The sequence below is a fragment of the Bufo gargarizans genome, chromosome 1 (genome assembly GCF_014858855.1).
Source record: "Bufo gargarizans isolate SCDJY-AF-19 chromosome 1, ASM1485885v1, whole genome shotgun sequence".
Taxonomy (NCBI): Eukaryota; Metazoa; Chordata; class Amphibia; order Anura; family Bufonidae; genus Bufo; species Bufo gargarizans.
The window spans coordinates 699715561-699978162 of record NC_058080.1 but is presented as its reverse complement, the minus strand read 5'-3'; the positions used below and the strand labels follow the sequence as shown (position 1 = coordinate 699978162).

The 262602-nt window shown below is 44.5% G+C and overlaps 1 protein-coding gene across 7 annotated transcripts; it reads right to left on the bottom strand.

The window, feature by feature from the left end:
- Nucleotides 1-19036: 19036 nt before the first annotated feature.
- Nucleotides 19037-150104, bottom strand: LOC122924803 (von Willebrand factor A domain-containing protein 5A-like). 7 transcript variants are annotated; one of them, XM_044276238.1, is made up of 24 exons: nt 150032-150104; nt 127144-127211; nt 120930-121132; nt 117131-117353; nt 114029-114198; nt 113816-113951; nt 102373-102435; nt 100979-101148; nt 100745-100833; nt 99283-99427; nt 93046-93125; nt 92017-92131; nt 89209-89367; nt 68090-68193; nt 66338-66558; nt 54253-54339; nt 46297-46323; nt 37599-37637; nt 34637-34654; nt 33663-33680; nt 32277-32294; nt 27768-27934; nt 24450-24576; nt 19037-20649 (listed from the first exon to the last, which is right to left on the bottom strand). In XM_044276238.1, exons 2-24 carry the CDS (start codon nt 127196-127198, stop codon nt 20570-20572), a joined length of 2514 nt encoding a protein of 837 aa, XP_044132173.1. In that variant the 5' UTR covers nt 127199-127211; nt 150032-150104; the 3' UTR covers nt 19037-20569. The 7 variants fall into 7 exon arrangements, with proteins under 7 accessions (XP_044132173.1, XP_044132174.1, XP_044132177.1 ...); XM_044276239.1 differs by having other exon boundaries at nt 37599-37634; XM_044276242.1 differs by lacking the exon at nt 37599-37637.
- Nucleotides 150105-262602: the final 112498 nt, after the last annotated feature.

Here is a 262602-nt window from a genome sequence, read left to right as displayed (position 1 = left end):
AGAGGCCGACTGCGCTGTGCCCAGATGCCAGCTCTTCTGCTGGGGATGCCTGTGGGAAGTCAGTCTCTGGACAAGAGGATAGGGGAGGGCAGAGGCCGACTGCGCTCTGCCCTGATGCCAGCTCTTCTGCTGGGGTGAGGGGGGTACAAGCCAGTCCTGTAAAAAGGGGGTCGGTGGAGCAGAGGCTAGCGGCTCTCTGCCCTGATGCCAGCTCTTCTGCTGGGAAGGGATCAGTGGGTATTGCAGGCTCATCCCCTGCCCCCAGAACTCGGTCGGGAAGTAGCTGGGAAGGGGAGGGCTCGCTTACCTCCTCCTCCTGGTATCCCTGGGGAGATGGCTGGAGATCTGGTTGTTTGAGGGGGAGACCGACTGTATCCTCTTCGGTTAAACAGCCCTGTTGCTGGGGGACAAGACCGACTGTCCCTACCCCCTGTGCTGTGAGTGCAGAGACCACGGTCCCATCTGCACAGTTGTGGGGCTTACTGTCTCCCCCTGGTCCGTTAAGCTGCCGCTGGGGAATGGAGACTAGGCTCCCAGTTCCCAACAAATCCTTCTGTTGCTGTGGGATGGAGACTGGGCTCCCAATTCCCAACAACTCAATCTGCTGCTGGGGAAAGGAGACTGGGCTCTCTATTCCCTGCTGGACACTCTGCCACTGGGGGGCAGGACCGACTGTCTCTGCCCCCTGTAACTCCGTCTGCCGCTGGGGAATGGAGACTGGGCTCCCTCTGTCCCGCAACTGTAACTTCCGATGGAGGTCCACCCAATGTGGCAGCTGACCGTCACCTTCTGCCCGGTATAGTAGGATCTTGAACACTAGACTCCTCACGAACTTCACGTATTTCTCAGCTGGATTGGGTCTGAAGAAGTTCAGCCGCAACCACATCATACGGTCAAATTCCTCAACAGAGTATCTGTACTCCACTGCTGGTTCCATCCTGGTGCTTTTAGGGTCGCTGTACTGAGACATGCGTTGCCCTTAAGTTGTAAAATCCAAAGAAATGGTGTCTCCTGTAGCTGTCCTTCTGGCTGTAGGAACGATCCCGCTGCTGCCACCAATTGTAACAGACCGTTTCAGCAGACAAGGGGTTAAAATCCGTTTAGGCGATATGCCCCTTTCTGAGAGACAGGCACAGCTACTGCAGAACACCAAACTCCCGAACTGGATACAAAATAGCACTCCAAACTGGAACCTCGCGAATAGCTGCTAGCAGACAAACAGGAAAAGCATACAATCAGCTTACACTCCTGGCAATCAGTCTCTAACAGCATACAGGGAATCCCCCCAATAATGAGACAAGGCTCCATGTTGAGGGTCAAGCAGTGGTCTGACGTGCTGGCACACCCAGACTGGTTTTTATTACAGTTCCTGCAAATACAGGACAGATACAACACATCCCCACAATGCATCATGGTTTCCTCCTCTCTGTCCCGGAGACAACCGAGGGCAATCCAATTATCTCTCAGGACAAAGGGAAGTCGCCAATACACATGTGGAGACAACAGGACAGACATCACCATTTAAACACACAATGGGACAATAGAAACACACCCACACAAAATCCTCCCCTCTGCCGGTGATGATTATTGAACACACTAGCGAATATAATTATCAAAGGCAGAGAAATACAGTTTTATAAAACATATCACAGGAACCCCAAAACATGCAATAACCCCATAACCAATATATCCTCGGAACCGGGGAATCTGGGTGAACCACATATCCAAAATTCACCCACATCCGTTCAGTAGTTTCGAAGATACAGTTACACTGAAAATATACAAGTTATACAGAAAATAGTCACTAATAAATGTGTCCCCTGTTTGGTAGTTTCAAACTACTGAATGATGTCTCTGTGCACCAAATACAGGCAAGATAGCACCGTGTTGAAAAGTCTGAACAGTGTCTGTGAGTTAAAATGGCTGCTATCTATTGTTCTCACCATGTGCTTCATCCAAGCAAGTAAGGCAAATTATGCAATCCAGGGACAGAGGGCTCAGTCCCAAGTGCCTTAAGACCCAATAACTTAAGGGACCATAATCCCAGGGCAGGAGGCTGGCAAACAGCCCCCTCCAAAACACTGTGGCGAGGTTGGTTTCGCCACACAGTCCTTTTCCAAAAACAGGACAACCTGAACAAGATCATCGCCTATGCCAGCAAGTCCTTGTCACTGGTTGAGGTAAAGTTCAATAACTGTGAAAAAGCATTACTGTCAACTGTGTGGGCTTTGCAGTATTTCAGGAGTTTTATCCAGGGCAAAAAGATCATTGTGGAAACTGCACATCACCCACTACAATATTTGAAGAGTGATAGAATCAAGGATGGGAATTTATCAAACAGCAGGATAACTGCCTGGATGATGTCCTTAATGGGATGGCAATTGGAAATCAGGTACAAACAAAATCCAGTTGCTCAAGGATTAGCTGAACTTCATGATTGTTCCAATTCGGGACATAAAGGTGAATCACCACAAAATGGAAGAACAATCTTCATCTCCATACAAGTCTTATGAAGAAGAATACTGCAAATCCTTACCATGTGTATATGTTGACGGCTGTTCTTTCCATACCGATATAGGAACTGAATGCACATTGGTTGCAGGTATCAGAATCGTATGGAATAATACATTCCCAGATGTGTCCGTCCGATACAAAATTTGTTCCAAAAGTAGCCAGGTCGCGGAGCTCACCGCTGTGTATAAATCTGTACAAATGGCTATTGATTCTGGTCTTAAAGAGTTTGTTATAATCACAGATTCTAATTATATTCGCACTAGCTTCGTGGAGTACTTCCCTGGATGGAAAATGTCTTATATGGTAAGAAGTAACAATAAGCCTGTCAAGCATGGTAAAATGTTTTGTAAGATCGACAAGATGGTTACCATCCACGGTCTCACTATTTACTAGAAAAAAGGTAAGAGGTCACTCAAAATATCCAGGTATGGATAAGGAGGGGAATGATTTGGCAGATTCCCTTGCTAAACAAGCAGACATTAATGGAGAAGTCTTGGACGTTGATGACCTCATGGGAACTATCCAAGTGGATGCACTGACAAGAAGACAGGCCCAAAAGGAAACCGAAGCCAATGTGGCACAATGGAGCCAAGATTCCCCTAGTGAGGTGCTCATCGTGAGTCAAAAGGGGGATCCAGTGATTGGTATGTTTTACAAACACATTGAAGATCCGCAGAATTGTCCCATAACTATGGAAGACTGTGCAGGCAAGGAAGAGTTACGAATTTTGATGAAGGGTAAGTCCCAATTCTCGTTACAGGATGAATTGTTGGTAAGAACCTCAAAGAATGGTATCTCACAATGGGTGGTACCCACGGCATACTGAGGATTGATGTTACAACAAGCCCATGACGCCCCAACGGCTTGTCATCGAGGTGAGAAGTTAACATATGAATTATTACGGGATTACGCTTATTGGCCTCATATGTTGCAAGACGTTCGCACATATTGTCAAGGATGTTTAATATGCCCTCAATTCCAGCCGCAAGCACCCACTCATCGGGCACCGCTGATGAAAAGGGGGATGTCCATGCCATGGTCAGGCATCCAGATTGACTTTATTGGACCAGTAGCAACAGATATTGTCACCACCAGATCTTTGAGAAGTTCTGTTAGACGTTCTTCAGTACATTCTGCATGATCTTCTTTTGTTTTGCTTTCGTTTTGACATCTCTCCTCCCTCTCCCAGCTGTCATCTATTAGCAGTGATTCCCTTCCTATATATCTCCTCCCCATACTGCCTTACCTTGCGGTTTATACAACTTCCTGGAGTGTGCTCATGCTAGAAGCTGTTACTGCTGCATCCACAAGATAAGTCTGTTTCTTTATTTTCCTGTGGGCTTGATCCTAGGTGACCCTGACTCCCTCTGTATTAAGTGTAGGGAGCCGGTGGTCGTGTCCCCTCACTATTATAGGGTGTTCAGGTGTCATACAGTCGAGGAACGAGGGTATGCAATTTTCTACCATTGAGATTTTTGCATAGGCTGAGCAGTAAGGGAGAGAGCTAGGGCTGTTACAGGGCTTACCCTTTTGTTTCTTAAATAAAAGATAGACCTCCTTGCGCTCCCGGCCTAAGGGTCTGCAACAAATCAGCCAAGCCTGGCTGATCCCGCGGCTAGATGTCGGAAAGGAGCTGTTGTCCTCCTTGAGTTTATGATATAAAGGATAGTAATATCACCCGAGGGTGATGTAGGACACCAGCGCTGGAATAGCAAAAAAACCCCGTCTGCTTGATCCCTATATTTCTAGAGTGTGTGAGTGGGTGTAGGGGAGAGGGGGGGATAGAACAAAGGTGGGAAGAGAGAGAAGAGGTGCGAATGACAGAGACCTGGACTCACCAGTGGGCAGTCCGTGGCGGTCGCTGTATGTGCTGAGGATACAATCAAGGCCTATACAAGGTGCAAGTGACAGAGACCTGGACTCACCAGTGGGCAGTCCGTAGCGGTCGCTGTCTATGCTGAGGATACAATGAAGGCCTATACAGTCAGGTAATAGCGCAAGTCTTCCAGTGTACAATATGAAGATGAAAGTGTACCTGGTAAGTTCCTGCTTTAATAGGTTCCGGGATGCGTCTTCTTCCACTTCTTTTTCTCTTTTTCAACGTTCTTGTCGGTGTTCTGCAATAAGTCCTTCTTGCTCACCTGCTAGCACGAACGCTGCCCCGGCCGGAAGCAAGCGTGGTGCGAGGGAGCTTGTTGTTACGGTCGTCTTGGAAACCGCTTCGGTGACGTCACCTCCGTGGATACCGTAGCCTCCGTGGGACAAAATTACCTCCAACGCGTTTCAGAGCCTATCGGGCTCCTTCGTCAGGGATGGTTGATACATTGTCCGTGGGGGTTTAAGTAGTTGGTCCGGTTTCCATGACAACAAGTATAATCTTCTATCAAGCTGATATGTAGATAAGGGGACGTTATATTTATTACAGATGTATTCCAACTCATGCATACATGCAACTTTGATGTATCTATATGTATGTATTTTATCTATGTTGTTGAATAGTTCATAAAGTTTTCCAGGCAATATGGTGAATACTATTTGTTTGAAAAATGTAGGAATATATGGAGTTCCTTAAATATTTTATTATTTTATTAGCTGGGTTCATTTGATAGTGATAAGTTATTATTGAAAAGCAAAAAGTTCGATTTCCTGATTTAACCCGTTAGGTGCCAGACTGTTACATTTGAAAATCCATTGACTTTCAATCCTGGACATCAATTTGATGTAATCCCCTCCCCTGCTATCTTGTTTTATTTTTTCAATTCCCGCAAAGCTTGATCCCAAAAATTTGCCTTGATGGAATTCAGCATAGTGTCGTGACAGCGGGTGATGATCTGCCTTTTTATGTATATTGTTAACGTGCTCCCTAATCCTGGTTTTCAGCTCTCTTTTAGTGCGTCCTATGTAGATTTTTCTGCACGGACACCTAATGGCATAAATAACACCCTTGGTATTGCAGGAAATATAGTCCTTGATTGTGAATTTGCCCTGTGGGGTGTCAAGTTCCAGTATTGATTTAGTTTGGGGTCTCGATATTTTACAGTTTTTGCATAATCTGCATGGGTGGAAGCCTTTTTTAACATTAGATTTTTTCATCACTACATTCCTTTTAGTGGATGGAGCTACAAGGTTGGCTAGGTTCGCGGATTTTTTGAAAATGAATGTTGGATTGGGGGAGATCTTGTCCCCAATTATTTTGTCATATTTTAAAATGTCCCAATGTTTGTGGATAATTTTCTTAAAATAATTTGCCCCTGCACTGTATGTGGTGATGATGGGTACTTTAATGTTGTGAGTGTCATCACTTATATGTTGTTCTTTTTGTATTGTTTTTTCCTTTAGTAGTTTATTCCTATCAATGTCACTCACTTTCTGGGTGATGGGGATCAAAGATTCTTCCTTATAGCCTTTCTCAATAAATTTTTTATTTAGTGTGTCCACCTCTTTGTAGTAATCTGTATTGGAGGTGCAGTTTCTACGAGCTCTTATGTACTGGCTGAAGGGGATATTATTAAGCCATATAGGTAGATGGCAGCTTTCCAGGGGGATGAAACTGTTGGTGTCTGTAGGTTTGTGATATGTTTTGGTCTGTATTTTCCCGTTTTCAATGAATATGGTTAGATCCAAAAAATGTATTTGTTTTTTATCAAAGGTTGGAGTAAAGTGTAAGTAAAATTCATTTTTATTTAAGTTGGTTAAAAAATTGTTGAGGGATGGTGTGTCCCCTCTCCATATAAAAACAACATCATCGATAAATCTTCTCCAGAGGACCAGATCCGCACCGAGCCCGCCACTGGGAAATATGGCAGACTCCTCCCATCTGCCCATATACAGATTTGCGAAGCTCGGTGCGAATCGGGTCCCCATCGCGGTCCCCCATGTCTGGAGGTAAAATTCCGATCCATATTTGAAATAATTATGTTCCAGGATGAATGTAATACAATCCCCAATAAAATGGATCTGTTCTTCTGATATATTTTTGTCCTTTCTTAAAAAATGCTCTGCAGCCTCCCGGCCTTTCTTCTTTTCAATAACGGTATATAGAGCAGTCACGTCTAGCGTGCCTAAGATAAAATTAGACTCCCATCGGATCCCTTCTAGGATTTGCAGTATATGTTTCGTGTCCCTCAGGTAAGCCGGTAGTGATAGAACTTTTTCTTGTAGTAGAATATCGACATACTTGGATAAGTTTGAAGTGAGACCGTCGATGCCTGAAATTATTGGTCTGCCAGGGGGGCTAGTCTGATTTTTATGAATTTTTGGCAGGTAGTAGAATATGGGAATCCTGGGGTTTTGATTGTTGGTGAAAAGCATTTCTTCCTTTGAGAGTACTCCCATATTTTTACCTTTTTGTATTAATAGGTTCAGTTTGCGTTTGTACATCTCAGTAGGATCTAGGGCGAGTTTTTTGTATGTTTTATCATCAGAGAGGAGTCTGAGGGATTCTTTATCGTAATCACTTTGGTTCAATATGACTAATCCACCTCCTTTGTCTGCTGGTCTAATAATGATAGATTGATTGATTTGTAGTGATTTAATAGCTCTGATTTCACCCTTGGTTAGGTTATCGGGCCCTCTCCTTTTTTTTAAATTAGTACGAAGCAGGTCCCTAATAACCAATGATTGAAAAGTGATAATGGAGTCTGAGTATTCTGAAGCAGGATTGAATTTGGAAACTGGTTTTAAATTGGTGTGGGTGAATTTTTCCTGGTTATTGTAATCAGTTCTTATCATTATAGTGTTTGGTTCCTGGGATGTATTCTTGGGGTGTGATTGCACAACTCCAATGGTAGTTCCCATGACGTCATTAGTTAAAATGTCGGTGAGATCCGGGGTTGGTGGTTTTTTAGTTTTATTAAATTTGCCCTTTTTGATAAAGAATTTTTTTAGAGCTAGTTTACGCAGGAATTTTTTTACTCCTATAAAAGCATCGAAGGGGTTAAATTTAGATGTGGGGGCAAATTTTAAACCTTTGTGGAGAAGGGTGAGTTCTTCTTTATTCAAATTATAACTGCTCAAGTTAAATATACCTTCTCCTAAAGTTTTTTGTTGGAGTGTGATTTTGGTTAATCCTCTGCCCCTTCTTCCCCTTTTGGTTTTTTTCTTTTTTTTGTTGTTTGGCTCCTTGCGCAAAAAAAAAAAAAATAAAAAAAAATCCTTGTTAATACTTTTCTTTATTTTCTTACTAGTGATAATATTCCTGGGTTTGGTTTGTTTGGGATTGTTTTTTATTATTTTTGTTGGTGTATTGTTTGCGCCTTTAGTCACGGCAGCATAACTGGCTTGTTTGTTTTGGAGTATTTCATGTTTGGTGGTGCTGGTCCTTAATGGTCTGACCTCGGTTAAGGGGTCTTCTTCTATTCTTTCCAGAATTGCGTATCTGTTTGGAGATATTATAGAGCCATTTCCTTGTTGTTTGGTTAAATCTTCGGCGTCATTTGGTTTGGTTTTAGGTAGTGGAGGTCTGTTCGTCCTATCACTATGTGTATAGTTAGTGGCTGGTTCCTTGTCTGGGCTGTCCTCATAGACTGAGAGATTATTAAGGGTACAATCACACCATGTGTTATCAATGGTCTCAAACTCCCTAACTGACACCAGACTGGTATCTGCTTGTATTATGTCTGTATTGATTAGTAAATCTGTATCTCCTGTGTCTCTCTTGAATTTTTTGTTTTTTTTAACTATAATGGCATCTTCTTTGTTTTTAATTCTATTCTTCACTGACCTAGAAATCCTGATCAAATCCTCCTCCTCCTTGTATGGTCTTATTTTATCAAATAGATCCAGGATCTCCTGGTTGTTTCTTTTTAGGGTTTCCTTTCTTTTATCTATAATAAAGCCTACTGCTTGTTTAGAGAAATCATGGAACAATAAGTCCCATTCCTTTAGGGTCATTGGATCCCCTAGGTCACCGTTTAGGGGTTTTGATATATTTAGACCTTTAGGTACTGCATCATTTTCTAGGTATTGTTCTAGGGAGGAGACTTCCCATAAATCCCGCATTTCGGTGATTAGTAACTGTTCTAATTTTTTCACGTAGCCAATAATTTCTGTTTTATTTTCTTTCCAATGTTGGTTGTATTGGTTTGGTTTTTCCTTTTTATTATTGAAAAATGACTGGACAAAGAAGATTCTGTCTCTCCTATCATTCCATAGTTCACTCATGGTGGTGTGCTGCAAGGGGGTTACAACAAAAGATATAATAGAATGATCTAAAATAAAAGATAGACCTCCTTGCGCTCCCGGCCTAAGGGTCTGCAACAAATCAGCCAAGCCTGGCTGATCCCGCGGCTAGATGTCGGAAAGGAGCTGTTGTCCTCCTTGAATTTATGATATAAAGGATAGTAATATCACCCGAGGGTGATGTAGGACACCAGCGCTGGAATAGCAAAAAACCCCCGTCTGCTTGATCCCTATATTTCTAGAGTGTGTGAGTGGGTGTAGGGGAGAGGGGGGGGATAGAACAAAGGTGGGAAGAGAGAGAAGAGGTGCGAATGACAGAGACCTGGACTCACCAGTGGGCAGTCCGTGGCGGTCGCTGTATGTGCTGAGGATACAATCAAGGCCTATACAAGGTGCAAGTGACAGAGACCTGGACTCACCAGTGGGCAGTCCGTAGCGGTCGCTGTCTATGCTGAGGATACAATGAAGGCCTATACAGTCAGGTAATAGCGCAAGTCTTCCAGTGTACAATATGAAGATGAAAGTGTACCTGGTAAGTTCCTGCTTTAATAGGTTCCGGGATGCGTCTTCTTCCACTTCTTTTTCTCTTTTTCAACGTTCTTGTCGGTGTTCTGCAATAAGTCCTTCTTGCTCACCTGCTAGCACGAACGCTGCCCCGGCCGGAAGCAAGCGTGGTGCGAGGGAGCTTGTTGTTACGGTCGTCTTGGAAACCGCTTCGGTGACGTCACCTCCGTGGATACCGTAGCCTCCGTGGGACAAAATTACCTCCAACGCGTTTCAGAGCCTATCGGGCTCCTTCGTCAGGGATGGTTGATACATTGTCCGTGGGGGTTTAAGTAGTTGGTCCGGTTTCCATGACAACAAGTATAATCTTCTATCAAGCTGATATGTAGATAAGGGGACGTTATATTTATTACAGATGTATTCCAACTCATGCATACATGCAACTTTGATGTATCTATATGTATGTATTTTATCTATGTTGTTGAATAGTTCATAAAGTTTTCCAGGCAATATGATGAATACTATTTGTTTGAAAAATGTAGGAATATATGGAGTTCCTTAAATATTTTATTATTTTATTAGCTGGGTTCATTTGATAGTGATAAGTTATTATTGAAAAGCAAAAAGTTCGATTTCCTGATTTAACCCGTTAGTTTTGGATCAAGTCAGTCGGATCTTCATTTGTGTCTTCTAGGTTTCTGTAACACCATCCGCGACATTATAAACCGCCAAAACCGTCTTAAGCATGAATCCGGTTTCAACCTTGATTGACCGCATGCAGGGTCTTTCACTGGAGCTAGCAGATCTCCGGAAAACTGTCTCTCAGTTTGAGGTGACCGTTTCTGCTTGCGTTTATGGAATTTGTTCTGAGCCTAAAATCTCACTTCCGGATACGTTCTCCGGGGGTAGTGAGAATTTTGTTAGTTTTAGAGAGGCTTGCAAACTCCATTTTCGCCTACTTCCCCATTCCTCTGGTGATGAGGAGCGGAGGGTGGGGATCATCATCTCGCTACTCAGAGATAACGCTCAGTCCTGGGCCTTTTCACTGCCGGTGGGGGCACGGCCCCTCCGTTCAGTGGATGAATTTTTTTTTTGCCCTGGGTCAGATATATGTTGATCCAGATCGCATTGCTCTGGCTGAGTCTAGACTACGTCTTTTATGCCAGGGTAAACAGTCCGCAGAGATATACTGTTCAGAATTTCGGAGATGGGCAGCTGATACTGGTTGGAATGATGCTGCACTCCGAAGTCAATTTTGCCATGGTCTTTCAGAGGGATTGAAAGATGCAATTGCCTTTCATGAGAGACCTATCTCTTTGGAGTCTGCCATGTCTCAGGCCGTTCGTATTGACAGACGTCTTAGAGAGAGAGGAGAGATCACTCCTTCCTGTCATACTCAGTCCAAGGACAGTGCGGCGGTCTCATTCAGTGCGCAGGGTTCTCAGTCTCTCTCAATCCCTTCTGAGCAGGAGCCCATGCAGCTGGGTTTGCTTGTCTCTGACAATAGAAGATTCAGCTCTCAGAGGAGGGTTTGTTTCTGTTGTGGAGGTATAAATCATTTGGCAAATTATTTGTACCTCTAGGAGATTCAGGCAGTTTTTTGAGAATAATAAAGAAACAAAAAGAAAAAAATCCTCTAAAAACGTTCCATCTGTTACTATTGGCAAGGTTGATGCGGGAATTGAAGGTTTTTCATTTGCTTGTAGTTCCGGTTTTGTCCTACCTGCCAGGGTGGCGATAGAGAGCAAGACTTTTTTTGTGAGATTTTTGTAGCTAGTGGAGCAGTTGTCAATCTCATTGATAATCAATTTGCTATAACACATGGTTTCTAGGTATGCACTTTGGGAAAGGATATACCTGATTTTGCTATTGATTCCGCTCCACTTTCTCAGAAATCGTTAAAGGGCATAGTTCACAATATCCGTTTGATTGTGAGTGATACTCATGTTGAGGATGTGTCATGTTTCGTCCTAAGCGGGTTGCCTACTCCTCTAGTGTTGGGGCTACCCTGGCTCACTAAACATAACCCCACCATTGATTGGCAAGCGAGGCAAATAAATGATTGGAGTGACTTTTGCAGAGAGAATTGCCTCACGACATCTGTTTCTGAGGTTTCTACTAAGACTGTACCATCTTTTCTCTCTGAATTTTTGGATGTGTTTTCTGAGAGTGGAGTTCAGGATTTGCCCCCGCACAGGGAGTACGATTGCCCTATTAATCTCATCCCTGGCGCCAAGCTGCCTAAATATCGTTTATACAATCTCTCCCAACCTCAAAGGGTCGCTATGCATGCTTATATCTCTGAGAGCCTGAGAAAGGGACACATACGACCCTCGAAGTCACCTGTTGCCGCTGTTTTTTTCTTTGTTAAGAAAAAAGATGGTTCTTTAAGACCATGTCTGGATTTCAGGGAGCTGAACAGTATCACAATTCGTGACCCTTATCCGCTTCCTCTGATCCCGGACCTGTTTAACCAGATTGTTGGGGCTAAAGTTTTTTCCAAGTTGGATTTAAGAGGGGCATACAACCTGGTCAGGGTCAGAGAAGGAGACGAATGGAAGATGGCCTTAAATCCCCCTGAGGGACATTTTGAGAATTTGGTTATGCCTTTTGGTTTGATGAATGCTCCAGCCGTCTCTCAGCATTTTGTGAACAGCATTTTTTATCATTTAATGGGGAAATTTGTACTAGTGTATCTAGATGACATTTAAACTTTTTTCTCCTGATTTCAAAACTCATAAGGACCACCTACGTCAGGTCTTGCTCATCCTGCGGGAGAATAAATTGGAAAAATGTGTGTTTGCGGTTCCAGAAATTAAATTTCTGGGGTTTCTTCTCTCCGCTTCTGGTTTTCGCATGGACCCCGAGAAGGTCCACGCTGTGCTTGAGTGGGAGCTTCCTGAGAATCAGAAGGCGCTGATGCGTTTTTTGGGTTTTGCCAATTATTACAGGAAGTTTATTTTGAATTATTCCTCTGTTGTTAAACCACTCACTGATATGACTAGAAAGGGGGTAGATTTTTCCTCCTGGTCGGTAGAGGCGCGTAAGGCCTTTTCTAATATCAAGGAGAGTTTTGCTTCCGCTCCCATCTTGGTACAACCTGATATCACTCTGCCCTTCATAGTTGAGGTGGACGCTTCTGAAGTGGGTGTGGGTGCAGTCTTGTCTCAGGGTTTTTCTCCTGGCAAATGGCGACTGTGTGCCTTTTTCTCGAAGAAACTCTCCTCCGCAGAGAGAAATTACGATGTGGGAGATAGGGAGTTGTTGGCCATCAAGTTAGCTTTCGAGGAATGGCGCCATTGGCTAGAGGGAGCCAGAAACCCTATTACCATGTTTACCGACCATAAAAATCTGGCCTACTTGGAGTCAGCCAAGCGTCTGAACCCGAGACAGGCCAGATGGTCTTTGTTCTTTTCAAGGTTTAATTTTGTTGTCACGTTCCGCCCTGGGGTTAAGAATGTGAAGGCGGATGCCCTGTCACGTTGTATTCCAGGAGGGGGGAACTTTGAAGACCCGGGTCCCATTTTGGCTGAAGGTGGGGTGGTTGTGTCTGCTCTTTATCCTGAATTGGAGGCAGGGGTTCAGGCAGCCCAGGCAGAGGCTCCTGATCTTTGTCCTCCTGGGAGGTTGTTTGTGCCTCTCACTTTACGGCACATGGTTTATAAGGAGCACCACAATACTGTCCTTGCTGGGCACCCGGGGGTAGAGCCACAGTGGATCTCATTGCTCGGAGATTCTGGTGGCCGGCTCTTCGTAAGTCAGTTGAGGGTTTTGTGGCAGCCTGTGAGACCTGCGCTCATGCCAAAGTCCCTCATTCACGGCCACCGGGTCCTCTCCTTCCGTTACCCATTCCTTCCCGTCCTTGGACACATCTGTCCATGGATTTCATTACAGACCTGCCTCGTCCCTTGGGGAAGACTGTGATTCTGGTGGTGGTGGACCGTTTTAGCAAAATGGCGCATTTTGTTCCTTTTCCTGGTTTGACCAATGCTAAAACGCTGGCGCAGGCATTTATTGATCCCATCGTCAAACTGCATGGTATCCCTTCAGACATAGTCTCTGATAGGGGCACGCAGTTTGTTTCCAGATTCTGGAAGGCCTTCTGTTCTCGCTTGGGGGTTCGGTTGTCATTCTCTTCTGCTTTCCACCCGCAGTCGAATGGCCAGACAGAGCGCGTCAATCAGAATCTGGAGACATATCTGTGTTGTTTTGTGGCGGAGAATCAGGAGGATTGGTGTTCTTTTCTCTCCCTTGCTGAGTTTGCTTTAAATAACCGTCATCAGGAGTCCTCTGATAGGTCACCATTTTTTGGTGCATATGGGTTTCATCCGCAGTTTGGGACATTCTCTGGAGAGGGGGCTTCTGGTTTACCTGATGAGGAGAGATTCTCCTCGTCTTTGTCATCTATTTGACAAAGGATTCAGGATAATCTAAAGAGCATGAGTTAAAGATATAAGTGTGTGGCGGATAAGAGACGTGTGCCTGGTCCGGACCTGAATGTTGGTTGTCTACTAAGAATATCAAATTGAAGGTTACCTCCTGGAAGTTGGGTCCTAAGTTTATTGGGCCTTACAAAATCTTGTCCGTCATCAATCCCGTTGCCTACCGTCTTGATCTTCCTCAGACTTGGAAGATCCATAATGTTTTTCACAAGTCCCTATTAAAACTATATGTCCAACCCACTGTACCCTCCTCTTTGCCTCCTCCTCCGCTTGTGGTTGATGGTAATCTTGAATTTCAGGTCTCTAGGATTTTGGACTCTCGTATTGTCCGCGGTTCTCTTCAGTACCTCGTTCATTGGGAGGGTTATGGTCCTGAGGAGAGGATGTGGGTTCCAGTGGCGGATATTAAGGCCACTCGTCTTCTCAGGGCATTCCATAGTTTCCATCCTGAGAAGGTGGGCTCTGAGTGTCCGGAGTCCACTCGTAGAGGGAGGGGTACTGTCACCAACAGATCTTTGAGAAGTTCTGTTAGACGTTCTTCAGTACCTTCTGCATGATCTTCTTTTGTTTTGCTTTAGTTTTGACATCTCTCCTCCCTCTCCCAGCTGTCATCTGGCGTCTCTACTCATTAACCACGTGTTTTCCAGGTTCGGTCTTCCCCAACGCATCAAGTACGATTGCGGAAGTCATTTCACTAGTGAGGTGATGACAAAAATGTGGGAGATACTGGGGGTAAAAAGGAAGCTACATATAGCTTATTGGACAGCCTCTAGTGGTGGAGTAGAACGCTACAACCAAACAATTGTCAACATTCTAAAGAAATTTGTCAATGAATCCGGTAAGGACTGGGATGTAAAGTTGCCTTTGGTTCTTATGGCCATCAGAGCCACTCCAAGCGCGGCAACCAAACTTTCTCCCTTCAAAATGATCACAGGCAGGAAGATGGTGTTACCCCAGCATTTACTATACTGTACGACAGACCAAAATTTGATAAATGCTTCAACAGCTCATCAATACATGGAGAATCTATGCAAGCACCTCCAGAGTGCTTTTGCATTTGCCCAGAAGAATCTGGAAAAAGCAGCTGTGAGCGCCAAAACCTACTATGATCTGAAGACTACTCAAAAGGAGTACCAGATTTCTGAACAAGTTTAACTCTATAACTTCGCCCGGGATCAGGTGAAGGAAAGGAAGTTCCTGCCTTCCTGGAATGGACCCTATGTCGTCATTGAAAAATTGTCACCTGTGGTCTACAAGATCAAAATTCCTAAGGGGGATGAATTTATAGAGAAATGGGTGCATAATAATCGATTACGTGTTTGTCGTCCTAGGTCACAACTTTGCCAAATGGAAGGATTGCCGGATGATGAAGAGTAAAGAGATATCAAGGTTCCAGCTAAAGACGGAAACCCAGGATTGGTATAGTATGAACATTCAAATGTAGTAACCTATCCTCATGTATTTTCCTCTGTAACTAATTATCTCTTGACTCACTTTTGAATCGAGAACTTGCTCTGTTTAAGAAAAGAAACTATGCCAAATCAAAGATGTATGGTAGAACTTGCAGGAGTGATAAAAAAAAAAATGAAAAAGTGGAAGATGTACAGTCAGGTCCATAAATATTGGTATATCAACAGAATTCAAAATTTTTTGGCTCTATACACCATCACAATAGATTTGAAATGAAACGAACAAGATATGCTTTAACTGTAGACTGTCAGCTTTAATTTGAGGGTATTTACATCCAAATCAGGTGAACGGTGTAGGAATTACAACAGTTTGCATATGTGCCTCCCACTTGTTAAGGGACCAAAAGTAATGGGACAATTGGCTTCTCAGCTGTTCCATGGCCAGGTGTGTGTTATTCCCTCATTATCCCAATTACAATGAGCAGATAAAAGGTCCAGAGTTAATTTCAAGTGTGCTATTTGCATTTGGAATCTGTTGCTGTCAACTCTCAAGATGAGATCCAAAGAGCTGTCACTATCAGTGAAGCAAGCCACCATTAGGCTGAAAGAAACAAAACAAACCCATCAGAGAGATAGCAAAAACATTAGGCGTGGCCAAAATAACTGTTTGGAACATTCTTAAAAAGAAGGAACGCACCGGTGAGCTCAGCAACACCAAAAGACCCGGAAGATTAAATAAAACATCTGTGGTGGATGACTGAAGAATTCTTTCCCTGGTGAAGAAAACACCCTTCACAACAATTGGCCAGATCAATAACACTTTCTAGGAGGTAGGTGTATGTGTGTCAAAGTCAACAATCAAGAGAAGACTTCACCAGAGTGAATACAGAGGGGTTCACCACAAGATGTAAACCATTGGTGAGCCTCAAAAACAGGAAGGCCAGATTAGAGTTTGCCAAACGACATCTAAAAAAGCCTTTACAGTTCTGGAACTATGCACAGATGAGACCAGGATCAACTTGTACCAGAGTGATGGGAAGAGAAGAGTATGGAGAAGGAAAGAAACTGCTCATGATCCTAAGCATACCACCTCATCAGTGAAGCATGGTGGTAGTAGTGTCATGGCGTGGGCATGTATGGCTGCCAATGGAACTGGTTCTCTTGTATTTATTGATGATGTGACTGCTGACAAAAGCAGCAGGATGAATTCTGAAGTGTTTCGGGCAATATTATCTGCTCATATTCAGCCAAATGCTTCTAAACTCATTGGACGGCGCTTCACAGTGCAGATGGACAATGACCCAAAGCATACTGCAAAAGCAACCAAAGAGTTTTTTAAGGGAAAGAATTGGGATGTTATACAATGGCCAAGTCAATCACCTGACCTGAATCCGATTGAGCATGCATTTCACTTGCTGAAGACAAAACTAAAGAAAAAATGCCCCAAGAACAAGCACGAACTGAAGACAGTTGCAGTAGAGGCCTGGCAGATCATCACCAGGGATGAAACCCAGCGTCTGGCTGGTGATGTCTATGCGTTCTGGACTTCAGGCTGTAATTGACTTTAAAGGATTTGCAACAAAGTATTAAAAAGTGAAAGGTTGATTTATGATTATTATTCTGTCTCATTACTTTTGGGGATGTATTTTGTGCTTATGGGGGCAGTATTTTGTGGTGGACTGTGGTATTTGGCTTTGTTAGAGTGGTATAATGTGCTGCAATATGGTATTGCTGGACTTGCCTTCCATCAATTTGGACCCGACTACAAAATGGGACCACTTTTAGTATTTTTTCCAGGGCCATTTAAAGTTCCCAGTCCGTTCCTGGTGGCCACAGCATAATTATAGGTATGGAGTTAGGAAAGGGGTTGGGAATTAGGTTTTAAATGTGGCTGTGTGCTGATTTTTCCCCAGTGTCAACAGTTGAGCAGCAATTGGAGCAACTTCGGGATGGCACTGCTCATCATAATCTGGTCTAGATGTTTAGTAGAACCACATTCAGCCATTCAGCTCCCCACAGCCGGCAGCACTTGCAGCCCCAAACCATGACACTTCCATTACCATGCTTGACTGTAGGCAAGACACACTTCACCTGGTTGCCGCCATACACGCTTGACACCATCTGAATAAAAATAAGTTTATCTTGGTCTCATTAGGCCACAGGACATGGTTCCAGTAATCCATGCCCTTAAGGTCCATTCAGACATCCGCAAATTGCGGATCCGCAATACACCCGGCCGGCACCACCATAGAACTGCCTATTCTTGTCCGCAATTGCGGACAAGAATAGCACATGTTCTATTTTTTTTCTGGAGCCGTGGACGGGAAGATCGGGGGAGAGCCCCACAGAGAATGAATGGGTCCACTCCCGTTCCGCAATTTGTGGAATGGTTGCGGAACCATTCTACGGACGTGTGAATGGACCCTTAGTCTTTTTGTATTCAGCAAACGGTTTGCAAGCTTTCTTGTGCATGACCTTTAGAAGAGGATTCCTTCTGGGACGACAGTATGGTCTGAGCACTGAAACGTTGCCCTCCCACCCCTTTAAACTCTGCAGCAATGCTGGCAGCACTCATATGTCTATTTTGAAAAGCCAACCTCTGGATTTGACGCTGAACACGTGCACTCAACTTCTTTGGTTGACCACAGCGAGGCCTGTTCTGAGTGGAACCTGTCTTGTTAAACCGCTGTATGGTCTTGGCCCCCGTGCTGCAGCTCAGTTTCAGGGTGTTGACAATCTTCTTATAGTCTAGGCCAGTGATAGGCAACCTGCGGCTCTCCAGCTGTTGCAAAACTACAACTCCCACCATGCCCTGCTGTAGGCTGAAAGCTGTAGGCAGTCTTTGCATGCTGGGAGTTGTAGTTCTGCAACAGCTGGAGAGCCGCAGGTTGCCTATCACTGGTCTAGGCCATCTTTATGTAGAGCAACAATTCTTTTTTTCAGATCCTCAGAGAGTTCTTTGCCATGAGGTGACATGTTTAACTTCCAATGACCAGTATGAGAGAGTGTGAGAGCAATAACACCAAATGTGACACACCTGCTCCCCATTCACACCTGAGACCCTGTAACTCTAAAGAGTTACATGACAGTTGGGAGGGAAAATAGCTAATTGGGCACAATTTGGCCATTTTCACTTAGGGGTGTACTCACTTTTGTTGCCAGCGCTTTAGACATTAATGGATGTGTGTTAAGTTATTTTGACAGCACACCAGATTTACAGTTATACAAGCTGTACACTGACTACTTTACATTGTATCAAAGTGTCAGATCTTCAGTGTTTTCCCATGAAAAGATATAATAAAATATTTACAAAAATGTGAGGGGTGTACTCACTTTTGTGAGTTATGGCGGTTGTCATCATGTTTCCAATGGGTTAAGGGACATCCTAGGTTGCAGGTGCATGTGGGCTGTGTTATGTTAGAGAGCCCTCTGCCACTTAAAGGACATCTGTCATCAGATTTGTACCTATGAAACTGGCTGACCTTTTGCATGTGCGCTTGTCAGCTGAAGGCATCAGTGTTGGTCCCATGTTCATATGTGCCCGCATTGCTGAGGAACATGTTGTTTTAATATATGAGCCTCTAGGAGCAACCTCCTAGAGGTACAGCTCTCTCTGAAACTGCTGCGCCCTCTGCAGTTTGATTGACAGGGCCAGGCACTGTAAATGTCTTCACTTCTGGTCCTGACTTCTCCAGGAGTAGAGAGGGTGCCAGCAGTTGCAGAGAGAGAAGAGCCTCTAGGTGTAGCAGCAACACCCCCTTTGCTCCTACAGACTAAATTGGATATATTAAAACAGATACCTTCAGCTGCCAAGTGCACATGCAACAGGTCAGCCAGTGTCATAGGTACAGATCTGCTGACAGATGCCTTTTAAGAGAACAGGAGTGTTATAAATGACATGTCATAGTTGTGGGGGCGGCTGGGCCTTATGTTATGACTGATAATCATGTCTCTTTGATACATACAGACAACTACGACACCAACATCTGAACTATAACTGCGGTTTAATGATGATGATACATATATTGGAGCTGAAAGCTGTAACAATGGATTAGAACATTTTATAAACTTTTAACTATTACAAGAAATGTATAACTGGATAATGGGAATATAGACAGGGTCAACAATACTCAGCAGTAATACCCTACAGAATACACTGATCTGAATGGGGATGTTTTCTTTTGACTGTTGTTGACCCATCTTTGAAAGATCAGTTATAAACAGATTTTAGTAAAGAGTAATTCCACCCATCTCCAAAAATATTCCCATGTTTTATGCATCATATTGTAGAGCAACCATGTTGTAACCCCTTCCTCCAGGGTGTCTGCAATGCCAAAGAAGGCCACATTTTTGGCTGCTCTGAGAGATTCTGACTTGTACCACCAACCAATAAAGATGAACAGAGACCTCCTGGCCTGGGTGAAGGACACATACAACCTTCCATCAACAGATCTTGATTGAAATACAAGGTGATGGAGGAAAAAAATGGAATTTAATTGTCCAGGATTAGAAACACATGGCTGCTTTCTTCCAAACACACTACCCACAGCAGCCCAGTTCTACTAAGGTGAATGGGGCTGAGTGGTAATACCATATACAGCCTGTGGAGAGATGTGGTTCTGCTTTTGGATGAAGCAGCCATATTTTTCCAATCTTGGACAACTAAAATTTTAACAAACGTTGTATACATCAATATTACAGGTTAATATAAGAAACCTTGTGATGTATCTATTTTTCCCTCTAGTAGTTCACGCCTCCTCCCCTCGCTATAAACTCCTATTGGCAGCTATAATCTGATCCTTCAGTGAGCTGACAGTCCTTATCAGTCTCTCAAGGTGGATTTAGCAAAGAATGTTTATTTAGGAGGAGAGGGAGAGAAAATGCTGAAAAGTGTTAAATGAGGCATAATTTCTCTGATGAAATGCATTACAAAATTTCTTATATCCACATGTACTATTGATTGGTATCTATTGATTGAGTGTGGTAAGAAATAATCCAGTTTTTAGGGTGGCGTTGTAGATTGGTTTTCTTCTGCACTACTACCTTCCCAAGTGTCAGTACACCCCTAAGGCCCCTCTCCATGTATGTATATATTTCAGTGGAGCTGCTCTGTACATTCTAAAAATAAGTGAACAGTAACAGGTCTGTGTAATGAGAATATAACTAGAAGATGATTCTCTAGACTTATCATTTGCATCTTTGGCTTGTATCTCATTTCAAGAGTAATAAGGCACAGACATTTTATCATGAAAATTGATTCCAAAGTAAAGGTGAGAAGCAGTAAAATTCTGGAGGGCGGCAGTATTCCTTAGAAGGGTACAACCACACAGTCGGGTTTCTGCTTGCAGTTTCGGAAGCCCAAACCAGAAGTGAGTTAAAAAAAAAATTGGAGAAGTTCTATTTCTCCTTTATATTTTCTCTCCTTTTATGATCCGCTCCTGATTTTGGCTTCCAAAATTGCATGCAGAGACCTGACCGTGTGGTCATACCCGAAGACCTCCGCCATCTTCATTCTTCCACTCACAGGCCAAACACATTAGGATTCACTGAGGATTTCAGCAGATCATTCCCAGCTCTGACCAACTGATCCAAGGAGGAACCTGGGAGAATAGGAAACAATCCCTGGTTAGAACCATCAATAGCATCAGATACGTTACAACTGACTGACAAAATTGAGAATCTCAAAAGCTGTAATTACAACAAGAATATTGTATTAAGGAGCCATTTATATGTCAGTTGAAATGCGGTTAGTATTTCAGCCGCCATGGTCTTATATGCAGTAAATACAGCTTGGTAATGGAAAATTTCCCTTCACCAAAATGGTGTCAAGAAGAATTTTCAAATATGAAATGCTCATCTGTAGCTATGCATCTAAAAAAAAAAGCAAAAAGGAAGCAACTTTACAGGCAGTGTTTAAAAATCTCTTCTTGTTTTGTTCATAAAGCTCCTACACAGACACGTGCCCATGTGTAAGGTCTGGATCTGCATTCCTCTCTGCTTTTTCTTTTTTAGCCTATAGAGGACAAGCTCAGACTACATGTTTTGCAGTCTTTTAACTTGGAGATGCATATTGTAGGCCTGTATAGGAAATGTATACAGTACTGTGCAAATGTTTTAGGCAAGTGTGGAAATAATGCTGCAAAAAAAGAATGCTTTCAAAAATAGAAGTATTAATAGTTAATAGTTATAGTGCTTGAAAATCACTATACTGTTATTCCTCACATTCTAATATTTTTATTTATTATTCCTCGCCAGTTTTCTGCAATCAATAAAGATGAGCAAAGTACAGTATTGGAGGATTCGATTCGGCTGCTTTGCTGAATTTTACAAAAAAATGTGCTTGAAGTGCATTTCTTTGTAAGTAGTGGGTGCCATGACAGGGAGCGGCGACTGCACCGCTCCCCATCATTGTACCCCTCAGATGCCGCATTCATACATGATCACGGCATTTGATAGCAATAATTCGGTGTAAAATAAGAAAATAAAAAATAAAATCATACCCTCATCTATTTGATCGTGAAGAGCCGGCCGCAGCCATCTTGAATAAGGATCTAGCACTAAATCTTGCGTGGCTCCTGATGACATCATCTCGTCGGCCGGCGGTGACATCATACGTCACCGTGCACGGGATGTCGTGCGATATCTTCAATCAAGATGCCAGCGGCCAGCTCTTTGCACTCAAATGGATGAGGTAAGTATGCTTGTATGTTCGTTTTTTACACCATTCCAGGTAAAATCGATTTGTATCCACGAAGCATCAGGAAATTCGGCTTCGTAGCGAATCTCATTTTTCCCTGAAATTCAGATTGTGGAGTTTGATTCGCTCAACATTAGCAATCAATACAACCCACACTGCTTAAAAGGGTTCTCTGGGAATTAAGAAAATGAAAATACTTAAATATTAATTTATGATAAATATATTTCCAAATACCTTTCATTAGTTATAATGGCTCGTTTTGTCTAGGGAGCAATCATTAGGAGAAATAAAATGGCTGCAGTCCAATAAGTGCACACAAAACCTGTCCTAATTACACAGCAGGACAAGTTACTTCAGAGCACTGTGCTAATGAGCTGCCTCATCCTCCTCTCTGCTCTGTTTGTCAGTATACAGCTGATAAGATCTTAAGCTTAATCTCTGTAAGAATAGAGTTCATCATGAAGTACAGAGGGGAGGGTGTGGATAATGAGCAGCAGCTATTATATGCAGTCTCCATTACCACAGACCACAGTCCTGTCTGTACTTCATGTCTCCTCATGAACTCCATTCCTACAGAGATTCATCTGAAGATCTTATCAGCTGTATTCAGGATCATAACCCATGACAGGTAAAGCAGAGATGGGGCAGTGTTGTGAAGCAACTTGTCCTGCTGTATGATTAGGACAGATTTTGTGTGCACTAAAAGGACAGCAGCCATTGTGTTTCCCCTGATGATTGCTCCCTAGACAATATGAGCCTTTATAAATAATGAAAGGTATTTAGGAATATAATTAATATAAAGTAATATTTAAAGGGATTCTGTCACCAGGTTTCAACCCCTCCAGATAAAAATATGTTTATGTTCAGGGAGCTTTAACCATTCCTAATGTGGTCTTATAAATGTAATCTGTAGGCTCATTTTGCTAAAAATACGCTATTACTAACCTGTCAGTCATAAAAATAAAGTGCCCAAGAGGATGTCAATAGCTCCAAGCTGCAGCCCTCACCTGCTGCCGTTTGTGCCCAGCTCCGCCTCATAATCCTATGTGACGCCTCCAGCTCTTCCTCTGTAACATCGCTTTGAAAGCCCCCCTCCTCCTCCTCCCTCTTCCCTCTGTAACATCGCTTTGAAAGACTCCTGCTCTCCCTCCCTCCCTCCCCCCTCCTCCTCCTCCCTCTTCCCTCTGTAACATCGCTTTGAAAGACTCCTGCTCTCCCTCCGTAACATCGCTTTGAAAGCCTCCTGCTCTCCCTCCCTCCCCCCTCCTCCTGCTGCTCTAACATTGCGATGTTACAGAGGGAGGAGGGAGGAGAGAGGCTTTCACAGCATGTTACAGAGGGAGGAGGGGGGCTTTCAAAGCGATGTTACAGAGGAAGAGCTGGAGGCGTCACAGAAGATTATGAGGCGGAGCTGGGCACGAACGGCAGCAGGTGAGGGCTGCAGCTTGGAGCTATTGACATCCTCTTGGGCACTTTATTTTTATGACAGAGGACAGAAGGATTTGAGCAAGCCTACATCCACAGAAGATCTGTAGTTAGTTCTCCAAGATGATTGGAACAACCTCCTTGCTGAGTTTCTTCAAAACCTGTGTACAAGCGTACCTAGGAGAAATGGTGTTGTTCTAAAGGCAGAGGGTGGTCACACCGAATATTGATTGGATTTAGATTTCTCTTTTGTTCTTTCACCTTGCATTTTGTTAATTGATAAAAATAAACTATTAACACTTCTAATTTTTAAAGCATTCTTACTTTGCAGCATTTTATCACACCTTCTTAAAACCTGTGCATGGTACTGTACAAAAGCAGTAGCAGACTTTTTGAAAAGCCAATTTTTTTATTTTATTTTAGGTGCATTGGAGAATAATAAATGGTTGCAAATGTGGGCATATGTTTTCAGAAAATAAATATATTATTAAATTACAGCAAGCAAGACCATATGGCTGGTGTTCCTGTAGCATGTTCTGTCTTATCTTTCAAGTTTTCTGTTGATATCTTTATTATTTTATGATTGCCACCATCCATCTTGCTGTTGGTTGCCTCTTCCTCTTACCTATCTTGATATTTTACAACATTTTCTCTCCTTCACATATTTTTTTATTTCACCAAAATGTATGGTTGGATCAAATTTTTTAAGAATGTATATGCAGAAAAGCTAACATCTATGGGATCCTGCAGACCCTTGCCTACTGGCTGCCATGAGATGCAACCAAACAGGATACACGAGTGGTGTCAGATATTACTTTGAGAAGGAGCTTAAAGGAAATTGAACTGGAAAAAAATTGTTCATTGCTTATTGTTATAGTTTGGTTGGGTCAACTTGGCCATCTTTATAGAGCCACAAAATAATTTGGTGGTAAATTGTTCCATCTAAACACAAAGGAAAACAGAACAACCAGGAGTAGACTATGCTGCAGTTCAGATGAATGGTCCAAGTGAAGTCAAGAAACAATGGTGAGGTCATTTTGGGAATAACCTGCTGCTGTGGAAGAATTTCCATGGTGAGGTAATGTTCTATTTAGGGTACAAGTCATTCCGGTGGCTGAATATAAAGCAAATATTTTGGGTGGAAGCCCCTTCCTGACAACTTTGGACACTATGCACCTGAAATATTCAGGAACCTACAACATTTGAAGCTAAAACACTAGGGCTCTACATTAATACATCAGTTTTAGAAACATGTCAAATCTATTTCCAAGATATTACCTGCTTTAGCCTTAAGCCAGGAGATGGCTTTACCTTCCAGTAATTCCCATTCCTCTCTCTGGTCCAGACAAGATGCATGGAGCCAGATCACCGCCAAGACCGTAGCCCACACTGATGAGTCCATATTCTAGTGAGGAGTCAAATATAAATTAAACCGGAATATATTATCTAAGCACTTAAAGTTTCATGCCCAAAGCCTGAGGTTGCACTACTGTGAGATCCTGATGACATGTCCACTTATCTACGTCAGGTACAGTGCTCTTACGAGGCTCTTGTGTCGTTTCCTGTCACTGAACACATCACTATCTTGACACTATTCAGGAAAGGGAAGATGTAGATATTGGTGTGAATGGTGAATGGTTTGAACAATAAGTTCTATACTTTTATTAAAGGTGGTATCCATCCTATGTGTAGTATTAATGTACAGGGTGGGCCATTTATATGGATACACCTTAATAAAATGGGAATGGTTGGTGATATTAACTTCCTGTTTGTGGCACATTAGTATATGTGAGGGGGAAACTTTTCAAGATGGGTGGTTACCATGGCGGGCATTTTGAAGTCGGCCATTTTGAATCCAACTTATGTTTTTTCAATAGGAAGAGGGTCATGTGACACATCAAACTTATTGGGAATTTCACAAGAAAAACAATGGTGTGCTTGGTTTTAACGTAACTTTCATGAGTTTTTGAAAGTTTCTGACCACTTATAAAATGTGTTCAATGTGCTGCCCATTGTGTTGGATTGTCAATGCAACCCTCTTCTCCCACTCTTCACACACTGATAGCAACACCGCAGGAGAAATGCTAGCACAGGCTTCCAGTATCTGTAGTTTCAGGTGCTGCACATCTCGTATCTTCACAGCATATGCTGTGCAGCACCTGAAACTACAGATACTACGGTGGATAAAAAAAATATAAAAAAGTTCTCAATTCTTGTTACCTATTAACCCCTGTGAGATTTGCTTGAGATCTGACATGTGTCTCTTTTCATCCAATCACGCCAACAGTAAAGAATAGGTATAAGCTGGCGCATGGTCAGGTTTTTTAGAAAAGGTTGTAAGCATAAAAACAAGACAGCAGCAAAATGATATCCTTGCTTGTCTGTCACTTATTTTACATGACGTCCCTGTCTGACAGCTGGAGAGCTTCTCTCTGCCAGCTTAACAAAACCACATTTCAGCAACCTTCCTCCTATCCTGGCCATTTTGGGTTCCTAATGCACTGGGAGTGATAAGGTCCTGTGACGCTGCTGCCAATCACATGTGCAACAACGGCATGTCATTTTATTAACCTTATTATGTGGGTCAGTGCAATTACAAAGATACTACATTTATACAGATTTTTGAAGTTTTACTACATTTTCACAATAGATACAAGCTGCATAAGAGTTTATTTCTTGTGTGTAAGAGCTGCTGTTTCCATTGATGCCATTTTAGAGTTGCTTGGGGGACGAGTCACCGCTGCAACACACATGACCCCCGTCCATGCTGGAACTTTACAGTCAGGGACTGTCATGGTGAATGCAATAGTATAATCAAGGGCCTGGAACCAAGCAGCAGGAGGCAGGTAAGTGTGCTTCCTTCTGGAAGTCTGGCAGGCAGAGAGACAATTTTTTTTAAGAAGCTGGAGCATGGACTCCCATATTGTTGAGTGGATTAGGCAGTGGCTGAGGGACAGGCAACAGAGGGTTGTAGTCAATGGAGAACATTCAAAACAAGGCCATGTTACCAGTGGGGTTCCACAGGGATCTGTACTGGGACCAATTTTGTTTAATATCTTCATAAGTGATATTGCAGACGGCCTCGATGGTAAGGTTTGTCTTTTTGCTGATGACACAAAGATATGTAACAGGGTTGATGTTCCTGGAGGGAAACGCCAAATGGAAAAGGACTTAGGAAAACTAGAAGAATGGTCAGAACTCTGGCAACTGAAATTTAATGTGGATAAGTGCAAGATAATGCACCTGGGGCGTAAAAACCCAAGGGCAGAATATAGAATATTCGACACAGTCCTGACCTCGGTATCTGAGGAAAGGGATTTAGGAGTAATTATTTCAGAAGACTTAAAGGTGGGAAGACAATGTAATAAAGCAGCACGAAATGCAAGCAGAATGCTTGGATGTATAGGGAGAGGTATAAGCAGTAGAAAGAGTGAAGTGCTTATGCCGCTGTACAGAACACTGGTGAGACCTCACTTGGAGTATTGTGCGCAGTACTGGAGGCCATATCTCCAGAAGGATATAGATACTCTAGAGAGAGTTCAGAGAAGAGCTACTAAACTAGTACATGGATTGCAGGATAAAACTTACCAGGAAAGGTTAAAAGACCTTAACATGTATAGCTTGGAAGAAAGAAGAGACCGAGGGGATATGATAGAAACTTTTAAATACATAAAGGGAATCAACTCGGTAAAGGAGGAGAGCATATTTAAAAGAAGAAAAACTACCACAAGAGGACACAGTTTTAAATTAGAGGGGCAAAGGTTTAAAAGTAATATAAGGAAGTATTACTTTACTGAGAGGGTAGTGGATGCATGGAATAGCCTTCCTGCAGAAGTGGTAGCTGCAAATACAGTGAAGGAGTTTAAGCATGCATGGGATAGGCATAAGGCCATCCTTCATATAAGATAGGGCCGGGGCTATTCATAGGATTCAGATATATTGGGCAGACTAGATGGGCCAAATGGTTCTTATCTGCCGACACATTCTATGTTTCTATGTTTCTATGGAGAACCATTGAAAAATCAGTTTTTTTTTATTTTATTATTTCAGTCCCATATAGGACTAACATTGGTGTATTGCAGTGTATTATGACTGTCAATGTAATGCTCAAAGGCATCGTATTAGGACCTGTCTCTAGCAGGTTGAAGGCTACATAATAAAGTCGGCACCTGCAAGTGATGATGTGGACACAGCTCCTGTCCCCGCGCCATCACTATGATGTACTATTACACCAGAACTACACGGCTCTGTTCATTTCTGCAGTGGATGGAGCTGGTTACCATTGAAGTAAATACGAGCATCACTGCAATAACCAGCTCCAGCCATTACATAATAGATGGAGATATGTTGTTCTGGCACTGCTGGCTTTCAAAAAATTGCTAAATGGCGTAGTTGTAAACCTGGCACACAGTTAGTACATGTGTTTGACGGTTGCTGAAATTTCCATGTTGCCTGTTATAGTGTCTTTGGTCATTTCTTCATTCCATGATCAGACCTTTGCATATTTTTTATGTATTGTTTTATAAAAAAAAAGAGTTAAAAAAATGTTCAAGAATGTGGAATCAAGCTGAGATTATCCATACACATCCATCATACCTGATCTGGTTTCTTGTTAATAATGTCCTGCTCTGATATTCCCAGAATGGAGCAGAATTCTGGGGTAAGATTCCAGGAACCATCAGCGTTTTGCAGCGAAATCAAACTGACGAAAGGGGGGATCTTCTGGACTTGAGCTGGTGGTGGTGACATATCCATGCATTCAGCTTTATAGGTAACAAAAAGATACAGTTAATGTTATGGAGTGAAGGTAAGTATCAACCCCATGTACACATTCATCTCTATAAATTAGAATATCATCAAAAAGTTCATTTAGTTCAGTAATTCAATAAAAACTCATTATATTGATTCCTTACACACAGTGATCTATTTCAAACATTTCTTTCTTTCTTTTCATGTTGATGATTATGGCTTACAACTAATAAAAACCCAAAAGTCAGTATCTCAGAAAATTAGCATATTGTGAAACAATTCAATATTGTAGACTCATGGTGTCACACTCTAATCAGATAACAACACAAAACACCTGCAAAGGTTTCCTAGGTCCTTAAATTGTCCCTCAGTCTGGTTCAGTAGGCTACACAATCATGGAGAAAACTGCTGACTTGACATTTGTCCAGAAAACAGTCATTGACACCCTCCACAAAAAGGGTAAGCCACAAAAAGTCATTGCTAAGTCGGAAGCTGGCTGTTCACTGAGTACTCTATCCAAGCATATTAACCCCTTAAGGACCCATGATGTAGCTGTACGTCATGGGTCCGATCCTTAAACATGGCGCCCGCTGCACGCGCAAGCACTGCGGGATCTGTGCTATTTTAAATAGCAGAGACCCGCGGCACATGTATGTGATCAGCCATAAGGCTAATCGCATACATCTTATCTTTCAGATGCCGTGGTCAAATGGTCAGAACCTGAAGTCACGCGCTTCTGGTCCGGTAACAGCATTCCCCGGCTGAGATCGGGGGACCTGCTACCTCGATCTAATTGACCGAAGCCCCAAGTCGGCTTCCGAGTCAATTAGATGTATATATCAATACAGGCCACTAGGTGGCAGCCTTGTATTGATATAGTGCAAATGAAGTCTTCAGTAATGGCTATTTAGCAATCACTGAATACTATGGGCAATCGAATGAATGGTGAAGGTGACTTAAAAAAAAAGTAAAAAAAAACTGGTTTTACAAATATAAAAATAAAAAAAAGTTCAAATCACCCCCCTTTCCTTAAAATAAAAATGCTTAACCAATAAAAATAATAAACATCATGGGCATCGCTGCGTGCGAAAATGCTCATACTATTAAAATATAACAATATTAATGGCATACGGCAAATGACGTAGCGGGAAAAAATAAAAACAACCAATTTGACATTTTTTGTCACTTCAACTACCCAATAATTTTTTTTTTTAAGTGATCAAAAAGTCACACACACTTAAAATAACAGGTCGTCCCGCAAAAAATTAGCCCTCACACAGCCCCGGACACATAGCTCCAAAAAAGTTATAGGGGTCAGAATATGGTTATAATAATTAAAAAAAAATAATAATTTCCTCAAAGGTTTACATTTTTATTTCAGTATTAAAACGCAAGAAAAATTATTCAAGTGTGGCATCGTTTAAACCGTATTGACCTAGCGAATGAAGATAACAGGTCAATTTTTCCGCATAGTGTACAGTGAAAAAATATGTTAATAAAAACCTTTATCAGAACAGCGTTTTTTCCCCAATTCTTCCCCATTTGGAATTTTTTTTCCCCGCTCCCTACTACATGGTACTACATGGTGCCATTGGAAAGTGCAACTTGTCCCGCAAAAAATAAGCCCTCATAAGGCTATGTGAACGGAAAAATAAAAAAGTTAGGACTATGGGAAGGCGGGGAGTGAAAAACGAAAACGCAAAAATGGAAAATCCCAGGGTCCTGAAGGGGTTAATGGAAAGTTGACGGGAAGGAAAAAGTGTGGTAGAAAAAGGTGCACAAGCAACAGGGATAACTGCAGCCTTGAAAGGATTGTCAAGAAAAGGGCATTCGAGAATTTAGGGAATATTCACAAGGAGTGGGCTGCGGCTGGAGTCAGTGCTTCAAGAGCCACCACACACAGACGTATCCAGGACATGGGCTACAACTGTCAGATTCCGTGTCAAGCCACTCATGACCCAGAGACAACGTCAAAAGAGTCTTACCTGGTCTAAGGAGAAGAAGCACTGGACTGTTGCTCAGTGGTCTAAAGTAATGTACTCAGATGAAAGCAAATTTTGCACTTCATTTGGAAATCAAGGTACCAGAGTCTGGAGGAAGAATAGAGAGGCACACAATCCAAATTGCTCGAGGTCCATTGTGAAGTTTGAAATCTGCTGGTGTTGGTCCACTGTGTTACATCAAGTCCAAAGTCAGCACAGCCGTCTACCAGAAAAGTTTAGATCACGTCATGCTTCCCTCTGCTGACAAGCTTTATGAAGATGCTGATTTCATTTTCCAGCAGGACTTGGAACCTGCCACACTTCCAAAAGTACCAATATCTGGTTTAATAACCACGGTATCACTGTGCTTTATTGGCCGGCAAACTCACCTGACCTAAAACCCCATAGAGAATCTATAGGGTATTATCAAGAGGAAGATAAAGAGACACCAGACCCAAAAATGCAGATGAGTTGAAGGCCCGTATCAAAGCAACCTGGGCTTCCATAAGACCTCAGCAGTGCCACAGACTGATCGCCTCCATGCCACGCCGCATTGATGCAGTAATTCAGGCAAAAGGAGCCCTGACCAAGTACTGAGTGTGTTTATTTGTGCATACTTTTTAGGAGGCCAAGATTTCTGTATTAAAAATAATTTTTTAATGGGTCTTATATAATCTAATTTTGTGAGATTCTGAATTTGGGGTTTTTATTAGCTGTAAGCCAAAATCATCAACATTTAAAGAAATAAACACTTGAAATAGATCAGTTTGTCTGTAATGAATGTATATAATATAAGTTTCACTTTTTATGAGGTTCACTTTTTTAATTGAATTACTGAAATAAATTAACCTTTTGATGATCTTCTAATTTATTGAGATGCACTAGTATACACTACCAGAAAATTATAAAAGAACACCTGGAAAACCTAATGTGATTGAGCTGAGATTGACAAAGTATAAACCACTATTGGTGATTGGTCAATGATCACTCAACCAAGGTGGTGCAGCCTTTATTTTTGGATCTGCAGCAGGATATATGTAGAGAAAGGGTCACACTAATACCGGGTGGCATCTTCCTGCCACTCTGGCATGGCGATGGTCATACAGATTCTGGATAGTCTCCTGTGGTATGTCATTCCAAGCTCTTTCAACTTGGAGCCATAGGTGGTTGTTCAGTGCTTTGCATGGGAAATCAGCCGCCCATCCAGTCCCAGACATCCTTGATGGAGGAGGAGAGATCTGGTGATTGAGCTGGTCAGAAATGCTGCTGGATACCCTAAAGATCATGTTGTGTTGCATGGGCAGTAGGACTGGTTCCACAATGTCCTGGACATACCAAATGCTGCTCAATGTTCTCTCAAACACCACAACCCCTGGTATTGGCCCTGTGTGTTTCTGCAATATGCATGATGGCAGTAGGCACTCTGTAGCCTTTATGTGAACTCTGTGGCCATCAGTATTACCAAGGAGGAAACTACTTTCATCACTGAACACTACTGTTTGACAAGTGCACTTCTGCCTTGAGAGAGCCAATTCGAGGCATCGATGGCAATGATGAAAAGTCAGTGGCAACCATCTAGTGGAGTGTGTAAATTCAGTCCTGCTTAAGTAGACACTTATGGACTGAACGATCATTGCAGAAGCTACTACAGAAACAATGTGGGTTGTTGTTGCTGTCCTTTGAGTTTTTATACGGTGCTCTTAGTGTGTATCTGTCTTGACCATACAGAACCCTCTCGCTATGTGTGACCAGCCTCCTCTGACCACTGTGGACACCACTGATGTACTACATAATCTTATCATCTAAGTCTTTCTGAGATGTGACAGGTAGACCATACGACTTCTCGATGTTTCACTATTCATCAATTTTCAAAGTCCATTAATGGCACTAATGGTGCACGCCTTCATCTAGCAAGAATAGTGAACACTTCAACAACACCCATTCAACTGTCCCATAAGAGAGAAGATGAAAAACAGTGGTGTCAGAAAAAACAACAGTGATACCAGACAAAAAAGTCTGTGGAGGATCTATCTATAAAGTAAGGATCTTGGAACTTGGATCACTTCATGTAACACCTTCCAGGACATATTGTAATAGGCATTTTATTTTCACTCCTTCAAGGTTTTTTTTCAATTTCCAGCAGTGTATTTCTCATGCAGAATGGGGCACAACAGATGCAAATTTCTCAGCTTTTATTAGGCCTAGTCAACAACTACCAGCAGACACATCCAGAGGATTGCATTGAGCGGCACATCTAGCAACAACTATAAACTTTTGCAACAATCACATATTAATGACATATCTTGCAGTTCATTGAATTCACACCGATGATGGGTTAAAAAGGAGAATCTAAGTAGAATAAAGAGAACCTTACCTAACATGGGACCAGAATCTGTGAAAGAAAAGCAAATGATTACAGAATATTAGTCCATATACCACACACTACTGTCCACACTGTGATTAATCACTATAGAGGGGAAATGCTAGAGAAATAGCATTCTTAGCTTATAATACTATTACTACACTAGGATGTGCTATATATTACTGCTCTTTTTTTCTGGTTGCCCTCTGCCCTATTTATCCGGGCACTACATGTGCTCTTTATCTGGCCGGCCACTACGTGTGATATTTATGTGGTCACTACATGTGATATTTATCCGGCCACTACATGTGATATTTATGTGGTCACTACATGTGATATTTATCCGGCCACTACATGTGATATTTATCCGGCCACTACATGTGATATTTATCCGGTCACTACATGTGATATTTATCCGGTCACTACATGTGATATTTATCCGGCCACTACATGTGCTATTTATCCGGCCACTACATGTGATATTTATGTGGTCACTATATGTGATATTTATCCGGCCACTACATGTGATATTTATCCGGCCACTACATGTGATATTTATGTGGTCACTATATGTGCTCCACAACAAAAATAGTTAGAGGGAGAGACAGCACCACTTACAAATGTACTTTTAGTAGATCCAATCCGTGGCGGTGCCCTGTGTTGAACCCTAGCTCGTCGAGTTCCAAAAGATCATAAGATGGAGAGAAGACCGTGGCACTCAATGTCTTTACAATAAGCAGAGTTTTATTCACCAACTATGCACGGCTGGTGAATAAAACTCTGCATATTGTGAAGACATTCAGTGCCGCGGTCTTCTCTCCGTCTCACTATATGTGCTCTTTATCTGGCCGTATTTACAAATAGGCACCCGAGGCCACGTGCCTAGGACAGGGTCGAAGGGGGTGGGGTGGGTGTGAGCGGGTTTGGAGATAAAGAGCACATATAGTGGCCAGATAAATAGGCCAGAGGGCAAACAGATAAAAAAAGCAATTTATGTCACATCAAGTGTGATCACAGCATCTAAAGGGTGAAAACCCCGGATGTCAATATCGACATCCCCGTGCAGCGATTGGTGATTCCAATAATAAATTCTAAAAGGCTGCGTATTAGAAGTGCAGTTTGCATTTTGGCCAGCTGGTGGCAGGCCTACATAGGAAATCAGCAAATCATGTAATACTATACACCCTATGGGTGTATAGAAATAATCTATAAAAAAAAAAAGTCCTAAAATTGTAGCCTCCTGATCGATTGCAGGGAAAAATGAATCCAGCCAGCAAAGGGAGGCAATATGGACAATCACAATACATTAGTAAGTGCCTTGTATTAACTTTCTGCACATGATAAATGCTACTTGCTGAAGTGACACAACCCCTTGAAGTAGAATAAAGAGAACCTTACCTAACATGGGACCAGAATCTGTGAAAGAAAAGCAAATGATTACAGAATATTAGTCCATATACCACACATTAAAGTCCACATTGTGATTAATCACTATAGAGGGGAAATGCTAGAGAAATAGCATTCTTAGCTTATAATACTATGACTATACTAGGATGTGCTATATATTACTGCTCTTTTTATCTGGTTGCCCTCTGCCCTATTTATCTGGCCACTATATGTTGTATGAGATTGGCACACTCATACATACGGAGCCACGTGTGTGCCAATCTTCTATTGACAGTTACTTAAATTGAAGGGTGAATTCATCAGATTGTGCACCTTCCGAGGTTGTGTGGCCAGTGAGCTATTTCCAAGAAAATTTTCCAAGTATATGTTGTATGGTATCGCTATATTTATTTTATGCACTTATATAGCGCACTTAGCACTTATATAGTGCTGACATATTCTGCAGCACTTTACAGACATTAGCATTGTCCCCAATGAGGCTCACAATCTAAGGTCCCTATCAGTATGTCTTTGGAGTGTGGGAGGAAACCGGAGAACCCAGAGGAAATCACGCAAACACGGGGAGAACATACAAACTACATGTAGATGTTGTCCTTTGTCAGTTTTAAACCCAGGGCTGCAAGGCAACAATGCTAACCACTGAGCCACCAGTGCTAACCACTGAGCTACCATGCTGCCCATATATGTGATATTCATCTGGTCACTACATGTGATATTTATCGCTGTCACTACATCTTATAGTTATCCAGTCGCTATATGTGCTCCTTATCTGGTCACTACATGTGATATATATATATGCGCTCCTTATCTGGTCACTATATGCTTCATGTGTCATACATCTTATAATTAAAAAAGAGCCCCCTGATCAACTTCATGTTTAATCTCCTGTGTATTTTTATGATCAGTCAAAAGTGCCCTATTCTACAATATATCATCTGATCTTAATACAAAAACACATTACTTACCATAACATGCCGTTGGTGCTGTAAAGTATACAGAAAAATAGAATTAGAATTTGTGACCATATCCTGCATACAAGTCTCCTACCTTGATGTAATACATTGTATTGTGTATAGGGGGCAGGACTTCTGATATCTACATCTAATTCTTATATGTTCTCTAGGGTCCAGACTTCAGGTTCTCAACCTGTATTGACCAAAATACATCCTCCACTGATGAAGAAAATGGAGGTCCCATGCTCCCTGTTACTACTCTAAACCCGGGCCAAAAAAATGGAAAAGAAGACTGACTCTGCTGCAAATTGAAGTCTATCCTTATCTCACAGATGTTTATCGTGTCCTGTCCTTTTTGCGCTAGGTTTACAGTATTGAAGCACTTGTAGTACGAGGATACTGTTGGACAAGCAAAATGTTGTGTGACGATAATGTAAGATGAAGATGGTGTTGACTCATGATGTGTTGGATAAGTATAGTAGCGGGTAATGAAGGTGTTGGATGAGGATAGTAGTGGGTGATTTTCTGTACATTATGATGTTCTGCAGCATCTGATGTTTGCAGTATGATGTTCTGCAGGAGCAGTTGAGGTGTGTATTTCTAGGGTCTGCAGCATCTGAGGTGTGTATTATTAGGGTCTGCAGCATCTGAGGTGTGTATTATTAGGGTCTGCAGCATCTGAGCTGTGTATTATAACGTTCTGCAGCATCTGAGGTGTGTATTATTAGGGTCTGCAGCATCTGAGGTGTGTATTATTAGGGTCTGCAGCATCTGAGGTGTGTATTATTAGGGTCTGCAGCATCTGAGCTGTGTATTATAACGTTCTGCAGCATCTGAGGTGTGTATTATTAGGGTCTGCAGCATCTGAGCTGTGTATTATTAGGGTCTGCAGCATCTTTTAATGGTGAATTTACTTTTACATTCTGCATTTCATCTGACAGTTTATTTTACTCAGTTAATACATTGGAGAAAAAATAATTAATAGCTTTGCTTTCTCCTCATCGCTCTCTGCAGCTCCTCCCTCATTACTTTGTAGAGGGCCGACACCTTCAGATTTATACTTTTTTACCATTTAATTAATTGAAGAACATTTTAGGGTTAGCTTTGCTCTAGTTTGGCTGCTTTATTTGCTTTTTATATATTCAATTTTTTTCCTTATAGTTTTTTAGTGCTTCCTCGCAACCCTCCTGTTTTACTGATTTAAATGCTTTCTTTTTGTCATTTATTGCTTTCTTTACAGTTCTATTTATCCACATTGTTTTTTTCTTGTTCCATAACGCTATAGTACCTCTCAAATAGATTTTAGGATGATTTTAAAAATATCCCATTTTGTGGCTGTATTTTTATTTTTTAGGACTTTGTCCCAGTTAGTTACGCCTATGGCCTCTCTTAGTTGGCTAAATTTAGCTTTGAAGTTTGGTATTTTTGTTCCTTCCTGAGGAAACCCTCTTTTGAATGACAATTGGATGGTTATTACTTTATGGTCACTATTTCTCAGGTGTCCCCCAACCTGCACATCTATTGTTCTATCAGGTCCAACCTTGCAAACTTGTTGGGGTATGTCAGATCAGGGCTAGCCTCCCTGGCAGTCTTCCCCGCTTTCTAACTGTTATCCAGCTAGCTACCTCACTTTCCTGAGCCTCCTCGCTACCACCCTCCCCCACATCTCCCCCATAGAGTGCTTGCTCAGTGAGCAGCAAACTCTTTTACAAATTGTCAATGCTTCTCAGTGTTGAAACTCGCCTGTTAGGTACACGATGTGCGATTCCAAACGGGCAATTTGCTCATATTTTGAACAAAGGTATGCACCCTCAAAAGGCTGTTCCAGAACTGCATACATTAGACAAGATGTTCACAATAATGGAACACATACTAAATGGGGATTACGCAAGAAAAGAGAAAAAATACTATATAGTGCAGTGATAAGACTCTAACTTACTGTAGTCCCCTCCTAAAGTCCCTGAAGTCACGTAATCTAAAGTCACACACTTAATACAAACACCCACTTGAACTCAAACATGCGAACGCCAACAAACTTTCGTTGCTTGTCTGCTTGTGTAAGTGCAGCTCTCAAACCAGACTGATTTTTTTCCTCTGGATTCAAAGGACTGAGCTGCCCTCTAGACTAGCTATTTAACTTCTCCTAATTAGATAGCAACACCCTAATTACTCACTTGTGTAACAACCTGGAGAAGGAAGAGAAAAAAATAAAAAATGTAATCACAGTATACTCTGAGCTGCTATGAAATAAACCTGGCAGCAAAAGCAAGTCGCGGTGTATAAACTAGACAACACTGCTGCTATGTGAATGGAAAATCCAAAAAGTTATGGCTCTGGGAAGCCCGGGGAGTGAAAAATGAAAAAATGCAAAAACGGGAAATAGGCGGGGGTAGAAGGTGTTAATGTGATAAACACATTGTGTTATGTAAAAGTAATCATAAAAGTAATGGAGTATGCCCAAGCAGCTGCTATAACCTGTTCCTAAATGTGGAGTTAAAAGATAAAATTTCTCAGGTAACACATTTGCCCCATTGTGTTAGCGTCACTTGTCACCAATGTGGATATGACTAATGGTTTTCCTGACTTCACCGAATTACGTTGGCCAGGCCTTCTGCCTGTTTGGACCTTTCTGCAATATGAGGACACTTTTACATTGTTCCAGGGTCACTTTAGGTTCCCATTTCACCTGGGCATATTGCTTGGATATACCATAAACTGGGGAGAATGCAAGAGTTCTGAAGAGGTGATGGTGTTGGATGAAGGTAGTAATGGTCATAATAGCGCTGGTTGTGCTTTTGTTTGGCTGTGATTGCATTAGAAGATGTTAGATATGGATGATAGTGGGTAGAGATGGGATACGATGGAGCTGCATGAGGTTGTCTGGAGATCAGTGTGTTGAGTCGTTATGATATTGGATAATGATAGTGTTTCACTTTTCCATAATGTAATAAGGAGAAAAAAAGATTTTACATACGGGCACTTCTATAATTGGGCATCTTCATCTTGGGAGCTGCTAAGTAAAAAGTAAAATAGAAAAAAATAATTAGAGCTGCAACTGAACTGCAAACTGTGAATACAATACATCTTAAAGGGGTTCTCCGGGAATTAAGAAAATGAAAATACTTAATTACTTTATTATAAATATATTCCCAAATACCTTTCATTAGTTATAATGGCTGTTTGAATCTCTGTAGGAATGGAGTTTATGAGGAGACTCGAAGTACAGGGAGGATGGATGGTAGCCCAGCGTTCCATGCCAGCGCTGCTGCTCCTACCCGCGGGCATGTGCCCCAGGCTCCCTCTTTCCCTCCTGCTGCCATGCTGACAAGAGCAGGCAGTAGGTAGCTTAACTGTTGTATCTGCGCTCTATGCCAGGGCTTACTTCATGCTTGAGTCCTGTACTGTTTGTTAGGACTTGCATGTGCGTGTCTCTCCTCCCTTTATCTCCCCAGCCTATGGCTGGATTGCAGGTATTTAAAGGCACTTCCTTCACCAGGAAGGCATCTGACCAATCTTGGTCACTAGCTTGTCTAGTTCCTAGTGTGAAGGTGTTTTGGAAGTTTCTGCCTTTCTGTGTACCAGACCCTGCTTCTTGATTTAACGGATTTTGCATGTTTGCCGCCTGCCTCTGACCTTGGACATTTACTTTGCTTGATCGCTGCCTGCCCTCACTCTGGACTTCCTGACCATGCCCTTCTCCTCAGTGCTTGCACCAGTATCTCGGAACCCCTAGTCAGCTGCCACTGACTTAGGGACTGCTCTGGAGTGGCGCCAGGTAACTACCCTAATGGCCCAAGCCTATCCTCACCATCAAAGGCTCTAGTGAAGACCAGGTAGTTACTTAGTCACGCCCTTCCAGGGCATAGCCAGTCAGTGGCACAGTGGTTCCACATCTGCTTGCATAACAACAAACAGAACAGACTGTGATAATGTGGGGCTGTGGTAATGGAGACTGCATACAAGTGCTGCTGCTCATTACCCACATCCCACCCTCCTCTTTGTACTTCATGTCTCCTCATGAACTCCATTCCTACAGAGATTCAGCAGAAGATCATATTATACTGTATTCACGATCATAATCCCTGACAAGCAGAGCAGAGAGGAGGATGAGGCAGCTCTTTAGCTCAGAAGTAACTTGTCCTCCTGTGTGATTAGGACAAGTTTTGTGTGCACTAATAGGACGGCGGCCATTTTATTTCCCCTGTTGATTGCTCCCTAGACCAAATGATCCATTCTAACTAATCAAAGGTATTTGGGAATATATTTATAATGAATAAATATTTAAGTATTTTAATTTTCTTAATTCCTTGAGAACCCTTTTAATGGTGGGTTCGCATTCTTGTTATTGGATTCAGTTATTGGTTCCATTCTAACAGAGTTATAACGAAATATAACGGGATTGTAGGACAGAATGCAAAATGGAAGCCTTTAAAAGGCATTCCGTTATGCTCTGTCCTAATACATGTCTATGGGGACAAATAACGGTTCCGTTATACATGACGGAAAAAATAGTCCTGTTATATTCCGTTACCTATAACGGAATTCCATAGCGCAAATGAAAACCCGCCCTAACCAGTGCATGTCAAATCTGCAAAGACCAAGTGCTGGTAATCAAATAGCAGGCTACACTTAGCAGACATTGCTGAGTTGCTGTAAAATTGAACTACATGTGGCTTCACGATAAGTCCATTTTCAGTATTTTGAATAAGTATTTGTGAGTCAAAACCAGGAGTGAGTCTGAAAAGCAGAAGAGGCACAAATATTTCCATTGTACTTTTTCTCTGTAAGATCCACTCCTGACCTAATACTGACCACGTGAAAGTGGGCAAATACTGAATACTCCGCACCACCATTGGACCTGAGTACACGTCCAGCCATACCTTATCTTACATACGATATATGATACTGTACATCACTCTTATGACTTCACATTTTACAATTTTAAAGTTCAGGTTTTACTTTTTACAAATTTTTCTTCTAAAAATTCTTTTGTTACCAGCTTTGTAGTGACATTAAGGAAAATGTATTAAAGGAAATGCAGCAGGTACAGTAAGTGGCGTAACTTCCATTAGAAGAATGCCACGTGTCATTTTTAATCTTGCTCTATATGTTATGACATACTGTACACTAGGATATGCAATATATTACTGATCATCAGGTCCGACTGCTGTGATCCCTTCTAATCCCTTGCATAATAAGGAGCTTCAGCCCAAGTAAGGTACAGCAGTCTATTAGCTGCTAAAGAAATGCAGATCAGCCCCATTGATTGAATGGTACCATGCTGCACATCAGCTGGTCAGGATATGCTGATTTGTAATGCAATATGTCATAGGTTACTCCAATGACAAAAGGAAATGTATCAGCTTTAGTCTACAGCCTGGGCAGAATCAGAGTAATCTCATTATTATAAGAGAGTGGTCAGTTAATGGACAACTCTGTTGTACTGATAAAGGATTAGATAAGACACAACAGTAATACTATACATACAGACAAGGCTCTTCATACAGCTCCCATGTCAGTCCCTGGTCTCTCAGGTGTGTGTCATCACTTCCTGGAGACAGTCAGGGTGCAACTCCACGGGGCATCTGGCTACGTGTGGCCAGACTATGCCCACTCATGGCAACCAGCAGTGTGCTCTCTATTCACTGCTATGGAAGCTCCTGAAAATTTCCAAGCGAGCACGCTTGGCTATTTTTGAAAGTTCCATAGGGGTGAACGGAAAGCGCACTATGCATGAACAGATCCCTCTCTTTATTCACATCCATAAAACTGCCAGAGATAGCTGAGCCAGTGATCCTCTATTTTTGGAACTCGCATAACAGTGAATAGAGGATGGCCAAATTTGTGTGGTGTACTCTATTTAACTTTGGGGGGAAAGAGCTGAAGGACCTGTGATGATGTCACATCATGTGATCAGTGCAGAAGAGGTGGAGCTCAGCAGTGGAGAAGAGAAGTGGTGGTGAAGGACCTGTGATGACATCACTGCCATGTGATAAGTGCAGGAGGTAGCAGAGCTCAGCAGTGGAGAGAAGAGGTGATGAAGGACGAGTGATGACGTAATGAGGAGAGCTTTGTGTGGAGGTAAACAATGGATTCAGTATGAGACCCAGAGAAATCCTGCGGAGTGGTAGTTCTGTCTTATATCTCTTCCCTGTTATGTCCTCTGATAGCATATAATAACAGCCTGGATATGCTGGGAGTGTATAAACAAAATATAAGGTATATAAAAATTCTAATCTCCTTTCCTTAAAGTTAAAATAAACATAATTAAACAATAAAAAAATAAACATCATAGGTATCAGTGCTCCCAAAAAGGCCTGTACTATAAAAATAATATTTAATATAAAAATCATAACAGAGAAATCAAAATAACCAATATGCAATTTTTTCATTGCTTCACCTCCCCCCAAAAAATTATAAAAAACTGATAAAAAAAGTTATACACACTCCAGTTGTATCAATAAAAAACTACAGATAGTCCCACAAAAATGAGCCCTCACACTGCTCCACATAACTATAATGCGAGTTTAGAATATGGCGATGAAAACAAAAAATTTTATGTATCAAAACACAAGAAAAACTATAAAAATTTGATATCGCCATAATCGTACTGATCCAGAGAATGGAAGTAACAAGTCAGTTTTCTAGCATAGGAAACACCGTAAAAATAAAACCCATTAAACTGTGGAGAAATTATGTTGTTTCTTTTTCCATCTTCCCACCATACAGTATGAAATGGTAAATGGTGCCATTAGTAAGTACAACTTGCCCCACAAAAGAAATGAGCCCTTGGTCGTCTATGTAAATGGAAAATGAAAAAAGGTATGTTTTTGGTAAAGCAGGGAGTGAAAAATGAAAATGCAAAAACGGGAAATCGCTGGAGGTAGAAGGGGTTAATGTGATTTCTTTTTACTTATATACTATGTTACTATGAGGGGTTGGGGGTGGCCTCAGGGGGCTGTGGTGCTCTGATAATGGCTGATAACAGAGAGGACAAGAGAGTTCCAGACACAACAGCAGTAACTACTGATCACAGGACCTGCTCTGAATCTGCTACACTGTAAGAGCTGAAGGATCTGTGATAACGTCACTTTCAGGTGATCAGTACAGGAGGGGCAGAGCTCAACAGTGAAGAAAAAAAGTGGTGGTGAAGGACCTGTGATAATGTCACCACCATGTGATCAGTGCAGGAGGGAGCAGAGCTCAGCACTAGAGACAAGTGGTAATGAAGGACCTGTGATGACATCATGTGACATGAGGGGAGCTTTGTGTAGAGGAAAATAAATTGGAGAAATGATGAATTCAGAGTCAGAGCCAGAGAAATGCTGGGAGTTTCTGTCTTCTTACACCTCTTCCCTGTAATGTCCTCTGATAGCACATAATAACAGCCTGAAAATAACTGATTTGTAGTTCTCTCCTCTTATACCTCTTCCCTGTTATGTCAAATAGAAAACTCTTGGAGGTAGCTAAGAAAGGAGGAGTTAAATATCGCAAGTAGGCGTCAAGTTTGGGGAGTAAAACAATATGTTATATAGATCAAGGTTTCCATTGTGTGTATTGTAGTATCCTGCCCCACTGTCTCAGGTGGGATGTCCTCATTTTGGGAGTTATGTGGCCACCCTAACTGCGGTGCTAAGTGTTATACTGATTGGTGGAGCAGCAGTGAGTGGGAACTACTAGTTCTGTCAGACACACTCCAGCAGTGATGGACACCATCGGTGCAACCAAAGGGGGAAGTAGGAGCAGTGTGACTACCAACTCGCCTACCTGCCTGTGAGGGTGCCGCCACCTCCTGCCCCTGGGCCCTGGCTAGCCTAGAACTAAAGCCTGAGCAGTAAGCACGGATTGCTGCGTCCACACAGCTCCCATAAGGCTGAAGAGACCTGAATGGACTGTCATTACATTTTACATATGGTGATAATATATGGACTGAGGCAGTGTCGGACTGGGGTACCTAGGGCCCACCAGTAAAATTTATTTTGGGGGCCCACCGTACGGATACATTCGAATATAATAAATAATTTAACAAGTTTTTTTTTTATATGAACATAAGCTGGTTGAGGTGCTGTACATTGAATATATGCATGTAGTGCAGTAAGTCTACTGTGTTATGTGCCACTTGTGCAGGGGGTGGGAGACTAGGGGCCCACCTTGCTCAGGGGCCCACCGGGGGATTCCCCTGTGGGCCAGTCCGAGCCTGGACGGAGGTGATTACATATGGTTTGGGGTATTAAATTGTCAGCTCTGAGGCCCTGAGTCTGACTCAGGCTTGTAGTATGTCTCCCTGGATGGTGACTAATGTGCCATGTGTGCCAAGAGGTCTGCAGCTGCAGAAGACGTGCAGATTACAAGAAGTGTTTTCTAATGATATTTATGATATGTAATCATAATCATTTTAGCTAATTATTTATTGTCTACATTTATTGCCAAAAATTATAGGTAGTGCAGTACTAGGGGTATCTGCACTGTTTAGTTTGTATGCAATGTTATATTTTGCTATGCTATATACTGTTTGCACTGTACACCAGCAGGTAAAGTATGGTTGGCAAGATGTATGGGACTAACCATTCAATTCCTCCTCTCTTTGTAGGAATGGGCTGGTCCAACTTCCTGTCAAGAGAGGGGAGAGCTAGAATAGCAAGGGAGGGTGACCAGCTGCTCCCGCTCCATAGGGCTTCAAGAGGACCTTTCATGCAATTTTATTAAAGGAGATGTATACAGTACCTGTACTTGCTGCCTTCTGCTTGATTTTTTAAAATATGCCTCCTATGCCCCACTGTGCCCTGCACAGTATGCGAATACTGAGCATCGGAGCAATGAGGAGGAGACTGAGTCTTTCTCTGTGGGCGTCTCCTTCTCCCTGGTTGTAGCGCTGTCCAATCGCAGCGCAGAGCATCACAGACAGGCTGTGACGCTCTGCACTGCGATTGGACAGCCAGGGAGAATGAGACGCCCACGGAGAAAGACTCAGTCTCCTCCTCATTGCTCCAATGCTCAGTATAAGCATACTGAGCGGGAGAAATCTGGCGGGGCACAGCGGGGCATATTTTAAAAAATCAAGCAGGGTGGCAGCATCAGCGGGAGGTACCCCGCAAGTACAGGTATATATCTCCTTTAATAAAATCGGATGAAAGGTCCTCTTTCAGGGTCCAGAGATCCAACTCTATCTGTGAGGAACACTACTCCAGGGAGATTGCAAGGTCCATTGCTATAGATATCTTTCAAACTACAACACTTACAGTCAGCAGATTGAGCAGCACTAATAGCTATACTGACAGTGCTGCAGGTAAAGGACTACAGCTCAGACACTCATCAGCTAGGTCACATACAAGCCAGGCCAACTCGTAAAAGCCTGCACTTCCTCTCCCCACTGCACTTTTTTTGAGGCTGGTGGTTCTTGACTAGATTATTTTGGTGGTAATTATCGTTTTACAGCTCACAGTAAATGCTGGTAATAAGTTCTTATCAGTATATGGAGCTTTAGAAAATAATTACTTAGAATCTTTATCATTCATTATGGTTTTCCAGTTTGTCTGTGAAAAATGCTGTCTGTCTGATTTTGGGATAAGTTGTCCGGAAAAAAGAAAAATTCTGGTTGCCAGCCCTGATTAGGTCATCAATATTAGAATCTAAGAAAAACCCTTTAATTTGTTATTCAGTCTTCTTGGGACATTCACTTTATCACTCACTGGTGGCCAGTTGGGTTGGAAACTTACATACTGTAAATGACTGATGTTACTGCATTACCTACAAAATTTGTGGATTACACTTGTTTTTTCCACAGGGATTTTTGTTCGGAAAAACCACAGCATAAGGCCCCATGCACACGGCCGTTGTTCACGGCCGTGTGCGGGCCGTGGAACCGCGGCCTGGATCCCTTCCTGTGAGCTGGAGCGCACGGCGTCACTGGTTGCTATGACGCCGTGCGCCCCCTGCTGCCGGCACAGTACAGTAATACACTGGTATAGATCATACCAGTGTATTACTGTATTGCGGCGGCAGCAGGGAGCGCACGGCGTCATAGCAACCAGTGACGCTGTGCGCTCCAGCTCACAGGAAGGGATCCAGGCCGCGGTTCCACGGCCGTGAACAACGGCCGTGTGCATGGGGCCTAATACAGTACCAGCAAAGTGGATGGAATTTGACAAGTCTTATGTACACTTTGTGTATTTTTTTACGCACGGAATTGACCTGCCATGAGGATTTTAACATTTTTAAACTCCGCTGTATGTTAATTGTGAGATTCCGCCCCATACACAGTGTTTTTTTTCCTCATAGATTTCAATGGGGTTGCTAAAAAAACTGAAAAACCACATAAAACTGCCCAAAGATGCACCAAAACCACGATAAATAGTGCTGATTTGTGCAATTTTAATGCAGATTTTAGCTTTTTAGAGGCTTGTATGTTTCTGATGTGAGTGGGGGGAGAATTTCTGATCTCTTCCTTGTGAGCAGAACACAATCTGATACCTCATAGCTGCTATTGTTTTGCATTTAGTTGCAAACTAACACAGTTGTAACACTGGCGTAGGAAACGCCAGCCTTCATATAATCTGCCTTATGGTGTCTGTAGATTTTTTGCAGTGTGGCTTTAAGTTAAAGAGGAAAAGTCACCTCCTCTGACATGTCCGCTGTAGTAACTACTTGTAGTAATTCCTCTTTAATAACAATTCTTGCTCTATGTTGTACCATTCCTCTGTTATTTTTACTAGAAGTTTATGAATGAATTGTCAGCAGCTTAAAAGGTACAGATGGGTGTTACCAGTTGGGGGGTGTCCCTGCAAAGTCTGACACCAGCAGCACTGATTGGACAGAGTCAGACACACTAGCAACTGGTAACGCCCAGCAGTACCTTTACTGTACATTGCTGGCAATTTATTTGTAAACGTTTAGCAGGAATAAAGGAATGGCACAGCATAGAGTCATAGGAATAGATGCTCCATAATTGTTGTTACATGGGGAATGCAAATAGTTGCTATGGCTAATTTCACACTAGTGAATGCATGCCCCGGACTACCGCTCCGGCCATATTGACTATAATGGGGGCGGGCTGGCGGCATCACAGCAAACGGAATAAAACTACATGTCGTAGCGCAGCAAAGATCCAACAGGCTGTTCACCCACCGTAACAGCCTGCCGGAGTTCCTTGCCGCTAGTGTGAAACTAGCCTAAAACTGTCAGGAGAGGTGACAGGTCCTCTTTGAGGGTGCATGCATATGGGGGAGTTGGAAGGGAGAGTTGACTGCCTAGAAAGCGTTTGGCCATCGGTTATCTAAATTGTATGGAAAAGTATGGCATCCATTAATGTATAATTTTTTTGTATGCATTAAACAGATGACAAAAACGTGATGTGAACCCATCCTTTACTGGGATGCAAAAAAAATTTGTGACTCTTTTAAAAGGCTCAGTTGATAAAACGGGCTTTACATCACTATGCTAAGCGGAGACTTCCGCCTTCAGTGAGCCCAGTGACGTCACAGGCACAGATGGGCGGTCTATAGCGCTGCCGGAGGCCGTTTTGGAGGCGGGTACTATGCTACTTTGCCTCCAAAACAGCCTAGGCCCTGCTCCACTCATATATAGTAAAAGAATAGCTTATATCCCGATTCAGCCCTGAACTTGGAGAACCCCTTTAAATACATGAGCAGCATTTCCTTTAGGCTATAGCATACCTGAAGATTTTAAATTCAGACCTCCACCTGAAACAAAATCAGAAGAGAATTACAAGAACTAGTCATGAGTGTCCTGGATCCATATATTTAAAAGGGTTGCCCAGTTCTGTGTCAGCTGATTGGCTGCAGCAGTCACGTGAGGTGGTCTCAGCATCATAGCTGCAGGACAGCCACAGTGGGAAAACCGCAGCGGTGGGGCACTTTCCAGGTGAGACATACTTTTTTGTTATAATAAGATAATATACTACAACTCCTGCTCCATTCACCTCTCCCTGAAGAAGAATCATACAGTGGGGATTTGGGAATTGTTCCAGTGCATGGTACAACCTGAGTATTAGCCACTGAGAGCAATCCGCCATATGTATGATATGAACTTGGTTCTGACATAACATGTGCTGTATTGTGCTCTGTTCTGGTTCTGCATTGATGTAACAAGCTTTGTTCTGGTGCCCTATTTATGTGCTTGGTTCTGATACCATTCTTGTTTCTTCCAGCGCACACCTATGGATGAGTTTAATATTGTGAGTGCAGGTAGGAAGGGATCTAAATTATCTGCATGCAAGTACACTGCACATTTTACACAGCATGTAATCAGGATTTTTATAACCCTATCTGTGGATGTTCTGAACCCCCAATGGGCCTCACAATCTAAGTTCCCTATCAGTATGTCTTTGGAGTGTGGGAGGAAATCGGAGTAACCGGAGGAAACCCATACAAACAGAGGGAGAACATACAAACTCCATGCAGATTCAAACCTAGGACCTGAGCGCTGCAAGGCACTATGTTGCCCAATGTCTACACGATGGTGTGTGGGGGTTGTCAATTTACTGTTCTCTTCAGGTTGCAGAAAGGATGGGTGCACTCCTGCCTGGTGATGATGGGAATACGGCTAAATATATATTTAAAAGACACATTTCCCCCCCAAAAAAAGTGGGGGGAAATGGCCGTGTGTCTTATAAAGCGTTATGGAAGCACTCACTAGTATGCATTAGGTTTCGGGAGTGGGGAAGAAGCGCTGCAGGTGCTTCCGGTACTCACCCTCCCTGGTCTTCTTTTCTGGGGCCAGCGCTGCACTGTCCTAACCCCATACAGCGTCAGGACGTAGTGCGCGCACTTTGACCTAACGCTGCACGCTGTCAGGTGACAGTGCAGCACGGGCCGGATAAGACGGGGAGCCTGACTTCTGCTGGAGATGAAGAGGAGCTGCGGCGCAGGAGAGGTAAGAGGAGTTTTTTATTTTATTCTGATCTGGGGTCCGATGGGGGTCAGAAACAAAGGTCTGATTTGAGATCTGATGGGGGTCTCACATAGAAGGCTGATATGGGGGTCTGATATGATGTCCTGATATTTATGGGGGTCTGATCTGAGGATCTGATCTGAGGTTTGATGAAAAATATATTTTTCTTATTTTCCTCCTCTAAAATCTGGGGTGTGTCTTATCATTGGGTGCGTCTTATAAAGCAAAAAATACGATTGATTACATATATATACAGGGGCGGACTGACCATTCGGGCACTTGGGCATGGACCGAGGGCCCGTGGCCACTAGGGGGTCCCGTGATAAGCTCCTGGTACCTTTAATTGGTTGCCAGCAGGGCCGTTTCTAGAGCCGGGCCAGGGCTGCCACCACATGGAGGAGACCGTACCGCTGGCCCTCTTCTCTATGGCTGCAGTATTTCCTGGGATAGAGGCTAGAGCAGCCTGTGCAGTGTGTGAGGGAGGAGGCGGGGCCTGTGGGAGCGTGTCAGGCAAGGAGGCGGGGCCTGTGTGAGAAGAGGACAAGGCACTGAGGGCTGTGTGGAGCGGCATAAGGGAGGAGGAGGAGGAGGAGGAGCTTATCTGGGGAGGATTTAGGCAGCTCTGACCTGTGAGGAACTTTCTTCAAATTGAGTACGAACCATAATGTACATGTGCTGGAGCCTGTGCATGATGGATGTTCAGTGTATGGAGGGGAGATACTGGGAAGGGGGGGGGGTGCTCATTATATGAGGGGAGATGTTGGTGGGTGCTCAGTGTATAAGGGGAGATGCTGGGGGGTGCTCAGTGTATGAGGGGAGATGCTGGGGCGGGGGGGCCGGGGGTTGCTGAGTACATGAGGGGAGATGCTGGAGAGTGCTCAGTATATGAGGGGAGATGCTGGGGTGGGGGGGTGCTCAGTATATGAGGGGAGATGTTGGCGGGTGCTCAGTGTATGAGGGGAGATGCTGGGGGGTGCTCAGTGTATGAGGGGAGATGTTGGGGCGGGGGGGGTGCTGAGTACATGAGTGGAGATGCTGGGGGGTGCTCAGTATACGAGGAGAGATGCTGGGGCGGGGGGTGCTCAGTACATGAGGGGAGATGCTGGGGGGGTGCTCAGTACATGAGGGGAGATGCTGGGGGGGTGCTCAGTGTATGAGGGGAGAAGCTGGGGGAGGGTGCTCAGTACATGAGGGGAGATGCTGGGGGGGTGCTCAGTATATAAGTGGAGATGCTGGGGGGGTGCTCACTATATGAGGGGAGATACTGGGGGATGCTCAGTATATGAGGAGAGATGTCGGGGGGTGCTCAGTACATGAGGGGAGACGCTGGGGGGGGTGCTCAGTGTATGAGGGGAGATGCTGGGGCAGGGGGGTGCTCAGTATATGAGAGGAGATGCTGGGGGTGCTCAGTATATGAGGGGAGATGCTGGGGGTGCTCAGTATATGAGGGGAGATGCTGGGGGTGCTCAGGATATGAGAGGAGATGCTGGGGGTGGGGTGCTTAGTATTTGAGGGGAGATGCTGGGGGTGGGGTACTCAGTATATGAGGGGAGATGCTGGGGGTGGGGTGCTCAGTATATGAGAGGAGATGCTGGGGCGGGGGGGGGTGCTCAGTATATGAGGGGAAGATGCTGGGGGTGGGGTGCTCGGTATATGAGAGGAGATGCTGGTGGGGGTGGGGTGCTCAGTTTATGAGAGGAGATGCTGGGGCGGGGGTGCTCAGTATATGAGGGGAGATGCTGTGTGGAGGATGGGGGTGCTCAGTGTATGAGGGGAGATACTGTGTGGAGGATGGGGGTGTTCAGTGTATGAAGGGAGATGCTGTGGAGGATGGGGGTGCTCAGTATATGAGGGGAGATGCTGTGGAGGATGGGGGTGCTCAGTATATGAGGGGAGATGCTGTGGAGGATAGGGGTGCTCAGTGTATGAGGGGAGATACTGTGGAGGATGGGGGTGCTCAGTGTATGAGGGGAGATACTGTGTGGAGGATGGGGGTGCTCAGTGTATGAGGGGAGATGCTGTGGAGGATGGGGGTGCTCAGTGTATGAGGGGAGATACTGTGTGGAGGATGGGGGTGTTCAGTGTATGAGGGGAGATACTGTGGAGGATAGGGGTGCTCAGTGTATGAGGGGAGATGCTGTGGAGGATGGGGGTTCTCAATGTATGTGGGTAGATACTGTGGGGGATGGGGGTGCTCAGTGTATGAGGGGAGATACTGTGTGGAGGATGGGGGTGCTCAGTGTATGAGGGGAGATACTGTGGAGGATAGGGGTGCTCAGTGTATGAGGGGAGATGCTGTGGAGGATGGGGGTGCTCAGTGTATGAGGGGAGATACTGTGGAGGATGGGGGTGCCTAGTGTATGAGGGGAGATACTGTGTAAAGGATGGGTTGCTCAGTGTTTGAGGGGAGATACTGTGGAGGATGGAGGTGCTCAGTGTATGAGGGGAGATACTGTGGAGGATGGGGGTGCTTAGTGTATGAGGGGATATACTGTGTGGAGGATGGGGGTGCTCAGTGTATGAGGGGAGATGGTGTGGAGGATGGGGGTGCTCAGTGTATGAGCTGAGATACTGTGGAGGATGGGGGTGTTCGGTGTATGAGGGGAGATACTGTGGAGGATGGAGGTGCTTAGTGTATGAGGAGATATACTGTGTGGAGGATGGGGGTGCTCAGTGTATGAGGGGAGATGGTGTGGAGGATGGGGGTGCTCAGTGTATGAGGGGAGATACTGTGGAGGATGGGGGTGCTCAGTGTATGAGGGGAGATACTGTGGAGGATGGGGGTGCTCAGTACATGAGGGGAGATACTGTGGATGATGGGGGTGCTCAGTGTATGAGGGGAGATATTGTGTGGAGGATAGGGGTGCTCAGTGTATGAGGGGAGATACTGTGTGGAGGATGGGGGTGCTCAGTGTATGAGGGGAGATGCTGTGCAGGATGGGGGTGCTCAGTGTATGAGGGGAGATACTGTGGATGATGGGGTGCTCAGTGTATGAAGGGAGATACTGTGAAGGATGAGGGATCTCAGTGTATGTGGGTAGATACTGCGGCGGCACTACTGCTGCGCAAATGACCTGGCGCTGTGTGATGTCAGGACATAGTGCAGCACTGGCGCCAGGACACAGCGCTAAATCAAGAGCGATGGCGCCTGGAGGAGGAGCAGAGAGGGGAGTATACACCATATATATATATATATATATATATATATTTTCTAGTCTGAGGGCTGCATTTAGTTTACTAAGGAGTGAGGTGGATGTTATAGGGGTGACAGGGGTCTGGATAAATTTGAGACCTGTATACATTTGTGGGCTGATCTGTTTGAATTTGGGGTTGTTCTGGGGTCTGAATGGAGTTGGGACTGACTTGGGGGCTGATCTGGAATCTGGATTATTTTTGAGATCTGGTCTGGAGGTCTGCATTAATTTGGGGATCTCATGTGGGCTCATGTGTTAAGTAGGGTTTATCTAGCTGTGTAGAATTCATTTTTGAAAACTGATTTAAATGTGAAAAAAATAAGTAGTGATCAATCTCTGATCCCTGCCGCACTTCTTCCACTACTTCCCGTATCCTGGTCTATGTAATACTATACAAAATCAAGAGTTTTTATTGGTACATATAGAGTTGCAACCATTTCTGGCCACACAGACATTAAGAACACTTAAAATGTCACTCAGACTGCAGATGTGTGGTAATTACACTACATATTAATAAAGTGCAAGTGCCTACATAAATACAAACCCAAAAAATCCGGATTCATTTTTGAATCCAAAGGTCCTCAATGGGGATGTGTCCCTTGTGGGCATTGTACAACATGTAGAGCCATCATAAAGACCAAAACTTTTGAAGACTCCTCGGGCAAGGTGAGCTATAATATTGTCCATTTCATCAACTGTAGTGTTACAGGAGTCATATATCATGCCACATGTCCATGTGGCTTGATATATATTGGTATGACGACCCGTGAACTTCGGGTCCGAATACAGGAACACCAAAAAGATATCTGGGCGGCTGCCAAAATTGGTGATGGAGATAAGGATAAGCTTGTAAAATTAAAACCGATTGCAAAGCATTTCCGCCATAAACATAACAACTGTTGGCAAGATTTAAAATTTAGGGGGATAGGGTTTCCCTGGGTGCGCGAGGTGGTGATTTGTTTAAACGGCTGGAGCAGGTTGAAAGCAAGTGGATTGTGAAATTGAACACTCAGGTGCCATTTGGCTTGAATGACAAGATTCCATTTGCTTCGTTCTTGTAGGATGCAGCATCATCCCTGATATGTGGTGTTTTAGATAATTAGGATGTCTATGTTTTTAGGTCTTTCTAACCGGGATCTTGAGGTGTGGTGTATGATATTTACTAACATGTTTCTCTCTATCTATATATGTAGGATATGTGTGTATTATGGCCGAGGAATATGAACATTGGGAATCCACCTTCTCCATGATGATATAGCCACCATATATATTTGTCCTGTATACAATCTCTACAGACAAGTGGGCTAACTCTTTGGATTGTGGTCCATTACATATCGGCACTATGTTATGGATTTTATGTATATCTATGTTATGTGGGCACTTGATATATATGCTATATGGTAATGTAGCTTGGTATTAAATATGTGGATGGATGAGGGGACCTTCTTTTTCATGTCTGTGTTATGGTAGTTTGCATGGCAGACGTGAACAATTGGTGTCCTCTCTGTCATTCTATACTCAGTCACTGGTATTATGAGTGATATATCTAGGCATGATATATTTACATAATAGTATTTCACCTTTATAGTACTTCTTATTGTTTTTTACACTTGGATTTTGTATCCTTTTCCCCTTTCTTTGTTCCCTTGTTTCTCCCCCCCCCCTTTTTTTCTTATTTTTCACTATCTCTTTATTACCATTATTTCTTTTTTTAGTGTCACTTTGTGTGGTTTTTATTCCTTTAATTAATCATGTTGGGTGGGATTGAGTCTGTATGAGAATCATGTATTTCACTTGTAATTGTAACAATTATGTATTACATTGGTATTTGTACTTTCAATTTATGTGCACTTTTTTGTAACCATCTAAAGATACACTGTATACTGAATATTGTGGTATACATACACAATGTGTTATATGTATAATTATATGCCCATAATTGGTATTATATTGTTTCAGGTGAATTTATATGTTTTTTGGGAGTCCCCATATAGAAAATTAATGGGGTGTTTATTTATATTTCACTGTTAGGAATAGTGTAGATTTATACTGATGTGCAATCTTAAGAATAGTCTGGGGACATTAAGTAATATTTATTGGGCGAGATATTGTGCCCATACACATGTGGATGTAATACTTAGGACAGTGGACACATTGATTGAGAGAGGATTTGTGATGGTTACTTTCCCTCACCCAATATGGAGCTCATAGTGCGCGCGTCCTTCTGCGCAGCCGCGGGCGTGCTGACGCGGTCTTGGCTCTGACGTGGGACGCCCTGTGCTCTGTTGAGCGCGGCCGTCCCGCGTCATCGCTGCGACCGCAGACGCAAGCACCGTTGGTGCGCGGCGGTTCGTGCGCCACAGCATACGATGCAAGTGAATTTTGATTATACAGGTGAGGAGTTTTGGTACCCTGCCCTCTCATCGATGTGTCTTTAGTCCATTGGCTAGATAGAGACTGTTCCGCCCATCCCAGTGACGATATATACCCGGCTATTAAGTGTTTGTCATTACCCCTTGAAAAAGCTGACGACGAAAAACGCGCGTCGGGGCACGGACTGGAGGTGTTGTGGTGGATATGTGGTCAGTATGCTTTACTCTCTGTTTATTGTATTAAGTCTGAATATAGCATAGTGTGAGTTGATGTCCATATGGTCCTGGGTCTACAATTGGACCTTGTGATAATACATTGTGGACTGGACAATACTCTTGTTAGGTACTGACTGTATCTTTTTGGTTTGTATATATGTAGGCACTTGCACTTTATTAATATGTACTGTAATTACTACACATCTGCAGTCTGAGTGACATTTTAAGTGTTCTTAATGTCTGTGTGGCCAGAAATGGTTGCAACTCTATATGTACTAATAAAAACTCTTGATTTTGTATAAAGTCATGTGTTGGAGTTGCAATTTGTGATTTAAATTAGATCCACATATCGATTATTGGTTGCGCTATAGGTGATATTGGGTCGCTTACATAGTAAGTAAAAGGGAAAAGTTGTTGGTTTATCTATGTAATTCTATGTCCCCCTCCACTGAGACATGAGACCATTGCAATTTTGTGAGCGGTGGGACAAAAAAAGTTTCACGACTTATTATGTTATCATGTTCTCAGCAGTGTGAAAGTAAACTAATGTAGGCACATGGGCAGCACTGGGCATCGTATTGGCGGACACTACAGGGTGGCAGTGTTAAAGGGGGCAGCTATATAGGGGGTCATTTGCTATAGAGGGTTGGGGTGGACTGCAGAAACAACAAGCCAAAGTCAAAGGTATCAGCTGAATTCCCTGGTCCCTAATGCTAAATCGGTAACAGATCTCCTCTACCCTGTGTCATTTATTAATACTGGTGTCTTTTTATGTGACAGAGGGCGCTGCGCCCCTGGCCGAAGACGTCTGCGCATGAGCTTCTGGAAACAAATTCAAAAGAAAAGGAAAGTGAACAAACTGAAATCTGTGGAGACGTCGCCTGTAAGTCACTGGGTTTACCTTGGGTAACTGATTCTTTTAAAATACACTACTCACCCATTCTTCGCTGAGGCATACTACTACAGCTCATAAGTAATTGTCGACCACTACCCATTAGTGGCATTGGTGCGCTATACATCATACCTGGGGAAATAAATGAAGGAAAACAACATTTAAAAAAAACATGATTGTTATGTCATTTCACATGGACAAATAAATGGGGATTAGTATTTGTAGAAATGCTCATTGCTGATAATTGCTCTGTGTAGAGGTGCTCATTCATTGGGTGATGGTCTCAGTAGATCGCCCCATGTAGACAGGGATCTGCTCTGTATAGGGACAAGCAATTGCAGTAGTGATCGCTAGTCCTCATACAGTGGAAGTGATTGCTGCATGTAATTGCCGCTCTCATCTCCCTAAAATTTCACAGGAAGTCTGAGAAGATCCCTGTTTAGAGGAAACTAATAATCAATTGCCAATATCATATTCTGTGCAGTGTATGAGTCCTCACTTTTGATGTACCAAAAGGTTTTCACATAACCTTGTTGTACTAGAAAGGGTTTCATGGTGTGACATCTGTTGCTGCCCCCATGATGCAGGATGGCAGCTAGGTCATACCCAGACAAGACAGTCAAACTGATTGGAGACGGCAATGGCGTTCGAGAAAACACAATCCTTGTTAATAATAATATGATAACTCTTAATGTTGGCCTGCAAATTGTAAGAAGAATGCCCTAATGGAAGTTGGCCATAAAAATGGCTTATAAGACCCATGTTTTGAGACCCGAGCCAGGTCTCTGGTGGTCTTCTCTGTGCGGGGGGCAATGTGTGCACGTATTCTCATTATTTATTTGCTTCTCTCAGACTCTTCTTAGTGTAACCCCTCTATTCTAGATAAACTCTTCTCATACTTCCACTGTGAGACAAGGAATTATTGAAGAGTGCAGACCTTCTTCAGCAACATCCAAAACTCCTTCTCAAAAGCATTCAGGTATTTACTGTAAAATCTTTAGTGTGACTGAGTGAAAGTGTTCAAAGCTTCTTGTCGTGCATCAGCCCATTTAACCAAAGTAAAAACACAAATGCAATCGCACTCTGCAACCAGCACTCTGCCCTGCCTCTATGCTGGATGTTGAATAATGCATTGGTGTACATTTTGGCCAAAGCGTAATAAGCCACTCACCGCGTCAAGGTCGCCTCTATGAGTGGCACACATTAATCAAAATTTACCGAAATTGTTGCAAAAAAAAAAAATGACATTTTTCACTTTCTGTTGTAAATTTTTTCAAATAAAACTACATTTCTATATACATTTTTCTCTAACTGTATTTTTCTATATGTCTTTGATAAAAAAAAATGCAATAAGTGTATATTTTTTGGTTTGGGTAAAAGTTATAGCGTTTACAAACTATGGTGCAAAAATGTGAATTTACGCACTTTGACTTTCTGAGCACCTGTCATGTTTCCTGAGGTTCTACAATGCCCAGACAGTATAAATACCCCACAAATGACCCCATTTCGGAAAGTAGACACCCTAAGGTATTCACTGATGGGCATAGTGAGTTCATGGAAGTTTTTATTTTTTGTCACATGTTAGCGGAAAATGATATATATTTTTTTTCTTACAAAGTCTCATATTCCACTAACTTGTGACAAAAAATACAATTTAAAGGGAACCTGTCACCCAAAAATCGCCTATTAAGCTGTTTACAGTACCTTATAGTGCTGTATAGTCGTTTCCTGATGCACTTTTTGTTAGTTTTGCAGCATGTATGCTCAGTCAGAAATCGATGTTATATTCAGCTGCTGCCCCGTGCTTCAAGTCAGGCTTGAAGTCACGGGGGCAGCGGCCTCGGCGTCTTACATGGCCCTCTCCCCGCCCCCTGCCTCTGTGACTGACAGCCGAAATCCGATTCCGGGACCGCGCTCAACGGCCGCATGCGCAGTAAAGGGCGGCAGGAGCGCGGTCCCGGCTGCCGCGCGTACTACGCGCCGTCTTACTTTCGCCGCACTGCGCATGCGCCCGACATCCTGTATCAAACGCGCCCGCACCCAGATGCCCTTTACTGCGCATGCGGCCGTTGAGCGCGGTCCCGGAATCGGATTTCGGCTGTCAGTCACAGAGGCAGGGGGCGGGGAGAGGGCCATGTAAGACGCCGAGGCCGCTGCCCCCGTGACTTCAAGCCTGACTTGAAGCACGGGGCAGCAGCTGAATATAACATCGATTTCTGACTGAGCATACATGCTGCAAAACTAACAAAAAGTGCATCAGGAAACGACTATACAGCACTATAAGGTACTGTAAACAGCTTAATAGGCGATTTTTGGGTGACAGGTTCCCTTTAACATTAACTCACCATACCCCTCACGGAATACCTTGGGGTGTCTTCTTTCCAAAATGGGGTCACTTGTAGGGTATTTATACTGCCCTAGCATTTTAGGGGACCTAAAGCGTGAAAAGTAGTTTGGAATCCAAATGTGTAAAAAATGCCCTGTGAAATCGTAAAGATACTCATTGGAATTTGGGCCCCTTTGCGCACCTAGGCTGCAAAAAAGTGTCACACATGTGGTATCGCCGTACTCAGGAGAAGTAGGGCAATGTGTTTTGGGGTGTATTTTTACATATACCCATACTGTGTGAGATAAATATCTCTGTAAAAGACAACTTATCCCATTTTTTTATACAAAGTTGTCATTTTACAGAGATATTTCTCTCACCCAGCATGGGTATATGTAAAAATACACCCCAAAACACATTGCCCTACTTCTTTTGAGTACGGCGATACCACGTGTGTGACACTTTTTTGCAGCCTAGGTGCGCAAAGGGGCCCAAATTCCAATGAGTACCTTTTAGGAGGGCATTTTTAGGCATTTGGATTCCAGACTTCTTCTCACGCTTTAGGGCCCCTAAAATGCCAGGGCAGTAAAAATACCCCACGTGACCCTATTTTGGAAAGAAAACACCCCAAGGTATTCCGTGAGGGGCATAGCGAGTTCCTAGAATATTTTTATTTTGGCACAAGTTAGCGGAAAAAGATTTTTTTTTTCTCTTACAAAGTCTCATATTCCACTAACTTGTGACAAAAAATAAAATTTTACATGAACTTGTCATGCCCCTCACGAAATACCTTGGGGTGTCTTCTTTCCAAAATGGGGTCACTTGTGGGGTATTTATACTGCCCTGGCATTTTAGGGGACCTAAAGCGTGAAAAGAAGTCTGGAATATAAATGTCTAAAAGAATTTACGCATTTGGATCCTGTGAGGGGTATGGTGAGTTCATGTGAGATTTAATTTTTTGTCACAAGTTAGTGGGGGGGGGGGGGGGGGGGGGAAACATTTCCACTAACTTGGCCCAAGAAAAAAAAATCTTCTATGAACTCGCCATGCCCCTCAAAAGTGATCTTTATAGCGCAACAGCGATTTTACTGTGTTTTTGCAGTGATGAGAAAAAAAAAATTCTGTCACTGCGGTGGGGCGGACTGAACGCAAGTGTGCGCACAAGATCAGGCTTGATCGGGCGAACACTGCGTTTTTTGTAGAGCCTATAGAACATGTCCTATTCTTGTCCGCAATTGCGGACAAGAAAAGGCATTTTCTATATAGTTCCGTGTTTTGCAGATCTGCGGTGTCCGTGTTTTGCAGATCCGTGGATCTGCAAAACACATACGGACGTCTGAATGGAGCCTTACAGAGGGGTGATCAGGCAGTCTATATGGGGTGATCAGGGGTTAATAAGTGACGGGGGGGGGGTGTAGTGTAGTGTGGTGCGCTACTTACAGAGCTGCCTGTGTCCTCTGGTGGTCAATCCAAGCAAAAGGGACCACCAGAGGACCAGGTATATCAGACACTGTTAACCAAACAGAGTCTGATATACCTTTCAAGGGTTAGAAAAATCACATCTACAGCCTGCCAGCGAATGATCGCCGCTGGCAGGCTGTAGATCAACTAGTTTACCTTCTGATCCTGTGAGCGCGCATTCACAGGAAATCTAACGATATGGCACGCCGACGCGTCAAGGAGAAACAGACCGACCACCCACAGGACGCATCCGTGCGTTAGGCGGTCGGGAGCTGGTTAAAAACTGGAAGGATAGTGGGGACCCATTGTATTCAAAGAAAAAATGTGGTGGGAAAAGAATCCTGAAAGATGTGATTGGCGATCACTTAAATGTTTGGGGAAATCAAATCGAAGAAAAACACCAGTAGAACTCAGGGCTATGTTTAATAGTGAAAGTAAGAGCATTTCCACACGCACAATGCGTAGGGAACTCAAGGGATTGGGAATGAACAGGTGTGTAGCCGTAAGAAAACCACTAATCAGTGAGGAAAACCAGAAAAAAAGACTTCAATTTGCTAGGGAGCATAAAGATTGGACTCTGGAGCAATGGAAGAAGGTCATGTGGTCTGATGAGTCCAGATTTACCCTGTTCCAGAGTGATGGGCGCATCAGGGTAAGAAGAGAGGCAGATGAATTGATGCACCCATCATGCCTAGTGCCTACTGTACAAACCTGTGGGGGCAGTGCTATGATCTGGGGTTGCTGCAGTTGGTCAGGTCTAGGTTCAGCAACAGTATGTGCTCCAAGAATGAGGTCAGCTGACTACCTGAACATACTGAATGACCAGGTTATTCCATCAATGGGTTTGTTCTTCCCTGATTTATTTACATTTGACCCTATTAATACGTGTTGAGATGTAACAATCACATTATTTACAATTGGTCAATAGACCATTAATGTCTCTAGGTTAACACGTATTGATTTGATACTAAAATTTAAATTTAAAATTAACTCGAACTGTATTAAAATTATCAGCTGTGCCTGCTCTGTCAATAGCTGTCATCCGTCTATAAAAGATTACCACTAGAGGGCAACCTTCAGTTATGACTGTGTGTCTATTTACAGAGTTGTTTTCACAGTGCACTACCTCCTAGCAGTGGCAACTCCCCTAGTGTTACTTTAATCATGTATCACTTCATTATTGGCAGGCTCACGCTGGCTAAAACACACATTATTTACTATCTGCCCCCCGACATGTTTCGCCAAATGCCTTGGTGTCTTCAGGGGTATGGGCAGTGAATGTGTTGGGGGCGGGCACGGGCGTTTTAAAACCTCCCTCCTTACATCATGCTGGCGCTGGCTACTCTGTATCTATTTTACTTCTGGGCCGGCTAGCCAGCCTATCACTGTTAACTTCTCAGGGATCACGTGACGAGTGGGTCGTCCCTCTCTTTTGTAGCCAATAGTAATGCGACTGCGCTTTCAGTACCTGCGCGTGGACTTTATGCTGGCCGCATTCATAGTCTCTCATTGCGCATGTCTAGGCACTTATAACTTTCCCTGCTGTCAGTACGCCGGCATCGGCTTGTGAATTGGCTCATCATCTTCGGGACGTATTCTGCAGACGACCCAAATACTTTATGAACTTTATATTTATGTGTATTCGCTGCCGTTCTGTCACCATCTCATCTGTCTGGATGTTTGGGATTATTATCGTTCAGGTATTATAATCTCCTGCATTCACTCGATATCTTAGAATAATCGCATTTATTCTTTATTGTACATGTGCTGGGCTTACTTTATGAACTGTTTAACTCATCCCTCCGATACGTGACAGAATTGCAGCTAGTACACAGTTTGCTTATAGGACTATATTTGTTTTTCCATAGCTACTTATTAGTACAGATGTAGGGTCTTCCCACTTGTTTGTGTCTTACATCCCATTTATAAATTTAACTGGGACTAGATAGAGTGGTGGAATTCTCTCTCTTCTTAATTATTGATATACGTGCTATCATATATCTACTGTTGAGCCGGACCCATACTCTCTGATTAATTGTTCCAGGGTTTTGATGTTTTTCTATGTGTTTTTTAGTTTTTTAGAGATTTCCAGAATGCTCAACCTCTCTAGTTCTCATTTCAAATGATACTCTCCAGGTAAGTATATATATATATATTCTTCCCCTATTTTATTTTTATATTATCTTAGATTTACAGTTTTTATTTTTATTATTATCTTAATATATACCTATATTTTTATTATTTTATACATGCTTTTATATATTTTTATTACTTTAGCTTTTATTTATATTTTATTAATATTTTTAAATTATTTTATTGCTGTTATTATTATTTATCTGGAGATCCTTCCCATATGTTCTGAAAAGATTTTTCATTTTTTTTTTTTTTTTATTATTTAAAAAACAATAGATACATTAATACCTTAATTACATTACGGGTTTATCACAGCCGGTTGTCCGCCCCGTTATTGACTAACGTATAGTTCTATAGTTAATTATTCTCTACTGTATTTTAGTTTATTATGAAAATTATTGGAATCTCTCAAAGGAACGAGGTATAAGTAAAGCCTTCATTCAGACCATGCGGGGTTAGGCTACCCAGGCGGTATATCCAACAGGTTTCTTCCTGTTTTAGTCTCTTATCCAAGTTGCACATTCTTGGGCCTAACTTAAGTTTTTGTATCCCCCATACTTGTAAATTTTTACTATTTCCATTATGTTTGTTATGTATATGTCTTGAGAGGGGCGTATCGCTGATGGTATTAATAGTGCTGAGATGTTTAGAGATGCGCCTTCTTAATTCTTGTGTGGTTTTGCCCACATAGATTTTCTGACAGCCACATTGTATGGCATATATTGCGCCCATTGATTTGCAGTTTATATATTCATTAATATAATATGTTTTGTTGTCAACTGGATTGAGAAAATCTCTTCTTGGTATAATTTTTCCACAGAAACTGCAATCGCCACAAGGATACGATCCCACCGTCCGGAGCCAGGTAGATCTATCTTGTGCTCTACTAGGGGTAAAGTGACTATGCACTCATTTTTCCTTTATATTTTGACCCCTCCTGTATGTAATAGCTGGCTTTGGGGTAATGATCTCCTGTAGTTCATCATCTGAGAGTAGTATATGCCAGTGTCGTCTTAGGATACTACGTATCTTTTTGTTTTGTCCGTCATAATTTCTTATACATCGCATTACATTCACTTCTCGGTCTCTGGATTGTTTGCTACTGAGAAGTAAAGTGGTTCTGTCACTTTTCTTGGCCCGGTTATATGCATAATGTAGTTTTTTTGGGGGTATCCTCTTGATAAAAATCTCTCATAGAGAAGCCTGCACTCTTGCTCAAACCCTTCAACTGTGGAGCAATTCCGTTTTGCCCGAAGGTATTGTCCAATGGGAATTCCTTTTTTAAGGGTAGTGGGATGGTGACTTTGCCAGTGTAATAGGTTATTTGTAGAGGTACGCTTCCTATATATGGTGGTTTTGACGCTGCCGTCATCTTCCAGGGTAATGGTAAGGTCTAAAACATTAATTGTTCTCTCATCTATTTCAGCGGTAAATTTTAGGCCTAGCGAGTTCTCATTAAGTTCCTTGACAAACTCAAGGAAATGTGTGCTCGTGCTGTCCCATAAAATTTAAATATCGTCTATAAAATTACCCCACATACTTTACTGGGGTCGTTTTATTATGCATATAACCGGGCCAAGAAAAGTGACAGAACCACTTTACTTCTCAGTAGCAAACAATCCAAAGACCGAGAAGTGAATGTAATACGATGTATAGGCAATTATGACAGACAAAACGAAAAGATATGTAGTATCCTAAGACGACACTGGCATATACTACTCTCCGATGATGAACTACAGGAGATCATTACCCCAAAGCCAGCTATTACATACAGGAGGGGACAAAATATAAAGGAAATATTAGTGCATAGTCACTTTACCCCTAGTAGAGCACAAGATAGATCTACCTGGCTCCGGACGGTGGGATCGTATCCTTGTGGCGATTGCAGTTTCTGTGGAAAAATGATACCAAGAAGAGATTTTCTCAATCCAGTTGACAACAAAAAATATTATATTAATGAATATATAAACTGCAAATCAATGGGAGTAATATATGCTATACAATGTGGCTGTCATAAAATCTATGTGGGCAAAACCACACAAGAATTAAGAAGGCGCATCTCTAAACATCTCAGCACTATTAATACCATCAGCGATACGCCCCTCTTAAGACAATATATATATATAACAAACATAATGGAAATAGTCAAAATTTACAAGTATGGGGTATACAAAAACTTAAGTTAGGCCCAAGAATGGGCAACTTGGATAAGAGGCTACAACAGGAAAAAACCCGTTGGATATAACGCCTGGGTAGCCTAACCCCGCATGGTCTGAATGAAGGCTTTACTTATACCTCGTTCCTTTGAGAGATTCCAATAATTTTCATAATAAACTAAAATACAGTAGAGAATAATTAACTATAGAACTATACGTTAGTCAATAACGGGGCGGACAACCGGCTGTGATAAACCCGTAATGTAATTAAGGTATTAATGTATCTATTTTTTTTAAAATAATTAAAAAACTAAGAAAAATCTTTTCATAACATATGGGAAGGATCTCCAGATAAATAATAATAACAGCAATAAAATAATTAAAAATATTTAAAAAATATTAATAAAAGATAAAGTAATAAAAATATATAAAAGCATGTATAAAATAATAAAAATATAGGTATATATTAAGATAATAATAAAAATAAAAACTGTAAATCTAAGATGGTATAAAAATAAAATAGGGGAAGAATATATATATACAGTCATGTGAAAAAATTAGGACACCCTTTGAAAGCATGTGGTTTTTTGTAACATTTTTAATAAAAGGTTATTTCATCTCGGTTTCAACAATACAGAGAGATTAAAGTAATCCGACTAAACAAAGAAAACTGAAGAAAAGTCTTTTCAAGATCTTCTGTAAATGTCATTCTACAAAAATGCCTATTCTAACTGAGGAAAAAGATAGGACACCCTTGCCCCTAATAGCGAGTGTTACCTCCTTTGGCTGAAATAACTGCAGTGAGACGGTTCTTGTAGCCATCTACCAGTCTTCGACATCGGTCTGAGGAAATTTTACCCCACTCCTCAATGCAGAACTTTTTCAGCTGTGAGATGTTTGAGGGGTTTCTTGCACGTACAGCCCTTTTCAAGTCACCCCACAGCATCTCAATGGGATTCAAATCTGGACTTTGACTTGGCCATTCCAGGACTCTCCATTTCTTCTTTTTCAGCCAATCTTTGGTTGATTTACTAGTATGTTTTGGGTCATTGTCATGTTGCATGGTCCAGTTCCGCTTCAGCTTTAATTTTCTAACTGATGGTCTCACATGTTCTTCAAGCACCTTCTGATACACAGTAGAATTCATCGTGGATTCTATGATGGTGAGCTGACCAGGTCCTGCTGCAGCAAAGCAGCCCCAAACCATGACACTTCCACCTCCATGCTTCACAGTTGGTATGAGGTTCTTTTCTTGGAATGCTGTGTTTGGTTTACGCCAAACATGTCCTCTGCTGTTGTGTCCAAATAATTCAATTTTGGACTCATCTGTCCAAAGAACATTATTCCAGAAGTCCTGGTCTTTGTCAACTTTATCTCTGGCAAATGTCAGTCTGGCCTCGATGTTTCTCTTGGAAAGCAAAGGTTTCCTCCTTGCACACCTCCCATGCAAGTTAAACTTGTACAGTCTCTTTCTGATTGTAGAGGCATGTACTTCTACATCAACAGTAGCCAGAGCCTGCTGTAGTTCTCGAGATGACACTTTAGGGTTTTTGGAGACCTCTTTTAGCATCTTGCGGTCTGCTCTTGGGGTGAACTTGCTGGGGCGACCAGTCCTGGGCATGTTGGCAGTTGTTTTGAAAGCCCTCCACTTGTAGACTATCTTCCGGACAGTGGAATGGCTGATTTCAAAATCTTTTGAGATCTTTTTAAATCCCTTCCCAGACTCATAGGCTGCTACAATCTTTTTTCTGAAGTCCTCTGACAGCTCTTTTGCTCTCACCATGGTGCTCACTCTCACTTCAACAGTCAGGAGCACACCAAACGAAATGTCTGAGGTTTAAATAGGGCAAGCCTCATTCAACATGCAGAGTAACGATCTACTAATTATGTGCACCTGGTGTGATATACCTGTGTGAGATCTGAGCCAATTTAAGAGGGAATACATGTGAGGGTGTCCTATCTTTTTCCTCAGTTAGAATAGGCATTTTTGTAGAATGACATTTACAGAAGATCTTGAAAAGACTTTTCTTCAGTTTTCTTTGTTTAGTTGGATTACTTTAATCTCTCTGTATTGTTGAAACGGAGATGAAATAACCTTTTATTAAAAATGTTACAAAAAAACCACATGCTTTCAAAGGGTGTCCTAATTTTTTCACATGACTGTACTTACCTGGAAAGTCTCATTTGAAATGAGAACTAGAGAGGTTGAGCATTCTGGAAATCTCTAAAAAACTAAAAAACACATCGAAAAACATAAAAACCCTGGAACAATTAATCAGAGAGTATGGGTCCGGCTCAACAGTAGATATATGATAGCACGTATATCAATAATTAAGAAGAGAGAGAATTCCACCACTCTATCTAGTCCCAGTTAAATTTATAAATGGGATGTAAGACACAAACAAGTGGGAAGACCCTACATCTGTACTAATAAGTAGCTATGGAAAAAAAAATATAGTCCTATAAGCAAACTGTGTACTAGCTGCAATTCTGTCACGTATCGGAGGGATGAGTAAAACAGTTCATAAAGTAAGCCCAGCACATGTACAATAAAGAATAAATGCGATTATTCTAAGATATCGAGTGAATGCAGGAGATTATAATACCTGAACGATAATAATCCCAAACATCCAGACAGATGAGATGGTGACAGAACGGCAGCGAATACACATAAATATAAAGTTCATAAAGTATTTGGGTCGTCTGCAGAATACGTCCCGAAGATGATGAGCCAATTCACAAGCCGATGCCGGCGTACTGACAGCAGGGAAAGTTATAAGTGCCTAGACATGCGCAATGAGAGACTATGAATGCGGCCAGCATAAAGTCCACGCACAGGTACTGAAAGCGCAGTCGCATTACTATTGGCTACAAAAGAGAGGGACGACCCACTCGTCACGTGATCCCTGAGAAGTTAACAGTGATAGGATGGCTAGCCGGCCCAGAAGTAAAATAGATACAGAGTAGCCAGCGCCAGCATGATGTAAGGAGGGAGGTTTTAAAACGCCCGTGCCCGCCCCCAACACATTCACTGCCCATACCCCTGAAGACGCCAAGGCATTTGGCGAAACATGTCGGGGGGCAGATAGTAAATAATGTGTGTTTTAGCCAGCGTGAGCCTGCCAATAATGAAGTGATACATGATTAAAGTAACACTAGGGGAGTTGCCACTGCTAGGAGGTAGTGCACTGTGAAAACAACTCTGTAAATAGACACACAGTCATAACTGAAGGTTGCCCTCTAGTGGTAATCTTTTATAGACGGATGACAGCTATTGACAGAGCAGGCACAGCTGATAATTTTAATACAGTTCGAGTTAATTTTAAGGGCAAGCAATAAATGTTAAATTTTAGTATTAAATCAATACGTGTTAACCTAGAGACATTAATGGTCTATTGACCAATTGTAAATAATGTGTTCTTCCCTGATGCCACGGGCATATTCCAAGATGACAATGCCAGGCTTCATCGGGCTCAAATTGTGAAAGAGTGGTTCAGGGAGCATGAGACATCATTTTCACACATGGATTGGCCACCACAGAGTCCAGACCTCAACCCCATTGAGAATCTTTGGGATGTGCTGGAGAAGGCTTTGCGCAGCAGTCAGACTCAACCATCATCAATGCAAGATCTTGGTGAAAAATTAAAGCAACACTGGATGGAAATAAATCTTATGACATTGCAGAAGCTTATCGAAACAATGCCACAGCGAATGCGTGCCGCAATCACAGCTAAAGGCGGTCCAACGAAGTATTAGAGTGTTTGAACATTTTTTTTTGGGTGGCGATTTTTTTTTTTGGACAGGCACTGTATATGAGCACTGATATGACCAGTTCTATTATGTGAGCACTGATATGACCAGTACTATTATATGAGCACTGATATGGCAAGTTCTTTTATATAAGTACTGATATGGCTAGTTCTATTGTATGAGACCTGGCATGGTTGGTTCTATTATATAAGCACTGATTGTTACACAATATGTAGGTTGATATGGATGGTTATACTATATGGGTACTAATACGACTAGTACGACTAGTACTTGGTATTTTTACCACGCATTAAGCCTGGAGCAGGGATGTCCCTTCGTACTGGAGGACCTTCCACTGGAGTCTTGGTGTCTTTATTAACAGCAACAAAGGCAGTAAGCGAGGAGATGACTCCAGACTCTAGACTGATCCCTAGGATCCTCTTCTTCCCATCCTCGGATCTAGAGTCCTTTCCACATTCCAGCTCAGAGATCAGAGACTTGGCTGCCAGTCTATGGATGGTGGGTCTGAGAAAAGAATGGGATTTAGTAGATGGGTAGATCTATGGTTGTTTTGCTGTTAGTGTGGTCATTGTGTACAGTGGTTTCAAGAAGAATCCATGCTCAAGATCAAAAAGCAATATAATAAGAATTTAAAGAATTTCAGAAGAAAAAATCTGGTACTGTTTCAGCCTGTAGAAAAACATGTTTTATTGATCACATTAAGAGAAATAAAATAATCATACCAGGTATTACAGGTATCATACCTTTTAAAGGTGTTTTCCAGGTGTTTTATACTGATGACTATCCTCAGGCCATCAGTATCTGATCAGTGGAGGTCTGACACCTGGGACTCCCGCCGATCAGCTTTTTGAAAAGGCAGCGGTAACACCGCGGCCCACTCCAGCTTTGCTTAGGCCAGGTGACTCTACGTTCATCAGCCTAGGTCAGTGATGGCGAGCCTTTTATAGACCGACCGCTCAAACTGCAACCAAAAACCCACTTATTTATCACAAAGTGCCCAACACGGCAATTTAGCCTGAATACTACAGTCCAGTATAATATATCTTCCATGTACTTTATCATTTAGCTATAATGGCCTGCCTACATTCAGTGCGCTGCCTGTGCTGTTCATAGTGCGCCTGCGCTGATGAATGGCAGGAAAAGTCTAAGCCATATTGGTAACTAGACTTTTTCCAGGGCGCAGATGCCCATAGATAGGGCTCTGAGTACAGCCTCTGGCACCTGTGCCATAGGTTCGCCACCACTAGCCTAGGTGCAGCTCAGCCCCATAGAAGTAAATGAGGCTGACCTGCGATGCCAAGCACAGCCGCTATACAATGTACGGTGCTGTGGTTCATGAGCTGAGAGAAGGCCATGGCACTACTGCGAGCGACGGTGCCTTCTCAAACTGCTGATCATCGGATGATGTCTGACCCCCACCAATCAGATACTGAAGACCTTTCTGGAGAATAGGTCATCAGTATAAAACTCCCAGAAAACCCCTTTAATGTCTAATAAAATATAACCAATTTAACATAACAAACTTTCAAAACAAGTTAGGTAATTCACCAAGCAAAGTATAACAAAATGTCTGAAAAAGTACACACACACATATATACTGTATATATTTATACGAAGAAGCAGAGATCTGGTGTAATAAATGTACATTTAAAAACAAAACAATAAGGGTAATTTATTAAGACCGATGTTTGAGACTACGGTCTTAATACCCCTTGCAATGAATGTGCCTAAGTTATGTAGAGGTGCATGTCCAGACGGTTCCGTTATGCTTGTCCATAGACCTCTATTCTCACGGGTCAAAACGGAATGCCTCTAAAAGGTTTCCATTTTGAATTCCATCTTCTGAATTCTGTTATATTATTTTCTAACCATGTAATAACGGAAAGATATAAAGTAATTCATAACCGTGATGTGAACCCGCGCTAAGGCTGTTTTTAGCGTCTTTTCCCACAATGCACTGGTGGATTTAATTATTTGTGTCACCCCATTACTCTGTGGGTTTGTTCTGTTTGACAGTGAATTATCCTTTAATTACCTTTCAGCTTTCTCCACTTTAAGAGGGAAACGAATGGTGTTCTTCAAAAGCTCATCCTTAAAGTTGTACTGTAGGCAAACCTCACCCTCCGCTTCAGTCTCCACCTAGAAAGTGTAAGCTTAAATGACTCATCAATGGTGTTACACATTACATGTACATGGTCAAATGGTTGAGGGGTTTGAATACTTTCTATATAGTCAACCAATAAAAGGTGCGCAGAGGAGGCTTCTATTATGAAATGAGCATAGACTCACCCCTACCAAAGGCATTTTGCCTAAAATAAGCACTTCTTGTGTCATGAGAGGATTCACTCTTAAGACGTGATTGGCAAATGGTTATGTATATTCTTAGGCCCCTTTCACACGAGCGAGAATTCTACGTGGGTGCAATGCATGATGCGAACGCATTGCGCCCGCACAGAATCCGGACCCATTGATTTAAATGGGTCTGTGTACATGAGCGGTAGTATTCGCGCATCACTTTTGCGTTGCGTTAAAATCGCAGCATGTTCTATTTTCTGCGATTTTCATGCAAAGCTGTCCACATAGAAGTTAATGTGTCTGCGTGAAAATCGCATCCCATCCGCAAGCAAGTGTGGATACGATTTTCACGGATGGTTGCCAAGAGATGTTGTTTGTAAACATTAACTTTTTTATCACGCGCGTGCAAAACGCAGTAAATCGCATTGCACCCGCGCGATAAAAACTGAACTGAACGCGATCGCAAAAAAAAACTGAATGGCTTTGCGAAATCTCGCAGTTTTCACTGAAAACATCCGCAACGCATTCGGACACGCTCGTCTGCAAGGGGCGTTATTTTGCCGCTAGCTATTACAAATAATGGTGAGAATTTTATGAGTGGTGTAGTGCATTTTCATAAGTGTACAGTATTATCTGATGATATTATAGCCAAAATGAATGCTCATTGCCTTTAACAGTGAAATCAGCTCAAACCAAAAGTTCTGTTATGTGGCTGAAGAGGCCAAGATGAGTTAATGGCAAGTTCAGTTTATATAAAAGTCATAGTGAATATAGAGAACATTGTATTTTAACAGTTATTGCTAAAAGATATGGGTTTATCCATAGGGAGTATACTGGCTTCTCCAGACATGTCTGTCTGAAGGGAACAATGTCTGTGTCATGGCTAAGCCATGACAAGATAAGAATTTATATCCTTAAGGGCTCATGCACAGGGCCGTTGTTTGGGTCCGCATCCAAGCTGCCGTTTTGGCAGCTCGGATGCGGACCCATGCACTTCAATGGGGCCGCAAAAGATGCGGACAGCACTCCATTCCGTGGCCCCACAAAAAAAATAGAACATGTCCCATTCTTGTCCGTTTTGCGGACAAGCATAGGCATTTCTACAATGGGCCGCCCCGGCTTCCGTTTTTTGCAGATCAGCATTTGCGGACCGCAAAAAAACGGAATGGTCGTGTGCATGAGGCCTGAGACACATCTGGTATGTGCTGTCTATTCATATATTTATAAATATTATATATATTCATGTGTGCATTTATTTAGATTTTTAGTATGAACATATCAATAATTAATTTATAATATGCAATATTGATATATAGTATAACCAAGTATTAAGGTATACTTTATGCCGTGTGTATCTCACTGAGTGGATATAGTCTTAGGAGGTATAGAAAGCACTAAGGTTTTCTGCTAATGGAAGTTTCTCAATAGCTTGTCGTTACTCAATAGCTTGGACAGTTAGATTATACAAACCCACGGTGCGAGTGTAAGGCCCATTGTATTTCTTATCAAACCCATAAATTCAAGAGTCTGGTAAAATCGACCATCATATAGCACAGTGTTTTCCAACCAGTGTGCCTCCAGCTGTTGCAAAACTACAACTCCCAGCATGCCCGCACAGCCAAAGGTTGTCAAGGCATGCTGGGAGTTGTAGTTTTGCAACAGCTGGAGGCACACTGATTTGGAAACACTGATATAGCATATAGATCCCCAAATTGGGAATCTGAAGAGTTTAAGCAGTTGTTTTATGATGCAATGCCAACCCAGATTAAACTTAGCCTAACTAGAGATCTTGATATTGAAGCTCCCTTGGTGACGGATGCCCCCTCACTGTATAATATCAGTGAGTGCCATGCTACAGGTGAGAGGAGGTTCAAAAAGTTCCCAGTGCAAAATGTAGCTGAAGCTAAGGTAAACTCTAGCTTGGGATTTGAAACACAGCCACAGAAGTACCCTCAATCTACAGGACCTGTCCAACAAGGGGTCCCCAGGGATACAGGTGCTGGAATAACAGGCCCAGAGAAGGAATGTAGGCCTGAACCCTCTACTTCACCTAGGAGTAAGTCACCCCCAATAACCAGGGCGCGCCACAGGACCAAAATGTGCACAAATCAAACGATCGGCTTGATCAGTTGGCAGAACAAGTGGCCAAGCTGAGTGACATCCTAAGTAAGTTGTCCCAGGGGTCCCCAGGAAAACAACCTGAACCTTTTTTAGGGGCAACTCCAAGTCCCAGCTCAGCCCCATAAAGCAGACAGTGCAGGGTCAGAGCCCAGGCCAACACAAGTTTATCAAGCTGGTTGAGGAAGAATCCAAAATGATTTCTAATCCTATTTTGCCTTGCAGCATTCCTGACTCTAAAATTGTGACCAGGGAGGAGGTGTCTAATATGTTATCTATCTTGCAGGCTAATCATGTCGAAACCTGCAATCCTGTGTCTTTTCCAACAAGTGATTCTATCATATCAACATAGTCCAGTTTTCCCCAAAGACTACTCCTGCTCTGTGCAGCAGGAATGTCAAGGATTCAGCAGAGGTCGCAATGCTGCAGAGAGGTCAAACCCTCCGAAAAAGTCATATGAGCAATCATTCTAATATCGTGTGCGATTTATTTCAGGTTGAAGGCCGATAATTTGTGGATTCTTATTTCAAGATGAACATATCAGGCCGATCAGGTGTTCAATTGATACGGGTTCACAGGTCACAATATTATCACATAGTTATTTCCAACAGGTTCTGGATTTAACAGCGAAGAGGCCAAGATTGAAATTGTTTGATGGCTCTTTGATAAGTGTAGGTGGAGACGTTTTCAGGTAAAAGGTACAGTATGGTTGAAATTTAAAATTGGCAAAAAGACAATTAGACACCCCACACTGATTGTGGACCTTCCATATGATCGGCTGATCATAGGAATTGACCTTCTGAAAAGGTTGAGTTCTATAATAGACTTCATTAATGAAGCAGTTTGGACTCAGGTGAAGGCACCCATCGCCTATGAATACTCTTGCAATGCACAAACCCAATGTGGTTGTCATGTGATTGAAGAAAGGCCTAACTCTGTTGAAGTTCATTTTAGGAACAGTCAAACGCCAGATGTCACGATCCTGAAAAATGGTAAGCCCTAGGAAGCTGTCAACGGTGCCGCTCATATCATTACCATCCAGAAGGACAGAATCGAAAAGGTAACCTTGGATGAGGATGTATTGACTATTTCTCTTGAAGGGGGAAATCACAAAGTCGCAGACCTGGCCAAGTATACTTAATCCATGGTATGGATTGAAAAAGTCAATGACAATCGCCAGAAGTCTAGGTAGAAAAATGGGGGAGCTGGAGGCTATGGTACTAGAAGAACACATAGATGTAGTTGGTGTGGCTGAGACATGGTTGGACTCTTCGCATGACTGGGCTGTTAATATTGAGGGTTTTACACTATTTAGGAAAGACCGGGTCAATAGAAAAGGTGGTGGCATGTGCCTGTATGGGAGGAGTGATCTGAAGACAAGTGTGAAAGAGGCAATTGTGCGTGAGGATGGTGAGAATGTGGAAACCTTATGGGTGGAAGTTCAAAGGGATATAAACACTGAAAAAAGTATACATGGTGTAATCTATACACCCCCTAACATCACAGAAGAGATAGAAACACAACTGTATAACCAAATAGAGCGGGTGGCACAGGCTGGTACAGTAGTCATAATGGGAGATTTTAACTTCCCAGACATTGACTGGGGTCATGGTTCTGCCTCAACTGCAAAGGGGAGAAAATTCCTCAACTTGCTGCAGGACCACTTTATGGGCCAGTTTGTAGAAGCTCCCACTAGGGGCAATGCTCTGTTAGCTCTGGTAATTTCTAATGATGCAGAGCTTGTTGGTAATGTTACTGTTCGAGAAACACTAGGTAATAGTGACCACAATATAATTATATTCCCCCTAAACTATATGAAGCATACTCTGTCAGGCAGAGCAAAGAGACTGAATTTCAAAAAGGCTAATTTCCCTGGCTTGAGGGAAGAATTTCAGGGCATAGACTGGGAGCAGCTACTGTCACATAATAATACAGAGGATAAATGGGAGAGCTTCAAATCCACATTAAGTAATTGCACAAAAAAATGGATCCCTTTAGGTAACAAGTATAAACAGCTAAAATTAAACCCCCCATGGCTTACAGCTACAGTAAAAAGAGCAATAAAAGACAAAAAAAAGGGCATTTAAAAAATACAAATCTGAGGGGTCAGCTGTAGCGTTTGAAGATTACAAAGGGCTTAAGAAAAATCTGCAAAAAGGAGATAAGATACAAAACGAACAGCAGGTAGCAAATGAAAGCAAAACAAATCACAAAAAGTTTTTTAAATATATAAATGCTAAAAAACCTAGGTCTGAGCAGATAGGTCCCCTAAATAATGGTAAAGGGGGGGTAGTCACTGAAGATAAGGAAAAGGCAGAGTTCCTAAATAGTTTTTTTAGCTCTGTATATACAAAAGAAGAGAAAGGAGCTGATATCTGTGGCGCCAGGGTTGTTAGTACATCCAGTGATATACTCAATTGGCTAACTGTAGATATGATCCAAGAGAAGTTAAATAGGGTAAATGTGAACAAAACTCCGGGTCCAGATGGATTACACCCAAGAGTGCTTAAAGAGCTCTGTTCAGTCATTGCTGTGCCCCTGTTTATAATTTTTAAGGTTTCTCTAGGGACTGGTACAGTGCCAAGTGATTGGCGCAAGGCAAACGTGGTGCCCATATTCAAAAAAGGATCAAGGTCCTCCATAGGTAATTATAGACCAATTAGTTTAACTTCTGTTCTGGGAAAAATGTTTGAAGGAATCTTAAGGGACTATATACAGGAGTATGTGACTATTAATAATATTATAAGTGATAACCAGCATGGGTTTACCAAGGACAGAAGTTGTCAGACTAACCTGATTTGTTTTTATGAGGAGGTGAGTAGTAGCCTGGACAGAGGGGCGGCTGTGGATGTAGTGTTTCTGGATTTTGCAAAGGCTTTTGATACTGTCCCTCAAAGACGCTTAATAAGTAAAGTAATGTCTATTAGCTTGGAAAGTATAGTTTGTAATTGGATTGAAAACTGGCTGAAGGACCGTGTCCAGAGAGTTGTGGTCAATGATTCCTATTCAGAATGGTCCCAGGTTATAAGTTGTGTACCCCAAGGTTCAGTGCTGGGCCCTTTATTATTTAATTTATTTATTAATGATATTGAGGACAGGATTAATAGCATCATATCTATTTTTGCAGATGACACTAAAATGTGTAGAACTGTACGGTCTATGGAAGATGTCCACAAACTACAAGCTGACTTGAACACTCTGAGTGATTAGGCATCAACTTGGCAAATGAGGTTCAATGTGGACAAATGTAAAGTTATGCATCTTGGTAGTAATAATCTCTGTGCTTCATATGTCCTAGGTGATGTAGCACTAGGAGAGTCACTTATAGAGAAGGATTTGGGTGTCCTTGTGGATGGTAGATTTAATTATAGTATACAATGTCAATCAGCTGCTTCTAAGGCCACCAGGATATTGTCATGCATTAAACGAGGCATGGACTCGCGGGGCAGGGATGTAATACTACCACTTTACAAAGCTCTGGTGCGGCATCATCTGGAATACGCAGTCCAGTTCTGGGCACCAGTACATAGAAAGGATGCACTGCAGCTGTAAAAAGTACAAAAGAGAGCGACTAAAATGATAAGGGGCATGGAGGGTCTATTTTTGAAGAAAGATTAAAATAATTGAATTTATTTAGTCTTGAGAAGAAACGTCTAAGGGGGGACATGATTAACCTGTACAAGTATATAAATGGGCCATACAAAAAATACGGTGAAAAGCTGTTCCATGTAAGATGTGCTCTAAAGACAAGGGGGCACTGCCTCCGACTGAAGAAGAAAAAGTTCAGTCTCCAGAAGCGTCAAAGCTTCTTTACTGTAAGAACTGTGAATCTGTGGAATAGACTTCCTCAGGACGTGGTCACAGCAGGAACAGTGGACAGTTTCAAAAAGGATTTAGACGAATTCTTAAAAGTAAGAAACATCAATGCTTATGAAAACGTGTAGAAATCTGAGTCTCACTTCCTTCAGGGAATCGCGTCCCCACCTATCCCTTGGTTGAACTTGATGGACGTTTGTCTTTTTTCAACCGTATTAACTATGTAACTATGTAAATTTATTGATTCCCATACAGGTGAACAATATAGCCCGGGTGAAATATGCCAAGTTGGATCTGAAATCCACAGCCAGCTACATAAGCCTAGAACTCTTAAAACAGGTCACCAATCCTAAAATGATTAAAAGTTCCTCTCCACAGGACCAATGGGTTCATGATCTGGATGAAGATTCCCAGTGTCATAAAGTGGTTGCAAGAAGTCTTTTGTCTATCGCCATAGGAAGTAAGACTACAGAACACGTTTTCGTAGTGTTGAATCAACCACGGCATCAGATGTATATAGGTAACAACTTTCTACACCAATTTGCTGTGCAAATTGATCTGGTCAATAATAATCTATAGTACAGATTACCGGGAGACCCAGAGGGGTTCCAGGATGTAGAGCGAGCCTTAAGATGGGGACAACAGATGCCCTATGCAGTGAGTATCATGGTTGCTGATGAGGTTAAAATCCCTGAAGGATGCAAACCATTTCTTATTCCCATTCAAGGGAAGAAGAGACAAAATTTGAAGACTGCAGATGCTTTGATCTGTTTGTCCAACCGGTTGCAGCAACTCGGCCTGAAGGTAAAACCCACTCCTATAATAAACATCCATAATCCATAACATGGCTCCCCATAGCATATCCCTGCAAAAGAACACCGTAATTGGTCTAGCTATGGATTCGGAATACTATACTTTTGGATTCCAGAATAATGTCATTGGACTTGATGAATACCTGATGAATACCTAACAGAAGAACAGGTAGTGAAATATTCAATATCCACTCTGTTTATCCTTTCAGTTCTGAAGGTATACATGCCAAATCTTAGAATCATCATTGGTTTTCAACCAGGAGATCGATGAAAAGGAATACGAGTCATGCCAACAAGGAAAGGATAAGGTACGCTACACCCAAAATGATTTAACTAGTGAGCTTGAAGAAGCTTACGAGTTAAGCCAACCTAAGATCTTTCCAGAATTTCAGGAACGGGTGGAAGAGCAAATATCTATAGCAGACGCATGCTCCAATGAGTCAGAGCGTCAACAGCTAAAGGAGCTCTTCATAGAATTCCAGGACATGTTTTCCAAGGATTCTTATGACTGTGGAGAAACAGACCTACATATTGCAAGAATCCAGACAGATCCCGATTCACCCCTTGTCTGTGTCAAACAATTCCCGACTTCCGCTGGCGGCTTACGAGTCACTATCGGAAATCGTTAAAAACCTGGAGAGGAGGGGCATCATCCATCCGGTACATAGCTCGTTCAACCATCCTATACTTGGAATCCTCAAACCCAACGGTCAATTTCGTCTCTGCTCGGGCCTAAGGCAATTAAACAAACATGTATAAATTGACCAGTATTTGGCGCGAATACAGGATCCAAAATTTTCACTGCCCTTGATTGTGCGCAAGGATATTGGACGATTAAAGTGGACGAGAGGGATTAGTACAAACTGGCCTTCACATTTGGAAAGCAACAATATGCATGGAACAGACTACCCTTCAGGTACATAAATGCAGGCCACGAATTTTCTGTGTTCATGAATAAGGCAATGCCTGATGCCACTGAACGAGGTACCTTATCCTATGTGGATGACATCCTAATCAAAAGCAAGACTTTTGAGGAACACATTGCAGAACTGAGGAATGTATTAACCCAACTGAGAAAAGCTGGTGTGAAACTTTCTTTGTAGAAGGCTCAATGGTGTCGTGCCAAGGTTAATTTCCTAGGTCACAAAATCACTACTGATGGAATCAACCCACAGAAGAAGTTGGAGGCAGTGATCAACACCAAGTCACCTACAAATCTCAAGGAGTTGAGATCATTCCTGGGTATGATGAACTATTCACGTAAGTTCATAGATAATTATGCCGAAATTACAAAACCTCTTTTGCATTTGCTGAAGAAAGGAGTAAAATGGGTATGGAGTGAGCATCCGGAGCAAGCTGTGAATGAGCTAAAGGCCAAGCTTGTCCAGGCCCTATGCTTTGCCTATCCAGAGGATGGAAAACCTCTCTTTGTGGAAACAGGTTTCACAGACAAAAGCGCAAGTGCAGTCCTATTCCAGAAAAAGGAAAACCTGAACAAGATAATCGCCTAGGCCAGCAAATCCTTATCACCGGTTGAGATAAAATTCAATAATTGTGAGAAAGTGTTATTGTCAACAGTGTGGGCTTTGCAATATTTCAGGAGCTTTATGTGGAAACTGCACATCAACCACTACAATATATGCAAAGTGATAGGATCAAGGATGGGAATCTGTCAAACAGCAGGATAACCACCTGGACAATGTCATTAATGGGATGGCCGTTGGAGATCAGGTATAAACAAAATAATAAGAACCCAGTTGCTCAAGGATTAGCTGAACTTCATGATTGTTCCAAAGCGAAAGATAAAGGTAAGTCACCAGAAAATGATTTCCTGGAAGAGCAATCTTCATCTCCATATAAATCTTATGAAGAGGAGTACTGCAAAACATTACCGTGTGTATATGTAGACGGCTGTTCTTTCCATACGGATATAGGAACTGAGCGTACACTGGTTGCAGGTGTCGGAATTGTATGGAATAATATATTCCCGGATATGTCCCTCGGATACAAAATCGGTCCCAAGAGTAGCCAGGTCGCAGAACTTACCGCTGTGTACAAAGCCATACAAATGGCTATCGAATATGATATTAAAGAGTTTGCCATAATCACAGATTCTGATTATATTCGTAATAGCTTTGTGGAATATTTCCCCAGATGGAAAAGATCCAACATGATGAGAAGCAATAACAAGCCAGTCAAGCATGGTAGGATGTTTTGTAAGATCAACGAGATGGTTATTACCCACAGTCTTACCATTTACTGGAAAAAGGTAAGGAGTCATTCAAAATATCCAGGTATGGATAAGGAAGGAAATGATCTAGCAGACTCCCTCGCTAAACAAGTAGCCATCAATGGAGAAGTTTTGGATGTGGATGACCTCATGGGAACTGTCCAAGTGGATGCAACAACAAGAAGTCAGGCCCAAAAGGGAACTGAAGCCAATGTGTTGCAATGTAGCCAAAATTCCCCTAGTGAGGATCTCATTGCAAGCCAAAAGGGATCCAGTTATTGGTACCTTTTATAAAACACATTGAAGATCCACAGAATTGTCCCATAAATACGGAAGACTGCAATGGCAAAGAGGAGTTACGGATTTTGATGAAGGGTAAGTCCCAATTCTCGTTACAGGATGGGTTGTTGATTAGGAGCTCGAGGAATGGTATCACACAATGGGTAGTACCCGCAACATACCGAGGATTGATGTTACAACATTCCCATGATGCCCCAACAGCTGGTCACCGGGGTGAGAAGTTAACGTACAAATTATTACAGGACTACGCTTATTACCGTATTTTTCGCCCCATAAGACGCACTTTCCCCCCCACCAAAAATGGAAGGAAAATGCCCCTGCGTCTTATGGGGCGAATGCTGAAATTTTTACCTCTCAGGCTGCGATGTATGAGCGAGCGGTGGGAGACTGGAAGGAGGAGCTGGGGGCCGGCAATTGCAGCGGGGCCCCGCCGCTCCAGTTCTGCACTATACAAATATAAAAATGTCTCATTCAATTAAAAGTGATTAAACATGCCCCCTCACTTCTAATATTACCGTACACCCTAACAGCTTCTGTAGAATGCTGGCAAGCAGATTAACTCGCAGGCGGCAGATTAACTCCCTGATGTCACGTGCCTGCGCCGCCTACTTTATGAATGAAGCAGGCGGCGCAGGCACGTGACGTCAGCCTGCCTGCATTGTACAGACGCTGTTAGGGTGTACGGTAATATTAGGAGTGAGAGGGCATGTTTAATCACTTTTAATTGAATGAGACATTTTATATTTGTATACTGCAGCACTGGAGCGGCGGGGGGGGAAATCTGTGGATGACAATTTTATGGGGGACATCTGTGGATGACACTGTTAAGGGGTGGGGGGTCTGTGGATGGCACTGTTATGGGCTGGGGGGTCTGTGGATGGCACTGTTATGGGGTGGGGGGTCTGTGGATGGCACATATATAACAGTGCCATCCACAGATCCTCCATAACAGTGCCATCCACAGATCCCCCATAACAGTGCCATCCACAGATCCCCATAACAGTGCCATCCACAGATCCCCCATAACAGTGCCATCCACAGATCCCCCATAACAGTGCCATCCACAGATCCCCCATAACAGTGCAATCCACAGATCCACCATAACAGTGCCATCCACAGATCCCCCATAACAGTGCCATCCACAGATCCCCCATAACAGTGCCATCCACAGATCCCCCCCCTGTAACAGTATCCTTCACAGATCCCCCCATAACAGTGTCCGTCACAGATCCCCCCATAAGAGTGCGTCATCCACAGATTCCCCCCGATAAGAGTGCGTCATCCACAGATCCCCCATAACAGTGCATCATCCACAGATCCACCCCATAACAGTGTCCTTCACAGATCCCCCCATAACAGTGCCCTTCACAGATCCCCCATAATAGTGCTATCCACAGAACCCCAGTAATAGTGCCATCCACAGACCACCATTAGTTACAAACCCACCAAAAGCACACCTTTTGGTTAAAAAAAATGTTTTTCTTATTTTCCTCCCCAAAAACCTAGGTACGTCTTATGGGCCGGTGCGTCTTATAGGGCGAAAAATACGGTAAGCACATATGTTGCAAGATGTTCGCACATATTGTCAAGGATGTCTAATCTGCTCTCATTTCCAGCCCCAGGCACCCACTCATCGGGGGCGCCACTGATGAAAAGGGGGATGTCCATGCCATGGTCAGACATCCAAATTGACTACATCGGACCAGTAACAACCTCATCAAAAGGCAACAGATACATGTTAACCGTGACTTGCTTGTTCACAAAATGGGTGGAATGTTTGCCTTGTAAAACATGCAGTTCAAGCGTATGTGCATCTCTTCTCATTAACCACATATTTTCCAGGTTTGGTCTTCCCCAACGCATCGAATCCGATCGTGAAAGTCGTTTCACTAGTAAGGTGATGACAAAAATGTGGGAGATACTGTGGGTAAAAAGGAAGCTGCATATAGCTTATCGGCCAGCCTCTAGTGGTGGAGTGGAACGCTACAACCAATCCATTGTGAACATTTTTAAAAAGTTTGTCAATTAATCTGGTAAGGACTGGGATGTCAAGTTGCCTTTGGTTCTTATGGCCATCAGAGTCACCCCGAGCGCGGCAACCAAACTTTCTCCCTTCGAAATGATCACAGGCAGGAAGATGGTGTTACCCCAGCATTTACTCTGCCGGACTACAGACCACAGTTTAATAAATGATACATCTCATCAATATGTGGAAAATCTTAGCAAGCACCTTCAGCATGCATTTGCGTTTGCAGAGAAGAATATAGAGAAGGCCGCAGTGAATGCTAAAACGTACTACAATTTGAAGACTACTTTGGAGTATCAAATTTCCGATCAGGTTTATCTCTATAAGGCCTCTTTCACACTACAGTATGTTGCATTCAGTGTTTTTCGGTCCGTTTTTCACGGATCCGTTGTTCCGTTTTTTGGTTCCGTTGTGTCTCCGTTTCCGTTCCGTATGTCCGCAAAAACCTTTCAGTATGGTTTCCGTATGGTTCCCGTATACGATCCGTTTTTCACGGATCAAAAACGGAAGCCAAAAAAAGTGACATCATCATTTAGAACACATCCCCTTTTTCACTCCCCCTATTTAAATTGGTCATGTGATCGTTGTGACTCCATTAGCTTCAGCTTTGTGCAGCATTGAGAGCGTACTTGGAATCCTGTGTTTGGCAGACATTGGTTTCTGGCTACAATTTTCTGTAGCATCATGGCTGAAGAGGAAATGGTTCTCTTGTGCTGGCTGATTTCTCAGGAACACGGACATCAGCCTACTATGGTGAACGTGGAACCGAGGAGGAGGCATTGGGTTCACCCAATTGTCTCTCAGCGGCGCAGGAAGGGTCATTTTCACACGCTGTACATGGACCTGCGACAGCATCCCGAGAAATTTTATGGGTATTGTCGTATGTCTGTGAGCAGCTTTGACTTGTTGCTAGCGTCTCTGCGCCCTGGCCTCACCTACCAGGACACACATCTGAGGCGCTGCATTTCTCCTGAGGAACGGCTCATTGTCACGTTGAGGTATGTATATTTATAATTAATTTTAAATTGATGTGATAGTGTAGATGCAATGTGATCATGTGCATCTAACGATAATAAATGTCAAATGTGGGTAGTTACAGTATATTATGTGTGTTGCATGACGCTTTTTTGGATTGTGTCTTTCAGATTTTTGGCAACTGGGAATTCATTTACATCTCTGCATTATGAGTTCCTGCTGGGAGTCTCAACAATTTCTGGGATCGTTAGTCAAACCAGTGATTTGATTTGGCAGCGACTTCGGGAAGCGGTGATGCCAGAGCCCAAGGCTGAGGATTGGATCCGAATTGCTGAGGGTTTTCATGTCAATGCTCATTTTCCTAACTGTATTGGGGCACTGGATGGCAAACACATACGTGTTAAGAAGCCGCCTCACTCAGGGTCCCGGTACTACAATTATAAACAGTATTTTTCTGTTGTGCTAATGGCCTTGGCTGACAGTACATACAAGTTTATCATTGTGGATATTGGGGCCTATGGGAGCACTGCAGATGCGCGCATTTTCAGTACTTCTAGAATGTGTGAGAGACTTCGAGCCAACCAGCTTGCCCTACCAGAGCCCAGATTGCTGCCAGGTTCTGCGGGACCACCGGCTCCATTTGTTATTGTGGCTGATGAAGGGTTTGCTTTGTCACCACATGTCATGCGACCTTTTGCCAGACGCAACCTGGATGACAGCAGACGTATATTTAACTATCGGCTGAGTCGAGCACGTCGGTATGTTGAATGTGCATTTGGAATACTCTCACACAAATGGAGAGTATTACTGTCATCCATACAGATGTCGCCGGACAATGCCACCCAGGTTATTAAAGCATGTGTGATCCTGCATAACTTCGTCAGGATTCATGATGCTCCATCAGAAGTTGAAGAATTTGCGCCTGGTACTTCTTCATCATCTGGAGTGTTGGACCAGACCCTACATGGACGACCTGGAACAGCAGGCCTTGCAGTTCGGGCTCTCTATGAGCAATATTTTTCAAGTTCTGAGGGAGCATTGCCGTGGCAGATGGACGTAGTTCATGGCAGACTATGAAGTGTCTGGACTCTGGTCATCGTAGTATTTTTAGTTTTCTAGTGATTTTTTGAGTTATTTGGGGGGGGGGTTCTATGTAGATAGTGTAGGGACTCACAAGACAAAGAGGACCCTTGACGTGGGCTTGTGGGCTGGGGTTAAAATGTAGGCCCATTAAACAAAATTCTCTATGTTGTCAATCAAGTTCAATGATAACATGTTAGTGATCCAAATATTTTTTTGGGTGTACTACAATAACCCTCTAATACCTCTAAAATATGTAATGTTGTAATAGGTTAGTAGAGTTATCAGACATGCAATGATCTTCATTAAAATCGTAACACATCTTTTCTTTCTTTACGCAGGCAGAGGATTTCCCACCGCTGTCCAAGGTCCTACCATTTCAGTTGATGTCCGCACCTTTTTTTACTACAATTGCCTATCAATCCATGACCCATATGTATGTTTGGATTGCATCTGAAATGATGGCCCTGCGGCCCTCCGGCTGTTTGCAAACTTCATTGTCCAGCATGGCTGCACATCCTACAGTTTATAAAATTATTAAATGCCTGGATGAATAGTTTGTATAGTAATAAAGTTGGAGCCTATCAGGTTGAGCCTAGATGTCAAAGAATATATGCCCTGTCCTTGTTGTATGTATGTGTATATTCAAATAAAGACTTTGTACAATATTTTCACTGTATGCATGTGATCAAATACCTTAAAAGTCTAACCTTCGAGATTATAGTGAATGATTGAATAAAAGTCGACACATCAAATTTTTGTAGCAAATTTTTTTGGTAATTAAAACATAACCAACAAAAATATGGCTTTACATTCAGCTTTTTGAAACAAAAAATAATCGAAATTATAACACACACAAATTATATGTTGAACAGATCACGGGTAAAAGGACCTTGCCCCTGGTGATGAGGGGCAGCCACATTACTTTGGGGTGGGTAGGTCACTGGGCCAGGTAAACTTGGTTGTGGCCTAAATGCCTGCTCCTGGGAAAAAAGGGGCTGGGAACCTGAGCTGGGCATAGCATGTTGAGGGACCATGCTGTGCCCTGGTTGTGGTTGTGGGAATAAGTTGAAAGCACGGTTTTTCAGGTTATCCACACAACACACAACCTCATGTGGATCTAACGGTGTCTTGAAGATGGTGAAGACCGATGTCATGATATCCACAAAGAGGGTTTGCTGATAAGCGGGCAGCTCTTTAAAAAGATGCGCAAGCCCGCTTAGCATCCTCTCCTCACTCCCTTCTAAATGTCTCTGCCGCAAATACTCAAGCACCTGAGTCTGTACCTGTGCCTGAGTATTTGCGGCAGAATCGGGGTTCGGAGGGGCCACCCTTCTCCTGCGGGTCTGTCTCCTTCGGGGCTGTGGACTTGATTCGAGGGGTTGAGATGGTCCTTCCCGAGCTGACGACTCCTCCCTCTCTTCTTCTGGAAGCTGCTGGCCAGGTTCCACCTCCTGCTCCCCAGGACGAGGGGAGTCCTGGCCATACGCAGCCTGGTCGGACTCACTGCTGGTGTTGCCAGTTTCCCTCTGTGGCTCCAGGCTGTCAACAGTGCTGTGGAAAGAGAGATAATTTGAAACAAACCATGTGCATATATGAAGTGTCTAATAATTATAAAACATATTCCCAGCACTCTCAGCCACAGGGAGCATCCGCTAGTCAGCAGTCTTAGCACCACCACTCATGGCTAGCTGGCCCCTTGACCTTTAATATAGACTATTCCTACTATATATAATATAATGTGTATGCACTACTGTTATATGGCCCATGAATGTTTAGTGGAGGATAAAGACATTATATAATTAGAACATGTATTGGTACACGGTTTCCAATAGCCAGATGCTAATTTGCATACGTGAAACTCGGTTTTGGTATTGCCAGTGATGTACTGTCCTTGTCAACAATATTGTAGACAGTGCCTTCCTCTGAGCAATTGTGACCACCTGCCAAATGGACTGACACTTTATGGATGCTCCTTAGCGCACTTCTCAGCTGTTTAAAGAATGTCTTCTATTTGTGCAGGTCATGTCAGTATTTTCGCAATGCCAGATGGTAATATTAGTGTAGCATGGTGTGGACAAGGGCAGTATAGTACTTTACACATACCAAAGTGTACCAGGCATGTGCAAACCAGGTAAAGTTTCTGCATAGCCTTTTAATAAACAGGTCTTTTCCCATCTCAAACAATGGGGGCATTGTCTTATAGGTGTGTGGTCCCAATGCTGGGACCTAGACCTATCCAGAGAACAGAGCCCTGAAATTGAACGACATCACACTGCACATGCGCAGCCACCCTCCATTCATTTCTATGTGTGTGCGCTGGCTCAGCTATTGCCGTCTGCCCCATAGAAAAGAATGGGAGCATGAGGCGCACATGGGCGGCACACTCCCATTCAACTTCTATATGGGAGAGGAGGGGATTAGCGCTTGGTGGTAGACGGTGGCCAGGAAATCTGGGCTCCTGCATTTCCAGTGCTCCCCGATCCTTATTGATATAGGTGCGGGTCCCAGCGGGGGGGACCCACACATATCAGACAATGGGGGCATATCCTTGCGATATGCCCCCATTGTCTAAGCTGGGAAAACCCCTTTAAAATACATTACTCTCTCGTACGGTCTAAATTTATAACTAAAATCGAAGCCAGAAGCTAGGTTTAATTGTTCGTGTACAGTAGAAATTACAAACATGACAAAATATAAATATACTCACGTCCTCACATCCAGCACTGGCCTCAAAAAGTGCAGTTGCCGGGTGTATAGATAGGGCTTCTTTCGGCGCCCACCCTCGCCACTATGCCCAAGGCCCTGCACCCGTTCCCGCCGATACTGGTCTCGGCAGGACTGCCAGCGGGTCTTCACACGTTGGACTGTAGAAATATGACATAACAACCTTTCAATAGGATTATTATATAGATATGCAATGATAACGGCACATCGCAAATCCAAAATACTAAAACATATATTAGCAATGCATTTGAATATAAAGGCCTTTAGGCAAAAAGTCGTTAGGTATCATATATTAAAGTATGGGACATTCATAAAAAAAAGATTTGATAATATCTGTGGTTGAACAAAAATGACGCCATAATCTTGTTACCCACACTTTTTGATCTAGCGTCATACTGTTATTGTCTCAATGGTTACAATAAAACCATCCAACCCATCTGCAGTGACCATGCTTGCACAGTACAGGTACAATAGCGGATGTATCCAAGCTATACTGTTAGCAGCCAAATGATCGCGTCGCACGTTTGCACAATACTAACCAAGCATGTGCACTACTGATGTATCGCAGGGTTGGTGTCACCACGGACACGTGACAGGGATTTTAAAATGTTTAAAAAGTGTTTTAGGTTTACATACAGGGACTAAATATATGCAGATATACTGCTGTTTATTATGAATCTACAACTCAAAGCATGTCCAGACATAATATAGCTACCGGCTTACAGCAGGCCATGATGGAAATTATACTATCCCTACAGCAGGACATACCACAGTGGTCAAGGCTGCTGTCAGCAATCACTAAGTGACCAGCAATAAAGCCTTTTCATTCCATACAGAAAAAAAGGTTGCTTTTATAGATGGAAAAAACAGTTCTTGCATCAGTCATTTACATGTGCATTTTACAATGCATTCAAATATATCCGGTCACCCAAAAGATTACTAATAACGCTTTCAAGGACGGTGTGTAAAAACTGATTTTTTGAAACTTAATACATACTATTACCTTACCTAACTTTCTGCGTTTGGCAGAATTGCCCTTCTCCCACTCTCGGGCCAACATCTCCTGGGTGACCTCATCCCAGCCACGCTCCTTCAACACTTTATCATGGTAGAGATCTGATCGTGTGTCCCAGAGCTGGGGTCGCTCTTGGATCAGGGCCAGCAGCTTTCCAACATCCATGTTTGCAGTTGCTTTGCAGCCAAGCCAGACCGGTTCAAACCGGTTTCAGCACCTGCACTTATGCTCAGCCAAAGTTTGGCAACAAGAAACACATGGCCACAGTGGGCTGGGCCTAGCATTTGTTTAGTGACGGATCCGCAAAAAACGGATGACATACGGATGCCTTCCGTATGCATTCCGTTTTTTTGCGGACCCATTGACTTGAATGGAGCCACGGACCGTGATTTGCGACCAAATATAGGACATGTTCTATCTTTCAACGGAACGGAAAAACGGAAATACGGAAACGGAATGCATACGGAACACATTCCGTTTTTTTGCGGACCCATTGAAATGAATGGTTCCGTATACGGACCGTATACGGAACGCAAAAAACGGACCGCTAAACGGAAAAAAAAAACGGTAGTGTGAAAGAGGCCTTACTTTGCTCGGGATCAAGTGAAGGAGAGAAAGTTCTTACCTTCCTGGAAAGGACCTTATGTCATCATAGACAAGTGGTCACCAGTGGTCTACAAAATAAAAATCCCTAAGGGGGATGAAATTGTAGAAAAATGGGTGCACATTAACCAATTACGTGTTTGTCATCCTAGCTCATGACTTCGCGAGATAGAAGGAGTTGGATGAAGAGATATCAAGGTTCCAGCTGAAGAAGGAAACCAGGATTGGTATTGTATGAACAAACATATGTACTAACCCATCCTCACATGTGTTTCCTCCGTAACTAAACATCCCTTAACTTACCTTTAAAACAAAGAACTTGCTCTGTTCAAGGAAAGAACCTATGCCAATCAGAGGTATATGATAGCATTAACTCTTTTCTTGCAGGATAAAAAGTGAAAGATGTATGTACCCATATGTGTCATCAATATTTTATAGGCGCAAGATGCCATCACAGATTATTGCCATTGTCTACATTATCCTAATCTTGTGGAAGGAGTTCCACGCCGAGCCGATTGCTGTGCCAGGTCTTTCATCCGGAATCATGCTGCAGGACATCGCAGGGTTCATACTGACGAACAAGAGGATTCTATCCCAGAAGATCTACATCAGCCTGCATCCACGAGTCTTCATTGAGAGACAATTCAACGTGTCCGAGATCCTGTTGCTGGAGATCCAATCCTGGTATCAGACGCACATCAGATTTTCCCAAGAACAGATTACGCAGATCCTGGAACCGGTGAGAAAGACCCTGACCAGAGAACAATTTTCTCCAAAGCAATTCATTTCTGCAATCGTAGCCGCCATAATCTTTGGCGTAGTGGGCGCTGTTATTGCTACCAGTGTAACAGTTGTCGATTCCAACTCTATCAAAACATTAGAGCTTGAAATTGGTTCATTGAAAAGGAACCTACTAAATATTCATGCAGAGATGGAGAATCAAAACAAACATTTATGGGACTTATATTCTGTTATGCAGGATCTATGGGATGGTTGAGTATCTTGACCATCCAAGTCATGCGATGGATAAGGTTCTCCAGAAGGACTTTAGCCAAGCTCTGGTTGGAACACTATAAACCAAGTCTACGCATTGAAGAAGACTTATGAAAAGCCTTTTTGGACATTCCAATACATTCACATTTATAGCAATGGAATATATTTTAATGAATAAGTGTACAGTAGTGGCCAAAAGTTTTGAGAATTACAGAAATATTTGTTTTCACAAAGTTTGCTCAGTTGTTTCTGTGATGTAGTGAAATATAATTACACGCACTTCATATGTTTCAAAGGCTTTTATCGAAAATTACATGACATTTATGCAAAGAGTCAGTATTTGCAGCGTTGGCCCTTCTTTTTCAGGACCTCTGCAATTCGACTGGGCATGCTCTCAATCAACTTCTGGGCCAATTCCTGACTGATAGCAACCCATTCTTTCATAATCACTTCTTGGAGTTTGTCAGAATTAGTGGGTTTTTGTTTGTCCACCCGCCTCTTGAGGATTGACCACAAGTTCTCAATGGGATTAAGATCTGGGGAGTTTCCAGGCCATGGACCCAAAATGTCAACGTTTTGGTCCCCGAACCACTTAGTTATCACTTTTGCCTTATGGCACGGTGCTTCATCGTGCTGGAAAATGCATTGTTCTTCACCAAACTGTTGTTGGATTGTTGGAAGAAGTTGCTGTTGGAGGGTGTTTTGGTACCATTCTTTATTCATGGCTGTGTTTTTGGGCAAAATTGTGAGTGAGCCCACTCCCTTGGATGAGAAGCAACCCCACACATGAATGGTCTCAGGATGCTTTACTGTTGGCATGACACAGGACTGATGGTAGCGCTCACCTTTTCTTCTCCGGACAAGCCTTTTTTCCTGATGCCCAAACAATCGGAAAGAGGCTTCATCAGAGAATATAACTTTGCCCCAGTCCTCAGCAGTCCATTCACCATATTTTCTGCAGAAGATCAATCTGTCCCTGATATTTTTGGGGGGAGAGAAGTGGCTTCTTTGCTGCCCTCACTGTGCGTGCAGATGCGCTCACACCTGCCTGCTGCCATTCCTGAGCAAGCTCTGCACTGGTGGCACTCCGATCCCGCAGCTGAATCCTCTTTAGGAGACGATCCTGGCGCTTGCTGGACTTTCTTGGATGCCCTGAAGCCTTCTTAGCAAGAATTTAACCTCTTTCCCTGAAGTTCTTGATGTTCCTATAAATTGTTGATTGAGGTGCAATCTTAGTAGCCACAATATCCTTGCCTGTGAAGCCATTTTTATGCAACGCAATGATGGCTGCACGCAGAACAATGATTTCAAGCATCACACTCCTTTTAACAGGTCAAGTCTGCCATTTTAACCCAATCAGCCTGACATAATGATCTCCAGCCTTGTGCTCGTCAACATTCTCACCTGAGTTAACAAGACGATTACTGAAATGATCTCAGCAGGTCCTTTAATGACAGCAATGAAATGCAGTGGAAAGTTTTTTTTGGGATTAAGTTAATTTTCATGGCAAAGAAGGACTATGCAATTCATCTGATCACTCTTCATAACATTCTGGAGTATATGGGAAGTTATATTCCATAGTCTGATTGCCGAGTTGGATACTTTGTCATATTAATATCATATATTTTTGAATGGTCATAGGGAAACAGAATGCAGGGATAACATTTATTCTTACTGTATAATCCGTGTTTTATCATGGTTTAGCCTCTTTGGTAAACAGAAGATCCTAAGTATCTCCTGGTATATAAATCATTGGTCCGTTTGTTAAAAGTTTAGCATTTGCATTTTGTCATAGGTAACTTTAAGTTGTACCTTGCTGGTGAGGTAATGGTGTTTGGTTACAACACCATCTAGTGGTGGTTTGTTGATAGTACATTATTACTCATCATTTATCTGATGTCGGTATTTGTATTGGATTTATAATCATTCATAAATAAATTATTACATATTTTTTTACATAAATAATTGTCCCTTTGTTTCACTGCACAAAACAAATAAAGATACTCGTTAAAAGAACTTAGAGGCGATTATGTCCGCCTGAAGGATCATATAATTTTTATATATATATTTTTTTTGATCCTCTCTTTTATATGAAGATTCTTTTTATATAGAAGATATACGACAGTGGGGTGTTTGGGATCTAGAGCTTTGGACCCGATCATACCTTTCCTTTCAGTTGGGCATACACAATGGATCTTTGTCCCTGGAAGATGGAGGTGGGGACCTTAGACAGGAGAATGGCTTCCATGCCAGAGGGAAGAGACCAATTCAGGGAGACATTCTTCACAGTGGGCTGTAAGGAACATTTTAGAGCCCGAAGAACCTAGTAAGCAAAAAAAAAAACACTTTACAATGATTGGACTTCTTTATTGAAAATGTTACTTGGGTTCACCTGCCTGTATGTGAAATTGTGCTAATTTTTTAATGTTCTTAGCTAATGACTCATACTTTGAAGGTAAAGAAATCATTCTTTAGCAGCAGCAGATTGCCCTGATATGAACAGAGATGTACTGACTGCAAGTCCCCATACAAAGGGGATGATAGCTGCATAGTCATCTCTCCTCGCTCTGTCAATCAGGATGAAAAAGGAGGGATTGGCAGAGGAAGCAGGAGGAGCAAGGGTGCACAGAGTGACTTGGATCCGCCCTCAGTGCACTTAACTGATAATTTGCATATAGATTAAAAGTATTTTTTCTCCAGAATTAAGCAGACCTGATCACTGAAGTGAAAGATATTATTACATTCAGCTGAGCTAGCCACGCTGATGTATCCTTCAATAGCAATGATTCGTTTTTAAACAGGTCATTACTGGGAGAAGGGGTGGGTTGTCATGAGGAAACTATATAGGATACAGCATTAAAGGGGTTGTTTCACTTCAGCAAATTGCATTTTTTTATGTAGAGAAAGTTAATACATGGCACTTACTAATCTATTGTTATTATCCATATTGCTTCCTGGATTCATTTTTTCATCACATTATGTCTCCATGGTTACGACCACCCTGCAATATAGCAATGATGGTCATGCTTGCACACTATAGGAAAAAGCACTAGCCTATAGGCGCTCCCACTGTCCTGGTCACCAGAGAGGACGACACTTTTTACTATAGTGTGCAAGCACGACCACCGCTAATGGATTACAGGGCGGTCGTAACCATGGAAACAAGCAGTGTATAATGTGATGGAAAAATACATTCAGCCAGCAAAGGAGGCAATATGGATAATAACAATACATTAGTAAGGGGCTTGATAAATGCCATTTACTGAGGTGAGACAACCCCTTTAAGCTTTAATTAGTAGGAGCTCATCTATTGCGGAAGGATGCAGACAGAGATTCCATAACATCTGTTCCTTCCTCCTCATAGTTGCTGCTCAGAACTATGGACTCCTCATAAATCACAAGCTAAGTAGTATTCTCTATTACTTGAGATTTATTGTATCTGTTTGTATTACTGCCTCATTAAATCAATTGCTTTAACCTATTTTAATCAACTTGACTCATAAAAGTACCCTTGTAAAACACACCTAACCTAATACTATTATAATTAGTTAACAATAAGATCCATTACACAGTTACCATATTTAATCTTAACATTTGCTGGAATACCCTTTTAAGAGCTATTCCCTCAAAGGGTATGTAGACATTTGCAACCAGTTTTGTATTCCTCCAGTGTATCTGAAATAAACAGTGAAGCAACTATGCTAATGGTCTTTATTAAAAATCCCCCGGTGTTCTGTGTGTACAGTTCCTATAAGAGTGTGCAAGCTTCGGATCCTAGATCCGAAGTCGCTTCGCTCTACACTTCGGATTAATGCTGTACGGAGATCGGTCTCCGTACAGCATTAAAATGTATGGTCTGCGATGAGGCGAAGTCCGTGAATAGCTTTGGTATTTGATTTTTAAACTGGAAAGCCACTTTAAAACTTGGATCTGAAATCTGCTTCGATTCCAAATGGTACCTCGGATCCAAATCAAATACCAAAGTTATTCACCAAGTCTTGAGAGAATTTGGGAATAACTGACTTCGCCTCATCGGAGGCCATACATATTGATGCTGTGCGGAGACAGATCTCTGTATGCATTAATCCGAAGTTTTGAGCGAAGCAACTTCAGATCTAGGATCCAAAGCTCGCTTCGCTCGTCATTGCAGATCTGCTTGTCTCCATAGCTGCAGAGTACCAAACCTGCGTGTAGTCTGATCCTGCAGTCATGCGTTATTTCTCTCTGTTCTTGTAGTAGTAGAGGGGGCAGATGACAATGACATGACTGCAGAATTAAGTACAGGGCAGATTTACTTATAAACTGTAACCATAAAGACATAGGTCTGCATAGCAGCTTTCTACCTTTGCATTGGTTGCAAAAGTACAGACACATCCTCAGCATAGGTCATCAGTATCAGATCAGCAGTGGTTGGACACCCGGGGCCCCTACCAATCAGCTGTTTGAGAAAGCTGCGGCACTTAGTGGAGCGCTACGGTCTCCTTGCAGCTTACCGAGCACAGCGTTGTTCTTTAATAGCGGCTGTGCTTGGTATTGAAGCTCAGTCAAAATCACTTGAATGAGACTGAGCTGCACCTAGGCCGTGCGATCGATGAACGTGAAGACCCTGACCTACGAAGAGGCTGTGGCATTCATTGAAGCACGCACTTCAAGCAGCTAATCACTGGGGTTGCCAGAAGTTGGACCCCCGGCAATCTGATACTAATCATCTATCCTGAAGATAGGTCATTAATATCAAAATCTTGACAGCCCCTATACAATGCATTTGTATGTGAAGCACAATAGTCTAGTAGCATTGTGGTCCTGGGAAGTCTGACGAGGGTCAACATCTACAATCCACTTCAGCACTTCATCAGGATGTCCATCAGCACAGGGGTATAATGTGAACACTGAAATGATGCATGTTGCCCCCAGATATGATCCTTACTTGGAACTTCGAGAAAGAAGCCCAACCAAGAAGGCCAGCACTCACCTTGGTTTGCATTCTGTCTTTGCCGGTGATGAACTCAAATGTTCCACTACCTGCTCGGGCCATACCTTTGATGAGGGATGTGGAGGCGCCCTCACCGATCCCAAATGCGAAGCATCTACACAAAAGTCAAGAATATGAAGGTCACAATGTGATATTATACATAATTAAACCATACAAAAATTGAGTACCAAGAAACTGGTATCTGGACCTTTAAAATGGTTCCTTATATTCACAACAGAAGGAACAAAGTCAGAAATGGCCCATCATGGATAAAACATTATATAACTATTGGGCCTTCATGATAAATCAACTGTCAACTAAACCTTCCCACCACAAGGTAGTGGGTTGAATATTAAGAACTATATGGTGAATACACCAGAAAATGGGTGCCAGTCATGCTGACCTCGACCCAGCAGATAAAGCATAAACAGCAGGCCCTCACAAAAGAGGTGAATATTGTTTCTGAGAATGTTTCCCAATTATGTTTCATAGAACCTTGGTGATTCATGGAACGAGGTCAGAAAGTCAATGTAAAACAGCAGCCACAAGAGATGTGACTTTTATTCTAAGGAATTTAGGATTTCTGGCTGCTCAATGATGGTATGTGTCAGGTCAGGCAAAGTATTCAACAATTAGTAAAAAAAACACTAGTCTTAATATTAATATCATAATGGTAACTGGGTACTGCTCTCCATATTAATGCAATAGAAAAAGTAGCATTGTCTTTCTTGGGGGAACAAATGATTGCATTTTTAATCATGTATATTTAATATATTATTTTTTTAAGGGAATTTTTAGGAGCTCTTTAGTTTTTTTTTTCTAAAGTATTCAACAAATCTGTTCAAGAATTGTCCATCACCTGACTAGGCGGCTTCTTTGAGGTGAGAGTAAGCCAAAGGGGTTCAATGAGTTGGGTGAAAAAAAAATCCATGCTTACTAAAATGGCACAAATATTAGGGATATGTCAGTGTATTAGGGATAGAACGGGTTGAGACTGGCGCAATAACACAGTAGGATTGTTGATATTACCTGTGATTATGAGAATTTTTCTGGACTTCATTAACCACTTCATTTGTATTCCCGACCTCTCCATCCGTGAACAGAAAAAGCTTAAAAGACCATAAATTGAAAGAGTTTAAATGCGTCACATATTCTAAATTAAACTACCCCTCAAAATAAAACATTCTACCACAGATTATGCTAACTTGGTGTCCTTAGTAATGCAAAATGAAAAGCCAGAGGGAACAAACCAGAGGAGCTCACTTTACCCCAGCCTCGTACAGAGTTGTTCACAGGTACAGCAAACGAGACTATTTGTAATGTGAACATAGACCAAGTGTAATCTTGGTGGGGAAGGGAGTTTAATAGTAACATAACAAATCTTTTAAAGACTTTAAAGGTGATGTACACCTTTGGGGCAGTTTTTTTTTAATTATTATTGCATTATACTCATTTTGAGATAAAAATAACTTTTCAATTGGTCTTTTTTAAAAATATGGTGCCTTTTTTTTGTACAGAGCCGACATGCTCTAGTAGCACCCTTTGGATTTTGTGTCTTTTCCATCATACCAGGAGCAGACACACTCCTTATCTCAGCTCTCTTACATTAAAAACACTCATTAAAGCTCAATCCTTATCTTACTGATAAGAATGAGGCTTAAATAGGTGTTTATGACCTCTCAGTAGTTTAGAGATAAGGTTTATTAGATGACCAGCACAAAGTGAAAGTACCAGTCACACGGCTAGAAAAACACCCTTTGTGACAGAACAGCTCAATATTTTGAATAAAGGCCAATTGAAAAAAAGATTTTTAGCCAAAAATGAGTAACATGCAATCATAAAAAAAAATTGCCTCCGAACATGTACATAGCCTTTAACCCCTTAAGGACCGAGGACGTACCGGTACGCCCTATTTCCCGAGTCCTTAAGGACCGAGGACGTACCGGTACGTCCTGACTTAAAATCTGCATTCCGGCGCCGCGGGGGTTCATCGGAACGGGACGCCGGCTGAAATCATTCAGCCGGCATCCCGTAACAATGCAGGGGGGGGTCATTTGACCCCCCCCCGTGTCGGCGATCGCAGCAAACCGCAGGTCAATTCAGACCTGCGGTTCGCTGCGCTTTTTGCAGTTTCTGATCCCCGCGGTCCCTGACCGCGGGGATCAGAAACTTCAGAGTGCCTAAAATCAATATTGCGCACCCCCCCCTGCACCCCTGCATGATTTGATGGCGGCGGGTGGTGCAGGGGGGGTGTCGCAGGCAGTGGGGGCGTTGCGGGAGGCGGGCGGTGCGGCAGGCGGGATCGCGATCCCCCGCCCGCCTCCCATTGCATAATCGTTGGCGTCTAGTGGGTTATACCAGGGTGCCAGCACATTGCTGGCACCCTGGTATAAACGGCTGACATCGGTGATGCGATGTCAGCCGTTTAACCCTTTCCATGCAGCGGTCCGTACGGACCGCTGTATGGAAAAGGTTAACAGCGCAAGGAGCTCCCTCCCTCTCCGATCGGGGGGCTGCTGTGCCTTTGCAGCCCCCCGATGGGAGAGGGAGAGAGCCCCCAGAGAGCCCCCCGAAGCCCCGTCCTCACCCTTCCCCGTCTGCGAAGTTGTGACAGACGGGGAAGGTTCCCATGGCAACAGGACGCCTGCTCAGGCGTCCTGCTGTCCATGGTGCTGAACAGATCTGTGCTGAAAGCATAGATCTGTTCAGTGTAAGTAAAATACAGTGCAGAAACCTATATAGTTTCTGTACTGTATTTTACAGACATCAGACCCACTGGATCTTCAAGAACCAAGTGGGTCTGGGTCCAATTTTTTTTAAAAAAAGTGAAAAAAGTTAAGATAAAAAAACATTTATCACTGAATAAAAATAAAAATAAAAAAATACACTACACATATTAGGTATCGCCGCGTCCGTAACGACCTGATCTATAAAACGGTCATGTTACTTTCCCCGCACGGTGAACGCCATAAAAATAAAAAAATAAAAACTATGAGAAAATTGAAATTTTGCCCACCTTACTTCCCAAAAAAGGTAATAAAAGTGATCAAAAAAGTCGCATGTACGCCAAAATAGTACCAATAAAACCGTCATCTCATCCCGCAAAAAATGAGACCCTACTCAAGATAATCGCCCAAAAACTGAAAAAACTATGGCTCTTAGACTATGGAAACACTAAAACATGATTTTTTTTGTTTCAAAAATAAAATAATTGTGTAAAACTTTTATAAATAAAAATAAAGTATACATATTAGGTATCGCCGCGTCCGTATCGACCGGCTCTATAAAATTATCACATGACCTAACCCCTCAGGTGAGCACCGTAAAAAAAAAAGAAAAAAAAAGTGTAAAAAAAGCAATTTTTTGCCATCTTACGTCACAAAAAGTGTAATAGCAAGCGATCAAAAAGTCATATGCACCCCAAAATAGTGCCAATCAAACCGTCATCTCATCCCGCAAAAAATTAGACCCTACTCAAGATAATCGCCCAAAAACTGTAAAAACTATGGCTCTTAGACTATGGAGACACTAAACAATTTTTTGGTTTTAAAAATGAAGTTATTGTATAAAACTTACATAAATAAAAAAATTGTATACATATTAGGTATCGCCGCGTCCGTGACAACCTGCTCTATAAAATTACCACATGATCTAACCTGTCAGATGAATGTTGTAAATAACAAAAAAAAAAACGTGCCAAAAAAGCTATTTCTTGTTACCTTGCCGCACAAAAAGTGTAATATAGAGCAACCAAAAATCATATGTACCCTAAACTAGTACCAACAATACTGCCACCCTATTCCGTACTTTCTAAAATGGGGTCACTTTTTTGGAGTTTCTACTCTAGGGGTGCATCAGGGGGGCTTCAAATGGGACATGGTGTCAAAAAAACTGTCCAGCAAAATCTGCCTTCCAAAAACCGTATGGCATTCCTTTCCTTCTGTGCCCTGCCGTGTGCCCGTACAGCAGTTTACGACCACATATGGGGTGTTTCTGTAAACTACAGAATCAGGGCCATAAATAATGAGTTTTGTTTGGCTGTTAACCCTTGCTTTGTAACTAGAAAAAAAATATTAAAATGGAAAACCTGCCAAAAAAGTGAAATTTTGAAATTGTATCTCTATTTTCCATTAAATCTTGTGCAACACCTAAAGGGTTGACAAAGTTTGTAAAATCAGTTTTGAATACCTTGAGGGGTGTAGTTTCTTAGATGGGGTCACTTTTTTGGAGTTTCTACTCTAGGGGTGCATCAGGGGGGCTTCAAATGGGACATGGTGTCAAAAAAACTGTCCAGCAAAATCTGCCTTCCAAAAACCGTATGGCATTCCTTTCCTTCTGCGCCCTACTGTGTGCCCGTACAGCAATTTACGACCACATATGGGGTGTTTCTGTAAACTACAGAATCAGGGCCATAAATAATGAGTTTTGTTTGGCTGTTAACCCTTGCTTTGTAACTGGAAAAAAAATATTAAAATGGAAAATCTGCCAAAAAAGTGAAATTTTGAAATTGTATCTCTATTTTCCATTAAATCTTGTGCAACACCTAAAGGGTTGACAAAGTTTGTAAAATCAGTTTTGAATACCTTGAGGGGTGTAGTTTCTTAGATGGGGTCACTTTTTTGGAGTTTCTACTCTAGGGGTGCATCAGGGGGGCTTCAAATGGGACATGGTGTCAAAAAAACTGTCCAGCAAAATCTGCCTTCCAAAAACCGTATGGCATTCCTTTCCTTCTGTGCCCTGCCGTGTGCCCGTACAGCAGTTTATGACCACATATGGGGTGTTTCTGTAAACTACAGAATCAGGGCCATAAATAATGAGTTTTGTTTGGCTGTTAACCCTTGCTTTGTAACTAGAAAAAAAATATTAAAATGGAAAATCTGCCAAAAAAGTGAAATTTTGAAATTGTATCTCTATTTTCCATTAAATCTTGTGCAACACCTAAAGGGTTGACAAAGTTTGTAAAATCAGTTTTGAATACCTTGAGGGGTGTAGTTTCTTAGATGGGGTCACTTTTTTGGAGTTTCTACTCTAGGGGTGCATCAGGGGGGCTTCAAATGGGACATGGTGTCAAAAAAACTGTCCAGCAAAATCTGCCTTCCAAAAACCGTATGGCATTCCTTTCCTTCTGCGCCCTACTGTGTGCCCGTACAGCAATTTACGACCACATATAGGGTGTTTCTGTAAACTACAGAATCAGGGCCATAAATAATGAGTTTTGTTTGGCTGTTAACCCTTGCTTTGTAACTGGAAAAAAAATATTAAAATGGAAAATCTGCCAAAAAAGTGAAATTTTGAAATTGTATCTCTATTTTCCATTAAATCTTGTGCAACACCTAAAGGGTTGACAAAGTTTGTAAAATCTGTTTTGAATACCTTGAGGGGTGTAGTTTCTTAGATGGGGTCACTTTTTTGGAGTTTCTACTCTAGGGGTGCATCAGGGGGGCTTCAAATGGGACATGGTGTCAAAAAAACTGTCCAGCAAAATCTGGCTTCCAAAAACCATACGGCGCACCTTTCACTCTACGCCCCGCTGTGTGGCCGTACAGTAGTTTACGGCCACATTTGGGGTGTTTCTGTAAACAGCAGAGTCAGGGCAATAAAGATACAGTCTTGTTTGGCTGTTAACCCTTGCTTTGTTAGTGGGAAAAATGGGTTAAAATGGAAAATTAGGCAAAAAAATGAAATTCTCAAATTTCATCCCAATTTGCCAATAACTCTTGTGCAACACCTAAAGGGTTAACGAAGTTTGTAAAATCAGTTTTGAATACCTTGAGGGGTATAGTTTCTTAGATGGGGTCACTTTATGGAGTTTCTACTCTAGGGGTGCATCAGGGGGCTTCAAATGGGACATGGTGTCAAAAAAACTGTCCAGCAAAATCTGGCTTCCAAAAACCATACGGCGCACCTTTCACTCTACGCCCCGCTGTGTGGCCGTACAGTAGTTTACGGACACATATTGGGTGTTTCTGTAAACAGCAGAGTCAGGGCAATAAAGATACAGTCTTGTTTGGCTGTTAACCCTTGCTTTGTTAGTGGAAAAAATAGGTTAAAATGGAAAATTAGGCAAAAAAATGAAATTCTCAAATTTCATCCCAATTTGCCAATAACTCTTGTGCAACACCTAAAGGGTTAACGGAGTTTGTAAAATCAGTTTTGAATACCTTGAGGGGTGTAGTTTATAGAATGGGGTAATTTTTGGGCGGTTTCTATTATGTAAGCCTCGCAAAGTGACTTCAGAGCTGTAGTGGTCCCTAAAAATTGGGTTTTTGTAAATTTCTGAAAAATTTCAAGATTTGCTTCTAAACTTCTAAGCCTTGTAACATCCCCAAAAAATAAAATATCATTCCCAAAATAATTCAAACATGAAGTAGACATATGGGGAATGTTAAGTCATCACAATTTTTGGGGGTATTACTATGTATTACAGAAGTAGAGAAACTGAAACTTTGAAATTTGCTAATTTTTCAAAATTTTTGGTAAATTAGGTATTTTATTATGCAAAAAAATTAATTTTTTTGACTTTATTTTACCAGTGTCATGAAGTACAATATGTGACGAAAAAACAATCTCAGAATGGCCTGGATAAGTCAAAGCGTTTTAAAGTTATCAGCACTTAAAGTGACACTGGTCAGATTTGCAAAAAATGGCCTGGTCCTTAAGGTGAAAATGAGCCCGGTCCTTAAGGGGTTAAGGGCTTATGCACAAAGGTGTATTATGACTCTGTCTGGTATGAAGCCAAAACGGGGCTCTCATGAAGTCACTATTCTACCACCATATGCCTTTGATTCCACACAAAGGTTTTTATTCTGTTAGACTCCATGTGAATTCAACATAAATAAATAAATGGCATGCTCCACTGGATGCCGTATGCATGGACATATTCTAGCATTGCTTTTAGTGGAGGATAGCTCTGTACTCAGAGTAGGCCAGAGCAGCTTGGCATTGCACTGAGGGTGTAGAGCTGTGTACTGAAGTTGGTCGTACACCTTTAATAGCTGAATGCTCATTTAGCCGACATGTATTCCTACCTACTCCTCATACATATGGATGCTTAGCTCAACTAAGTGTTCAAGAGGTATACTAGTTTCAAGATACTAGAGGCCTCATTGTCTGCTATTCCCCATGTGCATCTATACAATTTGAACCTATTAAATGCCCACTGCTAGGGGACAATCTCGTAATAAACGTAATGTGGTGGACAGGTACCTGATTATCAGTTAGACAGTAAGTAATACAAAAGGTTTACAGATTTTTTTTGTGACTTACCTGTCTTGGGTGGTCTGGCCTACCAGCGGTATCATAGATTTTCTTCAAAGGGCTCAAGATTTCTGTTCCTCCAAAGTTGGCTTTCATCTCATTGACCTTCTTAACAGCTTCTTCCATGGATTGTTGTGTATACTCCTTACTCTCCCTGAAGAATACAAATAAATGAACGAAGAGAAAGGGTAAGAGATGCCATATTGTCTTATGTCTCAAGAACTCATAGATATGCCGTGTCCCACTATGTGCTACATGTGGGCACTTTAAACTTTTGCTAAATGTCATATTAATGTATTGTGATATCAAGCTGTAATTCCTATTATCAGGCTGTTTAGTTGTAATTACATCTATTTGCCCCTAAGTGGTGCTGGCATCACTTATATAAATAGTGGGGGTTTGTTACATGGGAGAGTAGAAGGAGATTAGATTTGGAGAGTATAAGATAAGGAAGTAAGTTAATAGAGGAGCAGAAAAGGCCTTGTCCACAATGTAGCTGCCATTGTATCCCCTTGGCCCGGATCAAGCTAAGGGAGCATATAGAACAGTGAGCCAGCAGCATAGCACAGACCAGTGAGTCTACGTCTAGATATAGAGAAAGTGAAGGTTGGAGCTAGTTTAGCCAATGGATTTCACAAGCAACAATGACCAGGAGGAACCTAAAAGTACTTGGACACAACCGGATGATTAGTGCGCAAAATGATCCTTTACCACGTGCCTCTATGAACATAGTGGACAGTAATTCCTTCAGTGAGCATCCTTTCCTAAGAATGGAGCAGAAGACTGATGCCTGCCATTAGGGAGTTGCCCTGTGGATTGCTACTGACCAGTAAGAGATATTATATTCAGTACCTGAGTGCTAGAGTGTGGACAAAGTATATCAAGATAAAGAGAAAGAAGGAAAACTCCTCAGATTACAATTACCAAGCATGTTATAAGGAATACAGCTGGATCCATATTTATATGATGGCTTTGCTATCTACATGAACTGTACTGACTACCTGAAGACAAGTGATCTAGTAAAAGTTCTATTGTTTATAACAATTGATTCTTCATTCTTTCTACCAACTTCATGTGCACCTAATGGTGCTGGCATCACAAACAACCGGGGTCCCAGCCTCCAAAGCACCCTAAACACCTATACCATCAAGTGCACCTCAACTACCATCTGGCTGGTGATTTCTGTACTAGAGAGTGCCCCGGAGGATTTAGTGCTGTCTTCCCCATCACTGCACGCCCGCCCAGGGAGGCTCTGCTAACCATGAGTACAAACAATTACTACCCCAATCGTCCCACTGTGCCTCACGTGTTGCCCCTGCGGTCCGGTTCGCTGCAGAAACACGATTGATTAAAGAAACAATGTGAGTGTTACTGTATAAAAGAAATAAAAAGCACAACCTAACCTTTATCGGGCCCCATAAAGTACAAAAGTATCTACATACAGTACCAAAGCAAAGCACATTAAACTCACGTGAAGAAAGACTCAAAGTGGGAACCAAATCCAAAGATATTAAAGTAACACCCAAGAGGCAAACTCTTCAATAGAAGGACGAGGGTCTCCTGCATAAGAGAGAAAAAAAAGCAATAGATTATAGCCACGTCCTCACTCACACAATTTAGGCATATGGACTATTCCTCAATTCACTACAAATGGCTGCTATATAGATGGTCATTTTTATTGGTGGACTGGAATGATTTCACGGACCTTCGCGCTGTCAATACGTTGTAGAGCATTTGGCTCTGAATTCATTGCACACTCCATACTCCCGGACCGGTCCACCACAAATAGAAATTCTCCACAGTTTGTCTGTTCCTGCACGGCTGGGAAATTGGGATAGAAGTTCAACATGGCGACAGACTCGGTCATCAAAGATCCTAAAAAATAAGAAAATAAATCAGTTAGAAATCATAAAAGATGGCAAAGTAAGGAGAATTTCATGTATCAGGCATCTCCTGCCAATAGAACTATGGATGTTTTACGGGGGTTTTCCACTTTATATTATCCTTACCTATTATCCTCAAATACACAATGTGTCACCCTGTTGGAACCCCCATCGATCAGCTGTAATTTATATGGAAACCAGGCAGTGTTCAATTTACCTACAGAAACCCTACAGGGGAAACTAAGGATTACATAGTGTCCATTCAAATCAATGCTCTGTTTGCAGGACAGGACCAGTCTTCCTTAGGGATACCCCATGTAACAGTTCAGGATGAGTATACTTGGACAACAAAGCCAAGAAGAGTGGAGAGGCTCTGACAGGCCAATGGTCACAATAGTCTGGAGAGAAGTCAGGGATGGAGCCAAAGATTGGATCAATGAGGAAAAAACTGAAGAGTAGTTAGATGGAGCCAAAGTTAGATCGGACGAATCCAAAAAGGAATGGACCATGGTTGGCCGGAGGTGTGAGTCAGAGCAAGGAGGACCAGAATCAGGATAATTGTACGAGAAGTAGCATGTGAAGGCAGTTTAGGTCAAGGCCAGGAACCAGATCCCAGGAACAAGGATATATGGGCCAGTAGCCCATAGTCCAGGAACAGGCCAAGAGTCGAAACCAGGAACAAGGCAGCACGAGTAAGATACTGTACCACAGATACCGGAGCTGGACAGAAACGAAAAAGGGTTGAACTGAAAAAGGGTTGAACTGAGTGAGGAACCTGGCTGGGTTTACATAGCAGGTCATAATAAGATCATCAGAAACAACCCAAGAGAATGTATCAACAGAGCCCAGAACCAGGAACAATAAGTCAGAGTTCACACGTTGCAGCCATGATACAGTTGAAACCATGCAGATGTCCATGTTGGCATGATTTGGGCTGAATCATAAACAAAATGTATGTACCCAGCCAGAACCAAGAAAAAAGACTCATGCTACGACCATGAGACAAAAACTATTGGACAGAAGTTGAGTTATGGATTGATGGTGACCACGGCAAAGTTACTAGAGAGGAGCTCATCAGGGAGGGAGACAGCCTCAGCAAACATCTGGTATGCAACTCTGTCACCTCCTCGACTGGTCAACATGACCCAGTTATTATAACATATCTACCGTACCATAATCAAATCACATAAGCCTGAGTTATCCCAGAATGACTTACCAAGTCTAATATGAGGTTTTGAGCTGAATTTTTGCTGAACTAGAGTCCATAACTTGTGGGAAACTAGAAGGGAATGAAACCAGGTAGTAATTAGAAAAGAGCGAAACTTTGTCTCACTGGCATTCCGGTGAATAATGGTAAATCCATTTGCGGTAAAATATAAGATGAAAAACAAGTTTCTATCATTTCTTTTTGTGTTCTTTTGTCCTATTGGATTCTGTAGTAGAATTAGAAGTTGCAGCAACTGCACTCTTTTTGACAAGGAGGGGGTCTAAATTTCTTATTTTCTTTCTGGATGTTGGCTTTCCACAAATATGGGACTACCTGCTGAATTCCTTCCTGTCATGTAAAATGCGATCTGGAAGGACCATAATTTCACCCATATGTAACTAGCATGTCAAAAGAATCACTAAAAATGGAAAGCAAAGCAGCAGTGCATAGAATAAAGGACTAAAGTAATGAAACAAGTTAAATAAGTTGTAGAACCAGCACCACACAATGCCAACAGGCTGTGTCTGGTGTTGCAGCTCAGCTCCAATGATGTGAATAAGGCTACATTCACAAGAACGTATTTTGTTTCCGTGTCCGTTCCGTTTTTTTTTTTTTTTGCCGATAGGATGCTGACCCATTGATGCTGATCCATATGTCTGTTCCATTTTGTGCAATAATTGGATTTATGAAGTAACCACGGCACTCAATTGGATGATCTAGAGATAATTGATTTATTTAATTGTCCATCCCAAAGTGATCTTTTTAGATAATGGCCAACGTTTCGGTCCACCAGGACCTTGTTCACGGCCTAAGTATAAATACATACAGAAAATTTTAAATACAGACTTAGCCTTTGGGACAGGCAGACAATATCATATGACAAAGTATGGATGTATAAGATAAATACACAGATGTCAGAAAAAGCATAGAAAGTTGGAATTGAATATTATATATTATCATATAGACATATCCATCTGAGTAGGATGATTCCAGACATTTTTCTTCAGTCCGAGTTGAACTATTTTAGGACCTATGTAGAAGTGTAGTAATCTATGAGCGAAAAATATGTATATATAAAAAAAAAAAAATATATATATATATATATTAGCAATATGTAGAGATATACAGTACAGACCAAAAGTTTGGACACACCTTCTCATTCAAAGAGTTTTCTTTATTTCCATGACTATGAAAATTGTAGATTCACACTGAAGGCATCAAAACTATGAATTAACACATGTGGAATTATATTGTCACGGAATGTGTACAGGAAGCAAGGCAAAACAACATGCATAAAAGACTCGCTGGATCCAAAAGCTAAGGAACAAAAGGGAGACCCCTGTAGAAGACCTGGCACTTTCCCTGGCTGCTCAGCCTATGCATAGATCCGAATGGTGGAGGTATGCATATCCACGTACCTTGACTATATAACCCCTGAGCACCCTACAATAGTGAGGGGACACGACCACCGGCTCCCTACACCAGACACGGAGGGAGTCAGGGTCACCTGGGATCCAACAAACAGAAAATAACAGATAACAGTTTAACACTTAACTTTGTAGAGGAGAGGAGAACCAGATGGGCATGCACACATACTCCAGGAAGAAATATAAGCCGCCCAGAAAAGCATTCTGGGGGGGAATTTAAAGGGAAGCAATTAGTCCAACCCATGACAGCTGAGAGAGACTAACGAGATGAGTAACTGAATACCACAACAAAGAAACTCAAGGGGGAGGTTCTGAAAGGCCTCTGTCAGAGCTTCTCAGCTGTCTGGTTGTGACATATATACATAACAAAAAAAGTGTGAAACAACTGAAAATATGTCATATTCTAGGTTCTTCAAAGTAGCCACCTTTTGCTTTGATCACTGCTTTGCACACTCTTGGCATTCTCTTGATGAGCTTCAAGAGGTAGTCACCAGAAATGGTCTTCCAACAGTCTTGAAGGAGTTCCCAGAGATGCTTAGCACTTGTTGGCCCTTTTGCCTTCACTCTGCGGTCCAGCTCACCCCAAACCATCTCGATTGGGTTCAGGTCCGGTGACTGTGGAGGCCAGGTCATCTGGCGCAGCACCCCATCACTCTCCTTCATGGTCAAATAGCCCTTACACAGCCTGGAGGTGTGTTTGGGGTCATTGTCCTGTTGAAAAATAAATTATGGTCCAACTAAAAGCAAACCGGATGGAATAGCATGCTGCTGCAAGATGCTGTGGTAGCCATGCTGGTTCAGTATGCCTTCAATTTTGAATAATTCCCCAACAGAGTCACCAGCAAAGCACCCCCACACCATCACACCTCCTCCTCCATGCTTCACGTGGGAACCAGGCATGTAGAGTCCATCCGTTCACCTTTTCTGCGTCACACAAAGACACGGTGGTTGGAACCAAAGATCTCAAATTTGGACTCATCAGACCAAAGCACAGATTTCCACTGGTCTAATGTCCATTCCTTGTGTTCTTTAGCCCAAACAAGTCTCTTCTGCTTGTTGCCTGTCCTTAGCAGTGGTTTCCTAGCAGATATTCTGATTCACACAGTCTCCTCTTAACAGTTGTTCTAGAGATGTGTCTGCTGCTAGAACTCTGTGTGGCATTGACCTGGTCTCTAATTTGAGCTGCTGTTAACCTGTGATTTCTGAGGCTGGTGACTCGGATGAACTTATCCTCCGCAGCAGAAGTGACTCTTGGTCTTCCTTTCCTGGGGCGGTCCGCATGTGAGCCAGTTTCTTTGTAGCGCTTGATGGTTTTTGTGACTGCATTTGGGAACACTTTCATAGTTTTCCCAATTTTTCGGACTGACTGACCTTAGTTTCTTAAAGTAATGATGGCCACTCGTTTTTCTTTACTTAGCTGCTTTTTTCTTGACATAATACAAATTCTAACAGTCTATTCAGTAGGACTATCAGCTGTGTATCCACCTGACTTCTCCACAACGCAACTGATGGTCCCAACCCCATTTATAAGGCAAGAAATCCCACTTATTAAACCTGTGAAGTGAAAACCATTTCAGGTGACTACCTCTTGAAGCTCATCAAGAGAATGCCAAGAGTGTGTAAAGCAGTAATCAAAGCAAAAGGTGGCTACTTTGAAGAACCTAGAATATTACATATTTTCAGTTGTTTCACACTTTTTTGTTATGTATATAATTCCACATGTGTTAATTCATAGTTTTGATGCCTTCAGTGTGAATCTACAATTTTCATAGTCATGAAAATAAAGAAAACTCTTTGAATGAGAAGGTGTGTCCAAACTTTTGGTCTGTACTGTATATAAAGAAGGAATTTCCTATAGTAGTGTACATCTAGCCGTCCATTTTGTGGACGTCATCCTTTTTTTTGCAGATGCGCTGCTCCAGGGACCTGAGAAAGAAGCGACTTCTGCGGGTGAAGATCAGAAAGCCTGAAGGTATGGCCGTAGTGACAAAATAAGTTCAAGCATGGCTTTGGCTGATGCAGGTTTTGCTTTTGTACTCTTTGGAGATACTTTCTCTATGGATCCTGTGGTTGCTTCAAGAGAAGCCAACATTCCATCACTCAACAGATTTTGATATTCGCATCCTCCGTTCAGTGACTTTTTTTTGTAGAGGACCCATTGCATCTTCTGAAGAATTCTTGACTATATTTCTTGGCCTATTGACTATACTCTTCATGCAGTACCACACATGGTGCATGGCATCCTGGTTTCCTTTTGGCTTCTTTGTTTTCAGGCTTCTGTAGTATGATGTTTGTGCGTTTTCCTCTGCAACTTAAGTATCATTTGTCCGGCTGCCAATACATACTTCAACCACCAGATGTCTCACTGTCCTTGTTTATTGGTCCTATGTGGATTACGGTAGTTATTTATGATAATATGAATTTTGTCTTTGTTTTTTGTTTTTTTTCAATAGTATTTACTTAAATAAATTTTCGTTCAATTTGTTAATGTTTTGTCCAGCATAGTTTCAAGTTGGTGAATACTGTTTGTATGCACTGGGACATTTAGGGTTAATTATATTGAATTAATCCTCTGCTCATTTTAGGTAGGAGTCACGTGGGTGGTGACTGACATTATGAGCCCACATCTGTATGGAGAAGACTGTTGTTTTTGAAAAATTTTGAATTTTTTTATTTTCCAAGGTTAATATTTTTTTTTTAAGTACTTAAAATAAAAGCTATACAAGTTTGGTATTGCAGCAATCATACTGAGCCACTGAATAAGGCCGCCATGTTATTTTTAGTGCAAAGTGAACAACGCAATGTCAAAACCCCCCAAAACTTGGCAGAATTGTGTTTGTTTTTTTCAATTTTACTCCACACAGAATTTTTTTCCTGTTTTCCAATACAAGACATGGTAAATTAAATGGTGGCCTTAAAAAATGCAGCTTGTCCCGCAAGAGCCCTCAAAGCCCTCATATAGCCATTTTAAATGAAAAAAATAAAAAAGTTATTGCTATTGGACGTTGGGGAGGAAAAATAAAAATGTAAAACTGAATAGGCCCGGTCTTTAAGGAGTTAAATTACAAGAGTTGCTGAATCTTTTCCCAAAAACTATACATCAATCTCCTCTGCTCTATAACATGCTGACTGTACATAATTTTTTTTCATAATGACAGGTTCTCTTTAAACCACTTTTCACATGAAAATATTAATTCCGATCTTAGACGACTATATATTCCCAAGCTCAGTTTATACATATCTATATTATGCTGTTCTCTGATACAGGATCTGTTGGACCCACTTTAAAGAGGACCTTTCACCGCTCCTGACATGCCCGTTTTAATAGTCACATGTATTCCCCATGTAATAACAATTCTGGAGCATCTATTCTTATGGCTGTATGTTGTGCCATTACAGTATTTTCCGCCCTATAAGACGCATTGGCCCATAAGACGCACCTAGGTTTTTGGGGAGGAAAATAAAAAAAAAAAATTTTTTAACCAAAAGGTGTGCTGTGTGTTTGGTGGGTTTGGAACTAATGGTGGTCTGTGGATGGCACTATTACTGGGGATCTGTGAAGGACACTGTTATGGGGGGATCTGTGGATGACTGACAGTGTTATGGGGGGATCTGTGGATGACGGACACTGTTATGGGGGATCTGTGGATGACGGACACTGTTATGGAGGGATCTGTGGATGACTGACACTGTTATGGAGGGATCTGTGGATGACGTACACTGTTATGGAGGGATCTGTGGATGACGGACACTGTTATGGGAGGGTTCTGTGGATGACGGACACTGTTATGGGGGATCTGTGGATGACGGACACTGTTATGGGGGGGATCTGTGGCTTGCACTGTTACAGGGGGATCTGTGGCTGGCACTGTTACAGGGGGGATCTGTGGCTGGCACTGTTACAGGGGGGATCTGTGGATGGCACTGTTAGAGGGGGGGATCTGTGGGTGGCACTGTTATATATGTGCCATCCACAGACCCCTCCACCCCATAACAGTGCCATCCACAGACCCCCCCAGGCCATAACAGTGCCATCCTAACCGCTTCAGTACAATGGAGGCAGGCAGGCCGGGCGGCCGGCGCGTCACTCACTGACGTCACTTGCCTGCGCCGCCTGCTTCATTCATAAAGTAGGCGGCGCAGGCACGTGACATCAGGGAGTTACGCTGCCGCCCGCCCGGCCTGCCTGCATTCTACTGAAGCAGTTAGGATGTAAGGTAATAATAGGAGTGAGGGGGCATGTTTAATAACTATTAATTGATTAAGACATTTTATATTAGGATACCGGAGGGGCTCCTCATCGCAGCTTGCGATGTCAAACTGGCAGCATTCGCCCCATAAGACGCAGGGGCATTTTCCCCCCATTTTGGGGGGAGAAAAAGTGCGTCTTATGGGGCGAAAAAATACGGTACCTTATTATTTCTACTAGAAGTTATGAATGAATGGCTAGCAGTCTGCAGTAAGGGTACAGAAGGGTGGTAACCAGTTGGGGGGGGGGGGTAGGGTGTCCCTGCACAGTATCACTCTATCCAGTCAGTGCTGCCATTGTGAGACAGTGCAGGTACACCCCCCCCCCCCCCCCCCAACTGGTTACCACCCCTCTATACCTTACTGCAGACTGCTAGCAAATCATTCATAACTTCAAATAGAAATAATAAAGGAATGGCACAACATAGAGCCATAAGAATAGATGCTCCAGAATTGTGATTACATGGGGAATGCAGGTAGTTAGTAAAACAGGCATGTCAGGAGCGGTGACAGGTCCTCTTTAACCTCTTAAGGACACAGGGCATAACTGTACGCCCTGTGTATTTCCGATCACCGCCACGCGGCAGGCGGTGATCAGAACAAGGTACCTGCTCAAATCATTGAGCAGGCACCTTGGTACAATGCCCAGGGGGGTCCTGTGACCCCCATGTCAGCTATCGCAGCAAACCGCAGGTCAATTCAGATCTGCGGTTTGCTGTGTTTCCGGGTTATTCGGGTCTCTGGTGACCCGATAACCCGGAATCGGACGGTGATCGGTGGTGCGATAATACACCACCAATCACTGTCCTGCGATCCTGAGAGGTGGCGGTCACTCCACCTTTCAGGATCGATGGACGGCTGGGCAGGTGGGCGGACGGAGCGGCAGTTTTGAATTGCCGGAGCTCCTCTCCCCGCTCATACAGGTCCGTGGAGCAGGAGAGAGAGAAGCCTCCGACTGTACTGTGAGTTTTTTTTGTGCCATTAGGCAGGGATAGTGAGGGAGAGTTAGGGGGGAAAAAAAAAGTTTTTTTTATTGCGGTATAGCACCTGGATCGGGTGTCTGGGGTCCACAGCACTCAGCTGTGTGACCCAAGACCCCCCAGGGGTGCTGCAGCTAGAGCTCCCCCCCCACCCACAAGATTTTTTTGGGCGCAAGTGTTTTTTTTGTTGTTTTTTTTTTGCATGCGCTGACTGTGCCCGGCACTCTTAGCGTCCGGCCACTGCTAGCGCAATGCCCACCCCACCGCTGATCAACTTCGTACCACTGATCAGCGTGTTTGAATATTTTGTATTTATTTATTTTTGTACACTTTTGGGGATTTTACACACACACACACACACACACACACACTTCCCTATGGCCCACTGGACGTTCTCGGCCGAGGAGGCATACGCCCTGCTTGCCTCCGAATCAGAAAGTCCCAGTGAGGACGAAGATGACCCCACTTTCCTCTTGTCATCCGCAGAGACGCCGCCAGGCGGAGCAAGGGGACCGCCATGCCAGGGACCCTGTGGCCCACACTAGTACGAGCAGCTCTGGGGATCGTACTAGTTTTCCGGCCCACCATATAGGGGGCTCAGGTGGACTTAACGGTGAACTTGTCTGGTGTACCCCAGAGCATTTTGAGCCTGTCATTCCTGATTTTGTTAGCCAAGAAGGAATCCATGACTATTTTAGTCTTTTTTTCAGTGACCACTTTGTGAATCTGATGGTGGAGCAAACGAACCTGTACGCCCAACAGTTCATTGCTCAACACCCGGGCTCCTTTTTGGCTAGGGCCGGTGGCTGGACTCCGGTCAGTGCAGCTGAGATGAGGACGTTTTGGGGCCACGTGCTGCACATGGGCCTAGCCAAAAAACACAGTGTCAGGCATTACTGGAGTGGGGACGTCCTCTACAGACCCCACTTTACAGTACGGCCATGACATATACCCGGTTTGAGGCCATCCGGAAATGCCTGCATTATGCAGATAATGCAGAATGCCCCCCCCCCTCCCGAGGTGATCCTGCCTATGACCGCCTGTACAAAATGAGGCCGGTCATCGATCACTCCGGGGCCAAATTTTTGGAGGCCTGTGTACCTGGAAGGGAGGTCGCGGTTGATGAGTCTCTCGTTGCTTTCAAGGGGAGACACATTTTTCACCAGTATGTTCCCTCTAAGCGGGCGAGGTATGGCGTGAAGCTGTACAAACTTTGTGAGAGTACCTCAGGGTACACTTACAAGTTTCGTGTGTACAAGGGGCAAGATTCCCGTATTGAACCCCCAGAATGTCCCCCCACTCTGGGTGTTAGCGGCAAAGTTGTGTGGGACCTTATGCACCCACTGCTGGATAACGGTTACCACTTGTACGTGGATAACTTTTATACTAGTATCCCCTTCTTCCAGTCCCTCGCCGCTAGATCCACGTCCTCCTGTGGGACCGTGCAGAAAAATCAACGCGGCCTCCCTACCCACCCCCTCCAAGTACCTATCCCCAGGGGTAAGACATAAGGACATAAGGAGATATAAGGACAAGAGGGATGTCCTTGTACTGTCCACAATTCACGGTAACGGCATCACCCCTGTCCCTGTGCGAGGTACTGCGGCAACGGTCCTCAAGCCCGATTGTATCGTCGACTACAATCGGTATATGGGAGGAGTTGATCTCTTTGATCAAGTCCTAAAGCAATATAATGCCATGCGCAAAACCCGGGCATGGTACAAAAAAGTTGGGGTCTACTTGGTGCAGGTTGCCATGTACAACTCTTTTGTGCTGTCCCAGAGCTCTGGCAACACAGCAAAATTCCTTTAGTTCTATGAGGCAGTCCTCAAGGCCCTGATCTTTTCTGACTGGGAAAGAGCTGGCCGGAGTACCTCGGGAACTGGAGGCGCCCGGATTGTCCCTGGCCAACACTTTCCAGGTGTGGTCCCCCATACTGGAAAGAAGGGACGGTCCCATAAAAAGTGCAGCGTGTGTAACAGGAGGGGGATACGGAAGGACACCACCACTCAGTGTGACACACACGCCCCGATCATCAGGGCCTCTGCATTGACGGTTGCTTCAGGGAGTACCAAATTTATAATACCTTCCCCAATTTGAATTCCATTTAGCCACTGACAATCGAAAAAAACCTATGGTTCTCAGACTTGAGACACTAAAACCAAAACTTTATGAATGAAGCAGGCGGCGCAGGCAAGTGACGTCAATGAGTGACGCGCCGGCCGCCCGGCCTGCCTGCCTCCATTGTACTGAAGCGGTTAGGATGTAAGGTACTATTAGGGGTTGGGGGGCATGTTTCATAACTATTTATTGAATAAGTAGACATATTAGGTATCGCCGCGTCCGTAAGAATCTGCTCTATAAAAATACCCCATGACCTAACCCCTTACATGAACACGGTAAAAAAAAAAAAAAAAGGTATTTTTTTGTCACCTTACATTACAAAAAGTGTAATAGCAAGTGATCAAAAAGTCATATGCCCCCCAAAATAGTGCCAATAAAACAGTCCTCTCATCCCGCAAAAAATGAGCCCCTAATTAAAATAATAGGCTAAAAACTAAAGAAAAACTAACTCTTAGACTATGGAGATACTAAAATGTTTTTTTTTTTTTGTTTATAAAAGGATAATGTAGTGTAAAACCTAAATACATTTTAAAAAAGTAGACATTAGGTATCGCCGCGTCCGCAAGAATCTGCTCTATAAAAATACCCCATAACATAACCCCTCAGATGAACACGGTCAAAAAAATAAAATAAAAACTGTGCCAAAATAGCCATTTTTTGGCAAATTTTCCATTTTAATCAGTTTTTTCCAGTAACAAAGCAAGCGTTAACAGCCAAACAAAACCCAATATTTATTACCCTGATTCTGCAGTTTACAGAAACACCCCATATGTGGTGGTAAACTGCTGTATGACAAAACAGCAGGGCGCAGAAGGAAAGGAACGCCGTATGGTTTCTGGAAGGCAGATTTTGATGGCTTTTTTTTTTTTGCACCATGTCCCATTTGAAGAACGCCTGATGCACCCCTAGAGTAGAAACTCTATAAAAGTGACCCCATCTAAGAAACTACACCCCTCAAGGTATTCAAAACTGATTTTACAAACTTTATTAACCCTTTATGGCAAATGGAGATGACATTTCAGAATTTCTATTTTTGGTAACCTTGCCTCACAAAAATGTAATATAGAGCAACCAAAAATCATATGTACCCTAAAAATAGTCCCAACAAAACTGCCACCTTATCACGTAGTTTCCAAAATGGGGTCAATTTTATGGAGTTTCTACTGTAGGGGTGCATCAGGGGGGCTTCAAATGGGACATGGTGTAAATAAACCATTCCAGCGAAATCTGCCTTCCAAAAACCACACGGCGCACCTTTCCCGCTACGCTCTACTATGTGCCCATACAGTAGTTTACAGCCACGTATGAGGTGTTTCTGCAAACTACAGAATCAGGGCAATAAATATTGAGTTTTGTTTGGCTGTTAACCCTTGATTTGTTACTGGAAAAAAATTGATTAAAATGGCAAATTTGCCCAAAAATTTAAATTCTGAAATTTCATCTCCATTTGCCAATAACTCTTGTGGAATACCTAAAGGGTTAACTACATTTGTAAAATCTGTTTTGAATACCTTGAGGGGTGTAGTTTCTTAGATGGGGTCACTTTTATGGAGTTTCTGCTCTAGGGGTGCATCAGGGGGGCTTCAAATGGGACATGGTGCCCCAAAAAAAAGGCCATCAAAATCTGCCTTCCAAAAACCACACGTCACTCCTTTCCCTCTACGCCCTACCGTGTGCCCGTAAAGTAGTTTACGACCACATATTGGGTGTTTCTGCAAACTACAGAATCAGGGCATAAAATATTGAGTTTTGTTTGGCTGTTAACCCTTGCTTTGTTACTGGAAAAAATGGATTAAAATGGAAAATTTGCCAAAAAAATTCTAAATTCTGAAATTTTATCTCCATTTGCCATTAACTCTTGTGGAACAACGAAAGGGTTAACAATGTTTGTAAAATACGTTTTAAATACCTTGGGGTGTAGTTTCTAGAATGGGGTCATTTTTGGGTGGTTTCTATTATGTAAGCTTCACAAAGTGACTTCAGACCTGAACTGGTCCTGAAAAAGTGGGTTTTTGAAAATTTCTTAAAAATTTCAAGATTAGCTTCTAAACTTCTAAGCCTTATAACGTCCCCAAAAATTAAAATGTCATTCCCAAAATGATCCAAACATAAAGTAGACATATGGGGAATTTAAAGTAATAACTATTCTTGGAGGTATTACTATGTATTATAGAAGTAGAGAAATTGAAACTTGGAAATTTGCGAATTTTTCTAAATGTTTGGTAAATTTTGTATTTTTTTTGTGAAGAGATTTTTTTTCACTCCATTTTACCAGTGTCACTAAGTACAATATGTGACGAAAAAACAATCTCAGAATGGCTTGGATAAGTCAAAGCGTTTTAAAGTTATCACCACATAAAGTGACACTGGTCAGATTTGCAAAAAATAGCCTGGTCCTTGAGGTGAAAATTATCCCGGTCCTTAAGGTGAAAATGAGCCCGGTCCTTAAGGGGTTAAGTTAGCAGGTATTGTACTATGGAAAACTGTTAGCATTTTATTGATACAGAGTGTTTAGAAGTGTTTTTTTCTATGAATCTGCTCATGAACGTCTTGGATGCTACGGAGAGGTTCTTGAGTCAATATTGAAAAGCTCTACAGTTACTTAGAAGATGTACTTGACGTTTGAAGTGTGCATAGAGCAGGTATGGTCAACGTATTGAGCATCTGAGTCACCTGATGACTTTGGCTCCTTAGCAGCATCAGCAGGTACTGTCCCAGCCTCCACAGTCACACTCGGTTTGTTCACCTCTGAGTAATAAGCAAGGAGCTCCACGTCTCTCTCAAACTTGTGTCCTTCAGCCAGTGATACCTGGAAATATAAACATGCATTATGTCTGACATTTACTATGGATTTATGCAGTCCGCATAGTTCTGTTATCCCCTCACCTTGGCTGCGGTCTTGTCCTCATTAGTGTACTCCACAGGGCTGATATCACAGTTGGATACTATCTTGACAATGCCGAATGCAGACTGGAAGTGTGCGCTCAGACTCAGGGTGTACGGGATCTCTCCTATAGGCACATGTGGGCGTGTGGCAGTCACACTCACAGGTTGGTCTAGAATGGGGAATTGGGGACGATGAATAAGGAGAAAAGCAGGAAAAGTAAATAAGCTTGATACAATGCATTATGAAAAGTCTTCAGACCCTTTCACATTTGTTATGTTGCAGCCTTTAGCGGGGGGGGGGGGGGGGGAGTCAAGTTTTTCCCAATCATGACAAAGTGAAAACAGAGATACTCCTACACCTTGATCAGAGTCCACCTGAGGTAAATTCAGTTGATTGGACATGATTTGGAAAGGCACAAACCTGTCTATATAAGGTCTCACAGCTGACATAGCATATCAGAGCAAAAACCAAGCCATGAGGAGGAAGGGACTGCCTTCAGGATTGTGTGGAGGCACAGATCTGGAGAAGGGGACAAAAATGTCTGCTGCACTGAAAGTTCCAAAGAGCACAGTGGCCTACATAATTCTTAAAATGAAAGAAGTTTGGAACAACCAGGACTCTTACTAGAGCTGGCCGCCCCACCAAACAAAGTAATCAGAGGAGAAGGGTCTTTGTAAATGAGGTGACCAAAAACCCAATGGTCACTCTGGCTGAGCTCCCCACCCATCACTACAGCACTCCACCAGTCTCGGCTTTATGGCAGAGTGGCCAGAAAGAAGCCTCTGCTTAGTAAATGACACATGGAAGCTGCCTTAAGTTTGCAAAAAAAGCACCTACAGGACTCTCAGACTGTGAGAAACAAGATTATCTGGACTGATGAAACAAGGTTGACTTTTTTGGTCTCAATTCTGATTCAGACATGTCTGAGGGAAACCAGGCATTTGCTTATCACCTGGCTAATGCCATCCCTACAGTGAAGCATGGTGGTGGCAGCATCATGCTATGGGAATGTTTTTCAGCGGTTCAGACAGGAAGATTGGTCAAGATTGAGGGAAAGCTGAATGGAGCAAAGTACAGAGATAGTCTTAATGAAAACCTGATCCAAAGTGCTCTGGACCTCAGATTGGGAGGAAGGTTCACCTTCAAACAAGACAATGATCTACACACAAAGCTAATACAACACAGGAGTGGCTTAGGGACAACTCTGCAAATCTCTTTGAGTGGCCCAGCTAGAGCCCTGACTTGGACCCAAGCGAACATCTCTAGATAGACCTGAAAATGGCTGTCCATCGACAGTGCTCAACTCCTCATCCAACCTGACTGAGGATCTGCAGAGAAGAATGGGAGAAAATACAGAAATTACTTTATCACTTTCTCATTATGGAGTATTGAGTGCAGAATGATGGGGGGAAAAACTAGATTTTTTTTATTTTAGCACAAGGCCACAACATAACAAAATGTGAAAAAAGTAGAAAGGTCATAAGACTTCCTGAATGCATTGTAGATCACAACAGGTTGTGACTACTGTTATGTATCATTCGTGATTCAGTATGACATCTGCAGTATATGTATATTATCAGTTCTTCGTGCATTAACCCTGAAATCAATCATTCATCATGAACATTATCCAAAATCATTATCCAGTCCTCATAAAATTCCACTGTTCTAGTCTTATCAACATTTATCTTCATAACCCTCATTTTCTGTCATCCTTTTCATCCAGCATAATCCCATATTGTCATCATCCTAATCATCTTTGGACACCCTTATATCATAATCTACTCCATCACCATCATCCTCTTCATTCACTATCATTGTAATCGAGTATCCTCTGTTGTATCATCATCTCCTCCTATTCATCCTCATAATCCCCTTTTTCATAATTTCTAATCATCCATTCACATTCATACACCATTATTTATCATCATCCTCTTGATCCACCATTGTTGACATCAATCACCTTCATTCTCTATTATTTTCATAGTCCATTCAATCTTCATTATTCTTGTTATCTTTCATCCTCATCAAGTCTCACTATCCTTCATAATCCTCACCATCAATCACTCATCTCACATATGACATATTGTCACCATTTTCAAGAACAACTCAAAGGGTTCACTTAAAAGTTTTGACTTGTATTGGCATTGTAATGAAAAGGAACATTTCTGTACATATGTGGCATCCAAAGGGTTAATTTTACCAAGAGAATAAATCTATTTTGGACTGCCTAGGGCATTCTTATTGGAAGATGGGGATAAAGGAAACAGAGCTTTCTTGAGGAAAATAAAGTGAGACTTTTGACACTTCACCCTGGCTTCTACTAGATTCAAGGGTTAACAGATGGACATCTGTTTATCCCTCTGAACACATATAGTGAGATGAATCAAGTGACAGTGTCAATTCAATATTCACAATACTTATCCCCTTATTTAATATACTTTCCAGTCACATATAAGGGGTTTGGAGAATGAATCAGAAGGATAGCTCTGAAACCCGAGCTAAGGCCTCAAACGATAATCCATGACTGGTTCAATATAAAGGGGTTCACACGCCTGAGGCCAGACTGGATACCTAGATGTGGATCTGTTACATCTCCTGCCCTCAAGGAAACATAAGAGATTAAAGATTGCAGGTTTAGGCCTTTAGCTGTTTGTATCCAATTATTTTATAACAGTTTGTATGTCATTTTGTCTCCTTCTGTACAGTGTTTTGTTAGCACTGCACCTTTTGCTATTAAAGCGTGAAACTTTAATGTTTCCTCCTTGTATGCTCTAAGAATCCATAGCCCTTCAATGCGAGAATTAAATGTTTGATACTTTAGAGCAGGATATACTTGTGTGTGTTAACAGAGTGGCATCTCATTGGCTGTGATGTAAATGTAGCCACAGCGTATATTTTAGGTGCATGGACTGTTTTGGGGTGTGATTTATGCTCAATTTGCAACCTAAGTTGAAGGTGAGCGCAAGACTGAGTAGAAAAAGATAAACCCCTTGCAGTTGAACCCATATCACATGCTGGGATGGTGCATACATGGCAGGCATGCATGTGAATTACTTTATAAGAGAATGAACATTTTTTGAGGGTCAGCTTGACTGCCTTACCTTTTGGGGTATATCTGGGGTTGAGGACAGCAGGAAGCACAAATCGGACGGCGCCGTCAGCCTCGACTGGAAGCTCCCGCACATATTTTAATGTCACTTCAGCCTCCTGACCAGGTGGCAGGTTCCCAACATTGCAGCTGAAAACATCAGCAGAGCTCTCGTCTTCTTCCAGAAGAAAAGCCTGCTGGCCTTGGCTGATGGCCTCATCGTAGGTCTTATGAGCCTGGAGGAAGAGGAAGGAGAAGAGGGCTATGCTATACCTCATCAAGATCCGGCTAGCTGGGTATATTATACGGTATATAGTTTACAGACTTCACATATTACATTTTCCAGTAATTTCTGCTGGTTCAGGGTCTGCACAGAGCTTGATTTAAGATTTACATTATGGGAACTATTGTTTTTAACTCCTTGACTCACTTTCTCAGTAAAGCATCATACCACCAGAGAATGTTTTTCTAATATAATGTTTAATATCTTTCTACAGGAAGATTCACTCAAAAAAGGCCAAATATAAATATTCTGTTATAACTTTCACTAGGACTAAGCAATCTGACTAAACAGGCAATGTGCTCCTCAGTGTATATAGAGCGTCGAACAAGTAGGGATGCCCCAGCGTCACAGCGATTAGGTAGGTGCCATAGTGATGCTTGACTTCCTGGTGCACACCCCTGTACCTCTTCACTTAGTCACTCGACTTATCATCAGGATGGTGGTGTACTGTATTGAGCAGTGAATCTTCATGGTAAAATGCGTACCTGAACATTTTTGAACAGTTTGTGAATCATTGGACTAGATGGTAGTGAGTTAACGGAGCGTTACTTCCAGCAAGATGGAGCAACGTGTCACACATACATTAACATAAAGTTTAGCAACTTTGCAAATACACTACCTGTTCTGATAAATAAAGCTCATACACTATTCACTATTCCATAGCTACTAAGTGCTTACTTCCCCTCATTCCCTGCTAGGTCAGTGTCTGCACAAAACATGCTTTGTCGATTTGCATTGTAGGATGCACAGTATATTAACATGGCTCTACCTACACAGTACTGACCCCAGGTTGTACCAAACAAACTTAATGGAGATATAGGACAGTGTTCACGTTTACGGCACACAGTTCAGCAGAGAGTAGAGGTTTCCTCTACATGATAGTATCATATAGGAGGTTTAAGCAAAGTAGAGTTGCTAGTAAGTCAATTTTAAGGTTTGTTTTGAGTATAGAATATCCTGTTCCCAGGAATCATCTTGAAAGAAGACTAACAGTGGCCATAAACACTAGACCAGTGGTCGGCAAAGTGCGGCTCGCGAGCCACAAGCGGCTCTTTAGACCCTTCTATGCGGCTCCTTGGTGCGGGCTCCCACGGCGACCCATCCTGCACACTAGGGCTGCACGATATATCGAAAAAATAATCGAATCGCGATAATCGCCAAATGCGATATGGCGATTTGGCCGACCCGAAAATGCTGCAATTATATATGAAGGGGCCCCGCGCACATAACTGGCTTTGTGTGTAAAGTATTTTATGACTGTCTGAAACAAGCTGTCTCCTATTGATAAAATGGCCAGCCTCTGTACTCACTTTTACTATGAATGCACTGCAGCGAGCGACTTCTGGTGCAGCTACATCACTTCCGGGTATAGCCTTTTGTCCGGGTATAGAAAAGTGGCAGAACACCGGCCGGCCCGCTCGCTACCGTGCATTCATAGTGAAAGTGAGTACAGAGGCTGGCCATTTTATCAATAGGAGAGAGATTGTTTTAGACAGTAGTAAAATACTTTACACACAAAGCCAGTTATGTGCGCAGTTTAGGACACATGAGGGGACCCAGCATAAGATGCTATATGTGTGTCTTATGCTGGCCCCCCTCATGGCCCTATGTGTCATAGCACACATCCCCTAACAGTGCCATCCACAGATCCACCCCATAACAGCATCATCCACAGGTCCCCATAAGTGTCCTCCACAGATCCCCCATAACACTGTCCTCCACAGATCCCCCATAACAGTGTCCTTCACAGATCCCCCATAACAGCGTCCTCCACAGATCCCCCACATAACAGCGTCCTCCACAGATCCCCCACATAACAGCGTCAGCCACAGATCCCCCACATCACAGCGTCATCCACAGATCCCCCACATCACAGCGTCATCCACAAATCCCCCACATAACAGCGTCCTCCACAGATCCCCCACATAACAGCGTCATCCACAAATCCCCCACATAACAGCGTCATCCACAGATTCCTCACATAACAGCGTCCTCCACAGATCCCCCCACATAACAGCGTCCTCCACAGATCCCCCACATAACAGCGTCCTCCACAGATCCCCCACATAACAGCGTCAGCCACAGATCCCCCACATCACAGCGTCATCCACAGATCCCCCACATCACAGCGTCATCCACAAATCCCCCACATAACAGCGTCCTCCACAGATCCCCCACATAACAGCGTCATCCACAAATCCCCCACATAACAGCGTCATCCACAGATTCCTCACATAACAGCGTCATCCACAGAATGTACCTTCCTATATATTTTAGGTTTTAAAAATGTGGCTCTCAAAAGAAATTTCAATTGTGGCTTTGGCGATATTTGGCTCAGTTGACCAAAAAGTTTGCCCACCACTGCACTAGACTATTATAATATTTTACGTTTGACCAACATTTCTTTAGCTATATCATAGAAAGGAAGAATTGGAAATGTTGAATTTCCAATAACCTAGACGATGCCATTCTGGTCACTGCTGCTCTTCACTTCCCATCACAGCTCTACGTGCCAGAAATGCTGGAACTACACAGCTCTGTCCATTGTGTAGTGGAAGGAGATGGTAACTGCACATTTACTTCAATGGGAGAAGCACTCCAGTAACCAACTCCATCCACTTTCCAATGGACTGTCGGTGGTCCTGGGTGTCGGACCACTGCTGGTCTAATATTGATGGCCTATTGAACAGACAGGCCATCAATATGAAAATCCTGGAAAACTCCTTTAAGCGGCTGCAGCTATTACTCTTGACTCCTCAAACACATGCATGCTTGGTTTGGCCATGTGTGCATGTTTTCATTGGGGGGAGGGGACTAAGCCTCTGCCAGACACCTCTGAGGTAGCCTAAGGGCCCTTTATATGGGCCAAGAGACCACCAGATAATCACTAACGAGCGTTCATAGGAACTCTTATGATCGACTATCTGGCGGTGTAAAAGTGCTGCCAATTACTTGGGTAATAGATAATTCATATGGACACAAGAATCGTCATTTGCCAGATCGTGCTTTGTAAACCGGCTCTGCTGTCAGCAAACAACGAGCCATGGCATTAGCGATTGCTCCTCCCAATACCGTGGGGGAGATCGCTGCATGTAAATGCGGCGGTCTCCTCTGCTGACAAGCAGGTGCTTCCAGGGAGGGAACACTTCCCTCCCGACAATCGCCGGCTGTATCGTCCCGTCTAAAGGGACCTTTAAATTTCCAAATAATTGCTAAATGAAAGTCCCTATGAATGATTGTTAGCAATTATATGGCAGATTCTCGGCCCTTGTAAAGGGGACTTTATGCTCTTTGAGAACAAAGGATTCGACATATTGAAATTTAGCATGCTTGATGCTTCTTTCCCATGATATCTCCTATCCGGGGAGTTCTGGAACACCCCATACACATAAGATAATTGGTTAGAATTGCTGCAATCGGTGTCTTTAGCTGCAATTGGTGTCCTCAGACTTTGCTCTTATGCGTATGGGTACCATTAGTTGCCACTGTTACACTTTTTATGATATCCTCAAAAGCACCAACAAATTACCTGTTTCTTCTCCTGGAGATCGGCTACAATGGTCTTTCCCTCCACTTTGGCCTCAAAGCTGTAGACTGCTGAGTCTTCATCCATGGGGAATACAAAGATGGCCTCCACAGCCTTCTCCTCCTCATTCTTGTACTTGAGCGTAGCAGACACATCAGCCACAAAGCCTTTCACCTGGGCGTCAACAGAGATCCCCTTGAGAGGAACTGAATGACCCAAAGAAATTGTAGAAGTAATATGTGCATCAACCACCTGTAATGTTCTTGATAGGATTGAGTGCCTAATATAACGTAAATAACATATACCATGTCCCATACTAGTCAAGGCAAAGGTGAGTTAGACAGGGGCACAGGGCACTACTATGACTTTGTAGCCTGAATGAGACCCTATGTGTCTCACTGATAAAATGAGTGGGTTCTTAAGATAGGATTGGTCCCCTAATGGCCCCAGCAATGGTTTAGTCTTTTGTCTTTACTTATTTAATCTTTAATAGGCGTTTTCCTGTATTTTCATAGGATCGGGTCATCAATATCAGTTTGGTGTGGGTCCGACTTCAGGTACCCACACTGATCAGCTGTTCTTAGAGGACATGGTGCTTCCAGAACACTTAGGCCTCTTCCTAGGCCATGTGGTGTCATGTTCATTGGTCACATGGTATAGGAGCAGCTCAGTTCCATACAAGTGAATAGGGATGAGCTGCGATACCAAGCATAACTGCTATCGAGGACTGCACTGTGCTTAGTAAGCTGTGAGGAGGCGTCCTTTGAAGCTCCACTGAGCGCAGTGGGGCTCAAACAGCTGATCAGTGGGGGTGCTGGGAGTCGGACCCCGTGATCTCCTATTGATGATTTATCCTAAGAATAGGCCATCAAAATAACACTCTGCATTGCATTACTTCTGATTTATTTTTAGTTTTGTACATTTTTGTTGTGCCCCTCTTACCTTTTCTCTTTCTTGAGATATTACGAGATGAGTGAAGTTTAAAAAAAATATACAGTATATTCGTGTTATTTGCAATGTAACGCAAATAGTTTTTTTGTTTTTCAAAACCAGTCATCTCGTATGACTTATCTCAGGATTTTTCAAGCACAAAGGAATTTTTTTTTTTAAAAACAATTATGTAAAAAATGTAAGGAAGGACCCATCTGTACTTTCAAAAGCCTTTTGTTATTGCAGCTATTTGGGAAGAGTAACTAATAGTTTTATTCATCAGGGTTGTATTTAATGGCTCCTTCACATACTGTACGTCTGGTAATCTGGCTCAGTTTCTCTTCGGCTTGGTGCAGAAAATGCGAGGGGAAAATTGAAGCTAGAATTGATGATCATTCATTTTCTTCTGGCGCATCAGCTGTGATGTCAAATTGCGCCAGATAAAAACAAACTGCCTGATATGCTTTTCTGTTTGGTGCCATCAGTCTGTAGACGCTAAACCTGTCCACATAGCGCACAACATTGTGTCTGGCTCTGCAAAAACAACCCAAAAAATGGCTGGACACAACTGATGACGTGCACCATTCTGGTCTTTTAGTTTCCCCAATATTACATTGCTCATGAGTTTTCGGAGATTTCCGGAAGTACTATACTGATGGCCTTTCCTTAGGATAGGCCATCAATATTTGATTGGTGGGGCTCCTACTCCTGGCCCCACTGTCTCCTCACAACATACCAAGCACAGTACCGTACAGGGGTGTAGCTATAGCGGGTGCAGAGGTAGCAGTTGCTACCGGGCCCAGGAGCCTGAGGAGGCCCAAAGACCCTTGTGGAGCATAAGACGACATTGATATTATAGAAAGTGCATGCTGGGCAAGTTATACCTCTGAATGGAGGGAAGGGTTAGATCAAGAATTTGGCATGAAAGGGGGCAGGTGGCATTTAAATTTTTGCCTCAGGCAGCATGAAGGCCACGTGCTTCCCTGCCTCTGTCCGCAAAGCATTGAGGGAAGGGGGGCCCAAACTGAACTCTTGCACCAGGGTCCATGAGCCTTTATCTACGCCTCTGGTACCGTACGCTGTATAGCAGCTGTGCTTTGTATTTCATCCAAGGCCGATTCACTGGAATGGAATGAGCTGCACCTAAGACTATGTGACAGATGAACTATGTGACGTAGCACTCACTTGAGCACCACAACCTCTTCAAACTACTGATTGATACAATACGTTTAAGTACAGTATATTGGGCTGGAAAACTGTAGTCATAGGTAAAGAAAGGAGGATGAATCACTATGGCACTTCTTTCTGCAGCTGCTATAGTCGGGTATAGATTTGAGCCAAAATTTGAGTTTAGTATTAATAAATCTGTCTGAAAGTTGTAGACCATGCCTTCTCATAGTAAACCATGCCCACTTTTCTGGCCAATCTTCAAAGCTGGTGAGTGGGGAGGGAAAAGTTGCAAATTACAACTTTTTGGGGGCAGATTTATGCCACAATCTGGTTGAAATTGGATGATAAACATGGGCCTATATTTCTTTGTAAAATATTGCTGCTGAAAAAGTGGAGCATCTTCTATGCAAGACTAAAGTAGCATTGGTTTAACCTTGGTAAAATGATATTTCTCAGGACTAGAATTGGTTCATTGCGCAGAAAACAATCCCAATCTGGATAACAGAGGGGGTAGCTTCCAGGTCTATGACATCCAAGTACCCTCATAGAGTATACAGACGGAGAATCTCCTGTAAAAGATTACGGCGCTCTAGCTTTCTGACGTCGGGGAGCAAGGAGTAGATTCTGAGGATGCAGGGTGGTGCTGGGCTCCTTCACGCTGGACTCATCTCAGGTTCATTTGCATATGTAACAAATTGTTGATTTTACACAATAAAAGCACACAGAGCTATAGGGACTGGGTATTGCGGATGTGCTAGCTGCCATCTAGCAACCCATGTCCTCAGCTCTATGCACAAAATCCAGGTGACAGGTTCCCTTTAAGGGAGATTCACAACGAATAGCTGGTACCATATCATGAATGAATGAGAGAGGTCATATGAGGCCATAATTCCCGTCCCTCCCCCTTCCTTTCAGAATTGTCAGGCTCCGCCACATTCTTCTGACCAAAGAATCCTGGGTGGGAGTCTGTTTAAATGGCAAATGAACAGTCAAATAAAGCTGATCTCTCCACAACGACACACCCAAATACACAGAACAACATGTCTACACTTTTTGCATGTCTCCATGTGAAACACTTTGAAGTCAGTTTTGACTTCACTAAGGCCCCTTTCGCACGAGCGAGTATTCCGCACGGGTGCAATGTGTGATGCGAACGTATTGCACCTGCATGGAATCTGGACCCATTCATTTCAATGGGGCTGAGCAGCCCTGGCCCCATAGAAGTGAATGGGGCTTCAGTGAAAAACGGATTGCATCCGGAAGCAAGTGCGGATGCGATGCGTTATTAGGGTGAATAGGACTTCACACTCTCCCTGCTGCCCTGTGCTTTGTGCACACAGCCGCAGGGAGCTTACCATGGCAGTTAGACCAACCTATAAGAAAAAACTCACATACATATGTGTAGATAACACTGGGGTATAGTATAATATATACTGAGCCAACCCAAAAACAAAACCAATAACCCCAAAGAAAAGTGGGAGACACACACATAAAATATATGTAATTTATTAAGACATAATCACATAGCAAATGGTATACATCAGCATGAAAATTGTGAGAACTGTAGGTTCACTCAAAGTAACATGTACTGGTATGTATGTTGCATGCACAGAAAGATAAATGAAAAAATATACAACTAGCACAAGGCAAACTAGCCCACCCAAAAACCTGCGATGGCCGCATAAGGTATGCACATAGCCATTGAACTGTACAATACCGACAGAGGCAAGTGTGCCAAGTGCAGGTGGTAATAGAGATATAAAAAGAAATGTAACAACTAACTGTTTTGCTCAATTGCATATATTTTATGTGTGTGTCTCCCACTTTTCTTTGGGGTTATTGGTTTTGTTTTTGGGTTGGCTCAGTATATATTATACTAGACCCCAGTGTTATCTACACATTATATGTGAGTTTTTTCTTATAGGTTGGTCTAACTGCCATGGTAAGCTCCCTGCGGCTGTGTGCACAAAGCACAGGGCAGCAGGGAGAGTGTGAAGTCCTATTCACCCTAATAACGCATCGCATCCGCACTTGCTTCCGGATGCAATGCGTTTTTCACTGAAGCCCCATTCACTTCTATGGGGCCAGGGCTGCTCAGCTCCATTGAAATGAATGGGTCCAGATTCCATGCAGGTGCAATGCGTTCGCATCACACATTGCACCCGTGCGGAATACTCGCTCGTGTGAAAGGGGCCTTAGTGAAGTCAAAACTGACTTCAAAGTGTTTCACATGGAGACATGCAAAAAGTGTAGACATGTTGTACTGTGTATTTGGGTGTGTCATTGTGGAGAGATCAGCTTTATTTGACTGTTCATTTGCCATTTAAACAGACTCCCACCCAGGATTCTTTGGTCAGAAGAATGTGGCGGAGCCTGACAATTCTGAAAGGAAGGGGGAGGGACGGGAATTATGGCCTCATATGACCTCTCTCATTCATTCATGATATGGTACCAGCTATTCGTTGTGAATCTCCCTTAAAGGGAACCTGTCACCTGGATTTTGTGTATAGAGCTGAGGACATGGGTTGCTAGATGGCCGCTAGCACATCCGCAATACCCAGTCCCCATAGCTCTGTGTGCTTTTATTGAGTAAAAAAAAACAACAATTTGATACATATGCAAAATACTGAGATGAGTCCTGTCCCTGAGATGAGTCCAGCGTGAAGGAGCCCAGCACCGCCCCGCATCCTCAGAATCTACTCCTTGCTCCCCGACGTCAGAAAGCTAGAGCGCCGTAATCTTTTACAGGAGATTCTCCGTCCGTATACTCTATCAGGGTACTTGGATGTCATGGACCTGGAAGCTACCCCCTCTGTTATCCAGATTGGGATTGTTTTTTGCGCAATGAACCAATTCTAGTCTTGAAAAATATCATCTTACCAAGGTTAAACCAATGCTACTTTAGTCTTGCATAGAAGATGCTCCACTTTTTCAGCAGCAATATTTTACAAAGAAATATAGGCTCATGTTTATCAACCAATTTCAACCAGATTGCGGCATAAATCTGCCCCCAAAAAGTACATGTTATTTTGAGTGAACCTACAGTTCACCTACATGCTGATGTATACCTAGGGCTGTGACATCTTTTTTCCCTGCCAGCTGGGTGTTTGCGAGAGGGGTTGTATCTGACCTCCTTACATGAGGTCTCCCCCCCTCCTGTACACTTGTGCCTTATGTTTCATATATTAATAAATTACATATATTTTATATGTGTGTCTCCCACTTTTCTTTGGGGTTATTAGTTTTGTTTTTGGGTTGGCTCAGCTTAGCATGGCAGCCAGGGCTTCAGTAGCGTCCTGGCCGCCATGGTAACTGACCGGAGCCCCGCGACTTCGACTTCACTGATGGAGCTCCAATCAGAAGCTACCACTGCCACAAATGAGGAGGGGAGGAGGGGACCCTGTGGCCACTGCCACCAATGACTATAATACTGGGAGGGTTGGGGGGGCCCACTGCTCCACCAATGAAGATTATTAACCTGTTAATACAAATATAGGATGACAAGGCACTCTACGACAAGCTGCTGCAATCCCCGTCAACCCCTCAGGTGCGGCACCTGAGGAGTTAATTGCTGCGGTTTGCCGGATTACAGCGCCTTGTCATAGAGGGTGGGTGCCAAGTATGTTATACCGCTGGGACCCGCATCTTACATTTGTATTAATAGGTTAATTATCTTCAGTGGTGGCGCAGTGGCCACAGCCCCTTCCCTCCTCCTCCCCTGTCTTCTCATTGGTGGCAGCAGTGGGGAAAGAGGGAGAGATGCCTCCTTCTCCACTGTGCTGCTGAGGAGAACATGGCGTGCGCTGAGAGCGACACGTGCCATGTTGTCGAACTGATACTAGGCTGCGCTGTAGTGCAGTCTAGTATCGTAAAATATAAAAAACCCGGTATCGAATCGGTCCGGGTCTAAGGGTATCGATTTGGTATCGATAGTTCAATATCCGGTGCAACCCTAATCCATTACACTATGAATATTCCATAAAAGTATGGTTAAATAAACCTTGAAAATAGTGACCGCTATATCCCTGAAATGACGACAATAAAATTCACCCAAGACTCCACAATGAGATATTATACAATTTTCTGGTTGGTAAAAAACAGGAAAAAAAATTCTCACCAGGAAGTTTGGAACCAACAACGATGAGACCACAACATGGAGGAGGCAGCGGCATCTTGGATCTTGCTCTGTTAGAACATAAGACACAACAGTCATCAGGATGTCTCTGTATCTGTGCTTCCTCAGCTCAGTATCTCTGATCTCTATCATATTTCAATTTGAACGTTGTTCTCAGTGACTCACAACTGAAGATTAACAAGAACTCCAAATTCTTCCGTCATGCACCAAAGATTTCTAAGCATTGTTTGGCGGTGACCATTTATATCTAATTTTTACTACATACTCTGTTTGCGCTGAGGGAAGGCTCAAACATATCCACAGGTATCTGGCGGGAGTATACATCTTAAAATATTCCTGACATATCTCTCTGATGGAAGAAAAAACTGAAATGTGAAGAGAACATTAAAAGGGTTGTTATTTTATAAGAAGTTTTTATGTTTTGCTTGAGACCACTTCCAATCTTAATCTGACCCTTTTGTTTAAAGATGAGCCTAAGAGGTTGTCCAGGATGTTGATATTGATAACCTCAGGATCGATCATCATTATCAGATCAGTCGGGCCCGACACCCCCACCGATCAGCTGTTTGAAGTAGCTGTTGTGCCATCAAATGTACATTGTACAGAGTGGAAGCAGAAGGCTCCATACACTGTGTAGTTTCTGGATTCACTTGAAAGGGAGCTGAGCTGCAGAACGCCAACATGACCACTACGCAGTGCACGGAGCAGTCTGCTTCCACTTCTGTACACTGTATAGTTTCCGGCACAGGGGCTACCCGAAAGAGCTAATCGGTGGGGAGTGTCAGGTATGGAAAACCCACCTATCTGATACTGATGGCATGTTTGGAGGTTAGGTCATCAATATCTATAGCTTGGAATCCCTTTAACCCCATAAGGACCCAATCCGCAGCAGGGGTCTGGCAGTCACTGATAGCCGGACTCCTGCTGCATGCACCGGCATCGGTGAAATCACTGATGCCGGCGCATTAACCCTTCATGTTCTGCTGTGACGGGACCAGATGGCATGGAAGGCAGCCCGATGCCTTCCTTAGGCATCGGGGCTACCTTCCGGTGGAGAGCCTGTGAGATCCAGCCCCCTGGATCTCACAGGCAGGAAGCTGTATGAGTAATACACAATGTATTACTCATATAGCCAATGCATTCCAATACAGAAGTATTGGAATGCATTGTAAAGGGGATCTGACCCCCAAAAGTTGAAGTCCCAAAGTGGGGGAAAAAAGTGAAGAAAAAGTTGGAAAAAAAATTCCCCCCCCCCCTAAAATTAAAAGTTTCAAGTAAAAAAAAAAAATAATTTCCCCCAAATAAAGTAAAAAAAATAAAAAAGAGTAAAAAATAGGGAAAAAAAGAAAAGTACACATATTAGGTATCGCCGCGTCCGTATCGACCGGCTTTATAAACATATCACATGACCTAACCCCTCAAATGGACACTGAAAAAAACTAACTGTGCTAAATTAACTAAACACATTTTTTGTCACCTTACATCACTAAAAGTACACCAAGCGATCAAAAAGGCGTATGCCCGCCAAAATAGTACCAATCTAACCATCACCTCATCCCACAAATAAAATTTAAAAATGGTGTAAAAATAGGCATTTTTTGTCACCTTACATCACAAAAAGTGTAATAGCAAGCGATCAAAAAGTCATGTGCACCCTATAATAGTACCAATCAAACCGTCATCTCATCCCGAAACAAATGAGCCCCTACACAAGACAGTCGCCCCAAAAAATAATTCAAACTACGGCTTTCAGAATGTGGAGACACAAAAAAAAATTTTTTTTTCTAAAATGCTTTGTTATGTAAAACTTAAACAAACAACCAAAAAAAGTAGTCATATTTAGTAATGTCGCATCCGTGACAACCTGCTCTATAAAAATACCACATGATCTAACCTGTTAGATGAATGTTGTAAATAACAAAAAATAAAAACGGTGCCAAAACAACTATTTCTTGTTACCTTGCCTCACAAAAAGTGTAATATAGAGCAACCAAATATCATATGTACCCTAAAATAGTACCAAAAAACTGCCACCTTATCCCGTAGTTTCCAAAATGGGGTAACTTTTTTGGAGTTTCTACTCATGGGGTGCATCAGGGGGGCTTCAAATGGGACATGGTGTCAAAAAAAAAGGTCCAGCAAAATCTGCCTTCCAAACATCGCATGGCGTTCCTTTCCTTCTGCACAATGCCGTGTGCCCGTCCAGCAGTTTCCAACCACATATGGGGTGTTTCTATAAACTACAGAATCAGGGCCATAAATATTGAGTTTTGTTTGGCTGTTAACCCTTGCTTTGTAAGTGGAAAAAAATGATTAAAATGGAAAAAAAACTGCCAAAAAAGTGAAATTCTGAAATGTCATCTTTATTTCCATTAATTCTTGTGGAACACCTAAAGGGTTAACAAAGTTTGTAAAATCAGTTTGGTATACCTTGAGGGTTGTAGTTTCTAAAATGGGGTCACAGTTTTGGAGTTTCTACTCTAGGGGTGCATCAGGGGTCTTCAAATGTGACATGGCAGCTTAAAGGGGTTGTCCAAGTCGTATTTATTGATGACCTATCCTCAGGATAGGTCATCAATATCAGATCGGCTGGGGTCCGAAACCCGGCACCCCCGCCGATCAGCTGTTTGAAGAAAAGGCGTGCGCCTTGCCAGCGCCGCCTCCTCTTCATTGTTTACCTTCTCGCTGTTGCATCTGCAGCAGTAAGCAGGTGTAATTACACCCTAACCATCCCATTCATTTCAATGGGACGGATCGCTCCTATACAACTTCAAACAGTTGATCGGCAGGGGTGCCGGGTGCCGATCTGCTTTCCAAAAAACATATGGCATTCCTTTCCTTCTGCGCAATGCTGTGTCCGTACAGCAGTTTATGACCACATATGGGGTGTTTCTGTAAACTACAGAATCAGGGCCATAAATATTGAGTTTTGTTTGGCTGTTAACTCTTGTTTTGTAACTGGAAAAAATTGATTCAAATGGAAAATCTGCCATAAAATTTAAATTTTGAAATGTTATCTCCACATCTCTTGTGGAACACCTAAAGGGTTAACAAAGTTTGTAAAATCATCTTGCAGGGTGTGGTTTGTAAAATGGGGTCATTTTTGGGTGGTTTTTTATTATGTAAGCCTAACAAAGTGACTTCAGACCTGAACTGGGCCTGAAAAAGTGGGTTTTAGACATTTTCAGAAAAATTTCAAGATTTGCTTCTAAACTTCTAAGCCTTCTAATCTAATGTCCCCAAAAAATAAAATGGCATTCACAAAATGATCCAAACATGAAGTAGACATATGGGGAATGTAAAATAACAACTATTTGTGGAGGTATTACTATCTATTATAAAAGTAGAGAAATAGAAATTTGGAAATTTGCTAATTTTTCAAAATCTTTGGTAAATTTAGAATTTAAAAAAAAAAATTACATTTTGACTCCATTTTACCACTGTCATAAACTACAATACGTGACGAGAAAACAGAAGTTTTAAAGTTATCACTACATAAAGTGACACATGTCAGATTTGCAAAAAATGGCCTGGTCCTTAAGCAAGCCCTGAAGGGGTTAACCCTTCATCTATTGCAAGAAACCCTTAAAACCCCAGTATCAAAGGAAATTTGATCAAAGAAACCCTTAAAACCCCAGGATCAAAGGAAATTCTATAAAAGTGTAAAAAAAATTCTTACAATTTTTGAAAGAGCACATTTTATACATAATCAAACATGACATCTTCTGGCCTTGAGTGAAAAAATGTTGAAGGGACCTTCCCCAGCTGTTAGATTGAAGAGGCCTATGTTGCACTTCCAAGAGCCCTGCCCTTTTAAGATTTTTAATCTCTGATCTATGTCATAGGGAGGAATTACAGCAAAGTCCTCCAGGGTACAGAAGCACTAGCTATTTTTCAACACCAATGGGGCATTCAGTTTGCATTCTATAGCCCTGTTTTTTCCTCTTACACACCTCTCCACGGATCCATGATATCATTATTTTATTACTATGTATTCTAAAGCAAACATTAAAGTGGTTCTCTCTCTCATCACAGACAATGGGGGCATATGGCTAGGATATGCCCCCATTGTCTTATAGGTGCTGGTCCCAGCGCACCAGGAACGGAGCCCGGCAAGCGCACGACCCATAGGAGTGAAAGGGAGTGCACCACGCATGACCGGCCACCGCTCCCATTCACTTCTATGGGCTGTAGGAAGGCTCAAGGGTCCGGCATTGACGGAAGATATGTGTCAGAGATTCCTGGCCTCGGTGAGGTAAGAGGCAGTAATTTCATGTGTCAGCGGCAGCTAGTGCTGGCTGACATGGTTTTGCTATTTAGTATGGCTGTAAAGCCGATCCGGGCCTGCCCTTACTGGGAGCAGCCAAAGTGCAGGGTGGGTGGCTGCTTTCCACGTTCCAGGCTGGGTCTTGGTTTGGGCTATAAAACACAGGCAGCACTGTCAGGTGGTGGGAATTTACTCCTCTCTGACAGTGAAGCTCTGTCAGTCTCTGTGTTGGGACCTGGGAGTTTGGGCCTGGGTGAAGGCCTGCTACCTTGTTGGCGTGGGAGCAGGTGGTTTCTGCTATGTCCAAGGACTTCTGCATTGCTGCATGGTGTGAACAAACACCAGACTCAAGGTGAATGTTTTCCTTGAAACTGACTTTTTGTTTTGCTTATCCTTATGTGTGACTAAACACCGAACTGTTTCAGTTAAAGACGTTGTCGTTGCCTCTATACTGCGTCCGCAAACCTGTCTACCAGAGAAATCCCCACAGATTTCTCAATTTTCCCATCAACCTCCCCATCCTGGTGTCCCCACAGTGTCATCTTGCTGCCACTCCCAATACTGTGCCCGTTGTGCTCCCCAATGCCCCAGGTACTATACTACTGAAAACATAGTGACCCCAGTAGACATAATTGGAGTCATTTATCAAACTGGTGTAAAAAAAACTGGATTTCTAAAAGAGTTGTCAAAAATGAAAGGTGGAATCTGATTGGCTGCTATGGGCAACCAAGCCAGTTCTGCTTTGCACCAGTTTGATAAATTACCCCAAATGGCCCTATAGTGTCCACAACAGCTATAATGTCCTCTAGAGTGCCCCCAGGAAAAATAACACCCTATATTGTGCTCCAAGCAATAATCCCTGTATAGTGTCCCCCAAAATAATAGAATTGCCCCTACAGCGCCTCCACAATAGCAACACCCCCATATAGTAATTTCCACCACATTGCCCCCACATAGTAATCCCCATAGTAATTTGCCCCATATAGTAGTTTGCTCCCACACAGTAATTTCCCCTACATAGTAATTTGCCCCCACACTGCCCCATATAGCAATTTACCCCCACATAGTAGTCCCTCCCATAATAATTTGCCCCCACACTGCCCTCATATAGTAATTTGCCCCCACACTGCCCCATATAGTAATTTGCCCCCACATAGTAATTTGCCCCCACACTGCCCCATATAGTAATTTGCCCCAACATAGTAGTCCCTCCTATAATAATTTGCCCCCACACAGTAGTCCCTCCCATAATAATTTGCCCCCACACTTAGCCCACATAGTAATATGCCCCCACATAGTAATTTGCCCCCACACTGCTCCATATAGTAATTTGCCCCCACATAATAGTCCCTTCCATAATAATTTGCCACCACACAGTCATTTTCCCCCACACAGTAGTCCCTCACATAATAATTTCCCCCACATAGTAATTTGCCCCCATTAAGCCCCAATATAGTAATTTCCTCCTGATGTACTCAATGTCTTTTCACTAATATGTCCTCCTGGTTGTCCCCCCCACATGTCCCCTAAAGTAGGCACATGAAATAAAAAATAAAAAAAAATTTTAAAGCTAAATACTCACCTATGTCCAGGGCCAGGCGCTTGCTCGCAGAGGAAGGCAGGATGAAGCAGGAGTGCACACGTCACAGTGCTGCGTCCCGGCACAGGCGCGCAATTACATCATCATGCCCGCCTGCAAGCCTATGGCGGTGATCGGTGACTGGACAGGGAGCTATGAGCTCCTGTGCCCCGCCACAGTATGTGGGCGTTCGGGTCGGCGTTGGGCCCCCCAGCGGTGCTGGGCCCGGGCTGCCGACCCGAATGTCCCTATTGTAATCCGCCACTGCTACCTATGAGACAATGGGGGCATATCCTAGCGATAGGCCCCCATTGTCTGTGATGAGACAACCCCTTTAATCCCAGGGTTGTGTACATACGAAAATGGGTTTCAGTACCTAACATGAGACTACAAACAGAACTAGTACAATAAACATGTGCTTACTGACAGGTACTGTAGGTACAAATGGAGAGAGGCCATACCTAAGGGTATAAGCTGCACAAATGAGTATGTAGTCACAGCAGGGTTATTGTAGGTTGTAGACTATCTGGAGGTGGGTTTTCAGGTTGCTTTCGAAGGTTCAGATGATAAAGAACAGTCTGAAGTGCTGGGGTAGATGAGCCCAAGGGGATTCACTGAGAAATCAGTAGGGAAACAGAAGATGTGTTGAGGTGGGAAGATTGGACCAGAGGTATATGGAGTGGACAGGTCGTGGATGGCCTTTTTAGCCTCACTATAGTCCACACACAGGTATTTGTATCAGGCAGCATCTCCCACAGAGAAGGATGTTGCAGTAGTCTGGGTGGGAGATGATGAGGACATGCACTAGCAGTTTTGTTAAATTAAAGTTAAGAAAATAAAGGATTCCAGAGAGGTGGAGGCACCTGGCTATATGGTTTGAAACCGGATAAGTTATTGTTTCTTAAACCAAAATCATGCAATTAATACAACTCCATGTAATGTTTTACTATTAAATATAGCAGCAGATCCCTGGTAACTCATGATCATGTACTGTATAATAGTATGCATGGCAAACATTAGAGGGAGTCACACCAGGCACAGTGCCTTGTAGGGCAGAAGCTCAGCTGAATCTAATGATACCTCTCAACTACTGATCTCATTTCTGCTGGAGAAAAAGTACTTTTAATCCACATTCAAATGCCATTATGTTTGTGGCACTATTACTGCCAGTAGCATTATTTGTCAGGGTAATTATTTTTGAGGGCACTGTGTGGGAGCACTTTTTGTGTGGCACTAGTATTTTCAGGGAAACTACATGTTTCTGCAATATAGTATTTGGGGGTGCTGTGGAGCACAGTGGTCAAGTTATAGCAAAGAGAGAAAGCAGGATGATATTGTGGGGGTCCCAGAATGGGGAGTTTGTTAAAAAAGTGGGAATGATTATGGAAAAGTAAGGAACCTTAGATGTCTGTGTGGCAAAACCTGCAGAGAGGCTACATAGCTGGAAGAAGTCTTCATGGCGGTCTGGGCAAAAGATGAGAAAAGAAAACATCTACAAGCAGAGGAGAAGTCACTGGATGTACTAGGCATGTAGCGCTGTATTCTCATGTATGTTTGGTAGCGTTGAATGTCCTTTAAAAATAGGTTCAAAAGGTTAGAGTGCCCTCTCTGTGCATGGGCGTCTGAACTCAGACATCTACTGAGAATGGAGGAACTGATGGCACATTCGAACAATATGGAAGGCTTGTTCTGCACTAGATGAAATCCATTGGTGGAATTTCTTCATTCTACGGAATTCTCGAGTATGATAGGAGAAAATACTAATATAGATGCCGGGGTGATGTCTGGGGACTGTTAGAATTTCCTTATGCTTACACACTTCTCTCTCTCCCATTCCCCTCTTTCCTGACCTATGTACCATTTACATCTGGTAACTTATACCTATCGTCTTCTTCCTCTTTATCCTTTCCTCTTTCTCTTCTTTTAGGCCTTGACTGGTTGGCTTATGCTTTACTTAATAGATACGCAAGTTGTTCCTCAAACAAAAATATAGGCAAATCTTGGATCAAGGGAGCTAGTCTTCGGCTCATTCTCACAAAATGTATAATGCTTACTTAACAGAGCATTTGCCTCCAACCTTGTTTTATTTTGTACCCCTTTTACTTAAATTGACCCCTCTGTTCTTCTCAATATGCTTGGATCCTGCGAGATCCTATGATTGAACTGAATTTTTCTTTCTGAGTCTTGAGCATACAATGTTCAAGAAAGTCATGCTTGAAAAATAATAAAGCAAAGTAAACGTAAAAATAGGTTCAAAACTGTGGTGCCTGTCATTTTGGCAGGAAGTTTAGCGCTGAATCCATCAAATCTAAATGAAATGCTGACTGAGGCTAGGAACAGAGCCTCTGATAGCAGCGTTAGAATAGTATCCATCTATCTCATATCTATCAATTATCTATCTACTGTATTTTGTGCCCCAAAGTGGGGGGAAAATGTTCCTGCGTCTTATCGGGTAAATACTAATGAGTGCTTCCATTATGGAAGTGGTCACTAGTACCGGAGGACGGGGAAGAGGTGAAGGCTCTGTACTTACCTCTTACTGGTCCTCGGCTATGATGTGGCTGCGCACAGTATGATAGCGCTCTGTGACCTCACGCTGTGCGCATCGGGTGACAGTACAGGCGCAGCAGGAAGAAGAGAGAGAGCGCGCTGGAGGTGAGGAGTGGCGGCACCTGGAGCAGGAGAGGTAAGTGTTTTTTTTTTTATGTGCTCTGTGGCATGGGGGGCTGATATGAGGCCATGGGGGGCTGATATGAGGCCATGGGGGGCTGATATGAGGTCAAAGGGGGGAAATCCTTTTCCAGCAGACAGGGTCTGCAGATGGAGGACATCAAGTGACAAAAGAAAGGAATAGACTGACTAATAGGTAAAACATACTGTTATCAGTACCCCCCCACAGTCTTTTGTGTCGGGATTACAGTTTTTCTGAGTCATAGTCAACTGCCGGCTTACTCGCCTTTAATACTCACTAACCTTTATGACTCAGACATTTCTTAACAACTCTGAATTTCATGAACATTGATCCCCGCTAAGTGTTATCAGGAAAAAGCTGCTGCCAAACTTCTCCCAAGAACAAAAGCAATGGGCATGTTGAAATCTGACAACCTGATCTGTATCTCCCAGACATCTGCCACTGGAGGAGAGTTACGAGACCCTGCTGATATTGGGATCTGCAGAAATACTTCTAATGTGTATGACTGACTTTTCTTCTCTTTGCATGTGACTTAAGGCTACACGACCATGTGTGTTTTTTGCGGATCCGTTGTAACAACAACTAAAATGGACAAGAATAGGACATGTTAAAAATTTTTTCCGGGGCTACAGAACGGACATACTGATGCGGACAGCACAGTGTGCTGTCCACATTTTTTGCGGACCCATTGAAATAAATTGGTTCGCATCCTATCCGCAAAAAAAACCAAAAACGGAACGGACATGGAAACAAACAACGTTCGTGTGAATGTAACCTTAGAATGACAAGGTCACTGATTTTCATGCAACATGGTGGTCTAAACGATTGGAAATTCATATAATAACTTTACTAACTAGGTGATTATAATCCACATAAAGCTGGATTCCCACTCCGAAGCATCTATACATCCAGGTTACAGATGTGTGTGCTGGTCCAACCATGGGTTTACTGACCCAAACTCACAACATTATAAATCTCTACGATGCTGTGAGTTCAGGTCTGTAAACCCGTAGTCGGGCCAAGACAATTGTCCTTGGAACTGGTCTGATAGCTGTGTATTAACCAATTCTTGCATCTGACATCGGCCATTACAAAACAAGCAAAAACTTTCCAGCAAAAACAGTAACTATACAATTGTATAATCAGACAAAAATAAGAACTTGCAAAAAAACTTGCTACATCTGTAGTATTCATGGCCATTTTAGTAGATGACCCCAAACTTGTAGTACATGGATTCTTATCCCCTTTATCAACCATTCCTTTTACCAGTCCACCCTTCTACTCTCCACGGCCTGTTTTGCCGTATCTGCTTCCAGTACTATGGCCACAATTCTGTTAGGACTGGGCATGTCTTCACTGGAGGTCCTCACATGTGCCATAATCTAAGTTGGTTTTGATAAAACACCATTGTGTGGTCATACGCATACAAGGAAGGTCGATGTCCCAAGCCATCTACAGAACCCTTCTTGTTCAGGTTCTTCCTCTGAGTGCCAACTAAATGACCATACAGTATGTGCCGAGACAAGTCTCATTTCAAATAAGAGAACGTTTTATGTTTTCTGCCACAATTCTGCCTAAATAGTCACCTTCTCAAAATTCCAACATAGTTTGTTGGTCACAAGGTCTCATGTGCCTTTTTTAATAGGAAGTTGAAGTTGTGGAGTAGTCCTCCTGTGATTTTGCAGCAACTTAGGGACAATGCTTTTTCTCCGTAGAACCTTAGTCTTATCTGGAGCAATGTCATAAACTTTGGAGATTGTTAATGCTGCGGTTCAAAGGTACCACTTGGAAATAAACCAGAGTTCGGGAAATATTTTTTGGACAGTAAAAATTTATCTATGAAGTTATTACGCGAAGTCAAGCGTAATATCTGCCAATACATTCTAATACTGTACGGAGATCCGTACAGTATTGAACCAAAGTTTTATGAGAATCGACTTTGGATGTTTCATCCGAAGTCGATTCGCTCATCCCTTCCTGTGAGGTTTTTGGCAGTGAGCCAGCGCTCTGTATTGTGCACACAGCAGCGCTCGCTTGATAATAGTGATAATAACGTTGGGTGCCGATATCTACCTACGCGCTATAGCCCTGCCTGGGGAACACTATCTTCTAGATAAAGGTTCACAGTGCCCACTTAGCATGTGGACCTAGCGGCTGCTCTACGTGTTTCTACTAAGGGGGTAGTTCCCCTGTGTCATCAGGAGCAGATATTAACAATGGCTGCAAAGGAAAAGAGTCCTGTCCGCCGCTGATGGTGTGCGGACGGCATCTATGTGGCACCGGGATGGCTGTACGCACCCGCTTCAACTGCGGGCTTAAATGCCAAATGCCCCACCCCCTGGGTGTGGGCTTGTGGCAGCCAGCCAATCCGGAGTATGGGCGGGTCTACCACCCCACCCCCCCGGAGGTCGGCCAGCCACTGTATCAGATGATATCCGGGGAAAAGCCGCTGAACAGCGCTAACAGGTAAATAGGGGAAACTAAAAGGCGGCCATATAAACATAATCTACATTTCTACATTGGTCATCGATTTGAGGGAAAGCGCAGAGAGGAGAAATGAACCGTCACACAGGTAACAGTGATTCAAACAACTGAGGGTAGAGCTCCTGCATTACATTAACTATGATATTCCCATGTCAATTGTAGTCCATTATGTCACAATAAGGTCAGTGACATAAGGCATATCAGATCAGTGGTGTACATTGAGTGGTGTACACAGAAGCAAAGGGCTGCATATCCCTGTACATACTAGGGGTCAGGTTAATGCTGACACAGAGGCATGAATCTATAGCGCGTAGGTAGATAACGACACCCAACGTTATTAGCACTATTATCAAGCGAGCGCTGCTGTGAGCACAATACAGAGCGCTGGCTCACTGCCAAAAACCTCACAGGTATAGACTGGGCCGTTTCAGTACGACTGGTCTCGCTTGCTGCTCCTTAGCTGTGGTTTATACTGGTGTGGAAACAATCTGGCTGACAATTGCTAGTGTATCCATATACCTTATGGGGAGCAATAGGATTGAGGGAAATATTATAGACATACCTCTCATTAACTATTGCACCCTAGCCTGTATCTGACGCTGTGTGTGGGCTTTATTGCCCCAGTTTTTAGTATTGAATCTACAATAAAAGATAGTTTTTGTTTTCATTTAAACGTTCATTATCGGGGCGGAGAATAGAGTACAAAGTCTGAACGTCTATCCTTTACATTCGTTTATCCTGTTAGACCAGGGATGCTCAACCTGCATCCCTCCAGCTGTTGTAATACTACAACTCCCACCATGCCCTGCTGTAGGCTGATAGCTGTAAGCTGTTCGGGCATGCTGGGAGATGTAGTTTTGCAACAGCTAGAGGGCCGCAGGTTAAGCAGGCCTGTGTTAGACTAAGGCCTCATGCACACGACTGTTGTTTTGGTCCGCAGCCGAGCCGCAGTTTTTGTGGTTTGGATGCGGACCCATTCACTTAAATGGGGCAGCAAAAGATGCGGGCAGCACTCTGCGTGCTGTCCGCATCAGTTCCTCCGTTCCGTGGTCTGCAAACAAAATATAACTTGTCCTCTTCTTGTCTGTTTTGCAGACACAAATAGGCAGTTATATCAATGGCTATCCGTGCTGTTCTACATATTGCGGAAAGCACACGGACGCCATCCGTGTTTTGGGGATCCGCAACAATGATTTGGGGATTGGCAACAATGATTGGAGAGGGTCAGAAAGTGTAAGGACACCCACAGCTGGTAAAACGCAGTTGTCCATAGATTCATACATTTCTAGTAGGAATAACAACATAATTCTAAGAGACGATGCTCCAGGATTGTTACTGTAACAGGACTACAATCATGTACTAAAATAGGCAGATTGTTTTTTAAAGAAAAAAAAAACTATATATCTCTCACCAGAAGGTGGAGCTTACTTAGATGGAGGCAGTAGGGGTGCAAAACCCCAGGCCGGGAGGCATCTGCAATTGCTTGCAATGTTATGCCATGTTATGTTATATTCTGCGCTAAGTAAAGAGAGACTTTTATACGTTTACTTCTGGCCTTATTCCTCAAACCACCTTTCCACTGCACCGATACTCAGGAAGCAACAGACTGAGGGAGTACACGTGACATAACATCTCATCAGGCCCACTACCACTCCCATCCTCTGCCTTAGGCCTCTTTCACACGACCGTATGGCTTTTTCAGTGTTTTGTGGTCCGTTTTTCGCAGATCCGTTGTTCCAGTTTTTGTTTCTGTTTCTGTTCCGTATGGCATATACAGTATACAGTAATTACATAGAAAAAATTGGGCTGGGCATAAAATTTTCAATAGATGGTTCAGCGAAAAACGGAACGGATACGGAAGACATAAGGATGCATTTCCGTATGTGTTCCGTTTTTTTGGGCTCCCATTGACTTAAATGGATTTGTGGGCAATAATAGGAACGCAAAAAACAGCCCGTAAATGAAAAAAAAGTTGTGTGAAAGAGGCCTTAGCATCTCAGGGGCTTGGTGCACAAGCTTCTCTTATATGCACGGAGTTAGAACTGCATGGAATATGTAGGACTCTTTATCAATAAAACGGATCCAGACCCATCAGTATGTACACACTACTACTCCCTTCTGCCATTAGCAAGCAAGCAATAAAACCTGAGAAATCGGGGGAAGAAGATGGAGCTGGACCCCCACTTAACCCCCCATTACACACCCAGCCTTACCTGCCAGGACCACAGCCTGCTGCACACAGACCTCCAGGCCGCAGTGTGCGAAAGCTACCGCAACCAGGAGGGGGGGGGCGGATGGGGGAATCAGAACGAAGCGGCAGGTGGACAGTGGCTAGACCGATAAGTGTAAATGGCCAACAGGGGGTAGCCAGAACCTGGCCCAGGGCAGGTGTACTGGGAATTGAGGGAGGGGTGAACATGAACGGGCAGGAAGAAGCAGCACTAGGCCTGGATATGGGCCAGTAAGGACAGAGGAGCTCAAGCAGGAGACAGGGAATAGTCCCAAGCAGAGTAACAGGACAGGTCCCACACATGGGGGAGAAAAGGAGCAGAGATGTAGGATGCTAGAAGCGCCCCTCGGCTCTGGGAGGAGTACCCAGGCGGAGACGGCTGCATGCAGGAGCCCAGCCACAGTCCCCAGGCTGGAGGGGGGGGCACTATACGGGAGCAGAGGCTTTATCTGGATCTAGATGCACGGAGGGTCCTGCAGTGCACATCCAAAAAGGGAACACCAAAAGAGATGCACAATCTGCCAGAAGAGGGGAAAAAGGGCAGAATGTATCGACCTGCTCTCCCATCAATCCTGCTCTGCCATCATCTGCTCTCTAGAAAACAAATTGGACCACATACGAAAGCAGTGCCACCCCTGCAGGGAGGCGAGGGAGTGCCGCGTGTTTGTGTTCACAGAGGCATGGCTCTGTGACAACGTCCCGGACGCAGCTATACAGATGGAAGGGCTGGCTGCATGACGAGCAAACCCAGCTCTCTGTGGCAAGACCCGCTGAGGCAGTTTGTGCTTATATACCAACCTGAGATGGTGCACAGACTGTGTTTACCGTTCGTTCATACAGACCGTTCTACCTACCATTATCACTATTCATTATCGGAGTCTACATTCCACTCAGCTTAAACGTAGCGGCGGCACTTGGTGAACGCTATGAAGCAGTCAGTGAGCTACAAAACATGCCCCCCGACCGACTGCCGGTGACTTCAACCATGCAGATCTCAAGATGGTTCTACCAGTATGTGGACTTTGTGACAAGGGGGGTGAACGCACTGGATCTCGTGTACACGAACATCCCAAGAGCATACAGAGCAGAACCCCCGACCACACCTCGGCCACCCAGACCACATCTCCGTCATACTAATTCCAGCATAAAGACTAATGTTGAGAGAATCGAAGTAGCCGAAGTGGACTGCGATCAGAATTTAAGGAAAAAGTCAATTCATTCACGAAGCCGAATATCCTTGCGCTTCATGGTAACGAATCCATTTTTCCTAACACGGCAGTAAAAAAATAAAAATACATAACAGGTATCTCTGCTTCTCAAAATATCTAAACTATTAAAATATTTTTCCTGTGCGGTGAATGCCACAACATAAATAATATTTTTTATACATATATATATATATATATATATATAATATAGATTAATATAAAAAAGTTATTGCTGCCAAAAAATGGGGATGCAAAGAACATTTAAATTTTTCAAAAGGTTTTTGGTTTATTTTGGGTCATTTTTAGTGCAAAGTGAACAACGTAATATCAGAATCCAAATTTCCTGTTTTCCAACACAAGACATGGTAAATTAAATGGTGCCTTTAAAAAATGCATCTTGTCCGGCAAAAAATAAGCCCTCATATGGATATGTCAACAGAAAAATGCAAAAATTTAAAAAGGCCTAAAATACAAAAATGAAAAAAGGCCTAGGCACTCCCACAAATTTTTTTTATTCTCTGACCTGTTAGAAAGGTACATGATGTAATCTGTGGTGAATATAATCTTCTTACCAGTGACTGTATTTGTGAGTTATAACCTCCCTTCTGATCCTCAGCTGTGTCATGTGGCCATCACTCTGACTTTCCAAATGACACAGCGTCTTATGTGAGGACAGGAACTCAGTTTCTCTATGTATTACTATAGAAGCCTCAATGTTAATCTCATAGGAATGAATAGAGAAGTAACGGACTTCCTGTCCTGTGTCAGTTGGAGATCAGAGTGCTGGTCACATGACACAGCTGAGGATCAGATAGAAGGTTATACCTTCACTGTAGTTTACATCATGTACCTTTCTAACAGGTCAGATAAAAAATATTTTTGTGGGAGTGGTATTTACAGGGTTTTTAAATACTCTTAATGAACATTAAAATTCCAAAAACTATGTTTTAGTCACTTTCTTTTGTATTGAGATCTGATCACTTGATATTACAGGCATAAGGCCTGGGGCTGCACTACTGAAAAATTCTGATGACATATCCTGCCAGATGCAGTATTGTGTGGGTCCAGACTACCAAATACACTGATGTCCCCACATGTACACACATAAATGGCTGGCAGGATGTAGATCCTGATGCAGATAATACACACAATGTGAAGAATGAGAGTAATGTGGGAGTGGTGGCTGACACTACACTTCCTGATCACACTCAATACACCTGTATTTCTTCAATGGGTCACTGACTATGTATTCCTTCAGGCAAACTCTTCCCAACTACACCCATCAGCTTCTCAGGGAGAATTGTCAGAAATTACAGATACTCCCACGTGAGCAAATAAAGTGTAATACAGTACTAAGGGAGAGATTCATAATGCAAAATCTGAGTCCAAAATTATATTGCATGGACTGCTGTAGCTTACTGCATGCACTGCACCTCCAGGCGCATACTATGCTATTAGCAGCTGCACGACTATCATATATATGTATTAGGCCCCTTTCACACGGGCGAGAACTCCACGCGGGTGCAATGCGTGAGGTGAACACATTTTCCTGCAACGCACCCGACATGTTGTCCAGCCCTCACACGCGACGTCCGTGTGAAAGAGGCCTTACTCTTCCTCTGTGTATAACCTAATGCAGGGATCCGAAATCTTTGGCACCCCAGCTGCTGTGAAACTACAACTCCCAGCATCAGTGGCATTGCTATATGACTGGGCCCCACAGCAAATTTTTGAATGGGGCCTCCCTCCCCAGAAACTTCCTTGCAGTCCCCCTCTTCTTGTGCAACCCCCTCTCCTGTAGTAGGTTACGATCACTCTCTCTTTATGTAATTTTTATTTCAGTATTTATTTGTATTTATTTTTTAAAACTTCGAAAATGTAAAAATAAAAAGGAAATAGAAACATAAAAACATAGAATGTGTCGGCAGATAAGAACCATTTGGCCCATCTAGTCTGCCCAATATACTGAATACTATGGATAGCCCCTGGCCCTATCTTATATGAAGGATGGCCTTATGCCTATCCCATGCATCCTTAAAGAGGACCTTTCACTAGAATAAAACATCTAAACTAACTATACAGACATGGAGAGCGGCGCCCAGGGATCCCCCTGCACTTACTGTTATACCTGGGCGCCGCTCCGTTCTCCCGTTATAGCCTCCGGTATCTTCATAGTTAGGCTCCACCCAGGGGGACCTGCCGGCGTCTCATTCTCCCATGCTGCAGCGCTGGCCAATCACAGCGCTCAGCTCATAGCCTGATAGAAAAAAAAGCCTCTCAGGCTATGAGCTGAGCGCTGTGATTGGCCAGCGCTACAGCATGGGAGAATGAGACGCCGGCAGGTTCCCCTGGGTGGAGCCTAACTATGAAGATACCGGAGGCTATAACTGGAGAACGGAGCGGCGCCCAGGTATAACAGTAAGTGCAAGGGAGATCCCTGGGCGCCGCTCTACATGTCTGTATAGTTAGTTTAGATGTTTTATTCTAGTGAAAGGTCCTCTTTAAACTCCTCCACTGTATTTGCAGCTACCACTTCTGCAGGAAGGCTATTCCATGCATCCACTACTCTCTCAGTAAAGTAAGGCCCCTTGCAGACGAGCGTGTCCGGATGCGTCCCGGTGCATTGCGGCTAAACCCGCACGAGTAGGTGCGCAATTGCAGTCAGTTTTGACTGCGATTGCGTTCCGATGTTCAGTTTTTATCGCGCGGGTGCAATGTGTTTTGCACGCGCGTGATAAAAAACTGACTGTGGTACCCAGACCCGAACTTCTTCACAGAAGTTCAGGTTTGGGTTAGTTGTAGTGTAGATTGTATTATTTCCCCTTATAACATCCATGCATATAAATAAATAAAATCCATGCAATTTGCCATTTTTTTGTCACCTTGTCACCCCAGAAAATTGGATAGGACTGTTTTATTATGGGCAAACGTTTCATAAAATACGGAATGCATGCGTTTTTTTTTGGGGGGGGGGGGTTCCACGTGGTATAGGGGTGCACCGAAATGAAAATTCTGGTCCGAAACCGGAACCGAAAATTCAGGATACCCCTTGACCGAAACCGAAACTGCCTTTTTGCCCAAATACTTTTAAAAGACCCCCCACCCCATAACAGTGCCATCCACAGACCCCCCCCACCCCATAACAGTGCCATCCACAGACCCCCCCACCTCATAACAGTGCCATCCACAGACCCCTACCCACCCCATAACAGTGCCATCCACAGACCCCCACCCACCCCATAACAGTGCCATCCACAGACCCCCACCCACCCCATAACAGTGCCATCCACAGACCCCCCCACCTCATAACAGTGCCATCCACAGACCCCCACCCACCCCATAACAGTGCCATCCACAGACCCCCACCCACCCCATAACAGTGCCATCCACAGACCCCCCACCTCATAACAGTGCCATCCACAGACCCCCACCCACCCCATAACAGTGCCATCCACAGACCCCCCCCCCCCCCCCCCCCATTGTACAATTAATAGAAAATAGCGGGGAGGGACTGGGAGGAGGAGCTGGGAGCTGGTGCGTTCACTGTGCTCCGGCCCCCAGCTCCAGTAGTTATAAAAAGTGTGCAATTAATAAGGATTCTATTCATGAGGCCCCCTCTGCAGTAGAACATTCAATATAGCCACATCCTACTCACAGGGCTGTTATCTTAATGCTGGCCGGCCGGGCAGATGAGCGGCAGCGTCACGACTGACGTCACATGCCTGCGCCGCCTCCTTCATTCAGAAAGTAGGCCGGGCACATGACGTCAGTCGTGACGCTGCCGCAATACTTTTTTATGATGTGGCTATATTGAATGTTCTACTGCAGAGGGGGCCTCATGAATAGAATCCGTATTAATTGCACACTTTTTATAACTACTGGAGCTGGGGGCCGAAGCACAGTGAACGCACCGGCCCCCAGCTCCTCCTCCCAGTCCCTCCCCGCTATTTTCTGCCGATATGTACAAATATCGGCCGAAATGGATTAGGTGCATTTTCGGCCGATATTTTCGGCTGCCGGAATTTCGGTGCACCCCTAGTATTGAGTATCGCAATACTTTTTTATGATGTCGAAAGCGAATCTGAATTTTGGTATCAAAACAACCCTATGCCGATCTGATCGGCATAGCATTGTCACAATACGAAAATTTTGATTCGGTTTCGATTTGGAAAGTTTTCAGTTCAGGAGCCAATGGCTACTATTTTTTTTTTTTTGTCTGGAGCACTGAGGGATACATCCAATCTACTCGGCACACTACGGAACCAGTCCAGGACTCTCATGCCTTGGATAGCTCTGTAGTATAATTGAAAATCCGGCACCCCCATGCCACCCATCTTAACCGGCATGATTACCTGAGAGTGTGAGAGCCGCGATCTAGAATTATTCCAAAGAAATTGGGCAATTATTTTCTTCACTTGCGTAAAGAATACTCTAGGAAGAGGTATAGGCAGTACTTGTAAGTAATACAAGACTTTTGGAAGGACAATTGTTTTAATTATCGCCCTACGTCCGAACCAGGAAGTAAAGGAGACATCCCATGACTTAGGGCTCATACACATGACAGTATGGCTTTTTCAGTGTTTTGCGGTCCTTTTTTTACGGATCAGTTTTTTGTTTCCGTTTCCTTTCCGTTTTTCTGTATGCCATATACAGGTATACACTAATTACATAGAAAAAATTGGGCTGGGCATAATATTTTCAATAGATGGTTCAGCAAAAACGGAACGGATACGGAAGACATTTAGGTATGTGTTCCGTTTTTTTTGCGGACCCATTGAATTGAATGGAGCCAAGCACCATTATTTTCATACAAGAATAGGACATGTTCTATCTTTTCACGGTACGGAAATACTGAAACGGAATGCACACAGAGACACTTCATTTTTTTTTTGCTGAACCATTGAAATGAATGGTTCAGTATATGTACCGCATACTGAACTAAAAAAATGGCCAGTATACTGAACGCAAAATACTGTCGTGTGCAGGAGCCCTTAATGAGAAAATTGATATTGGCAGGGAGACTTTATAATTTTCTCTATATAGGTCCCTAGGGTTAGGAGTGAGGTTTATTCCCAGAAAAGGGATGCTACCCTTTACCCATTTAAAAGGTGCTTTGGAGAGCATTATAACATTACCTTTTTATTGCTGATCTCTCTTGTAACTGGGACTGACATATTAGCCCCGGATACAAGGGGAATACAGCCCCCTGTAACCTCACTGCAAAGCTTATCTGGGTCAGCTAACACCCAGCAGCTCGTGCAGATACTCGCCCCCAGCAAACACATAATCGCTAGTACCATAGCAAGAAGCACTCACTGATCTCTGTATATATAGCAGTGCAAAAGGCAGGGACAATAAAAAACTGTTTCTGCTCTCCCTATGATCAGCCTGGCTGTTACTGACAATCAGCTCCCCGTTCATAAACGTCCTTGACGAGTTAATGCGGTTGAGCCAGTTATGAAAGTTATCACCTAAGATACTGCTGGGACCCCATCCCTCGTATTTCAGTGTTGACGAAGCTGTGGGCCAAGCCTTCGCCCATTTGCTTCTATCATTCTCTATGGGACTATCTCCGGAAGTCCCATAGAGAATAAATGGAGCGGCAGGGCGTATGCTCGGCCCAGTGGTTGGAACCCGCACTGATCAGTTAGCTATCCTCTATCCTGTGGACAGGGGATCACCTTCATACTTGGCACAACCCCTTTAAGTGTGGACCGCCTGGACATATACAGTCAATGGACGGTCCACAAATGGTTAAACAGAGATTATATATGAGCAAGCTATATCTCCCTGCCTCTCCTCTGGTTACACAGGTTAGAAATATAGTCATTAGTGTTGCCATAATTAATATTTAGCTCCTGACAGAGAATATTTGACCTCTATCGATATATTATATGCCCGTTACTCCATTACGTGTTAGTATGGCAGCCATTTTCCGTCTGTATGTGGTCAGGCCGGATCTGGGCCTGTGTTGTCATGACAACCAACTAGTCTCCATCCACAGCTGATAACTCTGAGGTGAATGCGCAGGGTGGGCCGCTTAAGTCAACAACCTATAAGGCCGGCCGCCCCCCAAATAATGTCGTAGCTCATCCATTGTGGCTCCTCATCTATACAGACAGTACATTATATACAGCTGTAATAAGAACGGGCACAGTCTATATACAGGCCACATAGAGGGCGCTGTGTACCCTATGTGTAATAATAGTGCTCCATATATCACCACAGAATAGTTATATATATATAATCGCTTTTGGGCTCTATCTATAGTTCTGACATTCACTGTCTCTCTATAGGACCATGTATGTAATGAGAGGGCTTCACATATCACTATAGGGCTCTCTCTATACAAATACTTTTATTTTTCGGACTGTTAGACGGACTTTTTTGGCTGGAGGCTGTGCGGCCATCTTGTGCTGCGTCTATCAGTCTGAATGCGGCATTAGAGGGAGAAGACTTAGCTCCGATCCTTACAGGTCCTGGCAGGGCAGTTGTGACTCCATCTGTTATCTGCCCCAACTGTCACCTCCACATACGGTACATCTGTGAAGCGTGACTGGTCAGTGTGCACTCACACATTGGTACACAGAGGAGTACATGTGTGCAGAGTCTGCCCTGCCAGGACCTTTCAGACTGGGTAACGCAAGGGTTCACATGTGTTGTAAACACCGATTACTGACTGGGTTTATATACTGAATTCCAAGTACCTCTGCGTATATACCATTCTGTATACATTTACCATACCTATGTATACTTCTACTGTACTATATACCTCTGTACTATATACCATTCTGTATACATTTACCATACCTATGTATACCTCTACTGTACTATATACCTCTGTACTATATACCATACCTATGTATACCTCTACTGTACTATATACCTCTGTACTATATACCATTCTGTATACATTTACCATACCTATGTATACCTCTACTGTACTATATACCTCTGTACTATATACCATACCTATGTATACCTCTACTGTACTATATACCTCTGTACTATATACCATTCTGTATACGTTTACCATACCTATGTATACCTCTACTGTACTATATACCTTTGCATATATACTATTCTATATACATTTACCATACCTATGTATACTGCTACTGTACTATATACCTCTGTACTATATACCATTCTGTATACGTTTAACATACCTATGCATACCTCTACTGTACTATATACCTTTGCATATATACTATTCTATATACATTTACCATACCTATGTATACTGCTACTGTACTATATACATCTGCGTATATAACATTCTGTATACATTTACCATACCTATGTATACCTCTACTGTACTATATACCTCTGTACTATATACCATTCTGTATACATTTACAATACCTATGTATACCTCTACTGTACTATATACCATTCTGTATACATTTACCATACCTATGTATACCTCTACTGTACTATATACCTTTGCATATATACTATTCTGTATACATTTACCATACCTATGTATACCTCTACTGTACTATATACCATTCTGTATACATTTACCATACTTATGTATACTGCTACTGTACTATATACATCTGCGTATATAACATTCTGTATACATATGTATACCTCTACTGTACTATATACCATTCTGTATACATTTACCATACCTATGTATACTGCTACTGTACTATATACATCTGCGTATATAACATTTTGTATACATTTACCATACCTATGTATACCTCTACTGTACTATATACCTCTGTACTATATACCATTCTGTATACATTTACAATACCTATGTATACCTCTACTGTACTATATACCTCTGTACTATATACCATTCTGTATACATTTACAATACCTATGTATACCTCTACTGTACTATATACCATTCTGTATACATTTACCATACCTATGTATACCTCTACTGTACTATATACCATTCTGTATACATTTACCATACCTATGTATACCTCTACTGTACTATATACCTTTGCATATATACTATTCTGTATACATTTACCATACCTATGTATACCTCTACTGTACTATATACCATTCTGTATACATTTACCATACTTATGTATACTGCTACTGTACTATATACATCTGCGTATATAACATTCTGTATACATATGTATACCTCTACTGTACTATATACTATTCTGTATACATTTACCATACCTATGTATACCTCTACTGTACTATATACTGAATATTCTCCATCTCTGTGTGGATGCTTGTCTGTGATGTACTGCACGTGTACAGTGTGTACCACACCTCTGGATGTATGCTATACTGTGCACTGTACTCTAGTATCTACTTTATAGTATGTTTAAGTACTCTGAGTGTACGCTGTACTGTGAGGTGTATACACACTATACACTATGTGCACCGTACCGCTGTATACATACATGTACTGTAGTGCTCACATTACCTGCGTCTTCTCAGTGCGTCTGCTTCCCCTGTGCAGTGTGATCAGCTCCGGATTGGTGTCAGTGACTTCCCGTAAACTGGAGGAGGAGGGGGGGGGGGCAGTGCTGTAGATGGGCGCGTCCAGGGCTCCCAGCAGCTGAAGGGAGAGGACGGGCGGCTCTGCAGTCTGTGTGCACACTCCCCCAACCTGCCATAAACCGCAGGGATAGTCTACATCACAATATACACTGTGCTCCATTATAAATAATCAGGAATAGTGCACTGCTAAGCCCAAGCATCTAATCCTATCCTGTGATACTGCGCTGCTGTATCTAAGCCTATTATATGGGATACTGTGCTGCTGTATCTAAGCCTATGATATGTGATACTGCACTGCTGTATCTAAGCCTATGATATGTGATACTGCGCTGCTGTATCTAAACCTATGATAGGTTTAGATACAGCAGTGCAATATCACATATCATAGGTTTAGATACAGCAGTGCAATATAACATATGACATGTGATATTGCTCTGATGTATCTAAGCCTATTATATGTGATACTGCGCTGCTGTACCAAACCTATGATATGTGATATTGCGCTGCTGTACCAAACCTATGATATGTGATACTGCACTGCTGTATCTAAACCTATGATATGTGATACTGCACTGCTGTATCTAAACCTATGATATATGATATTGCTCTGATGTATCTAAGCCTATGATATGTGATACTGCACTGCTGTATCTAAGCCTGATATGTGATACTGCACTGATGTATCTAAGCCTATGATATGTGATATTCCGCTGCTGTATCTAAGCCTATCATTTGTGATACTGCACTGCTGTACCAAACCTATGATATGTGATATTGCTCTGATGTATCTAAAAAATTATTACAAAAACAAATTGTATGCCATTTAGAATAGAATGTTAGGATCCCGAAAATACCATTTGGAGGGATCTTCATGGGATTATGATTTTCCCAAGGGCTAGTATTGGGTTTTTGGTGGGAATTTTCCCGGCAAGATAGTGTTTCCCGCCAAATCTCAGTGGCCTAGTTGGCTAAATTTAGCTTGGTTGCTGGGTAAAGGGAAGAATGCGGGTGACTGGCTAGGGTAGGGGTCCTATAGGGGAATGGTTGCTGGGGTTAGGACGTTTTAGGTCCCCAGTAACAAGTAGGGCATTGGAGGATAGGTTTGGGGTGGCGGGTAGTGATGTCCCGAACTATTCGCCGGCGAACATAGCTTGTTCGCGTTCGCCGCTGCGGGCGAACATATGCAATGTTCGATCCGCCTCTATACATCATCGTTGAGTAAACTTTGACCCTGTACCTCACAGTCAGCAGACACATTCCAGCCAATCAGCAGCAGACCCTCCCTCCCAGACCCTCCCACCTCCTGGACAGCATCCATTTTAGATTCATTCGGAAACTGCATTCACAGAGAGAGGAGGGACAGTGCTGCTGCTGATCTATTAGGCTGAGTTCACACGAGCGTGACAGATTAGGTCCGGATGCGTTCAGAGTGCGTTCAGTTAAACTCACACCATTTTGCAGGCAAGTTCAGTCAGTTTTGTCTGCGATTTGCGTTTAGTTGTTCAGTTTTTTCCGCGCGGGTGCAATGCGTTTGCTGCGTTTTTCACGCGCGTGATAAAAAACTGAAGGTTTACAAACAACATCTCTTATCAACCATCAGTGAAAAACGCATCGCACCTGCACTTGCTTGCGGATGCAATGCGTTATTCACGCAGCCCCATTCACTTCTATGGAGCCAGGGCTGCGTGAAAAACGCAGCATATAGAACATGCTGCGATTTTAAAGCATTGCAGAAGTGATGCATGAAAAACAACGCTCATGTGCACAGCCCCATTGAAATGAATGGGTCAGGATTCAGTGCAGGTGCAATACGTTCACCTACTGCATTGCACCCGCGCGGAAATCTCGCCCGTGTGAACGCAGCCTTAGGGAAAGCGTTAGCTAGGGCAGTGTTCTGTGTCCACAGACTCATCTGCTGTAAGGACAGCGCCCCAAAAAGCCCTTTTCAGGGCTGGTACATCAGTCAGCTTTTTTTTATTTTGTGTATATATATATTAGGGATCGACCGATATTGATTTTTTAGGGCCGATGCCGATACCGATAATTTGTGAACTTTCAGGCCGATAGCCGATAATTTATACCGATATTCTAGGAATTTTCATTTTTGAAAACAAAATTAAAATTCCCACAAATCTGCTGAAAATTAATGTTTATTGTTAATGTGTTTTTTTTTTTTTTTTGTAAATCTTTCTTTTTCATTTATATTTAATATTTTGGTGTTTTTATTTTTATTACTTTTTTTTTTTTTTTAACTAACTTTTAGCCCCCTTAGGGACTAGAACCCTTGTCCTATTCACCCTGATAGAACTCTATCAGGGTGAATAGGAGCTCACACTGTCCCTGCTGCTGTGTGCTTTGTGCACAGAGCTGCATGGAGCTTACTATGACAGCCAGGGCTTCAATAGCGTCCTGGCTGCCATGGTAACCGATCGGAGCCCCAGCATTACACTGCTGGGGCTCCGATCGGAGGAGCAGGGGAGAGGGAATCCTGTGGGGGGCGCACTGCGACTGGGGTGGGGGGGGGGGGGCGCACCACTGTTTAATACTGGGGGGGAGGGGGGGCGCACTGCGCCACCAATGCTTAATACTGGGGGGGGCTTGGGGGGGAGGCGCACTGCGCCACCAATGCCTAATATTGGGGGGGGGCTTGGGGGGGAGGCGCACTGCGCCACCAATGCCTAATATTGGGGGGGGGGGGGCTTGGGGGGGGGCGCACTGCGCCACCAATGTCTGATACTGGGGGGCTTGGGGGGGCGCACTGCGCCACCAATGAAGCTTAATCTCACATTTATTCATATACAGGAGGCGGGAGCTGGCTGCAGGATCACATAGCCGGCTCCCGACCTCTATGAGCAGTAGCTGCGATCCGCGGCACCTGAGGAGTTAACTACCGCAGATCGCAGCTACAGCTCTCCCGCCTCCTGTATATGAATTAATGTGAGATTAAGCTTCATTGGTGGCGCAGTGGCCATAGCTCCTCCCCTCCTCTTGTCCCCTGTCCTCCCATTGGCTGGAGCGGCAGCAGCAGCACAGGAGGAGGAGACACTGCTCCTTCTCCCCTGTGCTGCTGCTGAGGGAACACGGAGAGCGCTGACAGCAGCGCGATCTGTGTTCCCAGGACGTTATCGGAATATCGGCAAAATAAATGCCGATACCGATAACGTTCAAAATCCTGAATATCGGCCGATAATATCGGTAAATCCGATAATCGGTCGATCCCTAATAATATATATATTTTGCAGTTGCCTGGCTGCCCGTGTGTAAGAGGCTGCAGGCTCAGTCATAGACGGCACTGTGTGCACAGTGCACACCATTCATACAGGGTGTGACAGAAAATACCTCGCAGATAAATAAAAATTCTATTTAATATTTTTCTGTGACATAATCACATTTGCAAGCCCGTGTGTGTCAGGCCCACACCTACTGTATTGTGCCCACTGGCTAGTGGCTAGGCCTGCACTCATACCGTTACAGGGTGTCATTCACTCAGATACCTTGCAGATAAAAAAAATTCTATTGAACATTTTTTATAATCACATTTGCAAGCCCTGTGTGTGTCAGCCCCACACAGACTGTACTGTGCCCACTGCCCACCACTTATATAGGGTGGCACAGTACCTTGCACACATAGTAACACTTATCTAATAAAAAATGACAGGCAGAGGCAGGCCACGCCGCAGGGGCCGTCGTGTTCGTGGTGCTGTGATTTCCACTGGCCCTTGAATAATGCCCAGTGTTCAGAGGCCACATACCCTGAACCCCAAAAATTCGAAAAACATAGTTGACTGGCTTACACAGGACACCCAATCTTCAACAGCTTCCGCTAAGAACCTTGACGCACCATCCTCCTCCAGCTCAGCTTTGGTCACCTGCTCTCAAGTTACCACTCTCCCGCCTGCCGCCACCACCAACACTACCACCACAGCCGCTTCACTTGATCCCTCAGAGGAGTTATTTACAAATCAGTTGGATGAAATGAGTGATGCGTAACCATTATTGCCAGGGGAAGTAGATAACAGGGATATGTCTCAGTCAGGCAGCATTACACACATGGACGTACAGTGTGATGATGATGATGATGTTGTACCCGCTGCTGCTTCCTTTGCTGAGGTGTCAGATACAAGTGAAGTGGTTGATGATGACGATGTGTCCGTGGATGCCACGTGGGTGCCTGCTCGAAGAGAAGAAGAGGGGAAAGTTCAGAAGGGGAGACAGAGAGAAGGAGGAGACGAGTTGGAAGCAGGGGGAGGTCGTCGCAAGGAGCTAGTGGCACAGTCAGACAGCATGTATTGGCACCGGGATCAGCCAGACAGCATGCCAATCAACGCATGCTGTTGCCACCACCAGAATGCCGTCATTGCAAAGCTCAGCAGTGTGGCATTCTTTTTGTGTGTCTGCCTCTGACAACAGCGATGCCATTTGCAACCTGTGCCAAAAGAAACTGAGTTGTGGGAAATCCAACACCCACCTAGGTACAACTGCTTTGCGAAGGCACATGATCACAAACGCCTATGGGATCAACACATGATGACGAGTAGAAGCAGCACACAAGCTCAAAGCCACCATTTGTCGCTATTGGGACACCACAGTGGAAGGTACCCAGACAATTTTTTTGCTAATAAGGCAATCCCAAACCTCTACTCATTGATTGAAAAGGAAGTCATGGCATCTCTGGCATACAGTGTTGGGGCAAGGGTCCATCTGACCACTGATACCTGGTCTGCAAAGCACGGTCAGGGCAGGTATATCACCTACACTGCGCATTGGGTCAACCTGCTGACGGCTGCCAAGCATGGAATGCGTGGCCGCTGCTACAACAGCGGCTGCAACAATAGCATTGTTTTTCAGGCATGTGTACATGCCTAATTTTTCTGGCCTCTGGTGCTGCACTGTGGCTGCAAAAAAAAAGGAAAAAAAGGCACATACAAGTGTCAATTCCCCTTTCGTGATCGTTACCTTGTTGTGGTGAAGGGGCTTGCGTATCACAATGAAGCGATCATCACCTCTGAGTGTGTTGGCAATGTTGCCACACCCCAGATGATAAGGCCGTTGCTTCATTATGATCAGACCAAAAGCGATCGGGACTGGCTGGATGTTTTTTCATAGAAAAAACTAATTTTTTTTTTTAAAGTTGTATGGGTGGGTTTTTAATACATAAAATAAAAAAATCATAATATAGTCTCTTAATAGTTTATTAGAAATAATGCAGACAATTAAAAAAATCCCCAACAATTCCAATACAAATCAAGTACCAAGCTCAGAACTAAATTATTCCAGGATGTCGTAATGGTTCGTTAATTCGACGATGGTTAATCAATTCGACACACGTCCCCGGATAGGGGACGTAACAGGGATTAAACTGATAGGAATAGTACTAGTTAAGACACCACTCATATAGTGTGTCACAGCACATTGCTCCGTGCACGCGCAGTGCCCCAACTTGGGAGTAGGAGGACCGACCAAGCTGCTTTTTCCATCTCCCGGTTCCTAAAATCAATTCAGTTTGGTATATCAGAGTTTGGTCTGTCACTGTGAAGGCAGTCGATACAAGTGAAGTGGTTGATGATGACGATGTGTCCGTGGATGCCACGTGGGTGTCCTGCTCGAAGAGAAGAAGAAGAGGGGAAAGTTCAGAAGGGGAGACAGAGAGAAGGAGGAGACGAGTTGGAAGCAGGGGGAGGTCGTCGCAAGGAGCTAGTGGCACAGTCAGACAGCATGTATTGGCACCGGGATCAGCCAGACAGCATGCCAATCAACGCATGCTGTTGCCACCACCAGAATGCCGTCATTGCAAAGCTCAGCAGTGTGGCATTCTTTTTGTGTGTCTGCCTCTGACAACAGCGATGCCATTTGCAACCTGTGCCAAAAGAAACTGAGTCGTGGGAAATCCAACACCCACCTAGGTACAACTGCTTTGCGAAGGCACATGATCACAAACGCCTATGGGATCAACACATGATGACGAGAAGAAGCAGCACACAAGCTCAAAGCCACCATTTGTCGCTATTGGGACACCACAGTGGAAGGTACCCGGACAATTTTTTTTTTTTCTAATAAGGCAATCCCAAACCTCTACTCATTGATTGAAAAGGAAGTCATGGCATCTCTGGCATACAGTGTTGGGGCAAGGGTCCATCTGACCACTGATACCTGGTCTGCAAAGCACGGTCAGGGCAGGTATATCACCTACACTGCGCATTGGGTCAACCTGCTGACGGCTGCCAAGCATGGAATGCGTGGCTCTGCAGCGGAGTTGGTGACATCGCCACGACTTGCAGGCAGGCCTACTGCCACCTCCTCTCTTCCATAGCCTCCTCGGCTAAGTCCTCTTCTGCTGCGGCGTCTGGCTGCACATCAACTGAATCCCCCCAGCTCCCCAGGGGCTATTCCACATCCCAGATACGACAGTGTCACGCTGTCTTGGGGTTGACTTGCCTGAAAGCAGAGAGCCACATCGGACCAGCACTCCTGTCTGCCCTGAACGCACAGGTGGATCAGTGGCTGACCCCGCACCAACTGGAGATCGGCAAAGTGGTGTGTGACAATGGAAGCAATTTGTTGGCGGCATTGAATTTGGGCAAGTTGTCACATGTGCCGTGCATGGCACATGTGTTGAATCTCATCGTACAACGCTTTGTGTCTAAGTACCCAGGTTTACAGGACGTCCTCAAGCAGGCCAGGAAGGTGTGTGGCCATTTCAGGCGTTCCTACACGGCCATGGCGCACTTTTTCAGTGCTGAAACAACATGCCAGTGAGGCGCTTGATTTGCGACAGCCCAACACGTTGTAATTCAACACTCCTAATGTTCGACCGTCTGCTCCAACAAGAAAAAGCCGTCAACGAGTATTTGTATGACCGGGGTGCTAGGACAGCCTCTGCGGAGCTTGGAATTTTTTTACCACGTTACTGGACCCTCATGCGCAATACCTGTAGGCTCATGCGTCCTTTTGAGGAGGTGACAAACCTAGTCAGTCGCACCGAAGGCACCATCAGCGACCTCATCCTATTTGTTTTCTTCCTGGAGTGTGCCCTGCAAAGTGTGCTGGATCAGGCTGTAGATTAGTGTGAAGAGGAAGAGTTGTGGTCACCATCACCACCAGAAACAGCCTTGTCATCATCGCTTGCCGGACCTGCGGCAACGCTGCAAGAGGAGTCAGAGGGTGCTCGTTGTCACCTATCTGGGACCCGTGGTCATGTACGTGGCTGGGGGGAAGAACAGACCGTCAATGACATCAGTGAGGAGGAGGAAAGGGAAATGAGTAGCTCGGCATCCAACCTTGTGCAAATGGGGTCTTTCATGCTGTCATGTCTGTTGAGGGACCCTCGTATAAAAAGGATGAAGGAGAACGACCTGTACTGGGTGGCCACACTACTAGACCCCCGGTTTAAGCAGAAAGTGGCGGAAATGTTACCAAATTACCAGAAGTCAGAAAGGATGCATCAGTTCAAAACCAAACAAAAAAATATGCTTTACACAGCTTATAAGGGGGATGTCACAGCACAACGGGAATCTAACTGGGGAAGAGGTGAAAGTAATTCTCCTCCTACCTGTCATGGAACCATGAACCAGACGTACAACAAGAGATAAGTGGAAATAAGAAGGCTTTATTGAAAATCAAGCTGTAAGCAAAAGTCCAAACGGATGGCTAAACCGAAGCAGGGTCTTGCGTAGACAGAGGTCAGGAACCAGAAGGGTAGTCAGACGAAGCCTGGATCAGGAACCAGCAGGGTAGTCAGACGAAGCCAGGATCAGGAACCAACGGGGTAGTCAGACGAGGCAGCAGCAGTCTTAGAACCAGAAGCAGCAGCAGCAGCAGTCTTAGAAGCATGTGAACACAGGAGGACCAAGCAAGGAACTGAAGCCACAGACCTCCTATATATATGAGCTAGGCATCCAGCTCCTCCCAGTGGGAAGGAGAAGCCGCAGGGTGGGAGGCTACAAGAAACCAAGATGGCCGCCAGCACATGTCAAACGAAGGAGAACAGTAAGAAGGTAAGACCATGACAGTACCTCCCCCTCAAGGGCCCCTCCTCCGCGGAGTAAGGAACGGTTTCTGAGGGAAGCGTGCGTGGAAGGCTCGGAGCAAAGCAGGAGCATGGACATCTGCGGAGGGAACCCAGGAACGCTCCTCTGGACCATAACCACGCCAATGGACCAAAAACTGCAACCGACCGCGGACCACGGCGTGAGTCCAGGATATTGCTCACCTCATATTCCTCACGATTGCCCACTTGGACCGGACGGGGCCGAGGAACCGAGGAAGTGAAACGATTACACACCAATGGCTTCAACAGGGAGACATGAAACACGTTGGAGATCCGCATGCCAGGAGGAAGCGCAAGGGCATAGGCTACCGGGTTTACCCTGCGAAGCACTCGGAAGGGACCAACAAAGCGAGGCGCCAGCTTGGGAGTGGGCACTCGAAGGTTGAGGTTGCGGGTGGACAACCATACACGGTCTCCGACCTGGTAGGAAGGAGCGGGCGCTCGTCTGCGATCAGCCTGGAGTCTCTGGCGCTGCGCAGAGACCTCAAGGGACCTCTGGATCTGTACCCAAGAAGCACGTAGGACGGAAAGGTGATCCTCCACAGCCGGAATATCCTGGGGAGAGAATACCTCCGGTAACACGGCAGGTTGGAACCCATAATTGGCCATGAAGGGAGACGTCCCAGAGGAAGAGTTCACCGCCGTGTTCCTGGCAAACTCAGCCCAAGGCAGGAGGTCAACCCAATTGTCTTGGTGATCGGAGACATAGCAACGAAGGAATTGCTCCAAGGCCTGATTGGATCGTTCTGCGGCCCCATTGGACTGAGGGTGGTAGGCCGAGGAGAAAGAGAGATGAATCCCCAACTGGGAGCAAAAGGCGCGCCAGAACCTGGACACAAACTGACTCCCCCGATCCGACACAATCTCCTTGGGCAAACCGTGCAACCGGAAGACCTCCCTGGCGAAAATCGTGGCCAACTCTTGTGCAGAGGGTAACTTCTTGAGAGGAACACAGTGGCACATTTTGGAAAACCGATCCACAATCATGAGAATGACCGTATGGCCTCGGGATGCAGGGAGGTCCACAATGAAATCCATCCCCAGGTGTGACCATGGGCGCTCCCCGTGGCTATGGGTTGCAAAAGGCCCAACGGAAGGTGCCGAGGGGACTTACTCTGGGCACAAACGGAGCATGCCGCTACATATGCGGCGATGTCGGAACGTAGAGAAGGCCACCAGAACAGACGTGAAACAGCCCAGGACAGCTGATTCTTTCCAGGATGCCCCGCGGCCTTGGAGTTATGGTAGGTTCGCAACAACCGAGTGCGCAACTCCTCAGGCACAAAACACCTGCCGTTGGGTCTCCCAGAGGGAGCACCAGATTGAGCCGCCAAAATCTGCTCACCCAGGGGAGAGGTCAGGCTGGTGCGAATGGCGGCCAGGATCTGATTCGGAGGTATGACCGGAATCGACTCCTCCCCGGACAGCTCGGAGTACTGCCGTGATAAGGCATCCGCTCTGATGTTCTTGGAACCGGGTAGGTAGGAGACCATGTAATTAAAACGTGACAAGAACAGAGCCCATCTGGCCTGACGTGGTGTCAATCTCTTGGCCTCAGAAAGGTAGGTCAGATTCTTGTGGTCCGTCAGGATGAGAACCGGAACCACCGAACCCTCGAGCAAGTGCCTCCATTCTTTAAGGGCCTGCACGATGGCCAATAACTCCCTGTCACCAATCTGATAGTTGCACTCCGCGGAAGACAGTTTCCGGGAGTAAAACCCACAAGGAAGCAGAGGACCCTCTGGTGTTCTACGCTGAGACAGAAGGGCGCCTACTCCCGTCTCAGACGCGTCCACCTCGAGGACAAAGGGCAACCCAGGGTTGGGATGCGACAGAATCGGAGCCAACACAAAGGCGGACTTTAGAGCCTCAAAAGCTCGGATGGCCTCGAGCGGCCAGACCTGGAAATTACTGCCCTTCCTGGTCAGATCCGTGAGAGGCTTGGCTAGCATAGAAAAGTCCCTGATGAACTTCCGATAATAATTGGCGAAGCCCAAAAAGCGCTGCAGGGCACGGAGACCACTGGGCTGGGGCCACTGTAAGACAGCCGAAACCTTCTCAGGATCCATGGAGAACCCCTCAGCGGAAATGATGTAACCTAAGAAGGTTACCTGGGATCGGTGAAATTCGCATTTCTCAAGCTTACCGAACAGCCTGTTCTCTCGTAACCGTTGCAACACTCGTCTGACATCCATAATGTGGGCCTCCATGGATTCAGAATATACCAAGATGTCATCCAAATAGACCACCACACACTGCTGCAACAGGTCACGGAAAACATCGTTGATGAATTCCTGGAAGACTGCGGGCGCATTGCACAACCCAAAGGGCATAACCAAGGATTCATAATGACCGGTCCTGGTGTTAAACGCGGTCTTCCACTCATCGCCCGCCTTGATCCTTACCAGGTTATATGCCGCCCTCAGGTCGAGTTTGGTAAAGACCGTGGCCCCTTTGAGGCGATCGAACAGCTCGGAAATCAAGGGTATCGGGTAAGCGTTCTTGATCGTGATGCGATTGAGACCCCTGTAATCGATGCAAGGCCTCAACTCACCGCCCTTCTTTTTCACAAAGAAAAATCCAGCCCCTGCCGGGGACGAGGATTTGCGAATGTGTCCGCGTGAAAGCGCCTCCCTCACGTACTCCTCCATGGCCTCATTCTCCGCTACCGACAGTGGATAGACTTTGCCACGAGGAGGAACGGCACCAGATTGTAACTCTATGGCACAATCGTATGGGCGGTGCGGAGGTAGGGCAACCGCGCGCACCTTATCGAATACATCCCGGTACTCTTCGTATTCAGGAGGCAACAGAGAGTCCGAGGAAGTACACAGCAACTTGACAGGCCCATGGATGCAACTAGCCCCACACTGCGGTGACCACGAGAGGATCTCGGCCGATCTCCAATCAAAAGTCGGATTATGCTTCTGGAGCCAGGGGTACCCCAAGACCACCGAGTAGTGTGGAGACGAAATCACCTGGAGACAGACCGACTCTCTGTGAACGGCACCAATGGCTATCCCCACTGGAAGGGTCTCATGAGTCACGTGTGGCGGCAGAAGGGGTCTGCCGTCTATCGCCTCAAGAGCCAGTGGGGAACCTCGAGGCTGCAGAGGAATGGAATTGGCGGCAGCGAACACACTATCAATGAACAAACCACCAGCACCAGAGTCCACCAACGCCTGGGTCGTCACCGAGCCCCCGACCCAGGAGAGGACAACAGTGATCAGTGGTTTGTCAACACGGGAAACCGGGGACGAGGAGACTCCACCCAAGATCTGCCCCCGACAGGATCTCAGGTGCGAGCGTTTCCCGGACGGTTCGGACATGCCAACCGAAAATGCCCACCGAGACCACAGTACATGCATCGGCCCTCGCGTCTCCGGAGTACCCTCTCCCCCTCGGACAGGCGAGCAAACCCCAGCTGCATGGGTTCACCCCCAGACGAGTCATCCCCAGGAGGCGTGGGAGGAGAGGGAGGCACGGGTGGGACAGCAAACGTAGGCGCCAATCTGTTAGAAGGCCTCCGCAGGCTCTCCTTAAAGGAAGGTCTCTCCCTGAGTCTGGTGTCAATCAAAATCAGGAAAGAAATAAGAGACTCGAGCTCCACTGGTAGGTCCTTAGCTGCAACCTCATCCTTCAAGGCATCCGAGAGACCATGAGAGAAAGCAGCGACCAGAGCCTCATTATTCCAGCCCACCTCTGCTGCCAGGGTACGAAACTCAATGGCGTATTCAGCTACGGATCGTGAACCCTGTCTGATGGACATAAGGAGCTTCGCAGCAGAGGCAGCACGAGCCGGCACATCGAATACCTTCCGAAGAGAAGCAACAAAACCGGAAAACTCGGCAACCACCGGATTGTTGTTCTCCCATAAAGGGCTGGTCCAGGCCAAGGCCTTGTCCGAGAGCAGCGAGATCAAGAAGCCCACCTTTGATCTCTCAGTAGGAAAGGCATGTTGCAGCAACTCGAAATAAATGCCCACCTGGTTAAGGAAACCTCGGCACTGAGCTGGCTCTCCCCCAAAGCGCTGTGGAAGGGGGGCAGAACCGGTCATACCCCGAGACACCGCAGGCGCAGCAACAGGTGTCGGGGTAGACTCTGGCGCAACAACCGGAGCGGCAGTAGGAGCGGGCCCAGGAGCGACAACCGACCCATCGGCAACGGAAGCGAAATGAGCCGTGCGTTCAAGCAGGGTTTGCAACGCCACAGCGAACCGACCCAACAGGTGATCCTGCTGATCAAGTCTGGCAACCAGCGTAGGTAGCGAGGATGGCCCTGTACCGTCAAAATTCATGGCTTGGTCCTAATGTCATGGAACCATGAACCAGACGTACAACAAGAGATAAGTGGAAATAAGAAGGCTTTATTGAAAATCAAGCTGTAAGCAAAAGTCCAAACGGATGGCTAAACCGAAGCAGGGTCTTGCGTAGACAGAGGTCAGGAACCAGAAGGGTAGTCAGACGAAGCCTGGATCAGGAACCAGCGGGGTAGTCAGACGAAGCCAGGATCAGGAACCAACGGGGTAGTCAGACGAGGCAGCAGCAGTCTTAGAACCAGAAGCAGCAGCAGCAGCAGCAGTCTTATAAGCATGTGAACACAGGAGGACCAAGCAAGGAACTGAAGCCACAGACCTCCTATATATATGAGCTAGGCATCCAGCTCCTCCCAGTGGGAAGGAGAAGCCGCAGGGTGGGAGGCTACAAGAAACCCAGAAACCAAGATGGCCGCCAGCACATGTCAAACGAAGGAGAACAGTAAGAAGGTAAGACCATGACACTACCACGACCACGGCGGCAAGGACAGGACGCTTTACAGATGTGTTGCTGATGGAGGACATGCAGAGCTTTTTCAGTCCTACACATCGCCACAGCCCTTCGGGATCCAGCCTTAGAGAACGACTCGACCGACAGGTGGCAGACTACCTTGCCTTAACTGCAGATATCGACACTCGGAGGAGCGATGAACCCCTTGACTACTGGGTGTGCAGGCTTGACCTGTGGCCTGAGCTATCCCAGTTTGCGATAGAACTTCTGGCCTGCCCCGAATTAAGTGTCCTGTCAGAAAGGACCTTCAGTGCAACAGGAGGCATTGTCACTGACAAAAGTCGCCTCGGTCAAAAAAGTGTTGATTACCTCACCTTCATTAAGATGAATGAGGCATGGATCCTGGACAGACAGTAGGGGATACGTTTAACTAACAAAAGGCCTGATGACATGCCTTGGCCTCAAAATGGTCCCCACACTGCTGTATTTAATGTCTGCATACCGGATGACTTTCGTGAATTCTCCACCACCAACTAGGGTTCAAGCCGCAATGTTTTAGTCACCTTTCTGCCTTGAAAACATAAATTTTTCCGGCCGCTGCTACAACAGCGGCTGCAACAATAGCATTGTTTTTCAGGCATGTGTACATGCCTAATTTTTCTGGCCTCTGGTGCTGCACTGTGGCTGCAAAAAATAAAATAAAAAAAGGCACATACAAGTGTCAATTCCCCTTTCGTGATCGTTACCTTGTTGTGGTGAAGGGGCTTGCGTATCACAATGAAGCGATCATCACCTCTATGAGTGTGTTGGCAATGTTGCCACACCCCAGATGATAAGGCCGTTGCTTCATTATGATCAGACCAAAAGTGATCGGGACGGCTGGATGTTTTTTCATAGAAAAAACGCAATATATATTTTTTTTTTAACTTGTATTGGTGGGTTTTTGATACATAAAATAAAAAAATCATAATATAGTCTCTTAATAGTTTATTAGAAATAATGCAGACAATTTAAAAAATCCCCAACAATTCCAATACAAATCAAGTACCAAGCTCAGGGCCCTTTCACACCTGCGTTATAGTCTTCCGGCATAGAGTTCCGTCGTCGGGGCTCTATGCCGGAAGAATACTGATCAGGATTTTCCTAATGCATTCTGAATGGACAGTCCGTCCTTCAGGATGCATCAGGATGTCTTCAGTTCCGGAACGGAACGTTTTTTGGCCGCAGCAAATAGCGCAGCATGCTGCGCTTTTTGCTCCGGCCAAAAATCCGGAACACTTGCCGCAAGGCCGGATCCGGAATGAATGCCCATTGAAAGGCATTGATCCGGATCCGGCCTTAAGCTAAACGTCGTTTCGGCGCATTGCCGGATGCGACGTTTAGCTTTTTCACAATGGTTACCATGGCTGCCGGGACGCTAAAGTCCTGGCAGCCATGGTAAACTGTAGTGGGGAGCGGGGGAGCAGCATACTTACCATCCGTGCGGCTCCCGGGGCGCTCCAGAGTGACGTCAGGGCGCCCCAGGCGCATGGATGACGTGATCGCATGGATCACATGATCCATGCGCATGGGGCGCTCTGACGTCATTCTAGAGCGCCCCGGGAGCCGCACGGACTGTAAGTATGCTGCTCCCCCGCTCCCCACTACTACTATGGCACCCAGGACTTTAATAGCGTCCTGGGTGCCATAGTAACACTGAAAGCATTTTGAAGACGGATCCGTCTTCAAATGCTTTCAGTACACTTGCGTTTTTCCGGATCCGGCGTGTAATTCCGGCAAGTGGAGTACACGCCGGATCCGGACAACGCAAGTGTGAAAGAGGCCTCAGAACTAAATTATTCCAGGATGTCGTAATGGTTCGTTAATTCGACGATGGTTAACCACTTCAACCCCGCTAGCTAAAACCCCCTTCATGACCAGGCCACTTTTTACACTTCGGCACTACACTACTTTCACTGTTTATTGCTCGGTCATACAACTTACCATCCAAATGAATTTTACCTCCTTTTCTTCTCACTAATAGAGCTTTCATTTGGTGGTATTTTATTGCTGCTGACATTTTAACTTTTTTTGTTATTAATCGAAATTTAAAGATTTTTTTGCAAAAAAATTTCATTTTTCACTTTCAGCTGTAAAATTTTGCAAAAAAAACGACATCCATATATAAATTTTTCGCTAAATTTATTGTTCTACATGTCTTTGATAAAAAAAAAATGTTTGGGCAAAAAAAAAATGGTTTGGGTAAAAGTTATAGCGTTTACAAACTAAGGTACAAAAATGTGAATTTCCGCTTTTTAAAGCAGCTCTGACTTTCTGGGCACGTTTCCTGAGGTTCTACAATGCCCAAACAGTAGAAAAACCCCACAAATGACCCCATTTCGGAAAGTAGACACCCTAAGGTATTCGCTGATGGGCATAGTGAGTTCATAGAACTTTTTATTTTTTGTCACAAGTTAGCGGAAAATGATGATTTTTATTTAAATTTTTTTTTTTCTTACAAAGTCTCATATTCCACTAACTTGCGACAAAAAATAAAAAATTCTAGGAACTCGCCATGCCCCTCACGGAATACCTTGGGGTGTCTTCTTTCCAAAATGGGGTCACTTGTGGGGTAGTTATACTGCCCTGGCAATTTAAGGGCCCAAATGTGTAAGAAGTACTTTGCAATCAAAATGTGTAAAAAATGGCCTGCGAAATCCGAAAGGTGCACTTTGGAATGTGTGCCCCTTTGCCCACCTTGGCTGCAAAAAAGTGTCACACATCTGGTATCGCCGTACTCAGGAGAAGTTGAGGAATGTGTTTTGGGTTGTCATTTTACATATACCCATGCTGGGTGAGAGAAATATCTTGGCAAAAGACAACTGTTCCCATTTTTTTATACAAAGTTGACCAAGATATTTTTCTCACCCAGCATGGGTATATGTAAAATGACACCCCAAAACACATTCCCCAACTTCTCCTGAGTACGGCGATACCAGATGTGTGACACTTTTTTGCAGCCTAGATGCGCAAAGGTGCCCAAATTCCTTTTAGGAGGGCATTTTTAGACATTTGGATCCCAGACTTCTTCTCACACTTTCGGGCCCCTAAAAAGCCAGGGCAGTATAAATACCCCACATGTGACCCCACTTTGGAAAGAAGACACCCCAAGGTATTCAATGAGGGGCCTGGCGAGTTCATAGAATTTATTTTTTTTTGCATAAGTTAGCGGAAATTGATTATTTTTTTGTTTTTTTTCTCACAGATTATTTTTTTGTTTTTTTTCTCACAAAGTCTCACTTTCCGCTAACTTAGGACAAAAATTTCAATCTTTCATGGACTCAATATGCCCCTCAGCGAATACCTTGGGGTGTCTTCTTTCCGAAATGGGGTCACATGTGGGGTATTTATACTGCCCTGGCTTTTAAGGGGCCCTAAAGCGTGAGAAGAAGTCTGGAATATAAATGTCTAAAAATGTTACGCATTTGGATTCCGTGAGGGGTATGGCGAGTTCATGTGAGATTTTATTTTTTGACACAAGTTAGTGGAATATGAGACTTAGTAAGAAAAAACAAACCAAAAAATATATATATTTCCGCTAACTTGGGCCAAAAAAAATGTCTGAATGGAGCCTTACAGGGGGGTGATGAATGACAGGGGGGTGATGAATGACAGGGGGGTGATCAATGACAGGGGGTGATCAATGACAGGGGGGTGATCACCCATATAGACTCCCTGATCACCCCCCTGTCATTGATCACCCCCTGGTAAGGCTCCATTCAGACGTCCGTATGATTTTTACGGATCCATGTGCAACACGCCAGACCTGCAGGGTATGACTAAGTGAGATCACGGTTATGGGCAATCGAGGGTTACTCACTATATTGGAGAACCCTGGGCAGGCGCGTGGCAGTGAAGGAGAGGTAGACACGGTTCCTCTGGGGCACACTCTGTATATAGGGACCAGGCCTGATGGTGGATGAGGTACCCTGGATGTTACGGGTATTTTGAGTGCCTGGGGCAAGGTCCCTGTTGTATTCGTGACGCCAGTGCCTTTGGACGGTGGCACGCCGGTTGGTGGTTGGAATGATGGAGGTACACAAGTAGAATAGTGAACCAAACGTAACTTTACTGAACAATCCAACTTTGTACAGCAGGTAGTAGTACAGTCTTTCAATCACAGTTCCACAAGTAGGCTTATTCACAAAATGGCAGGCAATATTTATGCAAGATACGCAGAGGGTAACTTCAGAAGCACTCAGCAGCAGGTTGTACCTTTCCTCAGAATCAATGTACACTGTCCTTTCTAGAACTCCTGCTCTGGCTTTATCTCCCAAGGCCCGGATGCCTAAAGGGTGGCTTAAATCCTTGGTTACTGTCTTCCTCAGGTATTAGATTCTTGCTGCACTTTCTAGCTTCATCTGCCCATCAGGGTCACTTAGCTTACCCTGGATCGCCTTCTCTTGAAAGGTGGATAACTGTGGGTTTCTCCCAGGAGGTTGGGTCCTGCAACTGGGGTGTCTTCAGAGCTAACTTAGGCTCTCTTGTTCTCAGGCAGGCTGGGGCTTCTCACTAGCCTCCTGGACATCACTAGCAGCCAGGGCTATCCAGCTGCATGTCAGGAGCAGGCTTTTTAACCTCTGTCTTCTCAAACTCCTGACTCTGCACTAACTCTCCCTGTCTAGGCCTGGACATTTATACTAGGGGCTCCCTATCTCCCTCTAGTGTCTGGGATGTCTAACTACACCCAACTAGGCCTGCTATTGCATCATACAGGGGTACATTGCATATAACACATTAAAACATACATTAAATGCACAATTAAATATGACATTTCTGTTCCTGGTGAGTAGGAGTAACGCGCACACCAATTGACCCTTGTGTAGTGCCCACCCCTACCTAGTGGGACACTACATACCCCCACGCTATAGCGTTGCCCGTCCTCGGCGCAACATGGAGGGGCCCTGCCCAGCCGGATAATGCACCTGAAAAAGGGAAATAACGCAAAGCAGGAAAATTCCATCTACATTTGCAAGAATACATTATATGCATATATATATCAGGCAGTTCTACTGGCTTAGGAACAAGTAATGGTGAAAAGGGGCGTCGTTCTCTTCTCTCAGGATAGCACAATGGGAACAGGGGCGCTGACCTGGCACAGCGTAACAGTAAATACCAGAATAGTCCATAATAATACTTTTAAGTGCAAATTGTCCATAATAGAACAGTTGTAGTCCATGGAAAATGTAAAACATTAGATAACAATTCTTGGAGGCTCAAGGCATATAAAATGAGTCCGTACCCAGGTTCTTTTCTTGTAAAATTATTCAGTACCAGAGAAAGCTAAGTAAGGGCAGCAGTACAAGGATCACAGAGGCTCGCACATGGTGGAGTCCATCTCTGGGCACATTTCTTTAAAATAGTAGCAAAATCTCAGAGGCTCATGTGCATTTAAATCTATCCCTGGGCCCAATTCTTGAAATTTAAGTTGCATAATAAAATAGCAGCACACAAAATAGTCCACATTATTTAAATGGCATACACATCAAAGTAAGTGCTGTAATACCCTCAATCAACCTGAAAAGGGGGTGAGAGGGTTAAAGGTGCAACAAGAAAACAGGCACCTGGGCCCGAAACAGGCTACTGGGGGAGATTTTGGCCAGCACTATTACCATGTATATCCCTTGTGGTGGTAATCATCATGCCCTCTGGTAATGCTGTATCTACGCCTTCCCTACTGAACATCTGTAGCTAAGTATTGCTCTATCTACACTATCGTCCCTATACCATTGATCACATCTATATCTTAGTTGGACTCTGTCCAAATTTCTACCTACCTCCTGATGAGCCTGATTGTATACAGGCGAAACGCGTCGTGGTGTGTATAATAAGATGTGTATATTTTAAAACATACGTATTGTACTGATGAGTGGAATGGTGATCTCCGCAGTATCTGGACCTCCTTCCACCCTTATACTGTCTGTATAACATATTTATTTTTGATTTTCGGAAAGGGCAGGTGGTGACCCCATCTATTTGAACCACCTTCCATTCCCGATTCATCGTCATTACGGCTATTGTATACCATATATTTTTCCCTGGCTAGGGTCAACCTAGGGATTCGATTAGTCTTAGGTTCGGGGACAGGGAACCCCCACCATCAGGGGGTCACCCTGGGCTGAGCAGCTTTTTAGGGCCTTTTAGGGTAAGCATTGTGTCTGCCCTGCCCTTTTCTCAGACCCTGTCTTATTATTATTTTTTATTTTTTATGTTTTGACTTGATCCTCGAACTGTCTAAGCCTACTGACTTTTTGCATCACTAGTAAATGTACTGTGTAGGGGTCACTACTCCCCTGTCAAAAGAAATATATATATATATATATATATAAATTCTTTTGAAATTGTAGCACACTCTGTTGGTATATACATACCTATACCCACATGATCACTAATAAAGGTATTTTTAAAAGTCACTAATTCTAAAAAGTAAATAAGAAAACAGGCACAACTGGGTTTTCACTCTGAGAAAGCAGGCAGGAGGTCCTGTAAACAAGATGGCCTTGCTGCACGTGGTATTTCAGTGGCTTGCCGCCTCCACTGAGCCGTGGGTAACTGGCAGCAGCAACAGAGGGCCAAAACAACAAAGGACTCCTGTCCTGAAAGGGTTAACTCTTCTTTAGGATCCCTTGGCAAAATAAAGCAAACATCAAGGGCCTAGCAGGCCAATTCACAGGGGCATGTCATATCCACTTTGCATTTCAGTGGTGCTCCCTGGCTCCATTTGTATATCGGGCCTGTACTGAGGTTCAATAGACGGATGTGCCCACAACACTGTATTGGGGGGCAACTGCAATATAAATGGACCCCTAATAGGTATGGGCCCCATAGGCCTAGGGGTTATCAAAGTCGCTGACCTCACCGGAGCAGGCATAACAATCGTGGGCTGCTGCACTGGCCTGGGTACCGCTGCTGCAAGCGGTCCGGTGGGTTCTGGAACAACTGGCTCTGTGCGCCGGTGCACAGCGTAAGAAGGCCTCACCGCAGGTGCCGATACTAAGGAGGGACGGCTGGAAGGGACAGGTACTTTCACCTTAGACCCGGAGACGTCCGAGTCCTTACGTCCACTTTCTTTTAGGTCAGGTGGAGTCCGGATCCTGGCGGAGGCAATCTGGCGTAGCTCCCGTAGCTTCATCTCCAGCCGCACGATCTGGTCGTCCAGGCTTTCGGAATCGGGATCGCTGGTCTCCGCTGTCGCCGTCGGCACTTGGAAGGTGGGTGATTCGTCCTGCGCAGCCGCTGCAGGCTCAGGTGAGGCGTCCGCTTTCCTCCCTCTGCGGATATTTTCCAGGGCAGCTCGGAATCTCTCTGCATCCTGAAGTTCACGTATGGTTTTCTCCCTGCGAGGCAGCTCAGGTGAGAGCCATGGGCTAACCCTCTTCTCCACCACTGTTGGTTGCCAGAATACATTTGGGCCAATGAAAGAGCCCCGTCCCTGAAAGACATGATGGGCCGGTTCTGGAGAGCACACAGGTTCGCGCTCGCAGCCAGGGTGGTCCTCTGGAGAGCACACAGGTTCGCGCTCGCAGCCAGAGTAGTCCTCATCAAGGTCCCAGTCCTCCGTCTTCTTTTTAGGACGGGACACGGCAGTGGCGTAGGGGCCTCGCAGGCCCTCAGCAGGGGTGAATTCAACTTCCTCTCCCTCGCGGAGGTTATGTAAATGTTCTGGGAGGTAGCTCCGCTTGACGGACCTCCGATTGACATACAAGTCTCTTCCAGTAAGATAGTCCTTTATGAAACCGAAGCCTCGGTCCTTGTCAAAAGCCACAGCCAACCCCATTCTCCTTTCCAGGCGGAGTTGGGTGTCAGTGTGGCACTCGTGAACGGTCTTTGCCAGTTCCTCATAGTAGATTTTTGTCTTAGTCGTTTTCTTTATTGCGGCCTCCCGAATCTCTGCCATCAACGCTGACCACTTGAACGAGGGCTGGAAGAAGTCTCTCCAGGAGCCATAGTAGGTCTCCGGTTGCGTCCTCGGTGGCGGGAAGGCGGTTCTCTCCGGTCCCGGAGAGTAGGCCGGTGGAGCGTCCTCTTGCTCTACACCAGTCACATTCATGGTTAATAAATCAGGCGCGGACATCTCAGCAGAACAGTCCTCACTCCTCAACATGCTCGATCCTTCTCTGGAGAGCGACAGGGTGGCGCCAACAAGTTCAGACAGATCCTCCCATTGCACTGGGAGGCCGCCCCCCAGGTACTCCAGTATGGGGGAGGCGGAGTCCATTTCAGCAGACATGCAAATGTCCAGACAGGGCGGTGGCGCCAGCATACAGCCTTCCCGCACTTTTAGCAGAAGGCGCCAATTTTTACCGCCAATTCAGGATGAAGATGACGCAGCAAACAATTTCAATCAAGCTAAGCAGTCATCTTTGAGCAAAATAGCTGTCTATTCCTTGACAGCAAGCGGTGGCTTAAATAAGCAGAAAACAGTCTATATAGCACAATCTTCACACCGCAGTTATTACAGTTCACTTTGGCCCAGCAATTTTCAATAAAACAATTGGGGCATGTCACTTTAAGACAATTTTCAGCACACAGTTTTTAAATCCGCAATGGCGCAGGAATATTCGGATCCTGTTCGTGATGCCAATTTATGCAACACGCCAGACCTGCAGGGTATGACGAAGTGAGATCACGGTTATGGGCAATCGAGGGTTACTCACTATATTGGAGAACCCTGGGCAGGCGCGTGGCAGTGAAGGAGAGGTAGACACGGTTCCTCTGGGGCACACTCTGTATATAGGGACCAGGCCTGATGGTGGATGAGGTGCCCTGGATGTTACGGGTATTTTGAGTGCCTGGGGCAAGGTCCCTGTTGTATTCGTGACGCCAGTGCCTTTGGACGGTGGCACGCCGGTTGGTGGTTGGAATGATGGAGGTACACAAGTAGAATAGTGAACCAAACGTAACTTTACTGAACAATCCAACTTTGTACAGCAGGTAGTAGTACAGTCTTTCAATCACAGTTCCACAAGTAGGCTTATTCACAATATGGCAGGCAATAGTTATGCAAGATACGCAGAGGGTAACTTCAGAAGCACTCAGCAGCAGGTTGTACCTTTCCTCAGAATCAATGTACACTGTCCTTTCTAGAACTCCTGCTCTGGCTTTATCTCCCAAGGCCCGGATGCCTAAAGGGTGGCTTAAATCCTTGGTTACTGTCTTCCTCAGGTATTAGATTCTTGCTGCACTTTCTAGCTTCATCTGCCCATCAGGGTCACTTAGCTTACCCTGGATCGCCTTCTCTTGTAAGGTGGATAACTGTGGGTTTCTCCCAGGAGGTTGGGTCCTGCAACTGGGGTGTCTTCAGAGCTAACTTAGGCTCTCTTGTTCTCAGGCAGGCTGGGGCTTCTCACTAGCCTCCTGGACATCACTAGCAGCCAGGGCTATCCAGCTGCATGTCAGGAGCAGGCTTTTTAACCTCTGTCTTCTCAAACTCCTGACTCTGCACTAACTCTCCCTGTCTAGGCCTGGACATTTATACTAGGGGCTCCCTATCTCCCTCTAGTGTCTGGGATGTCTAACTACACCCAACTAGGCCTGCTATTGCATCATACAGGGGTACATTGCATATAACAACACATTAAAACATACATTAAATGCACAATTAAATATGACATTTCTGTTCCTTGTGAGTAGGAGTAACACGCACACCAATTGACCCTTGTATAGTGCCCACCCCTACCTAGTGGGACACTACACATGGATACATGGATCGGATCCATGGATACATGGATCGGATCCGCAAAAAACATGCGGACGTCTGAATGGAGCCTTACAGGGGGGTGATCAATGACAGGGGGTGATCAGGGAGTGTATATGGGTGATCACCCCCCTGTCATTGATCACCCCACTGTAAGGCTCCATTCAGACATCCGTATGATTTTTACGGATCCATGGATACATGGATCGGATCCGCAAAACACATGCGGACGTCTGAATGGAGCCTTACAGGGGGGTGATCAATGACAGGGGGTGATCAGGGAGTGTATATGGGTGATCACCCCCCTGTCATTGATCACCCCCCTGTAAGGCTCCATTCAGACGTCTGTATGATTTTTACGGATCCATGGATACATGGATCGGATCCGCAAAAAACATGCGGACGTCTGAATGGAGCCTTACAGGGGGGTGATCAATGACAGGGGGTGATCAGGGAGTGTATATGGGTGATCACCCCCCTGTCATTGATCATCCCCCTGTAAGGCTCCATTCAGACGTCTGTATGATTTTTACGGATCCATGGATACATGGATAGGATCCGCAAAACACATGCGGACGTCTGAATGGAGCCTTACAGGGGAGTGATCAATGACAGGGGGTGATCAGGGAGTGTATATGGGTGATCACCCCCCTGTCATTGATCACTCCCCTGTAAGGCTCCATTCAGACGTCCGAATGATTTTTACGGATCCATGGATACATGGATCGGATCCGCAAAACACATGCGGACGTCTGAATGGAGCCTTACAGGGGGGTGATCAATGACGGGGGTGATCAATGACAGGGGGTGATCAGGGAGTGTATATAGGTGATCACCCCCCTGTAAGGCTCCATTCAGACGTCCGAATGATTTTTACGGATCCATGGATACAAAACTAAGGAACAAAAGGGAGACCCCTGCATAAGACCTGGCACTCTCCCTGACTGCTCAGCCTATGCGAAAATCCCAATGGTGGATGATCGCATATCCACGTACCTCGACTATATACCACCTGAACACGCTACAATAGTGAGGGGACACGACCACCGGCTCCCTACACTAGATACGGAGGGAGTCAGGGTCACCTGGAATTCAGCAAACAGAAAATCACAAATAAATGTACAGCACTTATCTTGTAGAAGGCTAGAAAATAGGATCAGCATGCGCACACACTCCAGGAAGTTGTATAAGCCGCACACTAATGCATTATGGGGAGGAATTTAAAGGGATGCAATCAGTCCAACTACATGACAGCTGAGAGAGGCTAACGAGATGAGGAACTGAAATTCAAAACAAAGAAAACTCAAGGAGGAGGTTCTGAAAGGCTTCTGTCAGAGCTTCTCAGCTGTCTGGTTGTGACAACGGAGGAGGATAGGAGACGTCCGATCCCTCGGACTTTTAATAACTGGTTGCAGGCTTATTGTATATTTTGCAGTGTGATGGGTGACAAGTTCCCACAAAGATGCTTGGGTTCATCTCAGCATTTAGACAACGTTTTAGAAGCCTATAGGAATTTTGGGTGGTTGGGTTGGTTTGCATATGATGAAGGCATTAGGCAACGGCTGGCGGTATCCCCTAGCATGCGATGGGGCACAAAGGACGTAGGTTTGTGGCTTAATTGGTTGGTTCCACAGCGTACATCTCCTGCACCTAGGCAGCAGCCAGAAATCCGGGTTAAGGAAAGGCACGTGCTTTGCGTTTAACGAAACGCAGTGTCGATGGCCTTCGTTCTGTAAGTACAAACATGAATGTACATTTTGTGGGGGTAGCCACCCCATGGTCAGTTGTTTTAAGAGAACCAATTTGCCCAATCTGCCTTCTACCAGGGAATTTATTGCAAAGAGCATTTTCGCCTATTGCCGATGCACCCATCTGCTTTTAGCTCTTTGGGGTTTCACTTTCAGGGTTTGTTTTATTTTGATAAGTGTTTGCCAATGGGGTGTTCGTCATCTTGTTTTATTTTAAAGTTTTTTCTTCCTTCCTAGAGTGGGTGCTAGCGGTTAGGAGCATGCGGGGTGCTGTAACACATTATTTGGACGATTTCTTGTTCATTGGTCCAGTGAACTCTTCGGTTTGTTCAGATCTGTTAGAATTCTTTTTTAATATTTGTTCTGAGTTTGGTGTTCCTGTGGCGTTTGACAAAACAGGGCAAGGAAGTTAAAGATTTGTCAATTTGGTTAGAGTTTTTTCAGCAGTATAATGGTCGTTCGTATTGGCAGGATGATTTTGTCTCCGCTCCTGCTTTGGATTTGTTTGCAGACGCAGCGGGGTCTTGTGGATTTGGAACTTATTGGAAAGGTCATTGGTGTGCAGCTAAATGGCATCTGTCATGGGTTGAGAATGGGGTGATAAAAAATATTGTTTTATTGGAGTGGTTTCCCATTGTGGTGTCTGGTTTTATGGGGTAAGCTTTTTGCTAATAAGAGGATTTTTCTGCACACTGATAATAAGGGGGTTTTGTTTGCAATTAACTGTTTATCGCCCAAATGCCCATTAGTTGTTAAGTTGCTTCGTCATTTAGTTTTGCTGTGTTTGAAATTGAATATTTGGGTTAAAGCTAGGCATATTCCGGGTGTGGATAACTTCATTGCTGACGCGCTCTCTCTCGTTTTCAGTTTCAGGTTCTTCGCTCATTGGCAAGGGGGGCCGACCTAGAGGGGGAGAAATGTCCTCTATATCTTTGGAATCTGATTTGGTCCTAGGTATGTCCTATCTGCGGTCATCATTAGCCCCGGCTACCTGGTCAGATTATGTGCGTTTATGGGGTGAGTGGTGCCGTTTTGTGAAGTTTATGGGTTGGTCCCCTTTTTGTAGGTGATGAAAGTTCGGCCTTATCCTTTTGTTTGTATCTTTTTAAGGAGCAGTTGGCACATGCAACCGTTGTGCGGGTTTTGGCAGGTGTTTCCTTTTTTCTTAGAGTTTTGGGTGTTCCTGTGTTTTTGGATTATTTTATGGTTAGGCAAGTTCTGAAAGGTTATAAAGTGGGTATTTGTTCTCCGGATAATAGGTGTCCCATTTCCTCCAGTTTATTGTCTTCGTTGATCAGCGATAATGCATATGAGACGTTGCTTTTCTCTTCAGTTTTTGCATGCATGTTTTTTGGTGCTTTCAGGATCAGTGAGATCTTACCTAAAAGTAGAACATCTGATGTGGGTTTGGCCTGGATATACGTGAGTGTGCATAGTAATTATATTTAGTTTTTTCTTCCTCATTCAAAGACAGATCGGGCAGGTTAGGGTTTATGGATCAGAGTGGGTAGAGTCCAGTTGGGTGGTATCTGCCCTGTGAGTATTCTGTCACGCTACTGGCACTGTAGGCCAGCAGGTGGGGGTTTGTTTTTTGTTCATGTTGATTCCTCTCCAGTAACGCAATATCAATTTAGAGCAGTTGTAAATGCTTGAGGGAATTGGGTCTGGGGGATTTTAAAATCACGTCTCATTCATTTAGGATTGGGGCTGCGACTACAGCGGCCATTTTGGGGATGAGTAAGTCACGGATTAAAAGGTTGGGAAGGTGGTCTTCTAACCGTTTTCAGCTCTATATCAGACCGTCCCTTCAGGTTATGTAATGCTGTTTGTTTTTCTTGATAGTTTTTACAGGAAGCACCATATGGATCATCGGCCATTCTTTCGTACACTGGACCCGCAGAAGAACCTTAGGAAGATCATACGGTGACAACCTTTCATGGTCTACAGATGATTTTAAAAATTTTGGAACGGTGTTAGAGGACTTCGTTGGGAAGGGGTGCTAGACGTAATCCTCGAGATGTGTTCTTTATATCCTGATCCGGATGTTATTATTTTTCATGCGGGTGGTAATGACATGGGTAAGGTAGGCACTATTGAGTTGGCATTTAGTATGAAACGGACCTTAGTTAGAGTGAGGCGACTATTTCCCGACGCTCGTCTGATTTTTTTTTTTTCTGAAATGGTGCCGAGATTGTTATGGCTGTCTTATAGTAACATGGTAACATAGTACATAAGGCCGAAAAAAGACATTTGTCCATCCAGTTCGGCCTATCATCCTGCAAGTTGATCCAGAGGAAGGCAAAAAAAAACCTGTGAGGTAGAAGCCAATTTTCCTCACTTTAGGGGAATAAAAAATTCCTTCCCGACTCCAATCAGGCAATCAGAATAACTCCCTGGATCAACGACCCCTCTCTAGTAGCTAAAACCTGTATAATTATTACACTCCAGAAATACATCCAGGCCCCTCTTGAATTCCTTTATTGTACTCAACATCACCACCTCCTCAGGCAGAGAGTTCCATAGTCTCACTGCTCTTACCGAATCCTCTTCTATGTTTGTGTATGCAAATTTTAAGTTTTAGGACAAAATAAGAATTCGCGTAAACAGATCGAGGCTCGTTTTATGCCACTAGTTTGGGGGTTTTCTTTAAGACACATGGACATGGACGAGAAGGTTTGCCTGGCCTTTATTTTTCAGATAAAATTAATCTTTCAGAGATTGGCCTGGATATTGTCACAACCAGACAGCTGAGAAGCTCTGACAGAGGCCTTTCAGAACCTCCTCCTTGAGTTCTCTTTGTTGTGCTGTTCAGTTCCTCATCTCTTTATCCTCTCTCAGCTGTCATGGAGTTGGACTGATTGCATCCCTTTAAATTCCGCCCCATAATGCATTACTGGGCGGCTTATACTACTTCCTGGAGTGTGTGCGCATGCTGATCTTGTTTTCCAGTCTGCTACAAAGTTAAGTGCTGAACATTTATCTGTTATTTTCTGTTTGCTGGATCCCAGGTGACCCTGACTCCCTCCGTGTCTGGTGTAGGGAGCCGGTGGTCGTGTCCCCTCACTATTGTAGGGTGTTCAGGGGTTATATAGTCGAGGTACGTGGATATGCAACCTTCCACCTTTCGGATCTTTGCATAGGCTGAGCAGCCAGGGAAAGTCTCAGGTCTTGTGCAGGGGTCTCCCTTTTGGTTCCTTAGCTTTGGATCCACTCAGTCATATATGCATGTTGCTTTCTCTTGTTTCCTGTACACCGTCCGTGACATTATAAGCCGCCCAAAACCGTCTCAAGCATGGATCCGGTTTCACTTTTGGCTGAACGCTTCCAGGGTCTTTCATTGAAGGTAGCTGATCTCCGTAAGACTTTTTCTCAGCTTCAAGTGACCGGTTCAGCTTGCGTTCATGGAGTTTGTTCTGAGCCTAAGATCTCGCTCCCGGATACGTTCTCCGGGGGTAGTGAGAATTTTGTGCGTTTTAGAGAGGCTTGCAAACTCCATTTTCGCCATCTTCCCCATTCCTCTGGTGATGAGGAACGGAGGGTGGGGATCATTATATCGCTGCTCAGGGGTAACGCTCAGTCCTGGGCCTTTTCGCACGGCCTCTCCGTTCAGTGGATGAATTCTTTTTAGCCCTGGGTCAGATATATGATTATCCGGATCGTATTGCTCTGGCTGAGTCTAGACTACGTCTATTATGCCAGGGTAAACAATCCGCAGAAATATACTGCTCAGAATTTCGGAGATGGGCAGTTGATACTGGTTGGAATGATGCTGCACTCCGAAGTCAATTTTGCCATGGTCTTTCAGAGGGATTGAAAGATGCATTTGCCTTTCATGAGAGGCCTATTTCTTTGGACTCTGCTATGTCTCAGGCCGTTCGTATTGACAGGCGTCTTAGAGAGAGAGGAGAGATGTCCCCTTCCTGTCATACTCAGTCCCAGGACAGTGCAGCGGTCCCATTCTGTGCTGTCAGCCCCTTCTGAGCAGGAGCCCATGCAGCTGGGGTTGATTGCTTCTGACAATAGAAGATTCAGCTCGCATGGGAGGGTTTGTTTTTGTTGTGGAGGTATAAATCATTTGGCAAATATTTGTCCCTCTAGGAGATTCAGGCAGTTTTCTGGGAGTAATAAAGAAACAAACAGGAAAAAATCTTTTAAAAAAGTTCCGTCTGTTACTATTGGCAGGGTTGAGGCGGAAATTGAAGGTTTTCCGTTTGCTTGTAGTTCCCGTTTTGTCCTGCCTGCCAGGGTGGCGCTAGAGAGCAAGAACATTTTTTGTGAGATTTTTGTGGATAGTGGAGCAGCGGTCAATCTCATTGATAATCAATTTGCGATAACTCATGGTTTCCAGGTGCGCACTTTGGGAAAGGATATTCCGGTTTTTGCTATTGATTCCTCTCCACTTTCTCAGAAATCATTAAAGGGCATAGTTCACAATATCCGTTTAATTGTGAGTGATGCTCATGTTGAGGATGTGTCATGTTTCGTCCTTAGCGGTTTGCCTACTCCTCTAGTGTTGGGGCTACCCTGGCTCACTAAACATAACCCCACCATTGATTGGCAAGCGAGGCAAATAAATGGTTGGAGTGACTTTTGCAGAGAGAATTGCCTCACGACATCTGTTTCTGAGGTTGCTACTAAGACTGTACCATCTTTTTTCTCTGAATTTTCGGATGTCTTCTCTGAGAGTGGAGTTCAGGATCTGCCCCCGCACAGGGAGTACGATTGCCCTATTAATCTCATCCCAGGCGCCAAACTGCGCCAAAATCTCGTTTATACAATCTTTCCCAACCTGAGAGGATCGCTATGCGTGCTTATATCTCTGAGAGTCTGAGAAAGGGACACATACGACCCTCGAGGTCACCTGTTGCCGCTGTTTTTTTCTTTGTTAAGAAAAAAGATGGTTCTTTAAGACCTTGTCTGGATTTCAGGGAGCTGAACAGTATCACTATTCGTGACCCTTATCCGCTTCCTCTGATCCCGGACCTGTTTAACCAGGTTGTTGGGGCTAAAGTCTTTTTCAAATAAAATCTAAGAGGGGCATACAACCTGGTCAGGGTCAGAGAAGGAGACGAATGGAAGACGGCCTTCAATACCCCTGAGGGCCATTTTGAGAATTTGGTTATGCCTTTTGGTTTGATGAATGCCCCAGCCGTTTTTCAGCATTTCGTGAACAGCATTTTTTATCATTTGATGGGAAAATTTGTATTAGTGTATTTGGATGACATTTAGATTTTTTCTCCTGATTTCAAAACTCATAAGGAACATTTACGTCAAGTCTTGCTCATCCTGCGGGAGAATAAATTATATGCGAAACTGGAAAAATGTGTGTTTGCGGTTCCAGAAATTCAATTTCTGGGGTTCCTTCTCTCCGCTTCTGGTTTTCGCATGGACCCCGAGAAGGTCCGCGCTGTGCTTGAGTGGGAGCTTCCTGAGAATCAGAAGGCGCTGATGCGGTTTTTGGGCTTTGCCAATTATTACAGGAAGTTCATTTTGAATTATTCCTCTATTGTTAAACCACTCACTGATATGACCAGAAAGGGGGTAGATTTTTCTTCTTGGTCAGTAGAGGCGCGTAAGGCTTTTTCTAATATCAAGGAGAGTTTTGCTTCCGCTTCCATCTTGGTGCAACCTGATATTTCTTTACCCTTCATAGTTGAGGTTGATGCTTCTGAGATGGGTGTGGGGGCGGTCTTGTCTCAGGGTTCCTCTCCTGCCAAATGGCGACCGTGTGCCTTTTTCTCGAAAAAACTCTCCTCCGCAGAGAGAAATTACGATGTGGGAGATAGGGAATTGTTGGCCATCAAGTTGGCTTTTAAGGAATGGCGCCATTGGCTAGAGGGAGCCAGACACCCTATTACCATATTTACTGATCATAAAAATCTGGCCTACTTGGAGTCAGCCAAGCGTCTGAACCCGAGACAGGCCAGATGGTCTTTGTTCTTTTCTAGGTTTAATTTTGTGGTCACGTTCCGCCCTGGAGTTAAGAATGTGAAGGCAGATGCCCTGTCACGTTGTTTTCCGGGAGGCGGGAATTTTGAAGACCCGGGTCCCATTTTGGCTGAAGGTGTGGTGGTCTCTGCTCTCTTTTCTGAATTGGAGGCAGAGGTGCAGGCAGCCCAGTCAGAGGCTCCTGATCTTTGTCCTCCTGGGAGGTTGTTTGTGCCTCTCGCTTTAAGACACAAGATTTTTAAGGAACACCACAATACGGTCCTTGCTGGGCACCCGGGGGCAAGAGCCACAGTGGATCTCATCGCTCGGAGATTCTGGTGGCCTGCGCTTCGTAAGTCGGTTGAGGGTTTTGTGGCAGCCTGCGAGACTTGCGCTCGTGCCAAAGTCCCTCATTCACGGCCATCAGGTCCTCTCCTTCCCTTACCCATTCCTTCCCGTCCTTGGACACATCTGTCCATGGACTTTAAAAAGGACCTGCCTCGTTCCTCGGGGAAGACTGTGATTCTGGTGGTGGTGGACCGTTTTAGCAAAATGGTGCATTTCATCCCTTTTCCTGGTTTGCCCAATGCTAAGACGCTTGATCACATTGTCAAATTGCACGGTATTCCTTCAGACATAGTCTCTGATAGGGGAACGCAGTTTGTTTCCAGATTCTGGAAGGCTTTCTGTTCTCAGCTTGGGGGTTCGGTTGTCATTCTCTTCTGCTTTCCACCCACAGTCGAATGGCCAGACAGAGCGCGTCAATCAGAATCTGGAGACATATCTGCGCTGTTTTGTGGCGGAGAATCAAGAGGATTGGTGTTCTTTTTTGTCCCTTGCTGAGTTTGCTTTAAATAACCGTCGTCAGGAGTCCTCTGATAAGTCACCATTTTTTGGTGCATATGGGTTTCATCCGCAGTTTGGGACTTTCTCCGCAGTTTGGGACTTTCTCCTCGTCTTTGTCATCTATTTGGCAAAAGATTCAGGATAATCTAAAGAGCATGAGTGAGAGATATAAGCGTGTGGCAGATAAGAGACGTGTGCTTGGTCCGGACCTGAATGTTGGTGATCTGGTGTGGTTGTCTACCAAGAATATCAAATTGAAGGTTCCCTCCTGGAAGTTGGGTCCTAGGTTTATTGGGCCTTACAAAATCCTGTCTGTCATCAATCCTGTTGCCTACCGTCTTGATCTTCCTCAGACTTGGAAGATCCATAATGTTTTTCATAAGTCCTTATTGAAACCTTATGTTCAACCCATTGTACCCTCGCCTTTGCCTCCTCCTCCGATTATGGTTGATGGGAATCTTGAATTTCAGGTCTCTAGGATTGTGGATTCTCGTCTTGTCCTGCGGTTCTCTTCAGTACCTTGTTCATTGGGAGGGTTATGGTCCTGAGGAGAGGATGTGGGTCCCAGTGACGGACATTAAGGCCTCTCGTCTCATCAGGGCTTTCCATAGGTCCCATCCTGAGAAGGTGGGCTCTGAGTGTCCGGAGTCCACTCGTAGAGGGAGGGGTACTGTCACAACCAGACAGCTGAGAAGCTCTGACAGAGGCCTTTCAGAACCTCCTCCTTGAGTTCTCTTTGTTGTGCTGTTCAGTTCCTCATCTCGTTAGCCTCTCTCAGCTGTCATGGAGTTGGACTGATTGCATCCCTTTAAATTCCGCCCCATAATGCATTACTGGGCGGCTTATACTACTTCCTGGAGTGTGTGTGCATGCTGATCTTGTTTTCTAGTCTGCTACAAAGTTAAGTGCTGAACATTTATCTGTTATTTTCTGTTTGCTGGATCCCAGGTGACCCTGACTCCCTCCGTGTCTGGTGTAGGGAGCCGGTGGTCGTGTCCCCTCACTATTGTAGGGTGTTCAGGGGTAATATAGTCGAGGTACGTGGATATGCAACCTTCCACCTTTCGGATCTTTGCATAGGCTGAGCAGCCAGGGAAAGTCTCAGGTCTTGTGCAGGGGTCTCCCTTTTGGTTCCTTAGCTTTGGATCCACTCAGTCATATATGCATGTTGCTTTCTCTTGTTTCCTGTACACCGTCCGTGACAGATATTTTGGATTTGGATTTGCAGACCATGATCGAATTAGCTATGGATGGGCTGGGGCCCATGCCCCCTGCTTAGGTGGCATAGTCTGTTGGGTAAAGTCACTCGCCAATAAGTGGCAAGCAGACGAGTTGATTCAGGTATTTAGGTCGAGTTTATGGCTGGACTAAATCAGTGGTTATTATTAATGGGATTTATATGGTTATTTAATATTGAGCTGTTCTTTAATAAAGTTGGCCGTGGCCTAATTTTATCCATTATATAATGTGTCCATGTGTCTCTTATTTTATGGGTAGTAGGTTTCAAGTTGGGCGATTGGGGTCAGTATAATCTATAATCCTATGTTAGGATCCCGAAAATCCCATTTGGAGGGATCTTCATGGGATTATGATTATCCCAAGGGCTAGTTTGGGGTTTTTGGCGTGGAATTATTTCTCAGCTTTTATTTACATTTGAATAAAAAATACAAGATGTTCCACTCTGTGGAAAATCTCAGAGGACGCGGTCAGAAGCCAAAAGTGACACCTATGCTGGCCAGGAGGATAGTTATAGAGGTGAAAAAGAATCCAAGGATCACCACCAAGGCCATCCTGGTGAATCTGGGCTCTGCTGGTGACAATGTCTCAAGGCAGACAATCCAACGGACACTGCACAATGCAGACCAAGGAGGACGCCACTTCTCCAGATAAGGCACACAAAAGCTCGCTTGGCCTTTGCAAAAGCTCATCTGGACAAAGAAGAAGACTTCTGGTCTTCTGTGTTATGGTCAGATGAAACAAAAATTGAATAGTTTGGTCACAATGATGTTTCCTTCATTTGGTGTAAAAAAGGAAAAGCCAGGGGAGCACCCAGGAATTTTGTCTAGGGGGGGTCCGAAAGGCAAAAAAATGTGGCATGTGTAGTGTGCTGTGCTAATTAAATTTTTCAAAGCCCCCTTTATATTTAAAACTGCAGGGGGGGGTGTAGTGTGTTGCGCTGATTCTTTTACTTGGCAATTCTAAAAGCTTTGCAGGAAAAGAACAATGCAGCGCGCGAAGCGCGCCGCAATTTTTTGGCCCCGCCCATTATTAAAAGCCCCTCCTACATATAATAGGCCACTCCCAACAAACACTGTACAGCTGACATTCTATAGTTGCGGCCTGTCTCTACACATCATACTGAGAGAGGGGGAGTCTGTCCTGGCTGCACTGCCTGCTTCACATCATACAATAGACAGCCGGCTGCAGACAGGAAGCTCCTCCGCTCTCCTCCCTCCCCAGATCCTGCTCAAGGCCTGTGGTTCCCCCCACCATCTGCCTGCTGCCCCCTTTGGCTGTCCTCACCCAGCTCTGAATCCTCCTTCTGCAAATGGCAAGGGAGGAGCCGGAGCATCTCCTCTCCTACATAGCGCCCCCTACCTCTTACATCCAGTGATGTCACCTTTGTTGTAGACGTTCTCTTTCCTCATCTTCTCCATTCAGACCAGACCGCCATGATGATTTTTCAGCCATCTCCCGTCTCTGCAGAGATTAACAAACAGACATTAGTTTCCCACATTTCCATCATCTTCTGAACCCCCTTTCCTGCCACCCCCAATACTGTGCCCGCTGTGCCCCCAATACTATACTGCTGAAACAGTCCCCCTGGAAATACTACTACCACACAGATAGTGCCCGCTGTGCCCCCAATACTATACTGCAGAAACAGTCCCCTGGAAATACTGCTACCACACAGATAGTGCCCCAATACTGTGCCCGCTGTGCCCCCAATACTATACTGCAGAAACAGCCCCCCTGGAAATACTGCTACCACACAGATAGTGCCCCATTCAACAATTATTGGCACACAGTTCTCTAAAAAAAATAACTGCGCCCAGACACTAATAGTATAAAGATAATGTCCCCCAAAAATGATTGTACCCCCGCTTAGTACCCGCTGTTGAGCTAATGTCCCCATAATGTATGCCAGTATAAAATACCCCTATATAATGCCCCAGTAAATGCCCTCATAGTGCTCCTCTCCCCTTCCCCATAGTGTCGCCCATAATATGCCAGTAAAAAATGCCCCTTCTAAGTGCCACCATATTCCCCAATAGTGCTCCTTTCCCCCATAGTGCCTTCCATAATGTGCCAGTAAAAAAAATGCCCCCTTAGTGCCACCAGATGCAATAATGCCCCCATAATGTGCCAATAAGAATAAAGAACACTTTAGAGCCCCCACTTCCCCTTAGTGCTTAGTGCCCCTAAATAATGTCCCTATAGTGCCACCAGATGCCCCATAGTGCCATTCTCCCCTATAGTGCCCCCCATAATGTGTAAAAAAAAAGCCCCTTTAGAGCCCCCATAGTGCTCCTCTCCCCCATGGTGCCCCCCAAATAATGCCCCCATAGTGCCGTTCTCCCCTTTACTGCCCCCATAGTGCCGTTCTCCCCTTTACTGCCCCTCATAGTGCCGTTCTCCCCTTTACTGCCCCCCATAGTGCCGTTCTCCCCTTTACTGCCCCCCATAGTGCCGTTCTCCCCTTTACTGCCCCCCATAGTGCCGTTCTCCCCTTTACGCCCCCCATAGTGCCGTTCTCCCCTTTACTGCCCCCCATAGTGCCGTTCTCCCCTTTACTGCCCCCCATAGTGCCGTTCTCCCCCTTTACTGCCGCCCATAGTGCCGTTCTCCCCCTTTACTGCCCCCCATAGTGCCGTTCTCCCCTTTACTGCCCCCCATAGTGCCGTTCTCCCCTTTACTGCCCCCCCATAGTGCCGTTCTCCCCTTTACTGCCCCCCATAGTACCGTTCTCCCCCTTACTGCCCCCCATAGTGCCTTTCTCCCCTTTGGTGCCCCCATAGTGCAGTTCTCCCCTTTATTGCCCCCATAGTGAAGTTCTCCCCTTTATTGCCCCATAGTGCAGTTCCCCCTTTAGTGCCCCCATAGTGCAGTTCTCCCCTTTTATAGTGCCCCCCATAGTGCCAACCCCCCATAGTGCCAGCTCCCCCCCCCTCAAAAAAAATAAAAAATAAAAAAATACACTGATACTTACCAGCAGTGATGCGATGCAGCCTCTTCCGGCCCGTGTCCCTGCTGTGTGCTTCCCAACTCAGGCAGCACGATGATGACGTCATCGCTCCGCCAGAGCCGGCCTCCGATAGGCTGCAGGCATATGTGCCTGCGGCCTATCAGAAGAACAGGGGAGGGACACACCTCTTCCTCCCCTGCCGCAGCACAGATATGGAGATGAGCGCTTCCACAATGGAAGCGCTCATCTCCTACTGCCCCCCGCCGCCGTAGCCGCCACTACAATTACATCCAGGGCCGCGCCGCCTGTGGTGATCGGCGGTGCGGCCCTGAAGGATTAAAAAAAAAAATTTTTGCCTGGTTGTTCTAGGGGGGGTCCAGACCCGCTGGACCCCCCCTGTAGCTGCGCCAGTGCCTTCAACCCAAAAAACACCATCCCCACTGTCAAACATGGTGGTGGGAACCTAATGCTTTGGGGGTGTTTTTCAGCCAATGGACCAGGGAACCTAATCACAGTAAACGGCACCATGAAAAAAGAGCAATACATGAGGATTCTCAACAACAACATCAGGCAGCCTGCAGAGAAACTTGGCCTTGGGCACCAGTGAACATTTCAGCATGACAATGACCCAAAAGGCACAGCAAAAGTGTGAAGAAATGGATAGACAACAACACTAACGTTTTGGAGTGGCTCAGCCAGAGTCCAGACTTGAATCCAATTGAGAATCTGTGGAGGGAGCTAAAGATCAGTGTGATGGCAAGAAGACCCTCCAAGCTGAAAGATTTGGAGATCATTGCTAAAGATTGAAAATACCTGTGGAGACATGCAAAAAGCTGGTCTGCAATTATAGGAAGCGTTTGATTGCTGTTAGGCTACTTTCACACTTGCGGCATAGTGATCCGGCAAGCAGTTCCGTTGCCGGAATTACCTGCCGGATCCGTCAAAATCAACATTACCGGATATTTTTCATGCAACTGATCCGTCGCTCCGGCAATAGTATTTTATGCCGGATCCGTCATTCCGTTGCATCCGACATACACTTTTCGACGGATCCGTCTGCCGGATCCGTCGTAATAGCGGATCCGTCTGTTCCGTTTCCTTCCGTTTGTAAACGGAAGGACGGATCCGTTATTCAAATTTGAGAGATAAAAAGATGCAATCTGTTAAGCAAATACTACAAGTGGCTATAAAAGAAAACCGAAGGTCACTTACCACTCAGAAGTTCCTTCTGCAGAGTGTAAAGATGATGCCAGACCATATTAGTTTCGGATTTCAGGCTCTAATTCTGGTTTCGCGCTGGAGAAGACGTCTTCGAGACAGACAGCGTAGAAAGCGTCGCTATTGGGTGCATCCAATAACCTCTGCAAGAATAAGAAGGGGAGTTTTTGAAACTCTGTTTCCCGAATTGAGGAATTATCCTGACAAATTTGTTAATTACTTACGGATGACGGTAGAAAGTTTTGACGATCTCTTACAACGGGTGTCACCTCACATTCAAAGGCAAGACACCACTTTCCGCCGCTGTGTTTCCCCAGCAGAACGCCTGTTGTTGACAATAAGGTAAAGTAGATAAATATTATACATCGTACGAATTCTGTCTAAATTTTTTAAAGCTGCTCCTTGGTAGTGTAAAAGTAAAAAAATTAAAATTTTTATTTCCTGTGATCAATGTAGAACGTGGATAGGCCACAAGTGATGATCAGCATTATTTATTTTTATTATGCTTATCAAAATAATTGTCAAACGATGTCAAATGAACTGTGATCAATATCGGTCACCTTTCTCCTTTTATTTTTTACATTATTATTGTCTACATAAAAAATCTTGATTAAAAAAACGTCCCATAGAATTGTGTCTTGATTGATATATATTATAATTTTTTTTTAAAATAAAAATCTATTTTTTTTCATAGGTTTCTTGCAAGTGGAGAAAGTTTTAGCTCACTCCATTTCCAATTTCGCCTTGGCATATCGACTTTCCATTATTGTGAAGGAGACATGCCGTGTTTTGTGGGATCAACTTCATGAAGAATTTATTCCACATCCAACTAGACAGCATTGGACCGAAATTGCTGAAAAATATTGGGATATTTGTCAGTTTCCCAACTGCATAGGTGCAGTAGACGGGAAACATATAAGAATAATCAAGCCCCAAGGAACCGGATCTGAGTTTTACAACTATAAGAAATATTTTTCAATAATTCTAATGGCTATCGCTGATGCAGAATACCGTTTTGTTGCCGTCGACGTGGGGGCCTATGGACGCACCAACGATTCCATGGTTTTTAAAAATTCTTATATGGGCCGTAGTCTATATAATAGAGAATTTGATTTCCCGCAGCCTCAACCACTGCCAGGTACTGATGCCCCACCCATGCCATTTGTATTGGTTGGTGATGAGGCCTTCCAAATGTGTGGAAATCTTCTGAAACCTTATTCAAGCTGCGGATTAAATTTAACAAAACGGACATACAACTACCGCTTGACCAGGGCTCGAAGAATGGTTGAATGTACATTTGGAATTTTGGTTGCAAAATGGCGGATTTTTAGCAAACCAATTCATATGAAGGTGGAATCGGTGGATGAGGTTGTAAAGTGTGCTGTTGTGTTACACAACTACCTCCTTAAAAATGAACCACTGAATTTGGAACAGATACAGGAGGACAGCGAGATGCCAAGCATAGAAAGTTTTGGACCACGGTCAAGTGTTGCAGTATCACGGATGAGAGACTGTTTTGCAGATTATTTTTGCTTGCAGGCAGGAAGGGTGGACTGGCAGGACCGATTTGTTTAAACATTTTGCCATTATTTGTGATTTACAGTTAATTTCAGTTTATTTGGTGGTTTACAGATTTTTGTATTAGTTTTCAATTGGATTTGTGTTTCAATAAATATTGTTTTTCAAAGTATTTGAAATTTTAATTATATATTATTTTTAGCACATATAAGAGAAATACATTAGTGGTTTGCTACACTGCAGATATATTATTGTGTTGATACTCAATTTCAATCTTCTATATCGCTAGATGAGCGACACATCTTTGTGTAGCTTCGCTGGCGCAGGTAGATTTCAGCAGGAATGTTAGTGTGTAGTAATCGGACCAACGCCAGAGGAGCGACACATAATTGTGTCGCTCCACTGGCGAAGGTAGATTTTATCAGGCCTGTTATGGTGTAGTAATCGGACCAACGCCAGAGGAGCGACACATACTTGTGTCGCTCCACTGGCGAAGGTAGATTTTATCAGGCCTGTTATGGTGTAGTAATCGGACCAACGCCAGAGGAGCGACACATACTTGTGTCGCTCCACTGGCGAAGGTAGATTTTATCAGGCCTGTTATGGTGTAGTAATCGGACCAACGCCAGAGGAGCGACACATACTTGTGTCGCTCCACTGGCGAAGGTAGATTTTATCAGGCCTGTTATGGTGTAGTAATCGGACCAACGCCAGAGGAGCGACACATACTTGTGTCGCTCCACTGGCGAAGGTAGATTTTATCAGGCCTGTTATGGTGTAGTAATCGGACCAACGCCAGAGGAGCGACACATACTTGTGTCGCTCCACTGGCGAAGGTAGATTTTATCAGGCCTGTTATGGTGTAGTAATCTGACCAACGCCAGAGGAGCGACACATACTTGTGTCCCTCCACTGGCGAAGGTAGATTTTATCAGGCCTGTTATGGTGTAGTAATCGGACCAACTCCAGCGGAGCGACACATACTTGTGTCGCTTTGCTGGCGATCAGACAATTCTAAAGACCTTTCCTACATACACTAAAGTAATCTCCCATCGCTGTTGGAGCAAACCAAGTATAGTTCACTTCAAAAGCGATGTGAGATGTTCGCTTTTATTTAATAAAAAATTAAATAAATACAAAACGAATAAAATTTATAAACAATAACAATTTTATTTTAAAAATATTTTTTTTAAATAATATAAATAACTTTTTAGAATAATAAAAAAAAAAAAAAAGACTACAAATGCCTGTAAGTAGGACCGGTGGGAGTGGTGGGAGTAGAAGGTTGGGTGGTGGAGGTTTGAACACTGGTTGGTCCCCCTCGTTCCTGTGCCCCTGTGGACATAAAAGTGTGTGTTGTGGCAAGCACAACAGAGGGAGTATTCAATCTGGATGGGGGAGCGGGAGAAGGAGTTGACCGAGCAAGAGTAGAAGGAGTGTTGAAACTGGAAGTTGGGAAATATTGAGGAGGAGAAGGAGAAAGTGGTGAGAAAAGTGCTCGGTGGAATGTGGAGGCTGGGATGGGGGATGAGGAGGTAGGAAAGGGGGGTAGGTAGTTTGGGTAGGGGGTTGTTGAGGTTGTGATGGGGGATAGGGCATGGATGGGGGATAGGGCATGGATGGGGTATAGGATGTGGGGCGGTGCTGAACTTGCCACAAGACACTGTCCACCTGTCTTCGGGCCTCAAACAACTGGTCGGGCGTAAATCGTTCCATCACGGGGAGCAACGAATACCAATAGTGATGCACAGGACCCAATTGCGACGTATGCACCGCCCCCTCCTGCAGACGTCGCACTTGTTCCTCCAAAGCGGCAATTCTATTGGTATATCCCATCAAGGACTCGTAAACGAGCCTTGTGAGATCCTCGTAGTCCGCCTGACGGCTCCTACCGGTCCTCTGGCGACGCATCAATGCCTCAAAAAGTGGTGCCATTGTGGCCATTGTTGCGTCGCCAGAGGGCACAGGTAGGGGAACATTGAGGTCCCGACCAGCTGTTGGACTAGGACGTGAGGGACCCGCGGTGGGCGGCTCTTCGGGGACCGCCTCTTGAGCTCCGGCCTCTGGAAGGACTTCACGAGGAGCTTGTTGCGCCCGAGTACTGCTAGATGTGCTGTAAATAGAAAAAAAAATGAATGGACAAATAGGGAACTATATGTGAATGTCCCAGACAGAGTGTCAAATGACAGTCTGCCTAGGCCACACACATAGATTGGAGATCACTATTCATAATTATTATAAACATTACAGCTTACCTTCGCAGCTGTAGGGTTCTCCGAAGAAAACCTAATGCGGCCGCATACCGGTACGGCCGCTTTTGGCTTCCTCCAGAACCACTCGGGCGCTTGACCTCCTCGTTGTAGTCCTTCTTATAGCGGTCCCTCATTGACCGCCACCGCACCAGGATTGTAGTCCCTGTCCGCAAGAAAAAATAAATAAAATTAATATTATATTAATTTATTTCAGACATCAGAAATGGTTTAGTATTTGTTTGAACCTGCTGCAACAACAATAAAAAAATTATTGATGTACACTATAGGTAGCATTGAGTGACCAAATTCAACCAGACACAAAACCAATTTATAATGAAAAGTACACAGGTGCATTATACTAGAGTATACTTACGGCACTCCTCCCGTTGACTCTCATTGAGGTCGTCCCAATTAGGCACTAATACTTCGCATATCTGAAGCCAGAGGAGCCGGGTACCATGATGGTCAGCATGGCGGCGGTCCGTGTGGTCCCACAGTGGTGGTCTGTCCTCCACCATCTGGATGAGGAGTTCATTGTCAATTATACAACTACCAAATTCCTCCTCATCCGTTCTGGTGGAGCGTCGTGAACCCTAAAAAAAAAAAAAAATATTTGAATCTCATGTTTAAAGGGATTCTAACACCAGATTTGGGGCTATAGAGATAGGACCTGCACGGCTAGATCGCCGCTAGCATGTTTACAATATATGTGTCCTATAAAAGCCTGTGTGGTTTTAATTAAATAAAAGAAAGGATTTTATAGATATGTAAATGAGTGTTGAATGTGTCGCTCATGCGCTGTTCTCGCCATGAAGCTGTAGTCAGGACAGAGAAGGAACAATATAACGGCACTGCGCACAAGGAAGGTTAGTGCAGCCCCTTGGACACATTCAACACTCATTTACATATCTATAAAATAATTTTTTTAAATAAATTAAAACCACACAGCCCTATAGGACACATATATTGCGAACATGCTAGCGGCGATCTAGCCGTGCATGTCCGTCTCTCTATAGGCCCAAACCTGTTGACATTATAAAAATTAAAAATACTCCTCTAGGTAATACTCACACGAACACGACCGAAGCGGGCTCCCCGACTTCCTCTGGCTTTAGATTGACGACCTCTGTTGGATCCAACGGGAGGAGCGACCTGTAATAGAAATACCAATAATAAAAAAAAAATATAATATAAAAATCATAATATTGTGTTTAAAAAAATAAAAAATAAAAATAAATATTTACCGCTTCATGTCCTCCACCACCAACTTCCTCCTCTCCAGCGGTCTCTGGGCCGCGAGGCCTCTCCTCCGAAGATGATGACTGTGAATTAAAAAAAATAATACAATTTAAAAATGCATTCATAATGTAAATGCAGAATGCTTTAAAAAAATTTTACCGTATCATGTCTCCGCCTACGTCTTGGAGGAGAGGTCCCGGCCTCAGTAGAAGATGTAGAGCCTGTAGAAAAAAAAATATGACTCTGATTAATATTATTATTAAATATTAGTTTAGTACAAAAAACAAGACTAATAATACTTACTTGACATTCTATTTTATAGTTGTCTTCCAAATTTCTTTTTCTTAATAATCGTTTTTGGACTACATGTGAAAAAAATAAAATGATTTAACATTTTTTCGGACTACTACCCCTAGCATCCACTATGTACTTGCACCACATGCATTGCCTATGCAAAACTACATAGGCACTGCATGTGGTTGAAGTACATAGTGGATGCTAGGGGTGGTAGTCAACAGGACTACTACCCCTAGCATCCACTATGTACGTGCACCACATGCATTGCCTATGCAAAACTACATATGCACCACATGTGGTGGAAGTACATAGTGAATGCTAGGGGTGGTAGTCAACAGGACTACTACCCCTAGCATCCACTATGTACGTGCACCACATGCATTGCCTATGCAAAACTACATATGCACCACAAGTGGTGGAAGTACATAGTGGATGCTAGGGGTGGTAGTCAACAGGACTACTACCCCTAGCATCCACTATGTACGTGCACCACATGCATTGCCTATGCAAAACTACATATGCACCACATGTGGTGGAAGTACATAGTGGATGCTAGGGGTGGTAGTCAACAGGACTACTACCCCTACCATCCACTATGTACGTGCACCACATGGTGGAAGTACATAGTGGATGCTAGGGGTGGTAGTCAACAGGACTACTACCCCTAGCATCCACTATGTACGTGCACCACATGCATTGCCCATGCAAAACTACATATGCACCACATGTGGTGGAAGTACATAGTGGATGCTAGGGGTGGTAGTCAACAGGACTACTACCCCTAGCATCCACTATGTACGTGCACCACATGGTGGAAGTACATAGTGGATGCTAGGGGTGGTAGTCAACAGGACTACTACCCCTAGCATCCACTATGTACGTGCACCACATGCATTGCCCATGCAAAACTACATATGCACCAGATGTGGTGGAAGTACATAGTGGATGCTAGGGGTAGTAGTCCTGTTGACTACTACCCCTAGCATCCACTATGTACGTGCACCACATGCATTGCCTATGCAAAACTACATAGTCAACACATGTGGTGGAAGTACATAGTGGATGCTAGGAGTAGTAATCAACATGGCTACTACTCCTAGCATGATCTATTTACTACAGCTCCCATGTATAATTACATAGGAGCTGCTTATATTGATTTTATACAAAAAAATTGCTGAGGAAACAAAAAAATAAAAAACTTTCTACTCACCTACAATGGCGTCCTCCCTTCTCCCTCGCAGGCAGGATCGAAGAGTGACAGGAAGTTGACGGCGCCCACAGCTCCTCCTATTCGTTTGCGCAGGCGCAGAAAGAAGAACCGGATCCGTCGATCAGGCAAACAACTGAAACCTATGCGACGGATCCGGCTCAAATGCATTCCTATGGAGTAAAACGCCGGATCCGTCATTCCGGCAAGTCTTCAGTAATTTTCGCCGGAGAAAAAACCGTAGCATGCTACGGTTTTCTCTTTTGCCTGATCAGTCAAAATGACTGAACTGAAGACATCCTGATGCATCCTGAACGGATTGCTCTCCATTCCGAATGCATGGGGATATGCCTGATCAGTCGTTTTCCGGCATAGAGCACTTTTGACGGAACTCTGTGCCGGAAAACAAAAACGCAAGTGTGAAAGTACCCTAATAGCCAATAAAGGCTTTTCTATTGATTATTGAGAAGGGTATGAATAATTTTGGACTGGACACTTTTTGCTCAAATGTAAATAAAAGCTGAGAAATGTTTTTTTTCCACAATAATGCCTCTTGTACATCGTCTTATTATCTTTTGGGAGACACCTATGTCATTTCCCGTCACAAAATTACTTGCTGGTTGAATAAAAGTAACTTTAAGTCAAAATTTACCTGGGTTATGAATAATTATGGGCAGCACTGTACATGTGAATCCGTTCTTATGTGCCTACTTTTATTTTCTACCCAGTATATATGTAAAGAATAAATCAAGGCAACTGGACGTACTGTAGATTTCTTGAAAACGTTTCACTCGTTCTTCCAACGAGCTTTTCTACCCAGTGTTTCAGTCCCTCAGGTCTACTCACAGATATGTGCCCCCTTCACAGTAGATATGCCAAGATACAGTGAGGAAAATAAGTATTTGAACACCCTGCGATTTTGCAAGTTCTCCCACTTAGAAATCATGGAGGGGTCTGAAATTCACATTGTAGCTGCATTCCCACTCTGAGAGACAGAATAAATACAAACAATTCAGGAAATCACATCGTATGATTTTTAAAGAATGTATTTGTCTTGCGCTGCTGAACATAAGTATTTGAACACCTAAGAAAATCAGTGTTAATATTTGGTACAGAAGCCTTTGTTTGCAGTTACAGAGGTCAAACATTTCCTGTAGTTCTTGACCAGGTTTGCACACACTGCAGCAGGGATTGTGGTCCACTCCTCCACACAGATCTCCTGTAGATCCGTCAGGTTTCGGGGCTGTCGCTGAGCAACACGGAGCTTCAGCGCCCTCCAAAGATGTTCTATTGGATTTAGGTCTGGAGACTGGCTAGGCCACTCCAGAACCTTGATATGCTTCTTACGGAGCCACTCCTTGGTTATCCTCAGGATAGATCATCAGTAGAGATGAGCGAATAAAAAAAAAAAATAGATTTGCCGCATTTTTTGGGAACAATTTGGTTTAATCCAAATTTATTTGCGGTGAATTACGTTAAAAAACAGCTATTTCATGGCTGCTGAGAGCCTTTATAGTGGTGTAGAACACTGTGCCTTGCAGTAACACGCATAGGGAGTCTGCTGTGGTAGTGAAATAATACTGTCAGTCCGTATGACATGCAGATGACAGGCGTCGCTCTTGCACACTTCACTTATTTCGGCAGTCACGGGGCCAAAACTGAAATAACTCAAGTATGAACTCAGCCTTACAGGTCGATGTTAGTGCCAAAAAGATGCGCACTCCTTTTACACCGTCGTCAGCTGATTCCACATAGATGTCTACAGAACCTGTTCTATGAAAACGCTTATATAAGTAGAGCCCCCCGACAGAGTCACTGATTATTTTGCCCTTCCTCTGATCTGTCAGAACAATAACCCCCAAAAAAGGATCCTGTCTGTGGAGCAGTGAAGCATTCCCCTTCACTCGGTCAGCATTTGGTCAGTAATCCATCAGTATTGCTAATGCCCACCAAAAAAACTAAAAAATAAAATAGGAGTGGATCCAAAACAGAGATGACACGTGAACCGAATATTTGCATGTCTTCTGTGTTTTGTACCCACTCCTGCTTTTGGCTACTAAATCATAAGTCGTCCATACTGCAAAAGGAGGTGTACAATCACCCATACATTTTCTGAAAAAAAAGCCAATATCACATAAAAAAAATTCACTGCAAAAAAGGGCTTTACCACATATAACTGCACAGCTGAACAGCAAGTAGGCCCTAAATTTTTCAACTTTTACACTTCACGAGGCTTTTCAACATATAAGTGCAATGCTGAAAGACTAATATATTTTTCTTTTGCCTACGGAGTCCATTTGTTATGGCTTTGCACAGGTTGCTAAAAATGTTACGCACAATTCTGATGGAACTCCTGATCTTAAGAAACTAGACTTGGACTCTAAAGCAGAGATCGAATGCAGACGGAGCAGATAAAAAACACATGAATGTTTTCCACTTGCTGATGTGTTGTCATCAGCGTCTTCATTATGTTTACTGCAGGACCCAAGATGACGTAATTCGGTCCATACAGCAAAAAGGAGGTCTACAATCACCTATCAATTTTCCCCAAAAAAGCCTGTTTTACCATAAAAAAAAATCACCACTACGCAATTCGGTCCATACCGCAAAAAAGGGCTTCACCACTGAACGGCAAATTGGCCCTTATTTTTTTCCACTTCACAAGCCTTTTCTACATATAAGTGCAATGCTGGACGGCGAATATATTTTTATTTCGCCACTAATACACGGCAAACAGGGCTTTACAACATATAACTGCACCACACAAGGGCAAATAAGATGTACTGTAGAAATATTTCCTTGTAATAAATAGTGTTGATCGCGAATATTCTAATCGCAAATTTTTATTGCGAATATTGGCACTTCAAGAATTCGCGAATATCTAGAATATAGTGCTATATCGCGAATATTCTAGATTTTTTTTCATCAGTACCCATGATCCCTCACTGCTTCTTGCTTGTGGGCCAATGAGAAAGCTGCAATATCTTTGACTTAAGGAGTAGTGTTTACCGCCGGCCCACAACTAAATATATTTTCGTGGGCCCCTTGGCGGCAAGTGGGGGCAGCGGTGGACAGTCACACAGGGAGATGAGCGCATTGTGGAAGCGCTCAGGGCTGGCCTTAGGTGTTCAGGTGCCCTGTGCGAGCTAATCTTGTGCCCCTCCCCCTGTTCACCTAAACTTACACAAAGAGGAAAACAATCTTTGTAGCGAACAGGTTTTTTTAATTACAGATAATTTAAGTGCAAGTGCAAACAAGTACAATCATACCCAGTGTCACCCATAGCCAGCCCCCTGCCCCCCTTAATCATACCCTGTCACCTTTGCCCAGTCCCCTGCCCTTCTTAATCATACCCAGTGTCACCCAGAGCCAGTCCCCTGCCCCCCTTAATCATACCCTGTCACCTTTATCCAGTCCCCTGCCCTTCTTAATCATAGCCGGCCCCCTAAATTAGACCCTGCCACCCTTAAATTAAGGGTGACAGACACTGGGTATGATTTAGGGGGCAGGGGACTGGATAAGGGTGACACTGGGTATGATTAAGGGGGGCAGGGTCTAATTGAGGGGGCAGGGGACTGGGTAAGGGTGACACTGGGTATGATTAAGAAGGGCAGGGGACTGGGTAAAGGTGACAGGGTATGATTAAGGGGGGCAGGAGACTGGCTATGGGTGACACTGGGTATGATTAAGGGCCTTAATCATACCCAGTGTCAACCAAAGCCAGACCCCTGCCCCTTAATCATACCCAGTGTCACCCTTATCCAGTCCCCTGCCCCCTTAATCATACCCAGTGTCTGTCACCCTTATCCTCATCCAGTTCCCATTTAATGAAATATATTTGGTTAAAAAAACAACAAAAAAAAACAATAAGAACAGTTCAACAGGTACTCACTGTCTGTCTTCTGCTCCCTTCCCCCTGTCTGCAGAGGCGCACTGCCGATCCGGCCACCGCCCTCACACATTGAACGGCAGATCCTTCCGCGGCTCTCTGGACTGTGAAGGCGCAGGCCACAGCACTTGGACACTGCGCCTGCGCCCCTAAGCCCCTCCTCCACGCTCCGGAACCAGCGGATCAGCGCTCGCCACTCGCCAGGCCCAGGCTCACCGCGGCCTCGCCGCTCACACAATCTCGGTTTGGGTCGGGCCGGCTGGCTGCTGTTGCCTGTAGAGACTGACCCCGAGCTGTGTCGGCCGCCTGGTGCCCCTGTTGCCATGATGCCCCAAAGGCCGGCCGTGGAAGCGCTCATCTCCATAATCATCTGTATCGTCATCCTCAGGACAGCGATACAGATGGCTGTGCGGAGGAGCAGGGGATAGGTGTGTCCCTTCCATGTTCCTCTGATGATGGGGGAGCTCTGGCTACTGGCACATGATATGGGGGGCTCTGGCTACTGGCACATGGTATGGGGGGGCTCTGGCTACTGGCACATGATATGGGGGGCCTCTGGCTACTGGCACACGGGCTCTGCCTACTGGCACATGATATGGGGGGGCTCTGGCTACTGGCACATGATATGGGGGGGCTCTGGCTACTGGCACATGATGGGAGGGGCCTCTGGCTACTGGCACATGATATGGGGGAGCTCTGGCTACTGGCACATGATATGGGGGGCTCTTGTTACTGGCACAAGATGGTGGGGGGGGATCTTATTACTGGCACGTGATTGGGGGGCATCTATGGGGCACATTTTACTGGAACATTATTGGGTGGCACTATGGGGGCACTTCTTACTGGCACATTATTAGGGGGCACTATAGGGGCATCTACTGGGACTATATAGGGGTATTTTATACTGGCACATTATGGGGGCACTATGGGGACATTAGCTTAACTGGGGGCATTACAAGGGGGTATTTATTGTCACATTATAAGGAGAATTATTACTACTAGGGGGGAATTATGGTGGGCTTTATTACTCCCCCATAGTATGACCCCCTAGTAGCAGCACCAGCCTCTCCCTGCTCTGCTATCCCTCTGCCCCTTCTCCAAATCCTTATTATGAAATCTTTCTCTTTAGGATAAAACACAACATCAGCTCCGCCGAGCCCCCGGCCAAAGTGTTGAAGTGGTGTCCGAGATCCCCAAGGGCCAAGCCAAGTAACTGTAAGTGTTCATGTGAAATATGTTTATGTTATACACATATAGCATACACTGTGCCACACAATATACAGTTTCTTCTGTATGAACGTCCACAAATTAAATCTCCAGAGTCAATACAGGACGTTAAAGTCAGCAAGTGTCATGGTGGGGGGGGGGCCTTATTGTTTTTCGCCCCAGGGCCCTATTTCACCTAGAACTGGCCCTGCTGGTGGAAGAAACACGGGAGGGAAAGAGCAACGTAGCAGTAGACACTGCAGATTTTTCTGCGTGTAGCTAGTTAGCAGTAGAGGTGAGTGGTACTGGCCATAAAGATGCTCCACCTAAGGGCCTAGATATGGCAAATCTACAGCTAAGCATCGCAGAGGAGTTGAAGCCAGAGGTAGGTGTAGCAAGAAGTCACCTACCCACTGCATTCTGTATAGCAACCAGACCTATGATCAAGATCAGCCAGCCTGCTGCCATTGTTTCATACAGCTGTGTCCATCGGCCAACGCTCTAGCTAATTATAGGGGATTAACAGTAAAAGGCACGTCCATTCCTGTATATGAGCAGCAGTGCAATCCCCGCATGTCCTCACCATAAGAGAATGAGGAATGTTTGCGGAGGAGGAGCGGCCAGAGGCTTCCCGGAAGGAGAGAGATCTGATTAAAAAAAAGTTATGTAACTGAATATCTGACTCATACATGCTGAACAGCAAGAAATGAAAAGTTTATACCCTCCATCCAAAATGTAATCAGCACAAATGATCATTCTACAGAAAATATATAAAGTTAATAAATAAGTCCTACATATCCAAAGACAGAGGGAATAAAAACTACAATTCTTCCTGCAAGCAATAAGCCCTCTGAAAGTGTAGGAGATCGGAAAAATAAAAAACGGCAATTAGTCATAACCAAGGAATGTCAGCGGTGAAGAATCAATTTATTAGGGAAGGAATCTTGGAACAACCTCATATAGAATTTATAATAGAGGGTATTGAATATATTCTCACCCATAATTATTTCTATTTTGAGGGAGATTATTATTTACAGATATGTGGGACCGCCATGGGGACCAATATTCGCCCCGAGCTATGCTAATCTATTTCTGGCAGAATGGGAACATAATCACATTGTGCCAAGGTTAGGGGCGGATCTGGCCCTATGGCGTTGTTTCATTGATGACATTATCTTTATTTGGAAAGAAGGGAGTGAAGAATTACAGTTATTCCTTAGAGAAATTAATCAGAATATACTGAACTTAAAATTCACTTCAAATATGTCAGATGAAACAATATCCCCAAAAAATTATAAAAACTACCACCAACATGCCACCAACTTAGGAGGCAGTACTTTTGGTGTTCAGTATATGTATTCACATTGATGATACATTTGCATGTACAAATGTGTACGGCAATTTTGAGATAATTTGTTTGATGATACAGAGACCCATAGGTAATCACACCTGTGGTTTTCTGCGAACTTGGCATGACATTATCTTTGGGAGCAATTGCCCACCCACAGGACGTAGCATCTATGATTGTGGGGGGTCAATCGCTCAATATACTGTAATTTCCTTTTTTTTTTGTTCTGTATACCTAGAGTAGGCCCCGACGCAGGTAGCTAGCTACATTATAGGGTATAGTCAGGACCCAGTAGGAGGTTCCAGAACACGGGATCGTCCTTATCAGGGCAGCCATTCCATTCCTAGGCAGGGGCTTGAGCCTAGGGTTAGACATAGGGACAGATCAGAATCTACGACTGTCCACTTCGTCCATCATTGAGCCTGCCATCTGGACATTACAGTATCATCCCATGCCATCCAGGCTATATCTCTTTTTTTTTGTTCTTTTTCTATGTATGTTTGTGGGAGTTCGTTATTTTATGTAAATTAGATTAAAGGCTACGTTTTAGAACAGGTTGTTCCCTGTGATTACTTCAAATATACATATACACTTCCTGAGGTTATTACTCCCTCTGACGGGATATCGTCTTAGCTGTGATTTATTTTTGATTAATATTTGTAATATTATCCGTGAGCTAGTCTCACGCAGTGATATGGCTGGCTTTCTGAGTACACAATTAGACACCAAAAAATGGCTTTTAGAAGCCAATGAGATATTTTCTGAGAAGGAGCTGACGGGTACGAACATCGTTACTCCATCAATTAAAACCACCTTTAAGGACCTCTACGAGATCCATAAGGAATATCACAAATCCTGGTGGGAGGTCCAGTCCCTGGACAACTACATCAGGAATTCGATTATACCCAAAGGGCTACGAATCTACCTTAAGCCAGCACCGCGCATTTGCACCCCAGAACTATTGATCAAGTGGGAGGGTAAGATAATAGACAGCTCTCTACGACTTATGCGACTGTTGTTGGAACAGGAGCGGGTTAACTTAGAAACGGTTGAGAAATCTTTGAATGCTCAGGTGGAGGTAGCTCTAGGTTTTAAGGATCATCCAGAGTTCCCTAAAAAAGAAACCGAGTTACAAACCAACATAGAGAGGTTTAAGTCCAAGACTTGTCGGAGTTTAGAAATAAAACAGCGTACACAGTAGCACAATCCACCGAAAAAGCCTCCGCCAGTGAGGGATCGGTCTCTGAGGCCGAGAACACAGACTTGGATTATCAGTCCCAACAATATCAATACCCCAGGCGTCGAGGCAACTGGAGAGGTAGGGGTCGAGGTAGAGGGAGAGGACAATACAATCAGAGACCTCAGACAAGAAACTATGCACCTACAGGTCAAAAATCTGGGGAGTCATGGGGAATACAGCCCTCCTCTTCTCAAACCACGAGGACAGAAAATACTGTCGGCCCAGAACCAACAAACAGGCTAACGATGGCCGCAAGTGGGGCAATCCTCTCAGATATTGCCTCCTCATCTGGTATCTCACCTGCTGCAAACAATTCTTTTTTAGGCCCACCCCCGCCCAATACTTACATTCTGAGGGACCGCACCCAAATACAGTCCCAACCAGTGAAAAAACACTGACTAGATTGGAGGCCCAACCTGTGATCCTTAATTTATCTGGGATAGATCTTTCAGAGGTTGAACAGAAATTGTTAAGTAAAGGACTGTCATTTGTGCCAACAACCCGTTTCTGTCTATTTGATTGGATCAAGGATCTCAATCTGTTTGTGAGAAAACTGAGGTGGCGCAAGTTATTTTGCGCCTCCGATAAAAAGAGGAGCCTTGAACTTGGACTTAAACCGGGTGACCTTATGGGCTATGATGCCCTAATGGATCTTTTGGACGACAATGATCGTCCTCCGGGCCAAGGCCCCTTCACAGGCCTCAGAAACAAAAGCACGAGGATGCCCCCAAAAACTTTGGGTGAGGCCCATATTGATCTATTTCTTAGATCAGTAACTAGGGACCTGGGGAAGATGGCACCCACACAAGCAGGTGGCAAAAACTACACTCAGAGGGAAATGGAAACACTACGTGATCTGGGCATTAACAAACAACTCATATTCAAACCCTCGGACAAAGGGGGGAATGTTGTTGTTATGTCCAGTGAACAATATTGTAATATGTGCATGTCCCTCCTCTCTGATAGGTCTAGCTATGAGTTGCTGAAAACGGATCCAACTCAGATCTATGCGAAGGAACTGTCTCAGATTTTGCAGGAGGCCCTTGAGGGGAGACTCATTGACCGACGTGAATGTGACTACCTAGGATTACCCAATCCCCGGGTGGCCACGTTCTATTGTCTCCCCAAGATCCGTAAGGGCACGGTCCCCCTCAAGGGTCGTCCGATCGTATCAGGGATAGGTAGCCTCTCAGAACACGTAGGCACGTATATAGATAAGATCTTGCGTCCATTTGTGATATCTTTACCTTCATACCTCCGTGACACCAGTGATCTATTGAAACGTATTGACGGTATCTCATTGGACCCGGGTGTTTGGCTAGCCTCTATTGATGTGGAAGCTCTGTACACCTCGATTCCACACAATAAGGGTCTGGCAGCAATCAAATATTTTCTAGACACCAGATCAATTGACCTCAGGGATCATAATCACTTTGTGATCAGACTCATGGATTTTGCCCTAAAACACAACTACTTTGTGTTCAATGGTCGATTCTACCACCAGCTCAGGGGCACGACGATGGGAAGCCCGTGTGCGCCAACCTACGCCAACCTGCTCCTGGACTGGTGGGAAGACACCATTGTTTTCACAGAAGGTATGCAGCAATAGACCCGCCATATAATATCTTGGTCAAGGTTCATTGATGATATCCTGCTGTTCTGGTCAGGCTCCCGGGAAGAATTTGATGGGTTTATGAAGGACCTTAACATTAATCACATAGGTCTGTTCTTTACCTATGAATTACAATCTAGATCTATTAACTTTCTCGACCTACAGATCAGCAAGGATAGTAACAATACCTTGACAACCACCTTGTTCCGCAAGTCTACGTCAACCAACAGTTTACTGAGGTGGGAGAGCTTCCACCCCAAGCCTCTCAAGAAGGGTATCCCTAAAGGACAGTTTCTGCGGATACGCAGAAACTGCTCCGATTCAACTGAATTTGAGAAACAGGCCCATATCCTGTTTCATCGGTTCAAACAGAGGGGATACTCGGACAATTGTCTTTATGAGGCTTGGAGTCATGCGGAATCCCTTGACAGATCAACCTTGGTCCATTCTGCAGGGAAGGAGAAGGCGTCAGATGACGTCATTAGAATCATAGGTACTTACGACACAGAATCTAACCAGGTCCGGCAGAGCATTGGACGCTACTGGTCCTTGCTCAAATCTGACCCGGACTTAACGGACTTCATTCCGGAACACCCCTCGATCACCTTCAGGCGGAGTCGCAGTATAGGGGATCAGCTGGTACACAGCCATTTTGAATCAATCCCCCCCCCCTCATGTTACTGGTTAACAGACAGGAGAAATGGGACCCATAGATGTGGGAAATGTAAGGCCTGTTCCTTCATAGTAGTTGGCCAGTCCTTTGCAAATGCCGAACAAAATCACACGTATACAGCCCGCGGCTTCGCAAACTGTAACACAACTGGCGTAGTCTATATGGCTCAGTGTGAATGTGGTCTCAGATATATCGGTAAGACCTGTAGAGCATTCAAAAAGAGGATTCTGGAACACATTGGCGATATCCGCCACATACGTGATAAGCCTCTGTCTAGGCATGTGGTTCTGAAACATGGAGGAGACCCAAAGGTAATTGGTTTTTCTATGATTGAAATAATAAATGATTGAAATAATAAAACACTCCATCAGGGGAGGAGACATTGACATCACCCTGAGACAGAAAGAGTCAAAATGGATACACATGTTGAATACCATGTCACCCGCAGGATTGAATGAAAACATTGATTACTCCTGTAAGCCAGCCAGTTAACATCTGACATGGGGTGGATATACAATTTTGAGCACAGTGCTAATCTATAAAAAGGGGGGGATTAGTGGCCATCCCTATGACACTGTTTTGCTCTTACTCACCCCACATATGTATCAATTTATATATGCATATCATTAATTTGATCCACTATGACATAACTAAGAATTCATTAATAGCTTTCTTTAAGTCTACAGGACACCTATCCCATGAGGATTATCTGTTCTAGTACCCATCCCACAAATGTTATACCTCCCAATAATATATATCGGTTATACTGATTCTGATATGCTATGATTTGCTCCACCCACTTCCTCCATCTTATTTAGGTGCACCTGCGCTACGTAATACAGGTCCTTTCTACATTTACTATGATTAGATATATTCTTCTGTTTCAGTGATCGGATTGATATCAGGATATAATTAGATCGATATCATTAGAACTGCTAACATGTAACTGGAATAGACTTCACTATACTCGCCTGGTCACATGATCGGAGATGACCGGCTACGTCCCTAGATTAGGCCTTGACACTAGGCTGATGACGCTATGCCGGCATGGCCACGTGATCGGGCACCCCGAGTGACATCATCAATAAGCGCCCTGATCTCGTCCGGCGGCCGTCACGGCACCATCACTAGTTTCTCTATCGTGAGTAGGCAGCGTACACTATTGGTAGGACAGTAAGTACAGGGTACATGGGAGATCAAATAATTGTAGCGAATCGGGGAGTGGCCGACGTCATCGAGTGAGCTAAACACACCCAATATGGGTGTGACTGTGCTCTCTGCGTCATTGGTCCACGCCCAACTCTGGCCTGGACAGGGATAGGCTGCACCTCCACGGCCCCTCCCACTATCAATGGAGTGTGGGTAATTTAAACAGGATAGGTCTTCTGGTATGGCGACCTCACACGCAGGATCAGTGAGGCACCACTAACGGTGAGTTTCTCTGTGAACTGGGGGCTCTTGCCGTCATCTGCATCAGGTTAGTACCTGATGGGCTTATCTGGCACAGTAGGTTGATTACCATTACCTCTTTTGCCCTCAACAGCATGTACATGGGCTGCGGCCGAATGTGTGAATGAATGCACTGCTAACCCCATGAATGATTTGGGGCCTCCTTGGCTGCATCCGGACATGCAAGTAGTATCTTGTTACTTGTTTTGTATCTCACTGTCTACTAAACATGCGATCGCACAGATGAGACTGTTTTAGAGGGTCATTACTCCTATCATCAATGTGGTAATCACTTATATTTGCATGAATCTATATACCCCTGTGGGAGCCTTTACTTCATGCTATATATCCACTATTATGAGTTATGCACTTACCTTGTGCCCCCCAATGGTCCATGTATGTGATCGCGATATCTGACCTTTACAAGCTATTTAATGAGTGAACTAAATTGACTAGTGAACAACCTGGTCAATTATTGTCATCACAATTGAGGGGCCGGCTTACTGCCTTGCCACCTCTTATCGATGCCAAATAATAGCATTGTACTATAATATGTCCCCTGAGGAACCCGGCAATCTATTAGGGTGAAACCCGTTGGGACTCTAACACCTGACCACATGCCACCAACTTAGGAGGCAGTACTTCCGGTGTTCAGTATATGTATTCACATTGATGATACATTTGCATGTACAAATGTGTACGGCAATTTTGAGATCGTCTGTTTGATGATACAGAGACCCATAGGTAATCACACCTGTGGTTTTCTGCGAACTTGGCATGACATTATCTTTGGGAGCAATTGCCCACCCACAGGACGTAGCAACTATGATTGTGGGGGGTCAATCGCTCAATATACTGTAATTTCCTTTTTTTTTTTGTTCTGTATACCTAGAGTAGGCCCCGACACAGGTAGCTACCTACATTATAGGGTATAGTCAGGACCCAGTAGGAGGTTCCAGAACACGGGATCGTCCTTATCAGGGCGGCCATTCCGTTCCTAGGCAGGGGCTTGAGCCTAGGGTTAGACATAGGGACAGATCAGAATCTACGACTGTCCACTTCGTCCATCATTGAGCCTGCCATCTGGACATTACAGTATCATCCCATGCCATCCAGGCTATATCTCTTTTTTTTTGTTCTTTTTCTATGTATGTTTGTGGGAGTTCGTTATTTTATGTAAATTAGATTAAAGGCTACGTTTTAGAACAGGTTGTTCCCTGTGATTCAGACCCTCAGGGGAACCTGTTTACCCCTGCTGGATGGCTCCTTGATGTCGTCAATGGCATCCACCCAGTGCGATTATACAGCACTGGATACTTGGTACCGCTGAATTGCCAGTTAGCAAACCCCCCCTAATCAAGGGGCCTGTGCATTCTGTGTGTCCATCACATACTGCTCAACGGACCGTATGTACTTTGCCATCCGTTATTTATCTATTTACCTTTATTTTAAGGTTGGGTCTGATTCCAATATTATTTAATACAATATCTTATGACGCATCGGTGGCCAACCGGGCCTGTTTGACGTTTGTACCTGTTTTAACTCTAGGTATTTTCAAATATCATCATATATTCATCCCCCACCACCCCCTGATGATCCCACTCCGTGGATGAAACGCGTCGGGGTCTCTTTTTCTCTTATCACTCTATAGTATTTACCTAACAACTAGAGTGCGTTTTTGTGTTTCTTCTTTTGTGCTTTTATTATACTCGGTGTACCCTGTACCTCCTGGCTTACCGTCACGAGGGTCGTATACAGTGGGCACCTATTTCTATCTTGTCACTGTGATAGTCATCCTACGGTAGGCCACCCCGGCACCAGCTTTCACCTCCTGTCAGGGCTAGACAGGAGTTAAGGCAAGGCTCGAGGACAAGGAGTCCCCACCATCAGGGGACGTCCCTGGGCTGAGGTCTTAGACTAGGGTAGCAGTATAGGGACACCTTCCCCACCCATGAGCTAGATATACCTAGCCCAGTGTGGCCCTACCTGGATAACTATATAGTTTAGTTTGTCATTTCCTTAATAAACATTAGTTATCTATTTTATAAGGGTTTTTGTTGCTGGACTTACTCTATTAATCATTACCCTCATTTATCTACTACTATAATCCTTGCTGGACTTGGTGTTCCCTGTGATTACTTCAAATATACATATACACTTCCTGTGGTTATTACTCCCTCTGACGGGATATCGTCTTAGCTGTGATTTATCCTTGAAAAAACTAGAAAATTGGACAGACTAACTTGTCTCACAACAAATAAATCACCAGCGGAAATAAACCAAAACTCAGGTTATAAAAACCAGAACGGTCCTTCCATTCAATGACCAATATAAGAGAGTCCCAAAAATTATGAAAACCCATTAGCATCACATTTTAAATGATAAAAAGATAGGCCTCCTTCTACCAGTCACTCTGCTAGTTGCATTTACAAAGGCACCTAATCTGGGTATAAAAATAGCCCCATCCATCTGAACACCGAAATCTACAATAGGTAACCAAAATACTATCCTAGGTACGTGGATGAACCTTAAGGGATTTTTTAAGTGTGGAAAATGTGCAGCATTCAAAATCAATTCTACACCAAGGAAAACAACATCAGTTTCCTCTACTCAAAACTCTTATAGGTGGAATATCAAAGATTCCCTTACGTCCTACCAGCAGCACAGATGGGGTTAACTGCCCCTGTGGACTGGTAGTGCAACACGCCAGACCTGCAGGGTATAGCGAAGTGAGGTCACGGTTATGGGCGATCGAGGGTTGCTCACTGTATTGGAGAACCCTGGGCAGGCATGTGGCAGTGAAGGAGAGGTAGACACGGTTCCTCTGGGGCACACTCTGTATGTAGGGACTAGGCCTGATGGTGGATGAGGTGCCCTGGATGTTACGGGTATTTTGAGTGCCTGGGGCGAGGTCCCTTCGAGTTTCGTGACGCCAGTGCCTTTGACGGTGGCACACCGGTTGATAGTTGGAATAAGTGAGGTACACAGGTGGTATAGTGAACCAAACGTTGCTTTACTAAACAGTCCAACTTTGTACATGCAGATGGTGACACAGTCTCTTAGTTCACAGATTTACAAGCAGGCTTATTTCACAAGATGGCAGGTATTGATTATGCAAGATACTCAGAGGGTAACTCCACAATGCACTCAGAATCAGGTTGTACCTTTCCTCAGAAATAGCGTACACTGTTCTTTCTAGAACTCCTGTCTGGCTTTCTATCCCAAGGCCCGGATGCCTAAATGGTGGCTTAAATCCTTGGTAAATATATCTTCCTCTGGTATGGATTCTTGCTTTACTTTCTAAAGCATCTGCCCATCAGTGTTACTTATCTTTACTTGTGATATCCTGTCTTGTCTGGTGAAGGGCTGTGGGTTTCTCCCAGGAGGTTCTGTCCTGCAACTGGGGTGACTCAACTGAGCTAATCCTAGTCTCAGGAGCTTCAGGCTGATGAGGTAACTCCTCTAATCCCTGGAATGAACTAACTCTCCCCTGTCTGGGCCTGGACATTTATACTAGGGGCTCCCTATCTCCCTCTAGTGTCTGGGATGTCTAACTACACCCAACTAGGCCTGCTATTGCATCATACAGGGGAACATTGCATATAAAAACACATTAACCTGTGCAGTGCCCACCTTTACCTAGTGGGACACTACATACCCCCATGCTATGACGTTGCCCGTCCTCGGCGCAACATGGAGGGTCCGCCCATCTGGAAGCGGCAACCTGAAAGACAGATGAGAAGATGCATAGACAGCATTCACCACATTAACAATATAACAGTGGGCAAACAGGATCACTGAAAGGAGTGGTGACAAGGGGCGTCGTTCTCTTCTCTCAGGATAATATAAGGGAACAGGGGCGCTGACCTGGCACAGCGTGTCAATAAACCAGGATAGTCCGTATAAAAAGGTAAATAAACATAAGTCCTTGGAGGCTCAAAGAAGAACATGAGTCCGTGCCCAGGCCTGCAAAGGTTAAACAGGGGTTTCCCGTGAGGGGCTACCTGGGCCCATAATGTAGTCCCCAAACCTCACAGGTGGGTGCCCCCTGGTAGAACGGGTGGACCTTCTTACTGGCAGGGATTCTTCCTGCCTGGATTCAGGAAGGTCAGAGGAGCCCCCTGCCTCTGGAGCTTCTTCAGGAGCTCTCTGGGGTAAGGTGTCCTGAGCAGTGGTGTATCTTGGTTTTGTGCTGCCCTAGGCGAGACTAAATTCGGGCACCCCCCTAATATAAATTTGACCCACCCCTTCCTGTCAAGGCCAAAACCCTTTCTCTCTAAACCCCACCCCTTCCTATGTGCCATCCACGGATCCCCCTCCCCTAAATAGTGCCATCCACGGATCCCCCTCCCCTAAACAGTGCCATCCACGGATCCCCCTCCCCTAAACAGTGCCATCCACGGATCCCCCTCCCCTAAACAGTGCCATCCACGGATTCCCTCCCCTAAACAGTGCCATCCACGGATCCCCCTCCCCTAAACAGTGCCATCCACGGATCCCCCTCCCCTAAACAGTGCCATCCACGGATCCCCCTCCCCTAAACAGTGCCATCCACAGATTCCCCCCCCCCTCCCCTAAACAGTGCCATCCACAGACCCCCCCTCCCCTAAACGGTGCCATCCACAGACCCCCCCTCCCCTAAACGGTGCCATCCACAGACCCCCCCCCTCCCCTAAACGGTGCCATCCACAGACCCCCCCTCCCCTAAACGGTGCCATCCACAGACCCCCCCCCCTCCTCTAAACGGTGCCATCCACAGATTCCCCCCCCCTCCCCTAAACGGTGCCATCCACAGATTCCCCCCTCCCCTAAACGGTGCCATCCACAGATTCCCCCCCCTCCCCTAAACGGTGCCATCCACAGATTCCCCCCCCTCCCCTAAACGGTGCCATCCACAGATTCCCCCCCCCTCCCCTAAACGGTGCCATCCACAGATTCCCCCCCCTCCCCTAAACGGTGCCATCCACAGATTCCCCCCCCCTCCCCTAAACGGTGCCATCCACAGATTCCCCCCCTCCCCCTCCCCTAAACGGTGCCATCCACAGATTCCCCCCCCCCTCCCTTAAACAGTGCCATCCACAGATTCCCCCCCCCTCCCTTAAACAGTGCCATCCACAGATTCCCCCCCCCCTCCCTTAAACAGTGTCATCCACAGATTCCCCCCCCCCCTCCCCTAAACGGTGCCATCCACAGATTCCTCCTCCCCCTGACCCCTGACGCTCACAGGAAAACATTTAAAAACAAATCAGTAACCTAAACTTTATTCATTAGTGATGTCTTTACTGGATACCTTACTCTGTCTTTCAGCTTCGGTAACAGCAGGCAGTGCGGGAGGGCGGCGCTCACTCACTGACGTCACGCGCCTGCTCCTCCCACTAGGCGGCGCAGGCGCGTGACGTCAGTGAGTGAGCGCCGCCCGCCCGCACTGCCTGCTGTTACCGGAGCTGAAAGACAGAGTAAGGTATCCAGTAAAGACATCACTAATGAATAAAGTTTAGGTTACTGATTCGTTTTTAAATGTTTTCCTGTGAGCGGCGGGGCCCTGTATATTCTAACCCCCAGGCAAGCGTCCCTGTCACCATGGGAACGCCTGGGGGTTAGAATATACCATCGGATTTGTGTTTTCACGCTCTCACTGAGAGTGTGAAAACTCAGATCCGATGGTATATTATAACCCCCAGGCAAGCGTCCCCGTCACCATGGGAACGCCTGGGGGTTAGAATATACCATCGGATCTTCTGAATATACCGGAGGCATCTGATGGGACAAGGGGCAAACAAGGCATTTTGCCGCCCCATTGGCAAGTGCCGCCCTAGGCAAATGCCTTGTTTGCCTCGCGATAGATACGCCCCTGGTCCTGAGGCTGAGGGCTAACAGGAACAGGAGCAGTAACCAATAAATTCAACCAAGGCGTGAGGGCCCAGTGGAGCGGCTCTTTATCATGGATCAAGTTCTCCACAGCCTGCATAGGGTCCATAGGTGGAGCCGGCAACTCTTCCTCGGAAGGCTCAGGCTCCATCTCCTCTGCCGCTGGTTCTCCTTCTATAGAGGGCTTGAGGCGGTTCCTGTGAACAACTTGGGGACCTTTTCCTTCTCTGGAGACCTGGTGAATATGGGCCGAAGCATTGGGTATGGCAGTAATAAGGTAGGGAATCCTTTCCCATTTGCTGTCCAACTTGCTGGTCCGGTGGTTGTTTTTCAACCACACCTTGTCTCCAAGAGCCAGGGGTTCCGCACGGGCAGTCTGGTTATATTCGCTTTGCTAGCGTTCCCGGACAGTTTCCATGCATTCTTGCACGATCTCCTTGGCATTAAGAAGACACCTTTGGTGCTCCACTACCCAATCAGTCTTGGGCAGTGGGTTGATCACATCCAGCACCTGTACCCCTAGGGAGTGATCCGCAGGCAATCTCCCTTGTCGGCCAATCTCTCAAATAGAACCGGGTGTAACCGGTGGAACAATGGATGGTGTTATTGTAAGTGTACATAAGCTGCGGCAACAGAGTAGGCCAATCTCCCCTCGTCTCAGGGGGTACTGCTCTCAGCATTTCAATGAGAGTCTTATTCATTTTCTCACAGAGTCCGTTACCTTGCGGATGATAAGCGGTGGTCCGGACCTTCTGGCAGTTGTGTAGCAGGCACATCACATGAAACAGCTGTGACTCAAATGCAGACCCTTGGTCGGTGAGGATCCTCTCTGGGCAGCCGTAGGGCAGCAGGAAATGCTTCCAGAACGCCTCCGCTGTAGTCTTGGCTGTCAGGTCTTTCACAGGCACTGCTACGACAAACTTGGTGAAGTGATCAATTATAGTCATGGCATACGTGTACCCTGAGCGACTCGGCTCCAACTTTACATGATCAATGGCAACAAGTTCTAAAGGAGTCTTACTTACAATAGGATGGAGAGGTGCCCTCTGGTCATGGCGTTCAGTCCGCCCCACAGCACAGGCAGTGCATTCTCGGCACCATTTCTCAATATCTTCTCTCATCCCGATCCAATAGAATCTTCTGCGAATGGTAGCCTCAGTCTTTTGCACGCCGAAGTGTCCGGACTGGTTGTGATAAATATCCAGCACCAGGCTGGCATCCCGACGTGGCAGGAGAATTTGGTACACTCTATCATAGGACACTGGATCCAGACTCCTTCTGAGCAACAGGCCTCTTTGAAGGAATAGTTGGTGGCGATGTCTCCACAGTCTCGCTAGCTCTGGGTCTGCACTCTTCCTGCGGATCCTCTCAGGGATTTTCCCACTGATAAGGAAGTCAAGCAGTTCACCGAGGACTCTACTTTCGGACTGGAGCTTAATCCATCTTTCTTGATCGCCTCTGGACTCAGGGACCATCTGATAAGGAAGGATCAGCAGCAGGGGAATCTTCAGTACGTATATTATCCTGCTGGGTAAATTTATTATAGAACGCTGGCATCTCCACCTCTTCCCAGGCATCTTTTGGTTCATCTGGGGCTTCTATAGTGGGGAGTCGTGACAGAGCATCAGCGTTATCATTGGAGCGGCCTGCCCGGTATTTCACAGTAAAATCATAGTTGACCAGGCGGGAGGCCCATCTTTGCTCCAGTGCCCCTAATTTGGCTGTATTCACATGCGCCAGGGGATTATTATCTGTGAAGGCAACAAACGGTGTGGCAGCGAGATAGTCCTTGAACTTTTCGGTCACAGCCCACACTAAGGCAAGAAACTCCAGCTTGAAAGAACTGTAATTCTGGTTGTTCTTCTCAGCTCCCTTCAGGGATCTGCTGGCATAGGCAATTACCCTTTCTTTGTTATCTTGCACTTGAGCCAACACGGCCCCCAGGCCTCTTTTACTGGCATCCGTGTAGAGGTGGAATGGCTTCTGATAATCTGGGTAACCCAGAACAGGGGGTTCAGTCAATTTCTTCTTTAGGAGTTGGAAGGCAATTTCCGTTCTTCATTCCATTCAACAGGAATAGGAGTCTTTTGGCTCTTCTTTGGATGCCCCCTCAAGAGTTCCTGGATGGGATCCGCAATTTGTGCGAAATGCGGGATGAAACGCCTATAATACCCTGCAAAACTGAGAAAGCTTCTCACCTCTTTCACGGTCGTAGGAGTAGGCCAGTTACGGACAGCAGCAAGTTTATCAGGATCAGGCTGTACTCCTTCGGCACTGACAACGTGCCCGAGATATTTGACGGCTGGTTTCAGCAGGTGGCACTTGGATGGCTTGATTTTGAGGCCATATTTAGTAAGAACTTGAAACACCTCACCCAGGTGCTTTAGATGGTCCTCATACGTCTTGGAGTATATAATGACGTCATCCAGGTATAATAGTACCGTCTCAAAATTCCTATGGCCTAAACAATGTTCCATCAGCCTCTGGAATGTTCCTGTAGCATTACACAGTCCAAACGGCATATAATTGAATTCAAACAGGCCCATAGGTGTAGTGAAAGCAGTCTTTTCTCGATCTTCTGGGGCCATGGGTACCTGCCAGTACCCACTGGTTAAGTCCAAGGTGGAGAAATAGGCTGATGACCCCAGGGCAGTAAAGGACTCCTCAATGCGTGGCAATGGATATGCATCTTTGTGGGTGATTTGATTAATTTTCCTGTAATCCACGCAGAACCTTATGCTGCCATATTTTTTTCGAACAAGTACTAGGGGCGCAGCCCAGGGACTATGACTGTCCCGGATTATATTAGAGTCTTTCATCTCTTGTATCATCTCTTTCACAGACTGATAGGTAGTAGGTGGTATGGGTCTGTGCCTCTCCTTAATAGGAGGGTGAGAGCCAGTGGGTATGGTGTGTTTGATCACACTGACCTCTCCATAGTCTGTGGAGTGTTTGCTGAAAGCCTGGTGGTGCTCCTTCACCAGCTTCAGGACTCCCTCTATTTGCTCCTTTGGGGTGGATTCGTCCCCCACATGTAGTTCTTCCCACCAGGATGCCGTTGGGGTGCTGCTGTTCTGCACTGGTCTGGAACGCCTCCGCGGCAGGCAGACGGATCACATCCTGGAAAGACACCTGGAAAAGCTGAGCAACAGGGCAGTGTTTAAAGAGAGTAACGGGATGATCACCAAAGTTGATTAAACGAACAGGCACTTTACCTTGAGACACGGTCACCAGGCTCTTGGCTGTCCGTATGAAGGGATGATCCTTAATAGGAATAGGTTCCACTAGGGCTTGATAGTCCTGGCCCTGGATCCCTAATACAGCACTGGCACCACAGGATGATCTGGGAATTTGGAGGCAAAATTACCGTCCGGTTATCCCGGATCCGGACAGTACAAATTCCTCCTTTCTTGTTGGCGAACCTTTGTTGAGCACACAGCACACTAATAGTTTTTTGAATAACTCTTCTGGAAGCAGGTGAGGCGGATGATATGGTTTGATTCAATGCTTCAAGCACTTCGGAGTAACAATTTTTAAGGAACATTAGTCCCTAAGATCACAGGGTGTCCTCCTTTATCTCCGGCTTGTACCACAATCACGCCTTGCTGTGGCAGGGTGGCCTCTCCCACCTGAAGGGTAGGTTCCCAATACCCATGCACTTTCACTGGCTTACCGTTGCTAGCGATGATATCTAGCCAGGACTCTGGTGGCTGGGTGAGGAGACTTGGATCCCAGAACTTGTCGAAGGCAGGCCGTTGAATGGTGGTGACCTGTGACCCAGTGTCCAACAGGGCTTCAAAGGGTATCCCGTTGATACATATATTAATTTTCGGACGGGATCCTACATACTTAGGCCTCCAGCTTGGGTCTTTTGGACCTACGGTTCTACCTCCCGAGGGGCGGTCCTCTGCCTCAGGGGTTACCCGTTTAACTGCCAGCACATTGATTCAGTATGTCCATATTTCTTGCAGTGATGGCAGACAGGCTGCTTTCTACTTCTGGGCCGGTACTTCGGTCGCCCATCAGGCTCTTTTGGATATACATCTCCATATGCAGGTGGGAGCCTTGGAGGAAAAGGACCTTCATCTTCTAGTAACAATGGTCTCTCCCACTCCTCTATTTTCTTGCACACCTTCTCTAGACTTAGAGTAAGATAGTTCACTTGCTCCATTAGTGCTGCCACTACATCCGTGACTGGAGCTTGGGTGGTTTGACTGACTCCTGCAGACCCCACATTAACAGTCTTTAGCTGGGAAGCCTGGGGTTCAGGGAAAGCTGCTGGCTCTGGAGCAGGGTTCTGGCCTAGTATGCTGATGGCCAATTCTTTAAAATCCAAAAATGCACAGTGAGGGTGTTGAGCCGACAACATCCGTAGCTGGCCCTTTAAATGCTCAGTACTTATGCCTGCAATGAATTGCTCTCTAAGAGTCCGGTCCTGGTCCTCAGCTTCTTTAGGATCCACTTGGACTACAGCTCTCAGCGTCTCCTGTAAGGACAGGGCAAAATCACGGAGCGACTCTCCAGGCTGCTGCTTTCTGCTAAAGAAACGCATTTTAACTTCTGACACCGTTCTGGCTTCAAATGTGGTGCCCAAACGTTCAAAGATCTGTTCCAGGCTACTTTTCTCAGAACGGGGCCATGACATTACTTCCCTGCGGGCGGCCCCTTCTAACTGCGCTAAGAGGATCTCCATTTGTTGCTCAGCAGTTATGGGATAAAGCCGGAACAAAGCCAGTATCTGCTCCCTGAAGTCTTTTAACTTGTGGGCTTCCCCTGAATAACGTGGGAACCAGGGGGCCCCGAAATAGTACGGCAGGGTTAGCGGCATCAGACTTGGCGGTGCAGCGGTGGCAGGGGCCCTAGGATCGGCTGCGGGTTCTTCAGCAGGCACGACTGGGGCTGCCTGTCCGATTTCCTCAGCTGCGGACATGGCGTTGCTAGGGGGGTATGTTAAAGACACGGTGGGCTGGGGGGCGATCTCCTCCCTTTCTGGGAGCTGAAGATCGCTTATTGGTTCTTGGGCTCATTAAAAATTCCGCCGGTCCTACCAGTCCACAGGGGCAGTTAACCCCATCTGTGCTGCTGTTAGGACTAAGGGAAAACAAATTATCGTTAGAAATTAACAATTGTCTAACATGCAATACCGTCTGAGTTATCTACCTCATCCAATGTCCATGCAATAGACAGTATATAGGCAGAACTAAACGCCCACTAAAAACTAGACTGTCTGAACACATAGCCAATATAAAGAAAGGCTATGAAAAACACTGTCTATCAAAACATTTTAGGGAAGTGCATAATAAAGATCCAACTAATTTAATATTTATGGCATTGGAGAGGGTAGATAAACACTGGCGAGGGGGCAACTACATCAAACAGATGTCAAAAATTGAGTCGCGCTGTATCTATGAATTTGGATCCATGTTACCTGCTGGCTTGAATGCCGAGTTGGAGCTATTTGGATTTCTGTAGGGTGGTGGCCCGATATCCGACTCTCATGCCACAGTCAGGCCGCATTTGGCATTGTGTCATGGACTCGGATCCGGATCCCCATCCCTTTCAGGTCCAACCAATCTATCAGCCCCAAGCCAAACTTAACAATCAATATGGAAAATCAAGTATTCTATAAAAGACCTCTATGGAAAAAACAATTCATTAAGGAAAAAAATTTCCATGAGAAATTCCCTATGAAGGATTTTTATGGAAGATTTTTATGAAAAAAGACTTTTATGAAAAAATATTAAATATTTTATATTTTATATTCTATAGAGAACTGTCTTGCATCATTTATAATATGAATTGTTAAGCAACAGAACCTAATGTACATTTCTGCAAAAATCCGCAATAATATGATTGTTATTTGATCCTAATAAGTTTTTATGAATTTTTACAGTTTTTATGATTTTTTGTGTGTGCAATAACACACTAAGGGATGAGTATTTAACAATTAGGTGATTGTATACCCATTCATACAATTCCTCTTATTTCTATCGAAAATTGAAAAAGCGAAGTTTGGATTGCGAATAACTCACCCATGCAATCTTGGACAATATTTTCCTCTATACAAGGGCTTTAGAATGAGAAAAGGAATCCATATTGCAAAAAACGCATAAGTGTGGAAAAAACGCACCAAAAACGCACATAAAACGCAACAGGGCATTTATGGTCCAGTAAAATCCAGGAATCCACAGCTTTGATTTAGACTGTGGGTATAAAAGGCGGAGACTGCTACAGATGCGATACCACTGATGAAGGGAAGGAGAGTTCCCGAAACGCGTCTGGGCTGGATCGCTTTAGTAAAGAAAATATCTCTGCAGTAACTTGCATGGCCATGCGAGAAATCTAATAACCACTAGAAATACCTGGAACAAACAGACTCTTTGTTGTGCCTGTTGCGCTGGATACAAGTCACGTGGACGGACTAAACCGGAAGAGAACCTCGACTCCCGCGAGAAGTCGGTGAGTCTGCGAAGGAGCGCGCAGAGTCACACCAACTGTGTCCTGCGTTGCCCTGGCGAAACTAGAGGAAGATTTGGGACAGACACGAGGAAGGTAAGACACAGTTGACTCCGTAATCTGCCCAAACACCGGCACCACAATATTTGAATCAGCGAGTGTAAAGCCGAACAAATATATATAATACGATATTGGGTGACATCACTGAAGACGCACCATCTATCATCAACCAACACATGAGTGCTGAGAGAGACGCTTTAGTAGGGGAACACTAAACCTATACAGGACATCTATATTACAATCAATAACTACGCAATTTATAATATATTGTCCTATAAAGAGACTGCTTATACATAGTGGGACAATTGCTTATCCATGCAAATTGTTACATGATTGAAATTATATACATCTATCCCTCATTTTGTGTGTATTTTAGTATTTTAACATTATTCTAGTGTTTAATTAAACTTTTAATTTCCAAAACGCCATTTGTTGAGTGCTCACCCTACTTTTATTCTATAGATACTGATTTTTGACCAGAGGGTGGGTGTCCCTCTTACGGGTTAGCAGCACCAATCCAATACTTTCGTCCTGAGTGAGCCACCATTTTTGAATATCAAATTTGTGTTCTCGTTGTGCCAAAATGCTATAAAAAAAACATTAAAACACATCCTTTTATTATTTTTACGACTTGCAATCACTGTCATCACATGTTGGAATTCCCCCTGCACGTCTCTGTCCGGGACGTCCTCGTTCACTGTTGTTGATCAGGGACCTGCTATTAAAGGGGTACTCCCATCTTATAAAGTGATGGCATTTCATAGGGAAATGTCATCCTAGCGATTTGCCATCACTTAAATATATAATGGAGATAACATTTTAAAGTAATTCTATAAATAATACTTTGTGTTCGCCATGAAATCATTAAAGAGTTAATCCACGTAGATCTATAAGCACGTATAACATCAGATATCAGGCTGGGCCCAACAGGTGGGATATTCCCAATTATTTATAGCCTAGAAATTGCTCACTGAACACTCCCAGTGTATAAACCCAGCTGCTGAGACATTAGTCGCAGCGATCTACTGCTAAAAAACACAAAAGAGCTACAGATATGGGAGATACGATGGTTACTCAGCAGGATCAATGTGTCATGCCTGGTTTAATAGCGTGGATCCTGCTGATACATACTCAAGATAGGCCATCAATATCTGATTGGTGGGGGTTTGACTTCCAGCAACCCTGCCGATCGGCTGTTTGAAGAGGCCACGGTGCTTGAGCACCCTGGCCTTTTCCTTGGCCTTTGATGTCATGTCCATCAATCATATGACCTTTGAGCATCCCATTCAAATTAAAGGAATTGAACTGCAATATCAAACACAGCCGCTATACAATGTATGGCACTGTGCTTGATATATTATGAAGAAGCCACAGTGCTCCTCCAAATGCTGCAGCCCCTTCAAATAGCTGATTCGCAGGGATGTCAGGGGTTGGATCCTCACCGATCAGATACTGATGACCTGATCCTGGGGAGAAATCAATCAATATATAACTCTAGGAGAACCCTTTAAAAATCGACAGTAAATTATTACATGCCTAGATTAGGTGGCATTCAAGGGCGGATTGGCCATAGACCTTATAGCGAAATTTCCCGGTGGGCCGATGCCCATGGTCCCTCCTCACGGCCAGCAAGTGGAAGTTTTTGGGGATGTATTTTGTGCTGCTGCCAGTACTTTATGATGGACGTGGTATTTGGCTCTGTTGGGGTGGTATAGTGTGCCACAATATGGTATTGCTGGCCCTGCCTTCCATCATTTTGGACCCAACTACAAAACAGGGCCACTTTTAGTATTTTTTCTAGGGACACTTTAAGTTTCCAGTCCGCCCCTGGTGGCATTATGGGCAAGAACATGGCACATGACTTTTTAATGTTGATAAATGTAAATGAATACACCCAGGCTGTAGAAATGATGAGCGATTTGATTTGTACAAATATATTCATTCATCATAAAGACTTCTTGAGCAGTTAGTAGCAGGCCCTGCCGCTCCAGAGGCTCCCTCTCCTCCCTTGATTGATAAGGCCAGACATCTCAGCCCTGTGAATCTCACATTTAAACAGAGATTCTGCTGCTCTTCTGTATGTGGTTGCATTGATAAATTATGGGTCTCACAATTGGAATGGTCATCCCTGACCATCCTTCATTTGGCCACGACCGCACCTCCTTAAAGGGGTAAAAAGTGGTGATCCTTGAACTTCACAATCCAGTCTACCCTGCATCACGCTGATGCTGCCAGGGTCCACTCCCCACCTAAATAACATGATTCCAGTATATCTACCACAATCGTATGGATTTTCATGTACATGTGAGATAACACCCCACCCCCCCCCCCCCCCAATCACGTAATGGGTCTAGAATGATAGATTTATAAAAAAAAAAACAACACACAGGTATAGCTCCTTTATTTTACATTTTAGTCTTGCCCCAAGATGCATCGTTTCCAGATGTTTACTGAATCTTTTCCAATGTGAGTGTAGCTTAATAGTCCTATGATTGTAAGAAGAAGAGTTAATTGTCATTTGGTTAATTAAAATGTACTATATTACTATATTTTCATACTCCATAATATTGTATGAATCCATCAGGGTTAACAAACCTGAATCAGTCCCTTTAGGTCGCAAGAAGATGGACTTTGGTCCACCCCTAGTCAGTAGAGAGTCTGGTCTAGCTGTGCCACTGAGAGTACACATGTCTGCTTGCTTTTTCAGACTAGGCCTGAGTCCCAGAGAACCATCATCTCTGAGACAGTTACAGTTTTAGGCCTCATTCATACGACCGTGCCGTTTTATGCAGTCCGCAAACCGCGGATCTGCAAAAAACAGAAGCCGCCCCTGTGCCTTCCGCAATTTGCGGAACGAAACGGGCGTCCCATTGTGGAAATGCCTATTCTTGTCCGCAAAACGGACAAGAATAGGACATGTTATTTATTTTTTTTGCAGGGCAACGGAACGGAGCAACGGATGCGGATGCATGAGGCCTTATTCAGAGTGCTCCAGAGAAAGAGAGAAGTAGAAGGAAGGTTAGAAGATCCAGAATCTACAAGGAAATGCATTGGAGTCAGTCATCTGTGAGTCAGAGCTACTACTACTCCCATCCTCCTCTCGTTACTCCCAGGCTGCCGATGCTACGCGTGCACTAGTTCTTGAATATGAGGCCCTGCATCAATTAACAAACTACAATGGAGCTGTGGGGAATCCGGTTTCCCGCCTGTTAGAAGTACTTAAGGGAATTGCTCACCATGCAATAGCCCCAAATGCAACCATCAGTTCACCAAACTTAAAAGCAACCAAAATAGCTAAACCGATCCTTCATAAAACCGAAAACTCATCAGGAGTTCTGCATTCTCCATTCCTCCAGTAATCACTCTCACAAGCCCAAGGCAGCGAGATCCCACTGGCGATTTCAGTAACTCGATCGGGGCCCTCACCCAATGGCTCAGACTGGAACCTGTAAGTGAGAATACACAGTAATATTACATAAGACACTGGGTGTCCGGGGTGGAGGTGGTATCTACAAAAAGAAACTGCAAAAAGAAGCGGCCTGGTTCCAGCACACAAAAGTTATTCTTTGCATGAAAGTATTTTCCAATGTACTTTGTGTATCCTTTGTGGGTTTTCAAGATCTCTGTTTGCTCTCATTCAATATAAATCCTGATTGTTTACAGCAGATAACAATGTGTCATGACCATGTGATGATTACACAGGCGCTTGGCTGACAGATCAGATAACTGTACTGTAATGAGTCATGAATCTGTGCGTCCATCACATAAACAGGACATCTGAATCCACTGTATTGACTGGAAGTAAATGATGTGATTCCTATGGAATGACAACAAGCAGAGATTTCAAAGGGGTTGTCCGAGTTATGGAAAAAAAATGATATAGCACTGTAAATCTGATGGTTAGCGATATATAACTAAGCTGAGCAAGTTTTAGGCAAAAAAAATATTATATTTCCCTGGTTCTCTTCTGGCCCTTTGTTTACTTGCAAAAAAAATCTCTCTCAAGCCCCCCCCCCCCCTCCCCCGCGCTGCTAAGGGAGTGAATACAAGAGCTGCCCTGAGTGACATGTGTGCCTGCTGGGACACTCTGCAGCATGTTGCATGTGTAGGACTACAAGTCCCAGCTGTATAATGACACTGCTAAGGGAGTGAATACAAGAGCTGCCCTGAGTGCTGTGAGACCCTGCAGCATGTTGCATGTGTAGGACTACAAGTCCCAGCTGTATAATGACACTGCTAAGGGAATGGATACAAGAGCTGCCCTGAGTGCTGGGAGACTCTGCAGCATGTTGTATGTGTAGGACTACAAGACCCAGCTGTATAATGACACTGGTAAGGGAGTGAATACAAGAGCTGCCCTGAGTGACATGTCTGCCTGCTGGGAGACTCTGCAGCATGTTGTATGTATAGAACTACAAGTCCCAGCTGTATAATGACACTGCTAAGGGAGTGGATACAAGAGCTGCCCTGAGTGACATGTCTGCCTGCTGGGAGACTCTGCAGCATGTTGCATGTGTAGGACTACAAGTCCCAGCTGTTTAATGACACTGCTAAGGGAGTGAATACAAGAGCTGCCCTGAGTGACATGTGTGCCTGCTGGGAGACTCTGCAGCATGTTGTATGTGTAGAACTACAAGTCCCAGCTGTATAATGACACTGCTAAGGGAGTGAATACAAGAGCTGCCCTGAGTGACATGTGTGCCTGCTGGGAGACTCTGCAGCATGTTATATGTGTAGAACTACAGGTCCCAGCTGTATAATGACACTGCTAAGGGAGTGAATACAAGAGCTGCCCTGAGTGACATGTCTGCCTGCTGGGAGACTCTGCAGCATGTTGTATGTGTAGAACTACAAGTACCAGCTGTATAATGACACTGCTAAGGGAGTGAATACAAGAGCTGCCCTGAGTGACATGTGTGCCTACTGGGAGACTCTGCAGCATGTTGTATGTGTAGGACTACAAGTACCAGTTGTATAATGACACTGCTAAGGGAGAGAATACAAGAGCTGCCCTGAGTGACATGTGTGCCTGCTGGGAGACTCTGCAGCATGTTGTATGTGTAGGACTACAAGTCCCAGCTGTATAATGACACTGCTAAGAGAGTGAATACAAGAGCTGCCCTGAGTGACATGTCTGCCTGCTGGGAGACTCTGCAGCATGTTGTATGTGTAGAACTACAAGTCCCAGCTGTATAATGACCCTGCTAAGGGAGTGAATACAAGAGCTGCCCTGAGTGACATGTCTGCCTGCTGGGAGACTCTGCAGCATGGTGTATGTGTAGAACTACAAGTCCCAGCTGTATAATGACCCTGCTAAGGGAGTGAATACAAGAGCTGCCCTGAGTGACATGTCTGCCTGCTGGGAGACTGGGAGCCCTGTTTATTAAAGAGATTGAAGAAGAAGCCCTGAATTAGGTGTGCTGACTTCTACCTCTGACATACTACAAGCAAACAGGCGTCTTAAGCTTAACCTGCTTGACAGCCCCCCAGTGAAGTGAGTAACTATCTCTTGGTCACTTTGCATCACAAATCTGCTATTCATGAGGCTGATGATTTTTTGGAGAATCACTACATAGAATCTTGATTGAATCTTATATTTTATGTTTGTGGGGATTAGGCGCTTTCTTTGTGTAACTGTTATTTAAGAAGGTCAATAACACAATAACCAAATCTTACACATATCTTTCCTCTGCTGGGAGACTCAGCAGTATGTTGTGTGTGTAGAACTAAAAGTCCCAGCTGTATAATGACACTGCTAAGGGAGTAAATACAAGTGCTGCCCTGAGTGACATGTCTGCTTGCTGGGAGACTCAGCATCATGTTGTATGTGTAGGACTACAAGTCCCAGCTGTACAATGACACTGCTGATCAGTGCTGGCCAGTACACCGCATTTGCCCGTGAACACATGCGGGCTGCCATCTTAACTCACAAGTCTGGCGATGCACAGATAAGCCTTTACCTGTTCCTGCGCAACGAGCCGGTCTGATGCAAATGCGGTCACCGGGAGCAGGCAGTTCCGAGAACAGCCCGATGAAGGCCCCCAGTGGCTGTTCTCGGAACTGCCTGCTTCAAGAGACCGCATTTGTATCAGACCAGCTCACGGCGCACTCACAGGTAAAGGCTTACCTGTGCATCGCCGGACTTGTGAGTTAAGATTGCAGCCCGCATGTGTTCGCGGGCGAACTGCCCATCATGGGCGTAGCTATAGGGGGTGCAGAGGTAGCAGTCGCTACCGGGCCCAGGAGCCTGACAGGGCCCAAAGACCCTTGTGCCGCATAAGAAGACACACAAAGCACTGAGGGAAGGGGGGCCCAAGCTGAACTCTTGCACCAGGGCCCATGAGCCGTTAGCTACGCCCCTGCTGCCCATCACTGCTGCTGATACACACAGGATCTTCCCCCTACCTGCAATGCTCTGCAGAACTTCTTTCAGCTCCTGTGCCCAGCATTTGTCTCCTCACTGCCTGCAGCTGCACAGTAAACACTTCAGCACTGAGTCTGTGCAGCTGAAGGGATTAAGAATCCTGGGAGAGAGCAATAAGCAGCAGCCGGCAGTGCAGGGGGGCGTGGCCAGCACAGGAACATCACAGTACAGATCTCTCAGGCTTTTGCAGGAACATTATCAGAGCAGGGAGAGAAGCTGACATCACAGGTCATGTGACCCTCATTGAAATCTGAGAATGATAGCAACGGAATGAGGCGTAGCCGTAGTGCAGTGTGAAGACCGCAGTATAGTAAGGGGTTAATATCAGGAAGTATGGCTAGGGGTTGGTTTAAGGAAGGAAGGGGTGGATTTAGCAGATTGGCGGGCAGTATATATGGTTAGAGGGAGGGGCTTCGGTCAGTGCTAGTGTAGATCAAGTGCGTTTAGGTTCAAGATGTCGTCGCTTGAGGAGTTATTGGAGGCGGTTAGGGCGGCTGTGCAGGTACACGGTGCTGCGCGTTTGCAGGAGTCCATGCAGTCGGTCCTGAAACCCCCCTGCGTCTGTCGTGGCTGCGCGTCCCTGCAGGGCCAGGAGGTCGGTCCCTCCTGAACGCCTGAGCCCTGAGGCTACACTGCGAGTGCGCCGGAGAATTCGGAGCCCCCACAGGCACCCTCCGTGGCGGTCTGTTGCGTCCGTTTCGGATTCGGCGCCCAGACGCAGCGGGAGGTCTTCGGGGACACGTGGGAGGCCGGCGGGAGAGGGACGGTCTGGTGCGGGTCCCGTCTCCCGGTCTCCAAGAGGGAGGGATTGTGTGCGGGCGGCTGACTCCTCGCGGGAGGCCCTGCGCGGGGGGCGAGCCTGTGTCGCCTTTCCTGAGGGACGTGGTGGTGTTGCGGCCGGGTCGCTTGACGGCCTGGGCCTTCCGGTTAACGGGGAGGAGGTTTCGCCTGCGCCGCGGTCAGTTTCTTCTGTGTGGCCTGAGGAGAGCAGTGGTTATGCTAGGAAGAAGAGCGCATCGCGGCCCCTAGCGGTGGGTCGGCGACATGGCACCTTGTCCGGGACTGCGGCGGTGGTTACGCCCCCTGATTTGCAGCATGAGACGAGGATCACAGCGCCTCTGCTGGGGAGCCTGGATCGCTCAGGGTAGCTGGGATGAGGGATTTGCGGCCAGGTGTGGTGGCCTCTGCTACAAGGGAGGCATCGGATGTCCGTCATCTTCATCAGGAGTCGGAAGGGGAGCTGTCGCAGTTGGAGCAAGGTGAAGGGGAGACGACGCAGCGGCTGGCGGAATGGACGTCTCCTTGGGGGACGACGCCGGGCCATCCGGGATTGACGCGCCATTGGTGATACCTGGGCGGAGACCTGCGGCTGCCGGTGACACTATCCGGGGACGGCCAGGTGAGAGGACGTCGTGTCAGATTCCTGATAGGGGGGTTAGGGGTTCTGTGCTTCATGGTGGGGGGGGGGGGGGTTCTGAGACTTTGGTGCGGGATGTTTTGTTGGGTATGCTTGCTTTGCTATCGCGGTTGGGCTCGGGTTCTTCCGCGTCCCCGGCGTCTGTCTGGGCTCCGTCTCCGGAGGTGGCGCTGGCTCAGGGGTCGGCACTGGGTTTGTTGGGGGCGGGTGAGGACGGCTCCGTAGCTGGTGTGCAGGCTTCAGGATCGGGGCTGGTAGCGGGGACTAGAGGTGATGTGGGTGATGGCGTTAGGTTGGCGGATGCGGCGAAAGGTGAGATTTACGCGTGTTTTGAGGGACCGCTGGGGGCTCATTTGAAGCAGGAGGTCAGGGAGAAGAAATGGAAGGATGACTATGTGGAAATTTTCTCGTTGCTTCCTTTGGAAAAATGTAATTTGGATAGGGGTAAGCCGGATGAGAGTAAGAAGGAGGAGGAAGAGCAGCGGAGGTATAGGTTGATTCCGCGCACTTTTCAAAATTGGCTTCAGGCCTTTGCGATTTTGGCCAGCGTGGTTGGGGAGAGAGCGCCCGAGCACTGCTCGGCTCTCTTTTGCTATATGGATGCTATTGGGGAGGCTCATCGGACGTATGGGGGTGTGGTGTGGCTTAAGTACAACGAGCAGTTCCGGCAGCGGAAGGCGGTCAGGCCTAGCATTCCTTGGGACCACAAGGATATTGGTGTGTGAATGCGGTTGATGGCTGCACCCCGGGGGGGTCCCAGCCCTTTCGGGGATCGGCCGGGGGTGCCTCGGCTTCAGAATCTCAAGGGGGGAGCAGGAGGGGTTGTTGCTGGCAGTATAACGAGGGACATTGCCGGTTCTTGTCCGACTGCAGGTACAAGCATGAACGCTCCGGTTGCGGCTGTTCCCATAGCTTGTCTCGGTGCTTCAAGCGAGGGAATGTTAAGGGACCCAAGGTTATACAGAAGAGGGGTGACGCCGGTGAGGGTGGAAGAGATGGAGACGTATTTAGGGACGTACCCAAATAGGGAGCCGGCTCGGTTGTTGTTAGACGGGTTTACAGTGGGGTTTGTTATTCCATGTAGTTTAGTCGGGGTGAGGGTGGCATCCCGGAATTTGTCCTCAGCTTTGCGTTACCCGGACGTGGTGAGGGAGAAGATTGTGAAGGAGGTGGCGGCTGGCAGGGTGGTAGGCCCCTTTTCAGAGTTTCCTTTGCCGGATTTGTGGGTGTCTCCGTTGGGTTTAGTTCCTAAGAAGGAGCCCAATAAATTCAGGCTCATTCATCATTTGTCTTATCCGCTGGGTGGGTCGGTGAATGATGGGATAGCAGATGAGATATGCTCTGTGTCGTACACTTCTTTTGATGAGGTGGTGCGTTGGGTTCGGCGTTTCGGGCAGGGCGCCCTGCTTGCTAAAACGGATATTGAGGCTGCTTTTCGGTTGTTGCCCCTTTTAACCCTGACAGTTTGCATTTGCTTGGTTTTCGTTGGGAGGGTTGTTTCTATGTGGATTGTTGTCTGCCTATGGGATGCGCGATCTCGTGCTCGTTGTTTGAATCGTTTAGTTGTTTTCTCGAAGGGGCGGTGAAGCAGGAGGCGGGATGGAGTTCGGTTTTGCACTACCTGGATGATTTCTTGTTTCTGGGCCCTGCCGGATCTAGGGTCTGTGCCGTTTTGTTACATACTATGGAAAGGGTAGCGGCGCGTTTTGGCATCCCGTTGGCGGCGGATAAGACGGAAGGCCCGTCCACGGTCATCAAGTTTTTAGGTATTGAGATCGACAGTTTGGCCATGGAATGTCGTGCTTGATCTGTTGCACGAGGTGGTGTTTTTAAGGAAGACTAAGAAGGTTCAGCTCAGGCGGGTCCAATCGGTTTTGGGTAAATAGAATTTTGCCTGTCGCATTTTGCCGATGGGGCGGGTTGCTTGGCGTTGGCGACTGCAGGGATTACTGCCCCTTTTCATTACTTGCGTTTGCCCGCAGCAGTGAAGGATGATTTGGCGGTGTGGGAGACTTTTTTGTTGGATTATAATGGGCGGTCAGTGTGGATGAAAGCAGTGGTTATTAACGTGGATTTGGAATTGTTTTCAGATGCGTCTGGTTCGTGTGGCTATGGTGTTTTTTTGTAGGGGGCAATGGAGTGCGGGGGCATGGCCGGCGGAGTGGAGGCAAGCTGGTTTTCTTTCCAACTTGGTGCTGTGGGAGCTTTTTCCTATTTTGCTGGCTACTGAATTGTGGGGGGACTGGCTTAGGAATCGGCGGGTGCGTTTTTACTGCGATTAATATGGGTGTTGTACAAGCGATTAATAGCCAGTCGGCGAACTCTCCTCCGGTGTTGAATTTACTGAGGCATCTGGTGTTGAGGGGATTGCGGTTGAATGCATGTTTTGTTACAGTACATGTCCCGGGAGTAGATAACTCACTTGCTGATTCCCTCTCGTTTTCAGTGGGAGCGTTTCCGCGGTTTAGCGCCGGATGCCGAAGTCCAGAGGTTGCCCTGTCCCCCAGTGGCTCTGGAGCGTGGCCTTGGGGTTTCAGCGGATCTGATTAGGCGGTCGCTTAGTAGCAATACGTGGTCAGCTTACTCTTCAGTGTGGTCTTTGTGGGAGGATTTGATTGAGCAGCTGGGTGGTTGCTGCTCGTTGGATGATTTTCGGACGTTATTGTTTTTTTGGGTGGGCACGTTTTATGCTGCGGGTTTGTCTTTTTAGGTGGCGTCCAAGAGGGTGGCGGCTGTTGCCTTCTGGTTGCGCCTGCGGGGTATTGCTGATGTGTCTAGGTGTTTTATGGTGTGGCAGGCGTTAAAGGGTTGCCGCCGGCATGGGATCGGTTTGTAGGTCGCATTTGAAGTATATCTGTTTAGGGCGACATTTACGCTAGCCTTTTTCGGAGCATTTCGTATATCAGAGTTGGTGGCAGCGAGTCGCACAGGTGATGGGGGTTTGTCATGTGAAGACGTAGGGCTGGTGGATGGTGTTTTGCACTGTGTGGTTCACAGGTCTAAGACTGATCAGGAAGGTAAGGGTGTTGTTCTGTGGCTGAGGCCTTGGTGGGGTCGGTGCTTTGCCCTGTGCGCTGTGTGGGGGAGTTTTTGGAGGTACGGCCCGGTGTCGCAGTTGTCTCGTTTTCAATTTGTATCTGTTTTCAGGAAGTGCTTGTTGGCTGCGGGTTTGCCCGCTAAGGAGTATGCCTGTCACTCGTTTTGGATCGGGGCCGCAACCGAGGCGGCCAGGTGGGTTTTAGCAGAGGAGGTTAGAGGGCGTATCGGGCGCTGGGAGTCAGATTGTTTTCGGTCCTATATTAGGCCTCATCTGTTGTGAACGGCAGGGGGAGGTGTAGCGTGGGTGATGTGATTTGTTTGGCATTGATGGATGTGGTTTAATTTTGTTTGTTTTGTTTCAGGGGCGGCGCCTTGTCTGGCATGGATATTCGGGCACTTGTACGTTCATTGGGGGGCCTTGCGAGCAGATGTCAGGCGGAACGGACGCCAATTGGGCTTCCCGGCGGAAGAGTTGCGGATTAGGTGGTTTGGTTTGAGGGGGCTTCTTTGGGGGTGGGTTTTGCCTGAGTTTCATTTGAATGTTATGTTTGATCGGCCACCGGACATTTTAGTTCTTCATGTTGGTGGCAATGATTTGGGGGTCCGTCGGTCCCGTGACATAATTTGGGATATTAAGCTGAATGTGTTGCGTTTGTTGGCGGATTTTCCTGATCTGTTGTTGGTGTGGTCGGAGGTGGTGGTGAGAAGTAGTTGGAGGTTTGCCAGGAGGTGGGGCGTTTTGTTCGCAGACAAGGTGGGGTAGTTGTGCGCCATCGGGAATTGGAGGCGGCGTCACCTTGGTTCTTGAAAGCTGATGGAGTGCATCTTAATGATGTGGGAATTGATATGTGGGCCTTGGGTATTCAGGAGGGTTTGGAGACGGCCCTGAAGGTGTGGCAGGACGTCCACAGGTGAGGTGTCACCGGTGGTCTTCTGGTGGCTGATTGATATGGGATCCTGGGGAGAAATGCAATGGTTAAGAGATGCGGGACATGTTGGAGCCTGCATCTCATGTGGTTTGTGAATGCCGAGGATGGGGCTCCTGTTTGGACTAAAAGGCCTACAGGAGGAGATACTTGTATACTTCAAGGATTCGGTGCCCTTGGGTCGGTGAGTGCGGCCAAGGGTAAGCTTGAAGTATAAGGTGAGACGGTTAAGGAAGATACTGCTTGTTTTGGGTTGCCTTCCAGGATCCTTGTTACGGTGCAGTGGGTCATAACGTTGAAGGTTGTGTTAACCGCTTGCCGCCACGCTAACGCCGAAAGGCGTCATCGCGGCGGCTTTCCCAGGTCACACTAACGCCAATAGGCGTCATCTCGCGAGACGCGAGATTTCCTGTGAACGCGCGCACACAGGCGCGCGCGCTCACAGGAACGGAAGGTAAGCGAGTGGATCTCCAGCCTGCCAGCGGCGATCGCTCGCTGGCAGGCTGGAGATGTGATTTTTGTAACCACCAACAGGTATATTAGACGCTGTTTTGATAACAGCGTCTAATATACCTGCTACCTGGTCCTCTGGTGGTCCCTTTTGTTTAGATCGACCACCAGAGGACACAGGCAGCTCAGTAAAGTAGCACCAAACACCACTACACTACACTACACCCCCCCCTGTCACTTATTAACCCTTTATGAACCACTGATCACCCCATATAGACTCCCTGATCACCCCCCTGTCATTGATCACCCCCCTGTCATTGATCACCCCCCTGTAAGGCTCCATTCAGAGGTCCGTATGATTTTTACGGATCCACGGATACATGGATCGGATCCGCAAAACGCATACGGACGTCTGAATGGAGCCTTACAGGGGGGGGATCAATGACAATGGGGTGATCACGCATATAGACTTCCTGATCACCCCCCTGTCATTGATCACCCCCCTGTCATTGATCATCCCCCTGTGAGGCTCCATTCAGACGTCCGTATGATTTTTACGGATCCACTGATACATGGATCGGATCCGCAAAACACATGCGGACGTCTGAATGGAGCCTTACAGGGGGGTGATCAATGACAGAGGAGTGATCACCCATATAGACTCCCTGATCACCTCCGTCATTGATCACCCCCCTGTAAGGCTCCATTCAGACGTCCGTATGATTTTCACGGATACATGGATCGGATCCGCAAGACACATACGGACGTCTGAATGGAGCCTTACAGGGGGGTGATCAATGACAGAGGAGTGATCACCCATATAGACTCCCTGATCACCTCCGTCATTGATCACCCCCCTGTAAGGCTCCATTCAGACGTCCGTATGATTTTTACGGATACATGGATCGGATCCACAAAACGCATACGGACGTCTGAATGGAGCCTTATAGGGGGGTGATCAATGACAATGGGGTGATCACGCATATAGACTTCCTGATCACTTCCCTGTCATTGATCACCCCCTTGTCATTGATCACCCCCCTGTAAGGCTCCATTCAGACGTCCGTATGATTTTTACGGATCCACTGATACATGGATCGGATCCGCAAAACACATGCGGACGTCTGAATGGAGCCTTACAGGGGGGTGATCAATGACAGAGGAGTGATCACCCATATAGACTCCCTGATCACCTCCGTCATTGATCACCCCCCTGTAAGGCTCCATTCAGACGTCCGTATGATTTTCACGGATACATGGATCGGATCCGCAAGACACATACGGACGTCTGAATGGAGCCTTACAGGGGGGTGATCAATGACAGAGGAGTGATCACCCATATAGACTCCCTGATCACCTCCGTCATTGATCACCCCCCTGTAAGGCTCCATTCAGACGTCCGTATGATTTTCACGGATACATGGATCGGATCCGCAAGACACATACGGACGTCTGAATGGAGCCTTACAGGGGGGTGATCAGGGAGTCTATATGGGATGATCACCCCCCTGTAAGGCTCCATTCAGACGTCTGTATGTGTTTTACGGATCCACGCATCTATGGATCGGATCCGCAAAACGCATACGGACGTCTGAATGGAGCCTTACAGGGGGGTGATCAGTGACAGGGGGGTGATCACCTCATATACACTCCCTGATCACCCCCTGTCATTGATCACCCCCCTGTCATTGATCACCCCCCTGTAAGGCTCCATTCAGACGCCCATATGTGTTTTACGGATCCACGCATCCATGGATCGGATCCGCAAAACGCATACGGACGTCTGAATGTAGCCTGACAGGGGGGTGATCACCCCATATACACTCCCTGATCACCCCCCTGTCATTGATCACCCCCATGTAAGGCTCCATTCAGACGTCCGTATGTGTTTTGCGGTTCCGATCCATGTATCCGTGGATCCGTAAAAAACATATAGACGTCTGAATGGAGCCTTTCAGAGGGGTGGTCAATGACAGAGGGGTGGTCAATGACAGAGGGGTGATCAGTGACAGGGGGGTGATCACCCCATATACACTCCCTGATCACCCCCTGTCATTGATCGCCCCCCTGTCATTGATCACCCCCTGTAAGGCTCCATTCAGAATTTTTTTTGGCCCAAGTTAGCGGAAATATTTTTTATTTTATTTTTTCTTACAAAGTCTCATATTCCACTAACTTGTGTCAAAAAATAAAATCTCACATGAACTCACCATACCCCTCACGGAATCCAAATGCGTAACATTTTTTAGACATTTATATTCCAGACTTCTTCTCACGCTTTAGGGCCCCTAAAAAGCCAGGGCAGTATAAATACCCCACATGTGACCCCATTTCGGAAAGAAGACACCCCAAGGTATTCCGTGAGGGGCATATTGAGTCCATGAAAGATTTACATTTTTGTCCCAAGTTAGCGGAAAGGAAGACTTTGTGAGAAAAAATAAAAATAAAAAAATTTCCGCTAACTTGTGCCCAAAAAAAAAATTTCTATGAACTCGCCATGCCCCTCATTGAATACCTTGGGGTGTCTTATTTCCAAAATGGGGTCACATGTGGGGTATTTATACTGCCCTGGCATTTTAGGGGCCCGAAACCGTGAGAAGAAGTCTGGGATCCAAACGTCTAAAAATGCCCCCCTAAAAGGAATTTGGGCCCCTTTGCGCATCTAGGCTGCAAAAAAGTGTCACACATCTGGTATCGCCGTACTCAGGAGAAGTTGGGCAATGTGTTTTGGGGTGTCATTTTACATATACCCATGCTGGGTGAGATAAATATCTTGGTCAAATGCCAACTTTGTATAAAAAATTGGGAAAAGTTGTCTTTTGCAGAGATATTTCTCTCACCCAGCATGGGTATATGTAAAATGACACCCCAAAACACATTCCCCAACTTCTCCTGAGTACGGCGATACCAGATGTGTGTCACTTTTTTGCCGCCTAGGTGGGCAAAGGGGCACATATTCCAAAGAGCACCTTTCGGATTTCACCGGTCATTTTTTACACATTTTGATTTCAAACTACTTACCACACATTAGGGCCCCTAGAATGCCAGGGCAGTATAACTACGCCACAAGTGACCCCATTTTGGAAAGAAGACACCCCAAGGTATTCCGTGAGGGGCATGGCGAGTTCCTAGAATTTTTTATTTTTTGTCACAAACCAAATGGTTTGCTGTCTCCCTGGTGCCAGGGTTTGGCATGTGGTGGAATGGGTGGATACATTCCTGGGAGGGGGCTGAGGATGACCCAGCTGTTGTGGTTCATGTTGGTGCCAATGACAAAATAAATGGTAGGTGGAAGATCCTTAAAGATAATTTTAAAGAACTAGGCTCCAAGCTGAAGGTAAGGACCTCCAAGGTAGTGTTCTCTGGAATACTGCCTGTGCCATGCGCTACACAGGGCCGTTAAAGGGAGTTAAATGCATGGCTTATTTCTTGGTGTAGAGCAGAAGGGTTTGGGTTCCTAGACCACTGGGCTGAATTTTCACTGGGGTACAAACTGTTTTTTGCTGATAATTTGGACCTCGATGGAATGGGAGCTGCTAGCTGCTGTGTTGGGGGAGAGAATTCTGGCTGGGGTGGCATTTCATTCAAACTAGGGATGAGGGGGGAGGATATGGCTATAAATATGGAGGTAGACAGGTTAGAGAGCGGTCAGAATATATTGGTGGGGGAATGATATGGTGGGGGGAGCATTAAAAAAGTGAATAAGGAGATCCATCAGCTGCAAACCAACTCTGAAGTAGGAAAAAATGATCATAAAAAAATATCAAAAAATACATTTCCTAAAAGTGTAAAATTTAGTCTAGCAAGCAAAATGGGAGAGCTCTAGGCCTTGGTACTGGAGAAACATATTGATGTAGTTGGTGTTGCTGAGATATGGCTGGACTCTTCTCATGATTGGGCTGTAAATGTTCAAGGTTTTACACTCTTTAGAAACAATAGGGCTAACCACAGAGGTGGTGGTGTATGTCTGTATGCTAGGAGTGCTATGAAAGTAAGTGTAAAAGAAACAATTGTGGATGACGGTTGTGGAGATGTTGAAACCTTGTGGGTGGAATTTTAGAGAAAAAAAATAATGAAAAAATAATTCTTGGTGTGATCTATAGACCCCCCAATATCACATCGAATGCATGTGCAAATGGAGCAGGCGGCACAGGCTGGCGCAGTAGTGATAATGGGAGATTTTAACTATCCAAACATAGATTGGGAACATGGTTCTGCCTCTGCTGCAAAACCAAGAAAATTCCTCAGGTTTTTGCAAGATAATTTTATGGGCCAGTTTGTAGAAGATCCTACTAGAGGCGATGCTCTTCTGGATCGAGTAATTTCTAACAATGCAGAGCTTGTGGGAAATGTCACTGTCCATGAAAACCTTTGTAACAGTGACCACAATATAATTATATTCCAACTAAATTGTAAAAAACAAACTCGGGTTGGTAGAGCAGAAACACTTAATTTCAAAAAGGCTTCCCAGGGTTGAGTGCTGCACTTCAGGACATAAACTGGGAGAAACTATTGTCACATAATGACACTAATGCTAAATGGGAGGGCTTTAAATCTACTTTGGCTAAGTATATTGTAAAATACATTCCTAGAGGTAACAAGTACAAGCAAATAAAATAAACCCCACGGCGACATTGCACATATCCTTAGGAAGGAATGGCACATATTACAAAGAGGTCTGCCAGAAATTGAGGAGTTCAAGTCACCGCCGATGATGGCCTACAGAAGGAACCCTAGCCCACGTGACAGGTTGGTCAAATCTGATGTTGGTGGCCGTGCCTTAGATACACAGAGGTACCTTGCCCCAGGCAGAAGTGGCACCTTCCCATGTATGTCTTTCTGTAATTGTAGCAATATCTTAAAAGGGGATTATTTCTCTCATCCCTATAGTGGCAAAAAAATTTAAGATCAATGGCTACTATACTTGTAGATCACGTGATGTTGTGTATGTCATTCAATGCCCTTGTAGTCTCATCTACGTGGGTGAGACCACAATGGAAATTCGAGAACGGATTAATAAACATAAAAGTACAATTCGCAAGGCAAACATGGACAAACCTGTAGCCAGGCATTTTGGGGAGGCCGGACACTCTATCAACCAGCTACGATTCAGGGTCATTGATAGTGTGGGTACCCTACGTAGGGGTGGGGATAAGGATGCGGTACTGAGAAAAAAAGAATTGAAGTGGATATACACGCTGAGGTCCTTACAACCCTTTGGACTCAATCTTAAGTTTAATGTGGCAGGGATCAGCTAGATCCTCATTTGTTATATGTATGTTTTGTTTATGTATGTTTTTACTACTGAAGTTTTCATATACGCCCCTTTTTTGAAGGCACTCTTTGAATAGTGGTGATATATATATGCTAACATACCTGCGGTTTTGGGATTCATTTCCCACGACCGTAAGTATTTAACAGCAATTGTTCTCTACTGTGTGAATAGCACCCTTAGATGGGGTGAATGTATCTCCTTGTATACCTTGATCCTGATTTGATATCTATACACTACGTCCATCTGGCATTGCTCCACTTTTGCAATATAACACGATTTATGACATGTCTGCTGTGGCGGTCATGTGAGAGTTTTCCTGATCACATGACTTGCACGCCGGCTGGGATGCCGTCAGTGCAGGCACTTCTGATTGGTGGTGTCGCCGCCAGCATGGTCTCGCGTTCTCTTGCTACTCTCGTCTCTGTCGCGGCCGAATGATGTCATGGCCGCTTCTGAATGACGCGCGGGGGCATGCGCTGGTCGCGGCGGAGTGACGCAGACATGCGCAGATGCCGAAATGGAACGCTGTGTATTATGGATCATCGGGTACAGGTGAGATTGATGGACGTATTAGCATTGATTAGGAATGGCTGTGAAATCCCTTTTGTGATTTGCTGTATTCACCAGTCTATTTGATCATTGGGTTACCATCAATGTGGGTGTGTTTAACCTTTACTATTTATAAGTGAGTGTGTATGGTTTTAATATATGCTTGATAAAGGCTACTCTTAGCCGAAACGTTGCTATTTTTGTATTCTGTGCCTTGGAATTTTGCACAATAAAGAAGAATTGGATGGACATGCTGCTGTGGCTCCTATTTTGCATAGCTTGTCGTTGGACCGCCTTGGATCTGGGGTCCCTTGCCCAGCTGCTGCATTATACCACCATGCTCTACACAAGCCGTATGAAGTGCTGCTCGTAATACTTTTTTCTCGGCATTGTACCAAGAGACTGGCACAAGGTGAATGTGGTGCTCATTTCCAAAAAGTTTGCTAGGTCTTCACCAGGAAATTATAGACTAGTAAGCTTAACATCCATAGTGGGAAAACTTTTTAAGGGCCTTCTACGGGACTACATACACTGTACAGGATAATGTAACTGTCAATAATGTAATAAGTGATAGCCAACATGGTTTTACTAAGACAGAAGCTGTCAGACTAAACGAGGTGAGTAGAAGCCTGAACAGAGGGAAGGCTGTCGATATTGTGTTTTTGGACTTTGCAAAGTTGTTTGATACTGTCCCACACGGACGACTAATGGGTAAATTGAGGTCTATTAGTTTAGAAAATATAATTTGTAATTGGATTGAAAATTGGCTTCATGATTGTATTGAAAGAGTTGTGGTCAATGATTCCTACTCTGAATGGTCCCCGGTTATAAGTGGTGTACCCCAAGGTTCTGTGCTGGGTCCGCTATTATTTAACTTATTCATTAATGACATAGATATTATGATTAGTAGAGCTGTTTCTATTTTTGCAGATGACACCAAACTTTGTAATATGGTCCAGTCTATGGAAGATGTTAATAAGTTACAAGCTGATTTGGGCAAACTTACTGTTTGGGCAATAAGGTTCAATAGAGATAAATGTAAAGTTATGCACTTGGGGGCATGCAGCATATGTCCTAGGGGGAGTAAAACTGGGAGAGTCACTGGTTGAGAAGGATCTGGGTGTATTAGTAGATCATAGACTAAATAACAGCATGCAATGCCAGGCAGCTGCCTCTAAGGCCAACAGTATTTTGTCTTGTATTAAAAGAGGTATGGACTTGCAGGACAGGGATGTAATACTGCCACTATACAAAGCGTTGGTGCGGCCTCAACTGGAATACACAGTTCAGTTCTGGGCACTAATCCATAAAAAGGATCCTCTGGAGTTTAAAAAAGTACAGAGAAAAGCAATTCAACTCATAAAGGGCCTGGAAGAGTTTGGTTATGAGTAGAGTTGAGCGAACACCTGGATGTTCGGGTTCGAGAAGTTCGGCCGAACATCCCGGAAATGTTCGGGTTCGGGATCCGAACCCGATCCGAACTTCGTCCCGAACCCGAACCCCATTGAAGTCAATGGGGACCCGAACTTTTCGGCACTAAAAAGGCTGTAAAACAGCCCAGGAAAGAGCTAGAGGGCTGCAAAAGGCAGCAACATGTAGGTAAATCCCCTGCAAACAAATGTGGATAGGGAAATGAATTAAAATAAAAATTAAATAAATAAAAATTAACCAAAATCAATTGGAGAGAGGTTCCATAGCAGAGAATCTGGCTTCCCGTCACCCACCACTGGAACAGTCCATTCTCAGATATTTAGGCCCCGGCACCCAGGCAGAGGAGAGAGGTCCCGTAACAGAGAATCTGTCTTCATGTCAGCAGAGAATTAGTCTGCATGTCATAGCAGAGAATGAGGCTTCACGTCAGCCACCACTGCAACAGTCCATTGGCATATATTTAGGCCCAGCACACACACAGGCAGAGGAGAGAGGTCCCGTAACAGAGAATCTGGCTTCATGTCAGCAGAGAATCAGTCTGCATGTCATAGCAGAGAATCAGGCTTCACGTCAGCCACCACTGCAACAGTCCATTGTCATAAATTTAGGCCCAGCACCCAGGCAGAGGAGAGAGGTCCCGTAACAGAGAATCTGGCTTCATGTCAGCAGAGAATCAGTCTTCATATCATAGCAGAGAATCAGGCTTCACGTCACCCACCACTGTAAGAGTCAATTTTCATAAATTTAGGCCCAGAACCCAGGCAGAGGAGAAAGGTCCCGTAACAGACAATCTGGCTTCATGTCAGCAGAGAATCAGTCTTCATATCATAGCAGAGAATCAGGCTTCACGTCACCCACCACTGTAAGAGTCAATTTTCATAAATTTAGGCCCAGAACCCAGGCAGAGGAGAAAGGTCCCGTAACAGACAATCTGGCTTCATGTCAGCAGAGAATTAGTCTGCATGTCATAGCAGAGAATGAGGCTTCACGTCACCCACCACTGCAACAGTCCATTGGCATATATTCAGGCCCAGCACCCAGGCAGAGGAGAGAGGTCCCGTAACAGAGGATCTGGCTTCATGTCAGCAGAGAATCAGTCTGCATGTCATAGCAGAGAATCAGGCTTCACGTCAGCCACCACTGCAACAGTCCATTGTCATAAATTTAGGCCCAGCACCCAGGCAGAGGAGAGAGGTCCCGTAACAGAGGATCTGGCTTCATGTCAGCAGAGAATCAGTCTGCATGTCATAGCAGAGAATCAGGCTTCACGTCAGCCACCACTGCAACAGTCCATTGTCATAAATTTAGGCCCAGCACCCAGGCAGAGGAGAAAGGTCCCGTAACAGACAATCTGGCTTCATGTCAGCAGAGAATTAGTCTGCATGTCATAGCAGAGAATCAGGCTTCATGTCAGCCACCACTGCAACAGTCCATTGGCATATATTTAGGCCTAGCACACAGGCAGAGGAGAGGTTCATTCAACTTTGGGTAGCATCGCAATATAATGGTAAAATGAAAATAAAAATAGGATTGAATGAGGAAGTGCCCTGGAGTCCAATAATATATGGTTATGGGGAGGTAGTTAATGTCTAATCTGGACAAGGGACGGACAGGTCCTGTGGGATCCATGCCTGGTTCATTTTTATGAACGTCAGCTTGTCCACATTGGCTGTAGACAGGCGGCTGCGTTTGTCTGTAATGACGCCCCCTGCCGTGCTGAATACACGTTCAGACAAAACGCTGGCTGCCGGGCAGGCCAGCACCTCCAAGGCATAAAAGGCTAGCTCTGGCCACGTGGACAATTTAGAGACCCAGAAGTTGAATGGGGCCGAACCATCAGTCAGTACGTGGAGGGGTGTGCACACGTACTGTTCCACCATGTTAGTGAAATGTTGCCTCCTGCTAACACGTTGCGTATCAGGTGGTGGTGCAGTTAGCTGTGGCGTGTTGACAAAAGTTTTCCACATCTCTGCCATGCTAACCCTGCCCTCAGAGGAGCTGGCCGTGACACAGCTGCCTTGGCGACCTCTTGCTCCTCCTCTGCCTTGGCCTTGGGCTTCCACTTGTTCCCCTGTGACATTTGGGAATGCTCTCAGTAGCGCGTCTACCAACGTGCGCTTGTACTCGCGCATCTTCCTATCACGCTCCAGTGCAGGAAGTAAGGTGGGCACATTGTCTTTGTAGCGTGGATCCAGCAGGGTGGCAACCCAGTAGTCCGCACAGGTTAAAATGTGGGCAACTCTGCTGTCGTTGCGCAGGCACTGCAGCATGTAGTCGCTCATGTGTGCCAGGCTGCCCAGGGGTAAGGACAAGCTGTCCTCTGTGGGAGGCGTATCGTCATCGTCCTGCCTTTCCCCCCAGCCACGCACCAGTGATGGACCCGAGCTGCGTTGGGTGCCACCCCGCTGTGACCATGCTTCATCCTCATCCTCCTCCACCTCCTCCTCATCCTCGTCCTCCTCGTCCTCCAGTAGTGGGCCCTGGCTGGCCACATTTGTACCTGGCCTCTGCTGTTGCAAAAAACCTCCCTCTGAGTCACTTCGAAGAGACTGGCCTGAAAGTGCTAAAAATGACCCCTCTTCCTCATCCTCCTCCTCCTCCTCCTGGGCCACCTCCTGTTCCATCATCGCCCTAAGTGTTTTCTCAAGGAGACATAGAAGTGGTATTGTAACGCTGATAACGGTGTCATCGCCACTGGCCATGTTGGTGGAGTACTCGAAACAGCGCAACAGGGCACACAGGTCTCGCATGGAGGCCCAGTCATTGGTGGTGAAGTGGTGCTGTTCTGTAGTGCGACTGACCCGTGCGTGCTGCAGCTGAAACTCCACTATGGCCTGCTGCTGCTCGCACAGTCTGTCCAGCATGTGCAAGGTGGAGTTCCACCTGGTGGGCACGTCGCATATGAGGCGGTGAGCGGGAAGGCCGAAGTTACGCTGTAGCGCAGACAGGCGAGCAGCGGCAGGATGTGAACGCCGGAAGCGCGAACAGACGGCCCGCACTTTATGCAGCAGCTCTGACATGTCGGGGTAGTTGTGAATGAACTTCTGCACCACCAAATTCAGCACATGCGCCAAGCAAGGGATGTGCGTCAAATTGGCTAGTCCCAGAGCTGCAACGAGATTTCGCCCATTATCACACACCACCAGGCCGGGCTTGAGGCTCACCGGCAGCAACCACTCGTCGGTCTGTTGTTCAATACCCCGCCACAACTCCTGTGCGGTGTGGGGCCTGTCCCCCAAACATATGAGTTTCAGAATGGCCTGCTGACGTTTACCCCGGGCTGTGCTGAAGTTGGTGGTGAAGGTGTGTGGCTGACTGGATGAGCAGGTGGAAGAAGAGGAGGAGGAAGCCGAGAAGGAGGAGGTGGCAACAGGAGGCAAAGAATGTTGCCCTGCGATCCTTGGCGGCGGCAGGACGTGCGCCAAACAGCTCTCCGCCTGGGGCCCAGCTGCCACTACATTTACCCAGTGTGCAGTTAGGGAGATATAGCGTCCCTGGCCGTGCTTACTGGTCCACGTATCTGTGGTTAGGTGGACCTTGCTACAGATGGCGTTGCGCAGTGCACACTTGATTTTATCGGATACTTGGTTGTGCAGGGAAGGCACGGCTCTCTTGGAGAAGTAGTGCCGGCTGGGAACAACATACTGTGGGACAGCAAGCGACATGAGCTGTTTGAAGCTGTCTGTGTCCACCAGCCTAAATGACAGCATTTCATAGGCCAGTAGTTTAGAAATGCTGGCATTCAGGGCCAGGGATCGAGGGTGGCTAGGTGGGAATTTACGCTTTCTATCAAATGTTTGTGAGATGGAGAGCTGAACGCTGGCGTGTGACATGGTTGAGACGCTTGGTGACGGAGGTGGTGGTGGTGGTGTTGGTGGTACATCCCCTGTTTGCTGGGCGGCAGGTGCCAACGTTCCTCCAGAGGCGGAGGAAGAGGCCGAGGCGGCAGCAGCAGAATAGGCCGAGGCGGCAGCAGCAGAAGAGGTAGCAGGGGGAGCCTGAGTGACTTCCTTGGTTTTAAGGTGTTTACTCCACTGCAGTTCATGCTTTGCATGCAGGTGCCTGGTCATGCAGGTTGTGCTCAGGTTCAGAACGTTAATGCCTCGCTTCAGGCTCTGATGGCACAGCGTGCAAACCACTCGGGTCTTGTCGTCAGCACATTGTTTGAAGAAGTGCCATGCCAGGGAACTCCTTGAAGCTGCCTTTGGGGTGCTCGGTCCCAGATGGCGGCGGTCAGTAGCAGGCGGAGTCTCTTGGCGGCGGGTGTTCTGCTTTTGCCCACTGCTCCCTCTTTTGCTACGCTGTTGGCTCGGTCTCACCACTGCCTCTTCCTCCGAACTGTGAAAGTCAGTGGCACGACCTTCATTCCATGTGGGGTCTAGGACCTCATCGTCCCCTGCATCGTCTTCCACCCAGTCTTGATCCCTGACCTCCTGTTCAGTCTGCACACTGCAGAAAGACGCAGCAGTTGGCACCTGTGTTTCGTCATCATCAGAGACATGCTGAGGTGGTATTCCCATGTCCTCATCATCAGGAAACATAAGTGGTTGTGCGTCAGTGCATTCTATGTCTTTCACCGCTGGGGAAGGGCTAGGTGGATGCCCTTGGGAAACCCTGCCAGCGGAGTCTTCAAACAGCATAAGAGACTGCTGCATAACTTGAGGCTGAGACAGTTTCCCTGGTATGCATGGGGGTGATGTGACAGACTGATGGGGTTGGTTTTCAGGCGCCATCTGTGCGCTTTCTGCAGAAGACTGGGTGGGAGATAATGTGAACGTGCTGGATCCACTGTCGGCCACCCAATTGACTAATGCCTGTACCTGCTCAGGCCTTACCATCCTTAGAACGGCATTGGGCCCCACCATATATCGCTGTAAATTCTGGCGGCTACTGGGACCTGAGGTAGTTGGTACACTAGGACGTGTGGATGTGGCAGAACGGCCACGTCCTCTCCCAGCACCAGAGGGTCCACTAACACCACCACGACCATGTCCACGTCCGCGTCCCTTACTAGATGTTTTTCTCATTGTTATGGTTCACCACAACAACAAATATATTATTTGGCCCAATGTATTGTATTCAAATTCAGCGGGATATAAATTTGAGGCCTAGTATTTAGGCGCTGGGTGACCGGTATGGATTTAGTGACAGAATTAGACTTGGAAATGCACAGAAGCGTGTGTGTGAAGTTATTCTGAATGACCCAATGTGCACCTTCAATATTATATACCCTTTTTGGGATAGATTTCAAATAGCTCTGATATAGCAGGAACCACTAAATTATGAAATTGCTAAATTGGGAATTGTACTTCAACCCAGAACAAAAAATGTGCTTTGACGGACACTAAATAACTTTCCCAGCTACAACAGGACAGCGGTAACGAGAGATTTAGAGGGATTTAAATTTGAGGCCTAGTATTTAGGCGCTGGGTGACAGGTATGGGTTTAGTGACAGAATTAGACTTGGAAATGCACAGAAGCGTGTGTGTGAAGTTATTCTGAATGACCCTATGTGCACCTTCAATATTATATACCCTTTTAGGGATAGATTTCAAATAGCTCTGATATAGCAGAAACCACTAAATTATGAAATTGCTAAATTGGGAATTGTACTTCAACCCAGAACAAAAAATGTGCTTTGACGGACACTAAATATCTTGCCCAGCAACAACAGTACAGCGGTGGGTAACGAGAGATTTAGAGGGATTTAAATTTGAGGCCTAGTATTTAGGCGCTGGGTCACCGGTATGGATTTAGTGACAGAATTAGACTTGGAAATGCACAGAAGCGTGTGTGTGAAGTTATTCTGAATGACCCTATGTGCACCTTCAATATTATATACCCTTTTAGGGATAGATTTCAAATAGCTCTGATATAGCAGAAACCACTAAATTATGAAATTGCTAAATTGGGAATTGTACTTCAACCCAGAACAAAAAATGTGCTTTGACGGACACTAAATATCTTGCCCAGCAACAACAGTACAGCGGTGGGTAACGAGAGATTTAGAGGGATTTAAATTTGAGGCCTAGTATTTAGGCGCTGGGTCACCGGTATGGATTTAGTGACAGAATTAGACTTGGAAATGCACAGAAGCGTGTGTGTGAAGTTATTCTGAATGACCCTATGTGCACCTTCAATATTATATACCCTTTTAGGGATAGATTTCAAATAGCTCTGATATAGCAGAAACCACTAAATTATGAAATTGCTAAATTGGGAATTGTACTTCAACCCAGAACAAAAATGTGCTTTGACGGACACTAAATATCTTGCCCAGCAACAACAGTACAGCGGTGGGTAACGAGAGATTTAGAGGGATTTAAATTTGAGGCCTAGTATTTAGGCGCTGGGTCACCGGTATGGATTTAGTGACAGAATTAGACTTGGAAATGCACAGAAGCGTGTGTGTGAAGTTATTCTGAATGACCCTATGTGCACCTTCAATATTATATACCCTTTTAGGGATAGATTTCAAATAGCTCTGATATAGCAGAAACCACTAAATTATGAAATTGCTAAATTGGGAATTGTACTTCAACCCAGAACAAAAAATGTGCTTTGACGGACACTAAATATCTTGCCCAGCAACAACAGTACAGCGGTAACGAGAGATTTAGAGGGATTTAAATTTGAGGCCTAGTATTTAGGCTCTGGGTGACAGGTATGGGTTTAGTGACAGAATTAGACTTGGAAATACACAGTAGCGGGTGTGTGTGAAGTTATTCTGAATGACCCAATGTGCACCTTCAATATTATATACCCTTTTAGGGATAGATTCCAAATAGCTCTGATATAGCAGGAACCACTAAATTATGAAATTGCTAAATTGGGAATTGTACTTCAACCCAGAACAAAAAATGTGCTTTGACGGACACTAAATATCTTGCCCAGCAACAACAGTACAGCGGTAACGAGAGATTTAGAGGGATTTAAATTTGAGGCCTAGTATTTAGGCGCTGGGTGACAGGTATGGGTTTAGTGACAGAATTAGACTTGGAAATACACAGTAGCGGGTGTGTGTGAAGTTATTCTGAATGACCCAATGTGCACCTTCAATATTATATACCCTTTTAGGGATAGATTCCAAATAGCTCTGATATAGCAGGAACCACTAAATTATGAAATTGCTAAATTGGGAATTGTACTTCAACCCAGAACAAAAAATGTGCTTTGACGGACACTAAATATCTTGCCCAGCAACAACAGTACAGCGGTAACGAGAGATTTAGAGGGATTTAAATTTGAGGCCTAGTATTTAGGCGCTGGGTGACAGGTATGGGTTTAGTGACAGAATTAGACTTGGAAATACACAGTAGCGGGTGTGTGTGAAGTTATTCTGAATGACCCAATGTGCACCTTCAATATTATATACCCTTTTTGGGATAGATTTCAAATAGCTCTGATATAGCAGGAACCACTAAATTATGAAATTGCTAAATTGGGAATTGTATTTCAACCCAGAACAAGAAATGTGCTTGAACGGACACTAAATAACTCGCCCAGCTACAGCACTAGGGACAGATTTAGCTGGATATAAATTTGAGGCCTAGTATTTAGGCGCTGGGTGACCGGTATGGATTTAGTGACAGAATTAGACTGGGATATGGCCAAAAAATAAACAGACTATTGCTGGTTAAATGCACTTGGTGTGACAGCTTCACCCTGATGTAGGCTTTAGCCAAAAAACAACCACACCATTGAGGGTTAAATGCACTTGGTGACAGGCGCAGCTTGCCCCTGATTTTGTATATGGCCAAAAAATGAACAGACTATTGCTGGTTAAATGCACTTGGTGTGACAGCTTCACCCTGATGTAGGCTTTAGCCAAAAAACAACCACACCATTGACGGTTAAATGCACTTGGTGACAGGCGCAGCTTGCCCCTGATTTTGTATATGGCCAAAAAATGAACAGACTATTGCTGGTTAAATGCACTTGGTGTGACAGCTTCACCCTGATGTAGGCTTTAGCCAAAAAACAACCACACCATTGAGGGTTAAATGCACTTGGTGACAGGCGCAGCTTGCCCCTGATTTTGTATATGGCCAAAAAATGAACAGACTATTGCTGGTTAAATGCACTTGGTGTGACAGCTTCACCCTGATGTAGGCTTTAGCCAAAAAACAACCACACCATTGAGGGTTAAATGCACTTGGTCGCAGCTTGTGCTGGCGCACCACAAGACACAAAATGGCCGCCGATCACCCCAGAAAAATGAGACTGACAAACGGTCTGTGCAGCCTAAAAACAGTGAGCAATTGAGGATCAGCAGCTCAATGATCCACAGCTGCAGATCGATCAGTTAATCAAGTCCTTTGGAGGAGTTAATCTGCCTAATCTCGCCCTACTGTCGCAGCCGCAACCTCTCCCTACGCTAATCAGAGCAGAGTGACGGGCGGCGCTATGTGACTCCAGCTTAAATAGAGGCTGGGTCACATGGTGCTCTGGCCAATCACAGCCATGCCAATAGTAGGCATGGCTGTGATGGCCTCTTGGGGCAAGTAGTATGACGCTTGTTGATTGGCTGCTTTGCAGCCTTTCAAAAAGCGCCAAGAAAGCGTCACAAAAGCGCCAAGAAAGCGACGAACACCGAACCCGAACCCGGACTTTTACGAAAATGTCCGGGTTCGGGTCCGTGTCACGGACACCCCAAAATTCGGTACGAACCCGAACTATACAGTTCGAGTTCGCTCATCCCTAGTTATGAGCAAAGATTAAATGAACTGAAATTATTTAGCCTTGAAAAAAAGACGTCGAAGCGGGGAAATGATTAACCTGTACAAATATATAAACATACCATGCAAAAAATATCAAGTGAAGCTATTCTGTGTTAGACCCCCTCAAAAAACAAGGGGCCACTCCCTACACCTGGAGAAAATAAGACTTAGTCATAATGAGACGACAAGCATTATTTACAGTAAGATCTGTGAATCTCTGGAACAGCCACAGGCGCTGGTCACAGCAAATACAATAGATGGCTTAAAAAAAGGTTTAGATTACTGTTTAATTCAAAAAGGCGAATTTCTGTACATAATCACAATGTATAGAATTTTTTTTTTACACACCCTTTCTATTTCGTCCAACCCCCTCTTAAAAGGAAGATGGATATTGATCCAGGGATTTGTTCCGTGGCTCGATATAGCAGGATTACAGGTTGGACTTGATGGACTTTAGTCTTTTTCCAACAACTATGTATCTATGTAAGTGGTATGGCTATCTTGGATGGCTGATGAGCCCTTGAATTGGTGGATCTGCAGGTGGAAAGATGAAAATGAAGGAACCAAGTAAGTTCTCATTTTACAATTCCCAGTAATTGGGAATTTTCTTTTTTTAACCTGTTGGGGAGTCATGATGCCCTGGTTCTTAAGGACACATGACGTACCAGTACGTCATGATGCCCTGGTTCTTAAGGACTCATGACATACCGGTACATCATGTGTATTTACGATCACCGCCGCGAGGTGATCGGAACAGAGTGCCTGCTGAAATTATTTGGCAGGCACTCTGTCACAATGCCGAGTGATGTCCTGCGACCCTGCCCCCCCCCCACCCCCGTACCGGTGATCGCAGCAAACCGCAGGTCATTTCAAACCGGCAGTTTGCTGCGTTTCCAGGTTATTCGGGTCTCTGGTGACCCGATATCCCAGAATAGGATGGTGATTGGTGGTGTGATAATACACCACTAATCACCATCCTGCGATCCTGAGAGGTGATGCTGACATCCAGGGCCGTTTAAAGGAATTTGGGGGCCCCAAGCAAAATGGACATGGAGGCCCCCCCCTCCACACCTTACGCACGCAAAGCCTACAGGAACCACTAAGTGAGCACTTCCTGTCAGTCTGGCCGGGTACAGGAAACAAAAGCTCCTGTAGCACGGACCGAACAGCATAGAGCGAAAACAGCAGGCAGGATTCTTTAGAGCGACAAGCGCCGGCTCTGCTTGGGGCCCCGGGCCAGCTCGGGGTCCAAAGCAATTGCTTGTTTTGCCTGTCTGTTAGCGACGGGCCTGGTGACATCACCTCTCAGGATCACTTGCTATTGGCTGCGCGGGCGGGGGTTAACTCCCCCCAGCTCTCCTCTTCTCCTCCATACTGTGTCTGAGAGCAAGGAGAGAGAGTGTCGGATCTGTGCCCAGCACCTCCATCTCTGCCCAGCACATCTTCTGACACTCCACAATGCCATCTCGCACTAAAAGGTACTTTAGGGACAGGTTAGGGAAAGGTTAAGTTAGGCATGTATATTCAGGGAAAGTTTAGGAGAAAAAAAAAAAGTTTCACTGTTGCATCACCCCGATCGGGTGTCTGGGGTCCACAGCACAGCTGTGTGACCCTAGACCACCCAGGGGTGCTGCAGCAAAATCAGGCTGGTCATTGATCACTTTGGGGCCAAATTTTTGTAGGCCTATGTACCTGGAAGGGAGGTCCCGGTTGATGAGTCTCTCATTGCTTTCAAGGGGAGACTCATTTTCCGCCAGTATGTTCCCTCTAAGTGGGCGAGGTATGGCGTAAAGCTGAGCAAACTTTGTGAGAGTACCTCAGGGTACACTTACAAGTTTTGTGTGTAAGAGGGGTGAGATTCTCGTATTCAACCCCCAGAATGTCCCCCCACTCTGGGTGTTAACGGGAAACTTGTGTGGGACCTTATGCACCCACTGCTAGATAAGGGTTACCACCTGTACGTGGATAATTTTTATACTAGTATCCCCTTGTTCCAGTCCCTCGCCGCCAGATCCACCTCCGCTTTTGGGACCGTGCAGAAAAATCTACGCGGCCTCCCTACCCCTCCAGGTACCTATCCCCAGGGGATAGACCCGTGCCCTTATCAGTGGAAACCTGTTGCTGGTCAGATATAAGGACAAGAGGGATGTCCTTGTACTGTCCACAATTCACGGTAACGGTATCACCCCTGTCCCTGTGCGAGGTACCGCGGCAACGGTCCCCAAGCCCGATTGTATCGTCGACTACAATCGGTATATGGGAAGAGTTGATCTCTTTGATCAAGTCCTCAAGCCATATAACGCCATGCACAAAACCCGGGCATGGTACAAAAAAGTTGCGGTCTACTTGGTACAGGTTGCCTTGTACAACTCTTTTGTGCTATCCCAGAGCGCTGGCAACACAGGGAAATTCCTTCAGTTCTATGAGGCAGTCCTCAAGGACCTGATCTTTTCTGACCCGGAAAGAGCAGGCCAAAGTACCTCGGGAAATGGAGGGGCCCGGATCGTCCCTGGTGTAGTCCCCCATACTGGAAAGACAGGACGGCCCCCAAAAAGGTGCAGAGTGTGTCACAGGAGGGGGATATGGAAGGACACCACCACTCAGTGTGACACATGCCCCGATCATCTGGGCCTCTGCATTATTGGTTGCTTCACACTTCCATGGAGTACTAAATTTATAATCCCCTTCCCCAATTTTAATTCCATTTAACTACTGACAATCGAAAGAAAACTATGGTTCTCAGATTTGAGACACCCAAAAAAAGTATTTTTTTTTCAAAAATGATATTTTGTAAAACTAAAATAAATAGAAAAGTTGACATATTAGGTATCGTCGCGTCCTCATGACCTAACCCCTCAGATGAACACGGTAAAAAAAAAAAGAAAAACGGTGCAAAAAAAGGTATTTTTTTGTCACCTTACATCACAAAATGTTTAATAGCAAGCGATCAAAAAGTCATATGCCCCCCAAAATAGTTCAAATAAAACTGTCCTCTCACATCCCGCAAAAAATGAGCCTCTACCTAAGACAATCGGCTAAAAAAAAAAAAAAAAAAAGACTCAGACTATGGAGATACTAAAATGTATATATTTTTTTTAAAAAGGATAATATAGTGTAAAACCTAAATAAATTTTAAAAAGTAGACGTATTGCCACGTCCGTAAGAATGTGCTCTATAAAAATACCCCATGACCTAACCTCTCAGATGAACACGGTCAAAAAATAAAATAAAAACGGTGCCAAAACAGCAATTTTTGGGCACATTTTTAATTTTAATCAATTTTTTTCAGTAACAAAGCAAGGATTAACAGCCAAACAAAACTTGTGTGTATTACCCTGATTCTGCAGTTGGCAGAAAAACCCCCATATGCGATCGTAAACTGCTGTATGACCAAACAGCAGGGTGCAGAAAGAAAAGGAATGCCATATGGTTTCTGGAAGGCAGATTTTGATGGCCTTTTTTTTGGCACCATGTCCGATTTGAAGAACCCCTGATGCACCTCTAGAGTAGAAACTCCATAAAAGTGACCCCATCTGAAACTACAACTTTATTAACCCTTTAGGTGTTCCTCAACAGTTTATGGCAAATGGAGATTAAATTTCAGAATTTCTATTTTTGGTAACCTTGCCTCACAAAAATGTAATATAGAGCAACAAAAATCATATGTCATACCCTAAAAATAGTCCCAACAAAACTGCCACCTTTTCCCGTAGTTTCAAAAATGGGGTCACTTTTATGGAGTTTCTACTCTAGGGGTGCATCAGGTGGGCTTCAAATGGGACATGGTGTAAATAAACCAGTCCAGCAAAATAGGCCTTCCAAAAACCACATGGTACTCCTTTCCCTTTACGCCCTGCCGTGTGCCCTGTACAGTAGTTTACGACTACATATGGGGTGTTTCCGCAAACTACAGAATCAGGGCAATAAATATTGAGTTTTGTTTGGCTTTTAACCCTTGCTTTGTTACTGGAAAAAATGGATTAAAATGGAAAATTTCCCCAAATTTTTCATTCTTAAATTTCATCTCCATTTGCCAATAATTCTTGTGGAACACCTAAAGGGTTAACAAAGTTTGTAAAATCAGTTTTGAATACCTTGAGGTGTGTAGTTTCTTAGATGGGGTCACTTTTATGGAGCTTCTACTCTAGGGGTGCATCAGGGAGGCTTCAAATGGGACATGGTGTAAATAAACCAGTCCAGCAAAATCTGCCTTCCAAAAACCACACAGCGCTCCTTTCCCTCTACGCCCTGCCGTGTGCCCGTGCAGTAGTTTATGACCACATATAGGGTGTTTCCAAAAAAATACAGAATCAGGGCAATAAATATTGAGTTTTGTTTGGCTGGTAACCCTTGCTTTGTTACTGGAAAAATGGATTAAAATGGAAAATTTGCTAAAAAAATAATAATCTGAAATTGTATCTCCATTTGCCATTAACTCTTGTGGAACACCTAAAGGGTTAACGATATTTGTAAAATCACTTTTGAATACCTTGAGGGTGTAGTTTCTAGAATGGGGTCATATTTGGGTGGTTTCTATTATGTAAGCCTCACAAAGTGACTTCAGACCTGAACTGGTCCTTAAAAAGTGGATTTTTAAAAATCTCAAGATTTGCTTCTAAACTTCTAAGCCTTGTAACATCCCCAAAAAATAAAATTGCATTCCCAAAATGATCCAAACATGAAGTAGACATATGGGAAATGTAAAGTAATAACTATTTTTGGAGGTATTACTATGTATTAGAGGTAGAGAAATTGAAACTTGGAAATTTGCAAATGTTTCAAAAGTTTTGCTAAATTTGGTATTTGTTTTATAAATAAAAATGATTTTTTTAACTCAATTTTACCAGTGTCATGAAGTACAATATGTGACAAAAAAAACATTCTCAGAATGGCCTGGATAAGTGAAAGCGTTTTAAAGTTATTCACACATAAAGTGACACTGGTCAGATTTGCAAAAAATGGCCTGGTCCTTAAGGTGAAATATGGCCATGTCCTTAAGGGGTTAAACTGGAGGGTCGCTTTAAAGAAGAAAAAAACAATTTATATATATATATATATATATTTGTACCAATATACTCTTGAGCCAAGAGGGAAAGTACAGAAGGACACTTCAACTGTAGACATCAACCAAACAACCTTTTTGTTTGAAAGCTATCCAAAGTGTATGGCCAGCTACGAGATTGTTCACATCTCCATTTTATTTTCCTTTTTTTCTGATCCGTCATTTGAGCCATTTACATTTGAGATCCGTCCTTTCAGACGGAAAAAAAAGGCCTGCATGACAGATCAGAAGAACGGAAACGGAAACGGTGTGAGATGTGAACTCTCTCTTAGGAGTTACCTATTGGCAAGGGCAGGGTTTCCAGCAACACAAAGTATTTCAGAAAATGACATGCTAATACTTTTTGATTATAATTGGGGTGTTTGGGTCGGCATCCCCGGGCCCGGCAGCGCTGGGGGGCCCAACTCTGACCCGAACGCCCACATACTGCGGCGGGGCACAGGAGCACATAGTTCCCTGCCCTGCCGCCTATCACTGTCATAGGCTTCAGGCCTAGTAGGCCTGAGGCCTATGTGGTGGTAAAAGCGCGGCGTGCGTGGTGAAGTCATTGCATGGGCTACCTCACCATTCCAGACACGGGTAAGTATAGTATTAGCCTTTCTTTTGTGTGTGTGTCTGTGCATGCACGCGCCAACTTTGGGGGGCAGAGGAGGACATATTACTGCAAGTGCGGATGCGGTGCGGTTGCTAGGAGACGATCGGGATGGGAACCCGATCATTATTATTTTCCCTTATAACACTGTTATAAGGGAAAATAATAGCATTCTTAATACAGAATGTTTAGTAAAATAGGGCTGGAGGGGCTAAAAAAAATAAATAAAATAATTTAACTCACCTCATCCACTTCGCGCAGCCCGGCTTTTCTTCTTCTTTAAGGAAAAGGACCTGTGGTGACGTCACTGCGCTCATCACATGGTCCGTCATATGATCCATCACCATGGTGATGGATCATGTGATGGACCATGATGAGCACAGTGATGTCATCAAAGGTCCTTTACCCAGGTCCTGAAGAAAGAAGAGATGCCGGGCATATTTCCAAATTTTTATCATACATAAAACCAGCACTGGGATTTTTAGCACCATATGAGTCCCTCCCTACACTTGGAAATTCCAGAAATAAACATTAAGTACAAAATCGCATATTACTAACATATGAAGTGATGTCATCAAAGAAGAGTTCTGGAAATGTGTTTGCGAATTTTAGTACCTAAGTTGTACTGCCTAGATAATATGCACTATATACTGTCCTTGACCGTCCCTACCTACAGTCGTAACAAGAAATCAAAGATAATTTAACCACTTCCAGACCGGGCCATTTACCCCCTTCCTGACCAGGCCTAATTTTGCTAATCTGACATGTGTCACATTATGTGGTAATAACTTTGGAACGCTTTTACTTATCCAAGCCATTCCCCATATGTCTACTTTATGTTGGCATCATTTTAGTAATGTAATTTTATTATTTTAGGACGTTAGAAGGTTTAGATTTTTAGAAGCAATTTTTTTAATTTTTCAGAAAATTTCCAAAGTCATCTTTTTTAAGGAACCAGTTCAGTTCTGAAGTCACTTTGTGTGGCTTACATAATAGAACCAACCCATAAATAACCCCATTTTAGAAACGACACCCCTCAAACTATTCAAAACTGGTTTTAGGTTTTAGAAATGTTGCAGATTTTCATTTTAATCATTTTTTTTCCCTGGAACACATCAAGGGTTAACAACAAAACAAACCTCAATACTTATTACCCTGATTCTGCTGTTTACAGAAACACCCCATATGTGGTCATATACCGCTGTTTGGGCACACGACAGGGCACAGAAGGCAAGGAGCGCCATATGGTTTTTGGATGGCAGATTTTGCTGGAATGGTCTTTAGGAACCATGTTGCATTTGAAGATACCCTGAGGTTCCCCCACAGTCAAAACCGCCAAAAAGTGACCACATTTTGTAAACTACACCACCAAAGGAATTTTTAAGGGGTGTAGCGAGCACTTCACTCATCAGGTGTTTCATAAAATGTTTTATACTTGAGACATTTTTATTTTTTTTTACAAGAAAATGGGGCTTTAGGCCCAACCTTTATTTTTCACAAAAGATAACAGGAGAATATCCCCCCACAATTTGCTACCCACTTTCTCCTTAATACAGTAACACCCCAATTGTGGCCGTAAACTGTTATTTGGGGATGCACCAGGGCTCAGAAGGGAGGGAGCGGCATCTGGATTTTCTAAGGCCTCTTGCACACAAAGTTTTTTTTTTCCATTCATGTTCAGTTTTTTTCCTTATATATACCGTATACGGAACCATTCATTTCAATGGATCTGCAAAAAAAAAAACTGAAGGTCCTCCGTATGCCTTCCGTTTCTGTATTTCCGGTTTTCTGTTCCATTCAAAGATAGAACATGTCATATTGTCCGCATACAGACAAGGATAGTACTGTTCTATCGGGGATCAGCTGTTCTGTTCTGCAAAATGCACACGGACGTCATCCGTATTTTTTGCGGATCCGTTTTTGCGGACCGCAAAATACTGAAAAAGCCACTGTCGTGTGCAAGAGGCCTAACATGGAATTTTATGTCAGGGTTTGGGTTTGAGTGTTGAATGAGCTGAGTGAGGGTTTTTTTTGTGTGGGACAAGCTGTAGTTTTTATTGGCACCATTTAGGGGTAAATTTGTCTTTCTGGTTGCTTTTTATCTCATTTTTTGGGAGATAAAGTCACAAAAAAAATGTTTGGTGTAAAATCTCTATTTTTTTTATACCGTTTACTCGATGATGTAGATCATGTGATATTTTTATAGATCCGGTCATTACAGATGTAACGATACCAAATATGTCTATTTTTGTTGTTGTTTTTTTACATTTTACACAATAAAAACATTTTTTGAAAAGAAATCATGCTTTTGTGTTGGCATTTTCATAGAGCCATTTTTTTATATTTTTCTGGCTATTGTCTTGTGTGGCATTTTTATTGCTATTATTTTTGGGTACATACGACTTTTAGATTGGTTGATATTATGTTTTTTGTGAGGTGAGGTGACAAAAAAAAAGCTGTTTTGGCATAATTTTTATTTGTTTTTTTACACCGTTCAATTGATGGGGTAGATCATGTGATATTTTAGTAGAGCCAATGGTTACGGACGCGGCGATACCAAATATTTCTATGTTTTATTTAAATTTTTGTAGGTTTTACACAATAGGAGCATTTTTTGAAAAAAAATCATGTTTTTTATTTTTCTGGCTATGGTCTTGTGTGGGGGCTCATTTTTTGCAGGATGAGGTGATGTATTTATTGCTAACATTTTGGGGTACATACGACTTTTTGATAGTTTTTTGGGAGGTGAGCTAACTTAAAATAAAATCTGTTTTGGCGTAATGTTTATTATTATATTTTTTTACAGTGTTCACCTGACGGGGTAATATGATATTATAAAGCTGGTCGTTGTGGACGCGGTGATACCAAACATTTCTATTTTATTTTTTTCTATTTTTAACATTCATTTTTTTTTACCACCCATTTCCCACCCCTCCCTACTGTTGCGATGCGTCTCAGAACCCTGACAGTTAAGGCAACAACAACAAAAAAAAAGAAAAAAAAAGACTCAATGAACGGCACTTGGGAAGTTAGCAAAGTGTTTGGATTCAAACACTCAAGGAGTTATAGTACAGCTATTGTTGTTACTTTCTCCACACTTCTATTGAGAGAAGATAGCACTGTGATATACTTTGAAACTGTGCTTTTGTTGCTATATGTACTACTACTCCTAACGTCAACTCAGTAAAGAGACTGGTATTTATTGCAACCTGTGGCCTAGTTATTGATGTCATCTGTACTCCTGCCTTGGGCCCTTGATGGAAGATGTTTGGTTGGGTACTTTAGCTCAGGGTTGCCAACTTATTTTTTCTGGACGACTTATGCCAAAATCAAGGACACAACATTTTTTATGGACAAATTGGAAAACCATAACGAATGATAAAAATTATAAGTAATACCTGTCTCCAAAAAAAATATAATAGTGGCTCGCCCTCTCAGATACAAAATATGGGTGTTCTGCCTGCGGTGCACCCTCCGCCGTGTATATTCAAGAAGTACCAATAATAATAATAATAGAGGTGACAGGCACTAAATATCCCAAGGCTGCATAGATATGTCACTCAGAAGCTCATCAAGAGAATGCCAAGAGTGTGCAAAGCAGTAATCAAAGCAAAAGATGGCTACTTTGAAGAACCTAGAATATGACATATTTTCAGTTGTTTCACACTTTTTTGTTATGTATATAATTCCACATGTGTTAATTCATAGTTTTGATGCCTTCAGTGTGAATCTACAATTTTCATAGTCATGAAAATAAAGAAAACTCTTTGAATGAGAAGGTGTGTCCAAACTTTTGGTCTGTACTGTAGTTATAAAAAAAAAATGTAGCTCTGTAGCAGTAAGTTTATAAATTCATAGATTTGTATATTTCATCCATATTATTGCAGTATGCATTGAAAAACACAAAGATATAAAAATGTATAAAAATAGCATTAAAAATATATATATAAAATGCGCAGAGACGTCTTGTTTAATTGGTATAATAGTTGAATAGATATTCATTCAGATAGCCCCTAATGCTCCTGTGAAGCTCATATATTTGGTCTTAGGGAAAAGAAGGCAAGTCTCTCATTTAACACTTAATTGACAAGTATAGAGTGATACAATGTAACATGTTGTTACTTTTCCGCCTAAAGGAATTGATGAACAGTTTAAATGTATAGTTCTCTGTTTGTATTTCTCCTACTTCCAGCGTTTGAGTCCCGTGCTACAGTATCTAGCTGTGCGGTGTTCGCTTCTCCCTGGCGTCCCAGGTGGTTGGTATACCTGCAGACTCAAAAGATCTAGGACTTCTCTGTATGCGCTGATGATGGAGGAAGCAGTAGTTTTGGATGCAAATCTTAGCCAAATCGCATATTAAGGTGAAATGTATACACCAAACGCATTTCAGAGCTATACTTGCTCCTCCTTCAGTGGTTGTGTATGGTTGCTGCACAGTCAGTAAGCACTTTCCCTCATGAGCAGGGAAGGCACTCAGTGGTTAACCCTTTAATGGCAGACTTGAGTGACCAGACCCGTGATTTAGCACATGTTTAACAGTTGTAACTTTATTTGGTAGACTACAAAAAAAATTTTTTGCAAATTTTTTACATGACACATGGGGCTTTTTAATATATATTTTTTTGCATTGCTTTGCTTTCATTTTATTTGGGGAAAACTGCTAAAAATGTTTGTTTAAAAATGTAATCTTTTTAAAAATCAAACTATACTGTAGGTTCTTACCCTCTTAATATATGCAAACTGACACCATAATAAATTAAAATGAGTTCTCTATTTTTTTTTGTCAGTCGTTTTTATATATTTAGTTTCATGCAAATGGTGCGATAATAGTGGTGCGGTTATTATTATATTTTTTTTTTACTTCTGTATATATATTTTTGCCACATATTATGGTTTCTATAAGGTCATTAAAAGTCCTTTGGGGGACACTTGAAATGTTTTTTGTTTTGTTTTTTGCACCATTTCTAGTGTAACTGTGGCATTCAAAGGAACACAGGGTACAGGGGAAAACAACTCCCTGTGGGGACAAGGGCTTAGCTGAATATGGTCTGCTAAGAACTTGCATGCCACGCTCTAGTGTGGGAGGGAAACCCCACACCCAACATAGGAGGGAAAGGGAAAAGGAAATAAGGCCCTGAAAACTAGGGAAGGAAGATGGACACCTCCTAATGAGAACGCTAATCAAAGCCCTGACCGACTACAAGTATGAACAGACCCCAGAGGTAGGCAAGTTCATACTCAGGAATACCTAATGTCCCATCTAACCCTAAAGGATCCTAGTACTAATGAAAGGAATGAGCCATCCGTTTCCTCCAAAAGGAAGGACAAACAGGGGTCTCCCTAAGGCCTAATACAAAACAACAAGGAAATGCCACACAGAAAAGCCTAAATACAAAGGGAAAGGAAACACTTAACTTCCAAGAAGCTATGGCAGCACCAGGAACTCAGCCGAGATCCAAAACACTAGCTATCCACAGGTCCAACTGAAGCTATAAACCGCACAGCATTGTGTGAGAAATCGCTATAACTAGGGAAAGTTAGATGACCACAATAGCAACAGTTAAGGGTATGGCCAGTACCAGAAACAGCACAGACGCTTATAGATCCACAAAGTAAACATGTCAAATCAAACCACATGTTGCTAGTCTTAAAGATCTCCTGCCGCTCACTGTCGCAGTGACGTCATTGACACTGCAGCTCTGCTCCAGAGACACCCAGTGATTACTGGACCCAATAGAAGAATCAGCATAGCAGCTTCCTTTATTCTCTGCATAAGCCTGAATGCAAGCACAAATGTTGTGATTTGTTAGGTTTGTGTACTTTGTGTTTATGCACTTATGTAGCGCTACTATATTCTGCAGCGCTTTACAGACATTAGAATCAAGCTGTCACCAATGGGGCTCACAATCTAAGTTCCCTATCAGTGTGTCTTTAAAGGGGTTGTCTCACTTCAGCAAATGGCATTTATCATGTAGAGAAAGTTTATGCAAGCCACTTACTAATATATTGTTCCATATTGCCTCCTTTGCTGGCTAAACAAATTTTTCCATCACATTATACACTGCTCGTTTCCACGGTTACAACCACCCTGCAATTCAGCATCTTTGACTGTGCTTGCACACTATAGAGAAAAAATAAAACAAAAACTTGCTGAGACCATGGGTGTGCTCATAGGCTGGCACGCTTTCCTATAGTGTGCAATCACGACTAGAATTGAGCGGACACCTGGATGTTCGGGTTCGACGGGTTCGGCCGAACTTCAGAGAAAAGTTCGAGTTCGGGACCCGAACTTGACCCCGAACCCCATTGAAGTCAATGGGGACCCGAACTTTTGAGCACTAAAATGGCTGTTTAAATGTTGTGGAAAGGGCTAGAGGGCTGCAAATGTCATCAAAATGTGGTTAAGAGCATGGCAAGTGCTCTGCAAACAAATGTGGATAGGGAAATGACTTTAAATAACATGAAATACATAAAAATAAAAAATAATAATCTTGATCTAGGAGGACGAGGTCCATATGGAGTAGTAGATTGAGGAGGCAGTGGATGTGGCGGTGTAGGTGGAAGTGGTGGTGGAGGAGGAGGAGGTAGCCTACACTGCTTTTTGGTTTAAAATTTATTTATATTTTTTTAAATCAGGGTACACTCCAAAACATTGGGAAATATAACCCTCCAGTCGTACTAAACACACGTTCAAACAATACACTGGCTGCAGGGCAGGCCAGCACCTCCAAGGGGTAAAGGGCAAGCTCAGGCCATGTGCCCAATTTGGAGACCCAGAAGTTGCAGAGGCTGACCCCTGTCAGTCAGTTCGTGTAGGCGTGTGCATACTTACTGCCCCACCATGTCACACGTCCCCGTGATGTTCACGATCCAATTTGATATCTGCTCTATCAACTTTTGATGTTCTTTTATGCGCCTACCAGGGTGATCACGGGTGGCGAGGAATCAGGGTTCGTGAGAAAAAGAGACCAAATTTAAGGGAGATAAATTTATTTTAAAAAATTGGGATCGAGCAGAAATGTTATTGAGGCGCAAATGTGGGACAAAATTGCTTTAGAAGCCCAAATGTGGGCCAAAAGAGTCAAGCGAAATGTGGGAAAAGCTATTGAGGCGAAAATGTTGGCCAAAAGAGTATAGCGGAAATGTGGTACATTTCCGCTAATGGTCTACTAGGTATAGCAGTGGTACTTTAAACCCAAAAATATTATTGAAGTGCAAATGTGGTACAACTTGTTTAAGTTTAAATGACAACTGATAATTTTTTATTTATTTTTAACCGGCCTACTAGGTATAGCAGTAGTACATCACACCCAAAAATTGGTGAATTTCACCCGAAAATGTAACTAACAATTTTTTAATTTTTTTTTTTAACGGTCTACTAGGTATTACAGTGGTACTATACACCCAAATGTGGTACAACTTGTTTAAGTTTAAGCATTGAATCAAAGGAGGTGGCGTGCATCAATTACCACTGATTTTATATTCTGCTCTTGGGTTTTTACGCCCCAGGTGCATTATCTTGGACTTTTTGACCATTCCTCTAGTTTTCCTAAATCCTTTTCCATTTGGTGTATCCCTCCAGGATCATCAACCCTGTTAAAAATCTTTGTGTCATCAGCAAAAAGACATACCTTACCATCGAGGCCTTCTGCAATTTCGCTGATAAAGATATTAAACAATATGGGTCCCAGAACAGATCCCTGAGGTGCCCCACTGGTAACAAGACCATGGTCTGAATATACTCCATTGACTACAACCCTCTGTTGTCTGTCCCTCAGCCACTGCCTAATCCATTCAACAATATGGGAGTCCATGCACAAAGACTACAATTTATTGATAAGCCTTCTATGTGGGACAGTATCCAAAGCCTTACTAAGGTCCAGATAAGCGATGTCTACTGCACCTCCGCCATCTATTATTTTAGTCACCCAATCAAAAAAAATCAATAAGATTAGTTTGACATGATCTCCCTGAAGTAAACCCATGCTGTATTTCACCTTTCAATCCATGTGATTTTAGATGTTCCACAATCCTCTCCTTAACTATGGTTTCCATTAATTTCCCCACTATTGATGTCAGGCTTACTGGCCTATAGTTGCCTGATTCCTCCCTACTACCTTTCTTGTGAATGGGCACAACATTTGCCAATTTCCAATCTTCTGGGACGACTCCTGTTTCTAGTGATTGGTTAAATAAATCTGTTAATGGTTTTGCTAGTTCGCCGCTGAGCTCTTTTAATAGCTTTGGGTGTATCCCATCAGGCCCCTGTGACTTATTTGTATTAACAGCTGACTTAAAACCTCTTCCTCTGTAAAGACACATGCATCAAAAGATTCATTAGTCTTCTTTCCTAACTGAGGTCCTTTTCCTTCATTTTCCTTTGTAAAAACTGAACAGAGGTATTGAGGCAGTCAACTAGTTCTTTATCTTCTTCCATATACCTTCCTTTTTTTGTTTTTAATTTGGTAATTCCTTGTTTTAGTTTCTTTTTTTCATTTATGTATCTGAAGAATGTCTTATCGCCTTTTTTCACTGACTAAGCTAATTTCTCTTCTACCTGTGCTTTAGAAGCTCTAACTTGTTTGGCCTCTCTCTGCCTAATCTTATAAATTTGCCTGTCATCCTCATTTTTTTTTTATAATTAGAGTTGAGCGAACACCTGGATGTTCGGGTTCGAGAAGTTCGGCCGAACATCCCGGAAATGTTCGGGTTCGGGATCCGAACCCGATCCGAACTTCGTCCCGAACCCGAACCCCATTGAAGTCAATGGGGACCCGAACTTTTCGGCACTAAAACGGCTGTAAAACAGCCCAGGAAAGGGCTAGAGGGCTGCAAAAGGCAGCAACATGTAGGTAAATCCCCTGCAAACAAATGTGGATAGGGAAATTAATTAAAATAAAAATTAAATAAATAAAAATTAACCAAAATCAATTGGAGAGAGGTTCCATAGCAGAGAATCTGGCTTCCCGTCACCCACCACTGGAACAGTCCATTCTCAGATATTTAGGCCCCGGCACCCAGGCAGAGGAGAGAGGTCCCGTAACAGACAATCTGGCTTCATGTCAGCAGAGAATCAGTCTTCATGTCATAGCAGAGAATCAGGCTTCACGTCACCCACCACTGTAAGAGTCCATTTTCATAAATTTAGGCCCAGCACCCAGGCAGAGGAGAGAGGTCCCGTAACAGACAATCTGGCTTCATGTCAGCAGAGAATCAGTCTTCATATCATAGCAGAGAATCAGGCTTCACGTCACCCACCACTGTAACAGTCCATTTTCATAAATTTAGGCCCAGCACCCAGGCAGAGGAGAGAGGTCCCGTAACAGACAATCTGGCTTCATGTCAGGAGAGAATCAGTCTTCATGTCATAGCAGAGAATCAGGCTTCACGTCACCCACCACTGCAACAGTCCATTTTCATAAATTTAGGCCCAGCACCCAGGCAGAGGAGAGAGGTCCCGTAAAAGACAATCTGGCTTCATGTCAGCAGAGAATTAGTCTGCATGTCATAGCAGAGAATCAGGCTTCACGTCAGCCACCAATGCAACAGTCCATTGTCAGATATTTAGGCCCAGCACCCAGGCAGAGGAGAGAGGTCCCGTAACAGAGGATCTGGCTTCATGTCACCAGAGAATCAGTCTGCATGTCATAGCAGAGAATCAGGCTTCACGTCACCCACCACTGCAACAGTCCATTTTCATAAATTTAGGCCCAGCACCCAGGCAGAGGAGAGAGGTCCCGTAACAGAGGATCTGGCTTCATGTCACCAGAGAATCAGTCTGCATGTCATAGCAGAGAATCAGGCTTCACGTCAGCCACCACTGCAACAATCCATTGGCATATATTTAGGCCTAGCACACAGGCAGAGGAGAGAGGTCCCGTAACAGACAATCTGGCTTCATGTCAGCAGAGAATCAGTCTTCATATCATAGCAGAGAATCAGGCTTCACGTCAGCCACCAATGCAACAGTCCATTGTCAGATATTTAGGCCCAGCACCCAGGCAGAGGAAAGAGGTCCCGTAACAGAGGATCTGGCTTCATGTCAGCAGAGAATCAGTCTTCATGTCATAGCAGAGAATCAGGCTTCACGTCACCCACCACTGTAAGAGTCCATTTTCATAAATTTAGGCCCAGCACCTAGGCAGAGGAGAGAGGTCCCGTAACAGACGATCTGGCTTCATGTCAGCAGAGAATCAGTCTGCATGTCATAGCAGAGAATGAGGCTTCACGTCACCCACCACTGCAACAGTCCATTTTCATAAATTTAGGCCCAGCACCCAGGCAGAGGAGAGAGGTCCCGTAACAGAGGATCTGGCTTCATGTCACCAGAGAATCAGTCTGCATGTCATAGCAGAGAATCAGGCTTCACGTCACCCACCACTGCAACAGTCCATTTTCATAAATTTAGGCCCAGCACCCAGGCAGAGGAGAGAGGTCCCGTAACAGAGGATCTGGCTTCATGTCACCAGAGAATCAGTCTGCATGTCATAGCAGAGAATCAGGCTTCACGTCAGCCACCACTGCAACAATCCATTGGCATATATTTAGGCCTAGCACACAGGCAGAGGAGAGAGGTCCCGTAACAGACAATCTGGCTTCATGTCAGCAGAGAATCAGTCTTCATATCATAGCAGAGAATCAGGCTTCACGTCAGCCACCAATGCAACAGTCCATTGTCAGATATTTAGGCCCAGCACCCAGGCAGAGGAGAGAGGTCCCGTAACAGAGGATCTGGCTTCATGTCAGCAGAGAATCAGTCTTCATGTCATAGCAGAGAATCAGGCTTCACGTCACCCACCACTGTAAGAGTCCATTTTCATAAATTTAGGCCCAGCACCCAGGCAGAGGAGAGAGGTCCCGTAACAGACAATCTGGCTTCATGTCAGCAGAGAATTAGTCTGCATGTCATAGCAGAGAATCAGGCTTCACGTCAGCCACCACTGCAACAGTCCATTGTCATAAATTCAGGCCCAGCACCCAGGCAGAGGAGAGAGGTCCCGTAACAGACAATCTGGCTTCATGTCAGCAGAGAATCAGTCTGCATGTCATAGCAGAGAATGAGGCTTCACGTCACCCACCACTGCAACAGTCCATTTTCATAAATTTAGGCCCAGCACCCAGGCAGAGGAGAGAGGTCCCGTAACAGACAATCTGGCTTCATGTCAGCAGAGAATTAGTCTGCATGTCATAGCAGAGAATCAGGCTTCACGTCAGCCACCACTGCAACAGTCCATTGTCATAAATTCAGGCCCAGCACCCAGGCAGAGGAGAGAGGTCCCGTAACAGACAATCTGGCTTCATGTCAGCAGAGAATCAGTCTGCATGTCATAGCAGAGAATGAGGCTTCACGTCACCCACCACTGCAACAGTCCATTTTCATAAATTTAGGCCCAGCACCCAGGCAGAGGAGAGAGGTCCCGTAACAGAGGATCTGGCTTCATGTCAGCAGAGAATCAGTCTGCATGTCATAGCAGAGAATCAGGCTTCACGTCAGCCACCACTGCAACAGTCCATTGTCATAAATTTAGGCCCAGCACCCAGGCAGAGGAGAGAGGTCCCGTAACAGACAATCTGGCTTCATGTCACCAGAGAATCAGTCTGCATGTCATAGCAGAGAATCAGGCTTCACGTCAGCCACCACTGCAACAATCCATTGGCATATATTTAGGCCTAGCACACAGGCAGAGGAGAGAGGTCCCGTAACAGACAATCTGGCTTCATGTCAGCAGAGAATCAGTCTTCATATCATAGCAGAGAATCAGGCTTCACGTCAGCCACCAATGCAACAGTCCATTGTCAGATATTTAGGCCCAGCACCCA

Coding starts and splice junctions, on each gene's coding strand:
- LOC122924803 (XM_044276238.1), bottom strand. CDS start 127,198: ATGCCGCTGCCTCCTCCATGTTGTGGTCTCATCGTTGTTGGTTCCAAA. Junction 93,126..99,282: donor GGCCAGACCACCCAAGACAG/GTAAGTCACAAA, acceptor TGGTCTTTTAAG/CTTTTTCTGTTCACGGATGG. Junction 20,650..24,449: donor CTGGCTTAAGGCTAAAGCAG/GTAATATCTTGG, acceptor CTATTCTCCCAG/GTTCCTCCTTGGATCAGTTG.